Source organism: Haliotis cracherodii, unplaced genomic scaffold (assembly GCF_022045235.1).
Source record: "Haliotis cracherodii isolate W230 unplaced genomic scaffold, xgHalCrac1.p SCAF_14, whole genome shotgun sequence".
In the NCBI taxonomy this organism is placed as follows: domain Eukaryota; kingdom Metazoa; phylum Mollusca; class Gastropoda; order Lepetellida; family Haliotidae; genus Haliotis; species Haliotis cracherodii.
The window spans coordinates 38,917,183-39,198,522 of NW_027266269.1; the positions used below are offsets into that span (position 1 = coordinate 38,917,183).

Below are 281,340 nucleotides of genomic sequence, written 5' to 3' on the forward strand. Positions count from 1 at the left end.
CCACGATACGATATACGATAGACGTGGACCCATTTATCGATACGCCACGATACGGAACGCAAATCTCAAGTACAGCGTTTCCTCGCTATTGCGCCTTTCAATAAACCGCTAACTTAGTTATAGCGCGCGGTAACGCATGGCTCCCAAAATCGTAGTTACATTTTTAATAAGCTCAGATTTTACACTGACAGATGTTTTTTCCCATCTCAAAAAACATTATCAGCTGATCTCCGCAAGCACATAACACCGGAAATACCAGTCAGCAAATCCGAACTGAAGTACGCAATTCAATACCATTATTATACTATCTTATTATTAAAACGTGTTCATTGTATATAAGGACTTGTGTTCGTAATATGTTTTATTAATTTTATTCAAAATTTCATTTAATATTGTTTTCATTAAGTTAGGTGAAATCGTGTGTGAGGAAATACCAGCAACCACAGTCAGATTACCGGTTTTGATGCATTGAAACGAACTTCATTTGCTAGAGAATGGATACATATATTAAAAATGCTATACTTTGACTCCTTAAAATTCATACAATTTCTTCGACCATTGCATCAAAATTCTTTGATGTTGTATCACTGGTGAAGTACATTAATTATTTTCTGGTGTTTGAACTTTGAATTGTTTTGAAGGAAAGTTAGGGAAAGTTCCACTTTGAAGCTTAACAACTTCAGTAGTCTTGTTATTATAAAATAATTTTGACTGTTCCAAAATCATGAAAGGCTCACTCTTGACATGCTTTAAGTCTTCTTTTTTTATCATTGCGTATCGAGATACGTATCGTATCGTGACCAGAATATCGAGATGCGTATCGTATCGTGACCTTCCTGTATCGTTGCAGCCCTAGTATTAGGTAGTAACACTGCTAATGGAGATAACATGAAATGCTCATCTAAAGTTGGTTGGTTTGTTGTTTAACACCACACTCAGCAATATTCCAGCTATATGACGGCGGTCTGTAAATATCGAGTCTGGACCAGGAAATACAGTGATTAATATCATAGCATCCATGCAATTGAGATCAATGACATGCATCTGCGAGCCTGACCACCCGATCCCGTCAGTCGCCTGTTACAGCAAGCAGAGTCGGTGTTAACGGCAACCATGGGTTGCTTAAGACCTATTCTACCCCCTCATCTGAAGAGAGCACCGCATCCCAGTCAATGCAAAACAATAAGAGATGTATTTTCAACTTCCTGCCCACCTAATCCCCATTCAATTCTTTCCTGATAACACATTTGAAGTCACACAAACTGTCTGATTGCATACAAATTCAATTTTGTTCAGGGATTTATATCTGTGCAAAGCAGATAACATCAATTAATCTGAGACAAAACAATTCACATAAAATTTAATCCTCATTAAAATTATAATTCATTCTGATAAATTATTTCATTATCAGTCATATACATTTATCACAGTTTATGCAGGTAATAACCATTCAACCATACCATACAAACGGTGAATAATTTCTTAACTCTTCAAAAGAACAATGTACAATGTGCATGAATCTCATGCTTTTGAGATGTATATAACCTGAATATCTCAAACATATACCTGCCATATTAACACCCTTTCTTAAGTGAGAGCCTATTTGAATGTGGTTTCCACAAGGCCAACAGCAACAAGACGGGTAACAATAATGCATTGTTTGTTTGAGGCCTCACTCGGCAATATTTCTGCTGTACGATGGCACCCAGTAAAATTTTTACACTGGACCAGACAAACCAGTGATTGACAATACTATATGGCAATGTATTTTATTTGTAAAACAATGATTGTAACTGTATTACAATGTTTGTTGACATTCATTGTATTGTATTTGGAGAGTGATTAGTTGTCATGAATGAAGTACTGTTTAATGAAAGCAGTTTTGAGGAAGTTACTATGTTTAGATGCTAGTGTCATGACTAAACTTCCAGAATACCGTGGATTGAGATAGAGGGTAATAGAAACATGTGGAATATTCTATGTTGTGAGGCCACTGTGTGGAAATTTCCAGCAGCCAGTATGTAAGGGGACAAGGGCATGTCTCCTCACTCACACATTTCATTACATCAAGACCAGCTTTCTTGTGAAGATCACTCATCACCCCCGATTCCCTGCCCAGACTCATCTTGGAAGCTTGACCATGTCGCGGATGGGTGAATGTAGTATTATCACTGATTGTCAACACTGTATTTTTGTATATGATGCTGACCAATGTCATCATGTCTTATACTATCACTGAATATTGTACTACCACCCTATTGTGTACTGCCATTGTAAGTGTCGTGCAGTAATTTGTATCGATTTGTAAACCTAGTTAATTTTGTGATACATTTGTTGATTGTATAGCTCTTGTTGGTTATTTGTTGGTTCTTTTACGCACAGATATCTGGTTTAACATATTGTTTCAGTTTCTACACACTAGAATGTACTGAAAAAAATGCTGCAAGCCAAGTTTGGGCTAGTTTTCTGCAACACATTCCTATAATTAACAACCTGGATGAAATGGTGGTCGTATAGGAAAAATAACTGTTGGTGGTTCCTTAAATTAGAAATATTGTGGGACATTTTGGGAAAGTGATCTTGTCTGAGAATGTTACTTAAATTAAACACATCAATTCCCTTCTTCATAAATTTCATCTTCTAGAACATGTGGTCTTTGTCTGATTGAGAAGCATCTGTTTCTGGTTTGGACAAATACTTCCAAGCAGTATCAAGAACTGGACTCTAGTCACTACTGTGGGCAATGAGCAATGTCCCACGTTGTCAGGGCAAGATGGCACACAACCAACCAAGTCAACCAGTCCTCTGTGCCCATCCATCAAGTTGTTTCTCATAACAAGCACAGGTATCTAGGCACCTTTTCTGTTTGTTTGTTCGTTTGTTGTTTAAAGCTGCACGCAGCTATATTTCAGCTATATGACAGCAGGCTGTAAATAATCGAGTTCAGACCAGACAATCCAGTGATTGACATCATGATCATCGATCCATGCAATTGGAAGACATGAATCAACCAAGTAAGCAAGCCTGACCACCCGATCCAGTTAGTCGCCTTTTACGGCAAGAATAGGTTGCTGAAGACCTATACTACCCCTGGATCTTCACGGGTCAGCTCCTCTTCTAAAGTGGACTCCCAAGGGTGTTGGATTTCATTGCTATAACTTGTAATGTGTAGTTATTCTTTCAACCAGGAACCATATCCACACTCCTGCATTTCATATCCTCATGCTATCCTGTCTCCTTGAACACACATTTCTCTGTAGTCTGCTCAATAGGAAACACCCACAAAATGGCTGAACAGCTCAAGGGCAGATAACTTCATATCCTCCTGTTCTGACTCCACATTTCTCTGTAGTCTGTTCAACGGGGAACCTAGCACAAACAATATCTGAACAACTCAAGGGCAGATAACTCTTGAACGCTTGACTGTAAGCCCTCGGTCAGGAGGGTTTCCTGGCCACGAAGAAGACATTGTGATACTGATACTGCAACATGGACTTGGTGTTCTGTGTGTAGGTCGACTTCACATCAACCTCCTCTTTCTGCAAAGTAACATGCCAGCATTAGGTACAGGGACAAGGAGTTATCGTGTGTATGGTTTCAGTAAACCTCCCCAGCATTGTAGCTCTGGCTTTGTGCTCATTGGCTAATTAAAACCAATGGTTCCATTTTTGAGAAAATGCTAGGTGGCCCACGTCACGTCTATACTAAAACAGTTCCTCAAAAAGAGGGCTGTGGGGTAGTCTAGCGGTTAAAGCATTTGCTTATTATGCTGAAGCCCAGGGTTTGATTCCCATCATGGGTACAATGTGTGAAGCCCAATTCTGGTGTCCCCTGCCCTGTACCTCTGGCTTTTAACTCATTGGCTAATTCAACCAATGGTTCCATATGCTGAAAAGCTGAGTTCAAGATCAAAGGGTATAACTTATCAATGCTTCTGTATTTATTTGTACTTAAAACATTCCAGGGGAAGTAGTCCATCAGAGTTGATGCCACTTCAAGAATACAGTCCCGTGACAAAAGTATGATCTTTGTGAAGTTGTTATGCTAATGAACTGACAGTTTGAGGGTCATGTGACTCCTCTCTCGTCAAATGGAAAAGCTGTGTATGGAGAAAACTTCACGTAAAAGCATACATACATCAAAATGAGGAAAATAAAACATCTTTTAAATAAACCTTTTCAGTGACACCTTTGATAATAAAAAGTAGATTTAGCAAAATGTCTGAAACACAAAACAAACTTATGCAACTGTAAAACCAATGTTATTTTAAAAACTAAGGGGGCCCCGTGGTCCTTGACTTTATATCATCAGGTTCATGATTCGGACCCCAGGACTTCCACTGATACTCCACTATGTCCTACCTTTATAACAAAGCCTATCGTTGTAATGACATGCTTCAGCTCTTCGTAACTAAGGACCCCAGGACTTCCACTGACACTCCACTGTGTCCTACCTTTATAACAAAGCCTATATTTGTAATGACATGCTTCAGCTCTTCGTAAATAAGGACCCCAGGACTTTCTCTGACACTCCACTGTGTCCTACCTCTATAACAAAGCCTATCGTTGTAATGACATGCTTCAGCTCTTCGTAACTAAGGACACCAGGACTTCCACTGACACTCAACTATGTCCTACCTTTATAACAAAGCCTATCGTTGTAATGACATACTTCAGCTCTTCGTAACTAAGGACCCCAGGACTTCCACTGACACTCCACTGTGTCCTACCTTTATAACAAAGCCTATCGTTGTAATGACATGCTTCAGCTCTTCGTAACTAAGGACCCCAGGACTTTCTCTGACACTCCACTGTGTCCTACCTCTATAACAAAGCCTATCGTTGTAATGACATGCTTCAGCTCTTCGTAACTAAGGACACCAGGACTTCCACTGACACTCAACTGTGTCCTACCTCTATAACAAAGCCTATCGTTGTAATGACATGCTTCAGCTCTTCGTAACTAAGGACACCAGGACTTCCACTGACACTCAACTGTGTCCTACCTCTATAACAAAGCCTATCGTTGTAATGACATGCTTCAGCTCTTCGTAACTAAGGACCCCAGGACTTCCACTGCAATCCACTGTGTCCTACCTCTATAACAAAGCCTATCGTTGTAATGACATGCTTCAGCTCTTCATAACTGAGTTCTATGGAGCTCTCGTTGGCCAGGTCCGCATAGTGGTACAGCAGGGGACCTGGAACAGCAGCACATCACACAATGTATTACCTACTACGACAAACATATGACCACTAAGACACACATGCTTGTATAATAATCTCTGTCTATTACCTACGAGGGAAAACATATTGGTGGTAATCAAAATCATATGTGCCCTGGGGTCATATCACGTCACAAGACAACAGTGTATTGTTTCCATCATATAGACAGTATTGTTGATGTCATTCGAATCTTTTTGTTACATGAGGTTGGAACGACATCACACTGGAAAGGACGTCATAGCTGAAGATTGTTGATGTCAGTCTTTTTCTAAAAGGGGAGCTCAATAGCTTGGGAAATTCCGGAATTTAGACATTTGGGTCGTAACCATAGTTTGACATGAACATGAATATAACATCCTCAATGTCTTGCTACAGGTAGAGAAGCTCACCTTCATTCAATGATGTAACAAGCATGGGGTGAAAATGTACCAAGTTGCATATTTTGCACACACAAAATAATAGCCCAAAACTAAATACAATTGTTTTATTAGAAACTCTTTTTAAAGTCAAAATGAAATCAGATACACAGCTCATCATTGAGTTTCAATCCAATCTTGTTTGTCTCAAAGTTCAAAGTGAAGCAGAGCATCCCACATCCATGAGGGGATCAAACCAGTGCGCAGTGATGACTTAGCTTTACACCACCGCTAATTTGCATATCATGTGACCAGTCTTTTCTCTTGTTTTTAAACACACTTGCTATTCTGATATGAAAGCATACAGGCCCAATTGAAGCCTTTCAGTGTGGTTTGCGTATTGTTTTGCATATTTACCTGGACATACTACGACACCTGCAACAGTGAGGAGCATGGCAACGTCTCTCTACACATCAAAGTGACCATGGTGCCGTTGTACAAAGCACTAAGGTGATTTTAACTCCCATACCTTAACATAGACTTACAACAGTCAAAGCACTAAGGTGATCGTAACTCCCGTACCTTAACATAGACCTACGACAGTCATAGCACTAAGGTTATTTTAACTCCCATACCTTAACATAGACTTACGACAGTCATAGCACTCAGGTGATTTTAACTCCCATACCTTAACATAGACTTACAACAGTCGTAGCACTAAGGTGATCGTAACTCCCATTCCTTAACATAGACTTACAACAGTCGTAGTACTAAGGTGATCGTAACACCCGTACCTTAACATAGACTTACAACAGTCGTAGCACTAAGGTTATCGTAACTCCCATACCTTAACATAGACTTACAACAGTTGTAGCACTAAGGTGATCGTAACTCCCGTACCTTAACATAGACTTACGACAGTCGTAGCGCTAAGGTGATGGTAACTCCCATACCTTAACATAGACTTACGACAGTCATAGCACCAAGGTGATTATAGCTCCCATACCTTAACATAGACTTACGACAGTCGTAGCACCAAGGTGATCGTAACTCCCATACCTTAACATAGACTTACGACAGTCATAGCACTAAGATGATCGTAACTCCCATACCTCAACATAGACTTACGACAGTCGTAGCACTCAGGTGATCTTAACTCCCATACCTTCACATACACTTACGACAGTCGTAGCCCTCAGGTGATCGTAACTCCCGTACCTTAACATAGACCTACGACAGTCGTAGCACTAAGGTGATGAAAAATATGAAAAATATATGCAATGTGTTCAATCGTTACAACTCGCAGCCTCGACAGAGGTACTCTGTAATAGGCTGACTGCAAGGAACTCTGGGTAGGAGTGTGAACAAACCTAGGAATCAAGCAGGTCAGGCTCCATTCAACAAAGTTATAACTCGAGCATAACTCTAACAAAGGCTCACTACAATCGCAGTGCAAAGATCAGTTTTCAGGAATGGGGCTCTGGAAATAAGGGGACACAACTCTATTGACCTTACCCAGGTTAATCCAGCACCCGCCTGGTTTGATGATCTTGTACATGGTTTCTACGTAGGCGATGATGTTGTGCGCTGTGTCAATGAAGAATACAGTGGCCACACAGTCCCAGGAATCTGTGGAAATACACCTGGCTGGTGAGTTGACCTGCATAATCATCATCTGACAATGTTTGTTTTGTTTGTTGTTTAATGGGCACTCAGCAATATTCAGCAATATGACTACAGTCTGCAAATCCTCGGACAAGACAATCCAGTGATTGACATCATCAGCATCAAGTACTCATTTGGGATACAATGACATGCATCAACCAAGTCAGCGATCCTGACCACCTGATCCCGTTAGTCGCCTTTTAAAACAATCATAGCCGCCTTTTACAGCATGCATGGGTTGCTGAAGTCTATAGTCTGACCATCTCACCTGGCTCCGTGTACACCTCCAGGAAGTCCCCAGCGGCCATTGAGAAATTGACTGTGGGGGAAATGCTGGTGGTCTCAATGTCGGGGAATCTGATTGGTCGAGTCTGATCGGCCCTGCACGTGTGGTTGCTCCACTGATGCACCCAGGGATACATGGTGAACGAGTTCACGTGCTTACATCTGGAGAATAAAATACAAAATGATCATTTTACGTGCAGAAAATTAATTCAGTTTCTAAACAACCGTGTTTGCTGCCAGGTAATTGCTTTAACAAACAGCCATGATGCAGTATCCGGAAACAGTGACAAAAGACTCTCTGCATTTCAGGGCCATCTTCCCGAGGCATGAGAGTTAACTGACTTTAAGGTCCAGTTTCCACCCTTGCCAAACTAGACTGGAATTACTGGGCTCTATCGCAGCGCCAACAGTGAGCTATTACCAGTTATGTCCCTTCTAAACCTCTCCTATGGACCAATCAGATTCCACCTCTCGTATCACATGCGTTTGCTTCATACAAAATGGTGGCGGCGAGTCAGGACGATCTGATCGATAATCAAGATCCATATTGCGATAAAACGGGTCTTACATCGCTGAATGCATCAAATCATGTGAGCGACTTGATTAAAAACTTGAAAAGATTTGGAAAATATCTGCTGACAACGAGTTGGCGGTGCACATGCTTTACAAATCCTGCAATCAACAGAAATCTGCACGACAGTTTACGAACCCTATTTTGATTTCGGTGCGCGATTTTGATTGGACTATGAGTAGTCTCGTTAGGCAAAATGTAACTCCATAATACCAGCCTAGTTCGGCAAGGGTGGCACTGGACATTTATTGTCAGTTAACTCACTTGCCTCGAGAAAAAGATCAGGGCCAACTTAATATCAGTCTGCGACTTCAGCCACCAGTCCAAAGTCCATTTGAGTCAAGTAATATGCTGAGAGTCAGGTTTGGGCTGTACACTCAAACGATATTTGCTCAGCTATGTTGGATTATTTACAACATGATAAAGCTTGAATATTGATTGTCAGGAAATCTGGTTTGCCATTCTAACACAGTGCACCTCGTGGGTTTTGGTTGTTTGTTGCCACACTCAGCAATATTCCAGCTACATGATGGCAGTCTGTAAATAATCCAGTCTAGACCAGACAATCCAGTGATTGACATCAAGAGCATCGATCTATGCAATTGGGATACGTTGACATGCATCAACCAAGTCAGTGAGTCTGACCACCAAATTTCGTTAGTCGCCTCTTACAACAAGCATAGTCATCTTTTACAGCAAGCATGGGTTGCTGAAGACCTATTCTACCCTGTATCTTCACGGGTTAACCTTGCAGGATTTGTTTGTTTGTTTGTTTGTTGTTTAACGCCGCACTCAGTAATATTCCAGCTATATGACGGCGGTCTGTAAAATAATCGAGGCTGGACCAGACAATCCAGTGATTGACATCATGAGCATCGATCTATGCAATTGGGATACGTTGACATGCATCAACCAAGTCAGTGAGTCTGACCACCAAATTTCGTTAGTCGCCTCTTACAACAAGCATAGTCATCTTTTACAGCAAGCATGGGTTGCTGAAGACCTATTCTACCCTGTATCTTCACGGGTTAACCTTGCAGGATTTGTTTGTTTGTTATTTAACGCCGCACTCAGTAATATTCCAGCTATATGACGGCGGTCTGTAAAATAATCGAGGCTGGACCAGACAATCCAGTGATTGACATCATGACCATCGATCCACGCAATTGGGATCGATGACATGTATCAACCAAGTCAGCGAGCCTGACCACCCGATCCCGTTAGTCACCTTTTTCAACAAGCATAGTCACCTTTCATGGCAAGTATGGGTTGCTGAAGACCTTTTTTACCCGGGAATCTTCACGGGTCTAATGTGTAGAAAGTGAAACTGAATAGATAAACTGTATTCAGATGTATGCTTACCATAGATAGGTAAGGTGAAAGGAAATGGAATTTAATGTTGCGTTCAAGATCATTGCACTTATCAAGCAGTGTGTATGCGTAAGGGGTGGGGAGGCTGCTTGTTCTCCACTTAGACAAAGTATACTGACTCCGAGCAGACCAGTCCTTTTAGACCCATAATGACGGGTGCCAGGCAGGGTAACAACAAGTACCATCTTTAAACGTTTTTTGGTATTAAGTGGATCGGGATCAAACCCTTGACATTCCACAATCCACACCTCTGGATGGGACTTTCCTTGTCTGAATTGAAACTTGGTCAAATATTGACAGTATACTTCATGTGAGTGCTACAGCTGTGTGGGTCTTTAGTATTCACACAGACAAACTTTCTTGGATCCTATTGTAGTGCCAAATATTCACACAGGTCGCCTTATTTAGCATCAGGTAAATCCAGGGCCCACTTGCACAAAGCGACCACAGCGCTACCACTATCGTAGACTTTGTAAGAGCATGGGAGTTACGATTGTTGGGGCGGTCGGGTAGCCTAGCGGTTAAAGTTTTCGCTCGTCACGCCGAAGACCCAGGTTTGAATCCCGACATGGGTACAATAAGTGAATCCCATTTCTGTGCAAGTGATCTCTAGTCAACAACTGTGTTATTTTGCCTAACTTTCAGGGAAATGATAAATAAACAAGGCAAAACGCATGCATCAAAAGAGAGAAATAAAAAGGAACATACTTGTTAAGAACAAAGTTAGATGCGAATAACATGAAGAGGCTCCACTCGTTGCCTTGGCAACTGTAGCCGAGATTAGCAATCTCGAAGGCCAGGCGCCCCAGCCCTGCTCCAGGAACCAGGACGTACACAGACGAGGGGTCACTGCCAGACACATCAACAGTTACTGGTTAGTCACAAAACATCATCACCAACATCAACAACAAATGAAATCAAAAGGTATGACATGCTTTTAATATGTTGTGGAGTATTGAATATTTTGCAATTTTCAAAAATCTTGATATTTTTGGTGTCCATTGATACATGAATACCCACTCAGACATAACACTGACTCAGGGTCAACCAATCCTTGTTTTAGCCCTTAAATGACGAGCACTAGACACGGTAACAACAAGTACCATCTTTTAACATCTTGTGGTATGACCTTCCACAGACCTTCCCCTCTTCGGGCAAACCACCTATCCACTACACCGTGTTCAGCGATAGAGAGAACTAAGATCTGATTTTAATGAGATTGCTACAAACCAAGACATGCTGGAAAAATAATCATAAATTGTGTTGACTTCTAGCTTGAAAAACAACATCAGAGAGGAACTTGACACACAGCATAGTGTTCCCTCTACATTGTACTTGTGTGGGAAATTGAACCCAGACGAGCAAAACTTTAACCACTTGGCTACCCCACTGCCCCTGGGTTTGATGCTGACAAAACTTGAAACACAAAAAGGACAAAGCTTGAAACACAATCAGGACAAAACTTGAAACACAATCAGGACAAAGCTTGAAACACAATAAGGACAAAGTTTGATACACAATAAGGACAAAGTTTGATACACAATCAGGACAAAGTTTGATACACAATAAGGACAAAGTTTGATACACAATCAGGACAAAACTTGAAACACAATCAGGACAAAATTTGATACACAATAAGGACAAAGTTTGATACACAATCAGGACAAAACTTGAAACACAATCAGGACAAAACTTGAAACACAATCAGGACAAAGTTTGATACACAATAAGGACAAAGTTTGATACACAATCAGAACAAAACTTGAAACACAATCAGGACAAAATTTGATACACAATAAGGACAAAGTTTGATACACAATCAGGACAAAACTTGAAACACAATCAGGACAAAACTTGAAACACAATCAGGACAAAGTTTGATACACAATAAGGACAAAGTTTGATACACAATCAGAACAAAACTTGAAACACAATCAGGACAAACTTGAAACACAATCAGGACAAACTTGAAACACAATCAGGAAAAAACTTGAAACACAATCAGGACAAAACTTGAAACACAATCAGGACAAAACTTGAAACACAATCAGGACAAAGTTTGATACACAATAAGGACAAAGTTTGATACACAATCAGAACAAAACTTGAAACACAATCAGGACAAACGTGAAACACAATCAGGACAAACTTGAAACACAATCAGGAAAAAACTTGAAACACAATCAGGACAAAACTTGAAACACAATAAGGACAAAGTTTGAAACACAATAAGGACAAAACTTGAAACACAATCAGGACAAAACTTGAAACACAATCAGGACAAAGCTTGAAACACAATCAGGACAAAGCTTGAAACACAATCAGGACAAAGCTTGATACACAATCAGGACAAACTTGATACACAATCAGGACAAAGCTTGATACACAATAAGGACAAAGTTTGATACACAATAAGGACAAAACTTGAAACACAATCAGGACAAAGCTTGAAACACAATCAGGACAAACTTGAAACACAATCAGGACAAAGCTTGAAACACAATCAGGACAAACTTGATACACAATCAGGACAAAGCTTGATACACAATAAGGACAAAGTTTGATACACAATAAGGACAAAACTTGAAACACAATCAGGACAAAGCTTGAAACACAATCAGGACAAAGCTTGAAACACAATCAGGACAAACTTGAAACACAATCAGGACAAAACTTGAAACACAATCAGGACAAAACTTGAAACACAATCAGGACAAAACTTGAAACACAATCAGGACAAAACTTGAAACACAATCAGGACAAAGCTTGATACACAATCAGGACAAACTTGAAACACAATCAGGACAAAACTTGAAACACAATCAGGACAAAACTTGAAACACAATCAGGACAAAGCTTGATACACAATCAGGACAAACTTGAAACACAATCAGGACAAAACTTGAAACACAATCAGGACAAAACTTGAAACACAATCAGGACAAAGCTTGATACACAATCAGGACAAAGCTTGATACACAATCAGGACAAACTTGAAACACAATCAGGACAAAACTTGAAACACAATAAGGACAAAACTTGAAACACAATAAGGACAAAGCTTGAAACACAATCAGGACAAAGCTTGATACACAATCAGAACAAAACTTGAAACACAATCAGGACAAAGCTTGATACACAATCAGGACAAAGCTTGAAACACAATCAGGACAAACTTGAAACACAATCAGGACAAAGCTTGATACCCCATCAGGACAAACTTGAAACACAATCAGCAATCATAAGTTTCTGGCCTATCTAAGGGAAGCAACTCTGCACAGCCAATTCTGGGGTCTGAGACAACTGGGCTGACCAGGACGTACAGATGAAGAAATGGCTGTGTTGTGTTGTGTTGTGTTGTTTCTTGACGACGTCAACATACAATCAGCCGGGGTTATAACAAATTTGTGATGGTTGAAATTGATCATTCCGCATCTGATCCGCATAATTTAGATTGTGTTTGTTTGTTTCTTAATGCCACACTCAGAAATATTCCAGCTATATGAGAGCGGTCTGTAAATAATCCAGTCTGGACCAGCCAACAGGTGATTGATATCATGAGCATTGATCTACACAGTTGGGATGCAATGACATGCAATTGCTTTGTTCTCATAATGAAGTGTTAGTAGCGGCTAGAGACACTCAACAATGCATTAGAACAATTATTTAAAAGGTTAACCACTTTAGTTAGAACTTTTGCAGTTGTATTTTTAATTCTGATAAACTATCAAAGTGAGAGTGGTTGGGCAAATAATGTAAAATCCAGCTATTTTTATTTCTTTTTAGATTATGGCTTTCGGTTTTTGGTTGGTTGAATCCTTAAAACAACAAAATAAAAAAATAGTCATTTGAATCATAATAATTGTTGATTTTTACCACTCTGAAGCTGGGAATCTGTGAACTATTTCCTGCATGATCGGCCTGTAGCACGCGTCTCTCTCCGCCCTCCCGTCCTCACTCCAGTCCCGCACAAACTGCTTCAGCGTTGTTTTCACCTTGTCCATATCGAACGTTGTTGGCGGGATCTGCTTGATGTTGTCTCCCCCCTGATGGACAGATACATACGCTAACAGGGGGAGTGGCATAATGAAGTCATTATCTTTTACATTTATAATGTGCCAGTGTTGTGGCTGTTGATAAAGGAAGCAAACCCACACTACCTCTCCTTGCCTATAATACCTACTCATTTCACCAAAATGATACATCATTTATACAACAAGTGTACAAGAACTTTCACCTAGCCTAGCCACCTAGGGGTGCTTGTGCCCATGTACAAATTGTGGCTGTTTGATTTTCTCAAAGTAATTCTAAAAAAACAACATGTAAATTCAGCAAATGTTCTCAAAATAATTATGATAAATAATAAATTCATGATATCTCACAATAATCATTATAAATAAGTAATTTGTGAAATCTTCATAAATTAATAATCATGAAATGTTCTAACAATAATCATGATAAATAAATAATTCATGAAATTTTCGCATAATATTCATGATAAACAGGAAGTTAATAAACTGTTCTCACATTCTGTAAGCCGTGACTCTTGTTCTCAAACATGTGCTCTGTGTCCTGCAGGATGAGTTTGATGATTTCATAGTTGTGGTCAATGCTGGTCCGGATCATGTCCAGGTTGGCCCGGAAGTCAGGGATGAGGGCCTTGTGGTCATCGGACAGCTCCTTGTAGTACCGGTCAGCGCTCTCCACACGCATCAGGGAGTGGGACCTGAAATACACAGGCATACATACACTCATCCTCAACTCTGGTTTGCTAATAGCTTGCCTGGTAGTCTCTTGGGACTATAGATCAACAGCAATTCTACAGCAAAACACACAACTTTGATCGGTCTATCAAAGAGTTCCATCTTTTAGTTTCTTTGTTTGTTGTTTAACATCGCACTGAGCAGTATTCCAGCCGTATGACTGCGGTCTGTAAATAATCGAGTGTGGACCAGACAGTTCAATGATTGACATCATGAGCATAAATCCATGCAATTGGGATATAATGACATGCATCAACCAATCCTGTTAGTCTCCTCTTACAACAAGCACAGTATTACAAAAATTAAACCTGACTCAAATGCTTTGTTGAACAATGACCAAGACATGGCAAAGTCTTTATACATTTAAATTGAACTACTGACATATATGATAAAGTGTCCCATCCATTTCTTAGATCCTCAGTTGGATAAAGTACTGCACTTTACAGGGTGCAGTTTTTCGGACTTCAATTAGCACCATGCTGAGGATCGTACTAAGTGTTCGAAATAGACATCGGCCCTGTAGGCACAAGGCTGACAGATTTGTTCTCGGCCTGATAGTTTTAATTTCTGCAGGCCCTTACGTCCTGCAGTTTATTTAAGTAATCATTTAATATAATTCTACCATGAATTTGGAATTTACTCGATTCTGATTGGTCAATCAGAGGCTATTAAATCACAATAAACCCCCTCTGATTGAAACAGCTGGTTTGACGGCCGCATCACCGCGGAAGCTAAAATTGATAGAATAGTACTATTTTCAGTCATTGTCGGTAGGCACATTTAAATAATTATATCTACAATTACAGGTTACAAAATGCACAGATGCGGTTACTACAATATTCAAAGGATGTGTGGCAATACATTTCGTGCAGAAAAATACGACAGAAATCAACAAAGGGAATGTATTTACGTTTTGGAGACAACAGAGAGCTTGGAATTTTGGCGCTTTTCTATATACGACTGTGACGTCATATCTTTTGCGTCACAATGAGCGATGTGACGTCATAATGGTGACTTGCGATGTAGAGCGAAAGCCTTGCGAAGCTTGCTTTGCTTTCTTTAGGGATGCCCACCTCATGTTAGCTTACCAAGTTGCCGTGATTATATACTTTCAATGCCTGTCATATGTTCGAGCGAAGTATTACGGTGTAAACAAACTGCTTGAGTATACACAGCACCATATTTTGTTCGGTGATTCCGTAATTCAGATCGATAACCCACTCAAAACACTGAACTCAACCCATGCCGCTTCACTCAGTATATTTGCTAACACCAAAGAGTTCGCGTTTTATTTAGTCATGGTAGAATGGAGATAAACATACTGTGTTTTCAATGTAGAGCTAGGTTACCTGCAGATTTAACCGCGCTAAATTTAACATTTGAAACATCACGCTGCGCGTTCGGTTCCAAATTCAATTTAGCGGGGTTAAATCTACAGGTAACCTAGCTCTACATTGAAAACACAGTATGTTTATCTCCTAATTATTAATGTAATAAACATAACTTTCCTATTTATAAACAATAGGATTAGATCTTTCAAATGGTGTATGAAATGTTGTAGCAAAGATTTAGTACAAGCTGATAATTTCCTGATAAATGTATGCTTCATCAATCACCTAATAGTCTTTGGGAACTTGGTGTGATAGCAGTAAAAGCTTCTGGTTGACTGGTGGTGTTTTGTAATGTATATTGCAAGAGTATGCCTCTCTGCTTCAGCTAAAATGTTTGGGCCTACAGTTTTTCCACTGGGCCTTCAGTTTTTTTTAAAATCAATGACCCTTAAGGCTCTCAATTTACTGAATTTCAGACACTGTACCCATAGTGTACCCATACCCTAAATCTCATCTATCCCTTGGGATAATATAGGGGTGCTTTGATCAGTTATGGGCTAGACAGAGACAAGGATAGAGATAGGGGTACCAGGAGACAACTAGCATTATAGTGAGTAGGTTGGGTTTAACGCTGCTTTTAACAGTATTCCAGTTATATCACAGGGTGTCACCTTAATGTGGGAGGAAAGCCCGAAGTGATGCAGGTCTCAGATGTTTACCACTTCGGTGAAACCCACAAGCACGGGTATGGTGCTGACAAAGCTAGAAACATAATCGGGGCGAACCGGGATTCGAACCAACAATCATAGGTTTTTGGCGTGCACAAGGGACACAACTCTGCACAGCGAAACGCGGCGCCTCATACGACTGGGCCACCCGTTCCCTCCAATTAGCATTATAAGCTGCACCTGATAAACTGCAATCTAAATAGAGATTATTTAAATGAGCATGTGTGTCATACTGATTTGACGAAACGAGCATCAGAATTCTTGTATTTCCAGAGCGAGAACGAGGGAAATACATGCATTCTTACACAAGTTTTGTAAAATCAGTATCACACACATGCAGGTGTAATAGTTTCTCGTTACCCATTATGTCTTTATCCTTTTGATCCCTTTTAGAAAAAAAACACTGATCAAAACTGTTGTCCAAGAAAAACACAATATATAACATACATCATCAATCTTCAGCAATGATGTTGTTTCTAGTTAGACGTCATTCCCACCTTAGGTCACAATAAGATTCAAATGAATGCCATCCGGATGATGAAAAACAATACACTAGTGCACACGTATACGCTTTTTATGAACTTGGTTATTTCTAACCCTATTGGTTATAATTGCCAATATGTTTTGTGTAACCCTGCTAAAATCATAAAACACAAATGTGTATCAATAGGTAGTTCAAACTTTCTACCATTACATACACTGTATTAAGCCTAAGGTGCAATGGTGTGACTCTGATAACACTGAATTACAAAATAACCTAGGTAGGTAAGCCTTTTAAAAAAGATTTTACATGAGTACTCTTTGTCAGTACCATTAACATGATTAAATCAGACCTTTCTGTTGTATTAGAATTTGATGAAGTAACTTGAAACATTGAAACATGTCACAATTAATAGGAATTTGTTGTAATTTCTGTGTAAGAATTTACTAAGAAAACAGTCTTTTGAACAAGCTTATGTCTCAGCCAGACAGAGTGTAAAGTAAAGCGATGGTAATTCTTATCCCCCCTTTTTGTTCAAATATGGATATTGTTTTCATATATTGTGTAGTGACAAATGTAACGTTGAATTTTTATAACATCACAAAAATTAACAAGAACACGGTGAGGCTGGCACAAAAGGAGAGACATGCCTAGATATGTTTGGGAAAGGACGTTCCTTTTTGTCTTTTTGTTTTGTTTATTATGCAAGGCTCGTGTCGATCACTGTCGAGGAGTTATCCATTCAGAGTATGATATCCGCTCAGGTAATATTGGACGACAGTTTTCTCCGTCACTTAAAAAAAATTAATATAAGGTCTCAGTTCATCATCAGTGGAGTCCACTACACCACGCTTACAACCGTGTTCAACAACACACCACTGCATCGGATCATGTCCAAATGTAGCCATACAAATATTCGAGTGTTTGTTTGACTAGGCTGCAACGTCACCAGACTTTCTCTGTGAATATGGACCTCATCGAAAAAGCATTGTCCTTGTTTCTACCTGTAAAACCTGAAAGCGTTGACGATTCTGAGGAAATGTTCTGTCTCCAACTTATCATCGTCGTCTCCGTCTTCCATCGCTGCCATTTTGCAAATTGCGCCGTCTACATCCAAGGGAAGTAACCGCCTCTTCCAGACTAGGCAGACCACGACATATTATTCAAACTGTGATACGTTTGTTTGTTGTTTAACGCCGCGCTCAGCAATATCCCAGCTATATATGACGACGGCCTGTAAATAATCGAGACTGGATCATAAAATCCAGTGGTTGACATCATGAGCATCGATCTCCGTTACTGGGATACGATGACACGCATCAACCAAGTCACCAAGCCTGGCCATCCGATAGTATACCGATACCGTTAGTTTCCTCTCACTACAAGCATGGGTTGCAGCAGACCAATTCTAACCCGAATCTTCACGAGTCCTGATAAAGGTATACATTTTATTCAAACTGTTAATTATAGATCATATGTTCATTTGCAATGTTTATAGTCATAATGGAACTTGAACTACGTGGTTTGTTTGTTGTTTAACGTCGCACTCAGCAATATTCCGGCTATAGATCTATATAACGAGGGTCTGTAAATAACCGAGTCTGGACCAGACAATCCAGTGATTGACATCATGAGCATCGATCCACCCAATTGGGATCGATGACATGCGTCAACCAAGTCAGCGAGCCTTACCACCCGATCCCGTTAGTCACCTCTTACGACAAGCACAGTCACCTTTTACGGCAAGCATGGGTTGCTGAAGACCTATTCTATCCCGGACCTTCACGGGCCCTTCGGTACTATGCTGGCTGGCTGGCTGCCGACCGCATGGAATTCTGGGTAGGAGAGTGACGTCAGCCGAGCAAAACTCACTATTTACGTCTCCTGTACACACCTGACAGGGAAGACTTTGGTCTTGTGCTTATTGAAGCCATGTACATGAAGTGTCACATTTATATCTGGAGATAACCCAAAATCTTTACAAAAGTCGTTAGATGCCTTTGAGTGCCACTGCTCACAATGGAGAAGTATTAGTTAATCTATCAAATACTAAGTTATTTTTTTTGGCGGACTTCCAGCCAAAAATAGCCGATGGACTTTTTTACACAAGGTAAATAATCGAAATGGAAGATGTTTATGTTTATTTGTGTTTATACACTCTTAAAAACAACAACGCATAGGTGTTTTGCGAATTCCAATTAGATTTCTCTCCTAGCAATCGTCATAAGGGCAATTCTTTTGTTTGATTCCCGTTAATCATATCATGTTTGTTGTGCATTGCGCGCAAACCCATTTCAAAATGGTGTTTTTGTAAACGTTTATCAGCAAAAATGCAAAGGATGCACGGAAATTGCTTTCAGAAAAAGTTTTCAGCACATTGCACGTGCAAAGTGTTGGAAACAAGAGTAGAGACACTGACTTTAAAAGACCGTACAAAATTCATCAGTTCATTACGAATTTTCTAACGTGAACGGAGATAGAAAAATGCCAAGATTAACTGCAGCTGACCGAAATATCGCCATTGGACGTTTGGAAGCAGGGGAGTCCCAGTCTGCCGTTGCAAGACACTTCAACGTTCACCAAAGCACCATATCTCGACTATGGGATCGATATACCCGCACTAATTCGACTCAAGATCATCCCAGAAGTGGAAGACCAAGGGTGACCACCCCTGCTCAGGATCGGTACAGCCGGTTGCATCACCTTCGGCATTGATTTTCTACAGCAACGGACACTGCAGGACAAGTGCCTGGTATGCGAAGAACCATCAGAAATCGTCTGAGGGAAGTGGGAATTCGAGCGAGACGACCAAAAGTTGGACCTGTCTTGCGACGTCTTCACCGTCAACGACGTGTCCGGTGGTGCAACAGAGTACAGGCATGGGATCTCAGGAACTGGCGACGCGTTTGGTTCAGCGATGAGTCACGTTTTCTTCTTCAACGACGGGATGGAAGACAACGTGTATACCGACGTCGACATGAACGTTTTGCGCCGAACTGCGTTCGACAGGTGGACCGATTGGATGGAGGGAGTGTCATGGTGTGGGGAGCCATATCCTACACGGGTAGATCACAGTTAGTGGTTGTCCAGGGCAATCTTACAGCAAACCGATACATAGATCAAATTCTGCGTCCTCACCTCCTCCCAACCTTGGACCGCCAGAGGGAGCTGTTCCAACATGACAACGCTCGGCCCCTCACAGCACGTACAACAGTTAATTTCCTTGTTTATGAGAACATCAATGTCCTTCCAAGGCCGTCCAAATCGCCTGATCTAAACCCGATTGAACATTTGTGGGACGAACTTGTTCGACGCGTCCGTCAATGTCACCAGCGTCCCCACACACTGGAACAACTCGCCAACGCCTTACAGGAGGAATGGCGAAGAATTCCCAACGAAAACATCCGACGACGAGGAGGTGTCGAACAGTGACGGCTGCAAGAGGTGGTGTGACCAGGTACTGACCATGACGCCCCCTTGTGGCTACACATGTGCAATGACTGAACTGAATTAATGCTGACAATGACGACAATGCTTTTGTCGACCACTGTGTCTAATTTCATTTGATTGTGTTCGCCCATATTCTGTGTAGATACTTTTACATCCGCTTGATAAATATCCTTATTTTTTAACTATGCGATTCTTTTCTTAAAGACTGTGTTACAAAGGAACTGACGATTAACTCTAGCTATGAAAGAACTATTCACAATAGGAAAAAATGTTTTGTCTTCTTAAAAGAGACCCACTCAAAAGATATACCAAAGGTGTGAACCATTAAGGGTTTTGGTGTAATGGTACCGCCAAGACTGTTTGAGGACATGAAAACTTACTTGAAAAATTGCCATTATTTATTTTAAGAAAGTAACTGGTTTTGGGGACTCGACTCCAAATGTTCCAGTTTATGGAATACTGGGGAGAGGACCCATGCGAATCCAAATTTCAAAAAGAATAATAAGTTATTGGTATAACTATCAACTGAAAATGGATTATATGAAATACCTTGTACGATGTTGAAGTTTCTTAAACTTGATAATTGTATGAATAAAACAAAACGCCTTGTTTATCGAATGTAAAGAAAACTTTGGACCACTGTGGACTTAGTGGAGTATTCCGCAAATGTTAAAAAAATGCAGCTCGGTTCATTGATCAAGTCTTGAGACCACACGCCATACCTCATTTGGCACATCGCCGCAACCACGAGTTTCAGCATGATAACGGCCGTGCCCACACTGCGAGAGTAACAAGAGACTTCCTCCAGCCGAATGGCATCAGGATAATGAAGTTGCCTGCCCTCAGTCCCGATTTAAATCTCTCTCTCTCTCTCTCTCTCTCTCTCTCTCTCTCTCTCTCTCTCTCGTGCGCGCGCGCGCGCGCGTGTGTGTGTGTGTGTGTGTGTGTGTGTGTGAGTGAGAGAGAGACATATTTATTGTGCTTTATCAACCTTTCACACCATTGTAGGTAGTTAAAGGCACTACTAAAGCAATTAAATAAGAACAGAAAATATAGCACGTTTAAGAATTTTATTCTTATGGAAATCACGGTTCTCCCGAATGTGGACCCGGGTTGCAGATGCTGCATTCCCCACTCCTTGAGCAGACTGGTGCGCAGTATTTTTGTGTATGTCGTTTTTTGGCCCATGTTCTATGGAATAAACTTTGTCTTGTGATAGTTTCACTTGTGCATTCTAAAGATTCTCAATTCTCATTTGTCAGTTGAAGCAATATGACGTAAGAATTATTGTTTGACGATTGTTATTATTATAATCCATTGTTCTAACACGAAGTGATAAAATGACGTCATCTTATTATAATAGATTGAGGTGAGGTGAGGTGAAATGGGGTTTAACGTCACGTCCAAGATTATTGCACTTATATAGCGACGTGCATGCACGTGAAAGTGTGTGTGTGGCTGCTTGTACTAGTCCGGGCTGATGCCGATTTATAGTGCTAGCACACTGAGATACCATGCCGCAGTTTTAACATGAATACCCCACTCAGACACAGTACAGCACTTGTTTTAGCCCCTTAATGCCGAACGCCAGACAGGGTAACAACAAGTACCATCTTTTAACGTCTTTTGGTATGACGCGGCTGGGGATCGAACCTCGGACCTTCCGCTCTCCGGGCGGACGCTCTACCTTTAGACCATGGAGGCCGTCTATAATAGATTGACATAACAGTTTTTCTGCATGGTTCACATTTTCTTATTTTCTTCTTTAAAATCACACAGATCAGTATTATGACAGTGAGACTTCCCTTGTTTGATGGGTTGTCAAGCTGTACTGCACGAGTTGGGTGGTACCGTATTTCTTCTATTAGAAGTAGACGTTGGCCCTTTATTGGACACCGGGTGGATGATAATGCCCGTATCCTGCGTACGGTTTATATGACTGTAGAATTTTGAATTTGGTGAAGAGGTGAGATGCCACTGTACCAGCATTAAACAGAATAGACGCCCGGTCAACGGATTGCTCGAGATTGATATAAACTGTTCGGTGTCTAACAGAGGAAATACGGTCTGCTGCATTTCGTGTCATTGCAGCCATATTATGGTGGATGGAGCGTGTACCTTTGTCGTGAATGGAAACAAGGTGTGTTTGTGTGACAAGCCAGTACTTCATAATTAAACTCCACACTATGTTAACGCCCATGTTGATGAAGTTCTTCCGTGACGGATTTTACAACATTGTCTCTCACATTCACTGAACCATAATATTTTCACTTCCGTCCAGCCCTTTCTGTAATGCAAAACCTCTAAATGAGGTGAGGTTAAATGGGGTTTAACGTCGCGTCCAAGATGTTGCACTCACATAGCGACGTGCATGTACGTGTGTGTGTGTGTGTGTGTGTGTGTGTATTTTTTATAGTAAACGTCGGTACCTTAAAATAACTTCCAGACTATATATGTGTGGCAATATTCCAGCAATATCACGGCGGGAAACACATTGTTTACCCTTCCGCCCACCCCTTGCTGTGATGCTATAGCAAATGACGCAAGTCTTATCTCACTGGGGCTCCTTTTCAAATTAAATGGAGTTATTATTATATATTTTCAGGGCCTGAGCGTTGATCTACATGCACCCTTGTCCCATATGGTGTAAATTCTCGGTTTGCTGAATATATGCACATTATTTTTTGCTGTAAGGAAGGACGCTTCCAGTACCCGTCCTCTCCAAACCTGGGGGTGACCAGCAAACGCTTTAACTTCTTGGCTCACCCCTTGCTTGGAGTGTACATCCCTAGTTCAAATATTTACAGGAGACCCTCATATAGCTGGAGTATAACTTCTTTGAGAGGCATTTGGAAGTTGTAGTACGAAGTAAGGATAAGATATATGGATGAACAACTTTATTTTCAATTAGGATCGACGTTTCAATGTAGGTTCTTAACACCCTACTCAAGCAGGTGATGAACAGAGCATGGTTGACAAGAATACTAAACCGCAAAAGAAACGCCACCATGGAAAGATATATATGAGAAACCTTATTTGTCCAAACACTGTAAACATACTTTGAGACATATTAAAAAGATCATCTGGTTGAAACTTAAGTGTCAAATGTTCTTAAAGTGACACACAGCAATAGTCTCTGAGAAAATGGCATCACAAGTCAGTGTCTGTTGTGTCCGCCATGTGTTTTGATGACTGCCGTGCAACGTCGATACATGAAATGGATGAGGCGGTTGATGAAGGCCATAGGCACTTGAGCCCACACTCTGAGGAACACCTGACGCAGTTCAGCTGCAGTTGTCGTCCTTGGTCGGACGTCATTCAGCCGTCTTTTAATCTCGTCCCACAGGTGCTCAATGGAATTTAAATCGGGACTGAGCGCAGGCCACTGCATGGTTCTGATGCCATTCTGCTGGAGGAAGTCTCTTGTTGCTCTCGCAGTGTGGGCACGGGCGTTATCATGCTGAAACTCGTGGTTGCGGCGATGTGCCAAATGAGGTATGGCGTATGGTCTCAAGACTTGATGAACCGAGCTGCTGTGACACCATTGCCTCTCCCTGGACCGATGTTCTGGAAGACAACATGGCCGACCCTCTGTGCAAGACCAATTCCAACCAACACCATGATGCTCGGACCACCCCACGAGTCTCTCTCAACAACACAAGCATCCAAATAACGTTCCCCGCGGCGTCGCCAGACGCTCTCTCTCTGCCATCTGCTGTTGAGATACAGTAACGGCTCTCGTCTGAGAATAGGACTCTTCTCCACTGCTGGTGGCGCCAATGCTGGTGCTGTGTTGCCCACTGAAGACGGTCCCGGCGATGACGTGTCAGAATGGGTCCTCTGTGTTGCCTGTGACAGTGGAGGTGTCTGCTCCTCAATCGTCGACGCACGGTGTCCGCACTAATGTGCCGCTGGTGTGTTCCAATAGTCTGTCGAGCAGTTTCCGCAGCAGTAACAAAGCGATCTTGAAGATGCTGTCGCACAATCTGACGATCCTGACGTCGGGTGGTGAACCTTGGTCTTCCACTTCGTGGTCGGTCATCTGTAGTGTTGGTAGTCTGTTACCGTTGCTGGAGCCTGTATATGATCCTCACGTGGACTTGAAATGCACTGGCTACTTGCCGGGCGGTTTGTCCAGCTTGCAATCGTCCAAGGGCTTGGTGTCGCTGATTTCGTGTCAATCTTGGCATGTGGTAGCGATTCAATAACGAATGAATGTTATTGGATCTGTGTAGATTTTTATAGGGCAAGAAATGGGGGAACACATGTGCATTTCAATTTGCACAGAACTCATGTGCATCGGGTTACCATGGCCGTTGCCGTGATGCGTTTGGGCGATCGGTTTTATTGTCACCTGCTTTGTTTTTTATCATCAAATTTAATTTTTCCGACAAGGTAATATTAAATTTTAGAAACTTTGAAAAAAATTAGGCAGATATTTAAATGACAACTGTTCATGCAATGTTTCTTGGGGTGACGTTTCTTTTGTGGTACAGTATATATATACAGGATAGGAGTGAGTGAGTGAGTGAGTGAGTGAGTGAGTGAGTGAGTATGGTTTTACGCCCCATTTAGCAATATTCCATCAATATCACGGCAGGGGACACCAGAAATGGGCTTCACACATTGTACCCATGTCGGAATCGAACCCGGGTCTTCGGCGTGACAAGGGAACGCTTTAACCACTGGGCTACCCGACTGCCCCTACAGGATAGGAGGCAGTATTTATACTGTTGAGTAGATTTAAGTTGTAGTTACACTGGAGTTGAGAATCCTGTTATGTGCACAATAGGGTAAACATATTGACCGGTGAAGTCAGTAACATAAACAAAAGGGTGAAGCCAGTAATATAAACAAAAGTGTTATGACTGATTGGGGTCTTTAATGAGTTGATGGTACGCAGGGTTTATGCAATAGCCTTGGCCACGGTTGATTGATGGTTGGAGTCTTTTGATGTTGATGGCTTTTTGTAGTTTTCTGATGTTGAAGTCTTTGAGGTTGGTGGTGAGGGCCCACACGTAGCTGGAGCAAACCTTTCCCTGTCACTGTTTTCTTCCATGAGTATAAACTGGCTTCTACTATCCTGTATCTGTAACACATTGTTTGTTGTAAAACACTGCACTCAGCAATATTCCTGCTGTATGACGGTGGTCTGTAAATAATTGAGTCCAGACAATCCAGTGATATGTCATCATGAGCATCGATCAACGCAATTGGGATGCAATGACATGTATCAACCAAGTCACCTTCCCTATCTCAATAGCCACCTTTTAAGACAAGCATTGGTTGTTGGAGACCAATTCTAACCCAGAATCTTCATGCTTTCTGAACACACAGCTGGACAGACAACAAACAAGCACTGTGAATTCCATGTCTTTATTCCCATGCAGATTGGCAGCTGGTGTACAGTCAAAGCTGTAACAAGGAGTAAGTAGAAACAAGGGCAGGGCAAAGTGGGTGGGGTAAAAGAAGGCGGGGCAAGAGAGGGTGGGGCACGAATACACCCTACTTATCTCCCATCTTCACTGTACACATGGCCTCATATCTGAACAGATGAAACAGTTTGGCAAACAACCATCACTTTTGTGCTGACATTCACAGGAACATATCGCTTGAAAGGAACATGGAGGTTGTGATCAGAACACCAGTGACAACCATATAATGCCTGGCTTGTCCATGCATTTTCATCTTCCAGAGGCAAGGGAGTTAACTGATTTTAAAAGTCCAGTTTCCACTCCTGCCCAATTGGGCTGGAATTTCTGGGCTTGATTGTAGTGCCACCAGTGGCTATTATGAGCAATGTCCCAATTTTGACCAATCAGATGCCTCGGGAAGATGATGTGTTTTTGACTGGCCTTACAAACACTAAACTCTGCTGATGTCCTTGCCAAATACCAGCAGTTTGAGGAATTTGGAATTGTTCCACTAGACATTTAAAATCTGGCCGGTCTATCTGTGTGCTATTGACAGGCCTTACACAAACTGCAGCAATCTATATATAATTTAGATCATTATAAATGCCCCTAAAGTAATCTGCAGAAAACTTACCAGTAAAAAACAGACGGTGAGGACAAAAATGGTTTTCTTACAGAGGCATCAGTGAAATGAATTGGAGTTCAACACTGGATTGATGGCAATCCAAACTAATACCAATCTCATCAATATCAGATATCTTTTGTGCACTTTGGTGTAGAAGTAACAAACACAGAATCTGATTATAAAAAGATTGAACTTTTACAGTGGTTATCTTAATGTGTGATGAAAACATATTACTTCTTTTTAAAGTCAAATATTTTTCACATATTTGTTTGGTAATTGACCTCAAAGAAAATTCATTTTCCTCCTTCTCCATACAGTTCAAGATAACGTAATAATCATACCAAATAACGTGTTCAAGATTCCTCTTTGAGACCATGTGGTGAGGGGAAGGACATGGGCTATACAGGGCGGGGCAGAGACACATGGCACAACTTGAGGTACATGTTGACATACCTTGTGTCAGTTCTTACACACATACATCACAGCAAAGGCAGAGCACTCTTCAACATTAACACACTTCTACAGGAATGCTGACTAAGTGGATTGAGGATACTTGAAACATCAGACACAGGGAAAGTAATCATAACGTCTGCACAGTCCCAAGTTTCCAAAGTCCAAAATGAACCAAAACCGGCCATCACATTTCTAAACTGCTTAAGTCTGTAACGTAACTACACACCCAAACAATCCTGTAGATTTGAACTTGATGCTGGTCAAGTTAGAGTTGGACAACTTTCATAATTGAAAGTAAAAGCACCAAATAATGCCCTAAACAGCCAGTTTTGACTGAAAGATTACAAAGTACAATGTACAAACTTCACAACAGAACCTACAGTCAACCCTCTGTAGCATGCCTGCTAAACAGGTGTCGGAGAATCCTCTGCAGCATACCTACTAAACAGGTGTCTGAGATATCCTCTTCAGAATGTCTACTATACAGGTGTCGGAGATATCCTCTGCAGCATGCCTACTAAACAATTGTTGGAGATATCCTCTGCAGCATGCCTACTAAACAGGTGTCAGAGATATTCTCTGCAGCATGCCTACTAAACAATTGTCGGAGATATCCTCGCAGCATGCCTACTAAACAGGTATCGGAGATATCCTCTGCGGCATGCCTCCTAAAGAGGTGTCGGAGATATCCTTTGCAGCATGCCTACTTAACATGTATCGGAGATAACCTCTGCAGAGAAACAAGTCCCATAATGATACTCATGGCACCACTAGTCGGGTCTAATCCACATGATACAAACATAGCTCAAGTCTTATCTCATCATTCAAACCCAGTTATAACACTGCACAGAAAAGTCTTAGCATTAGTAAACTATTCAGAGTAATGCTAAAAGTTTTGTTTGAGAAATGATATTAAAACATTTCACTCAACTAAAAATGTGTAAGAACTGACACAACAAACATCTGTATTTTAACTGTTTCCAAGCAATTCTTACTATCCACTAATCTCGACCTCGTTTCACAAATGTTGGGATCTCCTCTCAGACTGTCTGAAGGCTCTTGTTATGAGTTATAAATAGTATTTCTATTTGCTGTTGTTTAGGAGTTACGACAGTCGTACCACTCATGCTGCAGTGTAGGAGTTACGACAGTCGTACCACACTATGCTGCAGTGTAGGAGTTACAACAGTTGTATCACTCCATGCTGTAGTATAAGAGTTAGGACAGTTGTACCACACTATGCTGCAGTGTAGGAGTTACGACAGTCGTACCACTCATGCTGCAGTGTAGGAGTTACGACAGTCGTACCACACTATGCTGCAGTGTAGGAGTTACGACAGTCGTACCACTCATGCTGCAGTGTAGGAGTTACGACAGTCGTACCACACTATGCTGCAGTGTAGGAGTTACAACAGTTGTATCACTCCATGCTGTAGTATAGGAGTTAGGACAGTTGTACCACACTATGCTGCAGTGTAGGAGTTATGACAGTCGTACCACTCATGCTGAAGTGTAGGAGTTACGACAGTTGTACCACACTATGCTGAAGTGTAGGAGATAGGACAGTCGTACCACACTATGCTGCAGTGTAGGAGTTACGACAGTCATACCACTCATGCTGCAGTGTAGGAGTTACGACAGTCGAACCACTCATGCTGAGCTGTAGGAGTTACGACAGTCATACTACACTATGCTGCAGTGAAGGAGTTACGACAGTCGTACCACTCATGCTGAAGTGTAGGAGTTACAACAGTCATACCAGACTATGCTGCAGTGTAGGAGTTACGACAGTTGTATCACTCCATGCTGTAGTATAGGAGTTAGGACAGTTGTACCACACTATGCTGCAGTGTAGGAGTTACGACAGTCGTACCACTCCATCCTGAAGTGTACGAGTTACGACAGTCATCCAACTCTATGTACGATAGTTGTACAACTAATGCTGTAGAGTAGGAGTTACGACAGTCATATTGCTATGTTGTAGCATGAGTTAGTTTGTGGAACTCAGCAAGGAGACATTTAAAATACAAGACACACACACACACACATATATATATACATATATATATATATGCTCAAACTTGATCTGAATATATGAAGACAGGGCTACTGCAAGGAATAGGTACAAGATAATAATATATAATAATTATATAATAAATATGTACATCTATCATATCTTCAGACACTGCGACACTTAGTAGTGACCCAATGGTCACTGGAGCAGGTTGTCTACTCTGTAGAACAATCATGGTAGAATACACACAGACAATATAAATAAGCCCAGCTTAATGACAATGATTGTATGAAATGATAATGTACAAAGGTGGGGATGTACGTCACACTAACACCTGATGCAAAAACAATCACAATAGTGTAGTGCTTGGTTGCTTCTAGAGGTTAGCTTTTGTGTTAACTCATCTGAGGTGTACTTTGTTCTTGTTAGAAAACTGTAAATAAACAAGTGCATAAAGCTGCTTTAACACATCAATGGTTGCACACAGTGTATACGAAAGTTACACAAGTGAAAAGACAAAAAACATATCATCGGAAGGGACAGTACTTAACATCTTGAAACATATTTAATATACATCACACCCTAAGATTCGCTCAATACGTGATGTGAGACAAAACCTTTCTGGTTCCGAGCACATCGTCAGTACTTCACAGTCTCATATACATCACGTAGGATTAAATAACTGAGTCTGGACCAGACAATCCAGTGACGGACAATGTTATGTAGCAGTAGGCCTGTATTATGAGGTCATTTCTGATGATTGCTGGGGGCAGCAAGATGAAGCTCTCATACAATCTTGAGCTTTAGAGTTTCAACCTCATTTATTGATTGTTCACTGACCTTGTGACCTTACTTATTTCACAATTTAGTTCTGTACGTACTGATTTCTGGGTTAACCTTTGAGTATCCATTTGGGAATCAACACATAGCATCATCATGAGAATCGATCAAGGCAATTGGGAAGTGATGATATTAAATCAAACAAGTCACAGAGCCGGGCCACCCGAACGCCTCTTTCGACAATAAGTTGCTGGGGATCTATTTTCTTACCAGTAATCACCACAGGACTCCATCACTGGGAACACAGTGTATACAATCTTGTGAAGTATTGACAAATGTCGATTCGATTCCAGTAGCCACTGATCATTGAAACTTAGCAACTGGAATCTGTTTCCGAGTAGTACTTCTAAGGTAGGGATTTACGGCCAGTTTTGTCCACCAGTCCAGACAAGGTTCATGGTCAATATATAACATCATAAAAGAAAAGAAAAGCATAAAAAAATACCTGATTAAATATCACTGTTCCAGAACGTTTGGCATGCGAGCTCATGTTTCAACTCTCCTGTAGGATATTTGACATAACTCTTATAACAGGAAATAGGTACAAGCATTCAGTTTTCTTTACTTTTAAAGCTACATATTATTTATTTTCAGGTTAAAAGGTGCCCAAAGTTGTTGAGTCCATTAGCCAGGAAATGGTTCTGAGCATACTTTTATTGTACATCCTATTCTTATCATATGCACTTTTTTAAGCTGACCTTACCAGACTAGCAAAAATTTACTAGACGCGGGCTTTGCACTATTGTCTAAAGTTGAAGATTGCCCAAGGTTAAATTCTCAATATAAAACTGATAATATAGATAAAGCCAAATGAAGTCCATTATGACATCATCCAAGAAATTTGAATGAAGGGAATTCACAATATAATTTGGAAATTGTTGTGAGTCTTAAAGGTAATGTTGAGTCCAAACCAAACTGACCATGATGTGTTTTGTGTGACTGCTACCTAAACTACACAAGCCCCATCAGCAGACAAACGATGAACCTTTCCCTTGACTGAGGTGAATCCTGCCATGCAGACAGCTGATGCCCAACACACACAGACACCCGTACACACCTCTCAGGATCATCCCATGGATAATCCTGCACTATGTCTATAGTCCATAACCAACAAATAGCATTTGTGGTGCTAGGATAACACCATAAGAATGAGTCCACTGGCCCAAAATTGTTTCATAGGTCATTAACAGAAGATTATAGGACATAGTTTGCTAATACATAACTTTTGCAATTTCCAATTAGCATTTGTTAGATCTTCTAACCACCGAACTTTGGCGATATGAATCATCTACAGTTTAATACGACCATGTGCTTCTGAACTCACTTATTCACTTTATCGCTTAGTTCCTATTACAAGTACAAGAACTTCCAATGATATGAGTTGAGTTGTCTCGATTGGACACTTAATACCAATAAAAAAGCTGTGTTCATTTTATGAGCTTCTCACAGGACCACACTTGACCAAGCCTTGAACAGTATTGCAGCTACATCACGGCCTGTCAGCTTAATGTGGGAGGTGCTGACAAACCTCAAAACATAAATCGGGGCGAACCAGGATTCGAACCTACGATCATAGGTTTCATGTCATAATGCTAACTGTTAAGAGCCCAAAGGACCGACACTGCAGATTTACATTGGGAACAGACCAACAATTAAATCCGCAGTTGGATTTTTCCGGGCTGTGGTGCATGTCACACCACTTCATTTTTTGTCCTTCCACATTTTCCATCAAGTTTTTTGGAGAAAAAAATGTCCTTCCTGATATGTCCTTTTAAACCCTGACCATGTATACACCTGTGTATGTTGGACACTTGGTCAGATTGTCTGACAATCTCTGTCGAATGAACTACGACTTGCATAGAGACAAGAATCTCGCGCCTCTCCACCTGCCCACCTTCTGGCTGGTATTTGCGAGACACTCAAACGATCAAACTAAAACCAAACTCAACACAATATTGTCAACAACAAAAAAATATACCTCCATTCACAAGCTCCACATAACTCAAAACGTAAGAAAGAATAAATATCCACTCAGCACTGAGGACGTCAGTAACAGGGTTAAAATGGGTAAACGTATCTGCAATAAGTCCTTCCAAAATGAATCTTTTGCACAATTCCATCACACATCAAATTTGGAGGACAAATTCTCTCTGTGACAAACATAGGTTCCTTAACAATCTGGCCACTAGGCAAATATATTATCAACAATTTTATCATCCTCCAAGAACAAATAAACAGCTATTTCCCGAAATGACACACAAGCCACGTAGTTACATGCAGTGAAAAAGGTGTTGCATTTTCGCAGCTGGTGTGAAAATCCTATTCTGTTGCTACTTGAAGAACATACAAGCTTCAAGGTCAACTTGTCTCTTGGACAAAAATCAAACAGTCATGATTAACTAAGGAACCATGATTGTGTTACAGTAGGCTGGTGCTGTTGAAGGTTTTGTCATTCTAGAGATATCTGATCCTTGGACCCTGCCTCAATGTCCACACGGCAGATAGGGCACTTCTTGTTGGTGGACAACCACTGGTCCACACACTCAATGTGGAATAGATGCATGCACGGCAGTCGTCTGCAACAAACAATGTGACACTCTCAATGTAGAATAGATGCATGCATGGCAGTCGTCTGCAACAATGTGACACGCTCAATGTAGAATAGATGCATGCACGGCAGTCATCTGCAATAAACAATGTGTCACGCTCAATGTAGAATAGATGCATGCATGGCAGTCGTCTGCAACAAACAATGTGACACTCTCAATGTAGAACAGATGCATGCACGGCTGTCGTCTGCAATAAACAATGTGTCACGCTCAATGTAGAATAGATGCATGCACGGCAGTCATCTGCAATAAACAATGTGTCACGCTCAATGTAGAATAGATGCATGCACGGCAGTCGTCTGCAACAAACAATGTGACACTCTCAATGTAGAATAGATGCATGCACGTCAGTCGTCTGCAACAAACAATGTGACACTCTCAATGTAGAATAGATGCATGCACGGCAGTCGTCTGCAATAAACAATGTGACACTCTCAATGTAGAATAGATGCATGCACGGCAGTCGTCTGCAATAAACAATGTGAAACTCTCAATGTAGAATAGATGCATGCACGGCAGTCGTCTGCAATAAACAATGTGACACTCTCAATGTAAAAATAGATGCATGCACGGCTGTCGTCTGCAATAAACAATGTGACACTCTCAATGTAGAATAGATGCATGCACGGCAGTCGTCTGCAATAAACAATGTGTCACGCTCAATGTAGAATAGATGCATGCACGGCAGTCGTCTGCAACAAACAATGTGACACTCTCAATGTAGAATAGATGCATACATGGCTGTCGTCTGCAACAATGTGACACGCTCAATGTAGAATAGATGCATGCACGGCAGTCGTCTGCAACAAACAATGTGACACTCTCAATGTAGAATAGATGCATGCACGGCAGTCGTCTGCAATAAACAATGTGACATGCTCAATGTAGAATAGACGCATGTACGGCAGTCGTCTGCAACAATGTGTCACGCTCAATGTAGAATAGATGCATGCACGGCAGTCGTCTGCAACAATGTGTCACGCTCAACGTAGAATAGATGCATGCACGGCAGTCGTCTGCAACAATGTGACACTCTCAATGTAGATTAGATGCATGCACGGCAGTTGTCTGCAACAATGTGACATGCTCAATGTAGAATAGATGCATGCACGGCAGTCGTCTGCAACAATGTGACATGCTCAATGTAGAATAGATGCATGCACGGCAGTCGTCTGCAACAATGTGACACTCTCAATGTAGAATAGATGCATGCACGGCAGTCGTCTGCAACAATGTGTCACGCTCAATGTAGAATAGATGCATGCACGGCAGTCGTCTGCAATAAACAATGTGACATGCTCAATGTAGAATAGATGCATGCACGGCAGTCGTCTGCAACAATGTGACATGCTCAATGTAGAATAGACGCATGTACGGCAGTCGTCTGCAACAATGTGTCACGCTCAATGTAGAATAGATGCATGCACGGCAGTCGTCTGCAATAAACAATGTGACATGCTCAATGTAGAATAGATGCATGCACGGCAGTCGTCTGCAACAATGTGACATGCTCAATGTAGAATAGATGCATGCACGGCAGTTGTCTGCAACAATGTGACACACACATTGTAGGATAGACCATGCATGCATGGCAGTCATCTGCAATAAACAATGTGACACTCTCAATGTAGAATAGATGCATGCACGGCAGTCGTCTGCAATAAACAATGTGACACTCTCAATGTAGAATAGATGCATAAACGGCAGTCGTCTGCAACAAACAATGTGACACGCTCAATGTAGAATAGATGCATGCATGGCAGTCGTCTGCAATAAACAATGTGACATGCTCAATGTAGAATAGATGCATGCACGGCAGTCGTCTGCAACAATGTGACACGCTCAATGTAGAATAGATGCATACATGGCAGTCGTCTGCAATAAACAATGTGACATGCTCAATGTAGAATAGATGCATTCACGGCAGTCATCTGCAATAAACAATGTGACATGCTCAATGTAGAATAGATGCATTCACGGCAGTCGTCGGCAACAATGTGACACTCTCAATGTAGAATAGATGCATACATGGCAGTCGTCTGCAATAAACAATGTGACACTCTCAATGTAGAATAGATGCATGCACGGCAGTCATCTGCAATAAACAATGTGACACTCTCAATGTAGAATAGATGCATACACGGCAGTCGTCTGCAATAAACAATGTGACACTCTCAATGTAGAATAGATGCATACATGGCAGTCGTCTGCAACAATGTGACATGCTCAATGTAGAATAGATGCATGCGCGGCAGTCATCTGCAATAAACAATGTGACACGCTCAATGTAGAATAGATGCATGCACGGCAGTCATCTGCAATAAACAATGTGACACTCTCAATGTAGAATAGATGCATGCACGGCAGTCGTCTGCAATAAACAATGTGACACTCTCAATGTAGAATAGATGCATACATGGCAGTGGTCTGCAACAATGTGACATGCTCAATGTAGAATAGATGCATGCACGGCAGTCATCTGCAATAAACAATGTGACACGCTCAATGTAGAATAGATGCATGCACGGCAGTCGTCTGCAACAAACAATGTGACACTCTCAATGTAGAATAGATGCATGCACGGCAGTCGTTTGCAACAATGTGACACGCCAACATAGAATAGATGCATGCACGGCAGTCGTCTGCGAACAATGTGTCACGCTCAGTGTAGAATATATGCATGCACGGCAGTCGTCTGCAATAAACAATGTGACACGCTCAATGTAGAATAGATGCATGCACGGCAGTCGTCTGCAACAATGTGACACGCTCAATGTAGAATAGATGCATGCACGGCAGTCGTCTGCAACAATGTGACACGCTCAATGTAGAATAAATGCATGCACGGCAGTCGTCTGCAATAAACAATGTGACATGCTCAATGTATGATAGATGCATGCACGGCAGTCGTCTGCAACAATGTGACACGCTCAATGTAGAATAGATGCATGCACGGCAGTCGTCTGCAACAATGTGACATGCTCAATGTAGAATAGATGCATGTACGGCAGTCGTCTGCAACAATATGACATGCTCAATGTAGAATAGATGCATGTACGGCAGTCGTCTGCAACAATGTGACACACACATTGTAGAATAGATGCATGCATGCAGTGTTCCTGCTGGCTTTTAAAACTGCCAGTCCTGTGTTCAAAGCAATGAGTGAGTGAGTGAGCATAGTTTTACGCCACTTTTAGCAATATTCCATCAATATCACGGCCGGGGACTTAAAGCAATGACGTCATCTATGAAGAAACATATTTAGATCAACACATCATTCACACAAAGTTCAGTACAAACATTCAGCATTGGGGTTTCTCATGATCAGTGGGCTCACCTGACATCTTCTCCTTCTTCGAACTCACACAAGCAGATGGTGCACTTCTCAGGGCCATCCTCGTCAGGGTTGTCGCTGTCACTGCATCGCTTCATCTGTAACAAACAATCAGTTTGTAAGGGTGTAACTCAATCTCGTTGTGAGGGAGTTTTGTTTGTCTGTCTGGCCACTGGGGACCTGTCTGTCTGTCCTGACAGGGACAAGGACACCATGGTGGTGTCTCTTATGACAAGCATGGGCCACTGGGGGCCTGTCTGTCTGTCCTGACAGGGACAAGGGCACCATGGTGCTGTCTCTCATGACAAGCATGGGCCACTGGGGACCTGTCTGTCTGTCCTGACAGGGACAAGGGCACCATGGTGCTGTCTCTCATGACAAGCATGGGCCACTGGGGACCTGTCTGTCTGTCCTGACAGGGACAAGGGCACCATGGTGCTGTCTCTCATGACAAGCATGGGCCACTGGGGACCTGTCTGTCTGTCCTGACAGGGACAAGGGCACCATGGTGCTGTCTCTCATGACAAGCATGGGCCACTGGGGACCTGTCTGTCTGTCCTGACAGCGACAAGGGCACCATGGTGCTGTCTCTCATGACAAGCATGGGCCACTGGGGACCTGTCTGTCTGTCCTGACAGGGATAAGGGCACCATGGTGCTGTCTCTCATGACAAGCATGGGCCACTGGGGACCTGTCTGTCTGTCCTGACAGGGACAAGGGAACCATGGTGCTGTCTCTCATGACAAGCATGGGCCACTGGGGACCTGTCTGTCTGTCCTGACAGGGACAAGGACACCATGGTGCTGTCTCTTATGACAAGCATGGGCCATTGGGGACCTTTCTGTCTGTCCTGACAGGGACAAGGACACCATGGTGCTGTCTCTCATGACAAGCATGGGACACTGGGGACCTGTCTGTCTGTCCTGACAGGGACAAAGGCACCATGGTACTGTCGCTCATGACAAGCATGGGCCACTGGGGACCTGTCTGTCTGTCCTGACAGGGACAAAGGCACCATGGTGCTGTCTCTCATGACAAGCATGGGACACTGGGGACCTGTCTGTCTGTCCTGACAGGGACAAAGGCACCATGGTACTGTCTCTCATGACAAGCATGGGCCACTGGGGACCTGTCTGTCTGTCCTGACAGGGACAAGGGCACCATGGTGCTGTCTCTCATGACAAGCATGGGCCACTGGGGACCTGTCTGTCTGTCCTGACAGGGACAAGGGCACCATGGTGCTGTCTCTCATGACAAGCATGGGCCACTGGGGACCTGTCTGTCTGTCCTGACAGGGACAAGGGCACCATGGTGCTGTCTCTCATGACAAGCATGGGCCACTGGGGACCTGTCTGTCTGTCCTGACAGGGACAAGGGAACCATGGTGCTGTCTCTCATGACAAGCATGGGCCACTGGGGACCTGTCTGTCTGTCCTGACAGGGACAAGGACACCATGGTGCTGTCTCTTATGACAAGCATGGGCCATTGGGGACCTTTCTGTCTGTCCTGACAGGGACAGGGGCACCATGGTGCTGTCTCTCATGACAAGCATGGGACACTGGGGACCTGTCTGTCTGTCCTGACAGGGACAAAGGCACCATGGTACTGTCGCTCATGACAAGCATGGGCCACTGGGGACCTGTCTGTCTGTCCTGACAGGGACAAGGGAACCATGGTGCTGTCTCTCATGACAAGCATGGGCCACTGGGGACCTGTCTGTCTGTCCTGACAGGGACAAGGGAACCATGGTGCTGTCTCTCATGACAAGCATGGGCCACTGGGGACCTGTCTGTCTGTCCTGACAGGGACAAGGGCACCATGGTGCTGTCTCTCATGACAAGCATGGGCCACTGGGGACCTGTCTGTCTGTCCTGACAGGGACAAGGGCACCATGGTGCTGTCTCTCATGACAAGCATGGGCCACTGGGGACCTGTCTGTCTGTCCTGACAGGGACAAGGGAACCATGGTGCTGTCTCTCATGACAAGCATGGGCCACTGGGGACCTGTCTGTCTGTCCTGACAGGGACAAGGGCACCATGGTGCTGTCTCTCATGACAAGCATGGGCCACTGGGGACCTGTCTGTCTGTCCTGACAGGGACAAGGGCACCATGGTGCTGTCTCTCATGACAAGCATGGGCCACTGGGGACCTGTCTGTCTGTCCTGACAGGGACAAGGGCACCATGATGTTGTCTCATGACAAACATGGGCCACTGGGGACCTGTCTGTCTGTCCTGACAGGGACAAGGGCACCATGGCGTTGTCTCTCATGACAAGCATGGGCCACTGGGGACCTGTCTGTCTGTCCTGACAGGGACAAGGACACCATGGTGCTGTCTCTCATGACAAGCATGGGCCACTGGGGACCTGTCTGTCTGTCCTGACAGGGACAAGGACACCATGGTACATGGAGATAGATGTCTATTTGAAACTGGAGGAAAGATGTTAACTACCCACCTTCCTGTATTTGTGCGGCAGCGTGTTTTGTTCAATGACTGCTGGTGACGCTCCACAATTAACATTTCCGCCACGCCCATCAAAGTTGAACTGAAAACAAACAAATCCTCTGTGAAATCACACATGCCAAATTCTCAACAAACAGCTAGCACAACAGTTTCACATTAACTAGGTAGATCTGATAACTGCTGATCACCCTCACCTCAACAATAGGTCCATGGTACACCATACCTCCGAGCCTCATTTGCATATTTCTTGGTAACCGTGGAAATGCAGGAAATGGGGGGAAAGGTGGCATTTCTGGCATAGGAGGCTGAAACAGAGCAAACAGATTCAAATACAAAGATTTGAGCCTTGAAATCACCAAGGGGGGATTACTCTGCCCTGATCAGGATTTCTAACACAGGGTTTTACGGAACACTGAAAAAAGTATTCATAATTGTAAATGTACCAAATTCTTGACAAAGAAATGTAGAGGTCCTGTAAATAAAATAATCATTAAATCTTTAGAGGATAAGGACCCTTGAATTGTTTTGTTATTGGTGGTCCCCTTGACTCAAGTTTTGTAGGTCAAGGTAAAAGCCTGCTCATAACTTTCATCAAAAACAATGTTACAACGAACACGAAATACTCATTATCCCACACAATATGACGTATGCGGTTCTGTGCAAGGTATTAGCCCTCCTGAAATGAGAACTGGCATTTTCAGTTAAAGTCAAAGTTGTTGCTATTGAAACTCGAAAAATAATTTTTTCAAAAATCCCAAACCATCAAAATCTCAGTTTACTACTAGATCTAACTATGTGCCAAGTTTGGTGAAGGAATATATGGTTTTCAAGGTCTGCTCTGGAAAAGAGCACTGCCACCATTTTCAGTCTAAGTCAAAGTTGTTACCATGGAAAACCTTAAAAAAGAAACTTCTAAAAAATCCCCTACTATCAAAAGGCACCAGTTCACCACTAGACCTACCTATGTGCCAAGTTTAGTTAAGATATCTCATGCTTTTTGAGTTCTGCTCCAGCATTAAAACGTGATGGGTGGACAGCACCCATTCCTATATCCCCCCTTCCGCTTCATGGCGGGGGATAAATACAGTTTTTGCCGCCAACTCACCATAAGAAATGAAGGTACCCTGATGGGCCAGCACGGGTTGTGGGCAGCCCCTCCTCGCGTTGTTGGGTTCAGGTGGTAGTGATGCAGATGGTGGTGCAGGTGTTGATGCTGGGGCGGCGTCGGGCCAGCTGCACCAGATGTGTGGCCACCACTGGGGACAAAAAACAGTGTCTGTGTCAGTGCTCGACAAAACAGTGTCTGTGTCAGTGCTCGACAAAACAGTGTCTGTATCAGTGCTCAACAAAACGGTGTCTGTGTCAGTGCTCGACAAAACAGTGTCTGTATCAGTGCTCGACAAAACAGTGTCTGTATCAGTGCTCGACAAAACAGTGTCTGTATCAGTGCTCAACAAAACGGTGTCTGTATCTGTGCTCGACAAAACAGTGTCTGTGTCAGTGCTCGACAAAACAGTGTCTGTGCTCGACAAAACAGTGTCTGTATCAGTGCTGGACAAAACAGTGTCTGTATCAGTGCTTGACAAAACAGTGTCTGTGTCAGTGCTCGACAAAACAGTGTCTGTGTCAATGCTTAACAAAACAGTGTCTGTGTCAGTGCTCGACAAAACAGTGTCTGTATCAGTGATCGACAAAACAGTGTCTGTATCAGTGCTCGACAAAACAGTGTCTGTGCTCCACAAAACAGTGTCTGTGTCAGTGCTCGACAAAACAGTGTCTGTATCAGTGCTTAACAAAACAGTGTCTGTATCAGTGCTCGACAAAACAGTGTCTGTGTCAGTGCTTAACAAAACAGTGTCTGTGTCAGTGCTCGACAAAACAGTGTCTGTATCAGTGCTCGACAAAACAGTGTCTGTGTCTGTGCCCCACAAAACAGTGTCTGTGCTCGACAAAATAGTGTCTGTATCAGTGCTCGACAAAACAGTGTCTGCATCAGTGCTCCACAAAACAGTGTCTATATCAGTGCTTAACAAAACAGTGTTTGTGTCAGTGCTCAACAAAACAGTGTCTGTATCGGTGCTCGACAAAACAGTGTCTGTATCAGTGCTCAACAAAACAGTGTCTGCATCAGTGCTCCACAAAACAGTGTCTGTATCAGTGCTTAACAAAACAGTGTTTGTGTCAGTGCTCAACAAAACAGTGTCTGTATCAGTGCTTAACAAAACAGTGTCTGTGTCAGTGCTCGACAAAACTGTCTGTGTCAGTGCTCGACAAAACAGTGTCTGTATCAGTGCTCAACAAAACGGTGTCTGTGTCAGTGCTCGACAAAACAGTGTCTGTATCAGTGCTCGACAAAACAGTGTCTGTATCAGTGCTCGACAAAACAGTGTCTGTATCAGTGCTCAACAAAACGGTGTCTGTATCTGTGCTCGACAAAACAGTGTCTGTGTCAGTGCTCGACAAAACAGTGTCTGTGCTCGACAAAACAGTGTCTGTATCAGTGCTGGACAAAACAGTGTCTGTATCAGTGCTTGACAAAACAGTGTCTGTGTCAGTGCTCGACAAAACAGTGTCTGTGTCAATGCTTAACAAAACAGTGTCTGTGTCAGTGCTCGACAAAACAGTGTCTGTATCAGTGATCGACAAAACAGTGTCTGTATCAGTGCTCGACAAAACAGTGTCTGTGCTCCACAAAACAGTGTCTGTGTCAGTGCTCGACAAAACAGTGTCTGTATCAGTGCTTAACAAAACAGTGTCTGTATCAGTGCTCGACAAAACAGTGTCTGTGTCAGTGCTTAACAAAACAGTGTCTGTGTCAGTGCTCGACAAAACAGTGTCTGTATCAGTGCTCGACAAAACAGTGTCTGTGTCTGTGCCCCACAAAACAGTGTCTGTGCTCGACAAAATAGTGTCTGTATCAGTGCTCGACAAAACAGTGTCTGCATCAGTGCTCCACAAAACAGTGTCTATATCAGTGCTTAACAAAACAGTGTTTGTGTCAGTGCTCAACAAAACAGTGTCTGTATCGGTGCTCGACAAAACAGTGTCTGTATCAGTGCTCAACAAAACAGTGTCTGCATCAGTGCTCCACAAAACAGTGTCTGTATCAGTGCTTAACAAAACAGTGTTTGTGTCAGTGCTCAACAAAACAGTGTCTGTATCAGTGCTTAACAAAACAGTGTCTGTGTCAGTGCTCGACAAAACTGTCTGTGTCAGTGCTCGACAAAACAGTGTCTGTGCTCGACAAAACAGTGTCTGTGCTCTACAAAACAGTGTCTGTGTCAGAGCTCAAAAGTCTTGAATGGCTAAGGCCACGCTTTACTTCATTTGTGGATCTGCCGCCTCTAAATTTTGCTGACATGTTGTTTTTTTAACTGATATTCTGAATTTGTCCTTTTTGTCAGATCCCGCTGATAAGATGATAGCATATTGCATCCACCATCTTATATACAGAAGGACCCTGTCATATTTTTTCAAACCAAATTACAAAGGTCAGTTTTCTAAGGACATGAGATTATCCGACTCCTTCTAAGACTCACCTTTGGTTTGTCTGTACCACTACTTCTGTGTGAGGGGGCACTGTGTTGACACTCATAGCACAAGAGTTCCTCGCCCCTGAAGGGTGCATCCCCATCCCCTCGGGCATTGGTTGATGAGGGGGTGGGGCAGGGTGCATGTGGTTGGGGTTGGGCATGTCCCTGTGGCTGTAGACTCCCATGCCAGGAGGGCCAGGTTCACAGGTGAGGTCAGGCACTTGGTGGTGGTGGAGCAGGCGTTGGTGAGGGTGGGGGTGGTGGTGGGGTGGGGGGTGAGGTGCAGCAGCGATTGGCATGGCTACGTTGTGAGGTTGCATTGCGAAGGCTGCTGGGTGGTAGTGGTGATGGTGTATATGGGCCCGGGGGGGTTGGGGGGTGGGGCGGTGGACATGGTTCACGTGGTTGCAGGAACCTGGAATCAAAAGCAACACATAAATATTTACATCCAATACTTGATCTAAGTTTTTATTAGGGAGCATCCTCTTGGTTTGTATGGGGTGGGTGGGAACTTGTTCTGAGAACAATCTATTGAGCACTATCAAACAATCTATTCACATTCACTATTTATTAAAAGATGATGTTTGGGTATTTTCCACAAAACAAACTATTCATATATTTCACCACCGCCAACAAAAATTCATTTGGGGCATATTTCTGAACAAACTATTCATTTATAAAATGTTTCCACCCACCCCAGAGAAATTAAATGGATGCTCCCTCAGGACTGCGCAATATAACCGGTCTGCTGGCATACTGCAATATGCAACTCAAACGGTACGTATTGCAATATTTTGTCTGTGTTCCAGTATATTGAGTACTAAAACCCACAACAAGTTTCGTTATCATTATTTGTATCATTTAACTAAAACTTTCATACAAATTCACTCACAAAAGATCTTTCCCTTCCATTGACAAAACGTCAGAAACGAGGAAGTGATTTTTCTCTCACGTTGCATTTCCCCTGTATTGATGACTACAAAATGGCAGTAACTGATCATGCTGAATATTTACTTAACTCTTCAGTGTGTAAAAAACAGGATCTGCATACATGGACAATTAGCGTAAGTCACTGTTTGACACTAAAGCTCCCAATATATAGAAATATGGACACCTGTATTGCAATATATTCCAATAAAACTGTTTTGCCAATACACAGCCTAGTTCTTGTCGATCATAATATCACACACAGTGTGAATAAATGTCATGAATATGTTTGCTTGTAAATCAAAGACAATGGAAGCATTGAATGACTATAACATCATGTATACACTGTCAATCCCACAGTAGCTTCCAACCTATCCCGTTCAGATCCATAATACTGAATTCTGATGAATTTCTCAACTTATTAGAAGTGAGTTAGTCAAGATTAACACTGCTTTGAACATTATTTCAGTTAATGTAGTGTCAGCTGGATGTGTGAGAGAGGTCTTGGACATATGCCACCTTGGTGAACATACTCATGACTTGCAAATCCACCAGGGGTGTGAGTGCATGTGTGTGTGTTCGTTCTTAACACTGCACTCAGCACTATTCCAGGTGTATGATGTCGGCCTGGAAATAGATGAGTCTTGACCAGACATTCCAGTAATTGATATTATGAGCAATACAAGGGGTAAGAGGACTGCAATTACGTCTCCCCTTACAACCAGCATAGGTAGCTAGGGACCAAGTCAGCCAGCCTGACCACCCAGGCAATTACGTCTCCTCTTACAACCAGCATAGGTAGCTAGGGACCAAGTCTACCCTGGTATCACCCAGGTATCACCCAGGTTCCCAATTTAGTTAGCTCTTATGACTAGCACTGGGGTGCTGGGGACACATTCCAAAACAGATTCCCATAAAGATTCATCCATGAAACCCCATTTTCAATAAGAGGCGGCACCTCATGTAGTTGTCTATTGGTCACAGAGTACTTCACATATGTGGATATCAATCTCAGTCTCAGAATTTCTGCCACATAATTTTTATACATTAAAAACACGGTGGAGGGGATTTGAACATAAATATCAAAACACACTTACACACTTCTCTCATACCGAATATTATCAGAATGCTTACAGCACAGAATATTTGTACTGTGAAACACTCACCAGTTTGCAATGTGAAACACTCACCAGTTTGCAATGTGAAACATTCACCAGTTTGCAATGTAAAACACTTACCAACACATGGTCCATGCAAGCCCCGGTGAGTTTGGTGCGGGGAATGGGTGTGGCCATGGTGGGTGTGGCTGTGGGGGGTCATAGCGTGGAGGCGGCAGTGACCACGTTCATGGTGATGCAGTCCACAGGATCCTCGCTCACTGCACTCTGGCATTGTCTGGTGCTGCAACATACACAAACAGTTAGATGTCGGGGGGCGTGCACACTCAAAGAGTGCACTATTATTACCCCGGTCAATGGATCAGTGTGCACTATTATTACCCCGGTCAATGGACCAGTGTGCACTTGATTTTCATTCTCAGCTAACTGATCATACAACCCAAGCTGCGCGTGGGACGCAAGAAGGATAATATCCTACCAGGAACCCATTCACTGCTGGTGGCATATTTCGAACAGCCACTTGCCCAAGACACCATACGGGTTACATGTGATTTGAAAGCCCTTATACAGCGGTAGAAACTAACGTTTTTGGTCCACTAGTCCTTATAATGAAAACATATAGCAAAACCCTTAAAAATGGCAAATATCTACTAGTCCTTATGATACCTTGACTACTGGGCAGTTTGGCAAGGACTACAGGACTAGTGCCAATTTCTAACCCTGTTATAACTCTGAGGTGTCAAACTGTAGAACAGGCGCACCTATCCAATTACTATCTGTGAATATTGATGCTTAACATGAGATGATTTGTGACTTGTGCCCTTTACACAGGACCACGTGTCACCAAATTAACAGAGGCCAAGGTGAGTGAGGGAGTGAGGCTAACGCCGCTTTCAACAGTATTCCAGTTGTTTGTTTGTTTCTTTGTTGTTTATCTCCGCACTCAGCAATATTCCAGCTATATGACCACGTTCTGTAAAGAATCAAGTCTAGACCAATCAATCCAGTGATTGATATCATGAGCACCGAAACATGCAATTGAGATACAATGCATTAACCAAGTCAACAAGCCTGACTACCTGATCCCGTTAGTCGCCTTGTACGACAAGCATAGTAGCCCTTTAGGGCAGCATGGGTTGCTGAAGACCTATTCTACCCCCGGTCTGTTATGGTTATGTAGAAAACAGGATACCTGACAAGAATCCCATGTTTGAAAATAAAACATGGCAAAACATGCAAAATTCTGAGCTTATTCTTTTGCACATGTACTCACCCCATTGCATGTGTAGGTGTGGTCCTGGCAGGGGGTGTGGTCATGGAGTCGGCATGTGTGTGCTGGCTGGGGGTGGTGGACATGCTGGGAATGGGCGGGTGGGGGGCGGGGGTGGAAATGGTGATGACTGCCGGCAGCAAACGATCTGGGAACTTGAGCGTGGGGAGACGGCTGGGTGACAGCAACACTTGGTGTCTGCTGAGTGGCCGTGGGAAGCGCCTGTGAGGATGTCCCAGGCTGACTAGATGTACTGGGTTCGGGCCCAGCCTGGGCAACCACCTTACACGACTGGGAAGCACTGGTCTCTGGAACACAACACAAAACATTACCATGGTTACTCACATCACACTACAACTGACCTGGTTCACATGATTGGATGGCACAGAATCAGCTCAAGAGTACAACAGAATACCTTAAACATAACTGTATGTTCTTGAGGACAGTGCACACATTTATCCCCAAAATACCGCTGTGTTGAGGTGGGTGCACATGCTAGCCCTGTCACTGAGTTTTGAGGTTGTCACCTGTTTGTTCACTTGAAGTGGTACAATGTCGATTTTGTGTTCAAGGTGATGCATCCTCCAGAGGGGGTGAGCTTTATGCTTGGGTGCCCACTATAGTCATGAAAATATGTACTCTTTTTTGTCCATGTGATCCTTGAACAATGATAATATGGAAAAAAAACTGTCACATTTCATCAAATTATTGAGCAGTTAACAATGCCACATGACTTCAGAATAACAACAGGATTGCTGACGTCGAGTGTGCATAAGCTCCTCTCAGTGATCTATCATCTTGACACACAAAGTCCAGTTATGTCGAGAGTTTTCAGTGTGTGTTTGTGAAACTAGCTTCCGCAGAGGGTTGGTTAGTTGGTTGTTAAACGCCGCACTCAGCAATATTCCAGCTATATGACGGCGGTCTGTAAATAATCGAGTCTGGACCACTGGGCAACCAGGCCTGTATTTATCATTATGCATTCCTGAAAAAGCCATCAGTATCCATGATTTTTTGTAAAAAAATTATTTGCTTGACAAAAATATGTTCTACCATCATCTGATTCTGTGAGATCAACAACAACTGTCGCTCTTCCTGACGACTCAAGCCTCTTCCTTGGTCTGAAAGTAAATCAGAACTTCATAAACACGAGATACACGAGATACAGTGCTCTTCCTGAAAATGACAAAGAGTGAGTGTGCAAAATTTGGTTGAGTACTAATTGGGTGGGTGGTTTGTTGATTGGAGTGAGTTGGGTTTAACGCCGCTTTTAACAGTATTCCAGTTATATCGCGGCGTGTCAGCTTAATGTGGGAGGAAAGCCCGAAGTGATGCAGGTCTCAGACATTTACTACTTCGGTGAAACCCACGAGCACGGGTATGGTGCTGACAAACCTAGAAACATAATCGGGGCGAACCAGGATCTGAACCCACAATCATACGTCAAGGGACGCAGCTGTGCACTGTGTTATTAACAATGGTAGACAGTGATCTTCAAAATTTGACATAAACATGATAAACAGTGAGCTTCATGTGCATGATATTGATAAACAATGGTAAACAGTGATGTTCATAAACATGATTAACATGACAAACAATGGTCAACAATGGTCAACAGTGAGCTTCATGTGCATGATATTGATAAACAATGGTAAACAATGATGTTCATAAACATAATTAACATGACAAACAATGGTCAACAATGGTCAACAATGGTAAACAATGGTCAACAATGATAAACAATGGTAAACAATGATAAACAATGGTAAACAATGGTCAACAATGATCCTTATAAACATGACACACAATAATAAACATGAAGAGGAACATGAACAACTTAACATGCTTAATCTATAAGTAATGAAAATAAGCATGAGAGAGAATCAAATTTGCATCATGTCCTATGTCAGAAATCAACGACTGTGGCCATTATCTGTATCGTTTGGCTAATTCCAGATTGCCGTATCTCACCGACTTTTGATGTGATCGTTTGGCCATTGTCTTCATATTTGCGTTGACCATCCAAAGGGAACTACCCCCTCAAAATAGTGTCATCCAACTAACGTTACCAAGCTGCGAGTGTACGTTCCAATATCCAGAAATAAACCACGACACTTTATCTTGAAGATATTTTATATGAGTGAATATTGAAGAAATCATTAACCATGTTAACTTCACTGAAGAACTTCGCGAGTAAGTAACTGCACGTCTCCAAGTGAGTCACACAGCTACGAGGGGTGTTCAATACGTTTTGCAACTTCAATATAAGACCAAGTGGCAAAATATCTTTTGCACTTTTATTTTTCAGCATTTTCAGTATAATCTCCATTCACCTCAATACACTTATTCCATTTGTCCTTCAAGCTTTTAATACCACTTTTATAGAAATCCTCTATCCACGCCTCTGTGTCAGCCTTTATGTCCTCGTCATCCTGGAAGCGCCTTCCACGTAGGACAGATTTCATTTGCCGGAACAGGAAATAGTCACTGGGGGCTAAGTCTGGGCTGTAGGGAGGGTGATTTAACTGTAAACGCTACGCTACTCATTCTAAAGAATGGTCTCAAAAATCTTTTTGATGGAAGGGATGTCTTCATGTCCATAAACACTGGCAGGGGCAAGTCCTTACCCATTTACTAATCTCGACGTTTGATTGGTCAGGAACATGTTAATGAAAATCAAGGGCTGAGATCGGAGAACCACAGGGATGGATCCAAGGGTAAGTGCAGATTTACCGAAATGTGAACCCTGGAAATTTTGAGGATCCTTCCACCCTGGGATCCCCACAGGTCCTGACTCAATGTGAAAATGAGGATAATCTGTGGAATTCTGGTACAAGAACTCCATTAAAGGGATAACAGATCCTGCAATCCCCTTAGGCCCTGTCTCAATATGAAAATGAGGATTATAGATCTGTGGAATTGTGTGGAATTAACTCCATTAAACAGATAATAGATCACGCAGTCTCCACAGACCCTAACTCAATGTGAAAACAAGAGTTTGCCACTAACGTGGCTATATCCCCCATCACTGTTGCAGAATTTATGACATAATTAAATCTAAACAAACCCTAGCCTTTTTTAACCGAGGAGGAACTTGTCATGGAAATTGTGAAAAAAAGAAGAGTTTGGAACCTAAGTCCATCTTGCTGCCATGGAAACGTCCAAAAATAAAAATTTCTAAAATTTCTAAATAGCAAAAGGCACCAGTTCAGCATGTACCTGACAGACCTGCAAAGTTTGATGAAAAAATATTGAACGAAACGTGACGGACGGACGGAGCCCGTTTCTATATCCCCCGCCGAACAAAGTTACCCTCAGGCCCTGTCTCAATGTGAAAATGAGGATAATAGATCTGTGGAATTGTGTGTAATTAACTCCATTAAACAGATAACAGATCATGCAGTCCCCACAGGCCCTGTATCAATGTGAAATGATGATGAACCCTTGGCTGCAAATAACACCGATAAACTGACAACAGATGAATGATTGATAGTATTGGTACCTTGGCTCTATCTTGACAACTTCCACATCACTGTCATCTGATCCGTCCGTCAGATGCACATCAGGAATAATCGGCGATGTCCTCTGCTGCCGATCACCATGATAACGACGAAATCCTGTGGGGTCAGGGTCAACGAAGAGTGCACTATTAGGAGCAGGTGTTTGTCCATACCCGACGGCCGTGGTCTCCCCCGATCTGTCTCCACCGGTGTGTCCAGCCATGTTCTCCTGGCAACCGCGCTTCAATGACACACACTTTCTCTTCCGCTGGTCCTGAGACAGACCATTACTGAGGTAGCTATGGCTCTCTCCAACAGATGCCATGTCGATGTTTTGGGTAATAACAGGCGAAGGTGACACACCCGACGTTGCCACACCGCCATCTTCTGACAGAGTCACATGGTCTCTCGTCTGATCCGACAGAGTTACTTTAGATATCCTGCACTCATCATTAGCTGGGAGAGACCTCTGGGCATTCTCTGAACAAGGCAAGGACACAATATCCACGTCCGAATCACCGTCACTGATACTGTCCACATCCGTCACATTGTGGCTTGCCGTGCTCTGCGTCATGGCTGACTCGGGCTGTCTCGAATCACATCCAATTCTTCTAGCAGCCCCGGAACTGTTTCTACACATATCACCTTTCTTGCCATTCTCCTTCTCCTTCATGCATCGAAGTACCTGGGGTCTTGGAAGATTAAACAAAGAGTAGGGATTTGTGGGCTCGAACATGTCACTGGAGGAGGATGGTTGAAAGACATCGTCTGACTCGGAATCGTCCATGGACTCACAGTTGAAGAGCACGTCCCTAATGATGGGATGATCCTGGCTGTTTTCTCCCATCATGCACGTCGGAGGAGGGGGATGCGAGCGGTGCTTGTGCTGTGGGTTCAACCATGACTCACGGTTGCCATGGTTTTCGTCATCCGAGGAGCAGATACCAAGACCTGGTTGTGAGTCTGGGTAGAAGACTTGTCCTTGGTGTGAGTCTTCAGTAAGATTAGACAAATGACCGAGATAGTTGCGGAAATTTTCACTGAGAGAGCCACTGTGTCCATCCCTTGGTTGACCAGAATTCCCAGCAGCACCTAGACAAGAAAAAGAAAAACTCTAAGTGACTTCAAATGCGTTTGTTTGTGGTCTTACTCAGCAATAGTCAAGCTACATGATTGTGGGTTTGATTCCCACTTCTCCCTGATTTTGTTTCGAGGTTTGTCAGAACCATACCTGTGCTCGTGGGTTTCACCAAAGTGGTAAACATTTGAGACCTTCATAATTTCGGGCTTTCTTCCCACATTAAGCTGACACGCCATGATATAACTGGAAAACTGTTTGAAGCAGCAGTAAAACCCCAAATCTCTCCCTCACACACTCACTCACTCACTCTAATTTAGACTTACTTCTGGTAGTAGGCCCAGATCGGACACCAGCGGCGGCGGCGGCGGTGTCAACAGATACAACATCGATGTCCTCCTCCGCAGAGTGCCACATGTCGTCCTCCCCACCCGTTAAACCTGAATAAATTGCAAGCAATTCCATGGCATTTGATTGGCTAACTAAGATTTCTTTTTTCATTTGTGTTCAGATAAACCAAATACAATTTTGCCACGCCTACCAGCAGGCTACAGCCACAGATGGTTTGTTGCTTTGTTTATTTGTTGTTTAATGCCAAACTCAGCAATATTCCAGCTTTATGACGGCAGTCTGTAGATAATCGAGTTTGGACCAGACAATCCAGCAGCTTTAGAAATTGGCACTAGTCCTGTAGTCCTTGCTAAACTGCACAATAGTTAAGGTATCATAAGGACTAGTAGAAATTTGCCATTTTTAAGGAGTTTGCTATATATGATCATTTTCAGGACTAGTGGGCTGAAACTGTTAAGTTTTTACCACTGTCAAGTGATTGACATCATGAGCATCGATCCACGCAGTTGGGAAAAGATGACATGCATCAACCAAGTCAGTGAGTCTGACCTTCCAGTCCCGTTAGTTGCATCTTACAGCAAGCATAGTTGCCTTTTATGGTCAGCATGGATTGCTGAAGTCTATTCTACCCCAGATCATCTTTGGTCAGACTAGCCACAGAAATATATATCCTCACAGCATCTTCATTAAGAAACACAGTGTTACGTCAGTGTTGGAAATTAAGCATGAAAGTCACGGAGCCACTGTCATAGCCTTCATGTTGAAAATTACAGATTTATGGCATCAGTGTATTCCAATACAATCGAAGGCAGCAAGGACCCTCCTTAACTTCATACATGGCCATGCAAAGGCCCAAACTACACATTCATTACTGTCATGAGTGAGTGCTTGTGTGGATGGGTGAGTGAGTGAGTGCTTGTGTGGATGGGTGAGTGAGTGAGTGCTTGTGTGAGTGCTTTGGTTGATGGGTGAGTGCTTGGATGGACGAGTGAGTGAGTGAGTGAGTGAGTGAGTAAGTGCTTGTGTGGATGGGTGAGTGAGTGAGTGCTTGTGTGAGTGCTTTGGTTGATGGGTGAGTGCTTGGGTGGACAAGTGAGTGAGTGAGTGAGTGAGTGCTTGTGTGGATGGGTGAATGAGTGAGTGCTTGTGTGAGTGAGTGCTTTGGTTGATGGGTGAGTGAGTCAGTGCTTGTGTGGATGAGTGAGTGAGTGAGTGAGTGAGTGCTTGTGTGGATGGGTGAGTGAGTGAGTGCTTGTGTGAGTGCTTTGGTTGATGGGTGAGTGCTTGGGTGGACGAGTGAGTGAGTGAGTGAGTGAGTGCTTGTGTGGATGGGTGAATGAGTGAGTGCTTGTGTGAGTGAGTGCTTTGGTTGATGGGTGAGTGAGTGCTTGTGTGGATGAGTGAGTGAGTGAGTGAGTGAGTGAATGAGTGAGTGAGTGAGTGCTTGTGTGGATGGGTGAATGAGTGAGTGCTTGTGTGAGTGAGTGCTTTGGTTGATGGGTGAGTGAGTCAGTGCTTGTGTGGATGAGTGAGTGAGTGAGTGAGTGAGTGAGTGAGTGAGTGAGTGAGTGAGTGCTTGTGTGGATGGGTGAGTGAGTGAGTGCTTGTGTGAGTGCTTTGGTTGATGGGTGAGTGCTTGGGTGGACAAGTGAGTGAGTGAGTGAGTGAGTGAGTGAGTGCTTGTGTGGATGGGTGAATGAGTGAGTGCTTGTGTGAGTGAGTCCTTTGGTTGATGGATGAGTGAGTCAGTGCTTGTGTGGATGAGTGAGTGAGTGAGTGAGTGAGTGAGTGCTTGTGTGGATGGGTGAGTGAGTGAGTGAGTGCTTTGGTTGATGGGTGAGTGAGTGCTTGTGTGGATGAGTGAGTGAGTGAGTGAGTGAGTGAGTGAGTGCTTGTGTGGATGGGTGAGTGAGTGAGTGCTTGTGTGAGTGCTTTGGTTGATGGGTGAGTGCTTGGGTGGACGAGTGAGTGAGTGAGTGAGTGAGTGAGTGAGCGCTTGTGTGGATGGGTGAATGAGTGAGTGCTTGTGTGAGTGAGTGCTTTGGTTGATGGGTGAGTGAGTGCTTGTGTGGATGAGTGAGTGAGTGAGTGAGTGAGTGAGTGAGTGAGTGAGTGCTTGTGTGGATGGGTGAGTGAGTGAGTGCTTGTGTGAGTGCTTTGGTTGATGGGTGAGTGCTTGGGTGGACGAGTGAGTGAGTGAGTGAGTGAGTGCTTGTGTGGATGGGTGAATGAGTGAGTGCTTGTGTGAGTGAGTGCTTTGGTTGATGGGTGAATGAGTGAGTACTTGTGTGGATGAGTGAGTGCTTGTGTGGATGAGTGAGTGAGTGCTTGTGTGGATGAGTGAGTGAGTGAGTGAGTGAGTGCTTGTGTGGATGAGTGAGTGAGTGAGTGAGTGAGTGAGTGAGTGAGTGAGTGAGTGCGTGCGTGCGTGCGTGCGTGCGTGAGTGAGTGAGTGAGTGAGTGAGTGAGTGAGTGAGTGAGTGAGTGAGTGAGCGAACTGACCCATTGTCCTTTCCACTATTGCTTCTGCTCTGGCATTCAGCTCAGCCACGAAGTTCTGGTTGACAGGAGTTGGTCCTGTGATGGCCGGTGGGGATACATGGGAGGGGCCAGCAGCTATACCCTCAGTAATGAGGGCACCCAGTGGCTTGTCTCTGCCATCAACGACGATCTCCTCATCACCTTCATCCGAATCCTGCAACACATACACAGTTTACACCATAAGTTTCCTGTCAAAGACATGTTTCTGTAAGTGATCAGAGCAACGTCTACACTTCTACATACATTAATTTCACAATACGGTACAGAGTATCAATATTCATTTGTACTCATGGTTTATATGCCAGATATATTTAACACCATTGTCCAAGAACAACATGTAACAGACTAATCACCCATTATCAGTGTATTGTAACAATCTTTGACATAATGATGCTGAATATTCCAGATCCATTCCATCCTGTTTGTTTTGTTTGTTGCTAAATGCCGGACTTGGCAACATACAAACAATATGATGGTGGTCTGTGAATAATTGAGACTGCACCAGACAATCCAGTGATGATATTATGAATGAGCAGGGTCCAAGCAGTCTGAGTATGAGATCTGCAATCAGCCAAGTCACCGAGCTTCACCACCTGATGAAGTGGTTGGCCGAGTCGACTATGAAGAACAAGTCTTGCCAGGAAGTCCCACGGGGCTGATTCCCCATGCAGGCCTCAAAGTTTAATTTTTTAAGTTGTAGACATATTAGTCTGTCAGCCTGGCACCCATATTTGACTAATCGGTACCATTCAAGGGGGCAAATTCTAACCTTGTTTTTTCAAACGGGATATATCCCTGCTTCATAAAAATGCATGATAGCAGTCTGTAACTGGTAGCTTTTTATACCTGTCACAATTTGCCCCCTGTTGGGTACCGAAATTTTGCCGGGCTGATAGACTTTATGGCTACAAGTACTTTTTTCCAGGTAGCAACTGGTAAAATCAACAAGAAAAGCCAAAATTTTAAGTAGCCAAAAACATTAAAATGATCTTTTAGCAAAAACTATTATAATATGTATACAAGTCATAGCACTAGGCTTGAAATTGTATATTTGTGGAAACTGTACTTCCGAAAACCCATAACACGGGAATAAATCTGTGTACACTCTTCAACCATTACGTTCAACACAGACGTAGGTGGACATTCGACTGAAGCACAAGCAACTTGTCAATGACTTACGATCTGGAAAGTAGTCCGTCATAATCTGAATATGGAGTAGCCAATCACTGGCCTGGAATTCAATCTCACACATGTTTGATACCAGTTATCTCAAATGGGTTTCTCACCCACAGGTGTGTAAGAATTTTTAATCTATCGATAAAAAAATTATAAATTGAAATGGAATATGTTTTTCAGACATTGTGAAATGTGATAGATTTAATAAATGCATGATGTGATAGGTATGTTCATAAACTTACATATACTATTTTGACTATATTAGTAAAATCTAAATATTTTTTACATTTGTATACTTATCCTGCATTACTCCTTAATGCATTCACTGCTTACTTACGACAACTAGAAGGACAGCGCTGCGAAGGTCCTGGGTGAAAAAATAAAGTTGTTGTTCTCAAGTCCCAATCAGTGGCCTTCCGTCGCTGTCCTGTGACCTTGATGACACCTAAGGTCATCTTCACATCACTGCCTGTCGCCCAAGCTCTTAGAAAAACATACTTTTGAGGTTTCTGAAGCCAAAGTGGGGAGGCAAGTCTAACGACGGGTGGGCCTTAAGCGTAGTAATGCAGGATAAGTATACAAATGTAAAAAATATTTAGATTTTACTAAATTTTTTACTTATCCTGCATTACTCCTTAATGCATCTGTATCGGACGGTTTGGAGGTGGGTAAACCTTCAGAATACAGAAACCTCAATAATTCACACCCTGCAATACGACACCAGTTCGTCGATAAACCGTGAAGCGGAAAAGTTCAGACAAAAACGCCATTACGGTAGGGTTGTTCAAAAATCAAAAAGATTGAACATAGGAATTAAAGAGAAATTCCCTATACACGCTTAGTAATAAAGAAAATAATAGCTATTCAGCTAATTCTTTACTTACTGCGTCATAGAGCCGTCGCTGACAAACAAGATTGTCTAATATTCTTCCACTGGTGGCGACTGAGTGACTGCACATGGAAGTTGACTGGCTCTGTATAGGGCGAATTCATTATTTGCGTCAGGGGTTGGCAATCTGCAGGATAACAACCAGAGGGCCAAACTTCGAACGTCTTCGACATCCTCGAGAGCCCCAACGCGAAGGTTATGACTAACGAAAATATGTGTCGAATCTCCAGAAATATCCTTCCGTGATTATTCCAAAACCACAATTGCCGTGTTGAGCCCTGGTAAGGCTGACACCTTGAGATCTTGAGGGTAATTCGCTCTCGGCGAGTTCCGTTTGATGATCTCGTAGGCCTGAAGGATTACTGCGCGTAACCATAGAGATATGGTGTTTGCGATTATGCGACTAACTTCTGTCGTGGATGAACCACGCCTAGTCTTGGATCGTCGAATGAAAACTCGAACTGCTCGCACCGAGCCAAGGAGAACTTCACCATGTACGATTCCCACAATAGTCGATATCAGTGGGATGGTGAAGGAACGGTCGGGTTGGCCTGGTAGTAGATTTTAGCAATAAAATCCCAGCATAACCCTAGATGTCCCGTTCCGTGCGTCCCATGCTCAAAACGGATCCGGGTTGAGTCGATCACATGTAGTTCGCCCACCCGTACCGCCATTGCTAATGCCAAGAGAAACCATTGTTTCCTTGGTGATGTCCAAGCTCCTCACAGCGATAGCCCGTTCGCGGAGCTCTCTATACTATACCGAGAGTGTAACGAAGGTGTCACGCGCTGGGAAGGAGCTTGAAAATGAGGATGCAATGAGGGGCTCGAAGGGGGCCCTCGCAAACCTCGAAGTACCACGTTCAAGTCCCAATCAGGTGGCTGGAACTTGGCCTTCTGATCCTCAAACCTGAATGAGCATAATATGGCCTGTAGTTCCGTGACCTTAATCACACTGTGATTTTCCGGAAACGGCCAACACTAAGATAATTGCAGCCAATTACGTAGTAATGGTGCTACCTTCCAAGTGTTTTTGGGTACGCAATGTAGGAGGTATTCCTCTAGGAATTGTGACGCAATCGTAGGGTCTTGATTCTTTTCTTCCCTGTAAAAAGTCTCAAGTGATCCCCACTTGTCATCGTCGTCTCTGGGAGAGTAACGATGAACTAAAGCTATAGCTTTCCTGCCCGTGTCGAAATAACCCTTCGCACTTAAACGCCGTTTAAAGACGAACCATGCGTGCAGACGTTGGGTGAGGCAATTTTCTGTTGAGGGTGGATGAGTAGGTTGGACCACTGTGAGAGGGGAAGTGAATCGTTTAAGATTTTTCCGAGCTTGACGAACTACCCTCTCGCCGGTTACCAGGGTGCGACCAAAGGAGAGATTGAGATACCTTGTCTCCTTGATCCCCTGTAGCACCTTGGGAAGTAAAAGTGGTGGCAGAAGAGTGTTAGTTCTTTGCCCTTCCCAAGTGATACTGAACTCGTCCACCGCCCAAGTCTGCGGATCCGGCAACGGGGAGATATACGTCATGAGTTGGTGGCCTAGGCAAGTAATAAACAAGTCAATGTTTGGTTGCCTGAATTCCTGAAGCAGTAACTGGAATGCTTCTGTGAGAAATTTCCACTCGGTGGGAGCCACCCTGTCTGGACGTGATAAAGTATCGGCCAGTATGTTTCTACATCCGGGGATGTGCTGAACTATGAACCTTAGTCACAGCCGATCCACTAGATGGAAGAAATCTGAATGTCCTTAGAAGTGGAGAGTGGGAGTGTGTTGTTCCTCGATTGCACAGGCACCACACCGCAGTGCTGTTGTCTGTGGATATAGCGAGTCGGGCTAACTGTAGTTGATTCTGCCAATGTGATATAGCCAGAATTAAAGCTTCCAACTCCAAGTTGTTTATGTGCCACTTCCATTGTGCGCCGGGCCATAGCCCTGAGCTTATCTGGTCTTGTAAGTGAAGACTCCACCCCTGAAAGGGGACGTCCACAAACAGGTGTGTATTCGGGAAAAACCCGAATAAACAGACTCCGCAGACATTCAGCGCCACAAATTGAGGCAAGGCTCTAGCTTAGTCGGTAGAGTGATGGCCTTGAGTGGATCCTGACTTCTGATGTAAGGGTTCAGGAAAAAATTTAATTGGTCGCAGTTGTAAGCGGCCCATGCTAGTTAACTCCTGTGCCGAGGTGATTAACCCTAGCAACACTTGCCACTGGCGAAGTGTGTGTGGTTGGTGTAGAGTAGATGACAAAAGAAGTAGAAACTTGTGCCATCTGTCCCTCGGTACAGATAGGATATCCTGGTCTGTCTTAAACAGGTCTCCTATGAACTGAAGTCAATAGGAAGGTGAATTCTCCCGACTTCGCCTCGTTGATTGTCTATCCCAGTTATTGACATGTGTTGATGATACAGTAGATCGCCCTCCATCTACAAGTGTTCGTCACGTGTAGATAGTTATTGGCTTCATTACTCCTGTAAATAGCCATAAGTGTCACTGACATGTCAAATGGGAAATACTACCATTGGTAGTGAACCCCAATGAACTGGACCTGAAAAGTCTACGGTTGGGATGGATAGTCGAGACTGATGAAGAATCAAACATTCGTTGAACACAGAGATTGTGGATCATTCTCATCTTGTCTGGGTCCTTCATGAGTACCAGGTACGTGTGAGGATAAAACCCCGGAGTAAAGATTGGGTTGTGAACCCTCTCTACAGCTCTTCTTACCAACAGTATGTCTATGTTGGATTTTCCCAATCAGACTGTGGTCAACGGTGGGGTTATCTCTACCCTTATACGGACACCATGATATAGTGCGATAAGTATGAAATCGTCCTTGAGACTTGTCTCTGCCACTCCCTTTCTCAGTAAGGGAATGCTGGTCTTCCCTGAGAAACGCGCGTCTAGGCTTATAATTCCCTGACTTGCCAGCCCGCTTGGACTTTCCAAGCTTTTTGGGAACTTGACGTGCGTGTCTGCGATCTGTTCGTTGAACAGGGGAGTAGATGATCAAGGTTGACGTAATAGACTGCCCTTGAAACCAGCATCTCAGTTGGAAACGCTATGTAACGGTAATCTCCGTCAGAACGGTCTCAGGATGAATTTTCCTGTGGTCAAACTGACGCTGTAGGAAAAACACCATAGTTTGGAAGTGATCTAATCAGATAGGGTTATCCTCTAATAGATTCTGGTCCACTGCAAACATTGACGATATTGGTCGCTTAAATCACGGAGCAAATGTGAGTTTTGGAGAAGTCTTCCTCCAATGACCTCGTGGTGTCCCTCTTATTTACCCTGTTATCAGGGGAAGGCGTTACTGACACGAGATGGTCTGCTTCCCAATCGAGTACATGTGCTAAGCTGATCATGTGCCGGTTACGTAACAGAGTACACTGTAAGCCTTGGGCTAACGTCATTGTAGAGACCTTGATTGGTACGCAGACGCTGCGCTCAGCGCAGGTCTGGAATGTTGGAACAGCGCTAAGCTGGTCGTGCGACGTTTGCGTAATAGGAGCGCTTTGGGTAGCAGTCAGACGCTGCGCTCGGCGCAGGTCTATGCTGGATATGTTGGAACAGCGCTAAGCTGATCGTGCGCCGCTTGCGTAATAGAAGCGCTTGGGTAGCAGTCAGACGCTGCGCTCGGCGCAGGTCTATGCTGGATATGTTGGAACAGCGCTAAGCTGATCGTGCGCCGCTTGCGTAATAGAAGTGCTTGGGTTGTAGTCAAGTGCTGCGCTCGGCGCAGATAAATCAGACACAAAGCTCAAAAGTATTGACTGGATCAAGGCTTGCGTCTAATCTACCCCCATCATAGCATCTCGATACGCTGGTGCTGGTGCTGTCGCCGACGTCACAGATTATCATACATGTATCTGGAAGTGTCCGGCGGCTGAAAAAATAGGAGCAGTTACGATACTCACAAAATCCTCCGGTATTGTTGATTTCGGTGGATGGTGTACTTCTGCAATCACAGGCGTCATAATACCTGCCGATAATAACGGTTGGGTGGTAATGACAGAACCATATGTCATTCGCTATTCTGCGATAGTGACATTCCTCTCGTCTCACGACGGAATAACTGCAAAATATGATTGTGAGTAATCTGCTTTTATATAGTAAACTCGTTGGATTAGAGATTTACACAAAAATTACATTTTGAATTTTGGCGAGCACATCTACGTGCATGCCTATGACCGTGGATAAAGAGCTTTGGGCGATTATTCTACGACAATATGTACACCACGCAAACATAAGTTACGCAATTAACCCATTGAAGAATGGTACTGAAAGAATGCCGTAAAATTGAACAGTAATCTATCGGCAAAAATACGAATTGCAAGGGTATACAATATTTTTATATACGCAATTCATTGTAAACCAAGGCTATTTACATTTAGAGATTGGAGAGCACATCCGCGCGCAAACCAACCAACGTGGATGATAATCTTTGTAAGGTTTTTTCCACGACAATTAGTACAATGCTCAAAGGTATGTTACGCAATTAAACCCTTGTTGATGAGACAATACTGGAAGAGTGCCGAAGAATTTGAACACTAATCTATCGGCAAATTTATGAGTTGCAAGGGTATACAATATTTTTGTATGCGCAACTCAATGTAAACCAAGGGTATTTATATTTTCATTTAGGGTTTGGAGAGCACATCTGCGCGCAAACCAAACAACGTGGATGATAATCTTTGTAAGATTTTCCCACGACAATTAGTACCACGCTCAATCATAAGTTACACAATTACGCCATTGTTGATGAGGCGGTACTGGAAGAATGCCATAGAATTGAACAATAATCTATCGGCAAAAACTACGAGTTGCAAGAGTATACAAAGTTCATATAGGCAACTCAATGTAAAACCAAAAATACCAACAAAAAACTATTTAATCGCATAAACATAGGTACGCAATAAAAGAATTGTTGATGAAGCGGGACTGGAAGAAAGCCGTAGATTTGTATATTAATCTATCGGCAACCATATTTTTAACGAGTTGAAAAAGTATACAATAATTTTAGTATATGCAACTCACTGTTACGCCAAAGCTAGTAGTATTTAAAAACATAAGAATATGTTATACATACGTAGCTGAGAATTGTAAACAATATGACTACCTTGGCAGGCAAACGATTGTAACACAATTCAAAATGGCGGCGAACAACAATATTTTGGCGGGAAAAAAGACAAGAGTCTTTTCACGCCTAATTAATTCACATAAAACTACACAACATGGTGAAAGTAATATGAAAAGAATACATCACCCATCGCAGATCAATTTTTAAGATTGTAGACAAACTGAAGGTCTAAAATTAATCCAAAAGGAGAGCTCCGCTTGGACACGTCCTAGCTGTGCTGCGACAAGCAGTGATGTGAAGATGACCTTAGGTGTCATCAAGGTCACAGGACAGCGACGGAAGGCCACTGATTGGGACTTGTGAACAACAACTTTATTTTTTCACCCAGGACCTTCGCAGCGCTGTCCTTCTAGTTGTTGTAAGTAAGCAGTGAATGCATTAAGGAGTAATGCAGGATAAGTAAAAAATTTAGAGTTTATGTAACTGAATCCCTTGTAATGCTGCATTGAGCTATGGGGAAGTTAATGAAACAGGCGATGAGTACGATAATTGCATTCCATTGCAACCGTGAAAACACTGGCGACCGAGAAAATGGCGTCACAAATGTCACTCAAATTATTTATGCTTGTGCCTACGTATGTGAAGCAATAGAATTTAGTCGCCACAAGATGTTTTTCAAGGTAGCCATTTGGCGACCTCAGAATTTTAGTCAATAGGCAAATTGAAACTTTGGTCGCACTGGCGACAGTTTTAGTCGCAACTTTGAGGCCTGCCATGTATTGAGTGAGTGAGTGAGTTGAAGTGAACACAACTTGAACAGTAATTCAGTCTATTTCATCAGTGACATCATCACATATGTCATCAGGGTCAAAGTGATAATACCACATGTGTCATCAGGGTCAAAGTGACATCACATGTGTCATCAGGGTCAAAGTGATAATACCACATGTGTCATCAGGGTCAAAGTGATAATACCACATCTGTCTTCAGGGTCAAAGTGATAATACCACATCTGTCATCAGGGTCAAAGTGATAATATCACGTGTCATCAGGGTCAAAGTGATAATATCACGTGTCATCAGGGTCAAAGTGATAATACCACATCTGTCATCAGGGTCAAAGTGATAATACCACATCTGTCATCAGGGTCAAAGTGATAAAACCACATCTGTCATCAAGGTCAAAGTGATAATATCACGTGTCATCAGGGTCAAAGTGATAATATCACATCTGTCATCAAGGTCAAAGTGATAATATCACGTGTGTCATCAGGGTCAAAGTGACAATATAACATGTGTCATCAGGGTCAAGGTGATAATACCACATCTGTCTTCAGGGTCAAAGTGATAATAACACATGTGTCATCAGGGTCAAAGTGATAATACCACATCTGTCATCAGGGTCAAAGTGATAATATCACATGTGTCATCCAGGTCAAAGTGATATTATCACATCTGTCATCAAGGTCAAAGTGATAATATCACATGTGTCATCAGGGTCAAAGTGATAATATCACGTGTCATCAGGGTCAAAGTGATAATACCACATCTGTCATCAGGGTCAAAGTGATAATATCACGTGTGTCATCAGGGTCAAAGTGATAAAACCACATCTGTCATCAAGGTCAAAGTGATAATATCACATGTCATCAGGGTCAAAGTGATAATATCACATCTGTCATCAAGGTCAAAGTGATAATATCACGTGTGTCATCAGGGTCAAAGTGACAATATAACATGTGTCATCAGGGTCAAAGTGATAATACCACATCTGTCTTCAGGGTCAAAGTGACAATAACACGTGTGTCATCAGGGTCAAAGTGACAATATAACATGTGTCATCAGGGTCAAAGTGATAATACCACATCTGTCTTCAGGGTCAAAGTGACATCACATCTGTCATCAGTGTCAAAGTGATAATACCACATCTGTCATCAGGGTCAAAGTGATAATATCACGTGTCATCAGGGTCAAAGTGATAATACCACATCTGTCATCAGGGTCAAAGTGATAATATAACATGTGTCATCAGGGTCGAAGTGATAATATCACATCTGTCATCAGGGTCAAGTGAAAATACCACATCTGTCAACAACAACACACATGTCCTCAGTATGTTGAGAAACTAATCATAACAAGGCTCCAAAGGAAACTGTGCACATGATAAAATCATATGCAGTTTCTTTTGATGCCTTGAACATTTCAATGGAGACAGAGCAATGTATAGCAAGTTTAAGGCCTTTCTTGTAACTCCATCAGATAGAACAAATTCCAAAATCAATATTGATGTCACATCAGCGACATCCAATGAATTCAGTGACAGGCTGTCTTTAGAGGTTTGGCCATGTCTCAAGAACCACATATTAATGTACCTCCTTAATTGCGACGGGCAGAGGGACTGGAGTCTGCCAGGCCATACCACTCGTCTCGCTGGCCCCGGGTCCGAGAGAGAGGAGACGGTCCTCCATCTCTTGCGTTGCAGGCTGCAGATGCTGAAACACACATTGCAATGAGTGAGTGAGTGAGTGAGTGAGTGAGTGAATGAGTGAATCAAAAGTTTAAAATTAAGGGGAGATGTGACTGCGGTCTTGAACTGGTCGGCAGATTGCACCAACTCACAGTTGTTTACAGCAACTTGGATCACATAACCCCTAATGATGCCTCAAACGAACCTCATTTGTCAGACTATGGATACATATATCATAATTGAAATGGCATACTTTAACACTTGTAATAAGCGGTACTTCTTATTGAATTATTCTATGTCAAAATATTTATTTCACGTTTGAAAAAGCAAGACCAACAGAAGGAATCATGTCGCAAACGCTGATTGGTTAATTTCAAACTGTATACACAAGAAAAGCAGCAAATAATGTAACAAGAAATAGAATATATTTTTCCTGGTACATGTATAGCATAGATTAATTTCTAATGATCGTTATGTACAACTTCTATTAGGTTATCATATTGCGTATGTTGTCACAGAATTATGGTAGAATGTATGTATAGCTGATTGTATTTTCTGGCCTATTTAACAGGACCATGACACACCATAACCTTAATCTCAGATAACTGTTGTAAGGAGTGAGAGAGTGAGTATGCTTTTACGCCACTTTTAGCAATATTCCATCAATATCACAGTGGGGGACTGCTGTCAGGAATTAGCATCATACATCTATCTTTGTGGAATGAATTATACGAGGAACATATGCTAATAAATGTACTATTTATAAATTTTTTGTGACTATAATAATTTACATGAGCGACAATGTCTTTCTGCATACAAATGACCTTTCTACCATGAATTTGGAAATTACTCTACTCCAATGATGCTTATTTGTCAATCAGAGGTTATCAAGTCACAATAAACCTTCTCTGACTGAAACAGCCAATTTGACTGCTGCATCAACGTGGAAGCTAATAAAGCATCTTTGTCTGTCCGTCATTGTCTGTAGGCATTTTAAATAATTATATCTACAATCAAAGGCTACAAAATGCGAAGTTGTGGTTACTGCTGTTGCGGCCATAAAATTTCAGAGTCCTGTGATGGGATTTGAACCACTGGCCACATGACCAAAGAGGTTAACCCCTTCAGCAAGCTGACATGGTAAGGATGTCATCTGTGGGATGACTCCACGCCCTGCTACATACTCCCTCATCAGCGGAAGGCACGTCCTGGGCCGCATAGTAGGGTACTGAGGCTCATTTTGCTCAAATTTAATATGAACGTGCTCAGCCCCACGTTTGGCACCAATGTACCGGCCATTAAATGTCTGAGTCACGTGATGGGATTCGAACCACGGACCTGATCAGAGGTCGGACGCCTTGTCCACATGACCAAAGAGGTTAACCCCGTCAGCAAGCTGGGTAAGGAAGTCATCTGCGGGATGACTCCACACCCTGCTGCACTACAATATTCCAAGGATGCGTGACAATACGTTTTTTGTCCAGAAAACACGATAGATATCTACAAAAAGAATGAATTTTGAGTTTTGGGGTCAACAGAAAGTTTGGAATTTGGCACTTTTCTATATAAGACGGTGACATAATATATTTGGCAACACAATGAGGGATGTGACGTGCGATGCAGAATGAAACCCTTGCAAAGCTTGCTTAATTTTCTTTCTGGTTCCCACCTCATGTTAGCTAATGAAGCTGCCATGCTTCAAGCTTTCAGTGCTTGTCATATGTTAGAGTGAAGTATTAAGGTGTAAACAAACTGTTTTAGCATATACAGCACCATATTTAGTTTAAAGGCTGTTGTTGGTGATTTTGTATTTCAGACTGACAACCTACTCAAAACACTCGACTTAACCCATGCTGTTTCAGTCAATATACTTGCTAACACCAAAGAGTTAGCGTTTTATTTAGTCATGGTAGAAGGGATATAAACATATTGTGTTATTGAATGAAACATTGAATACACAGTATGTTTATCTCCTAACTAAACCGATTTATGATCGTGCGGTGCCCCACTAGTACACAGATTATGAAATCACTTTAACATTGATGGGTTTAATTAATGATATTATGTGATGATAGATCAGCAAGAGCTTATACACACTTGACCACGCTGATGACCCCAGCATCCCTGTTGCAAAGCTCATGGGGCATTGTATTGTCTGTGTATCTTGCAACAAAATTTGACAAATAATGTCATAAGGTATTATGATGTGTTTGTAAACATCTGTTTCTTCAACAACCAATTGATACTTAAACTAGCTCAAAATCAATCACTGTCACATTTCTAAACAGTGTTTAAGCTGCAGCATAAGGTGACAGGTATAACAAACCTGGTCAATAAAAATATGAAATTTGATATAAAACATCACCAGACACAATGATTTACCATTAAAAATTATATTTCCTGCTCTCATAGACATTGCTTTATATGCAAAGACTAAAATTATCATGTGTATTGCCTCGTAAACTAAGTTGGAAACAGCTATCAGCTGTACATACGTGTTCTCCCAATCTACCGGAGATTCAGTTAAAAAGTACCCAGTGACACAACTTCATAGAATTTTGATGCGATGGTCGAAAGAAATTGTATCTGAAATTATTGTTTTATGAGGAATAATATATTTAAATATTGTTACTTTAATTGCAGCTTTATATTTTTAGAATTATAAGAACCATAAGCATTGCAGTTTGGTACAGATGATTGCTATTGCAGGATATTTTTACGCATGGAACAATTTGACCAGTCACCGTAGGGACTTCCCATGCTGCATGTATTTCGATTGCGAAAACATTATGTTGACATATAATAGTCTAAATGCCATAAATATGGTTTTTGACATGTCAAAGTATGGCATTTATAATATATGTATCCATTCTCTGGCAACTAAAGTTTGTTTTAAGGCGTAATCTGACCGTGGTTGCAGTAAAAATAACAGTTAGTTGTGCGATCTACTGATCACTTCACATACGATTTCGCCAAAATAAATGTAAACAATATTGAATGAAATTGGGGACTCGAGGCTTCTTGGCCGATGTACCGGCCTATGGTGTTGAAAGAGTTTAGATAACCGAATCCCTCGTAATACTGCATGGAGCTATGGGAATGTTAATGAAACAGATGATGAGTATGGTATATGCGTTCCATTGCAACTGTGAAAACACTATCAAGAAAATGGCGTCGCAAATGTCAATCAAATTATTTATGTTTGTGTCTGCGTATGTGAAGCAATGGAATTTAGTTGCCGCAACATATTTTTATTTTTGGCGACCTCTGAATTTTAGTCAGTAGACAAAATGAAATTTAGGTCGCATTGGCACCAGTTTTAGTTGCAACTTTGAGGCCTGTCTCGTGACTTTAGTCTACGGACACTTACACATGATCCCGATGCCATTTGGCACACTCCCCCGATTCCGTAATGTACAAGATACCGAGTGGTGAGAAATGAGCGGATATGGCGCGAACTGAAAACGGCTCCAGGCGTCAGATGTCGAACTCGTGGATACACATGAATGACATGGTATATAACAATTTGTCGGGTGATTTCTGTGACAGAAGAGTAGGGCAGGGAACACTGTAAGGATAATGTGGATAATAGTAAGGAACTGGGGAGGCATGAGCATGGCTAGTGATGACAAAAGGAGGAATTTGGCTTTTGAATCAGTACTGAATAGGCCTAAATGTAGCGGGTGAAAGTGGCTTGTGTAAATGTTCAAGGACAGTTTCCTGGAGCCAAAATATTTGACACTAAAACTTTTCATCCCTTTTTGCTCGACGTTTTCATGTGAAGAATATTAGGAGCTGCTATATAGAATCTATAACAACCACTAAATGGGTACCTAACCCTAATAATCGTAAACAGGTGATTGATTGTGAAAGGGATCCAAATCCAAGGGCTAAGGATAGAGTTCGGGTAATCTAATAGAATGTGTGTATCATCAGAAAGAAATGCGAACATTAGCAGATTAGTGACATGTAGTGTAACCACTAAGCTATAGTGAGTTTTTGTCATTAAACAATATATTACATGACTAACCATGGGTTCAGATAGTCCTGTGGGTACCCAGGTTCTCCACAGGATCCACCTGACCTGAGTGTCCCGAGTTACCCGTCCCAGCCCTACTGGGGACATATTCTACCTCAGGTCCACATGGGGGCATTGGGTTTGGACACAGAGCTGGACTGACTGCTTAATGGTTTTATGATATATCAGTGTGTCAGTGCGGCAACAGTGACTAGTACCAGCTGGTGAAGCCCCGGGTGGGATGGTGATCCTTCTTTTCACAGAGGATGTGTTCATGTGTGTGTGATAACAGAAGCACGTTTCCGTGTGAGTGCACCCAACTTTCAAACACTGCAGTCGCAATGTCATACTAGATGCATATTACAACCCAACTAGGATGCAATAGACGTCGTTGTTTACTACCGTATGAATTCTAAAAGTGGACTCAACAGTATTTGGGCCCAGTATTTTTGTGGATTTACGTCAACGTGATTTGGGTGGGTGCGCCGTATTCAATCTTGCCATTTTCTAACTGTGATCAATTCGCCTGATGCAGAAACAGTTTATTAGTGATCATAAACACAAACATTACCCGCGGATGAAACAAGTTACAATTAAAGACGGGTAAAAAGACTTACTTGGGACAAAATATTTTATGTTGTTTTCTTCTGTTCTTTCGATAAACTGACAGCCATCTTTGCAACGCATGGAATATTTCGAATGCTGTTCATTGGTCAATTTTCGATATCATTTTTACACGGCAAACTATTTTTGGCTCAATGGATAATCACTTGTGAATTATATTTGGGTATATTTGTTATGAATCAACTGTTACTAGTTATTTAAACAATAATTTCAGTTTAATAGCTCAAAACATTAGTCCCGCACTTTCAATCCAAATCTATATCATACACAACTTATTATAAGAAAAAATCATGAAACATCTCATTTAATCAGATTTTGTTTAATCTCAGTCATAACAATTATATAAATATTCAAATTTTGTAAATAATATTTTCAAATAATTTCAAATAAGTCTAAAGATATTTTTTTATTTATATTCTCACCTCACACGCGTATAAAGAAAGCAGCTTTATAGCTACTAGTATGTCCGCGTGTTGGGTACTGTTGTTGGCAAACATGTCGAGAACAGTGTTTGTAACAGTTGGAACAACAACCTTTCATGCACTCACAAAGACAACATCATCGAGGCGCCTTTGCAAGGTTGGTCAAATTACAAAACGAGGCCAAATAAGCTTTGTTCATGGGCAATGGCAATGAAAAGTTCCCTGATTAATTATGTTTGCAAATTCGTCTCCAAAATTTGGTTGCATTTCTGGACTTAATCTTTGGCAAGACTGCAGGATACCGGACTAGGACTGGGTCGTGTCCAAATTTATTATCTGGGTACCTAACCCCCCTATTACCCACCCTTCCCGCTGTAGGTCTCAATAGTTGGGTACAAAATGTCCGATTGGAAACTGCATAACCCGAGCTCCGACACGTTTAAAACGGTTTGATCATGCATATGCGGAAGTATGCTGTAGCTTATTCTTAACTCCAACAAGTAAAAGTCACAAACATTGTGTGCACAGTTACAAGGAAATCCGATCACTAGCGACTTGTTGTGTAAGCATGGGTTTTATTGTTTTTGTCATTAAACAACATATCATGTGACTAACCACAGGTCTGGGAAATCTTGTTGGAACCCGGTTCCAACTCAGAACGCACGCATATACCCACTACGAGTTACGCGTCCCAGCCCTCTACCGGTCAAAGCTAATACCTAATACCAATTTGAGGGTAATTCCATGGCAAGACTGCAATGTTTTTAACACAGCTATGTAGCGGCAGGCTGCAGTTTACTTGTCTGCCAGCTCACTCTCCGCTCAGTCACTGACCACTATTGTCAATGTTGTCTTCATGATCCTTTAGCCCTAGGCAGGGGTCGACACCAGTGGTCAAATCTAAGTACAGTCAAGTCTCGTTAATCCGACGTTGTTGGTTGCACATGATTGTGTGGGATTAACGAGTATGTCGGATTTACGAAATTAAGTGATTTGTGATCGAAAATCGGACGTCTTCACGATAGATAATAACCGTGTGTACCTTGTAATAAAATCATTAAAAACAGAATGTTTATATTGTTATGTTGTTTATTCATTCATTCAGATGGCAGATGACCAAGGAGTACGTCGACCACTGTGTCGGATTAACGAGACTGATTAATGAGGGATTTCGGTAATTCGTTGCAAATTAGGTGTGTCAGAGTCGGAGTGCGAATGTCGGATTAACGGGACTAAATAGCACTGAATCAATCTTTTCCCATCATTTGTGTCGGATAAAGCCGAGTGTCGGATTAACGAGACTTGACTGTAGTCTGCAGCTTATCTTGAACTAGTAGTTTATGTAAAACAACTAGATTTCAGGGGAAAACAACTTGTCTCCCTTGATTTTCACTACTCTCTGACTGACAAAGGAATGAACTTGTCTAAGGCTGCTTGGGTCATTTTTACTCTCCTTAGTGTTAACACAATTTTACAGGAACTCATCAGTGTTCTTACTGAAGAGTAGAACAATCTTCCTTGGCAACGTCCAGACACTTAGTGGGAGCACGAGACAGCGGTGCCAGGCTGTGATCGCATCACATGGTTCACATACATGCTACTGAGAGCTGTTTTATGGACAATGAGTTTGTTTTGTGATTTGTTTTACATTTTTTCGTTTTAGTTTTGGTCAGATACTGTCATTTTAACAGGTGATCTGTCTGATAAATGGTCACATGTTGTTTGTTGGCATTGTGTGGCACATGACAACGAAACGTTTGTTCACTGATCATGTCTTCATGCAATATTGTCCTGGCCTATTTCAACAAATGCATGCAATTTCACAAAGTGCTGATCCTAAGCAAACTCTGAGTAGTATATATGCCAAACTTTAATGTGACAGGCACTGAATATGTATACTTTAGCCAGCATGAAGTGAGCACGCCTTGTAATGTCATGAATAATGATTCCCGTCCACATAATACCAAAAGATGTACTTTTCCCCCCTTGTGCTTGGCATTACAGAGCTTCAGATGAGCAGCGTATTTGCGTGAATTACCCCCCCCAAAAAAAAAATGAACTTGTGTCCAGGAACAGAAAACTCCAATGTATAAAAATACCCATTGAAACTCTTTCAGCATGGGTTAAAAGGAGCTAATATCCGATACACAACTATGAGCTGATTTACTTTCCGAGTCAAGCCTATATATTTAGAACAGTAATATACATCTAACACATTATGTCATTTTTTTTAGATCTTAAAATGTTCACTAATTTGGAGAAAAACCCAATGGAGTGATGAAAAGATGTGTGAAAAAATATTGGTTATCCAATGAAAAATATAATAACCCAATTAAAATCGAAACCCTAGAGTAAAAACTCAATTGCTCAAAAAGTTATCTGGAGCTCTGCATTATTGTAAATATAACTGAAACACTGTTCAAAATGGCATAAAAAATTCACTCACTCACTCACTCACTCACTCTGATTTTCAGATATTCAAGACACTTGGTTACAACAAGCTGACATTGCAGACTGGAAGAATAGATTTTGATATCGAAGACAGCAAAGTAGATGATTTTACAGTGGAACATTTCGACTACAAAAACTCCATTGCTGAGGACATTCAAGGAGCTTCCCTTGTCATAAGTCATGCAGGTATGGATTATGATCCCCCCACCGGGATAGAAGGGGGATATAGGAATGGGTGCTATCCATCTGTACGTCCGTCTGTCCATCAGATGTTTTTCTGGAGACAAACTCAAGAACCATGAGATATACCATATTTTCTTGAGTATAGTGCACACACAAATATAATGTGCAGACCCCTCTAGCAGATTCAGTATTTTGGGGAAAAAAATATTTGAAAATATGCGCAGAAAAAAATTACACCGCAATGGACGGCTGATGACAATCTTGGTCAGTACAAAGTTGAAATTAGAGATAAAAAAATCCCCAGACATGTTGATTTACTGTTTGAATTGTATTTTTTGTTCTGCTAGGGATTGTTTTACATCCAGTGATTAAGATTACCTTGTGTATTTTTTCGTAAACTAAGCCAGAAACAGCAATCAGCTGTACACACATTTTCTTGGAATCTACTGGTGATTCGGTCAAGATACACCCAATGATATAACTTTACAGAATTTTAATGCATGGTATTAGCAAAAATTGTATCTGAAACTATTTTTTTTTATCAGGAATAATATATTCCAATATCTTCTTATTGTAGTTGCAGCTTTCACTAAATACATTTGAAATAATAATAACCCTAAGCGATACAGCTGATCGCTATTGCCGGTTATTATTTTTTACACGGAACCACCTTGACCAGTCACCGTCGAGGCTTCCGCGCACGTGATCGTGAGAACTACGTGTTGTCATAGAATCTTCAAACTATAACAAATATGACTTTCAACGAGTTAAAGTATGGCATTTATTATATATGTAGCCATTCTCTGTCAACTAAAGTTTATTTCAAGGCATCAGTAGCGGTAATCTGACCATGGTTGCTGTTAATAACAGTAAGTTGTGTGATTTTCCGATCGTTTCACACACGATTTCGCCGAAATTAATTAAAACAATATTTTAAGGAATTTTTAATAAAATTTATGAAATAATTTACAAACATATATCTAGATACACAAAGAACACTTTTTATAACCAGACAGTGTAATTACATGATTAATTTGAGTACTTCAGTATGGATTTGTTGACATGGTATTTCCGGTGTTACATGCTCACGGTAATGTCCTTCCGTTGAGGGGAAAAAACATCAAAACTCATTATTGCGTGTATAATGCACATCCCCTTCTACTAAGCTGTTTTTTTGGGGGGGAAAAAAGTGCACACTATACTAAAGAAAATATGGTATCTCAACCAAACTTGGCATAGCTGTAGTGGTAAACTGACAAAGGAACTTGGACAAGGTCCATGGTGAATTAATGTGAAAACACAATTTACAAGTGGCACCCAAACCAGCATACTTCATTGCAGTTTAGGGTAGTAACATGAAAAAGCCCTGAAACTTGATGATTTCTTTAACATGCAGAAAAAGACTCAACTCATTCTCACTGTCTTGGAGCTACACTGGACCTGTTGTTTACTGTCAGGCCAGTGCTGTAGCATTCCAGACTCCAGTCTACTACTCAGATCATCAGATGATCGGTGCTGTACTTCTCAGTACACCTCATGGTGACCCCTGCTCTCATTGACTCTAAGTAAGAACCCCCTTACTACCACAACTCATTACAAATACAGTTACGTATTCTGACATGAACTCCAGATGGCAAAACAACACCAGTAATAACTATTTTAGTGTTTGCAATTAAGCCATTTACAAAAAGGTTCAGTGGGCATAGTTGACAGGGGCTAATGCCTTCCACACAACCGGACATGTAATATTGGCTGGGGATACGAGTATGTAATGCTTGTTTTTATAGGAAGGGGTGGGTGCTGTTATGATGCGGTGCCGTTTTAGATCAAATAAACCTTTGCCCATTGGAAGTCTGTGGTTGCCATTTTATCAGTGAATGAAGCACTTTTCTTGTGTCCCCTGTCATGTCATTGCTGGAATATTACTAAAAGTGGCATAAAACCATACTTACTCACTTATATTTGTGGGGCAGGTGCGGGGAGTGTCCTGGACGTCCTGGGGGCAGGGAAGCCTCTGCTTGTGGTCATCAATGAGGAGTTGCAGGGAAACCACCAGATAGAGCTGGCACATCAGCTGGCCATGGACGGACACCTGTACTATTGCACCTGCGGGTGAGTTGTCTGTTCCGTTACACCTGCAGGTGAGTTGTCCGTTTTGTCACACCTGCAGGTGAGTTGTATGTTCCGTTACACCAGCAGGTGAGTTGTTTGTTGTTACAGCTGCAGGTGAATTGTCTGTTCAGTTGCACCTGCAGGTGGGTTGTCTGTTCTATTACACCTGCAGGTGAGTTGTCTGTTCCGTTACACCTGCAGGTGAGTTGTTTGTTGTTACACCTGCAGGTGAGTTGTTTGTTGTTACAGCTGCAGGTGAATTGTCTGTTCAGTTGCACCTGCAGGTGGGTTGTCTGTTCTATTACACCTGCAGGTGAGTTGTCTGTTCCGTTACACCTGCAGGTGAGTTGTCTGTTCCATTACACCTGCAGGTGAGTTGTTTGTTGTTACAGCTGCAGGTGAATTGTCTGTTCAGTTGCACCTGCAGGTGGGTTGTCTGTTCTATTACACCTGCAGGTGAGTTGTCTGTTCCGTTACACCTGCAGGTGAGTTGTTTGTTGTTACACCTGCAGGTGAGTTGTTTGTTGTTACACCTGCAGGTGAATTGTCTGTTCCGTCACACCTGCAGGTGAGTTGTCTGTTTCGTCACACCTTCAGGTGAGTTGTCTGTTTCGTCACACCTGCAGGTGAGTTGTCTGTTCTGTCACACCTGCAGGTGAATTGTCTGTTCCATTACACCTGCAGGTGAGTTGTCTGTTCCATTACACCTGCAGGTGAGTTGTTTGTTGTTACACCTGCAGGTGAATTGTCTGTTCAGTTGCACCTGCAGGTGGGTTGTCTGTTCCATTACACCTGCAGGTGAGTTGTCTGTTCCGTTACACCTGCAGGTGAGTTGTCTGTTCCGTTACACCTGCAGGTGAGTTGTCTGTTCCATTACACCTGCAGGTGAGTTGTCTGTTCCATTACACCTGCAGGTGAATTGTCTGTTCAGTTGCACCTGCAGGTGGGTTGTCTGTTCCATTACACCTGCAGGTGAGTTGTCTGTTCCGTTACACCTGCAGGTGAGTTGTCTGTTCCGTTACACCTGCGGGTGAGTTGTCTGTTCCGTTACACCTGCAGGTGAGTTGTCTGTTCCGTCACACCATATATGTACATTGACTGCAACAAACTTAATTCTTCCAAATGAATATTCGTTCCATTGCATCACCTATTTGAGATATAACATCATTCATTTCTTCATTCTCTTCCACTGCATCATCCATTTCCAATCTTGCATGATATCATCCATGTCATCAATGTCTGACTAATCCAACTCGTCACAGTTGAATAACGCAACTAAAATTGTTTGGCCAATGCTTCTGAGCAATACAGCAATCGAAGCCAGCTTAAAACTTGTTAGACCCGTAAAGATCCGGTGTAGAATAGGTCATCAGTAACCCATGCTTGCTGTAAAAGGTGATTATGCTTATCATAAGAGGTGACTAACGGGATCGGATGGTCAGGCTAGCTGACTTGGTTGATGCATGTCATCGATCCCAATTGCGTGGATTCATGCTCATGATATTAATCACTGAATTGTCTGGTCCAAACTCGTTTATTTACAGACCGCCGCCATATAGCTGGAACATTGCTGAGTGTGGTTAATCAACAAACCCACCAACCAATCAAACTTGTTAACCCACCAAAACTAGAGATTCGTCAAGGATCAGCTGGGTCTTTGATTCTACCGATGTGGGGTATCGAACCCGGGTCTTCGGTGTGACGAGCAAACACTTTAACCACTAGGCTACCCGACATAGACATACTGAGGGGCTACGTTAGCTAATCACACAGTGTCAATAAACTCATGTTTTTTTATATATTTTGTTCTGTATTTGCTGTACACAAGCAACTAAAATTATTTGAGTCATTAGGATTTAGGCTATAAAAAATAATAGTCTTGGTTGTCAGGGACCACCGGCATCATCATAAAGTCTGTCGCATGTTTCATTTATAAATCCATTTTCAAAATAATAAAATAATCCTAATACTTAAAAACAGTGCGATCCTGTACTGCACACAGTTACTTCCCTTTACATGCGCACTGCTGCATCTTGTGTTATGGTCCACGTGGCAATAGGAGTTTGTAGGCTTGTTTTGCTTCCCCAGGTTGATGGTACACAACTGGTTTTTTTGTAACATACTAGTTTCAACAAGCAAAGAAGGAAAACAATGCCCGCCTGCACTATATTTTCAAAAGTCATTGCCAGAGAACCAATTCTTTCATTTTGCTAAGCCTTATTGTGAGTATTTTATGTTATGTTTATAAAGAGTTCTGTATAACTTTAATTCTTTGCTTCAGCTCATTGTGTGAGAAACTACAATCCTGTGACTTCTCCAAGTTGAAACCACTCCCCCCTGGTAAACCTGAAAACTTTGCAACATTTCTGGATTCAGCTTTGGGATTTTCATGACAATAATTAAACTGTATTTATTTCATCCCTGGGTTGTTGTTTTTTCCTTGAAACAGCAGACAAGAGCTTACTTGATATCACCCGGGTAGTCCAAGCTATTGCTTGTTGTGAGAGGCTACTAAATGGTGAGGATTCGCGTTAGAATTGGTCCCCTGCTTCCTATGCGGGTCTTAAGAGGCGACTTCAGGGAGCAGAGACTTGCATGCACGCACGCATGCACGCACGCACGCACACACACACACACACCTCATATCTCATAATAGTTGTATCGTTTCGTTGAGAGGCACTAAATTTCATTTGACTGTCAGGTTTGGTGACTTGATTGATGGCAGGTCATTGTACCCCGCGTCATATGGCAGTACTCATTACATCACCCCTTGGTTTCCTTGTCAAGACATAATACTGGCGTGAAGATTCCGGGTTAGAATTGGTCTTCAGCAACCCATGCTTGTTGTAAGATGCGACTAACGGGATGGGGTGGTCAGACTTGCTGACTTGGTCGATGCATGTCATCGATCCCAATTGCATGGATCGATGCTCATGGTATTAATCACTGGATTGTCTGGTCCAGACTCGATTATTTACATTATTTATTTGATATCAAAAGACACTCGGTTGAGATTCTCTATCTACAAACTGAAAAAGTTGGAAGAATGTTGTTGGATGCTAACACCCTCATGTGTTTTGATATCAAATATATCAACACTCGATTAAAGTGGAAAAACTTGAGGCTGAGATTCTACATGTCCACTGCTTTGATTCTGTTTGGTGTTTAACGCCGCACTCAGCAAAATTCCAGCTACATGACGGTGATCCAGTGCTTTGAAACACATTTCCTTCTTTGGACAAGGCGTTTGATGTTTCCTCTGCTTTGACTCTTCAGATTCCGACCAAAATAAGCTGGGTCTGCATCAATGCGACGTAAATGTTCATGACAGATGCGATAAACGTGAAGTGTTCTGACCAGGAGCCTGAACCCCCAACGTGCTGAAACTCTTGTCATGCCCAGTTCATTTCTCACAATTCGTTTTTCACAATTCTCCCATGATAGATCACTACTGCATTGGCTGTGACTTGTGTTGAGGCTTTGATTGTCCACATCAATTGTATTTTTCAATATTTCCTTAGCGGTGGAAGTTGAAGGTCACCTTGATGTTGGATCATCTTTAAGGTCCTCTCTTCCCCTCTTGAAGTCCACAGCCTACCACTCAACAGTGGCAAAGAAAGGGCAAACAACCCCTAATTTGATTTGGATCATTAAACCAACAATTTAATTGAAATATTATTTATTTCAATACAGTACAACAATGGGCATATAAAGTGAACAATGTTAAAAGCTTTATTTTTGTAACAAAATATGATACACTTTATAATGATCACATGAACAACCTTTATAAGATGAGTATGAACTAATTGTATGTACTATAATATTGATGCAGACTGTCAAGATAAGTTTCGGTATACAGTATATCATCTTCCCGAGGCAAGTGAGTTAACTGACTATAAAAGTCCAGTTTCCACCCTTGCCGAACTAGGCTGGTATTATGGAGTTACATTTTGGCTGGACTAAGGAGTCTATGCATAGTCCAATCAAAATCGCGCACTGAAATCGAAATCCGGTTTGTAAAGTGTCATGCAGATTTCGGTCGACTGCAGGATTTGCAAAGCATGTTCACCGCTAACTCATTGTCAACAGATATTTTCTAAATCTTTTCATGCTTTTAATCAAGGTGCTCACGTGATTTGATGCACTTCGTGATGTAAGACTCGTTTTATCACAATATAGATCTTGATTATCGATCAGATCGTCTTGACTGGGCGCCACCGTTTTGTTTGAAGCAAATGCAAGTGATACGAGAGGTTTAATCTGATTGGTCAATTGGAGAGGCATAGAAAGGACATAACTCGTAATAGCCACTCGTGGCACTACGATCGAGCCCAGGAATTCCTGCCTAGTTCGGCAAGGGTGGAAACTGGACTTTTAAAGTCAGTTAACTCTCTTGCCTCGGAGAGATGACAGTATATAGGTAATATAGGCTCGCTAAATACAATGTTAATTCCTAATGCAGGATATTTACCATCCCCAAACACACAAGCGTGATAACCTCTTTATCATATAATGTCATTCTTTATTCTGTGCTTTGAAATCGTTTTCCCTCTCTCACAAACATTACCTCATAACTCACCCAATCAAACATTTGAATAATGTGGCATTGCATATGATATGTTTTATATCGGCAAAGTTTCCGATACTAAACTGCCGGGCGGAGGAAAGGATACACTCGGATATTGGATATAACCAAGAAATTACTAACGTTACTGAAACGACCCATGACGATCCGGGGTAGAAAAGGTCTTCAGCAACCCGTGCTTGCCGTAACAGGCGACTAACGGGATCGGGTGGTCAGGCTCGCTGACTTGGTTGATGCACGTCATCGATTCCAACTGCGTGGATCGATACTCATGATGTCAATCAGTGGATTGTCTGGTCCAGACTGGTCGAGTATTTGCAGACCGTAGTCGTATTGCAGAATATTACTGAGTGCACACTAAACAACAAACAAACAAAACAAACATTGTCAGATGATGATTATGCAGGTCCACTCACCAGCCAGGTGTATTTCCACAGATTGTTTGTTTATATTTTAGTCACCATCAAACATGGGTGTATAATTTCTTTGCCAGGCAGTTTAATTATACATTGACTGAAGATCAAGTTGTATTTTCGGAATGAATCTTGTAAAAATTATATCGTAGACAGGTTCTAATGTCATGTACGTGTCTCTTACATTTCTCAAAGTTACTTCCATCTCTTGGGCAAGTTATAAACAGACACCTAGGTCTTCTACATGAGTGACGACTGTGTCCAATTTGATTGCGTAGATGGTCTCAGGTTGAATGTGACGCCACAGTGTGTTAGCGTACATTAATACAGGTTGCCTGGGTCACACTGGTACAGCGATAACTGAAACAGCACACATTTATTTTAGGGAACTTCGGTTATGGCTCAGACAAACACCCGGAACACAAGCATCGTTTACTTTATATTCCCATATAAATTTGACAGTTATTAAATGATGTCACAACATGACATAGTCATTATGAAATACAGAAATTGAATGTTTCCAGCCCAAGTATGACTTTAGCAATGTGTTTACATTCTAATCCTATTCCAACACAACCTTTCAAACATTGCACACTGGACCAGGGCAAAGCAGTTCATAAAAATCAAATCCAATTAAAAAAATCGACATCTGAACATTGTCCTGGAATGTATGCCCAATAAGTATTCATTTCCAAATTGGGAAATACAGTTTTTCGTGTAGTGTCAAATAAAACGGCTTTATTATTGACCAATACGCCACACATGAAATACGTTATTTCCTTCATTGTTGCATAGAGAGGATATATTCCTAATATACCACACATGAAATATATACCTGATCAAGCTGCCCAATGAAGTTGTTGGTCGCATCGTTCTTGGAGTCTGTTCCGAATGTCACTCCACACTGCATAATGGTTGATTGTGGCGCTGAAATAACAAACTTTTCTTTATGTTTTATGTCATCTTTCTTTATTCCAGTCTTGCATCATAATTTTATCAGATAACTATGCCAGAGCTTTTGTCCGATGTTGGTGATGTTAAGATATAAGTACTATTGGCACAAGCTCTCAGTGACCCATGCTTGTGATCGGGTGGTCAGGCTCGCTGACTTGGTTGATGCATGTCATCACAGCCCAATAATGTAGATAGATGCTCACGCTGTCAATCACTGGATCGTCTGGCCCAGACTCGATTATTTACAGATCGACGTTATATAGATGTTATATTGCTGCGTGCGGCGAAAAACTGGATACAAACAAAACAAATCTCTCAATGATAATCGACTGAAGTCGACAATGTATGCCTCATTTGACACGTTTCCCCTATTGTCAGAAGTATGTCCAGTCTTTTCGTGCCACACACTGTTATCTCCCAGGGTACCGTCAGTCCTCACCCCTCGTGGATCACCACATTAAAGTATTTATACAACCCTACACGTCTATCCTTCCTCGCATATTTTCTCATACGATTGTAAGTCAAATCCTTTTCACGACAGGGGGGAACCCGTGAAGATCCGGGGTAGAATAGGTCTTCAGCCACCCATGCTTGCCGTAAAAGGCGACTATGCTTGTCGTAACTAACGGGATCGGGTGGTCAGGCTCGCTGACTTGGTTGATACATGTCATCGATACCAGTTGCGTGGATAGATGCTCATGATGTCAATCACTGGATTGTCTGGTCCAGACCGACGTTGTAGCTGGAATACTGCTGAGTGCGGCGTAAAACAACAAACAAACACGAGAGGTTGGTACGGGTGGTCCAATGGTCTCAGGCGCCGCAAATTGCTGTGCAGCGTTGCCTCCCTTGGGTACACCAGAAATCTAGGATTCGAAACCCACTTCCCCCTGATTATATTGCTGGGTTTGTCAGCACTATACCCGTGCTCTTGGGTTTCAATAAAGTGGTAAACGTCTGATCACTGCATCACTTCGGGCTCACTCCAACATTAAGCGGACACGCCGAGATATAATTTGAATGCTGTTAAAAACGGAGTTAATCCCAACTCATCCCCTCACTTTTCACGAGAACGTAATTCCAATCCCATTGTTCCTCCCACATTAAGCTGACACGCCGCGATATAACTGGAATACTGTTAAAAGCGGCGTTAAACCCAACTCACTGCCTCACTCACTCCAATCCCATTTATGTGATTAGCTATTGGCTACTTACCGTGAACCTTGGCAGCATACTTCAGCGTGTCGCTCTCCACTACAGCCAACATGTCATATCCCGCGTAAGATAACGTCACCGTCTTCCAATCGCCACGGGAGAAGCCCTACAGTAGAGAGTCAGTACTAGCATTCACCCTCATGAAACCATTTAGACATTTAAGTGGTCCAAAGCGAGGAAAACCAATTTGATTTACAACGCTACTTGGTCCCACGGACCAATCAGAATGCGAGTTACAAAACAGCGTCAATGTTCCGTTGACCATATTAACGATGACGATATCAATAACATGGCGGCCAGTCCCAATGATTACGACAGATTGTGAGAAATTCAACATTAAAAAAATGACTGACACGCAAAAGAAAGCCCTGAAAAATGCTTTTAATTGAAAGGATATGTTCTTGTCCATTATAACTGGCGGTGGCAAGTCCCCCCTTACCAATTCCAATTTTACTATCTCGACGTTTGATTGCTCGGTAAAGTGTTTGTTTGTTTGTTTCTTTCTTTCTTTGTTGTTTAGCGCCGCACTCAGCAATATTCCAGCCATATGACGGCGGTCTGTAAATAATCGAGTCTGGACCAGACAATCCAGTGACTGACACCATGTGTATCGATCTACGCAATTGGGATGCGATGACATGCATGAACCAAGTCAGCGAGCCTGACCACTCGAACCCGTTAGTCGCCTCTTACGACAATCACAGTCGCCTTTTACGGCAAGCATAGGTCGCTGAAGACCTTTTCTGCCCCGGATCTTGACGGGTCTAAAATGTGAATGAAAAACAAGGGCGTGGGAGTGGATCCTGGGGTCAGTGTAGGTTTACCGAAATGCGAGTCCTGGAGACATTGAGGGTGGATGAAACATTGAACATATATAGTTTTGAATGACCTACCGCCATGGACACCGGTAACGTGACTGCCCAGTTATACCAAGACGTCAGTTCAAAGGTCATGGTGTAACTGTCCACAGCAATGACCAGGCTGCTTCCATTCTTACAGTCACTTGTGCTGACCAGCACTCGACGTCCGAACACAGCGCCAGATTCACGATACCGGAAGCGGATGATCAAAGGGTCAGCGCTTGTTGCAGTTGGCATGGTGACCGTGGCTACAAGCCGACTGCTGCCGTTGAAGTTGGCGATTCCGTTGGAAACCTCGACATTAGAGAGTTCAAGCCATGATGCTAGGGCTGACGTTAAGCTACTTCCCGCGGTGAAGGTGACAGCGTTGGAGGCCGAACAGGCTGTCAGAAACAAATACGTTACCAGTGAACATAGTGAATACCTTGGTGATGGGGGTCATACAGACTGTCAGAAACAAAGACGTTTCTAGGGAACAGAGTGAATAGTGTGGCGACGGGGCCGTACAGACTGTCAGAAACGAAGACGTTACTAGTGACCACAGTGAATAGCTAGTGGATGGGGGCGTGTGATGCAAGAACAGCGACAAGGCGCCTTTAAGGATAATGAATGCAGCGCAGACTGGTGTCTCATTTCGAATCTCACCAATAAACAGGTGCATGCAATGTACACAGGCTATTACATCTAGCAAGGTAGCAAGAATACATATTTTAGTATTTCAATAGTTCCATATGTAGCATTACCAAATTAATACATGCATTTATAGGTAAATTATGTCCCTTTGGTCATTGTAATGTATTTTGTTGCCAACAACAGAACTGTTGATGATATCTTTACGATAGAAAGCTATGTTACATTGGTTGAGAGCACTGCAGCCACAGTTGGTGATGTCGAACTGAGTTCCGGCAGCACATGAGGTGGGTACCCAGCCGAGGATGCCGACAGACATGTTGTAAGTGGCTGGGTTGGCTCTCCAGTCGGGCCGCTTGTCGCAGAGATCTGAAACACAACAGCACAAATGACAACGCATGAACACTCATATAGACTGGAAAACAGATTAAAGGGTCGACGAAATTGGTCTGTCTCACCGTTCTCTCGCTCTCTCTCTACAGTCTGTCTCAAGTCTCTCGTTCTCACGCATTCTCTCTATCGGTCTGTCTCACCGTCTCTCGTTCTCACGCATTCTCTCTATCGGTCTGTCTCACTGTTCTCTCATTCTCTCGCTCTCTCTCTCTCTGTCTGTCTCACCATCTGTTCTCTCGCCTTCTCTCTATCGGTCTGTCTCACCATCTCTCATTATCTCCCTCTATCTATCGGTCTGTCTAACCATCTCTCGTTCTCTCGCTATCGGTCTGTCTCACCGTCTCTCATTCTCTCTCTATTGGTCTGTCTCACCATCTCTCATTCTCTCTCTATCGGTCTGTCTCACCATCTCTCGTTCTCTCTCTATTGGTCTGTCTCACCATCTCTCATTCTCTCGCTGTCTTTCTATCGGTCTGTCTCACCGTCTCTCGTTCTCTTGCTCTCTATCGGTCTGTCTCACCGTCTCTCATTCTCTCGCTCTCTATCGGTCTGTCTCACCGTCTCTCATTCTCTCGCTCTATCTCTCTATAGGTCTGCCTCACTGACACTCGTTCTCTCGCTCTCTCTCTACAGTCTGTCTCAAGTCTCTCGTTCTCACGCATTCTCTCTATCGGTCTGTCTCACCGTCTCTCGTTCTCACGCATTCTCTCTATCGGTCTGTCTCACTGTTCTCTCATTCTCTCGCTCTCTCTCTCTCTGTCTGTCTCACCATCTGTTCTCTCGCCTTCTCTCTATCGGTCTGTCTCACCATCTCTCATTATCTCCCTCTATCTATCGGTCTGTCTAACCATCTCTCGTTCTCTCGCTATCGGTTTGTCTCACCGTCTCTCATTCTCTCTCTATTGGTCTGTCTCACCATCTCTCATTCTCTCTCTATCGGTCTGTCTCACCATCTCTCGTTCTCTCTCTATTGGTCTGTCTCACCATCTCTCATTCTCTCGCTGTCTTTCTATCGGTCTGTCTCACCGTCTCTCGTTCTCTTGCTCTCTATCGGTCTGTCTCACCGTCTCTCGTTCTCTCGCTCTCTATCGGTCTGTCTCACCGTCTCTCATTCTCTCGCTCTATCTCTCTATAGGTCTGCCTCACTGACACTCGTTCTCTCGCTTTCTCTCTGTCGGTCTGTCTCACCGTCTCTCGCTTTCTCTGTCTGTCTCACCATCTCTCGCTCTCTCTCTATCAGTCTGTCTCACCGTTCTCTTGTTCTCTCAATCAGTCTGTGTCACCATCTCTCGTTCTCTCGCTTTCTCTCTATCGGTCTGTCTCACCGTCTCTCGTTCTCTCGCCTTCTCTCTATCGGTCTGTCCTGCAGTCTCATTCTCTCGCTCTCTCTATCTGTCTGTCTCACCGTCTCTCGCTCCCTCTCAATCGGTCTGTCTCACCGTCTCTCGTTCTCTCGCTCCTTCTCTATCGGTCTGTCTCACCATCTCTCACTCTCTCTATCGATCTGTCTCACCGTCTCTCGTTCTCTCGCTCCCTCTCTATCGGTCTGTCTCACTGTTTCTCGTTCTCTCGCTCCTTCTCTATCCGTCTGTCTCACCATCTCTCACTCTCTCTATCGATCAGTCTCACCGTCTCTCGTTCTCTCGCTCCATCTCTATCGGTCTGTCTCACTGTTTCTCGTTCTCTCTCTCTCTCTCTATCGTTCTGTCGCACCGTCTCTCGTTCTCTCGCTCCCTCTCTATCGGTCTGTCTCACCGTCTCTCGTTCTCTCGCTCCCTCTCTATCGGTCTGTCTCACCGTCTCTCGTTCTCTCGCTCCTTCTCTATCGGTCTGTCTCACCATCTCTCACGATCTGTCTCACCGTCTCTCGTTCTCTCGCTCCCTCTCTATCGGTCTGTCTCACTGTTTCTCGTTCTCTCGCTCTCTCTCTCTATCGGTCTGTCTCACCGTCTCCCGTTCTCTCACTCCCTCTCTATCGGTCTGTCTCACTGTTTCTCGTTCTCTCGCTCTCTCTCTCTATCGGTCTGTCTCACCGTCTCTCGTTCTCTCGCTCCTTCTCTATCGGTCTGTCTCACCATCTCTCACTCTCTATCGATCTGTCTCACCGTCTCTCGTTCTCTCGCTCCCTCTCTATCGGTCTGTCTCACTGTTTCTCGTTCTCTCGCTCTCTCTCTCTATCGGTCTGTCTCACCGTCTCCCGTTCTCTCACTCTCTCTCTATTGGTCTGTCTCACCGTCTCTCGTGCTCTCGCTCTCTTTTTCGGTCGGTCTCACTGTCTCTCGTTCTCTCGCTTTCTCTCCACCTGTCTCTCTCATACCGAACCACTGACATACGAGTGCAAACCTACTAACCCCTGTCTTCACATGCAGTGGGACACATATCCTGACAGAAGAGGTTACGCTTGCATCCCTCGAGATGCACATAGCTGTATCCCAAGCTGCAACACTTGGGCACTGCCACGAGGTTAGTGTCACACTCCCAGTATGCACGGCAGCTGCCCAGAAGGTTGAAGGTCGCAGTGTTGTTGTCCTTGCACTTGTCTGTGGAGAGAATGTGCTTGTGTTACAATACTGTGCTTAACATAGAAACATGTGGTGCTGTCGCCTTTGTCCTTGTTAAGGGGATCTTTCCAAACAGTCATAACAACGGGACGAGATTTAACTGATCAACGCACATAGTTACGCTCTGGATTGGCCCCGTAAAGATCCGGGTAAGAAAAGGCTTTCAGGAACCCATGCTTGCTGTAAAGGGCGACTATGCTTGTCGAAAGAGGCGACTAACAGGATCGGGTGGTCAGACTCGCTGACTTGGTTGATGCATGTCATCGTATCCCAATTGCGTTGATCGATGTTCATGATGTCAATGGCCGCCGTCATATAGCTGGAATATTGCTGCGTGCGGCTTTAAACAACAACCATACTTCTGAGTGACTTTCTTGTTATCTGTTAGTGTAACACTAAGGGAGCATCCTTGTACGGTGGTGCGGGGGATTTATATGAAAAAAGAAATTGCCAAGCTGTATCCAACAAACTATATATTTTCTGAGCACCATCAAACAACATATTCATTTGCACTATTAAAACAATAAGCATTTGTTTCACCATTGCCAACAAAGTAATCATTTTGTGCGTATTTCCGAACAAACTACTCACTAGAAAACTCTTCCAACCACCTTATAGAAATCAATGGATACTTCCTGACACTTTTAGGTTGTTTGAACGTCCTGAGAGAAGTGAGAACATATGCCTTTCTTTCTATGCTTGAGACTCTGTCCCAGGGAAGTCTCAACGTGGTACTGGACTGTATGCTTTCAACTGACCTGCTTTAAGATTTGAGAATACGCTTGCTTACCGTGTGGACACACAACCCTCCAGGAATCGTCACATTGGAATGTGACTTGGTTCCAGAATTTACCAAACGGACATCTCCTGTACATAGCAACAACGTTGCCATTGGGGTTGTTGTAGCACTGGATGTACTTGTCGCAGTCAGTAGGGTGGTAGCGGTAGCCAATGCCGTCTCGATACGTCATTGACGTACACAGACCTGTTGAAGAGACAATAAGTCCTAACATACATGTGTGCAATGAAAGATACTTATCCACTTATCAAGTGCGTCTTAATATACATGCATGCAATGATAGATACTTATCCACTTATCAAGTGCGTCTTAACATACATGCATGCAATACTAGACTCTTATCCACTTATCAAATGCGTCTTAACATACATGCATGCAATGATAATTACTTATCCACTTATCAAATGCGTCTTTACATACATGCATGCATAATAGATTGATGGAGCACAGTCTCCTATAACAGTGGAAGTCCATACCCCCACATTCTGGGAAACTGCAAGGTGTTGATATTGTCTGCAAGACATCCCCGAAACAGCCGTTGCCTCCGTTACTTGGAGGGGGGTTTGTACACGACCTCGACCTCCTCCTGACCACACTCGGCCCCTGTCCGCACGTGACGCTACACGGAGGTCCTGTCCACTGCGTCCATTGCGTGAAACTGCCATTTACTGGAACTGAACATGTGTAAGATGATTACGAGACATCCTTGCTTAATGTAAACTATCTTCACTGAAAAAGCAGTTTGAAGGCTATAGAAAGAGACAAAACATCAAAAAACGATGTCCATAAGGTTAAATTTGTTGGGTTTTATTGTTGTTTAACGCTGCACTCAGCATTATCCCAGCTATATGACGGCGGTTGGTCTGTAAATAATCGAATCTGGACCAGACAATCCAGTGAGTGATATCATGAGCATCGATCTACACGATTTTTGGATACGATGACATGCATTAACCAAGTCAAGCGAGTCTGACCACCCGATCCCGATAGTCCGCTTACGACCACCATAGTCGCCACCTATGACAAGCATGGGTTGCTGAAGACCTATTCTAACCCGGATTTTCACGGGAACATAAGTTTCAGTAATAGTATTGGCATTAGGTCGTCGAAAGAATATCACATATCCTTTCTTAATGTAGAAACTTGGAATGTTTAAAGGCTTCTCAATGTCACGGGCCTTCGGTAGATAGTTATAAAATACCCTTCCGGAATACAGATTGTGATCTAAGAAAGCTACAAGCTATTAATATAGAAATTCGCTCTCGTGTACTGCCAGTTTTATTTTAAATCGAGTCCGATACCAGAACTATACACGGGGTTTCATAGAATTGGTATTACACGAGAGCGAGTTTAGTTCTGTATTTATTACTTGCCGTTTATAATGTCGTGTGTAATTGAGGCAGACATCTACGCGATGGAAAACATAACCTAAGTTTAACAGATTAATACTTTAAACACGTTGAACACCCATGAATTTGATATCATACAGCCGCCCACCTTTAGCATTTAGGGGTCCGTTCCACAAAACTAAAGTAGCGATAAGGTTATCATATCTCCAACACATCCTGTGACGTAATATGTGAAATTGTGTTGCAAGATACACCAGCGATAGAATGCCTGTGACGTCATCCTAGCAGTAGGGATGCTGGGGGTCATCGAGTTTGCATAAGCTCCTCTCGAGGATCTTTCATCCTCTACGCACATGTCATTGAATAAGCCCAGTGATGTTGAGAGTTTTCAATATTTGTTAGTGACACTAGACCCAGCGGTACATAAACACGCACCTTGGTATTAAACACTAATGTAATAACAGCTTGATGTTATTAAACAGTGGTATCTTCAACGCGCGAGTAATAAACATAAATGATATATACCCTTCCGTGTAATCTAGCACAATCACAAATTTGAACATTAAATGAACATGAAACGTTCAATAGGTCATCAATGCTGAAACTGGAGAACGTTCTTACAAAATAATGATGAATAATGACAGAAGGTTGCTTGTTGTTCCTAGAAACTGAGCATATACAAGAGGTTGTCCGTACCGAGACAAGGGACGTTATCACATGTCTTCTTCACTACCCCCAGCAGAGCTCCAGTACAGTTCAGACCGCCATTGCTGGGAGGTGGGTTTGTGCAGCTCCTGGTTCGAGTCCGAATCACACACGCGCTGCTGCAAGGGGGGTTGGTCCACTCGGTCCAGAGGGTCAGGCCACCATCCACTGGGGACAAAGATAAATAACATGCTCACATTATCCTGTCTTGCTTGAAACATCTCGCTATGGTGGTATATTAAAGAAAGTTATATCCATATATTGTGTCTACTTGGGTCTTGCTTGAGAAGGGTATAAAGGTCTATCTGAAACATTGCTTTGATAGCATATTAAAGAAGTTGTTATGCATAAATTGTCTACTTTGTCACCCGCCAACTTCTATGTAATGCCTATCAAACATTTGAACTCCACACTGTCACAGTCGGTGTTACAGATTATGAACCGTATGTTGCTGATTTTGGCACACCAGCATCAATCTACGCACTTGGGGTCAACCAAATCAGCGACCCGGGCCACCCATCCCAAAAGTCACCTCTTACAACAAGCATGGGTTGATGAAGACCAATTCTAACCCGGATCTTCACGGTGGCTCATGCTTATAGTATGTTCTGTCAAATGCCATGAAACACTATGAGTGAGAGAATATGGTTTTACGCAGCTTTTAGCAATATTCCAGTAATATCACGGAGGAGGACCCAAAAAATGGGATTCACACATTCTACCCATGTCTTCAGCGTGACGAGCGAACGCTTTAACCACAAGACTGCCCGACCTCCCCCGAAGCACTATGAAGCATCTGAAGCAAATGTGTTACATAATATGACGCAATAACTCAACAAATACACACCTGGACAAGCACTGAAGACACACTGGGTACTCGATGTTTCAAGCGTGTTACCGAAGCATTGTTGTCCGCCGTTACTGGGAGCAGGGTTGGTGCAGCTTCTGGTTCGTGACCTGACACGGCTGTTGGTGGAGCCACAGGTGATGCCACAGGAAGGTGTAGTCCATTGAGTCCATTCGGTATAAGTGCCATTCACTGGATATATAATTATTTTGGTTTGTAAGTAATAAATATGGAGAAATTAAATATTTCAATTTACAAATACAGCAAACTACGGTTATAACGAACTCAAAGGGACCACTAATTTTAGTTTGTCATAACCGTAGTTCGTTATAAGCATATATACAGCATATATACAACCAATGACCGGGACTAAAAATAAGTTTGTGATATCCGTTAGTTCGTTAGAAGCATGTTCGTAATAAACGTAGTTTAGTGTATATATATTAAAAGCTTCTTTTCAAATGTTTGCTAAATATTGTTTTACACCGCAGTAGCAGTTTCATATTTACAACTATTCATATTGAAAACTATTTTTCATAGCTTCATGCAAATAATCGTGTCTGGATCAAAGAAACCAGTGGTTGATACAATGAGCAATCTCACACAGCGTAACATTGCGATGACAATGTACCAAGACACTGACCATCTGATTTATTAAGAGGGTATTCCATCAAGCACAGGTTTCTCAGGACCAATTCAATACTTGGCTCCCCACGGGACAAGGTGTGGAAGACGCTACTTACCAACACAAGCGGGGAAGGAACAGGTTTGCTGTGTTATATCCAGAAATGGACCGGTGCAGCCTTGTCCACCATTGCTGGGAGGAGGGTTGGTGCAGCTCCTGGTCCGTGTTCGTGTCAAGTCAGTTCTTGTTCCACAACTGATGCCGCAAGGTGGATTGGTCCACTGTGTCCAGAGCGTGGGGCCACCGTTCACTAGACAATGACAAACATACTGCTTGCTTAGAAACGTTCAGAGTATAATTGTGGGTCAGACCACAGTCCACTAGACAATGACAAACATGCTGCTTGCTTAGAAACGTTCAGAGTATAATTGTGGGTCAGGCCACCGTCCACAAGACAATGACAAACATACTGCTTGCTTAGAAACGTTCTGAGTATAATTGTGGGTCAGGCCACCGTCCACTAGACAATGACAAACCTGCAGCTTGCTTAGAAACGTTCAGAGTATAATTGTTCTTAAATCTTCCACACATTCCAATAATATCACACCTGAGGTGAAGATGACACAAATTTATTAATTTAAAGTATTAAGTATGACACAGATGCCTCTGGCAGAAGCTGAAGATGTATGGTGCCACGAAACGCGTAAAGCATCCTGTGTGCTTTCAAAAATAACAAAGACATCCTCAAGATACTGTAGCGAATACAAAACGTCAGCGTCAGAGAAATACCACGCTCGTCAGAGAAATACCACGCTCGATTATCCGCCGATACTGATTTCATTGGAATTAAAAGGTTACATACCGATGCACATTACATGTGAACGGATCACTGAAAATAAGTGATGACACCAGCCGCTCCCGAAATTGGTAATCGTGTCCCGAACTACTGCTTGTGCCCATCACTGACGCCACTTGCATAAAAAAGTTTGCTTTTGTTGTCGTACGCCACATGGGAATGAGGCACTTTTTATTCCCCTTTAAGTAAACAACAAGTCAAAAATATCACGTCGGACATTTTAATTAGACTAAAGACAGAAACACAAACCTTCCTTGCCACACTAACCAAATCCCCCAAAATGAAATATTTCTTTATATTCAACGAAAGTGAATAATTGACTACTTTCTGTTATAAATTGGATAATGGAAGTTCATTCTAATATTAGCAAAAGCAATCTCCTGACTGGAGCTCTGAGGACGTCTTCGTCACACAACGAATAAATGTCAACTAAAAATGTTACTCCGTTCAACGTAGTGGTCTGCTACATCAGCATGACAAAAAAAAGAACATGCGCAACGGGTGTGTTTGGGCGAGCACTTCCATATTAATCGAGTGTATTTGGATGAGCTATACCAACCCAACCAAGAACAACTGTTTTCTTCTGTTATACCCCCTCCTTGACAGATTCCTGGCAACACAATACAAACAATATCAACACAATACTAACACTTCTAGCTTTTGCAATGAATTAAAATATAACTGTACCATACTTACAAAATTACTGAAATTATTACAATCCATTACTCCTTGAATATCCATGAATGCTCACATCTCATTTTACAATGTCACAGTTCAAGAGTCATAGATCACAACACATTTCAGTTTCACGATGTCAATGTTCACGACATCAGTTTCACGATGTCACTGTTCACGACGTCAGTTCACAAAGTCACATTATCCGAAGTCACAATCCCGGATCACAGTTCACCACTCCGGCGGACAAATCTTGTTTGCTGCTCTAGTAATCACCAATTGTCTGATCCGTACATCCACCACACGCACATGTCTATCTCTTCCTGGGTATGTCTCGACAATTCTACCAAGTGGCCACTGTCCCCCTGGAGGGTCAGGAGATATCACTAGCACAACATCATTGATACACAGATCTCTGCTTGGAGTTCGCCATTTCCGTCTTGGGTTCAGACCTGGGAGCCATTCCTTCATCCAACCCTTCCAAAAGTGCCTCATCAGTTCCTGAATATGTCTCCAGCGCTTCCTTGGGTGATAATCTGGTGTGTCTATGGATTCCGGAGTCAGAGGAATTGCATCTTGGGATGAGTTGACTGATATGTCAGAAGGTGCGAGATGATCATCGTTTCAGCTCCGGTGAATGCTGTTTCCAGTTCCTCATCTGTGACGTCACCATTCCCCAGGATAGCGAAGATAGCATGCTTAGCCTATTTCATCATCGTCTCGAATACCCCTCCAAAATGCGGCGTGTATGGAGGGTTGAAGTGCCATTTCACTCCTCGATTGGCCATGGAACGTCGAACAGCATCTTGATCCAGCATGTGAAGAAGTTCCTTGAGTTCTTTGATGGGACCAACAAAGTTTGTTCCATTGTCAGATATGACATCTTGTGGTAGACCTCTTCGATTTACCATTCGGTAAAACGCATTTAAGAATGCGCGGGTGTCCAAGCCGTATGCCATCTCTATGTGAACAGCTCTTGTAGTCAAACAGGTGAATAGACACAAATAACGTTTCTGACGTGATTTTCCTCTGCCTTGGACTGTTATGAAAGGTCCAGCACAGTCAACAGCAGCCTGCCTGAATGCAGGGAAGGATGTTCAAAGTCTCATTTTTGGTAACAGAGCCATCATTGGACAGGCAGGTTTTGATTTGTCCCTATGACGCCAAGCACATTCTCTCTCCCATTCACGTATTGCTTCTCGTGCTGAGATAATCCAGTATTAAGATGACACTGCAGCCAATGTTTGGTTTGTGCCCAGAACATGTTTACCATCTTTCGGGATACTGTTTTATGATGAGCTTCTACGAGGCAGAATTATGGGAAATCGCACTCCAAGTGGCAAACATTCAGCATCACCTAAGCGTCCACTCAATCTCATGACCCCATTTTCATCTATTTGTGGCTGAAGTGTAAGGAGTTTGGAACTGGAAGCCAACATCTTACCTGACAACAAAGTTGCATATTCAATTGAAAATGCCTGTGCATCGGCAATGATTCTGTCATTTTGTAATCATCTGACGTGGAACAGTTATGCAAGAATCTGAAAATCCAAGCATTCACACGTGTCAATTTTCTCCAGCTGGAGAATCTGGAAGGGTCAAGTCTCCATGTCTCAAGGTCAGGTTTCTGTATTGAAACTAGAGCAACCTGCTTATTGCTCGTACTTCTTTCATCATCATTGATCATGTCAAGTGAAAATGCTTTATCAGATGGCCATTCAGTTTCATCTCTGAGCAAAAACGTAGGACCAGACCACCATAACTCATTGTGTATGAGTTGTGAAACAAACAGACCTCTTGTCAAGTAATCTGCAGGATTTTCTTCAGATGGTATGTGGCGCCATTGGGATGGATTTGTAGTGCTGTGTATTTCTCCAACAAACGGTTTGAAAGTACGACTATTGTTTCTTATCCAACACAAGACATTCCTACTATCTGACCAGAAGGTAACTGTTTCAATCTCAATCTGAAGGACTTTGAGAGACAAATCTGTCTGAGTCCAAGTACAGCTGATATCAGTTCAAGGCGTGGTATGCTACAGTCTTTCGACGGAGCTACATGACTCTTTGCAGCAACTATCCTGCTTGACTTCTTTCCGTCCATGTAAGTATAGACGGCGTAAACAACGGTGCCACATGCATCCTGTTATGCATCAACAAAGGTATGAATCGAGACTGAACAAACATCAGCATCAAGGCGCAAACATCTGTGTATCTGAACACCTTGTACTTCTTTCCATTGTACCAATCATTTTTCTATTTTCTGTTGCAGGTTCTGAGGCAGTTCATCATCCCAATCGTGTCCTGTTAACCACATTTCTTGTAACAGAATCTTTGCAGTGATTATAAATGGTCCTATGAATCCAAGGGGATCAAATATTCTTGCAATTTGCCTGAGAAAACCTCTTTTAGTGGTTTCTTCATCAGGAAACGTACCAACTTTGCATGCGAACATATCTTTTTCAGTAACGCACATTAACCCAAGTGCTTTCGCTGATGGTAAATGGCCTTAACAAAGATCAATTTCAGAGGCTCTATCTTCTTCAGGAATGTTTTAAGGACATTCAGGGAATTGGACAACCATTTCCGAGCATGCATTGAAGCACTGGACCATAACTGAGTTAATTGGTTGTACAGTTCTATACCTTCATCCTCATTCTCTACCGAGTCCATACTGTCATCCATGTATGTGGCATTTATGACAGTTTCTGCAGCCATAGGCAGATCTACAAGATGTGCCTTAGCAGGTTCCTGGGTAACATACTGAGCCAAGAAAGGGGAAGAGGTGTTCCCGAATACAAGACGAGTGAACCGGTATACCTCAGGAGGCATATCTGTATTCATGGATCTCCAGAAAAATCTGTGTTAAGGTCTATCTCCCGGTGATATTTTGATCTGCAAGAACATCTCTGCTATATCACAAATGAGAGCTACTGGTTTTCTCCTGAACCATATCAGCCGACAAAGAGCTCACTATGAAGCTTCGGACCTGGACTGATTACATCATTCAATGATGTGTCCTGATACTTTGCCGAAGCATCAAAAACAATACGGACCTTCGTTGTGGTCTTCTCTGGCTGCAATATCAGGAAATGGGGAAGATAGCACACATCTTCCCTCGATTCCTCATGATCTACTTTTAGGATATAACCTTTTTCAACATACTGCAAGATGATATTGTCATAGGCTAGTGCCGTGTCCTGGTCTTTGGATAACCTCTTTTCAGTGCTAAGCAGCCTACGAAATGCCATGGCATAGTCATTTGGAAATGATGGAACGTTCTTCCAAGGAATACCAATCTGGTATAGGCCATTCATCAGGCCAAATGTCTTTCTGAATGCATGGCTCACTTCCCGCAGCCTGTTGTTCAGGTCTATACAATCTATTGCGTCTCCTACTTGACACGGAACTCCCATCTGACCTATTATCTAAGTGACATTGTGCCTGTTGAACTACAGCATTAGTTTCATCCTCAACATGACTAATCTCTCGTTCAGTTTTAGTGACATTTTCACCTTGCTGACTCTTTGCAAAAGCCAGAGTGAGTTGTGTCATAACATTTTAATTAGACTTAAGACAGAAACACAAACCTTCCACACTGACCAAATCCCCCCAAAATGAAATGTTTCTATATATTCAACGAAAGTGAATAATTGACCACTTTCTGTTATAAAGTGGATAATGGAAGTTCAATCTAATATTAGCAAAAGCAATCTCCTGACTGGAGCTCTGAGGACGAACGAATAAATGTCAACTAAAAAATGTTACTCCGTTCAACGTAGTGGTCTGCTACATCAGCATGACACGCACAAGATTTACAAAAAAAAGAACATCCGCAATGGGTGTGTTTGGGCGAACACTTCCATATTAATCGAGTGTATTTGGATGAGCTATACCAACGCAACCAAGAACAATTGTTTCCTTCTGTTCACCACACGTCAGTCCACCTGCCACTTAATGACCGCATATAAACCAAAAGGTGGGCTAGTGCATTTTTAGAGTTCTTTCTAGAGACCAGGGCTCCATTCCACAAAGCGAGCTAAGACGATTGTCATTCGCATCCTTTTACATAGACTTACGACAGTCGTAGCGCAATACGGCCTGGGATCGAACCCCGGACCTTCCGCTCTCGGGGCAGGCGCTCTACCCTAGACCACGGAGGAGGATGTCTTAGACTGTTTCACAGAAACGCTCACCTGGACAAGAATTAAAGATGCATGGCTGAGCCGATGTTTGTACTCTGTCTCCAGAACATAACTGACCGCCATTACTGGGAACAGGGTTTGTGCAGCTTCTGGACCTGGATCTGACAAGGCTGTTAGCGGAACCACAGGTGATGGTACAAGTAGGATTGGTCCATTGCGTCCACTGGGTTAACCCTCCATTTACCGTAGCTGTAAACATTGGAATATCATTTTAATTGTTATTGAAAAGTATGATAATTAAATAATGCTTTGATTTTTTAACTGGGCATTGGATTAATTATCAGTTGCATCGTCCACAGTACAGACCAGTGGTGTAGTGGCTAATGCATGAGCTTGTCATTCTCTGGTTATGGTTCGGTTCCCATTTGTATGAAGCTCTTTTCTGGTGTTGCTGGGCACATTGCTGGAATATCTCGTAACGTAAAACACGTTCATTCACCTGCAGCTTGCTTGGATTTTGTTAGTGCCAGTTTTTTTGTGAAGCATTTATTTTAATATAATGAATGTCTTACCAACGCAGGGAGAGAGGACACAGTTCTTTGCTATCACCTCCACTAAAGTGCCAGAACAGTCTTGTCCTCCGCCGCTTGGGACCGGGCGCGTGCAGGTCCTGAATCTTGAACGTGAAACGTCTCCCGTCCCGCATGTGACGCCGCAAGGTGGATCGGTCCATTGAGACCAGGTTGTTAAGCCACCGTTTATGACAACTGTTGCAAAAAGGAAAATAATAAGATTTGTCTCATTTTTAGTTGTGACGTACTTTCGACAAAGGCGAAAGAACAATGAAATTAAGATCATAATGTATTTGAAAATAAGCCAAAGTTCATATTTTATTCCACTTTTTCTCAATAAAAACTGATTGATTTGTATTTAGTGATATAAAATATGTGACTATTTATTCTCGTATTTCGCTCGTGATTCTGAATATATATCTAGTGTGTTTTTAATTCATCTTTATGAAGCCCCCTTTGTGGTGTGGAGGTATGGCGCCATAGAAGAATCCTGACTTGTATTGATTAAGACGTAATGCTTACAATGCTCTTGATATCTTGCATTCAATGGTAATAAATTAATTGATGTTATTTCATTTTAACTACACACACTTTATATACACACGTGTGAAAGAATAATTACATGACAGACACATGGCACCATTCACACTTTTTCAAACACTTTGTTGTTTAAAACCTTTTTTACAGCATATAACTTAACAACTATTATACTGTAGTTTTGAACTACTCTCAATGTGATGATTGCCATCTGAAATATTGTCTGAACGTTGTCCAATGCTATGGAGGTAAAGGGTGCCTCCTTTCAGATTTCACCAGTTCTAAATCTGTTCGTATTTTTGACTGATAGAAAAGGATAACGTTTTCGAAATGTTCGCGTTAAATGGTGGTGTGTAACTTGTTAGGATTTACCCCGGTTTGAGAACGAAAGTGAGATTGCCATTTTTAAACTGTGACGAGCAGATGTAGTTATGTGTAAACATTCATTTGAATGTTCAAATTACTATCACCAAGAACTATGGTACACTATTTCCAAATAAACACATTGCTATTAGTAGTAACACAATTATCGAAACTTTCTCTAATATTTTTCTGAGTTCGAATCCAGATTCTCTCCGATTGATTCTAAATTAGTCAGTACCATACCCGTGCGCATGGGTTTTACCAAATAGGTCTTCAGCAACCCCTGCTTGTTGTGAAAGGCGACTATGCTTGTCGTGAAAGGCGACTATGCTTGTCGTAAGAGGCGAGTAACGGGTGGTTAGGCTCGCTGACTTTGTTGGTGCATGTCATCGTATCCCAATTGTGCGAATCGATGCTCATGATGTCAATCACTGGATTATCTGGTCCAGACTCGATTATTTTTCAGACTGCCGTCATATAGCTGGAATATTGCTGAGTGCGGCGTTAAACAACAAACACACAAAACACAAACTGTACACAGTTGATGTAGCGCGGTTGGTTATGGTTGTGTAAGTAGTGTAGTACTGATCTATCTTTAACTGTCTGAAAACATATATTAATAATTCTAAAACACATTAATCACAGTAGGAAACATAAGGGTATATATTTGTTTATCGAAGATATAACACAACACGCATAAGACAACAGCTCTATAAAACCACTAAAACTCATGTCTGAAGTATTTGTTGTACATGGCGCACACCATCAGCAATCCCTGACAATCACTCACTTGCGCAGGTACTGACGACACGCGACTTCAACAACGTCTCAACGACATCTGGCATACCATAGTGACACACATTCACGCCCATTAAAATGCTTACCTTGGCAGGGGGCGAAGACACAAGATTGAGACGACGTTTCAGTTGTATTTCCAAAGCACTGTTGTCCGCCATTACTGGCAACGGGGTTTCTGCAGCTTCTTGTTCGCTGCCTGACAAGGCTGTTGGTGGAGCCACAGGTGATTCCGCAGGACGGGCTGGTCCATTGGGTCCACTGAGTAAAACTTCCATTAACTGGAAATGTAAACAAAGTACTACAGAACATGGAGCAGAGTGTAAATGAGTAATTCTTTACCATCCTTCATTTCCCACCAGAGTTGCAGGAGGATTGAGAGATTTGAATTATTTCACTGCATGACATACCTCCTGGACAAGAGTTTAAATCATCCCTAACCCTAACCCTACCCTACCCTACCCTACCCTAACGCTAACCCTAACCCTAACCCTAATGACATGAGTATTTGGATGACCTACCGCCACATGGTTCGAACACACAGGTCATAGGCAACACCTCAACCGATGAGCCAACGCAGCTTTGTCCGCCATTGCTGGGTGCAGGGCTGGTGCAGGTTCTTGTTCGAGTTCGGATCACACTTGATGTTGTTCCACAACTGATGCCACAGGTTGCATTTGTCCACTCAGTCCAAAGTGTGAATCCTCCATTGACTACAAAGCACAAAATATCAGATTCAGATTGATTTTTCAATTGAAATGAGTTAGCTGTGATAATGTCTCCTGTCCTGTACTATTCCACTTTTGATCGTCATATTCTTATCGTCCAATGATACAGAAAACCGATTCTCATAATATGTCAAGTGTGCCGCCTGCGAGATAGAGTTCATCAGAAGCAGTCGGAAAAGACTGAACGTCAAGTGTGTCTTTAAATAGAATGACATATCAGATTGTTCCTATCAAAAGTGGAGTGGTATATTTTCTTGGTTGCTGATTGGTCTTGATGCTACTGGATTGATTTGAAAATAGAAGTGTTGCAGCAAATACCGCAAATAAATATTTGTGTAAATTTGATGATTGGACCTCCTGAAGAAAAATGTATTGTGGGTTAGAAAACACACACACACACACACACACACACACGAACGAGAGAAATGCCACTTTGGATGATTTTTAATGAATACGTTTACGTAAATACCGAGACATGGTGAAAGGCTGCAAGGTCGTGCCAATGTTTGTATCCTGTCTCCAACACAAGCGGTTCCTCCGTTACTGGGTGGAGGGTTTGAGCACGCCCTGGTCCTCATCCTCACAACGCTGGATCCAGTTCCACACGTGATGCTGCACGACGGATTGGTCCATTGTGTCCACTGGGTAAAGCCGCCATTAACTACAACTGAGAATGGTTTAAAGGGTGTTGCTATTAATCATCTCAGTGTTAACAAAGTCGTCACATTAAGAGAGTGGTGTGTTGTCTACTTCAAGTCGTGATTCGAATTGGAAATAAGACATAGTGTTTGAAAACAGAGCAACCATTAACGTCTATGTGGAAATATACTGACATACAATAAAAACAGAGCAACCATTAACGTCTATGTGGAAACATACTGACACACAATGAAAACAGAGCAACCATTAACGTCTATGTAGAAATATACTGACACACAATGAAAACGCATCATCTTGTTTCCAACCATCGCACATGATGCGTATTGTGCTGAAATCAATATCGAAACTCAACGAATGAGATTCGAAACCGAACGGTGACATTTTTGTGTTTGGCTACCACATGTCTAAATACACAGAATATCTTAAGTTGATTTCTGTTGCCATTTTGTTGCGTTTTTTAAGTGTTTCATATTATGATTATAACATAACTGTAAGACAATGCAGTGGGCTGAAGAGGGTTAAAGTCGTCTTTCACGAAATCAAAACTATATCATAATAAAATACAGAGGGGTAGTAAAATCGAAATTAATGTTTCCAATATTTGCACATGTGCATTTCAGCAATTGTCGACTCTGGCGCGGTTGGACCCAAGGACATAATTTAACATTTCTTTATTGTTTAAAATGTTAGGCTATGACATCATCCATTGTTCTCCACGTTGTAGATTACGTCACTTAAACAATAGGTTTAAAGTGTCTGTTCGTCACGAATGAAAGCTGTTCGTCCCACGCCAAGGGCAGATGATGCGGAAAATAATGTTGCTCGCAGAATAATCGCCAATTCTAAATGCTGCAGTTCATTAATATAGAGACATTATTCCATGTCAATAGTTGCATACTTTAATAAGACTTACCAAAACAAGGTGCGAAAACACAGTTTCTCTGCAAAAACTCCACAAAAGGACCAGTGCATGTTTGTCCACCATTGCTGGCAGGAGGGTTGGTGCAGCTTCTGGTGCGTGTACGTATGACGTCATTTCTTCTTCCACAAGTGATCCCACAAATTGGTTCCGTCCATTGGGTCCAGGCTGTGAGACCGCCGTTCACTAAAATAGTATAGTATGTTTGTTCAGAAAGTAAGTGTCTTAATAGGCAAACTTATCTAATTGGATTACAGAAGTTCCATGTCTCCCCACACGTTTTGTAAAAACAAACCTACACACAATGTTGCTAAATACTTCTGAGTTCAGAAAGAGTCTTCTTTATGCAAACGATCATGCATTCGAATCCAAGATATTTCTGGATTGTCAGCACCATAGTGGTAAACGTCTAAAACATGGGCATTGACCATAAGAAAGAGAATTTTTGGATGTCAACGTCTTTATTATGAGGAACACAACGTTTTGGAGTATATGCTTACTCCTTCATCAGGTGAATGAATGTTATGACGCAGAGCGCATATATATGTACACGTAAGAACAACAAAAGTAATAAGATACAAAAGGTGGAAACTTAACAAGGGAAGCCAACAGTTAGCTGGCGCTGATAGGTGATAAGCAATACAGAGTGAAAGCCAACACTTTACAATAGTTAGCGCTGATAGTTATGGACAGCTGGAAGCCAGGACTAAATTATCACTGATTGGTAATTGACAATGGACAATTGGCACACGGGAGGTCGGGGGTAATTAGCACTGATAAGTAAAAGAATAGAAATAGCAATGGGCCAATGGAAGCCAGCTAGATAATAGGCACCGACAAAGATCAATGCAGTAATCCCAAGCACTAGGCAGATAGGTTCCCTGGTCACGCCTCGTAACTATGTTTTGACAAAGACGTAAGACAGAAGCAGCGGGCACCTGCATCAGTTCAGGCTTTCCCCCGACATGAAGCTGACACGATGTGGTGTAACTGAACTACTGTCACCCTTCCGACCAACTTATAACTGGTGACCTTGTAAAATGCATTACGATTCCACGACCCTCAGTTTTAACACAATCAGATTATTTGGTGCTGATTCTCTGTTGAAATGTTGTTACCAATCATTTAACAATCTATTTATCAAACACCTACCTGTGCAGGCATTGAAGACACATTGTTTAAGCACTGTTTGGACTGTGTCGTTAAAGCACTGCTGCCCACCGAACCTTGGAGTGGGGTTGGTGCAGCTTCTGCTCCGTAACCTGTACACGCTGAACGTGGAGCCGCATGTGATACCACAGGGTGGGTTAGTCCATTGATTCCACTGGGTTAGTCCTCCGTTAATTGGAGCTGAATCGATGAGGAAAGAAATTATGCAACAATAGAAATGGTTGTGGCATACAATATTTGTATCTCAAAGGCGACTGACGGGATCGGGTGGTCAGTCTCGCTGACTTGATTGAAGCATGTCATCGATCGCAATTGCGTGGATTGATGCTCATGATACCAATCACTGGATAGCCTGGCCAAGATTCGATTATTTACAGACTGCCGTCACATACCTGGAATATTACTGAGTGTGGCGTAAAACAAAAAACAAAACAAAAAAAGCAAACAATTTTTAAGACAATTCTTAAATATCACTTGGGATCTACTTACTATCACAAGCAGGGAACACACAGCTTTTCGGTACTGTCTCAACTAAAGTTCCTGTGCAAGCTTGTCCTCCATTGCTGGGCGGGGGGTTGGTGCAGCTCCTGGATCGTGTAAGTGCCACATCAGTTCTCGTTCCACAAGTGATGCCACAAGAAGCATTCGTCCACACACTCCAACCCGTTAGGCCACCATTTACTAAAAGACACGCATATGACAAGTTCCAAGTAGTTTTAGCTCTAATACATACACAACAAACATGATTGAAACTAATACATGTTCTTTTAATGCAACATATATGAATACATATGTCAAAGCGGGAAAAATTAGCATTTCTGATTAAATGCAATGTTTTAATACTTACTTGACGCTAAACAGTGCTTTAGCTTCCCTACCTTAGACACACAGACAGTAATGGAACGAAGAGACAGTTTAAACAGACTACAATCCGTGCCTTGGCATCCACCAGTTATTCCCCTTGGCCCCTAATCCTCATATTCTTCACTGGATGACATCAGACGTATAGTACACAGTGGCGCCAACGGTAAGGCGGAGGAGGAGGACGGAGTCCGGGTGGGCCTATAGGTGTAGCGTCAGGTGAGTATAAAACCATTGCATTGCGGGCGTTGGTCAGCTGCTGGGCCAGGACAAGTGGACCAAAGATATGTGTACCCGCGACGTCCTCCACGGATAATGGCTGGCGAAGATAGTAGTAGATAACCAGAAGCACCCCTCCATGAGGGATCAAACGGAGACGTTAGCATGGAGGGCCAGCGAAGAAGACAGGGAATGGATCTCACGTGGATTGGAGGCTGTAGGTGGTGGTAAGTCAGCACGACGATAAACCCTTAGGATAGCAGAACGAAGCCAGAGGGAGACTGTATTCCGAGAGATCTCTGCAGAGCTATGGCTGGAAAGAGGGATGAACAGTCGCTGGCGCTTCTTGCGATGTTGCTGAGACACCTGAAGATAACGCTGGAGGGCCCGACTTCTTTTTTCTCGGCAGTGGGCGAGCTACAGGTCATCATCAGGGCCAACGATCTCCAAAAGAGACGGGATGTGAAATTGCCGATCGTGTTGGCCGGGCAGTTGGTTTTTGGCGATAAAGTCCCAACAAAGGCCAAGGTGAACCAAACTGTGAGGACGCTGGTCGAATCGGACACGGGTCACATCCAGGGCATGAAGTTGCTAACCCTGGCAGCTGTTGCAAGGGCCAGGAGAAAGCAAGTCTTCAAGGTGAGATCTTCAAACGAGACAGACACAAGTGGCTCATACGGAGCCTGGCGTAAACCCTGCAGAACAACATCGAGATCACAAGCTGGAGGGCGGAACTTCTTAGTCTGGTCCTCCAGTCGAAAACCTCGGATCATGGCAGAAAGAGCCAGGACCGATGATAGCTTGAAACCTATAGCGATCTTGAGGAGAGAAATGAGCGCAGCAGGATAGGTCGCAATCTTGGAACCAGCTAAGTGACGGGATTGGCGAAGGAAAACAAAAAAATCAGCCACTTGGCTAATGGTGGCCTCCACTGGAATTAAAAGCCTGGACAAGCAGAAGGCTTGGAACAACCGCCACTTGTCATCATATAGGGATCGAGTAGAGGGACAATGAGCTCTGGAAACAGCTGTCGCAGCAAGAGCTGAAAGCCTTTGAAGGATCTTGGGAAACTAAATCTGGGATGGCCAATAATGTGCAACCAAAAGCAGATCCAGAGGACAGGTCCGGGTAGCCTTCCGAATGACCTGGGGGAGAAGAACTGGGTGGAAAAGCGTACACACTACTTCCAAAGCAGCTGGGTCCGGAACCGGAGACACGTACACCGGCAATGGAATGTGATGGGCTCGTATCAGAAGAAGAAGACTGTCGGACAGATGAAACAGGCGAAAGGCCACTTCCAGGAGAGAAGCAGATCGAGTCAATCCTTGCTTGTTGATGTAATACTCTGTTGTGGAGTTGTCCGAGGCGACCATGAGATAACTGTTGCGGAGGATCTGACGCCAATGACGAACGTTCCGCAGGAGTCCAAAGACCGGAGGCCGTTTCCAGGAGAAGGTGGGCGCCCCATTCTTGGAAAGACGCGTCCACGAAGAGATGGTGAGTGGCCTCAAAACTTGTCATAGAGGAACCACTCAAGACGTTTGATGGGACTAGCCATCACTCCAGGAATGTACGCAATTCTCTTGGCAGAGGAAGATGGGGACCGACAGGTCTGAGCGCAAAAATGTCAGGAGAAACCTTGAAGGGGACGCAGTTGAAAACGACCTCTGGACGTTAGATCCTGAGCTGAGGTCAACAGCCGGAGAAGACTCTGCCACTGGCAGAGATCGAGAGGTTGAGAGAGGGCTCTCCTGAACCCGGATTGTATCTCTGCTAACCGATCCGGAGGAACTTGTATCAAGGATAGGTCTGTCAGAAAGAGACCGCCTATGAAGGTGAGATGGCGAGAAGGAGTCAGATCCGATTTCTCCCTGTTGATGATCCAACCCAACTGATGGAGGAGTTGAAGGGTGAAATCCTGCTGAAGAATCAAGGTTTGATGGACGCCATGACCAAGGATGCAGTCGTCAAGGTAGGCCCCGAACCGAATCCCCCTGCGGTAAAGAAAGGCCACGATGGGATGGGTTATACGTGTGAATAACCACGGGGCCGTGGAAATGCCAAATGCGAAAGTGCTGGCCCTGGAAGATGAAGCGGAGGAAATGACGATGTGTTGCCTGAATGGGAACGTGCAGGTAGGCAACCTGGAGATCCTGACTGATGAGGTAGTCCATCGGTTGAAGGATGTGGCACAGAGAACGGATGGAGATCATCTGGAAATGTGGCGAAGGCGCGACATAATGGAGGTTGAATAGCGCCAGAGTGTTGATCATTCGAAGGTGGGATGAACCCTTCTTTGGCACCAGGAAGATTGGAGAATAAAATCCTCTAGTGATTGAATCTGTGTCCAGGTGTTCTTGGCGATCAGGAGATTGATATTGGCCTGAAGATCCGGCACATCGTGAGGCCAATATGGAGGTTACAAGGGAGTAGTAGTCAGAGAAGTAACAGCTCGGAGCTGCAGGCGGTAACCGTGACGGAGGATCTGGGTAACAAACGGATCCTTGAGCAGCTGCCAATTCCTCCAGTAGGTCTGAAGTCTCCGTCCTACTGCAGACGGATGAACAGGGACAACTGGCAGAAGGAGATGCCAGTTGTCGAACGCCCGAAGAAAGTCACTTCCGTCGCCGATCACAGCCGGAAAAGCGTCCACGGCGAGGAGGCTTGGAGGACCAACCTTTGCTGGGGGACTGGCGTTTGGCCTGAAAAGAAGCGGATTTCCTCTTCAAACTGGTCCTCTTCCCGACATAAGATTTCCTCTGCTGAGAAAATTGGGAAGAAATGAGACGGTCCATGTTGTTAAGGAGTCGGAACTGTTGCTGATGAGCATCCCAACTCTGGGCCTCTTTAGCCACAGACGGGATCTGGCCCTTGGAGAGCGTCGACCCAGACCAGGGTTGGCGCATCAGTTGCATCTTGAATGACGGGCCCCAGGGGGACTGCTTGAGTAGAGACGAACGTCTAGCTATGCTGAGAGAACCAAGACAGAACTGAATGTAAGTCGACATGTGTACCAGTTGGTTCTGTTGCCAATCCAGGACCAAGAGGAGCAGGTCATTGGCCTCTGAGGGATACTTGTCCAAACAGTCCTGGATGGCCGAGTTGGCAGAAGCAACCGCCGACAGTGGGTAAAGAGTGTGATGTACTGGGCCGGGAGGATCCTACAAGCAACCATACGGCCTCATCAACAGGAGGACAAATGTTGGCGAAGTCCATGGAGTGGAAAGGATACTGGTTTTTCCGGAATCTGGGCACTTGGATGGATGGCCTGACCAGTAGAGTCGTAAAGGCTGTGTCTAAGGACCTGGCCACATCAGCCACCAACTGATCCCGTGGAAGGAGGAAGTTATATAATGGGGGCCCCGGACGATGGACGGCGAGACAAGAAGACAGGCGAAAGCTGGCGACGCGGAGAACGATGGCGACGCGGCGAACGATGGCGACGGCCTGGCGATATCTGGCAATCCAGCGAACGCTGATGACGTCCGGGCGATAGCTTGCGACGGTCTGGTGATAACTGGCAACACGCGAGCGCTGGCAACAGCCTGACAATATCTGGCGTTACACGTAAATGCTGACGAAGGTTTGGCGATTGCTGACGAACCAGGGAGCGCTGGTGATGGTCTGGCGACAGCTGGCGATGATCTAGCAAGCTCTGGCGACAGCTGGCAACGATTCAGCGAAAGCTGGTGACTTGGCGATTGCTGGTGATGGCCAGACGATAGCTGACGACAATTTGATGAAACGAGGCGATGGTCTGACGCCGGGTGGTGATGAGCCGGTGATGCCTGAAGACGATCGAGGGACAACTGGTGACACTGTCCCGGCGATAGTGTCGATGGCAATTGATCTTAGAGGATTCAGTAGTGGAGTTGTCAGGAGTATGAGATCAGCGACATAGACCAGAAGCATGCCAGGATGAAGTATCGTACGAATCGCGGGAACGACGATCTGGCGACGGGTGGGAACTGGCTAGATCTGAGCTGACGGGAGGCAAAAGCAGGTCGGCTAGACGGTGTTGAAGTAGTTGTTCCCAAAATGCACGAATCGCTGTAGGATTCATAAAATCAAGCGGCGCAGAAGGGGAGGAGCATCTGAAGGACCAGTCGTTGTCATAGTCGGATCCGAAGTCGGAGGGGACGGATTCGACGGAGGAGTGGTTGGTGAAGTATCAGGCATCTTCCTCTGAACAGGAAGTTGTTTCTGGCGACGAAGAAGAGCTTTTCTGTAACAATTAAAGTTTGTAATTGACAAGAGCGCACGAACAGAGCAGTGATGATCAAACAAGCACGCAGACTTGCAGTAGGGGCAAAGCTGATCAGGGTCTTTCCCTGCCTTTTACATAAAGCACAACGCATAGAATACATTCTGCAAAAAATGTAAACAGCGCATAAGTGAAACTAGCAGAAGCACATATGCAGCAAAACACATTATTGGATAGTATGGGAACCAAGCGCTCAAACACACAAGTTTACCACGTGTGAGGCTCGCTTGGAGCAATTCTAAAACATAATACTCCTAAATAATAGGAATTATGTCACTAGAAAGTCATAAATCACAGAATAAATGAGAATTCAACAATAGTTTACAAAAACTATAGCAAAAAGGTATATTAATGCGCTACCTCGCAAACACGAGACGCAGTAAAACCAAGGCGCGAAACACGCAGTTATGCAGTCGAGAGAAAAATTCGAATTACAAGCTGTAAACCGCAAACGAGCGGATATAAGGTAAGTAGAACTCTTGTTCCGTACACGTCTGTACACATCGGACAGACAGAGAAGAATATGAGGCATAGGGGCCAAGGGGGATAACTGGTGGATGCCGAGGCACGGGCTGTAGTCTGTTTAAACTGTCTCTTTGTTCCATTATTGTCTGTTTGTATAAGGTAGGGAAGCTAAAGCACTGTTTAGCGTCAGGTAAGGTAAAACATACTTCTTTTGAAGAATTATGAATATGAATTATTATGAACTGTGAACTGTTATAATAAACTATCATAAACTACCGGTCAAATGAAAGTACACACGCATGTTTGATAGACAAACAGGAACTAATGGATATTCGATGTTGATGTATTTGATAGGGGTATCATAGTTGTGTTTTGACCTTATATTTGCAGTGTTTTCAGGCTAGTAACGTTTTGATTTTTTGGGTCAAATCCAATTTCCCAGTGAATACTTTTTTTTGACCATCAGTTTATGTTTTACAGAGAAGTTCAATAAAACTTCATTACCAGGACAGGGGGTGAAAACACAGCTCTTCTGCAAACTCTCCACCATTAATCCAGTGCATGCCATCCCTCCGTTGCGGGGGGCTGGGTTGGTACAGCTCCTGGTACGTGTTCGTACCACGTTGGATCTCGTTCCACAAGTGATGCCACAAGAAGCATTCGTCCACTGAGACCATAATGTCAGGCCACCGTTCACTAGCAAGATAGTTTACCATGTCTCATCATTTGAATGCAGAAAATCTTTCAATCGCTCCAAACGTTATTGCATACACATAGTAGATACAAGCATGTTTTTATATCATAGAAAAAAGTGTTATCTGTTTTTTTTAGACAATACCCATCTCTTCAAGTTAGCAAGGGCTCAATATGCCTTAAATACAGCCTGAAATATCGTTGCAAGTGTACAGAAACATGTCAAAACACACCTGGGCAAGGATTAAAGACACATGGCTCTGACACAGTTTCAAGTGCTCCTCCAATGCATTGCTGTCCACCAAACCTAGGAAGAGGGTTGGTGCAGCTTCTGGTTCGTGACCTGACAAGGCTGTTGGTGGAGCCACAGGTGATGCCACAGGAAGGGGTGGTCCATTGAGTCCACTCGGTGAATCCTCCATTTATGCTTTGCCCACCTACAAAACAATATCATGTTGCAACAGTAGCTCGATAGCTTACACCCTGAAGTACCGGTGATTGAAGAAATTCTTTTTGTTTAAGACTGAATATATATTCAAGACAAACAGTTGTTTTTCCTGACAGGCGCTGAATAGTTTGAGAACACCAAACACATGTTTCATAAAAGCCAGCATGTTGCGCATGTGATATTTTGTTGTTGTCGTAAAATCCCATTATGTTCCAGCATTTTCGGGAGCAGATTATTTAAAAGTGTTTTTACACTTACTATTACAAGCTGGGAAAACACAAATTTTTGGCCCAGTTTCAACCAAGTTTCCAGTACAGCCTTGTCCTCCATTGCTGGGCGGGGGGTTGTCGCAGCTCCTGGTGCGGCTACGTACAACATCTGTTCTGTTTCCACAAGTGATGCCACAAGAAGCATTCGTCCACTGAGACCATAATGTCAGGCCACCGTTCACTAGCAAGATAGTTTACCATGTCTCATCATTTGAAGACAGAAAATCTTTTAATCGCTCCAAACGTTATTGCATACACATAGTAGATACACGCATGTTTTTATATCATAGAAATAAGTGTTATCTGTTTTTTTAAGACAATACCCATCTTTTCAAGTTAGCAAGGGATTAATATGTCTTACATACAACTTAGATATGGCTTAGCAATTACACGTCTATTTTTCCCCTAAAAAATGATATATAACAAGAGCCTGAAATATCGTTGCAAGTGTACAGAAACATGTCAAAACACACCTGGGCAAGGATTAAAGACACATGGCTGTGCCACAGTTTCAAGTGTTCCTCCAATGCATTGCTGTCCACCAAACCTAGGAAGAGGGTTGGTGCAGCTTCTGGTTCGTGACCTGACAAGGCTGTTGGTGGAGCCACAGGTGATGCCACAGGAAGGGGTGGTCCATTGAGTCCACTCGGTGAATCCTCCATTTATCGGAACTGAAAATCATTCATATTATAAATTGCCCACCTTCAAATCAATATCATGTTGCAACAGTAGCTCGATAGCTTACACCCTGAAGTGCCGGTGATTGAAGAAATTCTTTTTGTTTAAGACTGAATATATATTTAAGACAAACAGTTGTTTTCCTGATAGGCGCTGAATAGTTTGTGAACACCCAACAAATATGTTTCACAAAAGCCAGCCTGTTGCGCATGTGATATTTTGTTGTTGTCGTAAAATCCCATTATGTTCCAGCATTTTCGGGAGCAGATTATTTAAAAGTGTTTCTACACTTACTATCACAAGCTGGGAAAACACAGCTTATTGGCACATTCTCTATCAACGCTCCAGTACAGCCTTGTCCTCCATTGCTGGGCAGGGGATTGGTGCAGCTCCTGGTGCGGCTACGTACAACATCAGTTCTCGTTCCACAAGTGATGCCACAAGTAGCATTCGTCCACTGAGTCCATAGTGTGAGACCACCGTTCACTGTTAATCAAACGTAAGAGGTGTGGGTTTAATACAAGCTGCTTTTAGCAATATTCCAGCTATTTCCCGATGGGGGTAGGGGGCACCAGAAATGGGGCCTCACACATTGCACCAAGGTAAGACGTCCATGTACTGAAAGACATGCGTATGATTGTGTAATTAGAAATAGAGTCGTCTACACTACGTATTCGACAAGAATACACTGTGTACACTGTGGGACAACAGAAAATGTTCACTTGAAAATTGCATTTGACAGTCGCCTTATCAAATACCCTTATCAAATACATGGCCGTCGAATTCATTTCAAGCCAGGATCCAACATGGGTTTACAATTCCTTTGCTCTTCAGTCTATATGTAATATCCACATACTCTGACCACTGAGACCTGTTTATATATACAATGGACATTAATGTAAATATTTGGAATACAACGGAATGCATTGAAACAACTTGTATCGCTGCAACACTATTCCATTTAACGATTTGGATAAATGGAAGGTTTACCGGGACAAGGTGTGAAGGAACAGTTTTGAGGTAGCACGTCAACGATAGGTCCACTGCAGGGCAAGCCGCCATTGCTGGGAGCGGGGTTGGAGCAGCTTCTGGTCCGTGTACGTGCTAGATCGGTTCTGATTCCACACGTGATGCCACAAAGTGGATTGGTCCACTGGGTCCATTGTGTAAGGCTACCGTTCACTGGTATGATGAAAACATAATCTTTAAGTACACTATTAATATCATTGAAGTTGATTGACACTGTTGTTCTCTGCCAAAAGCAACATTCTTTCATCGTTGTTATGTAATTGCGGATCGTTTTAGACGTTTCGAAATACACAGACATGTTTTAACAATTTTAACCACCTTTTTTATCCTTTTGTTCTGTAGAAATTTTTAAAAAAATCAAAATGATACACAACCACCTTCATTGTAAATATACAAAAGAGACACGCACCTGGGCAGGGATTAAAAACACACTGTTTAAGGGTAGTCTGGACTCTTTCCCCAAAGCATTGCTGTCCACCAAACCTAGGAACAGGGTTTGTGCAGCTTCTGCTTCGTGACCTGACAAAGCTGTTGGTGGAGCCACAGGAGATACCACAGGAAGGGGTGGTCCATTGGGTCCACTGGGTTAATCCTCCATTTATCGGAGCTGAAAATGATTCATATTATGACTGACATGCTTTAAATGCGTGAGTGGTTTATGTTTTACAATCTTTTTTAAACTGTATACGAGTACTATAACTGTTTTAAAATTAACGTGGGAGGAAAGAATGGGATGATGCAAGGCTAAGCTGTTCACCTCTTTATTGAAGAGAGATAAGGTGCTGACATTTTATGATGCCAACCCACCATCACAGGATAATGACGTCCCTAACGGACTAAGCCTTGTGAAACAAGACATGCTTCTGTGGTTTGTTGGTTGTTTTACGCCATATTCAGCAATATTCCAGCTATATGACAACGGTCTGTAAATAATCGAGTCTGGACCAGATAGTCCCGTGATTGACATCATGAACACCGATCAACGTAATTGGGATCGATTACATGCATCAACCAAGTGAGCGAGTCTGACCACCCGATCCTGTTAGTCGCCTTTTACGACAAGCATAGTCGCCTTTTAAGGCAAGCTTGGGTTGCTGAAGACCTATTCTACCCCTGGGCCCGGGATCATGAAAGTGGTCTTAGCTCAAATTTTGCTAAGCACGAATTTTGTCTTAAGTTTTTAAGATTTTGCTTAGCTAAGATTCGGCCTAAGACTGGATCTTGAAACGGTCTCAGCAAAATCTTAGCTAAGTCTAAGTCTAAGACCGTCGTCATAGGGACACGCTCACGTAATATCGCACTACGATAATCATTGGATGCCGAGGTTATTTTTCTGACACACATTTTCCTAAGATCGGAAAAGAGAAGGTTGTGCGAGAATTGCGCTCACTCGGCACTGGATCTACCTCTGGCTATAAAATTAGGCAGTGATGTAGAATATTAAATTTACTATCTGATGGTGTAAATTTAACTGTAAATATTAAACCGGTTTGAAAAAAAGACGCTTCTAAGTTTTGTCCGAGAATTTATTCTGCGTCGAAAAACAGGAAATTTCTCTGCTTTTAGCGTACACCAATAAACGTACTGTGCGGCAAAAAAAATTATTTAGCAGCTTTACCGAAACTGTGAGCGAACAAAATACTGCCTCATATTTGAACGACATAAATATATATCAAATAGAGTTATATGAGTATGTATAACGACATAAATTCAATACAAAAAATAGCCTGCCGTAAATGACGAAAACTGATTTACCGCTATGACGTCAAAAGGCGACAGAGAGGTTACACGCGTTCAAAGGAAAGGGGGCATAACTCCGCCATGCTTAGCACTAGTTTATTGTAACTAGGGTCACTTGGTGAGAATTAGCTGTGGGTAAGGACAGTGTATTTTCGTGGTGTTTTGTTCACGAGGAACCAAAATATTCCAACACAAATATTGATATTGAAACTGTATACGTTTAGGCATAAAAAACCCATCAGAAATTATGAAATTATACTTCATAAAAAATGAGTGATAGCGAAATGGATGGCCCTATGTAAACCATAAATTAGTCCTTAAATTCCAACATTCTCCTGATTGTGCAAGTGTAATTTGATTAAAGTTGCACCTATCTAAATGGATCACTAGCAGTATCATCAAATGTAATTAATTACTAAGAAAATGACTCAATTCTATTTGACGTCATGGCTGCTTGTTTGTCTTTGATAACGTCGGAGAAAGACGACACTGGTATTTTGATTGATATATATCTCCCCTAATTTTCGTTCATGATATGGAAAAAGTCCATGTGTTTAAAACGGAATTTGACGCCTTTTCGACTCAACATAAAAAGACTGCGTTTACCATGTAAATAATGTCTTGAATAGATAAACAATTCGATAATGTACAGTGTATCTTTATTGGACAAGACATGCACCTGTTTGGCATCAATTTTACGTAATCATGCAAGTACTCAAAAAATTATTTCGAACCAAACAAAATTATTATTCAATACTGTACATGTATTTGTTCATTATTATGTATTAATATTTCTCATCAGCTTGTCTCAAAATTATACCATAAAAGATGCGAAAAAGCTCTCTTGGTATAGAATTAACAGGATAATCGTATAAGGATAATCGTCCACCTACGGGGTACATGGCACGGGTTATATTTTAAAACTTTTTACAATTCTTGTAGAAATATAGTAAACAGTTTCATATCTTGTGGTCAAAATATTTGATAAAGGATGAACCTATTGATTATATAATGCAAAACTAGAGAAATAATTCTTAAGTCGTTTGCGACTAACGCGCACCTGGCGAATCGTTAGATATCACTGTTCTGTATATCAAACGGCATAAAAAAAATTTCAAGACAAGGACAATTCTTCTAGAAATTTGTGCATATATTTTAACGAAAAATAATATCAATTTTCTTTAAGTTATATCTTCAGTTTAGTTATACAGCTATTCGTGGACACTGTTTATATGAACTTATAATATTGACTATTACACTCCCTATAAATACATACATGTTGCAGTTGCATTTACATTTCATCTAGTATCACTTGTCCAAAATAAAGAAATATCGTATACGACACTATAAACTTATCAATTTCATGTGTAAACATTGTTCAAACAAACAGGATATTATTAAAGCTTCATACATGTTGTGGCCTTTATCTACTTATGATATCATATTGAACATTGATTAATATCCAAAGTGAAATTAAATGTGTGAAAAAATGTACACAAGACATGCACGATCTACATCATAATTGAAACTGTAAATAGCCTGCTAGGACACAATGATCGTGTGTACTTTCATTCAAGGACCTTCACCTCAAAGAAATTACCTAATATGTACAACATATGTTGACGTATGACATCACTACCGGTGACCGACTTTTACAAAATGGCGTGTTCACTGTCAACAGTACGCGGGATTTTACAAGGGGACTTTCGTTGATTCAGGGATCGTATATACATAAAAGTGACTTGTAAGTAATCAGACCCATTCTTACAATCTGTGTACTGTTATTTGTTGTTTTATTTTTCATTGAAACCAACGGAAATTCCGATAAATACTGATAAATACCGTTGTCTTTATGCGTGATTTTGCGTCAGTCATGGCGTCACACTGGACAAGTTCTGTTGAAAATATCAAATCATTGCAATGTATATATTCCCTAATTCTCCCTACGATTCTTTCCCGTGTTTATTCTGAAAATGCTGAGCCAATGTACTCAACGAAAAGACGAATGGCTTTGTTTACATTTCCAACAAGTGCACTTTTTTCAGCGTTCGTTTTCACGACTCATTTATTTTGCTTCATTACATCTAGACAATTTGTATTGGTGACAAAGACCATTTGGCATTTGATTCTAAAATGTATGAGGAATTCAAGGATGTAGGTATCGCAGCTGATTTTGAAATATACGTGATGGTATTTGCGTCTCATTACCGGTGTACGTATAACGTGATTTTGTAAACACTATCCAATATGGCTGACACAAAGCGACTGAGCAACTGAAGGTGAAAAGCCCAAATAGCAAAAAACTGAAGGAATATCAAAACTTGAATAATAGGTGGGAGACTGTGGGAACGCTGAGTGGGGTAGAATCTATGCCAGTTCATCACCGGTTATACCAACGATAAAAAAAATGGTAGGACGACGAAATCTATATCTCTCAAAGAGCTCTTCGTCGTTGTACAGATCAAGATGGTTGAATCGGTCTCGAAATGTCCGATGATTTGCTATTTTGTCCTTTTTAGCCCCTAGGCAACGCATGAGGCGAACAACCCCCGCCATCTTTCTTGCTACAAATTTTGTCTTAAGTCTACTCAGGGGCAGTCTTAGGATTTAAGATCAAATTTTGTCTTAGACTTAAGATATTCTCAGTGATTGAGCTTCGTGATCCCCAATTTAAGACAAAATTTGGTCTTAAGTCTAAAACTTAAGAGTTAAGACAAAATATGATCTTAAGTTAGTTTCATGATCCCGGGCCCAGATCTTCAAGGATCTTTCACTTAAGTAATCTCATCACTTTTGTTGTATTTACATCTACATATATGCTCTCCGCATCCTGGCACGCATTCATTCACCTGATGAAGGAGTAAGCATAAAATCCGAAACGTTGTGTTCCTGATAATATAGAAGTTGACATCCATACATTCTCATGATTACATATTATATCACAGGAGTGTGTCAAGGAAAGACAACTCCAGTCTGTCTAGATGAGTGAGTGAGTGATTTCGATCCCACAATCATAGGTTTCTGGCGTGCCCAAGGGACGCACGTCTGCCACCCGTGCCCCCCTGTCTATATGACATAAGCGAAAAGTTCAGTACTTTGCAATAAGACTTTCTCCCTTTGTGAACAGTGATGTAAAGGCTGTTCCAATTCTACTTGTTTAACAAGGGTATTTAAGAGCCTTGCCACATGTCACTAACGGCCAACTCCCTTCACAGGCAGGGAAGACTATCTTCATTGTAACAGGTGCGTGTGCAACGACTGGTCAAGCAACCCAGGCTCCAACTTATTTCATTTTTATCAACCGTAATCGTACTAGTGATTCAACCTATATTATATATAAGGGCCCTCTTACTATCACAGGCAGGGAAAACACAGCTTATTGGCACATTCTCTATCAACGTTCCACTACAGACTTGTCCTCCATTTCTGGGCGGGGGGTTGGTGCAGCTCCTGGTGCGGCTACGTACAATGTCAATTCTGGTTCCACAAGTGATGCCACAAGAAGCATCCGTCCACTGAGTCCATAGTGTGAGGCCACCGTCCACTGTTAATCAAAGGTAAAATTTGACTTTAGCAATATTCCAGCTATTTCCTGGTTGGCGACATTAGCAATATGCCTCTCACATTGCACCTAGGTGAGACGACCATTATGCGTATGATTGTGTTGTAACAAATGGAGTTTTCTAACTATGTATACGACAAGAGGAAGTCCATATGTGAGGCCTGCGTTCACTGTTAATCAAATGGTAAATTTAAATCATGGTTTTAAGGGAAATGAATTTCGCAAAAGTCAACGTGGATGGGAAAACCTTTACTACATTTAAACAGCATATGTATAATGTACCGTTTTTATATACATGGTTATACGACCTAAAGGGCAAGTTCACACGGAAATGAACCATTTTTTCTTGTACTTTTTCCACATTAAAAGTGTTAACATAGAAGTGTCATAGACAAAAATATAAAAACATCATATTTAATTAACATATTTTTTGCACTAAAACGATTCATATTTTTCACATTTACCAAGTGTTCTATTTCCATAACAAAAACACCATGGCTTATGCCCCTTGCAATATGACGTCATTGGTGCCAATTGATAAACATTATGACGTCATCATGCTTTGTTAGAGCCGCTTCACGTGGTGTAGGTACAGTTTTGTGATTCTAGCATCTCAGATGCCAGCCAGAATTGTGTTATGCTGAGACACCACTGCGCCGGAGTGTGTCGTAGACCATGTTGTTTTACCGCAAACTGGTCCTTGATATCTTTTGCGTTGAGAATAGACAGGGACCCAGTTGAATTGGCACCAATTACGTCATAATCTAAGGGGGATAACTCAGGCCTATTTCGCTCGTAAAACGAAGGCCTCATAACGGCATATCACTTTCACACTATTGTGAGCTTCCTACTTTCACTGTGAAAAAAATGAGTGTATATTTTCAAACACAGATACTAACTAATTCTAAAATTGCGTTTTGTTTAGAAAAAGAAAGAAAGTGATTTTTGCGTGTACACTTCCCCTTTAATCATCTTGTATAAATACTTTGTTTTTGGGCACAAAAATAGGCATACTATTAACCACGTTTGTCTAATACTCTCAGAAGCGTAAGTGCATCGGCTTATTTATCCAACTAAGTATTTGCGAGCAAACATATTTTGTAAACAGTAAAAAAAGCATTACCTGGACATGGAGAGAACGAACATTGTGTCGTTTGTGAATCCAGTACAGAACCGTTGCACGACTGTCCTCCATTGCTTGGGGCGGGGTTGGTGCAGCTCCTCGTTCTTGTACGTGTGACATCAGTACGTGATCCGCACGTGATGCCGCACGGTGGGTTGGTCCACTGAGTCCACAGTGTGAAGCCACCGTTCACTAGAAAGTACATGCAGAAGCTATTTACTACAAAGTTAGTTGTCATTTTCGCTGCCATACGTGTACATACTACTCAAAAGAAGTTCAGGAACACCCGATACTCTCATAGTTAATCTGTCATGCCAATATAGTGATATGAAAGAATACGGTGGTCCTTAAATTTGTTTTCGTTGTAGATCTGTTATGAAAACTCACTAATCCAGAGAAGTCATCCAATTTAACGATTTTAAAAGAAAATATATAAATGCACATATCGTTGGTCCAAACAAACTTCATGCGGAATGTGTGATTAAGGAAATGATGACATTATCCAAATACATCACTGTTCACTGTCATAATGTGTGAACTGTTACTGGACAGTGGACTGCATGATATGTGAGTGAGTGAGTGAGGAAGTGAGTTGGAGTTTAACGCCGGTTTGAACAGTATTCCAGTAATGGCACGGCGTGTCAGCTTAATGATGTTTCCGGCGTGTACAAGGGACGCAACTATGCGTTAGGCGACTGGTCCACCCGCGCGCAGCCCCAGCCTCCAAATAGGGAGCCGATGTGTCAGCTGATACCAGGCAGCTTGTTTTATTGTGAACCTCCAAATGTTGTTGAGAGCTCTACATCATCACGCAGTCTTTTTATCTTTCTCACGTATATTTTATTGCTATGACATGGGTATGATGATATGATGTTATGATATGAAGGGTCGGACGTTGTACAACTGACTGGATACACTGACTAAAAATATAAGCATATGGACTTTGCCTAACATTAAGCATTGAACTGGTATGTGCATTTTAAGTAGCTATATCCGCCCAATATCCTGTCACTCCCAGCCCCGACACCATACCCACACCCTATTCCACACACATGCACGAGCGCAGAAACGCACCATCACCCGCGCACGCACGCACTCACACGCATACCCACACCACACCCATGCACGCACGCACAACAACACCCACACCCACGCACGCACACACTCCACTCAAGTTCCCCATCCACCAAATGTCCTCTACAAACTAACGGAATTCAGATATATGTGACAATTACCCTTTTAACTGCTCCCTCATGACGGACAAATGACAACACACACTTCTGCGCATGTTCATGACCTCACATTATTGCACCAGTATAGAACGTAAACCTATTGTACTCCCACACACTCTAAGCAGTACTCCGACAGACTCTTGTAACTATCAATGCACACGAGATACCAATGAGCGGTGCCAGCACATGATGCTACATCATAAGAAGCACTTACCCGGACATGCACTCAACACGCACGACTTCAGGATCGTTTCAACTGTATTTCCAAAGCATTGTTGTCCACCGTTACTAGGAGCAGGGTTGGTGCAGCTTCTCGTTCGTGACCTGACAAGGCTGTCGATGGAGCCACAGGTGATGCCACACGCAGGATTCGTCCAATTAGTCCATTGAGTCAAACCACCATTGACTGTAAACATAGTGAGTGTGTAAGTTGTCTATTACTTTGCTACTCTCCACAGGTCTGTATGACAAGAGGGTTCACTTCAACTGTCAAATAGTCAACTTTCCCATTTTTTGTCACTCTGAATCTTTTGCATAGTTATGAATACGAAACACACGAGTCAGTTTCACTGGTCTCCAGACAAAACATATTCAACACGTTAGACGACTGGACCCACCGTGCCCCCTTTTGTGAAGTATTAACCCAAATATAAGATGGTGAAAAGTACATCTTACAAAGAGTCCAATCCACACACTGTCGACAGTGGTTCAATTATCTTTGAAACGTTGAACGTACCAACACAAGGGGAGAAAGCACATGGTTTTTGTGCAGTCTCAACAAAAGGCCCATTACAGGCAAGTCCACCATTGCTCGGGGCCGGGTTGCTGCAGCTTCTACTTCTTGTGCGCAGGACATCGGTTCTTGTTCCACAAATGATGCCACAAGGAGGCTCGGTCCACAGGGTCCATTGTGTGAGGCCACCATTCACTGCGCAATGAGAGAATATGTATTAATCTATTGACTAAACATTCCAGGTTTGTAGTGGACGTCCTAGCTACCATTAAAATTAAACTATGTCTGTATTCTATAGTTACAACAAATTATGTAAGCTGTATTTCTCTCAGTGTACTTCTGAGGGAAGACGTCTATGACGTCATGCACAGAGAGATAGTACACCCACAATCGAACGAGTGTATTGGACTAGAGACACAAGTAAACACATGAAACAACAATCACCAGCACACACCATGCTATTTAAACCTCTCACCTGGACAGGGACTAAAGACACAAGTCTGAATCAACGTCTCAACTCGATCTCCAGTGCAGGATTGGCCTCCGTTACTGGCTACAGGATTTGTGCAGCTTCTGTCCCGTGACCTAACAACACTGTTAGTGGAACCACAGCTGATGCCACAGGTAGGGTTAGTCCATTGACTCCACTGGGTGAATCCTCCATTGACTGGAAATGATTGTTGTGATTTAAAAATATACTACTCAAAATTTGATAAGGATCACTAGGTGATATGTGTGTAAGTTACCACAAACATAACAAAAGACATGACTCTGACTCAGAAACGTGTTTAATCATGTTATGAATGAAAATTCATGAACGGCATGAACTTGTATCAATATGGAATGTTTGAAATCTGCAAACACCAAAAGGCATTTCATGAAAAATGTTAACAGCAAACAAGAGAAAGAATAACACAGTTATGAGGGATAGTCCATCATTACACTTAGTCGATGAAGTGTCAATATCGAGTATGACCTCCCCTTGCATCAATGACGGCCTGACAACGTCGAGATATGCTGTCAATAAGCACCCGGATGTTCCCAATGGGAAGGTTGTTCCACTCTTCCACGAGGGCATGTCCGAGCTCTGCCAAAGTCGTGGGTTGTGCTCTACGGCGTGAAAGGGCAACCTGCAGCATGTTCCAGACATGCTCAATCGGGTTCAAGTCCGGCGAGCGCGCTGGCCAATCTATGCGGACAATTGTCTCAACCACCAGCGTAGGGTCTGACGTACACATCGAGGATCTCATCCCGGTACCTCACCCCCGTCATTGTTCCTCTCTCCAGGACATGAAGATCTGTACTTCCATCTCTGTTGATTCCACCCCAGACCATGATGGAACCACTACCATAACGGTCATGTTCACTGATGTTGGCATCATGGAAACGTTCACGTTGTCGTCGCCACACCCGCTGCCTCCTGTCTGTAAAGTCCAAACAATACCTGGACTCATCGGTGAACAGAACTGGAACCCAATCGTTCCGTGTCCAAGTGACATGATCTTCAGCCCATTCCAATCGCTCCCGCCGGTGTCGAACAGTCAGGGGGATTCGGACACATGCCCTTCTCGAGTAGAGACCTGCATTGTGAAGACGATTCCGTATCGTCTGAGTGGACACATTCACCCCCGAGGCGTTCAGGAGGTCGTTACGTAGGCTGGTTGCTGTCCAGAAGGGATGACGTCGTGCCTGAAGAGCCACAAAATGATCTTGGCGTTGGGTTGTCGACCTCTGACGACCACCCCCATGTCGGTGTGCTGCTGTACCAAACTTTTGCAGTCGGGACCAGGCCCTGCTTACAACGCTCTGGCTGACGTTTAGTGCACTGGCAACGTCACGTTGTGAATAGCCAGCATCAAGCATTCCAATACATCTGCCCAGTTGTTCTGTCGTCAGGCGACGCCTTACACGTTGAGGGGGCATTGCGTAGATAAACGTAGTGTAAACACTCAATTGAGTTTACAGTTTCAGAATGAATCAGACACCGTTGCCTGATTGGAAATCGTGCAATGGTAGCACAAGCATGAACTGTGATGTGAAACGCATTTCCCATGGCATGAAATGCACGTGCATGTGTGTTGGAGACGTTTTTGATTTCACTTGAACACAATATTGCCAGTTATGCAGTTATTTTGTTTTTTTATTCAGAAAAATATCTACGATCCTTATCAAATTTTGAGTAGTATATATTGTCCATATATATATTGTCTAAATCCACACCTTAAGTCACACCCAAAGCTCCAATATAGTTAAGTACCATCACATTTTGTGTTGCATTAGTAGGTCGAGATGTTCTATATATACTCTGCCACAAATATCATTTTAATGTTCACAGTCATATTCATGATTAAATGCTGTAATTGATGTGACAAGGATACATTCAGACATCAAATGTTCTTTTCAAATGTTGTACAAATATATTGCCGACGTAAATAAGACGTTTCACTAGAACTTTACAAAGAGAAAACGAATTGTTATAATGAATTTACAATAATGGAAGTTTGCATTAAAAAAATCCAATTCCTGTTGGGTGCATGCATCTTTCACACAATTATAATTAAACTTGCATTATTTCAATAATAAGATTTGTGTGAGAATCTTCTCCAGTAACAAAAGAAAACAGCGAGAATACATGATCCTTTGGACCTTACCGGCACAGGGTGAGAATGAACATGTCTGGGCTAAAACCTCAACGAAAGGACCAGTGCAGAATTGTCCTCCGTTAGCTGGAGCAGGGTTGGTGCAGGTCCTGTCCCTTGTTCTGCTGACAGAGGCTCCCACCCCACACGTGATGCCACACCCGGGATTGGTCCACGTGGTCCACTGGGTCAGTCCACCATTCACTGGGGCTAACATCAAAGAGACATGACGATTCAAATGAATTCTATTTTTCATTAAGATACAGCTGTTATCTGCTATCTGGAGATTATCTGTTACGAATTGACAGTTTACTTACCTATCTTCAAATTCTCAGCTCATGAATTAAATGTAAGAACATGCATTACGAATGTACTGGCTATAACTATAAAATCGCACAAAATACACGTAGACTACGAATATACGGGTTAGGTCAAATTAAGCTTGGATATCGAAGCACATAGTTTCATGTATAACGAATGTGCTGCTTGAATGTTCCGTGCTGCATATTTGTGCTGTATTTGATTTCAGACTGTATCTGTTTACGCAATATTTGTTACTTTTCTGCGGTATTCTAAGTCAGATAGTACACGTATCATACATTCAATATCTAGCTTATCATAGTGTCACACATTAACGCCCAAATAGATGTTTACCTCGGCAGGCACTAAAGACACAAGGCTGAGACAACGTTTCAATTGTATTTCCAATGCATTGTTGTCCACCATTACTGGCTACGGGATTGGTGCAGCTTCTAGTTCGTGACCTGACAAGGCTGTTGGTGGAGCCACAGGTGATGCCACAGGAAGGGGTGGTCCATTGAGCCCATTGGGTGAATGCTCCGTTGACAGCGACTGGGAAAATTTCGTATTTTATATTGATTCCATTCAGCAGAACTAGCATTTACTGAAACTGTTGGACAACAGCCATGTCTCTACCACAGCAGTAAGATGTAAACAGTGTTTGGAGATAAGTGGTCTTAAAGTATAAATGAAATTTCATCTCAAACTGAACATAATTGTCAGATTATTTTCACAAATATATGATATATGTATGCAACATAAAATAACGAACAATACCCTTTATGTTGTGATTGGTCATTTAATGTTATAACAGGCATAATCTTGTGAGGTATCTTATTACATCACTTACCAACACAAGGAGTGAAATCACAGCTTTTTGGTAAAATATCTATGATAGGACCGGAACAGGGTGTCCCTCCATTGCTGGGGGCAGGGTTGGTGCAGCTTCTGGTTCGTGTGCGTATTTCAGTCCTTCTTCCACAGGTGATGCCGCACGGTGGGTTGGTCCACTGTGTCCACAGTGTGAAGCCGCCGTTCACTAGGAAGTACATGCAGAAGCTATTTACTACAAAGTTGGATTACCTTTTCGTTGTAATACATGTACATATTACTCATACACCCGATACTTTCATATGACTATAGTTAATCTGCCATGCCACTACAATAATATGAAAGAATCGGGTTGTCCTTAACTTTGTTTTCATTGTAGATCTCCAATAATCAAGATGGTACATTTTACAATTTGTGAGTGAGTATGGTTTTATGCCGCTTTTAGCAATATTCCAGCAATATCACGGCGGCGGACACCAGAAATGGGCTTCACACATTGTACCCATGTCAGGGATGGAATCCGAGTCTTCAGCGTGACGAGCGAACGCTCTTATCACTAGGCTACTCGACCACCCCAACTTTTCAAGGGAAATCATCTGATCTAACGATTTTCAAGAAAATAAGTAAATGCAAATATCGTTGGTCGAAACAGACGTCATGCGGAATTTGTGATTGATGATGAAATGATGATATTGGCCAAATCTATCACTGCGCTACCGTGCAACTGTAAATGATGCAACAAAGACAAAAACCTTTCCATAATCATAAGAGTCATTAGAGTCCATTGTCTGACTCCCTACAGCCTAAGGATGTGATGAAAGTGATGATACAAGATGTTCGAGGGAGGATGCACCCCATCCACGCCCCCTCACCTATGACAAGCATGTCTACTGAAATTAACTTGATTAATCTTACATTAGAAACTATGAATGAATAACGGGATACATTAGGAGGAGACCCAGCATCACCATTCACGAACTAACCAAAGCGCCAATCTTCAGCACACATGTCGTAAGAAGCTACTAACGGGATGTCATCGTATCTCAATTGATTACATCGATGCTCATAATGCCAATCGCTGGATTGTTTGGACCAGACCCGATTATTTACAGACCGCCGTCATGGTCGATTGCTGAGTGCAGTGTTAAACACAAACAAACAAACCTTGTGGAAAATCATTTAAAGAAGTTCTGTTTCTTTCTTTTTCAGTGAATATAATATACATTAAGTAAGGATGTTTCGTAATCTTTTACGTTAAACACAAACAGACAAACGGAAAAACAAACAAACAAACAAACAAACAAACAAACCAACCAATGCAAGCAGCAAAGTCACAGTTTCTCGGTTCGACCCCAACTAAAAGACCAGCGCAGCCTTGTCCACCATTGCTGGGAGGAGGGTTGGTGCAGCTCCTGGTCCGTGTTCGTGTCAAGTCAGTTCTTGTTCCACAACTGATGCCGCAAGGTGGATTAGTCCACTGTGTCCAGAACGTCAGGCCACCGTCAACTAGACAATGACAAACATGTTGCTTGCTTACAATGGTTCTGTGTATAACTTTGGGTCAGGCCACTGTCCAGCAGACAATGACAAACATGCTGCTTGCTTAGAAACGTTCTGTGTATAATTGTGGGTCAGGCCACCGTCCACTAGACAATGACAAACATGCTGCTTGCTTAGAAACGTTCTGTGTATAATTGTGGGTCAGGCCACCGTCCACTAGACAATGACAAACATGTTGCTTGCTTAGAAACGTTCTGTGTATAATTGTGGGTCAGGCCACCATCCACTAGACAATGACAAACATGTTGCTTGCTTAGAAACGTTCTGTGTATAATTGTGGGTCAGGCCACCATCCACTATGCAAATAAGAAAAATGTTAATTATTATTTAAATCATGTGGATTACAGTACATTATCTGTTCCCCACTACCTGCTGACCAGCATCATGTTGCAGTGACATTGTCAAATTAGGATTATAATCCGAGATAGGAAACTTATAGGTCCATCTGTGTAGTGAGTGAGTGAGTATGGTTTTACGCCGCTTTTAGCAATATTCCAGCAATATCACGGCGGGGGACACCAGAAATGGGCTCCAGACATTGTACCCACGTCGGGAATCGAACCCGGGTCTTTGGCGTGACGAGCTAACGCTTTAACCACTAGGCTACCCGACGGCCCCCCATCTGTGTAATATGTATGCTTTGGTGTATGCTCTGCCGAATCTGTAAGTATATCGTAATGATTTAATATATGCTATGCTCCTTATGTATAAAAGTAAAAGCAATTCGAGAGTACAGTCCAATATACTTAAATCGAATACAACACACAACACTGAATACGTTCCCCAACATGTTTCATTGTTATCAGTGAGTGAGTGAGTTGGGTTTAACATCCAGCGTGCAATTGATAGAAATAATGTTTTTCCACTATTTTCTGTAACAAGAAGTGTCAAGTGGTTTGTACCTAAGAAATACACAAACTCACCCGGGCACGCTGGGAAGACACACGTCTTGACAAATGTTTCAACACTATCCCCGGAGCACTGCAGGCCGCCATTAGTGGGGATGGGGTCGGTGCAGCTTCTTGTCCTTGACCTAAACACACTGCTGGAGGAGCCACAGGTGATGCCACAGGAAGGGTTAGTCCACTGCGTCCACTGAGTGAATCCTCCATTGACAGGGACTGGAAATATATTTATTGACGTATGAAAGGGCTTTGTTATTGCATGGACGATTAAGATAAAGAAAGCTACATCCAAATATAGCACTCAATAGAGGTTAAGGAACACCCGATATTTCATATGACTATACTTAATGTTTCATGGCCATAGTCATATGAACATATCTGTGTTCTTGAACTTTTGAATACAGTAAACTACGGTTATAACAAACATGCTCATAACAAACTAACGGATATATCGAACTTATTTTTTTGTCCCGACTATTTGCTGTAGTTATGCTGTATATATGCTTATAACGAACTACAGTTATAACGTACTAAAACTAGTAGTCCCAAAAAGTTCCCCCCGCAGTAAACTGATAAGTCCTGATATAACAAAATACTGTTCAGATGGACGGAACACACAGCAAACGCACTACTACAGCGGCATTTAGTCCAACACTCTCGCTCAACGTACCGACACACGAAGCTTTAACTTCAACGAAGGGTTCGGTGCAGTTCAGTCCGCCATTACGGGGGGCAGGGTTGGTGCAGCTTCTGGTTCTGGTTCTAACCACATCGTTCTTAGCTCCACAGGTCAAGTTACAAGGTGGTCCACTCCACTGGGACCATGGCGTCAAACCACCATTCACTGTCGACAATATACACAAATATCAACTCACCTTAACTGTCGACATTGCACACAAATATCAAGCCGACGCCCACTGTCGACAGTATACACAATTACTAAGATCTCGTTTATGTATTTTATATGCCAATTCGTGTGAGAGCAAAATACACAAGCATTGACATAGACACTACAAACACATATCCGATACCTATTTAAATGATACTATTTATTTATGTAGTATATAATTTAGTACCAAATTGTATAGAATCGAATAAAACTAAATACTGATTGGCAAGTTCAAATGTCTCGGTCACTTGGTTGATTATGTGTCATAAACACCAGATGGCTTTGGGTGTGGTTCATGGTATCGATCACTGGTTTATCGACTCAACTTTTCACAGACCTGTCATACAGCAGGAATATTGCTGCAGCGTATTAGTTAGGCTATAAACAATAATCAAACAAAGAAAAACTGTGTAAGCAGCCAGTGCATAACGGTGCATCGTACCAACACATGCGGGGAAGAAACAGGTTTTCTGCAAAATCTCCACCAAAGACCCCGTGCAGTCACGTCCTCCATTGCTGGGGAGTGGATTGGAACAGCTCCTGGTACGTGTCCGCATGACATCTGATCGTTGTCCACACGTGATGCCACATGATGGATCGGTCCACTGAGTCCAAGCTGTTAGTCCACCATTCACTGATGAAAGACCACATTTACATCATGAAACCAGCAAACTGATTAACTTTATTGTTGAAGAAACACACATGTCCTGCAATTTATGTTCAGGATGTAAACGAGACAAGTAGATTTTCCACATATAAAAGATACATTCCATAGTGTTTAGTTCCCTTCACATTCTACATCAACAACAGGAGCGGTGGGATAATGTAGTTCTTAACGCTCGACTCGCCACAGGAGAGGTGGAAATCCTTGTAAGGCGGAGCTCACCACAGGAGAGGTGGGATAACTTGGTAAGGCGAGGCACGCCAAAGGAGAGGTGGGAAAAACTTGTAAGGCGGGGCTCGCCACAGGGGAGGTGGGAAAACCTTGTTAGGCGAGGCTAGCCACAGGGGAGGTGGGATAACCTGGTAAGGCGAGACTCACCACAGGAGAGATGGTATAACCTAGTAAGGCGAGACTCACCACAGGAGAGGTGGGATAACCTTGTTAAGTGAGGCTTGCCACTTGAGAGATGGGGTAACATGGTAAAGCGAGACTCACCACAAGAGAGGTGGGATAATCTAGTAAGGCGGGGAATAAGTAATGTAACACTCATTGATAGGAAACCATTGATTAAGATAACTTTGGAAAATGAATGACGCCAATGAGATAAAAATAAATACATACTCAAGAAAATGTGAGTTGACGAAAATAATAATATTTGATTAATGAAAGGATAAAGAGAAGAGAATGAAATAATATCGACCTTGACCCTAACAGGTTACACTAAAACACTCACCTCGACAAGCAGGGAAGCTACACGTCTTGACAGACGTCTGCACTACATCCCCAAAACATGGCAGTCCGCCATTACTGGGAACAGGGTTTGTGCAGCTTCTGGTTCGTGACCTGATGACACCGTCGGTGGAGCCACAGGTGATGCCACAGGAAGGGTCAGTCCATTCAGACCACAGGGAAAGCCCGCCGTTTACAGGTCCTGTAATGCGTTTTGAAGAACTGTAAACCATGTCAGGTATTTGTATACCATGTCAGGTCTTTGTATACCATGTCAGGTCTTTGTATACCATGTCAGGTCTTTGTATACCATGTCAGGTCTTTGTATACCATGTCAGGTCTTTGTATACCATGTCACTAAATCAGTAGATATTAATCACGGTCTTTATTGCAACATATCGATGTTTGTGTTAACACTTCAACAGATACTACCGTCATTGTACAAAACATCACCACGAGTCTTGGTAACCATTGTACAAACAAGCTTAAAGGGGAACTAGGTTAGCATGCTTAAATGGGGACTAGGTACGTTGGTAAACACCTTATAAACATTCTTACAGGGGAACTTGGCACTTTATTACCCATATTATTGACATGCTTAAATGGGATTTTGGTACTTTCGTAGCCATGTTGTAAAGACGATGAAAGGGGAACCAGTTTAACATGCTTAAAGGGGGACCTGAGCAATTTGGCAGCCCAACAAGATTCATATCGTTGTAAAACCACACTTTGTTAGTCTGCTAACGGACTTTATATTATTTGTGCAATTAAAGATTACCTTAATTACACAAATACAATGGCCAAGTTTCACACCAATTACAACGTCTCCCCTAGTCTCCACTAGTCTCGCCCTTGACTCCCCCGGTCTCCCCTATTCTCCACTGGACTCCCCTAGTCTCCCCTGGACGCCCCTAGCCTCCCATAGTCTCCCCTAGTCTCACCCTTGACTCCCCTGGTCTCCCATGGTATCCCCTGTTCACCCCTTGACTCCCCTGGCCTCCCCTGGCCTCCCCCTTCACTCCCATGGTCTCCCTCTGGAATCCCCTAGTCTCCCCTGCCTCCCCTTGACTCCCCCTGGAATCCCCTACTCTTCCCTGACTCCCCTGGTCTCCACTAGTCTTCCATGGTCTCCCCTGGTCTCCACTAGTCTCCCCTGGCCTCCCCTAGTCTCCCCCTTGACTCCCATGGTCTCCCTCTGGAATCCCCTAGTCTCCCCCTTGACTCCCATGGTCTCCCCCTGGAATCCCCTAGTCTCCCCCTTGACTCCCATGGTCTCCCCTGGAATCCCCTACTCTTCCCAGACTCCCCTGGTCTCCCCTAGTCTTCCCTGGTCTCCCCTAGTCTCCCCTGGTCTCCCCTGGTCTCCCCTAGTCTTCCCTGGTCTCCCCTAGTCTCCGCTGGTCTCCCCTAGTCTTCCCTGACTCCCCTGGTCTCCCCTACTCTCCCCTAGTCTCCACTACTCTTCCCTGACTCCCCTGGTCTTCCCTGGCCTCCCCTACACTTCCCTGACCTCCCCTAGTCTTCTCTGACTCCCCTGGTCTCCCCTAGTCTTCCCTGACTCCCCTGGAATCCCCTAGTCTCCCCTGGCCTCCCCTACTCTTCCCTGACTCCCCTGGTCTTCCCTGACTCCCCTGGAATCCCCTAGTCTCCCCTGGTCTCCCCTAGTCTTCCCTGACCCCCCTGGTCTCCCCTAGTCTTCCCTGACTCCCCTAGTCTCCCCTGGCCTCCCCTAGTCTCCCCCTTGACTCCCTCTGGAATCCCCTAGTCTCCCCTTGACTCCCATGGTCTCCCTCTGGAATCCCCTAGTCTCCCCTGGTCTCCTCTAGTCTCCCCTGGACTCCCCTAGTCTCCCCTGGCCTCCCCTGGTCTCTCTGGTCGTACCTACCCACGCAAGCAGACATAACTTCCACAAACGACCCAGTACAGTTGAGTCCTTCATTGCTGGGAGGTGGGTTGGAGCAGCTTCTTGTTCGCGTCCGCATCACATCCGTTCTTGTTTCGCAAGCAACGCCACAAGGTAGACCAGTCCAGTCGGTCCACTGCGAGAATCCACCATTGACTATAGGACGTTTGAAAAATATGCATACTGCTATATAAAATGCCAAAGAAAAATCAGTGTCGAGTAACTGCCGAGACAGACCCCACTGGGCGTAAAATGATTGTTTGTTTGTTTGTTTGTTTGTTGTTTAACGTCGCACTCAGCAATATTACAGCTATATGACGGCGGTCTGTAAATAATCGAGTCTGGATCACACAATCCAGAGATTGACATCATGAGCATCGATCCATGCAATTGGGATCGATGACATGCATCAACCAAGTCAGCGAGCCTGATCACCCGATCCCGTTAGTCGCCTTTTACGACAAGCATGGTCACCTTTTACGGCAAGCTTGGGTTGCTGAAGACCTATTCTATCCCGGAATCTTCACGGGTCGAGTCTGAGATAGGGTGGCCTGTAGTGTGACAGTGCCCCCAGTATTGATTGTCTGGGGGGTTAGTCCACTCACAACACTTACGGCTCCTTAAAAATAATGGAATAATGATATAAACAATTAAATACTTCATCTTGAAAACGTAGCAATAAAGGTTTACCATTATATAGCTATCTAAAAACTGGCTGTAATAATATAACATAAAATACCTAATTTTACAAAATATGGCAATAAGGATACCAACATTGAATGCCTTTTGTTGCGTAAATGGCAATAATGATATAAACATTGAATACCTTATCTTGAAAATATAGCATTATTGATATAAACATTGAATATGTTATCTTGAAAATATGGCAATATTGATATAAACATTGAATATCTTATCTTGAATATATGGCAATATTGATATTAACATTGAATATCATACCTTGAAAATGTGGCAATATTGATGTAATCATTGAATATCTTATCTTACAATCGTGGCAATATTGATATAAACATTGAATACCTTATCTTGAAAATATGGCAATATTGATATAAACATTGAAGATCTTATCTTGAAGATATGGCAACAGTGATAGAAACATTGAATATCTTATCTTACAAATATGGCAGTAGTGACATACACATTGAATACCTAATGTTGAAAATATGACTTAAATGATATAATCATTGCATACCTTATCTTGAAATTATGGCAATAGTGACATAAACATTGTATACCTTATCTTCAATAGCTTATCTTACAAATATGGCAACATTGTGTTTTCGTTGTTGTAACGTTGTGGTAACGTTGGTGACGTTACGTCCACATAACGTTATTCTGTGTTGTCACAACGTCATGGCCTAACGTTGTGTTACGCCATATTCACGTCGACACAACGTTGTGATGACGTTGTATTTTACGTTGTATTTTTACGTTGAGGGAACGTTGTATTTGACGTTGTGGTAATGTTGTATTTTACGTTTTGGCAATGTTATAATAATGCGTCCCTTCAACATTATTCTGTGTACTACCACGGACGCTGTCACAACGACGTGAAATAACTGTGTTTCAAGGATGAAATTCGTTGTGACCATTCCCCACTAAAATATTGTAAAAACGACCCAAAAAACATCTTCCGGAAATGTTTTAGAATATGCTTTAGTCACGTGAATGTGTATGATTCGAGATATCTTTTGCCAATATTTTAAATCCAGGGCGTCGAATAGCCCAGTTAACAGTTAGATCGTGTTTTGCTGACAATGTTCAAAATGTAAAATCTCAGCTGTTAACTAGATACATATGACTATAACAAAGTCAGGCACCATTACCCTTTAGGCAAGTACTGCAGGAAACAAAATAAGAATGACAGACATTATAAGGGGTTGACCATATAATATTTTCTGGGGAGGGTCGGGTCCTGGAATTTTATCGACAAAATATAATGTCACCGAAAATTCTTGACAAAAATATTTACGGTTCAGACTGGTGAAAAAAATGCCTGCCACAAAAATGGACATAGATCTAGTTGCAAGTTGCTTATCTTCAGGTTCATAGAATTAAATAAAATCCTATATCTGCTTTTATTTGCTGTGACCGAAAACATATGTAATCTCCATAGAAAAGTTCCAGGTCCCCACCTCCTTGAATATTAAATGGTCGGTCTCTAATCAAGTCCATATAGTATACTTCAACTTTCAGTCATGGGACGTCACCATTCAACAAAGAACTCCAAGACACATTTGTGTTCACCTTTTAATATTTTTAGATAACTGAAAATTTATACACTTTTGGGTAATTATTGAATGCCAGAATCGCCCATCTTTGTTGTTCACTTCCAGTTCCCTGAAATACAAACAGCTTAATAAATCTCGAGCAGGTATTTGAAACATACTATATGACGAGAAACATTCATTTGGAGATAAGGCTTTATCAATATTCAAACAATAATGTATAATGCAAGTGTCTGATAGACAATGGAATGTAACTGTAAACAATTGTACTTACGTTAACATAATTCACAGCCCAGGGTTTATTTGGTGTGTTCCTCAATGATTCAACATTCTTGATTTTATCTCCTGGAATGGTCGTGTAACATTTTCCCCCTTGCTGCAACGAAAACATAAAAAAAAGTCAAAACTAGAACTATATTCAATAAGCATAGACTTAGATCTATAGTCTATCCAAAAAGATAACATACATTGTATAATTACCTAGAAAAAACCCTGTAAATCTAAAGGCTACAGATATAAGTAACAAAATTATGAGTGCCATCATAAAAAAAACCCATCACCTTATGTAATTTGGTTTCCATAAACACCGGTCTGACAAATCGGTCAGGAAAACCAGTGATTGTTATAGTGAGCCACGTCTCACAACCTCTGTCAGAGTGCAATGACACACAATCATGTTAGTACAGACATGGTTTGTTGGGGACCTTTTCTAAACCGGAATCCAAACGGGAACAGATATATTAGACAGGCATTGTAGCTAATTACGACTCACATCTTCATCGCGGTACGATTTTGTAGCGACTACTAGCACTTACTCGTTCCGTTTTCGATCACCATTGTATTCTCTCTCATTGTCAAAAAGTTTCAGAGAACCAAGTATCATATGAAATTTATTTGTTACTACGTTAATTATCACAATACAGTTCAAGATCGTTAAATGAAATTCTGTAGTATGGTAGCCTACGTGGCAACATATGGAGATCGAAAACCGAACGAATATGGTTGCTATCAATTCCATTGTATTTTTCATTGGTGCACATTGGCTACACCTATCTCACCTTAATAATCAACAAACGATGACCAACTCACTGACAATATATGGTGATATTCAACTTTCGACCATCGACCAGCTTATCACCAGCGAGGACAATACCACAAACACCCCGTTATAGCGCGCGACGAGAGGCTCGTTTTACTTTTGCTCGTTTTCATGAGGAAGTCGGACATAGATCTAGTTATCGGAAAATGATGAATTGGTTCTTTTTTGGAAATATTAGAAATACACATGATAAGCGCCTTGCTACAATAAAACTTTATAGACAACACCAACAATCAGATGACCCACATTTAGGCTACTTCAGTCAGTGCTAATTAGGCCTTTTCGGAAACAACAAGAAAATACAATTTTTCATAACATCATTGAGCGCTTTAGACTAGGGCTATAACTAGCAGCCTACAGAGAGTCGATCTGAAAATACTTCCATTGTTTTGATTCCCTCTCTTCGCAGTATAGGAGAAATCTACTCAACCTTTCCCATGGCCTGAATGAGCCACATTGTTTCACAAGAATCAAAGTCAGAAGATTAGTACGTGTAAACTTTAAATAGTAATGATTTCACAAAAAAACAAGGAAGAAATGGCGATAACTGTCAGTGGTCAGTAGGCGATGCATAAGTTTGGCCTATTTACAGACCTATACTCTTACGATCGAAACCCGAACATAATATGACGGCCACAAAACGCCGCCAGACTGAATTCTGGTCAAACATATGCTGCTTGCGCTTGTAATTTACCCTTGGTATCCATAAAATACTAATATGGAAAAAAGTCTTGGGCCTCCTTCACCTCTACATACATCATATTCTGTGTATCAAATATTAATATCAGCACTGACGCTCAGTGAAAGTGACCGGCAAACTGCATTCTGAACCCCGACACTTCTGAATAATACGATACATTTAAATCATTTGACTATCTGCATGTACATAAACATATCAACAAGCGGAGACAGCTTTTGAAAAATAACTTACCTCATCCGAATTCACAGATCATCTCTCCAATCCCAGTTGCTGCACAATCACTTGGTTGTAATATGTCCAGACTGAGCTTGAACTAAGATGGCTGGTGACAACAAATCTTCCGCGACAATGTGACGTCATTCTTACGTCACTTCACGAGGCAACAGGCTAAACTTTTCAGCAGTCGCTCTCACGCCGCAAAAAATGCGCGCCAATTGTTTTTTACTGTAATATTGCTTGTGACAACATTTAGTAGACAGACAACTTCGTTAATAGATATATATGTTTAAAAAAAATAAAACTAAGAGATGGTAGATCTACAAATGGTTTCCTAAACATCATTTACAAAAAGTGTTGTAATGTTCAAAGCACAACGTTATCACAACGTTAACCCTCTGGATGCCGAGATTTTTTTCTGACGCACATTTTCCTAAGATCGGAAAAGTGAAGGTTGTGCGAGAGTTGCGCTCACGCGGCAGTGGATCTATCTCTGGCTATAAAATAACGCACAGGTGGAGAATATTAAATTTCCTTTTTGATGGTTTGAATTAAACTGCAAATATTAAACCGGTTTTATAAAAAGACACTTCTAAATGTTGTCCGAGAATATATTCTGTGTTGAAAAACAGTAAATTTCTCCGCTTTTTATCGTACATCGGTAAAAGTACTGTGCGACCTTCTTTTTTATTCAGAAACTGTGAGCGAACAAAATACTGCCTAATATCTAAAAGACATAACTACATATCAAATGCGTATGTATAATGCGAGTTGTATGCGTATGTATAACGATATACATTCAATGCCAAAAATAACATGACGTTAATGACGAAAACTGAATTTTCTCTATGACGTCAAAAGGCGACAGAGAGTTTACACACGTACAACGAAAAGGGGGCATAACTCCTATGCATAGCACTAGTTTATTGTAACTCAGGTAAATTGGTGAGAATTAGCTGTGGTTTAGGACAACATATTTTCGTGGTGTATTGTTCACGAGGAACCGAACAATTCCAACACAAATAACGATATTAAAACTGTATACGTTTAGTTTTTTTTAAAAATCCCATAAGAAATGATGAAATCGTACTTCATAGAAAAGAGGTAATAGAGAAATGGATGGCCCTAAACCTAGGACTAAACCTATAACTTAGTCCTGAGATTCCAACATTATCCTGATTGTGTAAGTGTAATTTGACTTATGCTGCACCATTATTTATGGAGCACTAGCCTTATCATCAAATGTAATGAAATATCCAAAAATAACACCATTCCTTTTGACGCCATGGCTGGTTTTATGTCTTTGATAACGTCGGAGAAGGACGACACTGGTATTTTGATTAATATATATCTCCCCTAATTTTCATTCATGGTATAGAAAATCTCGATTAATACAACGGAATTTGACGCTTTTTCGACACAACATAAAATGACTGCTTTCATCAAGTAAATCGTATGAGGTTGAACCAACGGAGTACCCGGCATGGGTTTTGTTTTTATACTTTTTACAATTACTGGGCCCACTTGCACAAAGCGATCTTAGCGCTACAATTATTGTAAATCCTTAAGATCGCGATCTTAGGCTTTGGCTACAATCGTCATCCACTTGCACAAAGCGGTTGTAGGCTAAGATCATTTTAAGCTTCAATCGAAACTTACAATTGGCCCGGACCAATCTTAAGTAGCTAAGATCGCTGTAGTCCCTGACAAAATGGCGTGCAAGACAGGCGTTGTAGAACCGCCGAGCTCCCCCTGTGTCGCTTATTTTGTCTTTAGTTTATCATTAAATTAATCTACAAGTGAAAAATAGTTGAAGTGCAAAATCATACGTTTAAACCTTAAATCGAGTGGGACGGGCACGACCGGTTGTAATATCTAAATTTATAAGAAACAAATACAAATATTCATCAAACAAGCAAATACAAATGAGACATTTGAAATTTGGGTAACATATCCCATAAAAGTAAAATTCACACTTTTTAAGAAATATAATTAATAGCCAGTGAATATATATTAAACAACTGCTTTCTTGAATCATTATTCTTATTTCCTGTCCATGCATTCTTGAAATCTCCCGTCTTACTGTGTTTTGAAAAAGTAGGCATAACATCCCTTGTTATAGCGCTGAAACTAAAACATGAAGGATATACATATATTTACGATTTTACGAAAAACTCCTCCAAATAGATTACGATCATACATTTACCTGTTATGTTATTAGGACATATTATTATTTTCTATTTTTATTTTCATAATAAGTATGTCACTAAATCTAAAGCCAAATCTACTAATGTATTTATTTGTATTTGAATGTATTTATTCGTATTTCAATACTTTCCAGAAAACAATTCCTAAATCACGACAGTATTATAGCCGAAAAAAATATATGCCATCATTCTAGAAATAGTTTCCTTCAAATAATTGGGACCTTTCAGCTGTGCAAGGTGCGATGGAGGGAGGTTCGTGTTATATGTTGTAACCGGTTCCACACGTTGTATGCGAAGCAAGATTTGCGAGTTTGCAAACAACCGTAGACAGTCGAGTTTTAAGATATTTGTACCTCCACCATTGAAGATTTTAATCTTAGTTAAGATTGCGAACTTAAATCCAAGCCGTCTTACAATCGCGTTAAGATCGGTTTGTGCGAGTGGAATATGACAATTGTATGGTAATTGCAAAGTTGATAGTAGGCGCCTAAGATCAATTGTAACTAAGATTGTTCTGTGCAAGTGGGCCCTGGAGTTTAATATCATGTGATCACAAGACTGAACAAAGAATGAACCCAGTGATTATATAATGCAAAACGAGAGCAATAATTTGTAAATTGTTTGTGACTAAAGCGCACCTGGATTCGTTAGATATCACTATTCTGTGTATCAAACGACATAAAAAACAATTCCAAAACCAAGAATTTTCTTTCAGAAAAATATGTTCTATTTTGTTGAAGTAATATATTCAGTTTTAATTATAAAATAAAATGAAACGGTTATTCATGGACATTGGTTATATGAACTTATAATATTGACTATTACACATCCCAAGAAATACGTACATGCTGCAGTTACATTTACACTTCATCTCGTAACACTTGTCCAAAGGAAAGAAATATCGTATTCGACACTCTAAACCTATCAATTGTTATGTAAACAATGTTCAAACAAACAGGAGATTATCATAGGTTCGTTATTACATGTTGTCGCCTATATTTACGTATGATATCATTTTGAACATTGACAAATATCCAAAGTGGAATTAATTGTGTGAAGAAAATGTATAAAAGATATGTAAAATCTACATCATAACTGAAACTGTAAACATCATGGTACAATGATCGTGTTCAAGGACCTTCACCTCAAAGAAATTACCAAATATGTACAACAATGTTGACATATGACACAACTACAGGTGACCGACTTTTACAAAATGGCGTGTTCACTGTCAACAGTACGCGGGATTTTACGAGGGGACTTTCGTTGATTCAGGGATCGTATATACATAAATGTGACATGTAAGTAATCAGAAACATTCTGACAATCCATGTACTGTTATTTGTTGTTATAATTTTCATTGGAACCAACGGAAATAGTCCGAAATTCCGATAAATACCGTTGTCGTTGTGCGTGATTTAGCGTCAGTCATGGCGTCACACAGGACGGTAACTTTGACAATTTCTGTTGAAAATATCAAATCATTGCAATGTATCTATTTTAAATTCCCTAATTCTTCCTACAGTTCTCTTCCCATGCATATTCTGAAAATGTTGAGCCAATATCTTGAACGAATAGACCATTGGATAGCTCAAAATAGGAGAAAATGCTACACTGTGTAAAATCTGTATTTTGCTTTGCTTACATTTCAAACAAGTGCAGTTTTTCGACCACCGCGTTCATTTTCACACCTAACTTATTTTGCTTGATTTCATCTAGCCACTTTGTATTGGTGACAAAGACCATTTGTCATTTGATTCTAAAATGTATGAGAAATTCAAGGATTTATGTATCGCAGCTAAGTTTGAAATATGTGTGATGTAACCGCAATCTCATTAAAATCAGATCTTAGTTCTCGCTATCGCTAAACAAAGATCTGAGGACATCCCATTACGGGTCACGTCAGACCGACCTTGCACGAACTTTGACCGACCAATGGAATGACCAATCAGAAGGCAGCTCTCTCGTGCTTTACGGCACAAATTTCAAATTGGCGACTACGCTTCAAAACATATTTTGACAAATTACAAATTTGAAACCTGAACAAAAAAACATTCTGGAATGGCTAATCGACGGTCTAGATTGTATGGATTCAGTCGTTAAAGCCGTAACTATCGTTCGGAATACCCCATGCTAAAGTTTTGGAGATTGCATGATTAGAAATCACATTCCGACTGTCTCTTTCATAATCTGGTAAGCGACGCACTGATTGGTCGGATGAAAGGTCGTTCTGACGTGACCCTTATTGGGATGTCCTCAGATCTTTGTTTAGCGGTAGCGAGAACTAAGGTCTGATTTTAATGAGATTGCCGATCTACGTGAAACATGATTTTGTAAACACTATCCAATATGGCGGAAAGTTCACCTTGGCGTTCGTGACTGCGTATTTTCCAAAACATTCGAAACGATTCTAGGGTTATCGGAGACATTTTGGAATGATCATTGGTGATTTGATAAAAGACAGATAACCGTGATCACTGATATGCTATTTTTGAAATGCATTTCTCCGAGTAAATATCCGATATTTAGATTTCAAAACATGCTGTAAATAACGCCGTGAGTAGTGATTTAGTAAAGTGTTAAATATGGCGACATTTACGATGTACCTAATTTTCAGAGGTCATTTTGAGCACTTTTGCTTGGCCTAAAATGCCAGTGGATAATATCACAGAACAGAGCATGTCCCACCTTATTCAAAATTGTGAAGTATATTTGTGTGGATGATGTATTTTGAACTTTATTCGAAGTGAAAATGAGGGTTGTAGAGGAGGGACATATATGTCCCTGTGGCATCCAGGCGGTTAATTTGCAACGTTGTTGTTACGTTGTGGAATAACGTTACAATGTAACGTAATACTAACGTTGTCATAGAGATACGCAATTACGTTCTGGTATTAAGAGATGAAAATTCAAATGCCGAATATACAGAAAGGTAATGCATTACTGCCTTGGTATTCTGACAAATTCATGTTGATTTTGATAAAGCAGTTCTATTCCTTTATGAGTATCGAGAAGCAAACTCTATAACGTTTCACCGACGTTTGAGAAACGTATTAACAAAACGTTGTGTGATGTCCGATGCACAACGTTTTCACAACGTGAATGTGCAACGTTGTTATAACGTTGCACGTTGACGTTATAATAACGTTGTGACAACGTTATATCACGATATTACCACAACGTTTGACAACGTCGTGTGTCAGCTAGCATGAAAAATACTCTGCGACAGGAACAGTTGATATTGGCAAAGGAACATTGCAGTTTAAATAAATAACAAATAACTGTTTCTGGTATAAATGATTCGTGTAATATCGTGGCCACGCTTTGTCTTCATATACCCACCTATTGGAACATTAACTGTGAGAAGCGGGCTTGTGGATAGTCCATTAACTCTGTATTCATACATGGCCCCATCCGAAGTCTGGACATTTGATATGCTCAGAATCTGAGATTGCCCATTCACAAACGTCTGTATGCGAACGTTGGTCGTCAATACCGCCCCGTTCTTATACCACTGTCCTGTTTGGATGTTACTCTGAAATAGGGTGGCCTGTATGATGACAGTACTCCCAGTATTGACTGTCTGGGGGGTTAGTCCCCTTACTTTGTTAAATGAATATATGCTATTCTCCTTCATGTTCACCTACCTTGTTGGTGAGACAAGTCAATGTGACACGCCAGTATACACAGACAGAACAAAAGGACACGTCCGATCATTCCTGGTTCTTAGCTGAGAACCTGCAACATACAAATATAACTCTGGGTCAGTTTGCCGCTTCGAAAGTGTCCGGACGTTGTACCACGAGGGGATTTAAACCCAGACTTCAGCCTGATGGAACGACGAGTGACACTTTAACTACCACTGGGCTACCCTACAACAACAGCAACATAATACTGCCACAAAAAAGTGGACATATTTTCAAAGAAAGTATTACAGCTCAGTGTAAACAGAGCGGAACCTGTGCTAGTAGTCAGTGAAACGTCAGTAAAATCAACACACATTACATTGCTGGTGATATGTGCAACTGCTGCTATTTTTTTGGAACAATGATTTTATTGTTAGACGTGGCGTTTTGCAGGTCACAACGGCTTACAATTTATTACAGATGGAAAAATGTCAAGTCACAGAGACATTTGCGACATTAATCTGTATGTGGGCAGTTGGTTGGGAGAATTGGTATTTCAGGATTCTGTGGTACATCTGTGTAGGGTTACTTCCCTTTGCCGTGTCAGGGTCTGCTGAACACTGGTTCGAATTTTTCGTTTCGCCTTGATCATGATCAACACCACACTCATGATCGTGGATTTCATCACAACTGAGATCCTCGGTGACCTGCTGCAGTGACGCTACTGAAACAGCGGCACCCGGGACATACAGTGATGTGTATTGGTGTTATTTTCGTTGGCTTGTTTGTTGTTTGTTGTTTAACACCGCACTCAGTAACGAGAGGCGGCGGTTAAGATTCTGATGGAAAGTGTGATTGTATGTACGTTATCACGAACTATTGCTGAAAGTTGAAATATTGCTGAAAGTTGAAATATTGCTAAAGGCTGAAATATTGCTGAAGGCTGAGATATTGCTAGATCTAAAATATTGCTGAAGGCTGAAGTATTGCTAAAGGCTGAAGTATTGCTGAAGGCTGAAATATTGCTGAAGGCTGAAGTATTGTTTAAGGCTGAAGTATTGCTAAAGGCTGAAGTATTGCTGAAGACTGAAATATTGCTAAATCTGAAATATTGCTGAAGGCTAAATATTGCTGAAGGCTGCGTTAACAATACCTACTGACGCAAAATGATTAATAGAGGAACTAGAAACCAGAATTTTATGTTGGATGTATATTCGACGACGCTGCCCAAGGCGACATCTGACCTCACGCTCTGAGGACGCTATGTTGTAAAGAAAAGCCATTGTGCGTTAAGACAGGAAGACCTAAAGTCTTCCACGTGACCTAACTTCTTCCACGTGACCTAACAATGTCACAGTGGAATATTCCGGTGTAACTACACTGACATCAATAGTTTCTAAAGTCTACTAACTTAGTTAGTGAATTTCACTGTGCACTCAGACACTTACATGTTAGTAGACTTTACTAATCAGTTAGTATTTGTGATACCACGCGGCGTATCGTCACTAGCTTGGTTTGTTTGTTGTTTAACGCCGCACTCAGCAATATTCCAGCTATATGACGGCCGTCTGTAAATAATCGAGTCTGGACCAGACAATCCAGTGACTGACATCATGGGCATCAATCCACGCAATTGGGATACGATGACATGCATCAACCAAGTAAGCAAGCATGACCACCCGATCCCGTCAGTCGCCTCTTACAAGCATAGTCGCCTTTTATGGCAAGCATGGGTTGCTGGAGAGCTATTCTATCCCAGATCGTGAAAATTCCAAAGATTTGTTTTTATAATTCTCATATTCCCTGACGCCTTCTGCACATTCAGGGTCGTACCATGGAAGGACCAGAGCGAAGACTGCACACCAAAAACATCACCCCACTCCACCATGTCGCTTATGATACCGTGTTTTTGCCAAAGCTGGGCATCCACTGACAGAGCGTTGGACAGTCCCATTAATATCATTTCATAATCTACATTTAATTTCGATGCATTTTGAAGCAAAATCCCACATTGACGATTTCGAGTGGGAAGTGACTGGTCCTGTAGGAAATAGAAGATGTACGTTACAAGACTAGACTTACCTTCATGAAAGCGAAAGAGGGGCGAACGGAGTTGTGGAGGGACTAGCTTGAACCACACCCCTTCCTGTTCTGGTTCAACGCCAGACTGGGCTCCAAACTCCACGTTCTCCAAGTATTCAACCCTCGATGAATGGGATGACCCAAGGGGCGGAATGCGTGTATCCCATTCCCACAGTTCAACATAGGTCAGTGCATCTATTCATTCACTTACATGTACGTTCACTAAGATCCCCCAAGTCTGTGTATCTATTGTATGTTCAGCAAGTCTTTAGGTAGGCTCCACGCTGAAGTTGCTTTGAAAGGATTCTGTTGGTGTTTGACTGAGAAGGTGCAATGTGTTTTGCCAACTTGTGACGTATCGCTTTAGGTGTCCTGCAGGCTTCTCGCTCCAGAGTATGCAGGGTAGGTCTTCTTTCGCTCCAGTGATCACCCCCTCCTTCTCATGTTACCCAATGTTCCCGGGAGTGGGCGGCCAAACCCACTCATCTAATCTATGCCATGTGGGCTGGATCCTGGTTAATGCGATGTCATCGGATATATGTCAACTTCGAACTTTTATCTCGATATCTCAGCTGCACCGATAGAATGGACAAGTTTATTGTAGCATTTTGTCGGTCACTTCTTTCGAACTTTGGATAACTTTTAGGAAGTCGACAGAACACTTCAAAGTACTGTAGTACCAGTTGCGCACTCCGGTTGTTTCGAACTGTGGATAACTCGACAGTATGCTAAACAGTACTATAGCATCATTTCCGCACTCCGGTTGTTTTGAACTGTAGATACCTCGACAGTATGCTTAACAGTACTATATCATCAGTTCCGCACTCCGGTTGTTTCGAACTGTAGATATCTCGACAGTATGCTTGTCACTCTGCAAACACAAAAACGTCGTGTTTTCCCGTATATGGTCATTGGACGGAAAAACAACGTTATTTGGACTTTTTCAAACCATCATTTTTCCGTCCAAATAACGTTCTTGTTTGACATTGTCAATCTCATTAATGCATTCATGCGCGGCATTCTCTACCTCAAGAAGATCATGTAGTTAACATGCTTATCCAACTCCAACTACCATCCCGCTCAAGATGAATGTTTTATGTAATATCAAATTTACATTTACACACACACGCTCGCACACGCACACACAAGCAAACGCACAAGCGCACGCACACACGCACGCACACGCACACGCACACACACACACACACGCACACGCACACGCACACACACACGCACACACACACTTTGAGGCACCGTATCGCAAGCACACAAAGTCAGCGATCTAACCCAGCCACCGAACAAAAAATAAAGTCCAACAACTGTTAGTCCAGATCACGTACTTTGTGTACCCCTCTGACAAGTGAAAAATGACATGACTTGATCTCCTCAAAGGCACGAGCTTCAGACCACATTCCTGGAGTCTTCTGAAAACAATCTCTAGACGTTGAACATGTTCCTCATAAGTCTTGGAAAAGATTATAAGGTCATCGAGGTAGATGAGGCAGATCTTCAAATGGAGCCCCGCATGAGGACCATAGTCGCCATGTAAGGAACGACATAGATCGCCAGCAACATCCACTTTTGATGATTTCTTTGAAGTGACCTTTGTGTGACTTTGGACACTGTCACGTGACATTTGTGTGTTTATTGTGACTTTTCCAGCATTGGGTATTGCTACTTCAGCTTGGACATTGAATTCAATTCATGGACATTCTGAACATGTGAATCCCCATGATGTATCAATTCATCGTAAAAATGTTATATCCTTTGCTAGCTAGCATTGAACTTTAAATTTATTTTGTACCTGGCGCCAGTTCAATTAAGTTCTGTAAACTGTGACTTTGTTTACGTCACATATTTCGTATTTTGTTCATGTACTAAGTTTGTATTACAGTAGACTTCTTTGTCAGCTACTTCTCATTATCCTTTTGGTACCAACATTGTCTACATAGCTACAGGTCCTTTTGTGATGTCCTGTGTTTAGTTTAGTTTAGTTCTGTTTGGTATTGTTAAGGTTAGCTTAGCTTAGTATATTTTTATTTTAGTTAGTTTACTTATATAACGGTACTCAGGGTGTATGTGTGTATGAAAATGGCCTGATTTCATTTCCACTTTCTCTCCTTGTTTAATAAAAAAGGTTAGCAAATACAAACTCATTGTATAAATAAAATGTAAGCTAAACATGTCTTAATTTACTGACTGTATGACGACAGACTTTTGCACTTTCTTTGAACATTTCACCTTTTGTTACTAACATCCCCTTCCCCTCCCTCTGTGTTGTCTGTAGATACTAGATAGATAAATACATGACAAATCCATTGGCGGAATAAACGTCTCTCACCCATAGCGTGTGTTTGCCTATCACTCATTCACTGCCCTGCTACAAATATTATTCAGTTTTATTTCAACAAAAACGGGGAAAAAATCGGATCCTACTTATTTTGTGGACACCATAACAATATATCAAACTAACAGATCGTTTGAGCTGGCATGAATATAAAAAATAATTAGCAAGTCGATAGTCATAATTCCCTCTGTTGGTCCCACGTGAAATGTTCTTCATGAATACTGTAAATCATGAAATTAACGCAATAAAAAGTCAGCAAATTAATGCGATTATAGAACCCTGGCCATGACATTTATAAGAGTAGCCTTGCAAAAATCACTGAAGACTCACAATTCAATAATGTAGTATTGGCTGATAGACCTTCGACCGAATAATATCATTTGCTAACTTCAAATGTTCATCTAATTTCCATTTATGTACGTTACATAGTTAATATGTTCATGGGCTTCTTCACTGAATGTATAGTGTGGAGGACTACTTCACTTGAGGATAAGTAACATAAATAATGATGATATTATTATGATATTATTGTCATTATTATTCCTTCAGATTATTAAAAAAAAGTTATGTTTTCATATTAAACATAGAGAAAGAGGTGTGGAGATTGTGGAGATTATTTTTTAGCATCGGAATTGTTAATAAAAATCTTAAATGTAGTATGTTTTGTTTGTTCGTTGTTTAATGCAGCACTCAGCAACTTAAGGATATTGCAACATACATACATTGAGGTTCAGTTGTATTTTTAAATTTGTATTATTTTGCAAATGTTACAGACACCTGATAAGTGATATAATAATGTATAGTCGCTATTCTTAAAAGTAAGAATATGTTAGATTTATCAACTAGAAATATTGCACACTAAAAGGATCATCATATTACATGACACTATTCTACGTCGAAGTCAACGATATTTGTGTATGCCATTGCTACATGATTGGTTATGACACGGATACGTCATGATAAAGCAATGAGAAATTGTTGACGTTTGATTATACAAGATAGCTACGCAATAAATCGCAAAGAACAAAGAAGGAAGCGATATTTATTTCACGATAAAACATTGTTCTATCATGACGTCATTTATGGAGATTCGAACATGTACTCGCAACTTGAGGACGCCGCAAATTTGACGTTATTTGTGAGCGGCAAGTGTCTAGTGAGATGTAACTGGGGAAGGTAGATAAACCTAGTGCCCGAACAATCACATCTGAAAGTGAGAGCGATATGACAATCGGTATTGGGAGAAAAGGTACAGATAATCGACGAGAAAATTGTGAGAAAATGCGGGTGAGACCAAATTCAAACCCTCCAGTTCATAAAAGGAATTTCTCTGGCATGGCCCCGGTCGGATTCCATTCAAGGAGTCATCATTATTTAAGTACGGGTAAATATTTTAATGCGTGTACTTTTAACATATCTCATATAGAAATAAACGAGTCGTGGTCGTTGTTTATCGTACAATAAACAACCACAAACACATGCAAAGGCAAGCCAATTGATCGACCAAAAAGGCAGAGAATTGCATCAGATATTATTTTGGTCGCGCACCAAACCTATACCTATATCTACGATATACATGCTGCTCTTACTTAAAACAACTATTGGGTTAACAAGATACTTATATTAAAGTGCCATGCTTTCCTGATGTGCTATCATTCTAATTTGAAATAGTGATATAAATAGTTAACACTCATCTTTCAATATTTTTCAAGGTTGGGTTAATCACAAACATATTTGAATATATACAACAGCTATACTTACTTATCTTTATACTTAAAGGCATCAGGTTTGTCTGCCACATTTGGACCCCGAAACAAATATGTCCAATACAGCCCAATATTTGGCAAAATGAAGAAAGTCTCTTGGCTCCTTTTTATTATATCTATTACTATTGTTTAACAACTGTTTTTTTTCTCTGTAAAATACACTACTGCCGAGAAGTTCATTCCCCTAACACGCGTTAAATACACGTGTACCAAGCATGTGACACGGGTGCTCAACGGGTTGCACACACATGTGCCATGCATGTAACACGGTCGAGTTTCAGTTGAATTTGACAAATATATCAAATGAATAGTGAGGAAAAACAAAACAGTGAGATGTGAATCTTGAGTTAATGAGGAGCCATTGACCTGTGTTCACCAGACCATAAACACAAGGTCGACCCGTCTTAATTAGTGTTCGGTTGCTGGACTTTTATGGCATGAACCATTCCACTAGGGTCCAGTCTAGCCATTGTGGCTAGCCGAGAGTAGAACAGTACTGAATTTAGATGAGAGTTTATTGCTAGGATAACCCCCGAGTTGACACGGTTGTCGCGGGTTGGTAAATGATCACCATTAATAAAGTGATTGTTTGTGGATTGCGGATATATTCGTTTTGAATGGGGCACTAATCTAAAGCAATTCCCCGGAGCTGGTTGTTGCCTTTGTTATTGTTTTCCCCCGTGAGTACCCGGATGATATAGCAGAAATCTAGACTAGTTCGCGACTTGTGCTACGCAATTCGGAAGCGCCTTTGTCACTTTTATTGATAGTATAAGGGCGTATGGTTACATTGATCAACAAAATGAAATACATTTTTGGAAATAATAAGGACATGTAGGTATCTCTGTGGGTTATATATATTCACTTATTATATTCAGTTATTTCATAAATTGACTGAAAAATATGTCAATCTGTATTGTTATGATAACGTTTTTGGTTTTGGTTTGTTCTTTTACGCCGCACTCAGCAATATTCCAGCTATATGACGGCGGTCTGTAAATAATCGAGTCTGGACCAGACAATCCAGTGATTGACAGCATGAACGTCTATCCACGCAATTGGGATCGATGACATGTATCAACCAAGTCAGCGAGTTATGATAACGAATTCCAAACATATTTTCATGTTTCAAGAGACTGAAAATGTTAGGATTAAAAGTACATTTCTATATTGTTTGGCTTCTTATCCTAGCATAATTAATCTATTGTGGTGCTCTAAAGCCCTGTTGGCCGTCTAAATCATTTAAATAAATGGACAGCATTTTCAGTCAAAATGAATGAAATATTTAGACATTTTTCTAAATTGCCTGACAGAATCACATTTTACAAATTGGCTGTAATATATGCACGCTTACAGAGGAAAAGACTTGTGAAAACAACGTGAATAGCGCATCGAAGAACTTCCCAACCAAGACGTAGAGGAACAAGAATGAATCTGTTCAATGCCACAGCAAATGAAGGAAAACAAAATGCAAAAATCATAATAACAACCAACCAAATTTATATGTATAATTTTGGGCAGCTTTCTTGTTCGAGGAATGTATCCCTGAATATCAACATAAAGGATAAACAACTGATCACTCAGTTTTTTTCAGGTGTTTCATATCGGTTTCAAGTCTCAAAGGTCAGTTGAAAAAGCCCGCGTGACAACTATTTTCATAATGTCCACGGTTCTTAAAACAATCCATTAGATAGATAGTTAGATTAAAATGAGCAATCAATCAACGTATTACCGGTTAACCCTTTGAACAATGTATGTTGTTTTTACATCGGCACTTCACGCCATGATATGAGTGTATTCCCTTTGCTTTTAGTAAACTTAGACATGTAAACACTTACTTTTGACATATCCACTGTGCATTATAACACAACATTGAGTGAAATCCGGAAGTGGCTGATTGCCGTCATCAGCATCACATAAAGAAACAAAAAAATTATTGAGTACATCAACCTTTTCGACATCGATAAATGTTGTGGATTTAATAAGGTCGGTACACAGATGGGGGATACATACATGCTGGTGAATTAGCATTTTTGATGATGAATCTCAATAATTTCCAGTAGTTGGTACTGTTTAAATTAAGATGTGTTTCCAACAAGCCGTTAATGTTGCTATAGTATTTTTCTTTGGCCATCTTTTTCATATTATTAAATTTGTTTCTTTGCTTTTTGTAATTGACAAGATCGCTTAATTTACCAGTTCGTAATGCCTTTTTTCGGTAGTGGTCTCTGGAGCGACGCTCCCTTCTGAGGTCATTATCGAACCAAGTGCAGTTTCTATCAAGAACAGTCCAGTATGCGGTAGGGGTGTTGGGTGCGCGATAGGTGACACAAAGCAGAAAACTGTGCTGTGGTGAATAAACTTGAAACCACATAGATTCAGAATTAATTACTTCCAAGTCTGTTCTATGCTTGACACTAAGTGAATTAGAAAAATATACAATTATACCACCTCCGAAACAATCCCTGTCCCTCCTGTGGGGTTCATGGAAGAGATCAAGGAGCAGGTCGGCTGACTGAATGTTGGCGTCCAGGTGAGATTTAGTGAAGCATCATCGTAGATTTTAGTCAATTTATGCCGGATACTTCTGATATTCAAGTGGAATATGCGTATATCATTGGTTGTGTTATATTCTTTTGGGCCGGGGTTTGGATGAATATCACCGGCAATGAACAACAGAAGGAAAGAGATTAATTTCATGTTTACGCACAGGCCATACGTCATTATAAGACAAAAGTGCAGTATGTACATCGTGAAATGCATTTTGAAATGGATATATACTTCATTGGTAAAAGCGTGACGCCTGAGGTAATGTACATTTATAATAAAATAATCCAAACGTCGCCCTGCACGTCATGGTGTCAATCATTGCCTAATTTGGAGAGAATAATGAACCAGGTGAGGGCGACGATGAACGTGTTCTCAAAGTGTTTGATAATTGGTTTGGTGAATATGACTAATCGAATGTTAAGCACGCTGTAGAGGCATGATGAATATATAAGTTCTTCTTGATTGTGTAGTACAAAATGTTCAAAAGTGTTGAAGTCTGTTTGTGGACAAAGGACAAACACATGAAGTATGTACAAGTAACATAGAAAAAAACCAGGAAAAAGCTGGGTCTTGTTCAAAATTAAGAGGCAATATGATACAAAAGCGTACAGTTTGAAACATAATGAAGGCGACAAGTGGGGTGTGTTGCCACAAATTGATTTTGTTGGCTTGGGTGGGACTGTACAAGTACAGCACTAGCTGTGACCAAGATGCATCTAATTAATGACATCTTAATGTGTATAGTAGGAAGAAGTAGGTAGCTCTGAAAGATATATTTGTCACTTTCAGAATATAGATGACATTGGCATGATACCTAAACAGGTACAGGTTAAGAGGTCACAACTCATTTATGAGTTTATCAAATCATCAATGTCTGCAAGACAATTGATCCAAAAACGCTTTCCGCCTTGTTTGCATGCAGATATCCTACCATCGAAGGTCCATTAAGAGTACATTGAGCTGGCTTCCTTGAGTTCTAGGAGCCTTTTAATTAATGAATGGCGATGTTTGGTCAGGTCTTCGGTGATGAAGATTTTGTCAGGGTTAGACCTAATTTTGCGTTTTGACATGTACACATCATTTTTCGTGTTGTTGGATACAAATTTGACAAGTACTTGGGCTCTGCCGTTGATTACCCTCACAAAAATGTTCCACATTATAACATAGTTATAACATGAACTATATTCAATGAGCATGATATTGTTAATCCAAAGATGAAATATGTTATGTATTTTAATCCTGGAAACCCATTTGTCCAGAATCGCTCCATGCTGTGGCCAGTTTCGGTCAAAACTAATTTCAAAATTCATCTGTGCTGATTTCATAGGGACCATCAGCGGTCCACACTTAGGAAGAAAAAATGAATAAATAATGTTTCGAAATTTGAACTTTGTCGCCCATGCGCCTGCCCATACACACACAAGCTGATATGGGCTATGAATACCAAAGTGCTGCTTGCAAACGTCCTTGTGAATGTTTAGAAGGACTTCATTGATGAAATGAATTTAATTACGAGTTTTCGGTTGTCGTATGATCACATTCTCTTCTTTAGTCCCGTCACATCAATCTTTAACTCTTCTGCGTGTGGGTGACAGGTGCAGTTGGTAAGACATAAAACATGTTTTGTACAGTATTCAAATATCAAGAGGTGTGCAAGTCCATGCGCAGCTACACGTATTTTCATGGCTGTTTACACCAGGGCGTTTATGCATTGTGAACTTCAGTTCAATGTCCCATTAAATAATGAGACTTTTACTAACACTACATTGCAACGACGGATCATGTTTGAAAAGAACTTGTTATCAAACAAACCGTCACATTAACATAACGAGGCCGTGAGAAACACTTGGTTGTATTGGCATACTTAAGCCCAACAGTGTCCCTCTTTATTTCTTCACAATATGATATGCCACAGGTTGACCCATGGAATACGTTATAAATACATATTACGCTCTGCCTTCAACACGGGTAAAAGTCAATGTTGTGAATTTGATGATTGTACAAGTACATAAGGGAATATAATTTCCGCATATGCACACTGAAGTTTTCACTTCGAGCATTGCGTATTGTGCTGGTTGGTGTCTGGTGCAGTTGTTAGGCTTTCAGGAATGTTATTGTCCAACCCCTCAGCCACCCAGGCTTCCACAAAAATGGAAATCCGTCAACTGGTAGTGTAGGGGCGCGTTGTAAGCCACGAATCGCTTAGAGAAAGCAAATTAATCGCTGCAACAGTTCGAAGCGCATGCGCATTCTTCCAAAATAGCGGCGCAACTACCGCTTGGTTTCCTTGACGTCGAAGAACACAATAAAAGAGGCTCGATGACGAGCTGATGAAATTTAGACTACTTTGAAGTTGTGGAGCAGACTGAGGATGATGGGGCGTTAGCTACCTTTGCTCATTTCCTCGTTGATCCAGTCAAGAATTTCTTGTTCAGCTGTCAAAGTCAGCCGCCATTTGGGTTTGAGAACGAAGCGACCTCAGCCAGCGATTGTTAGCGCACTGTTATAAGGCGAATCTCTTGCAAGCCATTCGCGCTTTGCAGAGCACCCCGAGATCACGTACTTTGTGTACCCCTCTGACAATTGTAAATTGGCACGGCTCCCATGGCCGAAAGCTATGAATACACAATGCCATTTAGAAAGTGGTCAAATGTAACAAATGTTATATTTACACAATGCCATTTAGATACTGCTTAGATAAGCGGATACTGCTTTTGAAAATGAACTTACCTCCTCAGAAATCAGAGTTCGACGATCCAGCGCTTGCTGCACAATGTCACTTGGATGTAGAGTAAACTTGAACTGGTGATGGCGGGTACAAAATGGACGTAATAGTGTGATGTCATTCCAACGTCATTTCACGAGATAACAAGGCATTTTGTCACAACATTTTAAAATTGTTTTCGAAACGTTTGTGTGATATCAGTTTTTACAAATGTTTTAAGAACATGTCAAAATCATTTATTTTTGTGATACATTTTTAAAAACGTTTTAATACATTTTAGGAACTAGTCATGAAATATAATTAAATATGAAAGAATGCGTCTTTGACCATAGATCAATATTTGTTCTCTTCCCAACAGTCTCTCTCACGCCCCCGCAACATATGCGCGACTGAATGTAATTGCCTGTGACAGAATCGGTGATCAGCATCAAACATCATGTGAAGTTTTGTCTTACTCATATCTGCTATATTTTCTTTAGACATTTAGAAGGGGCACGGGTGGCCCAGTCGTCTAAGGCGCCGCAATTCGCGGTGCAGAGTTGCGTCCCTTGGGCATGCCAGAAACCTATGATTGTGGGTTCGAATCCCGGTTCGCCCACATTATGTTTCTAGGTTTTTCAGCACCATACCCGTGCTCGTGGTAAACGTCTGAGACCTGCATCACTTCGGGCTTTCCTCCCACATTAAGCTGACACGCCGTGATATAACTGGAATACTGTTAAAAGCGGCGTTAATCTCAACTCACTCACATTAAACATTTAGCCTACAGATTAAACTGTAACTTTTGAACAATTTGAATAATTATTAAACATTTACACCTTATTCGGATGATTTTACATATGCGTACACAATGTATTTAAAAAATGATGATAACGTTTCATGAAATATTTTCTGGCAAAACATTTCTGCAATGTGTTGAACACATTGTAATAACATGTTATGAAATAGTTTCGCCTATGATATAGCATGATGCTCTTGAATAACATTTTGAAAACATTACAATAACATTTTTAATAGATGTAAAATATGTCTTAAACGTTAATCAAATGTTTTGACGAAAACGTTTTTGAAAAACTACAATGAAACCTTTTTAATTATTTTTGGTGTCAGCTGGGAGTGTTAAAAAATGCGTAAAACAAACATTGCCTCCAGGTTTTTTTACACTGTCTATACAGACCGTGGCCCAGTCTCTTGTCACGCTCAGTTGTGTTAGCGTGCAAATCGAGTCACGGCAGCTAGTGACCTCTAGCAGCCAGTGTCAGACAGCCGAGAAGAAGCCAGAGATTGGTGCCCCACATGGTGTCATTCCTGGTGATTGCCAATATAACGATTTTCGTTAGCCAAACTTATGCTTTAGATAGTACAATTATGATAAAGCAGTCACCACCACTCATGTCTTATTATTTCACGAAGGAATATGTCCCATTTCCCCACACTCCACTTTCTGGTTTGTATTTTGTAAAAAATTAATAAGGGAAAGTTTTGTGTGGGAGTCTACCACTTATCACTAATTATAACATGATATTGGAAATGAACAGCCATGTTGTCTGACCTTTGATAGGATTTGAGGTCTTCACAGACAGACAGACAGACAGACAGACAGACAATAGTTTATTAACGTCTCACTCCGGTACATACATAAAACAGCCTTGTACAACTTGACATAGATAGAATGTACAGAACAATTCAATAAAATTATGAGAGACAAATTATCATTAAATGTATACATAAATAATATAATGATGATATAGTAGAACGTTATCCATATAAAGATGCTTTCTACGATTAAGAACTGTTAACTGGTCACTGCAAGTGCCTGAATTATTTAAATTTCAGTGGACTGAGTTTATTCACATGTTAGCTTTCACAGGTTGTGATGGATACTTGTAAAATCCTCAGTTGAGTTTACTCACAAACAGCTGTGAGCGTGTTTGGCATGACTTCTGTTCTTGTATAAATTTAGTAACTTCTGAAAGCGGCGTAAAACTATACTCACTCACATAAACTGTTAATCCTCTGCTGTGTGCCGGCAAAGTGGGGATAAACCTCTTTGTCAAAGACGATCAAACTTAGAATCCTTGTTTATCTGTGACATCTTCCAACTGGTGTCATTTTAGTAAACTTGACAAGTGATGATGGATTTTAACATTCATATTATTATAGTTTTATTAAATTGTAAACAAAGCTTAATTAAAGTTGTGCTGCACTCTCGCGAAAAGTATATTTTCTGTGAGTAAGTTTACATGTCACGTCTTACCACTATTTTTTCAGTTATATTAAGACGAAATAGTTGCTAGCTTTTGGGACTACATGTAATATAGCTGCTTTTACATTTCTGATACAGGTGCATGACTGCCTCTGTAGTTCATGATCAATTAGATTTTGTATTGTGTAAACAAATCAGTCAAGTTTGTAACAATAGATGAATAAGTTGATAAATTTGGACCGCAGTTACCAATTAACAACTTAAGAGACAGAGAAGTGATATATAACCAAAGTGATGGGACGCCCTGTTGAGACATGGCCATTTAGGACGTTGGGAGAAATAGCAGTAACTAACTTGAACATTTCCCAGTAATACTATAAAGTTAACCCTCTTCAGGACCTGTATACTGCCGTCAGTACATAGAGAGTTGACATTCTTCAGGACAAGTATACTGCCGTCAGTACATAGAGTTAACATTCTTCGGGACCAGTATACCGTCGTCAGCACATAAAGAGTTAACCCCCTTCAGGACAAGTATACTGCCGTCAGTACATAGAGAGTTAACCCTTCTCAGAACCTATATAGTGCCGTTAGCACATAGAGAGTTAACATTCTTCAAGACCAGTATACTGCCGTCAGCACATAGAGAGTTAACATTCTTCAGGACAAGTATACTGCCGTTAGCACATAGAGAGTTAACATTCATCAGGACCAGTATATTGCCGTCAGCACATAGAGAGTTAACACTCTTCAGGACTAGTATACTGCCGTCAGTACATAGAGAATTAACCCTCTTCAGGACAAGTATACTGCTGTCAGCAAATAGAGAGTTAACACTCTTCAGGACTAGTATACTGCCGTCAGTACATAGAGAATTAACCCTCTTCAGGACAAGTATACTGCTGTCAGCAAATAGAGAGATAACTTTCTTCAGGACCAGTATACTGCCATCGGCACATAGAGAGTTAACCTTCTTCAGGACCAGTATACTGCCATCGGCACATACAGAGTGAACATTCTTCAGGACCTGTATACTGCCATCGGCAGATAGAGAGTTAACCCTCTTCAGGACCTGTATAGTGCCGTTAGCACATAGAGAGTTAACATTCTTCAAGACTAGTATACTGCCGTTAGCACATAGAAAGTTAACATTCATCAGGACCAGTATATTGCCGTCAGCACATAGAGAGTTAACAGTCTTCAGGACCAGTATACTGCCATCGGCACATACAGAGTGAACATTCTTCAGGACCTGTATACTGCCATCGGCGGATAGAGAGTTAACCCTCTTCAGGACCTGTATAGTGCCGTTAGCACATAGAGAGTTAACATTCTTCAAGACTAGTATACTGCCGTTAGCACATAGAAAGTTAACATTCATCAGGACCAGTATATTGCCGTCAGCACATAGAGAGTTAACAGTCTTCAGGACCAGTATACTGCCATCGGCACATAGAGAGTTAACCCTCTTCAGGACTAGTATACTGCCGTCAGCACATAGAGAGTTAACCCTCTTCAGGACTAGTATACTGCCGTCAGCACACAGAGAGTTAACCTTCTACAGGACCAGTATACTGCCGTCAGTACATAGAGAGTTAACCCTCTACAGGACCAGTATACTGCCGTCAGCACATAGAGGGTTAACCCTCTACAGGACGATAATACTGCCGTCAGCACATAGAGAGTTAACCCTCTTCAGGACTAGTAGCTTCTCCCAGTTAAAGATTAATCACTGAGGTCATGTTGACTTGTTCACAACAAAGGAATCTCAAACGTGGTCGCTGTGGATCTTAAGTATGTGTCTCGTGAAGCTTGAACGACCTTGAGAGATACATGTATATGTTGTTCATGTTATCGCTGGGTGATTATGAGACTGTATTCTGTAATACAGTCTCCCTTGAACGGGTTTCATTGTAGCACGTGAATATAGGGTCATACTTGACGTGCAAGAGACGGCCTGTTTCAAATATATTATCTCCTTTACATTCAAATCTGCACTCCAAAATCAGCACATGAAGCTATCATCATAGATCTCACGATAGAAAAGTTGTCAATCGATATAGCAATCCTCATAACCATCGAGTCGATTGCCGAAAATGTATTTTCCATCCGAGAATGTGTTAAAAAATACATGTGAAGAACAAATAATTGAATATGAGATCTAATGGAGGAAGGATAATTAATAAGGTGTCTGTTAGCATTTCGACAACACAGGGGAATCTACTTTTAGTTCATACTTCAGTTGGAAGTTTTTTCCCCTCTACATATATACCAACGCGCGTTGAGCATTTTCCGATAAATGTTTGGGAAGAAATGCCATTCATTCATTCATTCATTCATTCATTCATTCATCCATTCATTCATTCATTCATTCATTCATTCATTCATTTATCCATTCATTCATTCATTCAGGCACAATGACTTATTGAGGACATCTGACAAATGACACTTCCCAGGATTTCAGGAAAATGCATGGTCTTGCTGGGCGTTTCTTAGGACAGCGCATGCTTACTCTTTTCGCGAACACCTGGTGTCATCACTGATTTTCAGTGATACACGCATATACCAATATTTCGCATTTTACGTCCAATGGAATCTTTTTTCGGAACTCCACAATATGGTCAGGCAGCATATTTTGGTGCATTCCTAGAGAAATGGTTTACAAAGTTAGGGAGGGGGTAAAATGTGTGTGGTTGTTTTCAACATCTTTGAGAAGGTTACAGTTGCGGGTATTAGTAACTATGTATTTATGGCAAGCAGATATTAGATGTAAATGTAGAACATGTTTTAAGAACATAAACGGCTGAGTCGCTAATATAAGCTGACACGCTGTATACAACAAATACTAACAAAGTAATATACTCTTCATAAAAAGAAACGCAACACGGGTATGTTTTGCCATAAAAGCAACATTAGCGGACCAAGATGTGCGGAATGAAGAGATCTAATAGGTTCAGTGACAAATTTCCCGGATCACAACAAGGACATGCAAACCATTAGTCGGTTAACACGTACACGAGTCCGGAAACACGTACAAAAGGGCCATGGGGCTGAACGTACTGCACGTGCAGCAGCACTATGAACGGTATTAAAGTGTAGGGTCGGCCTGGCATCTGCGTCAATCGAACAGTGACAGTTCAACAATATGCCAAGATTAACAGAAGTGCAAAGAAACAACGACATAGGCCGCTTGAAGGCAGGGGAATCCCTATCAACTGTAGCCAGGTTTTTCAATGTAGTGCCCAGCACCATCACAAGGCTATGGGATCGGTTTCACCAGTATGGGTCGACACGTGACTTGCCAAGGTCGGGACGACCAAGAATAACCAAGACCCCGCCCATGGTCGCTACATATGACTGCGCCACTTACGTGAAAGGACGACCACAGCCACCTCCATATGCGCAGAATCTCCGACCAGACTACGAAACCCTTTAAGATCAGCAGGTCTACGAGCAAGACGTCCTGTTTGACGCGTCATATTGAGTCGACAACACCGTCAAAAACGACTGCATTGGTGTCGTCAACACAGGGTATGGCCTCAGCTGCGATGGAGAGCTGTCAGGTTCAGTGACGAATCAAGATTTCTCCTCCATCGAGGGATGGAAGTGCACGAGTCTACAGACGTCGGGGAGAATGTTACGCCGGAAACTGGGAACAGGAAGTGGATAGGTTTGGTGGGTGTAGCTTTATGATGTGGGCGGCTATCTCTCACCATGGCAGGACAGGTTTGGTCCATATCCAGGGCAATCTTACGGCTCAAGGATACAACAACGAAATTCTTCTACCACACATCCTCCAAATTGCAGCCAACGGGAACAGTGTATTCCAGCAGGACAACGCTCGACCGCACACAGCACGCATCACAAGAGCCTATCTACCAGCACAACATTGATGTTCTCCCATGGCCCTCCAGATCCCCGGATTTGAACCCGATAGAGTACCAGTGGGGTCAATTGGACAGACGGCTCCGCCGACGTCAACAACAACCCAAGACGTTGCAACAGTTGGCTTTTGCGATGAAGGCCGAATGGGCTACCATTCCCCATGATGTGATTCGCCTATTCGTCTCTTCCATGGGCAGTAGATGGATTCCAACGGGGAACATACGCTTTATTGATGGTAGCTGACCTTCACCTTGGACGTTTCCGATGTACCGATAACTGAGATGACTACAATCACAAACTGTTCCCTGCACAACATTTTGGCTAAATACCTTGTACGTTCCACGTATAAATGTATTTTCCTACCTCACACAAATCTGGCTTTGCGTTTCGTTTTTGTAAGAGTATATAAGCTGACATGTTGAACACACCAAATACTGATACGTTACTATAAGCTCACAGGCAGCATACGACACCCACTGGCGCGTTAATATAAGCTAGCACGCAGTAAATAACGATCAAAGACACGTCATTATAAACTGACACTCCATGCATACCAAATCTGCGTTTACCCCAAATAAATCACGCAGTCACGTGTGAAACTTCCTTGTCATGTTGATAGAGTAAACTGAGACCTGGAAAGAATACAATCGGTGGTTTTTTCTCCATTTCTTCTGTAACATGGATTCTCGACGAATGGGTTGTACTCACCTGTGATCGACTGTATTCATTCTCAAGGAATTTTCTACTGGCAACTTGAACGCCTTCCTGTTGCTCGTATTCCCGAGGAATGTCTTTGCTGATAAAGTTTCATTCACTTGCCTCAGATGTGCACTGACCTGAACTATCTCCCCATTTAAACTACAGCCCTCCTTTAATTCAATAAAAACATCTCACAGATAACCTAGTCATAAATTAATGTGCATGTCGTGTCTCTTCCTGATAGTGGTTGTCCGTCCCTTTCCATCATGAAGTTTTATTTTCATTTGTACAGCGAGACGCACAGTCAATCACTGTACTTTCATTCGGATTTGGGGACCTACCCTCCCCAACCCACCCGTACGTCGCACCTACGTGCCTGTGTTAGACGCCATTCGATCACGACAATTTGATGCACACTTCCATAAGAAGACAAACGGCAAGGCAAAATTATACGTCCATTACACTGACCAACGCATTATTCATTTAATGCGATATTATTTCTGTTGGAAACGTTAGATGCTAACATGTCGTGGAGTACACTGATGACAATCTTCGAGAGGTGATTGCAGTTCGTTGTTAAGCTCCGCAGTCCATATCCAAGCTGTATCAAGGTAGCCTTTATATAATGGTATTCTCTGATGGTATTTGTGTTGGGACTCAAGCCCGGCTTATCAGCTTGACGAGCCATAACTTTATACATGAGACTACCCCACCACCATAATTAGAAACAGATAAACAGATAGATCAAGAAATGTGTTATTTCTAAACATTTGAATATGACAGGTTTGCATGCATGAACGAGTTCTACATGGTTTGTGTGTGGGGTGTTTATCGCTTCACTCAGCAATATTCCAGCAATGTGACAGTGGGGTACAATGTGAGAAGCACTTTGCTGGTGACCACGCCCTGGACTTTGCCACACTCACTCCCCAGCTGCTTGAGGCGATGTCTAACAAAAAAAGCCGTTGGAGCTAGAAATACAACAGATGAACTTTTTTATATATTTATTGTTGCCCCATAACAGACATGATCATGGAAATCAGTTTGAAACAGTTAAAGTGAGCAGAATGTGTGTAGGTCGAGTCACATCATTGGAATCCGATGTTTCTTCTTCTTGAGATATAGATGGCCGCCCCAGTCCCCAATACGCCCCCAACAATCACCATGGCGACACTCACGCCCACCACGACACCTGGAAGGAATAGGTACATGAGGTATAAAAGTCACAAGGTGCAGACTGTAATAAGTCAGTTTATCCCACCTTAATTAAAAAGGAGTATGTTATTATTTCTTCAACAGAATCAGTAAACGCACTATCGTGATTTTCTGGTTCCTCGATCACATGATTGTCTGGATTGTTTACAGACCATCGTCACTTTGCAGAAGTAATGCTATGCAGCGATAGACAGCTTATACTTATACGCAAATTGTGTGACTGGCGGGTTTTACAGCTAAGGCAGGACACGCTAACCTTTTCGCGAACACCTGGTGTCATCACTGATTTTTAGTGATCCAATAATATAATTATCACAGCTATTTGTCCTTTTACACCAAATGGAGATTGTTTCGGCGGATAATCGAGAACATAGGTTCTCTTGCATTGTCGTTTCAGAAAACCTCCAGTGCCTTCATCCTTTTTTTCTCCAATCGGGTTAAATCTCACGAACAGGGATGCTATGATATACCCATGATTGTTATTATATAATTTCCATTGATATTGTAACATGTGAATGTATCATGCTAGACATTTAGTTTACATTTAAAGACAATGTAATGACATGTGGAATGGTGCAAACCGAAAAGTGAAATGTTTTCTTTATATTTCCGCGAGTCGGAGTTGCAACTTCCGTATTTGTATCCGAAAGAGTGTATCACAAGTCTTCAGAGACGCTGATAAATCTCAATGTTTTTCAGAACGCCTGTTACAACATGTACACCAGCAACAGATATTTTACGCCCGTTTCCTAATGTTCATGACAAGTGTGTTTAAAGCATATAATGTTGATTAATTTTGTTTCTTTTTTTTTGCGGTTTATAAGTTAGATAAAACATTTACCCTCGCCCCTGACGCCCCTCGATTTTATCCCTTGGATTCAGGTTTTAAATCTCATAAAACCCAATGACGTGTTTTATCATATACGTCAAATATCTAAACGTTATTGATTAATCGTGTGTACAACTGGAAAACTCCAAAGGTCTTCTTCGTGCTTCTACATCGACAAAACACACCCCACTGCCATGGCAACATTTTTTGCCGATCTTTGTAATATCTGCAGTTCAAGCTTCTTACAGCCAAACCGGCATCAGAGATATCAGGTTATACCTTGATGTACCTGTCGACTTGAGTGAGTTAGTGTGGTTTTACGCCGCCTTTAGCAATATTCCAGCAATATCACAGGGCGGGGGACACCAGAAATGGGCTTCACACATTGTACCCATGCCGGGAATCGTACCCGGGTCTTCGGCGTGACAAGCGAAAGGTTTAACCACTTGGCTACCAGACCGCCCCGCGTGACGTCTCGAGCCCACCTGGCAATATGGCAACACACACGCTTTGTATCTCTATCTCCGTTTGTGGTCAAATTCTGATAGGATAACATGATAAACATGGCGGAACGATAACTTCGTTGTTGGCTTATCCCTCGGAATACGGTTTAATATACCCTCTGTTCATGGCCATGTGATCAGCATGCACACTTGTACTGTGAATGACACGCTCGTCTCTGATTGGTTATTAAATGGCCAATTTCTTTCCCGTGTACCCTGCGGACAGGCCAGACACAAATTTAATACATCCCGCTGAGAATGCGGAACTTCTTACAAATGTGAATGCAATGATTTATATTATCTCGAAACTGAACACCTATCAAATGCAGTTTTACAATCGTCACCACTCGCCCCTTTCCGTCACCTGCAAGAAGACTCGTCCCCGTATCGATGCATATGTGCGAAAATACGACAAACCATTCAGAATGTGCGTATGACTTCAAGCACTTCCGTCAAAGAATCCCTCAGGAATATTGTTTCATTTTACATGTCTTGAATCTAAAATATAACCTAGATACAGTTAGATGGTTTCAATCATACTGTATAAATAGTATCCTGATTTATTTTAAATAATATTCTAGAATATGACATTAGGGGAAATATACGTGAATCATTACGCAACGAGGTGACAATTCTTTTAACTATTCCCGTTTGCACCGTTCGCAAAAATGGCCACGAGAGGGCCGCGAGTCGCTATTGGGCTTGTCCCAAAATATCACGAGTTGATCATGAATGGCAGTTTTAAAGCAAACTTAACCGATCACTTCTGAGCGTAATGCCAGGGCGATAACTCTGGATGTGTTTAAGTGGTCTGTCTTATGGGATATTGGCCCAAGTCAACACATGCGTTCTTTCACCTGTTAAGACTCACATTAAGATTCGCAGGAGCAAACAATATGAAGAGGTCACCCTCAGGCAGTTTGGTTTTGGGCATTATCGACGTAATGCGTGCAATGTCGACGTAATATGTACAAAGTCGACGTACTGCGTGCAATGTCGACGTACTGCGTGCAATGTCGACGTAATGCGTAAAAAGTCGACGTAATGCGTGCAATGCGACGTAATGCGTACAATTTCGATGTAATGCGTGCAATGTCGATCTTATACATGCAATGTCGACGTAATGTGTCGACGTAATTCGTACAATGTCGACGTCAGAGTAATGCGTGCAGTGTCGACGTAATGCGCGCAAGGCAATTATTGATAAAGATGTTTATCTATAAACTGTTCAAATTGCAAAGTAAACATTCACGACATAGTTTTATGGTCCTTTCGGAATGTCCAACCAACATAAACTACACCCGATGACATCACTGATTTTTGCTGATCTTGCATGTAATAATTTTGTCTATCTTTGAATGGATTCTGTTTGGATGGATAATCGAGACTGGTTATTCTCTGATGCTGACATGTTACATTTAGAGAAATGCAGTTTTCAGATTTCATTAAACATTCCCATTTTGACGAATCGGGGCAATGTTGTCACTAAATACAAGGTTATATAGCTGAGCCGATTTCTATACCTTCTAACAGTGAATGACTATGGTTTTACGCCGCTTTTAGCAATATTCAAGCAATATCACGGCCGGGGACACCAGAAATGGGCTTCAAACATTGTACCCATGTATGAAATCGAACCCGGATCTTCGGCGTAACGAGCGAACGCTTTAACTACTAGGCTACCCCACCGTCCGTAACCGGATGTCGTTTTCATTTAGTTGCAAGTGATTGGTATTCATTGTACATGGGCTTGCGCAGTGGTACATTACACCATTACACTATGTGCACCCGTCGGCTGATGTTACCACTAAGCTAGACACAGTCGACATCATAAAATCCCATTATCTTATATCCAGTGTTAGTATGAGGGTGGTGGGGTTTTGGTTGGTTGGGAGGGGGTGGGGGTGGCTGGGGAGTAGCCAAATGGTCACACAGAAAGCCCAGGTTCGAGCGGCGTAAAACCGCTCACTCACTCGATAGATCAATGTATTCATAGGCAAGTTGTTGTGTGAAAAGGCCTGGAAATTTTGAAGCATCTAATAGCATTAGATACCTAATTTACATATTGTTTTGTCCAATAATAATCAAGCATTCGTCAGTGTCATGGAAGAGTTTACTGATATTTCCCAGTGTAGTTTGTTATTAACCGACGCTTAAAAAATGTGAGTCTCAGTTATGGATTTGGCATACGCACGGATACTGTGTCTGTACAGCTGGGTATAAACACAAGCTTCAATCAGTCGACTCCTTACCTGTTTTGTATCCTGCATGGCCGTATCCACACAGAATATTTGCCAACGAAGAACCATATAGACCTGGTGTTGTTATATGGAGTTTTGCTGTTGTTGGTGAGATACCATGGCCGTCGGAGCTCTTCCAAATGTGGGGCACGGGGACGGTAGAAGCTTTAGTTGTCGACGCCACCGTCGTCTTCCGAAAAGGTTTTGTTTGTGGGACTCCAGTTGTCACAATTTTCGTGGGTTTTGATGTTGTCAGTGATGTTGCTTATGTTGATGATGTTGCTGTTGATGTTGTTGCTGATGTTGCTGTTAATGCTGTTGCTGATTTTATAATCGTGTAATGTCCCGGAATGACGTAGATAGAGCTGCCTACGAAAGGGAAACATACATTTGAAATTTGTAAAATCAATTTCTATGAATGTTCACTTCAATATTGAGGTTTCGTATGTTTGTTTGTTGTTTAATGCTGTACTCTGCAAAATTCCAGCTTTATGACAGCGGACTGTTAATAATCGAGCCTGGACCAGACAATCCAATGATTGATATCATGAGCATACATCTAAGCAATTGGGATACGATGGCATGCATCAACAAAGTCAGCGAAATAGGCCATCCGATCCCGTTAGTCACCTCTTAGGACATGCATTGGTTACAGAAGACCAAAATCTAACCCTAATCTTATTAGTATTAGTAATTGAGTAAGTATAGTTGAATGGTGATTTAAGCAATGCTCCAGCAATATCACGGCTGGGAGATACCAAAGTGGGCTACACACATTACAAGAGCGTGGGGAATCGAGCACATGCTACTGGCATGACTTACACTGTTTTAATCACTAGGCTACCCAATATACCCATAAGGTGTTATTATATGATAATACTAACCTCTACTTTGTCGTGAGTGAGTATTTGGGGTTTAACGTCGTTTTTAACATTAATTAAGTTGTATCATATCATTTTTGCTTTCGGCAGAAAAGACCAAAGGGACGTTTCTAGTGTGTGAGTGAGTTGGGTTTAACGCCGTTTTTTAGAGTATTCAAGTTGTGGGAGGAAATCCTGAAGTAATGCAGCCTCAGACGTTTACCACTTTGGTGAAACGGAGAAACTTAATCGGGTCGAACCGTGATTCGAATCGACAAGCAAAGGTTTCCGACGTGCCCAAGGGACGCAACTCTGCGCAAGGAACTGAGTCGCTGTTGACGATCCGGCCACCTTTCCCGATATTGTTATGTACCATTGTGAACACCTTCGTAATATACAAAGGACGAGGAACCGTTATGCATTATGTTATAATGTTGCGACAATAATGATAGAGTATTGCGCCGTTGTTCTCGCAGCTGCTTCTTGTTATCCTCTATCTGTCTTAGAGCACAACCACATACTCGAGTTACAAGAACAGCATTTCAGTATAGGTAGTAAACAGCTCGCGACAACGTCTCTATTCATTTCCACTCACGGTCCACGAACCCACAGACTAGGCAGGCGTCTGTGCAATTCTTGAGCAGCATTGATATGTAAGGCTGGTGAACATTTGGGCTTCAACGTTAAGTCTTTCTATGCGATGTAACGTATTACCCACGGTGGACCAATATAAATGCTGCGAGAGATAATAATAAGATACAATTAATTGATATTGACAATAGAAAAATAACTCCCATTATTATACCTAATGGGTATTACAGGTTATGCTCAGTCAATGATGAAATTTTTAAGCCTTTGGGACATCAGTCTCACATAAAATGAGTCGAATGGGATGCTAATTTTTAACGCTGGAGAAAAGTACGTAAGACATTTCCTAAACATATCAGCTACACTTGGATTTTTTAGCGAAGTAAAAGGAATGATAGTAATACAATCCAACACAACAGTGTATGGAATTAAATTGCCCAATTTAGTTCCCTATAAAGAGTTGTGCATTCATCTTGAACAGATCAGTACAACGGATAATATTCAACTCGAAAGTCCTTCAATTCTGCTAAGAGCTATTCCAGTCAAAGAAGAAAAATACAATTGCATTAGAACGAAATCTTTCTCATCATTACAATATAAAAAAATAACATGGGGTATTATTTCAGATCTCAAAATTTCTGTATTAGATGTAAAACATCAACCTGCACATATAGGATACTTGAGTGTAACACTCCATATTATAAATAATGGTTGATTCATCGGGCTTTGGAACGCATAACTTTAGACAATGTAATACAATTGCACTTTCCGATCTTGAAGACACAGAAGGATTCGGTAAACCTGGTACCCATGGCAAGTTATGCGCTTTACACTTACAAGATAATGTATACAAGCGGAAAAAAGTTACATTCACAGGTAATCTAGGTGATGTGGACGTTAGTAGACTCAATAAAAACACTTCGTACAATCTTACTCGCAATGATGATAATAAATGGACTATGGTCGAAGCAAAAATCGAGTGGCTACTGAATATCGTCATTACCCCACCATATGTGATGTTGGGTAAGGGACATCAATTAACTAAGATAATATATAGTGGCATCGTACTCGGGGCTTATATCCCCTCAAAACGAAAAAGTGTTTGTCGCTCCCCTGCCAGAAAACCCAGATCATATGTTATTGAGTCGTCCGGCAGTAAAAAATGTTAGTTTAAATTAAGTTACTGAATTCAATGATATTAAAGATAACTTGAATGCTATACCTGATCTTTCTACAATTATTATTGAAGTCTTGTTTGGAGATGCACTGGAAGATGCTTTCGAAATATAACCAGGTCTATCAATTAAATGGCTTAAGAAACACGAGCGTCAACGTTGCAGTATTATTTATATGGGAGTATCACCCGTTGCAACCCTTGAAGGGGTCCAAATTAATAAAAGTGATAGCATTTCTCTTACTAAGATATTTATGCCGTATAATATACATTTAATAAGGTTGATGTATACTCTCAAAACATTGAAGCAAGACCAATTAAAGACTATTATACGATATAATAATATACATTATGGGTTTATATCAGGTGCTCGATGAAGCATCTGAAAAGATGGATACTGTTGATGGATTTCGATTACACCAAATAAGCGACATAAAACATCAAATAGAGACAGAGAGGGAGTTGAGACTTGGATTGTATAAAAGGTATCGCAGAGCTGTGAATGTTCTCGACGGAGTTGACACTGCGCTTGTAACAGCTGGCACGGGACTCAGTGTAGCCGGTGTTGGTTTATTATCAGCTATAATCGCCACACCTATCGTACTTGGCATGGAAGTAGCCGCCGGAGTCTCAGGACTGGCCGGAATAGCGATAAAATTTATTTCTCGTAAGTTGCAATAGAAAGCATTAAAACATGATAATATTTGGATACTCGCCGAAGCAAAGTTGAACAGCATTGAGGATCATATTTCAACAGCACTGGCTGATTGTAATATATCTGAGGAGGAGTTTCGTTTAGTGCTGTCAGAACTCACCAAAGACAACGTAATGAAGCAGGAGATTCGATCCAATTCTCATAAGACCAGTGGTATTAGCGAAGACGAGAAAAAAAGTTAATAGAACAGGGGAGACAACAAGCACGTCAATTATTCCGCGCCAAAACCAAAGAACTGGTTGGAGATTAAAAATAGATTGCTTCCTATCGTAGGATCACATTTAGACGAATGCTTACATAAGTATATAATAATGGAGAATTACAAGCCAATCAAATGGCGAGAATTACCACAGGGTATATATTATATCAGTGATGTCAAACCAAACAAATACGGTCATCAATTTTTTCTTTCCAATTTCGAAAAAAGAGTATATAGTCTGGTCTCCTAGTAGAATGAACAAAGAACTTAGTAAAAATGTTGAATATAATTTTGTTCAAAATAATGGTATGCGTATGAGTAAAAATAATAAAGAATATTTTCATTATACGAGGAAAACGCAAACTGCCAGTCAAATGAATTTTGAAACATTTCACACTATACCATAACATTTTGTGGACATCACACGAGAAACACTTACCTGTAGGTGAATATCATAAATGCAGAGAGGTGAGACAATGAGAAACACTTACCTGCAGGTGAATGTCATTAATGCGGAGAGGTGAGACAATGAGAAACACTCTTACCTGAAGTTGAATGTTATTAATGCGGAGAGGTGAGACAATGAGAAACACTTACCTGTAGGTGAATGTCATTAATGCGGAGAGGAGAGACAATGAGAAACACTTACCTGTAGGTGAATATCATTGATGCGGAGAGGTGAGACAAGGTGTGACTAAGGAACTTGGCTGGCCGCAAGGAACTCTGGGTAGGAGGGTGATCAGCTTCTTAAGACCAAGGCATAGTTAGTTTAGACTTTGATAAACACTAGCGTCTAATCTAATCAAGCTGGCAATTGGTATTTTGTAACTCATCCTTATGCCCGCATTTTTCTACGACAACGGATATCCCGAATAACCCAGAATAGGAAATAGGATAAATCTCAGTCATTTCTTGTAATTCTTAAATAAGTCTTATTTGATTCCAAAACATTCGTACAGTTCGCAAAGTTCGTCAAATCAGCGAGAATATTTTGTTTGTCAATAACTTTCATGGAAGGGTCCCCAAATTGAAATTTCATGGCTGTATCGTAATCCATTCGTAATTAATTCTTATGTTCCATAACAGCTTTGCAATCGATTCTTTTGCAGTCTTGGCTATACTTAGCGATTCGTGGCTCCCCAAATTTCTTGTTCTCAACCCGAAAAGATCCCAAAACAGCCACGAATGTCCAGAGTCAACTGCGAATCATGTGAGAATTAAGAAAGAACAACATTCGGCATATTCGTAACTTACTCATAGATGTATTCTTACAATTCGTTCATGATCCGTACATAAATCTTGTAATTCGTACATGTTTCTTAACCGATTCCTGGCCTTCTTCATATTTTTCAAACCGATTAGACACAAAAGTTTGCATTATTGCCCGAATCATCACAAAATTTGAAAGTTTCCGATTCCGGGTGATTCGGGATATTCATGATCGTAGTGAAAGGGGGCATTAAGAAAAACACAAAAGCTTTCTCTACAATATGTCCGTGTATGGAGCTCTATTGTTTTGGCTTGAGAAACTGAATTGGGCTTTTGAGGTCATGCTCAGAAATTGTTTCTTGCATCACTTAAAAACACAAAACCGTCGACATACTGTCCCTTTTTCTACCAAAGCTTACTTACGCCACGATTCCATGAAATTCTCGCATAGTTCACTGTTATTATAGCTATCGCGACCAGTGAAGATCAAGGTACGGAGTATACCTTCAGAAGACTAACTGGATCTAGTGGTCAGTCTTGCTGACTTGGTTGATGCATGTCATTGTATCCCAATAGCATAGATCGATGCTCATGATGTCGGTCACTGGATTGTCTTGTCCAGACTTTCATTATTTTCAGATCTCCTTCATATAGCTGGAATATTGCTGAGTGCGGCATTAATCAACAAAGAAACAAACATAGCTATCGCATCAACATTCTTTCAGCCGACTGAAAATCTAACTGTGCAACTTTCAACAATTTCATCTGTTTTCACCCTCATTTTCCCCAATAAAACTCAAAATTATCTAAAAATGTCAATAAGAACTGACATGACAGTTTTTTAATTCTTTCGTCGATTGAAACAGCGAGTTGCAATAATTAAACTGTATTTATTTCATCCCTGGGTTGTTGGTTTTTCCTTGACACATCAGACGAGAGCTTACTTGACATTACCTGGGTAGTCCAAGCCATTGCTTGTTGTGAGAGGCTACTAAATGGTGAGGATTCGCGTTAGAATTGGTCCCCTGCTTCCTATGCGGGTCTTAAGAGGCGACTTCAGGGATCAGAGACTTGGCATGTCATCATACCCCAACTGTGAGGATCGTCATTCACAATAGCAATCACAGGATTGTCTGGTTGAATTTTTTGGCTGCCATCATATATCTGTCATATTGATGAGTGAAGAGTTAAACAACACAAGCACGCATGCATGTATGCAATCAAGCATGTGTGCACGCAAACACACACACGCACACACGCACACATACACACACACACACACACACACACACACACCTCATACCTCATAATAGTTGTATTGTTTCGTTGAGAGGCACTAAATTGCATGGGACTGTCAGGTTTGGTGACTTGATTGATAGCGGGTCATTGTACCCAGCGTCATATGGCAGTTCTCATTACATCAACCCTTGGTTTCCTTGTCAAGACTTAATACTGGCGTGAAGATTCCGGGTTAGAATTGGTCTGCAGCAACCCATGCTTGTCGTAAGAGGCGACTAACGGGATCTGGTGGTCAGACTCACTGACTTGGTTGATGCATATCATCGATCCCAATTGCATGGATCGATGCTCATGGTATTAATCACTGGATTGTCTGGACCAGACTCGATTATTTACAGACCGCCGTCATATAGTTGGAATGGTTCCGAGGGCGGCTTTAAACAACAAACAATCAAGCAGACTTTGGAGATCTTTGATGTTTTATCATCCAAAACTGGCTCCCACTGGCTTTCCACTTTTATCAACTCGTCAAAACTCAAAAGCACTCGGTTGAGATATTCTATCTACAAACTGAAAAAGTTTGAAGAATGATGTTGGATGTTTTTCACTTTTATCAACGAGTGTTGATATATTTGATATCAAAAGACATAAGTCTGAGATTCTATATTTCCTATACTTTGAATTTGTTTGTTGTTTAACGCCGCACTCAGCAATATTCCAGCTACATGACGGCGATCCAGTGCTTTGAAACAAATTTCCTTCTTTGGACGAGGCGTTTGATGTTTCCTCTGCTTTGACTCTTCAGATTCCGACCAAATTATGCTGGATCTGCATCAATACGACGTAAATGCTCATGACAGATACGATAAACGTGAAGTGTTCTGACCAGGAGCCCGAACTCCTAACGTGCTGAAACTTTTGTCATGCCCAGTTCATTTCCCAGAATGATCTCAATTCTCCCATGAGAGATCACTACTCCATTGGCATCAATTGTCTTTTTCAATATTTCCTTAGCGGTGGAAGTTGAGTGTCACCTTGATTTTGGATCATCTTTAAAGACCTCTCTTCCCCTCTTGAAGTCCACGGCCTACCTCACAACAGTGGCAAAGAAAGGACAATCAACCCCTAAAGCTGACATGTCCTCATGGCTGGCTGTTCCCGTTTGCTTGTTCCATTGGAAATATATCATTCACAACAGCACGGTCGCAAATTTTTATTTTTTTTTATCATCAGAGAATAGTTTGCAGAAACAGAAATATGCTGCCTGGTTGTGTATTTGGTTCAAATGCAGCCTGTAAGCATTGAAGGTATTGTACTTAATACATACGAACGTAATTGGGTTCAGAGTTTTTCAGCCACCCTCGTACCATGACATTTTGAAAGCTTGATGTAGACCTGGCATGGTGCAACAACGTTTGAGCAAGATCAACATGAGGCTACCGTCGCATACACACCAGCAGGCCAGGATCTATCACCAATGACTATGATATGAATAATTAAACCAACAATTTAATGGAAATTACGAAAATATTATTTATTTGAATACAGTTCAACAACAATTGGCATGTACAGTGAACAGTGTTAAAAGCTTTATTTTTGTAACAAAATATGATACACTTTACAACGACCACATTAACAACCTTTATAAGATGAGTACGAACTAATTGTATGTACTATAATATTGCGCAGACTGTCAAGATAAGTTTCGGTATACAGTATATAGGTAATATAGGCTCGCTAAATACAATGTTAATTCCTAATGCAGGATATTTACTCTCCCCAAACACACAAGCGTGATAACCTCTTTATCATATAATGTCATTCTTTAATTCTGTGCTTGGAAATCGCTTTCCCTCTCACAAACATTACCTAATAACTCAACCAATCGAACATTGGAGCAATGTGGCGTTGCATATGATTCATTTTATATCAGCAAAGTTTCCGATACTAAACTGCCGGGCGGAGGAAAGGATACACTCGGATATTGGACATAACCAAGAAATTAATACCGTTACTGAAACGACCTGTGACGATCGGGGTAGAAAATGTCTTCAGCAACCCGTGCTTGCCGTAACAGGCGATTATGCTTGTCGTAAGAGGCGACTAACGGGATCGGGTGGTCAGGCTCGCTGACTTGGTTGATGCATGTCATCGATCGCAATTGCGTGGATCGATGCTCATGATGTCAATCACTGGATTGTCTGATCCAGACTTCGAGTATTTGCAGACCGTAGTCACATTGCTGAATATTGCTGAGTGCACACTAAACAACAAACAAACAAAACAAACATTGTCAGATGATGATTATGCAGGTCCACTCACCAGCCAGGAGTATTTCCACAGATTTTTTTTTTTTTTTTAGTGACCATCAAACATGGGTGTATAATTTCTTGGCCGGGCAGTTTAATTATACATTGACAGAAGATCAAGTTGTATTTTCGGAATGAATCTTGTCAAAATTATATCGTAGACAGGTTCTAATGTCATGTACGTGTCTCTTTCATTTCTCTGATTTACTTCCATCTCTTTGGCAAGTCATAAGTGAGTGAGTGAGTTAGGTTTAACGCCGCTTTTAAAATTAGGGCAAGTTATAAACAGACACAGAGGTCTTCTATATGAGTGAAGGGTGTGTCCGATTTGATTGCGTATTTGGTCTCAGGTTGAATGTGACGTCACAGTCTGTTGATTGTCGTGTGTTTCCCCCACCGTAGCGTCCATTAATACAGGTTGCCTGGGTCACACTGGTACAGCGATAACTGAAACAGCACACATTTATTTTAGGGAACTTCGGTTATGGCTCAGACGTACACCCGGAACACAAGCATCGTTTACTTTATATTCCCATGTTAACATATATAAATTAGACAGTTATTAAATCGAGAGAAATAGCTTATGTTCACAATATGGCATAGTCATTATGAAATACAGAAATTGAATGTTTCCAGCACCAGTTTGACTTTACCAATGTGTTTACATTCTAATCTTTTTTCCAACTAAAACACAACCTTTCACACAGTGCACACAAGGCCAGGGCAACACAGTTCATAACAATCAAATCCAATTAAAAAAAATCGACATCTGAACATTGTCCTGGAATGTATGCCCAATAAGTGTAAATTTCCAAATTGGGAAATACAGTTTTTCGTGTAGTGTCAAATAGAAAGGCTATCTTATTGACCAATACGCCACACATGAAATACATTATTTCCTTCATTGTTGCATAGAGAGGATATATTCCTGATATACCACACATGAAATATATACCTGATCAAGCTGCCCAATGAAGTTGTTGGTAGCATCGTTCTTGGAGTCTGTTCCGAATGTCACTCCACACTGCATAATGGTTGACTGTGGCGCTGAAATAACAATCTTTTCTTTATGCTTATGTCATTTTTCTTTATTCCAGTGTTGCATCATAATTTAATGAGATAACAATGCGAGAGCTTTTAACCGATGTTGTTGATGTTAAGATATAAGTACACTATTGGCATAAGCTCTCGGTGACCCCTTGAAAATTCGGCTTAGAACTGATCTTCAGCAACCCATGCTTGTCGTAAGAGGCGACTAACGTGATCGGGTGGGCAGGCTCGCAGACTTGGTTGATGCATGTCATCATAGCCCAATAATGTAGATAGGTGCTCATGGTGTCAATCACTGGATTGTCTGGTCCAGACTCAATTATTAACAGATCGACGTGCGGCGTAAAACAGGAAACAAACAAAACAAATCTCTCAATGATAATCGACTGAAGTCAACAATATATGCCTCATTTGACACGTTTCCTCTATTGTCAGAATTATGTCCAGTCTTTTTGTGCGACACTGTTATCTCCCAGGAGACAGCCAGTCCACCTCACCCCTCGTGGATCACCACATTAAAGCATTTATACAACCCTACACGTCTATCCTTCCTCGCATATTTTTTCATACGATTGTAAGTCAAACCCTTTTCACGAGAGGGGGAAGCCGTGAAGATCCGGGGTAGAATAGGTCTTCAGCCACCCATGCTTGCCGTAAAAGTCGACTATGCTTGTCGTAACTAACGGGATCGGGTGGTCAGGCTCGCTGACTTGGTTGATGCTTGTCATCGATCCCAATTTCGTGCTCCAAACATGTGAATCACTGGATTGTCTGGTCCAGACCGACGTTATAGCTGGAATATTGCTGAGTGCGGCGTAAAACAACAAGAGGTTGGTACGGGTGGTCCAATGGTCTCAGGCGCCGCAAATCGCTGTGCAGCGTTGCCTCCCTTGGGCACACCAGAAATCCAGGATTCGAAATCCAATTCCCCCTGATTATATTTTTGGGTTTGTCAGCACAATACTCGTGCTCTTGGGTTTCACCAAAGTGCTAAACGTCTGAGACCGCATCACTTCAGGCTCACTCCAACATTAAGCGGACACGCCAAGATAATTTGAATGCTGTTAAAAACAGCGTTAATCCTAACTCACTCACTCATTTTTCAGGAGAACGTAATTTCAATCCCATTGTTCCTCCTACATTAAGCTTACAAAGCAGCGTTAACTCACTCACTCACTCACTCCAATCCCGTTGATGTGATTAGCTACTGGCTACTCACCGTGAACCTTGGCAGCATACTTCAGCGTGGCACTCTCCACTACAGCCAACATGTCATAGCCCGCGTACGAAAATGTCACCGTCTTCCAGTCGTCACGGGAGAAGCCCTACAGTAGAGAGTCAGTATCATAGAAAAGCAGAAATGGTCGAAAACCCGGACATTTTACGGAACAACCAAATTTTATGTTTTTCTGTTCCTTAAGGTATAGTTATGGTACACACAAAACCCAGACAAATTCAGACTAGCATTCACCCTCATGGAACATTTAAGAGTGTCTTAGACGTGTAAGTGGTCCAAAGCGAGGAAAATCAATTTGATTTACAACGCTACTCGGTCCAACGGACCAATAAGAATGCGAGTTACAAACCAGCGTCAATGTTCCGTTGACGATATCAATAACATGGCGGCCAGTCCCATTGATTACGACAGACTGTGAGATATTCAACATTGAAAAACTGACTGACACGCAACAGAAAGCCATGAAAAATGCTTTTAAGTGAAAGGATATGTTATTGTCCATTATAACTGACGGTGGCAAGTCCTCCCTTACCAATTCCAATTTTACTCATCTCGACGTTTGATTGCTCGGTTAAATGTTAGTGTTAGTTTGTTTGTTTGTTTGTTTAACGCCGCTCTCAGCAATATTACAGCTATATGACGGCGGTCTGTAGTCGAGTCTGGACTAGACAATCCAGTGATTGACGTCATTATCATCGTTTTGCGCAATTGGGATACGATGACATGCTTGAACCAAGTCAGCGAGTCTGACCGCCCGAACCCGTTAGACGCCTTTTACGGCAAGCATGGGTCACTGAAGACCTCTTCTACCCCGGGTCTTCACGGGTCTAAAATGTGAATGAGAAACAAGGGCGTTGGAGTGGATCCTGGGGTCAGTGTAGGTTCACCGAAATGCGAGTCCTGGAGACATTGAGGGTGGATGAAACATTGAACATTTATAGTTTTGAATGACCTACCGCCATGGACACAGGTAACGTGACTGCCCAGTTATACCAAGACGTCAGTTCAAAGGTCATGGTGTAACTGTCCACTGCAATGACCAGGCTGCTGCCATTCTTACAGTCACTTGTGCTGACCAGCACTCGACGTCCGAACACAGCGCCAGATTCACGATACCGGAAGCGGATGATCAAAGGGTTAGCGGTTGACGCAGTTGGCATGGTGACTGTGGCTACAAGCCGACTGCTGCCGTTGAAATTGGCGATTCCGTTGGAAACCTCGACATTAGAGAGTTCAAGCCATGATGCTAGTGCTGACGTTAAGCTACTTCCCGCGGTGAAGGTGACAGCGTTGGAGGCCGAACAGACTGTCAGAAACAAAGACGTTACTAGCGAACACAGTGAATAGCTAGTGGATCGGGGCGTGTGATGCAAGAACAGCGACAGGGCGCCTTTAAGGATAATGAATGCAGCACAGACTGGTGTCGCACTTCGAATCTCACCAATAAACAGGTGCTTGCAATCTGCACAGGCTATTACATCTAGCAAGGTAGCAAGAACACATATATTTTAGTATTTGAATAGTTCCAAATGTAGCATGACCAAATACATGCATATATAGGTCAATTATGTCCCTTTGGTCATTGTAACGTATTTTGTTGCCAACAATAGAACTGTTGATGGTATTAATAACGATAGAAAGCTATGTTACATTGATTGAGAGCACTGCAGCCACAGTTGGTGATGTCGAACTGAGTTCCGGCAGCACATGAGGTGGGTACCCAGCCGAGAATGCCGACAGACATGTTGTAAGTGGCTGGGTTGGCGCTCCAGTCGGGCCGCTTGTCGCAGAGATCTGAAACACAACAGCACAAATGACAACGCATGAACACTCATCAAATAGACTGGAAAACAGATAACAGGGTCGCCGAAATTTATGCGAACTGTTGCATCGTGTTGTTAAGTATGGTTTGTCTGTCTGTTTGTCTCCAACTCGTTCTTTCGCCTTCTCTCTATCGGTCTGTTTACCGTCTCTCGTTCTCTCGCCTTCTCTCTATCAGTCTGTCTCACTGTCTCTTGTTCTCTCTCTCTCTCTCGGCCTGTCTCACCGTCTCTTGTTCTCTCTCTCTCGGTCTGTCTCACTGTCTCTTGTTCTCTCTCTCTCTCTCGGCCTGTCTCACCGTCTCTTGTTCTCTCTCTCTCTCTCGGCCTGTCTCACCGTCTCTTGTTCTCTCTCTCTCTATCGGTCTGTCTCACCGTCTATCGTTCTCTCGCCTTCTCTCCGTTGGTCTGTATCACCGTTTTCTCGATCTCTTGCTCTCTCTCTATCGGTCTGTCTCACCGTCTATCGTTCTCTCGCTCACTCTCATACCTAACCACTGACATACGAGTTCAAACCTACTAACCTCTGTCTTCACATGCAGTGGGACACAGATCCCGACAGAAGAGGTTAGGCTTGCATCCCTCGCGATGCAAATAGCTGTATCCCACGCCGCAACACTTGGGCACTGCCACGAAGTTAGTGTCACACTCCCAGTATGCACGGCAGCTGCCCAGAAGGTTGAAGGTCGCAGTGCTGTTGTCCTTGCACTTGTCTGTGGAGAGAATGTGCTTGTGGTACAATACTGTGATTAACATAGAAACATGTGGTGCTGTCGCCCTTGTCCTTGTTAAGGCGATCTATCCAAACAGTCAAAACAATGGGACGAGATTTAACTGATCAACGCACGCTCTGGATTGGTCCCGGAAAGATCCGGAGAAGAATAGGTTTTCAGGAACCCATGTTTGCTGTAAAGGGCGACTATGCTTGTCGTAAGAGGCGACTAACAGGATCGGGTGGTCGCTGACTTGGTTGATGCATGTCATCGTATCCCAGTTGCGTATATCGATGTTCATTACAACAGTCATTTGATTGTCTGGTCCAGACCCGATTATTAACAGACCGCCGTCATATAGCTGGAATATTGCAGAGTGCGGCTTTAAACAACAAATTTCTGAGTGACTTTCTTGTTATCTGTTAGTGTAACACTAAGGGAGCATCCTTGTATGGCGGTGTGGGGGATTTATTTGAAAAAGAAAATTGCCGAGCTGTATCTAACAAACTATATATTTTCTGAGCACATTCAAACAACCTGTTCATTTGCACTATTAACACAATAAGCATTTGTTTCACCATTGCCAACAAAGTAATCATTTTGGGCGTATTTCCGAACAAACTATTCACTAGAAAACTCTTTCAACCACCCCATGGAAATGAATGGATGCTTCCTGACACTTTTAGGTTGCTTGAACGTCCTGAGAGAAGTGAGAACTGTTATTTTAAACATATGCCTTTCTTTCTATGCTTGAGACTCTGTCCCAGGGAAGTCTCACCGTGGTACTGGACTGTATGCTTTCAACTGATCAGCTTTAAGATTTGAGAATACGCTTGCTTACCGTGTGGACACACAACCCTCCAGGAATCGTCACATTGGAATGTGACTTGGTTCCAGAATTTACCAAACGGACATCTCCTGTACATAGCAACAACGTTGCCATTGGGGTTGTTGTAGCACTGGATGTACTTGTCGCAGTCAGTAGGGTGATAGCGGTAGCCAATGCCGTCTCGATACGTTACTGACGTACACAGCCCTGTTGAAGAGCCAATAAGTTCTATCATACATGCATGCAAAAAAATATAACTATCCAATTATCAAATTCGTCTTAACATACATGCTTGCAATGATAGATACCTATCCACTTATCAAATGCGTCTTAACATACATGCATGCACTAATAGATACTAATCCACTTATGAAATGCGTCTTTACATACATGCATGCAATAATAGATAATAGATAGATGGAGCACAGTCTCCTAAAACAGTGGAAGTCCATACCTCCACATTCTGGGAAGCTGCAAGGTGTTGATATTGTCTGCAAGACATCCCCGAAACAGCCGTTGCCCCCGTTACTTGGAGGGGGGTTTGTACACGACCGTGACCTCCTCCTGACCACGCTCGGCCCGGCTCCGCACGTGACGCTACACGGAGGTCCTGTCCACTCCGTCCATTGCGTGAAACTGCCATTTACTGGAACTGAACATGTGTAAGATGATTACGACGCATCCTTGCTTAATGTATACTCTCTTCACCGAAAAAGCAGGTTGAAGGCTCTAGGAAGAGACAAAACATTCAAAAACGATTTTTCATAAGGTTAAATTTGTTGGGTTTTATTTATTTTTAACGCTGCACTCAGCATTATCCCAGCTATATGACGGCGGTTGGTCTGAAAATAATCGAATCGGGACCAGACAATCCAGTGAGTGATATCACGAGCATCGGTCAACGCGAGTTTTGGATACGATGACATGCATTAACCAAGTCAGCGAGTCTGACCACCCGATCCCGATAGCCATCTTACGACAAGCATAGTCGCCACTCACGACAAGCATGGGTTGCTGAAGACCTATTCTAACACCTACCAGACATAAAGCCTTTTGGGTCGTCGCTAATTAATATATGGAGCACAGATTTAATTCTTTTGGAGATAGCAAGAGAAGCTATTTTGTAAAAAACTGAAAAAAGTGAGATAGATCTCCAGTTTTTCAAAAACATATTTGGTTTGTTACCTTTTGGAATGCAAGTAATAAGTCCCCTTTTTAGAGTTAAGGACAATTCGCCTTTATCATATGATTGATTTATAGATCGGATTAAAAAATTGTTGATATCTGACCAAATCTTTGAAAGAAATTCAGCAGTAAAACCATCGGAACCGGGGCTTTTATCATTTTTTCAAACACTTCAGTAGTTCTTCATATTCAAGTTTGCCTTCTAGTGATGATGATGAGGTTTTATCCAGCCTAGGCACTTTACAATCCTTCAATAAATGTTCAAGATCAACATTACTAACATCATTTTTCGTATGATAGTTTGAAATAGAATTTTCTAATTTCTTCTTGAATTTCCTGCTGATTTGTAAAAACATCTCCATACTCGTTTTGCAGACAAGAGAAAGATTTATTTAGGACATTTCTAGACTCTAACAATAAGAAATATTTGGTTGGTTTTTCCCCCTTTTCAACTGCGTTTACTTTTGCCCTTATCATAAGCCCTTGCGTTTTGATCTTATTAATATATTCTAATTTTTCATTTATTGTATCAATTTCCTTTAGTATCTCAGATTTGGCTTCAATGTCGTTAGTCGCATCCATGTCCTCGGTTAACTGATTAATCTTAGATATGAGTATATTCGACACAAGAAAGTAATCAAGTCTAGCTTGCTTCAATTGAGATGGTTGGCGCCAGGTGTATCTTTTTCATTCGGGTATCTCTCTCGCCAAGGGTCAACTAGGTCCATTTCATCTTTTAATTTCATTATTCTATCTCTCGCCTTTGGATTATTATTGTGTTTATAATTGAAGGTGTCAAAGTAATAATTTTAAACTACATTCCAATCCCCACATATAATTATATGATCGCTATTTAGTGATTTTATCGCTGTTTCAAGATCGTTGTAAAAGGTAGGGTCGTCAACATTCGGACCATACAGGTTGATGATAGCTAATGGTGCTCAAATATTTGTTAGTGACACTAGGCCCAGCGGTACATAAGCACGCACCTTGGTATTAAACACTAATGTAATAACAGCTTGGTCTTATTAAACACTGGTATCCTCAAAGGGGCGAGTTATAAACCTAAATGATATATACCCTTCCGTGTAATCTAACACAAACACAAATTTGAACATTAAATGAACATGAAACGTTCAATAGGTCATCAATGCTGGAACTAGAGAACTTTCTTACAAGATAATGATATAATCCTAATAATGCAGAAGGTTGCACGTTGTTCCTAGAGTCTGAACATATACAAGAGGTTGTCCGTACCGAGACAAGGGACGTTATCACATGTCTTCTTCACTACCCCCAGCAGAGCTCCAGTACAGTTCAGACCGCCATTGCTGGGAGGTGGGTTGGTGCAGCTCCTGGTTCGAGTCCGAATCACACACGCGCTGCTGCAAGGGGGGTTGGTCCACTCGGTCCAGAGGGTCAGGCCACCATCCACTTGGAACAAAGATAAATAACATGCTCACATTATCCTGTCTTGCTTGAAACATCTCGCTAAGGTGGTATATTAAAGAAAGTTATATCCATATATTGTGTCTACTTGGGTCTTGCTTGAGAAGGGTATACAGGTCTATCCGAAACATCTCGCTATGATAGTATATTAAAGAAGTTGTTATCCATAAATTGTCTACTTTGTCACCCGCCAACTTCTAAGTAATGCCTATCAAACAATTGAAATCCACACTGTCACAGTCGGTGTTACAGATTATGAACCATATGTTGCTGATTTTGGCACACCAGCATCAATCTACGCACTTGGGATCAACAAAGTCAGCGACCCGGGCCACCCATCCCAAAAGTCACCTCTTACAACAAGCATGGGTTGATGAAGACCAATTCTAACCCGGATCTTCACGGTGGCTCATGTGTATGGTACGTTCTGTCAAATGCCATGAAACACTATGAGTGAGTGAGTATGGTGTTACGCAGCTTTTAGCAATATTCCAGTAATATCACGGCGGAGGACCCCAAAAATGGGATTCACACATTCCACTCACAGCAAAAAAAGTGTAGGTTTCCGTCTTCCGGAAACCTTCCGGAAACCTTCCGGATACCTTCCCATTTTGGATCCGGCCCGGATACCTTCCGGAAACCTTCCGGAAACCTTCCAAAAAAAATGTCAAAATTTGGGGGGTGCATTTTGTTCACTTAAGTGTGAAACACATAAAAAAATTAACTTGAAAATACCAAGCAATTTGAAGGTTGTTGAAGGCATCTGGAAGGTTTCCGGAAGGTTTCCGGAAGGTATCCGGAAGGTATCCGGATGCAAATTTTCTTCATGACTTGCTTCTGGTAAATAATGTTAGCCTGTGCATTACAGGTACCTGTTGTAATATTCTGTGTTATTTTAATGGTAAATATCCTCCTAAAACATTTTTGGAGAAGAAAATTGTTCAATTTCATATTTTGTCCTTTTCGGATGTTAATGGTATTTAATGAACAAACATCAGTTCTTGTATAATGATATCCTTAAATTTCATGTCCAGACTTCCAGTTTGTACTGAGAAAAAGAAAAAGTCATTGACAATGTGCTCACTTGGGCCTTTGGTCCTAGTGAGATGATAATAAGACTATTTGTAACGGTACATGTACTTGTTATATCCAAAATACTAACTTCATTGACATTTGCCTCACCCTAGTTTTATGGTACTACAGTAAGCTCTTCCTCAGTTACTGTGAATTATTTTATTAAAAGGGATTGACAGTTAATTTGACACTGGAGTTGTAACCACTGCACATATATGTGTATTCAAATAATATAACAACGATGTGCTTAATACTTCACAAATATCTCCAGAAATAGGCATTTTAGTTATAATTGCAGAAATACTTTATGAATGACCCCTTCACTGTTTCCTTGATCTTACACTTCAACCCCTCATGAGTTATCACTTCTGAGTGTGAATTTGACCTTCAATATCAGTGATAAATATTTCAAAAACATTTCAAAGAGCTATCCAGCACATAAACCAAATATGCAGTCCTTTGGTAGAATTCAACATATCATTGACCAAAATATGGAAGTAATGTAACCAGTATATGTATAAGAGTTACTAAGACTTCTGTAGAAAAGGCAATTTAAGGGAAAATGTAGTATATATAGATCACACACGACCTTTTTCCAACTTCGACCCCTGCCCAAAGGAAGAGTTAGACCACAAACAAACTTTTTGTCTGGTTGTGACTTTAACCTTTGACATAACAGATCAATGTGTCATCAGACATTTTCAGAGCAAAGGAAACATGTGTTATTTATCTTGAGATGCCCAAGCAATGCATGGTTTCATAAGATAAGTGTGGCTATTAAACTGAGGCCAAATCATGAAACATCCCCATTTACACAGCTGGCAAATGAAACATAAGCAACAATCAAATTATCAATTTCTTTTATTCATATGCCTATAGTATATCGCACATTGAACAGTGTTCACATGATGGTTCCTGATGCAGTATGCAATTTCATCCTATTCTTCAATACTCATAACAGAGTGTGATAACTGTTCGCTTGACAGTACCTACGGATTATGTTCACCAGTTCAGATGACTTACTTTCCCTCAATCCTCCTTTTCTTTCTATATTGCCATGGATGAACAGGAACCAGGATGAGGGGATACCAGTTAGACTCTATCTCTGCTGCATTGTGTTAGTAGAATTGTGAACTTTCCATTTGGTGTTTGGGTCCACATTTAAAGACAATAAGTCCCATTTATCATTCCTTTCAAGTGTTTACAAGAATTTCCTGAATGTCCTGGAAGAATTCCACTCCAGCTTGGCATTGGTTGGTCTTCTCACATTAGCCAGACCAGCCTTTGTGTGTCCCAGTACCATTTGGCATACTATTTCTCGGTCGGCCTCCATTGAAATAACAGGACCCTCATCGTCGCTGTCTGCAAATCACCTCTGATATCTGAAGGGGTGCAGCCTCTGTTTATCCAGGGATCTCAAGCAGGACTTCAGTTTCTGCAGCATTATGTAAAAAGATTTTAGCAATCAAAAAGAATTGTTGCCACATGTACTTACAGATAGAAGGCAGCAAAATCACTTAAGTTGTCATATGTGAGTCTATATGCTAAACATTTAAGATAATCACATCTCAAATCTCAACCAGACAAACCAGTGACTAATGTTATGAACTCGGTGCAGACAAACTGATGATAACTATTATGGACAATATCCCACATCACTGTGGTATGATTACATGTGATCAATGAGCCTACTCAATCACAACCTTATCTATTAATTAGGCTTGGAATGCTGGGAATCTTTTTAAGAGATGTCATTTAGTGATTGTTTCAACTCATCTACATGGAAAAATATATATTCACAATCCTTGTCACATAGCCAAACTATTGCTGGATGCAGTGTTAAATAAATGATTTGGCTTTAACACTGCTTTGAACAGTATTCCAGATATATCACCGCATGTTAGTTTGATGTGGGAAGAAAGTCCTAAGTGATGCAGGTCTTTGATGAATCCCACGAGTATGTGTATAATGCTGACAAACCTAGCAACATAATCGGGGAGAACCAGGATTTGAACCCATGACTATAGGTTTCTGCTAAGCCCAAGAGATGCAACTCTGCACAGAAAATTGTAGTGCCTTAGATAATAGGACATCCGTGCCTACAGCGATAAGGAACAAACTGAAGACATATTTGCAAAATAACCAAATGAACCAAACAGAATAATTTCAAAATATTTACCACTCACTGTTGCTCTTCTATGGTCTTTCTTTGCATTGATGCTGCACGGATGACTGTCTCTTTTATTCATCCGGACATTCTACAAACATAAGTAGCATTCACATCACAGAAATGTCCAAACTGTACATGTTGTACATTTGATTCAAATGAAAAGACCCCGGTTGTGATTCCGACTTAGAACTACCCTAATCATAATAATTCATGTCAAACATTCAGAGATGACATTTATCCCCATATTTAACAAATGTTAAAACAATATTTTGACAACAAAGTCAGGGTCATTCAACACATACATTACATAGGAAATAACTTGTTCGACAGTGCAGAGAGATCCTCACCATGTTGAATATCATTCCATGAATTATTGCCACATTTTCTTGAAATGCAGATTAATGCAATGCAGTATTTACTTTTATTTCTAGGCTATTTGTTTGGCTTTTCCATGGCACTGTTTTGACAGAGATCTAACCTTGATATGACACTTTGTTCAGAAATGATATAAATAAGAGAATACTTTATTATTCCCGAGAAAATTTGGGTTACATTGTAAAAGCACAGAGAAACAAGTATAGGATTCATGATTTAAGTTAAATACACTCGACCCGTGAAGATTCCGGGGTAGACTAGGTCTTCAGCAACCCATGCTTGCCGTAAAAGGCCATTGTGCTTGTCGTAAAAGGTGACTAACGGGATCGGGTGGTCAGACTCTGACTTGGTTGATGCATGTCATTGATCTAAATTCCGTGGCTCGATGCTCATGATATGAATCACTGGGTTGTCTGGTCCAGACTCGATTATTTACAGACCGCCATCATACAGCTGAGTGCGGCGTTAAACAACAAACCAACCTAAATACACTCATACATACACACACAAACACAACATCCAAACACCAGGGTTAGAAATTGGCACTAGTCATTTTGACATTTTAAAGGTTTTGCTATATGCTATCATTTTAGGACTAGTGGACTGAAAGTGTTAGTTTCTACCGCTGCAAACACTAATCAACTAATGAATTGAGTGGTCAGACTAGGTTGTCATCATACTCTGAGGGCATGGATCTTTGCTGAAAATAACAATCACTAGATTGCCTGGTCCATGTTCAATTATTTACAGGCTGTCATCACAGAGCTGGACTATTGTGAGTGTGATGTTTCACATTACATTGAAATATACCATGATGAATACATGTAGTTTGTATTTATCACAAACAAAAATACTCACTCAATACTTGGTATCCTCCCTGAGGATGTCTGTGAACCTCCCCACAAACCCTGAACATGCTGAAACAGAAAACAACTAACTTGTCTTTATCCTTTCAATGTTTCAGTGTGAATTTGTTAAAGATTGATAATCTGTCATTATTCATTGTAATCCATATCTCACTTTCAGGTGGTTCAGGTGGCAACACATGATTGGAATTGAATGCCACGTTTTGTTTGACATGCACTTTGCCAGATTTATACCCTTGGTAACTAACCCTCATCATCAAATCCCAGCGTTATGTTGAGAATAAGGACACGACCCTTAAAAGTCCTGCAACTGTAGCTCTTATGCAAGCCCAAATAGAAATACCATGTCACAACAAACACTTGATCATAATAATAACAAACGGTTTCCGAAAACAACAAAACTAAAAGGCCCTTGACGTTTACAGTAGTAACATGGAGATCAGGAAAATATCTAAATCAATCCATTCCATAAGATCTCTGTATAGAAATCATGGAACATTATGTCTCGAAGCCCTGCTACATACCTGGCATCTGCAAGCTGCTCTTCCTTCCTTCGGCTGTCAATCGAGTTTTCGAAATACTTGACGTCCTCGTTGTGGATGGCTCAGGTGGATTTCGACCGGGATTTCCGAGTTACGGGTGATTGAGAACAATGTATCCATACACGAGGTAAGCATATCGCAATCAAGCATCACGGTGTACATCGAGTACACGAGGTTTGAGTGTTTGTTTACAATTGTGTTCCAAAATGGCGCCCTCGGCCATACAGGGAATTATGGGTAGACTTGCTTGTCCCGGAATAACACGAGTTGGTCACGAATGACGAGCGGTCATTTCTGCAGCAGTTACGGAAAGAGACGAGGTTGGCCGATTACAGTTCATACAGGCCATATTGGGAGCCGCGGGGATTTCGACAGTGTGTATTAGGAAGTATACCTATGTGGTGTATGGAATATGCGTTTGCCTACCATGCCAGGCAGTGTGACAAGGGATATCCCAGCGGATGTAATATTCCTACAGCAGAAATGTTTCACAACCTCGATTGCAGGGAGCTGAAGATGTGACATATTCAGACAGAGACCATAATACATAGACTGTTATATGGTCTCTGATTCAGGTAAGGAATATGTTAATCATATTGATCACGTATTAAAGTTAATTATCTTCTGTAAGCCACTTATTCTGTGTTATATATGTTAGTAAATGTGTGATTTAATTTTTGTAGGATAAGCAATCTACCTAATTTATGTTAATCCTTGCTAATGTATATGATGTAGAAATATGTTTGCTTACTTGTATTCCTTTATCTAGATACTCTATAGTGACTCATTTTTTAGTTCATACCGTACCGACTAAACTTACTTTTGCAGGTGTGAATAATCAAGAACAAATTAAATGACAGGAGTTTTGCAACAGTGAACATAGTGAAGTGGAAGATAAGACATTTGAAAGGTATGGATATTTTCAGTTGTTGAAGAATACCGTGATAACAACTTTATCATGTTGGGAATTTTGGCGGTGGGGTAGCATAGTGGTTGAAGTGCTGAAGACCAAGGTTCGATTCTTGTCATGGGTACAATGTGTGAAGTCTATGTCAGGTGTCCCTTGCTGTGGTATTGCTAAAAACAGCGTAAAACCATACCCACTCATTTGGGGATTCCGGGTTGGAATTGGTCCCCATCAACCTATGCTAGTTGTAAGAGAGGGTAAAACTATAAAGGGAAATAGTACCTCGCCTACTATTGCCTGGTGAAAACAGCACCTTGTTATTTTTTTTTACCTTGGGTCTGAATATGCCCGAATACATGAAATTAAACTTGCATGGTCACTTGTAAACACAAATAACTGAGAAATTTTCAAAAAGGTTTACATTAAAAACTAGCATCTACTTGCCGACTCTGATTTGGAGATGCAACTAAACTTATTGTGAAAATATAATATGCTTTGATTTCTTTGAAGTAAAATAAATGCAATTAAACTTGCAAACACAAATAATTGTTAAATGTTAGTCACCTAAAAATAGTTTACATTAGAAATTAGCCTCTGCTCAAATTTACTCATGATTCTGATTGGGAGGTGCAACTAAACTTATCATTGAAAGATCACATGCTTTGAAGTTTTAAGTAGCTTTACTCAGATTAGCTCAATGTCAAGCTGAACCTGAGTCTGGCGAAAATGTCAAGAAACTGGACAGCAGGTATACTATATATGTCATATTTATTTTAGTAAGTAGGAAATAAATAGTAATTTTATAGAAATTTCATTTATATATATTTCGGCCAGGAATCAACATGTCTCTCCAGATAACAGACAACAATTAGTAGCCCTTTTTGCCAAATCAAGGTGCTGTTTTCGTTGGAGAAATCAGTGACATTTTGCTGAGGTGCCGTTTTAGCCTCACCCATAAGAGATAACCTAATAGATCAGGCTCAGTGACCTGGTTCATGGCATCTGACAGTGACCATCTAACAGTGTGGATTGATGTTCACAATATCAATCACTGGATTGTCTAGAATTTTGGGCCTACCTTTAGAATACAGTACCTTTTCAAACAGGTCACAGTACCCTGTGATGTAATTCGTAGTATTCTGTTGCCTGACACCCTGGCAAAACAATGCCTTGTGATGTCAGGGGTCATTGGATGTGCATATATATGCTCTTTTCAGTGGTCTATCGTCTTCACACGCTATGTTGTTGCATGAGTTTAAATTATTTGTTTACTAAATATTGTTTTAAACATTTATATGTGAACTGGATGGGTAAACAAGCAAAAACTTATTTGAATACCGCTCCAGAATTAGAATACAATATGATATGACAAAAGTACAGTCAAGGAATACAATTATATACATGTTCTAATTATAGAAACTACGTTGTCGGCGCTGTCAGGTCGCATTTTTAGTAGTAATAGTGTACTGCAATATACGGCAAGGAATAGTATTATAAATTTAAGATGCTATGTACAATCACAAAACCTATTGGATAGCTGAATGTAGTCTTCTACTGATTTAAGAATTTCTAAGTTTATTTTTGACGTCCTTTCAGGATTACCTAATAGAATTGAATTTAGATCATATCCCTTAACATAATAGTACATATTCTGTCTTAAATCATTGTAATTTGGACATATGAAAAAGAAGTGAAGTGCATCTTCAGTGTGATGGCCACAGCTACATGCAGGATTATCTTATAAATATTGCCTGCGGATGCACATTTTATAACAAGTGCTTGTTTATTTTCTATATACTTTTATTTCATTTTTTTACTTATTACAGTGGTTAAAATGATTATAAATATAAATTGAAACTAATAATGTGCAATAAGCGGGTTATAGCTGAAACGACACCTTAGCAAAACAGCACTGACTGGCGAAATACTCGCCGAAAGCGAAAACGGCGATTATTACTTGACGAAAATGACACCTTATTTTTTTTTTTACCTTGGTAAAATAAATGAATTTAAACTAGGAATGATAACTTGCAAAGACCAATAATTGTGAAATGTTAAAACAGGTTTACAATAGAAATTAGCCTCTACTCCAACTTATCCGATACCCGACTCAATTTATTGTGATAACATGCTTTGAAGTAAAATATATGGAATTAAACACACATCGTCTCATACAAACACAAATGCATGTAGTTGTTAAACGTTGAAACAAGTTTACCTTCGAAATTATTCCCCTACTCCAATTTACTCACCCACTGTTGTGAATGTATTTTTCACTGTAAAGTTTAAAGTACTCAATGTCAAGCTGAAACTGTATTTAAGAATCCTAACATGGTGCAATTTTTCACAATGTCCTTTCGATGTGTCATTTGAACATGTTGAAAGGTTTTACAAGGGATATTTGTAACCCAATACTTTCCGTAACGGGCGACAATGCTCGTCTAAAGAGTTGACTAACGCCATCAGGTTGCGATCAGGCTCGGTGACTTGGTTGATGCATGTCATTGATCCCAATTGTGTGGGTCGATGCTCATGATGTCAATCACTGGACTGTCTGGTCCAGACTTGATTATTTACATATAGCCGGAATATTGCTTGAGTGCGGCATAAAACAACAAACCAAATCATAAGTGTGGGATGAATGATTTGAAATTAGCAAGTTTAATGTGACCTTCAATCACTACAACCTGATCTGAGTCTTGAAAAGATATGACTTTGATTCAGTGAAAATTTGCATCATGATAGTTTCAACTGTAGATACAGTTAATCTGTTTGTTGTACAGTTTCTGTATATCAATATATATGTTGTTCAAATAAGCTTTGCCTCTTCACCAACCCTATTCCTCTTTTGGAATAAATAGTGTCTAATAATTCAAACACCATCACCATCATCCTAGTGAACACAACAAAGAAATGCACATCAAAAACGTCATTATTATTATTTCTGATCTCTGATAAATTAGAAAAAAACTGTTATCCAGCAAGATACATTTCCTTGGTCCCAAGAAGCATGGTACATAGTAAACTGACTCGATAAGTTGAATAACATTTGTAAAGGCACAACTGACTAAGCCGTCACTACTCAATTAAGTAATTAACAGACAATTGCAAGTACTAATACCCACCCGACACTAATTGCCCTGTTAATCCCTAGTCCACAATGATTTGACATTGAGTTCATTTTGCTAATTAGCTGTTTTTAGAGCAGCAAGGTAATAAACATCAAAGGTGGGGCAGGCTTTGATCATGTGTTCTGTAGAAGAGATGATGTCACTTGTTTTATGTTTATTTAGGATTAGCTACATCCCTTGATGCTACCAAGGCAGCCCTTGAGATTATCAGACAGTTTGGCTAGACACAAACTGATGTCTCCCTTGTAGCACACTATGTGTCAGACACAGACTTTGACCACTCTGTGCAGATGCATATCAATGCATAAAGAACATTGGGTAGATGATTCAACAATGCCACACAAGTCAAAGTTGGGTTTCACTGTATTTAGAAACAGACGATGGATCCAAAACTTTATAACAGTAATTATGATTAATTCAAACTTTGCCAGGCCAATATTTTGGAAGATTTGCATGTTATAGTTAATCTTTATTTAGTTAATTTTCAAAAAAGATAGGATGAATGATAAAATATGATAATGAGTCATGAATATTTGAATTCAGATCAGAACAAACAGGGAGGGTCACCCTAAAATGTGAGAGTCTCTAGGGGAGACTTTTGACAAAATGGACAATAAAATATAAAGTGCTTTGCATTTTCTTTCAGGGAGGGTTGTGTCAAAAATGAATGAGAACATACCGGTAATACATGACCGGCCCCTTTAATGTAATATACATAGTTTTTAGTTGATGGTTCAGGTTGTACTTTTCAGTTGAATTTCTTATCACTGTCTATGATGGACTACCAATTAACGGTAGATATTTAATATCCATAATAACTTAGATAAATGCTTCTACAGTCTCATCCTAATTTGTCAAAATTTGAATTTCAATATAGCTTCCATTAATGAATTAATGAATTTGGTGAGAATATCTATTGTCTGAATTCCTAATATACTTTCTTTTGTATTTGGTGTGCAAGGGTAGCCTAGTGGGTGAAACAGTCTCTGAAACCCGGGTTCAATTCACCACATGGGTACAATGTGTGAAGCCCATAGCTGGAATATTGCTAACAAGCTGCATGAAACTATACCAACTCACTCGCTCATTATGTTGTATTTTGAGATCACTTACATGACATGTGTTTTGATAATTAGGAATAGTTGCATTTATGTATTTATGTATAAGAACCTATGTAACTTAGTTTTTCATAGTCTTGTTTACCCTTCCTTACATTTTGATGTAATGCAAACACTCAACCAAAATTCAGGTGAACCTTGTGGTATTGTTTTAGAAGACCGGATACATTTTTGTATTTTCTGAACACTTTACTGTTTGCAATGGCTTATTTACATGTTCAAAGATTGGTTAAATATCAGTTGCAAGATAAATTGTCAATACCTCACTGTTTGAGAAAACAACTTTAAACATTTGTAAATATGTGTGTGTTTCATAACTTTTGACTAACAAGTTTCTAAAGATGTTATGAAATGTTTCAGGTACCTGGATTTCACAATCTCACACCAGCTACATTTAAGAAGATCTTGCTCACACAATTCAGACAAGGGACTCGCCGGAAGATGAACAGTACTCCTGATAACAACCAACAGATTCACCTCAGAAAGTGATGATTCTGAATGAATAATGCCACATCAGTGTGACTGTAGGTGGTTTTATTATGACACTAATGAAGTCTGAATGAATTTATGCCAAAGCACTGTGACTATGTCCAGGTTGTGTACACCGATGCTGACCATACAAATCTGAATGACTTTTGTGGTTTACTGCAGAAACATAATTGACTTTAGATATTTTTCTTCAATAAAATTCTTCTGAGATTTGACTAATTTGTTTATTTAGAAAATGGCATTGAAGCGTCTGTTCTGTAAGGCCTTGCAAACACCACTGGTTACTTTATGCTAGTTCCTCTTCTTGCTTGATCAACTTTCAATTTGTGATATGTACCTATGAAATGCCATATAATCAATAAATAATATTTTTTTCCAAAAACATGATTTGTTTTGCTTCATTAGCATAAAGATATATAATACTGATCAGCCATAACATAGGTGCTGAACAAATATGAAATGTACTAATGCCCTGAATGTTTTCCTACTATAAATACTTAACAAAAGTTGTAGTTCCACCTTAGTAGACAAATGACATTGATATTTTTTCTGTACTTTATTTAGGTGTTTTCTATGGATGCCATTAGTCTTATGCACCAATTTGGGACAATTGTATTCTGTTTTATATTCCCATGAAACTACACTGTCCCGATATAACAAGTACTGATACCGTTCCAAACTAATCTGTTAATCTCACCAGGGCCAAATGCCAAAGCACATAGCCAATGACTTTCCATTTTTTTGTGAGTGAGAATGCTGTTTTGCCACTTTTAGCAATATTGCAACAATATCATGGTGGCGGACACCAGCAAAAAGCTTCACACATTGGACCCATGTCGCAAAACAACTTGTGAACAATGCATGCCCACATATCTCAGTTTGAGGAGGATATTTACCATTAAAATAACACAGAATATTACAACAGGTACCTGTAACTTTTTCTTTTTCTCAGTACAAACTGGAAGTCTGGACATGAAATTTAAGGATATCATTATACAAGAACTGATGTTTGTTCATTAAATACCATTAACATCCGAAAAGGACAAAATATGAAATTGAACAATTTTCTTCTCCAAAAATGTTTTAGGAGGATATTTACCATTAAAATAACACAGAATATTACAACAGGTACCTGTAATGCACAGGCTAACATTATTTACCAGAAGCAAGTCATGAAGAAAATTTGCATCCGGATACCTTCCGGATACCTTCCGGAAACCTTCCGGAAACCTTCCAGATGCCTTCAACAACCTTCAAATTGCTTGGTATTTTCAAGTTAATTTTTTTATGTGTTTCACACTTAAGTGAACAAAATGCACCCCCCAAATTTTGACATTTTTTTTGGAAGGTTTCCGGAAGGTTTCCGGAAGGTATCCGGGCCGGATCCAAAATGGGAAGGTATCCGGAAGGTTTCCGGAAGGTTTCCGGAAGACGGAAACCTACACTTTTTTTGCTGTGACTTATGTCGGGAATCGAACCCGGGTCTTCGGCGTGACGAGCGAGCGCTTTAACCACAAGGCTACCCGACCTCCCCCGAAGCACTTTGAAGCATCTGAAGCAAATGTGTTACATAATATGACGCAATACCTCAACAAATACACACCTGGACAAGCACTGAAGACACACTGGGTACTCGATGTTTCAAGCGTGTTACCGAAGCATTGTTGTCCGCCGTTACTGGGAGCAGGGTTGGTGCAGCTTCTGGTTCGTGACCTGACAAGGCTGTTGGTGGAGCCACAGGTGATGCCACAGGAAGGTGCAGTCCATTGAGTCCATTCAGTATAAGCGCCATTCACTGGATATATAATTATTTTGGTTGGTAAGTAATAAATATGGAGAAATTGAATGTTTCAATTTACAAATGCAGTAATCTACGGTTATAACGAACTCAAAGGGGCCACTAATTTTAGGTTGTTATAAGCTTATATACAGCATATATACAGCAAATGACCGGGACTAAAAATAAGTTCGTTATATCCGTTAGTTCGTTATAAGCACGTTCGTTATAAACGTAGTTTGTTGTATTTATATACAAAGTTACTTTTCCAATGTTTCCTAAATATTGTTTTACACCGCAGTAGCAGTTTCATATTTACAACTATTTATATTAAAAGCTACTTTTGAAATGTTTGCTATATATTGTTTTACACCGCAGTAGCAGTAGCTTCACAGAAAATAATCGTGTCTGGGTCAAACAAACCAGTGGTTTATATATTGTGCAATGTCAAACAGTGTAACATTGCGATGGCAATCAACCAAGACACTGACCACCTGATTCATTTAGGGGGTATTCCAACAAGCACAGGTTTCTCAGGACCAATTCAATACTTGGCTCCCCACGGGACAAGGTGTGGAAGACGCTACTTACCAACACAAGCGGGGAAGGAACAGGTTTGCTGTGTTACATCCAGGAACGGACCAGTGCAGCCTTGTCCTCCATTGCTGGGAGGAGGGTTGGTGCAGCTCCTGGTCCGTGTTCGTGTCAAGTCAGTTCTTGTTCCACAACTGATGCCGCAAGGTGGATTAGTCCACTGTGTCCAGAACGTCAGGCCACCGTCAACTAGACATGACAAACATGTTGCTTGCTTAGAGTCACTCTGTGTATAATTGGGGGTCAGGCCACTGTCCACTCCACTAGACAATGACAAACATACTGCTTAATTAGAAACGTTCTGTGTATAATTGTAGGCCAGACCACCGTCAACTAGACAATGACAAACATACTGTTTGCTTAGAAACGTTCTGAATATAGTTGTGGGTCAGGCCACCGTCCTCTAGACAATGACAAACATACTGTTTGCTTAAAAACGTTCTGAGTATAATTGTGGGTCAGGCCACCATCCACTAGACAATGACAAACATAATGCTTGCTTAGAAACATTCTGTGTATATTTGTGGGTCAGGCCACTGTCCACTAGACAATGCCAAACATGCTGCTTGCTTAGAAACGCTCTGTGTATAATTGTAGGCCAGGCCACCATCCACTAGACAATGACAAACATACTGCTTTCTTAGAAACGTTCTGTGCATAAACGTGGGCCAGGCCACCGTCCACTAGAAAATGACAAACATAATGCTTGCTCAGAAACGTTCTGAATATAATTGTGGGTCAGGCCACCGCCCACTAAACGATGACAAACATACTGCTTGCTTAGAAACGTTCTGTGTATACTTGTGGGTCAGGCCACCGTCCACTAGACAATGAGGTGAAATGGGGTTTAACGTCGCGTCCATGATTATTGCACATATAGCGGCGTGCATGCACGTGTGTGTGTGGCTGCTTGGACTAGTCCGAACTGATGCCGATTTATGGTTCTAACCCACTGAGATACCATGCCGCAGTTTAACATGAATACCCCACTGAGACACATTATACTGACTCCGAGCCGACCAGTCCTTGTTTTAGCCCCTTAATGCAGAACGCCAGGCAGGGTAACAACAAGTTCCATCTTTCAGAGTCTTTTAGTATGACGCAGGCGGCGTTCGAACCCAGGACCTTCAGCTCTACAACTGGACCACGGAGGCTGATGTTGCAAGAGACCATTTCACAAAAAAAGCTCACCTGGACAAGAATTAAAAATGCATGGTCGAGCCGATGTTTGTACTCTGTCTCCAGAACATGACTGACCGCCATTACTGGGAACAGGGTTTGTGCAGCTTCTGGACCTGGATCTGACAAGGCTGTTAGCAGAACCACAGGTGATGGTACAAGTAGGATTGGTCCATTGCGTCCACTGGGTAAGTCCTCCATTTACCGGAACTGTAAACATAGGAATATAATTTAAATTGGTATTGAAAAGTATAAGAATTAAAAAATGCTTTGATTTGTTAAGTATTGTACCCTTTACCCTACATCTATAACTGAGCATTGGATTAATGATCAGTTGGATCGTCCACAACACAGACCGGTGGTGTAGTGGCTAATGCATGAGCTTGTCATTCTCTGGTTCTGGTTCGGTTCCCATTTGGGTGAAGCCCTATTGCTGGTGTTGCTGGGCACATTGCTGGAATATCTCTAAAAACGTAAAACACATTCCTTCACCCGTAGGATTTTATTCGTGCCAATGTTTGTTTTCTTTTTGTGAAGCATTTATTTCAATATAATGAATGTCTTACCAACGCAGGGAGAGAGGACACAGTTCTTTGCTATCACCTCCACCAATGCGCCAGAACAGTCTTGTCCTCCACCGCTGGGGACCGGGCTAGTACAGGACCTGAATCTTGAACGTGAAACGTCTCCCGTCCCGCATGTGATGCCGCAAGGTGGATCGGTCCATTGAGACCAGAATGTTAAGCCACCGTTTATGACAACTATTGCAAAAAATGAAAATAATAAGATTTGCCTCATTTTTACCTACTTTAACGTACTTTTGACGTAGGAGAGAAAAATATGAAATTAAGATCATAACGTATTTGAAAATATGCCAAAGTTCATATTTTATTCCACCTGTTCTCAATAAAAACTAATTGATTTGTATTTAGTGATATAAAATATGTGACTATTTATTCTCGTATTTCTCTCGTGATTCTGAATATATATCTAGTGTGTTTTGAATTCATCTTTATGGAGCCCGCTTCGTGGTGTGGAGGTATGGCGCAATATAAAACGCCTTATTAGTACAGTAAACTACGGTTATAACCAACTCAAAGGGACTCCTAATTTAGGTTCGTTATGACCGTAGTTCGTTATAAGCATATATACAGCATATATACAACGAATGGCAAATAAGTTCTTTATATCGGTCAGTTCGCTATAAGCGTGTTCGTTATAACCGTAGTTTACTGTATTGATAAGACGTAATGCTTACAATGCTCTTTTTTACTACACACACTTTACACACGTGGCATAATTACATAACACCTGGCACCATTGATTCTTTTTCGAAAAAACATTGTTGTTTAAAACCTGTTTTCTAGCATATAACTTAACAACTACAGTAAACTACGGTTATAACGAACTCAAAGGGACTACTATTTTCAGTTCGTTATAATCGTAGTTCGTTATAAGCAAATATACAGCATAACTACAGCAAATAGTCGGGACTAAAAAGTAAGTTCGTTATATCCGTCAGTTCGTTATAAGCGTGTTCGTTATAACCGTAGTTTACTGTATTATTCTGTAGTTTTGAACTACTCTCAATGTGATGATTACCATCTGAAATATTGTCTGAACGTCGTCCAATGCTATGGAGGTAAAGGGTGTCTCGCTGTCAGATTTCACCAGTTCTTAAACCTGTTCGTAATTTTGACTGATAGAAAAGGATAACGTTTTCGAAATGTTCGCGGTAAATGGTGGTGTAACTTTTAGGATTTACCCCCGTTTGAGAACGAAAGTGAGATTGCCATTTTAAACTGTGATGAGCAGATGTAGTTATGTGTAAACATTCATTTGAATGTTCAAATTACTATCACCAAGAACTATGGTACACTATTTCCATATAAATACATTGCTATTTCTTTGTTAGTAGTAACACAACTGTCGAAACTTTCTCTAATATTTTTCAGAGTTCGAAACCAGATTCTCCCCGATTGTTTCAAGATTAGTCAGTACCATACCCGTGCGCATGGGTTTCATCAAATAGGTCTTCAGCAACCCATGCTTGTCGTAAAAGGCGACTATGCTTATCGTAAGAGGCGACTAACGGGATCGGGTGGTCAGGCTCGCTGAATTGGTTGATGAATGCCATCGTATCCCAAATGCGTGGATCGATGCTCAAGTTGTCAATCAATGCATTGTCTTGTCCAGATTCGATTATTTTTTCAGACTGACGTCATATAGCTGGAGTATTGCTGAGTACGGCGTTAAGCAACAAACAAACAAAACACAAACTGCACCCAGCTGGTGGGTTATGGTTGTTTAGTTTGTCATGCTAAAACAGCGGAAGTTAAATTTGTGTCACACCGCATCTAAGAGTAGATGAAGAGTAGTATTGGAGTTGTTCTATCTTTAACTTATCTGAAAATATATATTAATATTTTAAAACACATGAATTTTTGTATCTTTTTGTTGAATTAATCACAGTAGGAAATATAAGGGCATAGATGTGTTTATCGAAGATATAACACAACACGCAGCTCAATAAAACTCATGTCTAAAGTATTTGTTGTACATGGCGCACACCACCAGCAATCTCTGACAATCACTCACTTGCGCAGGTACTGACGACACACGACTTCAACGTCTCAACGACATCTGGCATACCATAGTGACACACATTCACGCCCATTCAAATGCTTACCTTGGCAGGGGGCGAAGACACAAGATTGAGACAACGTTTCAATTGTATTTCCAAAGCACTGTTGTCCGCCATTACTGGCAACGGGATTTCTGCAGCTCCTTGTTCGCTGCCTGACAAGGTTGTTGGTGGAGCCACAGGTGATGCCGCACGACGGGCTGGTCCATTGGGTCCACTGAGTAAAATCTCCATTAACTGGAAATGGAAACAAAGTACTACAGACCAAGGAGCAGAGTGTAAATAAGGATGCTTTACCATCCTTTATTTCACACCAGAGTTGCAGAAGAATTGAGAGAGTTGAATTATTTCACTGCATGACATACCTCCTGGACAAGAGCTTAAGTCACCCCTAACTCTAACCCTACCCTAACCCTAACCCTAACGCTAACCCTTATGACATAAGTGTGAGTATGACGTACCGCCACAAGGTTCGAACACACAGGTCTTAGGCAACACTTCAACCGATGGGCCAAGGCAGTTTTGTCCACCATTGCTGGGTGCAGGGTTTGTGCAGGTTCTTGTCCGAGTTCGGATCACACTGGATGCTGTCCCACAATTGATGCCACAGGGTGGATTGGTCCACTCAGTCCAAAGTGTGAATCCTCCATTGACTACAAGGCACAAAATATTAGATTCAAATAGATTTTTCAATTGAAATGAGTTAGCTGCGATAATATCTCCTGTCCTGGATTGAAACTGTACTATTCCACTTTTGATCGTTATGTTCTTATCGTTCAATGATACAGAAAACCGATTCTCATAACATGTCAAGTGTGCCGCCTGCGAGATAGAGCTAATCTGAAGCGGTCGTAAAAGACTGAACGTCAAGTGTGTATTTAAATGGAAATAATGACATATCTGATTGTCCCTATCAAAAGTTGAGTGGCATATTTTCAAGGCTGATGATTGATCTATATTTGACTAGATTGTTTTGTTTGTGTAGCAGCAAATACAGCAAATAAATATTTTTGTAGATGTGATGATTGGACCTGAAGAAAATGTAGTGTGGGTTCGAAAAAAGTGTTATTTCAAGTCTTGAGTCTTGAGCAACAATATCTGTTAAAAGTAACAAAACCTACCTCCCCAACCCCCCTACACCTACCCCCCTAAACACACACACACACACACACACACACACACACACACACACACACACAAAAACACACACCCGAGAAATGCCACTTTCGATGATTTTTAATGAATACGTTTACGTAAATACCGAGACATGGTGAAAGGCTGCAAGGTCGTGCCAATGTTTGTATCCTGTCTCCAACACAAGAGGTTCCTCCGTTACTGGGTGGAGGGTTTGAGCACACCCTGGTCCTCATCCTCACAACGCTTGATCCAGTTCCACACGTGATGCCGCACGACGGATTGGTCCATTGTGTCCACTGGGTAAACCCGCCATTAACTACAACTGAGAGTGGTGTAAAGAGGGATTCTATTAATCATCTCAGTGTATACAAAGCCTTCACATTAAGAGAGTGGTGTGTTGTCTATTTCAAGTTGTGATTCGATGTGGAAATAAGGCATCGCGTTTGAAAACAGCAACCATTAACGTCTATGTGGAAATATACTGACACACAATGAAAACGCATCATCGTGTTTTCAACTATCGCACATGATGCGTATTGTGCTGAAGTCAATATCGAAACTCATCGAATGACATTCGAACCCGAACGGCGACATTTTTGTGTTTGGCTACCACATGTCTAAATACACAGAATATCATAAGTTGATTTCTATTGCCATTTTGTTGCATTTTTTAAGTGCTTCATATTAAGATAATAACATAACTGTAAGACGATGCAGTGGGCTGAAGAGGATTCAAGTCGTCTTTCACGAAATCAAAACTATATGATAATATAATACAGAAGGGTAGTAAAATCGACATTTATGTTTCCAATATTTGCACATGCATTTCAGCAATTGTCGACTCTGGCGCGGTTGGACCCAAGGACATAATTTAACATTTCTTTATTGTTTAAAATATAAGGCTATGACATCATCCATTGTTCTCCACGTCATAGATTACGTCACTTAAACAATAGGTTTAAAGTGTCTGTTCGTCACGAATGAAAGCTGCTCGTCCCACGCCAAGGGCAGATGATGCGGAAAACAATGTTGCTCGCAGAATAATCGCCAATTCTAAATGCTGCAGTTCATTAATATAGAGACGTTATTCCATGTCAATAGTTGCATACTTTAATAAGACTTACCAAGACAAGGTGCGAAAACACAGTTTCTCTGCAAAAACTCCACAAAGGGACCAGTGCATGTTTGTCCACCATTGCTGGCAGGAGGGTTGGTGCAGCTTCTGGTGCGTGTACGTATGACGTCATTTCTTGTTCCACAAGTGATCCCACAAATTGGTTCCGTCCATTGGGTCCAGGCTGTTAGACCGCCGTTCACTAAAATAGGATAGTATGTTTGTTCAGAAAGTATGTGTCTTAATAGGCAAACTTATCTAATTGGATTACAGAAGTTCCATGTCTCCCCTTCACGTTTTGTAAACACAAACCTACACACAATGTTGCTAAATACTTCTGAGTTCAGAAAGAGTCTTCGTTATGTAAACGATCATGGGTTCGAATCCAAGATGTTTCTGAATTGTCAGCACCATAGTGGTAAAGGTCTAAAACATGGACGCCGTTCCACAAGGCGACCTCAATGCTTAGACGATCGTAACCATAAGGAAGAGAATTTATGGATGTCAACGTCTTTATTATGAGGAACACAACGTTTTGGAGTATATGCTTACTCCTTCATCAGGTGAATGAATGCTTACTTACTTACTTACTTATATTGGAGATTTCACGTGCGCTTTCCGACTGCAGCGTATTTCGCACACGGGCCCGGCCAAGCCATTTAATGTGTTTCCGAAAAAGGGGAAAAAGTTGTTTGGCAATCCAGTAGGGGTGTTTTATTGGTTGCTTATATAGAATTTTAGAAATTTTGAGATTTGGAAAAAATGCCAAGAGGGTTTGGAGGGCGAACTAAGGGACCTGAGTATGGAAGTTTGATTATGTGGGTTGGTTTTTGTAGTTTATTGGGGTTTTAAATGCGATTTATTAGTCTTGTTTTGATTAAGTATACGCCTAAGGCTTTGAATTTTTCTATTTTATTTTGTGGGTTTAGGATTGCTTCTAGAGTAAGAGCCTTATTTAAATTTAGGGTGGTTTGTAGTGTAGTTCGGTGTGTTAGGTAGTGGGTGCAGTGTATGAGTGCGTGTTCTGGGGTTTCTTGTTGTTTGAATGAATGCTATGACGCAGAGCGCATATATATGTACACGTAAGGACAACAAAAGTAATAAAATACAAAAGGTGGAAACTTAACAAGGGAAGCCAACAGTTACCTGGCGCTGATAGGTGATAAGCAATACAGAGTGAAAGCCAACACTTTACAATAGTTAGCGCTGATAGTTATGGACAGCCGGAAGCCAGGACTTAATTATCACTGATTGGTAATTGACAATGGACAATGGGCACACGGGAGGCCGGGGTTAATAAGCATTGATAGGTAAAAGAATAGAAATAGCAATGGGCCAATGGAAGCAAGTTAGGTAATAGGCACCGACAAAGATTAATGCAGTAAGTTCCAAGCACTAGCCAGATAGGTTCCCTGGTCACGCCTCGTAACTATGTTTTGACAAAGACGTAAGACAGAAGCAGCGGGCACCTGCATCAGTTCAGGCTTTCCCCCGACATGAAGCTGACACGATGTGGTGTAACTGAACTACTGTCACCCTTCCGACCAAAGGTGTATGCGACCCATAAAACTACACGTCTAACCTGTGACAGTAAGTCTGTGTCACTTATAAGTCTAAACTTATAACTGGTGACCTTGTAAAATGCATTACGGTTCCACGACACTCAGTTTTATCACAATCAGATGGTGCTCATACTCTGTTGAAATGTTGTTACCAATCATTTAACAATCTATTTATCAAACACCTACCCGTGCAGGCATTGAAGACACATTGTTTAGGCACTGTTTGGACTGTGTCGCCAAAGCACTGCTGCCCACCGAACCTTGGAATGGGGTTGGTGCAGCTTCTGGTCCGTGCTCTGAAGACGCTGAATGTGGAGCCGCAGGTGATGCCACAGGATGGGTTAGTCCATTGATTCCACTGGGTTAGTCCTCCATTAATTGGAGCTGAATCGAAAGAGATGAGGAAATAAATGAAACAACAATAGAAACGTTGTCAATGGTTGTGGCATACAATATCTGACATATCCATATCTATATCCAACTCCATATCCGCATCTCAAAGGAAGAACAAGATCCGATTTTTTCATGTGACTAGAGTTAATCTGTCATGGACAATCGGTTGAACCTTTTTGGGTTTATCTTTAAATCTTTAACCTCTTTTGAGTAGTAAACATCACACACACACGCACACACACACAGAGATACGCACAGACACACACACACACAAACACACAGACACACTTAGACACAGCTTGCACACTGACTTATACCTCCATAAACGCTAACAATATTATACCCGTGACGATCCGGGGTAGAATAGGTCTTCCAAGGCGACCATGCTTGTCGTTAGAGGCGACTAACGGGATCGGGTGGTCAGGCTCTCTGACTTGGGTGATGCATGTCATCGATCGCATGTGTGGATCGATGCTCATAATATTAATCACTGGATTGTCTGGTCTAGACTTGATTATTTACAGACCGCCGTCATATAGCAGGAATATTGCTGAGTGCGGCGTAAAACCAAAAACCAAACCAAAAAGCAAACAATATCGACGACAATTCTTAAATATCACTTGGCATCTACTTACTATCACAAGCAGGGAACACACAGCTTTTCGGTACTGTCTCAACTAAAGTTCCTGTGCAATCTTGTCCTCCATTGCTGGGCGGGGGATTGGTGCAGCTCCTGGATCGTGTAAGTGCCACATCAGTTCTCGTTCCACAAGTGATGCCACAAGAAGCATCCGTCCACACACTCCAACCCGTTAGGCCACCATTTACTAAAAGACACACGTATAACAAGTTCCGAGTAGATTAAAATCTAACACATATACAACAAACAGGATTGAAACCAATACATGCTCTTTTAATGCGACATATATGAATGCATATCCTAAAGCGAATCAAATACTTCTTTTGAAGGATTATGAATTTGAATTATTATGAAATGTGATCTGTTATCCTAAACTATCATAAACTGCTGGTCAAATAAAATTACGCAAGGATGTATGATAGACAAACAGGAACTAACGGTTATTCGATGTTGATATATTTGATATGGGTATCAGAGTTGTGTTTTGACCTTATATTTGCAGTGTTTTCAGGCGAGTAACGTTTTGAGTTTTTTGGTTAAATCCAATTTCCCAGTGAATACTTCTTTTTGACTGTCAGTGTATGTTTTACAGAGAAGTTTAATAAAACTTCATTACCAGGACAGGGGGCGAAAGCACAGCTCTTCTGCAAACTCTCCACCATTAATCCAGTGCATGCTATCCCTCCGTTGCTGGGGGCTGGGTTGGTACAGCTCCTGGTACGTGTTCGTACCACGTTGGATCTCGTTCCACAAGTGATTCCACACTCTGGATTCGTCCACTGAGACCACAATGTCAGGCCACCGTTCACTAGCAAAATAATTTACCATTTCTCATCATCTGAATGCAGAAAATCTTTTCATCACTCCAAACGTTATTGCATATGCATACTAGATACGCGCATATCATTGAAAAAAGTGTTATCTGTATTTTTAAGACAATACCCATCTTTTCAAGATAGTGTAGCAGGGCGTGGAGTCATCCCACACATAACACCCTCACCTTGTCAGCTTGCTGAAGGGGTTAACCCATTTGGTCATATGGACAAGGCGTCCGGCTTCGGATCAGAAGGTCCGTGGTTCGAATCGGATCAGAATTTTTATGGCCGCTACAATAGCAAGGGCCAAAAATGCCTTACATACAACTTAGATATGGCTTAGTAGTCAGACTTCTATTTTAATAATAAATAACGAGAGCCTAAAGTATTGCTGCACACCTGGGCAAGGATTAAAGACACATGACTGTGCCGTCGTTTCAAGTGTTCCTCCAATGCATTGCTGTCCGCCAAACCTTGGAACAGGGTTGGTGCAGCTTCTGGTTCGTGACCTGACAATGCTGTTGGTGGAGCCACAGGTGATGCCACAGGAAGGGGTGTTCCATTGGGTCCACTGGGTGAATCCTCCATTTATTGGAGCTGAAAATCATTCATATTCCGACTGACATGTTGTATACACATGAGTAACTTGTGTTTTAGTACTCTTTGATCAGTATTTGAGCTTAACGAGTACTCCATTTATCTGAGAAAGACAGGATCCATATTTTAACAAAACATATCCGATGAAACCACACGCCAAAGTGATAAATCATAAAATCATATATTCCATTGGTTGAAGGACTACTTCATGTGTATTCTTTCTTTTCATGCATGTCATCGTATCCCAATTGTGTGCGGCGTAAATCAACACACCAAACCAAAAAGCAAACAATATTGAAGACAATTTTTAATTATCACCCTCATTTTGCTGGAATATTGCTAAGTGTAGGGTTAAACAACAAAACAAACCAAAATTACATGTTTGTGTTATCAGCGTTGCAACAGGGTCCTGAATTACTGGTGAAACTTTGCAACGCAGGCTTGAACTTTTTACATATTCATAATCATACTAGTGATAAATCATAAAATCATATATTCCATTGGTTGAAGGACTACTTCATGTGTATTCTTTCTTTTCATGCATGTCATCGTATCCCAATTGTGTGCGGCGTAAATCAACACACCAAACCAAAAAGCAAACAATATTGAAGACAATTTTTAATTATCACCCTCATCTTGCTGGAATATTGCTAAGTGTAGGGTTAAACAACAAAACAAACCAAAATTACATGTTTGTGTTATCAGCGTTGCAACAGGGTCCTGAATTACTGGTGAAACTTTGCAACGCAGGCTTGAACTTATTACATATTCATAATCATACTAGAGATTTATTTAATATAATAAATGATGTACTTACTATCACAGGCAGGGAAAACACAGCTTATTGGCACATTCTCTATCAACGTTCCACTACAGACTTGTCCTCCATTACTGGGCGGAGGGTTGGTGCAGCTCCTGGTGCGGGTACGTACAACATCAGTTCTGGTTCCACAAGTGATGCCACAAGAAGCATCCGTCCACTGAGTCCATAGTGTGAGGCCACCGTTCACTGTTAATCAGACGTAAGAAGTGTGGGTATAATACACACTGCTTTTAGGAATATTCCAGCTATTTCCCGGTGGCGGCCACCAGCAATAGGCCTCACACATTGCACCTAGGTGAGACCACCATTTACTGAAAGACATATGTATGATTGTGCAGTTACAAATAGAGTCGTCTATACTACATATACGACAAGAAAAGATCGTACACAACAGAAAATGTACACTTGAAAATTGCATTTGACCCAAAAATTATAAAAATTGGCTGAAACAGTCGCCGAAACACAGCAAATATAAAATTAAAAAAAACCCAACAATGGTACCCTTATCAAATACATGGTCGTCGAATTCATTTTAAGCCAGCAGCCAACATGGGTGAACACTTCTTTTGCCTTAAATCTATATGTCATATCCGCTTACTGCCACGGAGCCACTGGGAGCAGTGTAAATGGACATCAACGTAAACATTTGGAATACAGCAGAACGCATCAAAACAATGTGTATCGCTACAACACTATTCTCTTTAACGATTTGGATAAATGGAAGGTTTACCGGGACAAGGCGTGAAGGAACAGGTTTGAGGTAACACGTCAACGAGAGGTCCACTGCAGGGCAAGCCGCCATTGCTGGGGGCGGGGTTGGAGCAGCTCCTGGTGCGGGTACGTGAAATATCGGTTCTGATTCCACACGTGATGACACAAGGTGGATTGGTCCATTGAGTCCATTGTGTAAGGCCACCGTTCACTGGTATGATGAAAACATAATCTTTAAATACACTATTAATAACATCATTGAAGTTGATTGACACTGTCGTTCACTGCTGAAAGCAACATTCTTGCATCATTGTTATGTAATTGCGAATCGTTTTAAACGTTTCGAAATATACAGATATGTTTTTTTACAATTTTAACCACCTTTTTTATTCTTTTTGTTCTGTAGAAATTTAAAAAAAATCAAAATGATACACAATCACCTTCATTGTAAATATACAAAAGAGACACGCACCTGGGCAGGGATTAAAGACACACGGTTGGAGAATAGTCTGGAGTCTATCCCCAAAGCATTGCTGTCCACCAAACCTAGGAACAGGGTTTGTGCAGCTTCTGCTCCGTGACCTGACACGGCTGTTGGTTGAGCCACAGGTGATACCACAGGAAGGGGTGGTCCATTGGGTCCACTGGGTGAATCCTCCAATTATCGGAGCTGAAAATGATTCATATTATGACTGACATGCTTCAAATGAGTGAGTGGCTTATGTTTTACAATCTTTTTTTTAACAGTAGGTGAGTACTATCACTGTTTTAGATTAACATGGGAGGAAAGAATGGGGTGATGCAAGGCTAAGCTGTTCCTCTCTTTATTGAAGAGAGATAAGGTGCCGACAATTTATGATGCCAACCCACGATCACAGGATAATTACGTCCCTCATGGACTATGCCTTGCGAAACAGGACATGCTACTGTGAGCTGAGGGTTGAAGTATGTTGGCAGTAAAGATTTTGCCTGGGCCAGAAATTGATGTCATCATAAATTATATATGTGGTATGCTACGAAGGTTTCACAATAACCATGTGTTTGGTTAAACGACATGACACTGAAACAAACTGTAACATTACACAAGGCATGGACACAAACCTATTTAGCTTTTGGAGTGAGTGAGTGAGTATGGTGTTACGCCACTTTGAGCAATATTTCAGCAATATCACGGCGGGGGACACCAGAAATGGGCTTCAAACATTGTACCCATGTCAGGAAATCGAACCCTGGTCTTCGGCGTGACGAGCCAACGCTTTAACCACTAGGCTACCCGACTGCCGCGAATCTTTGGACGCATTTAGAAGTGATACACATAGAAAGAATTTATGGATGTCAACTTCTTTATTGTGGGGTGCAGAGAGTACATATCTGCAGACGTAAAAACAGCAATAGTGTTGAAATTACAAAGATGGAAGCTTGACAAGGAAAACCAAGAGTTCATGCATGCTGACTGGTGATAAGCAGGCAATTTGATGGATTATCAAATGAGTGAGTGAGTAAGTATGGTTTCATGCCGCTTTTTAGCAATATTCCAGCAATATAATGGCGTGGGACACCAGAAATGGGCTTCACACATTACACCCATATCGGGAATCAAACCTGTGTCTTCGGGGTTACAAGCGAATGCCCTTGTCCCTTGTCAAGTTTCCACTTATGGTGGTTGTTTTGCTTGTTTCTTTAAGCCATACTCAACAATATCCCAGCTATATCTGTAAATAATCTTGTGTGGACCAGACAATCCAGTGATTGACATCATGAACGTCGCACGCAATTGGGATCGATGACATGCATCAACCAAGTCAGCGAGCCTGACCACCCGATCCCGTTTGTCGCCTTTTATGACAAGCGTAGTCGCCTTTTAAGGCGAGCATTGGTTCTTGAAGACCTATTCTACCCCAGATCTTCAAGGGTCTTCAACTTATGTAATCTCATCACTTTTATTGTATTTACATCTACATATATGCTCTCCGCATCCTGGCACGCATCCATTCACCTGATGAAGGAGTAAGCATCAACTCTGAAACGTTGTATTCCTGATAATATAGAAGTTGACTTCCATACATTCTCATGATTACATATTATATGACAGGAGTGTGTCAAGGAAAGACAACACCAGTCTGTCTAGATGAGTGAGTGAGTGAATTCGATCCCACAAGGATCCCGGCAGGTTTCTGACATGCCCAAGGGACGCAACTCTGCACAGCGAATCGCGGCGCCTTAGACGACTTGGCCACCTGTGCCGACCCTGTCTAGATGAAAAGCTCAGTACTTAACAAGGATTTCTCCCTTTGTGAACAGTGATGTAAAGGCTGTCCCAATTCCACTTGTTTAACAAGGGTATTTAAGAGCCTTACCACATGTTACTAACGGCCAACCTCCCTTCACAGGCAGGGAAGGCTATCTTCATTGTAACAGGTGCGTGTGCAACGACTGGTCAAGCAACCCAGGCTCCAACTTATTTAATTTTCATCAACCGTAATCGTACTAGTGATTCAACCTATATTATATATAAGGGCCCTCTTACTATCACAGGCAGGGAAAACACAGCTTATTGGCACATTCTCTATCAACGTTCCACTACAGACTTGTCCTCCATTACTGGGCGGGGGGTTAGTGCAGCTCCTGGTGCGGGTACGTACAACATCAGTTCTGGTTCCACAAGTGATGCCACAAGAAGCATCCGTCCACTGAGTCCATAGTGTGAGGCCACCGTTCACTGTTAATCAGACGTAAGAAGTGTGGGTTTAATACACGCTGCTTTTAGCAATATTCCAGCTATTTCCCGGTGGCGGCCACCAGCAATAGGCCTCACACATTGCACCTAGGTGAGACCACCATCTACTGAAAGACATATGTATGATTGTGCAGTTACAAATAGAGTCGTCTATACTACATATACGACAAGAAAAGATCGTACACTGTGGAACAACAGAAAATGTACACTTGAAAATTGCATTTGACCCAAAAATTATAAAAATTGGCTGAAACAGTCGCCGAAACACAGCAAATATAAAATTAAAAAAAACCCCACAACAATGGTACCCTTATCAAATACATGGCCGTCGAATTCATTTTAAGCCAGCAGCCAACATGGGTGAACACTTCTTTTGCCTTAAATCTATATGTCATATCCGCTTACTGCCACGGAGCCACTGGGAGTAGTGTAAATGGACATCAACGTAAATATTTGGAATACAGCAGAACGCATCGAAACAATGTGTATCGCTACAACACTATTCTCTTTAACGATTTGGATAAATGGAAGGTTTACCGGGACAAGGCGTGAAGGAACAGGTTTGAGGTAACACGTCAACGAGAGGTCCACTGCAGGGCAAGCCGCCATTGCTGGGGGCGGGGTTGGAGCAGCTCCTGGTGCGGGTACGTGAAATATCGGTTCTGATTCCACACGTGATGACACAAGGTGGATTGGTCCATTGAGTCCATTGTGTAAGGCCACCGTTCACTGGTATGATGAAAACATAATCTTTAAATACACTATTAATAACATCATTGAAGTTGATTGACACTGTCGTTCACTGCTGAAAGCAACATTCTTACATCATTGTTATGTAATTGCGAATCGTTTTAGACTTTTCGAAATATACAGATATGTTTTTTTACAATTTTAACCACCTTTTTTATTCTTTTTGTTCTGTAGAAATTTAAAAAAAATCAAAATGATACACAATCACCTTCCTTGTAAATATACAAAAGAGACACGCACCTGGGCAGGGATTAAAGACACACGGTTGGAGATTAGTCTGGAATGTATCCCCAAAGCATTGCTGTCCACCAAACCTAGGAACAGGGTTTGTGCAGCTTCTGCTCCGTGACCTGACAAGGCTGTTGGTGGAGCCACAGGTGATGCCACAGAAAGGGGTGGTCCATTGGGTCCACTGGGTGAATCCACCAATTATAGGAGCTGAAAATGATTCATATTATGACTGACATGCTTTAAATGAGTGAGTGGTTTATGTTTTACAATCTTTTTTTAACAGTAGATGAGTACTATAACTGTTTTAGATTAACGTGGGAGGAAAGAATGGGGTGATGCAAGGCTAAGCTGTTCCTCTCTTTATTGAAGAGAGATAAGGTGCCGACAATTTATGATGCCAACCCACCATCACAAGATAATGACGTCCCTAACGGACTATGCCTTGCGAAACAGGACATGCTACTGTGAGTTGAGGGTGGAAGTATGTTGGCAGTAAAGATTTTGCCTGGGCAAGAAATTGATGTCATCATAAATTATATATGTCGTATGCTACGAAGGTTTCACAATAACCATGCGTTTGGTTAAACAACATGACACTGAAACAAACTGTAACATTACACAAGGCATAAACACAAACCTATTTAGCTTTTGGAGTAAGTGAGTGAGTGAGTGAGTGAGTGAGTATGGTGTTACGCCACTTTGAGCAATATTTCAGCAATATCACGGCGGGGGACACCAGAAATGGGCTTCAAACATTGTACCCATGTCAGGAAATCGAACCCTGGTCTTCGGCGTGACGAGCCAACGCTTTAACCACTAGGCTACCCGACCGCCCCTAATCTTTGGACGCATTTAGAAGTGATACACATAGAAAGAATTTATGGATGTCAACTTCTTTATTGTGTGGTGCAGAGAGCACATATCTGCAGACGTAAAAACAGCAATAGTGGAGAAATTACAAAGGTGGAAGCTTGACAAGGAAAACCAAGAGTTGATTCGTGCTGACTGATGATAAGCAGGCAAGGATTGTCAAATGAGTGACTGAGTATGGTTTTATGCCGCTTTTAGCAATATTCCAGCAATATCACGGCTCGGGACACCAGAAATGGGCTTCACACATTGTACCCATTTTGGGAATCGATCCTGTTTCTTCGGCGTGACGAGCGAACGCTTTAACCACTAGGCTACCTGACCACCACGATTATCAAATGAAGCGCCCTCACTAATCATCAATCAGCGCCAATCAATTGTTGGTCAAGTTTCCACTTACGTTGGTTGTTTTGGTTTGCTTGTTTGTTTAACGCTATACTCAACAATGGTCCAGCTATATGACGGCGGTGTGTAAATAATCGTGTCTGGACCAGACAATCCAGTGATTGACATCATGAACGTGGATCCACGCAATTGGGATCGATGACATGCATCAACCAAGTCAGCGAGCCTGACCACCCGATCCCATTAGTCGCCTTTTATGACAAGCATAGACGCCTTTTAAGGAGAGCATGGGTTGTTGAAGACTATTCTACCCCGAATCTTCACGGGTCTTCCACTTATGTAATCTCATCACTTTTTTTGCATTTACATCGACATATATGCTCTCCGCATTCTGGCACGCATTCATTCACCTGATGAAGGAGCAAGCATAAACTCCGAAACGTTGTGTTCCTGATAATATAGAAGTTGACATCCATAAATTCTCTTGATTAAATATTATATGACAGGAGTGTGTCAAGGAAAGACAACTCCAGTCTGTCTAGATGAGTGAGTGAGTGAATTCGATCACACAATCATAGGTTTCTGGCGTGTCCAAGGCCACCTGTGCCACCACCTGTGCCACCCCCTGTTTAGATGAAAAGCTCAGTACTTAATAAGGGTTTCTCCCTTTGTGAACAGTGATGTAAAGACTATTCCAATTCCATTTGTATAACAAGGGTATTTAAGAGCATTGCCACATGTCACTAACGGCCAACCTCCCTTCACAGGCAGGGAAGACTATCTTCATTGTAACAGGTGCGTGTGCAACGACTGGTCAAGCAACCCAGGCTCCAACTTATTTCATTTTCATCAACCGTAATTGTACTAGTGATTCAATCTATATTATATATAAGGGACCTCTTACTATCACAGGCAGGAAAAACACAGCTTATTGGCACATTCTCTATCAACGTTCCAGTACAGCCTTGTCCTCCATTGCTGGACGGGGGGTTGGTGCAGCTCCTGGTGCGGCTACGTACAACATCAGTTCTGGTTCCACAAGTGATGCCACAAGAAGCATCCGTCCACTGAGTCCATAGTGTGAGGCCACCGTTCACTGTTAATCAAACGTAATAGGCTTGGGTTTAATACACGCTGCTTTTAGCAATATTCCAGCTTTTTCCCGGTGGAGGGCACCAGAAATAGGCCTCACAGATTGCACCTAGGTGAGACGACCATTTACTGAAAGACATGCGTATGATTGTGTGGTAACAAATTGAGTCTTCTACACTTTGTATACGACAGGAGGAAGTCCATGTGTGAGGCCACCGTTCACTGTTAATCAAATGGTAAAATTGCATCATGTTTTTAAGGGAAATGAATTTCGCAAACGTCAACGGGGATGGGAAAAAATCTTTACTACATGTAAACTGCATATGTATAATGTACCATTTTTATATACATGGTTATAGTATCTGAATCATCTTGTGTAAATACTTTGTCTTTGGTGTACGAAAGTAGGATTACTATTAACCACGCTTGTCTAATACTCTCAGAAGCGGAAGTGCATCGGCTTATTTATCCGACTAAGTATTTGCGAGCAAACATGTTTTGTAAACAGTAAAAAAAGCATTACCTGGACATGGAGAGAACGAACATTGTGTCGTTTGTGAATCCAGTATAGAAGCGGTGCACGACTGTCCTCCATTGCTTGGGGCGGGGTTGGTGCAGCTCCTCGTTCTTGTACGTGTGACATCAGTACGTGATCCGCACGTGATGCCGCACGGTGGATTGGTCCACTGAGTCCACAGTGTGAAGCCACCGTTCACTAGGAAGTACATGCAGAAGCAATTTACTAAAAGTTAGTTCACATTTTCGCTGCTATACGTGTACATACTACTTAAAAGACGTTAAGGAACACCCGATACTCTCATATGACTATAGTTAATGTGTCATGCCTCTACAGTAATATGAAAGAATCGGGTTGTCCTAAACTTCTTTTGCGTTGTAGATCTGTTATGAAAACTCAATAATCCAGATGCTCTTATCACTAGGCTACTCAACCGCCCAATCTTTCCACCCCAGCTGCCCAGCCACCAAATGTCCTCAACAAACTAACGGAATTCAGACATATGTGACAATTACCTTTTTAACTGCTCTCTCAGGATGAACAAATGACAACCCATACTTCTTCGCATGTACATGATCTCACATCATTGCACCAGTATTGTACTCCCACACACTATAAGCATTACTCCGAGTCTTGTAACTAGCAATGCACACGAGATACTAGTGAGCGGTGCTGGCACATGATTCCATATCATAAGAAGCACTTACCCGGACATGCACTCAACACGCACGACTTCAGGATCGTTTCAACTGTATTTCCAAAGCATTGTTGTCCGCCGTTACTGGGAGCAGGGTTGGTGCAGCTTCTGGTTCGTGACCTGACAAGGCTGTTGGTGGAGCCACAGGTGATGCCACAGGCAGGATTCGTCCATTGAGTCCACTGAGTCAAACCACCATTAACTGTAAACATTGTGAGTGTGTAAGTTGTCTATTACTTTGCTACTCGACACAGGTCTGTATGACAAGAGGGATGTATGACAAGAGGGATCACTTCAAACTTTCCCTTTTTTGTCACTCTGAATCTTTTGCATAGATCTAACATATGAGTCAGTTTCACTGGTCTCTAGACAAGATCGTTACGACACATTAGATGACTGGACCCATCGTGCCCCCTGTTGTGAAGATGGTGAAAAGTACATCTTACAAAGAGTCCAGTCCACACACTGTCGCCAGTAGTTCAATAATCTTTGAAACGTTGAACGTACCAACACAAGGGGAGAAAGCACATGCTTTCTGTGCAGTCTCCACAAAAGCCCCATTACAGGCAAGTCCACCATTGCTCGGGGCAGGGTTGCTGCAGCTTCTACTTCTTGTGCGCAGGACATCGGTTCTTGTTCCACAATTGATGCCACAAGGAGGCTCGGTCCACAGGGTCCATTGTGTGAGGCCACCGTTCACTGGCGCAATGAAAGAATATGTATTAATCTATTGACTAAACATTCCAGGTTTGTAGTGGACGTCCTAGCTACCATTAGAATTAAAATATGTCTGTATTCTATAGTTACAATAAATTATGTAAGCTGTATTTCTCTCAGTGTACTTCTCAGGGAAGACGTCAGTGACGTCATGCAGAGAGAGACATAGTACAGCCACAATCGAACGAGGGACTAGAGACACAAGTAAACACAGGAAACAATAATCACTAACAAACACCGTGCTATTTAAACAACCTCTCACCTGGACAGGGACTAAAGACACAAGTCTGAATCAACGTCTGAACTCGATCTCCAGTGCAGGATTGGCCTCCGTTACTGGCTACAGGATTTGTGCAGCTTCTGAACCGTGACCTAACAACACTGTTAGTGGAACCACAGCTGATGCCACAGGTAGGGTTAGTCCATTGACTCCACTGGGTGAATCCTCCATTGACTGGAAATGATTGTTGTGATTTTAGAAATATATTGTCCATATATATATATTGTCTAAATCCACACCTTAAGTCACACTTAAAGCTCCAATATAGTTATGTATTATCACATTTTGTGTTGCATTAGTAAGTCGAGATGTTCTATATATAATCTGCCACAAATATAATTTTGATGGACACAGTCATATTCATGATTAAATGCTATAATTGATTTGACAAGGATACATTCAGACATCAAATGTTCTTTTCAAATGTTGCACAAAACATTCAATTCCTGTCGGGTGCATGCATCTTTCTCACAATAAAACTTGCAATATTTCAAGTTATAAGATTTGTGTGAGAATCTTCTCCAGTAACAACAGAAGAATTCGAGAATACATCATCCTTTGGATCTTACCGGCACAGGGTGAGAATGAACATGTCTGGGCTAAAACCTGAACGAAAGGACCAGTGCAGACTTGTCCTCCGTTAGCTGGAGCAGGGTTGGTGCAGGTCCTGACCCTTGTTCTGCTGACAGAGGCTCCCACCCCACACGTGATGCCACACCCGGGATTGGTCCACGTGGTCCACTGGGTCAGTCCACCATTCACTGGGGCTAATATCAAAGAGACATGACGATTAAACTGAATTCTATTTTTCTTTAAGACACCGCTGTTATCTGTTATCTTGAGATTATCTGTTACGAATTGACAGTTTACTGACCTATCTTCAAATACTCAGCTCATGAACATGCATTACGAATGTACCGGCTATAACTATAATGCACGTAGAGTACGAATATACGGGTTAGTTTAAATTAAGCTCGGATATCGAAGCATGAAGTTTCATGTATTAAGAATGTGCTGCTTGAACGTTCCGTGCTGCATATTTGTGCTGTATTTGATTTCTGACTGTACCTGATTACGCAATATTTGTTACTTTTCTCCGGTATTCTAAGTCAGATAGTGCACTCATTAGTGGACATACTTACAAATCCAATTTGCTGGCTCGTACAGTATTTATAACGAATGTACAGTTACTTGTGTGTTATCCTTGACTCAAGGTTTTGCAATAGTATGTCATTAGATCCATATCCCTAGTTGTTTACGTATCATACATTCAATATCTAGCTTATCATAGTGTCACACATTAACGCCCAAATAGATGTTTACCTTGGCAGGCACTAAAGACACAAGGCTGAGACAACGTTTCAATAGTATTTCCAAAGCATTGTTGTCCACCATTACTGGCAAAGGGGTTGGTGCAGCTTCTAGTTCGTGACCTGACAAGGCTGTTGGTGGAGCCACAGGTGATGCCACAGGAAGGGGTGGTCCATTGGGTCCATTGGGTGAATCCTCCGTTGACAGCGACTAGAAATATTTCGTATTTCTATATTGATTCCATTCGGTAGAACTAGCATTTACTGAAACTGTTGGACAGCAGTCATGTCTCTACCATAGCCATAAAATATACACACTGTTCGAAGATATGTGATCTTAAAAGTGTAAATTGATTTACATGTCAAACGGAACATTGCATCGTTGTCAATACGAACAATACCCTTTATGTTGTGATTAGTCATTTAATGTTATAACACAGTTTGGCATATTCTTGTGAGATATCTTCTTACATCACTTACCAACACAAGGAGTGAAATCACAGCTTTTTGGTAAAATATCTATGATAGGACCGGTACAGGGTGTCCCTCCATTGCTCGGGGCAGGGTTGGTGCAGCTTCTGGTTCGTGTGCGTATTTCAGTACTTCTTCCACAGGTGATGCCGCACGGTGGGTTGGTCCACTGTGTCCACAGTGTGAAGCCGCCGTTCACTAGGAAGTACATGCAGAAGCTATCTACTACAACGTTGGATTACCTTTTCGTTGTAATACGTGTACATACAACTCAAAAGAAGTTAAGGAACACCCGATATTTTCATATGACTATAGTAAATCTGCCATGCCACTACAGTAATATGAAAGAATCGGATTGTCCTTAACTTTGTTTTCGTTGTAGATCTCAAATAATCCAGATGGTACATTTTACAGTGAGTGAGTGAGTATGGATTTGTGCTGCTTTTAGCAATTTTTCAGCAATATCACGGCGGGGGACACACATTGTACCCATGTCGGGAATCGAACCCGAGTCTTCGGCGTGACGAGCGAACGCTCTTATCACCAGGATACTCATCCGCCCCACCTTTTCAAGAGAAATCATCCGATTTAACGATTTTACAGAAAACATGTAAATGCAAATATCGTTGGTCCCAACAGACTTCATGCGGAATTTGTGATTAATGATGAAATGATGATTCCCGTGCAACTGTAAATGATGCAACAAAGACAAAAAACTTTGCATAATGATAAGAGTCATTGGAGTCCATTGTCCGACTCCCTACAGCCTAAGGATGTGATGGAAGTGATGATACAAGATGTCCGAGGGAGGATGCACGTATCCCCCTCCCCCATCCACGCCCCCTCACCTATGACAACCATGTCTACTGAAATTAATTTGAAAATTCTTACATAAGAAACTATGAATGATTAACGAGATACATGAGGAGGAGACCCATCGTATCTCAGTTGATTACATCGATGCTCATAATGCCAATCCCTGGATAGTTTGGACCAGACCCGATTATTTACAGACCGCCGTCATGCTCGATTGCTGAGTGCAGCGTTAAACACAAAAAAACAAAGCTTATGGAAAATCGTTTTAAGAAGTTCTGTCTCTTTCTATAACCGACAACTGGCTTTTTCAAAGAATATGATATACATCAAGCAAGGATGTTTCGTAATCTTTTACGTTAAACACAAACAGACAAACGGAAAAACAAACGGACAAACAAACAAACCAACCAATGCAAGCAGCAAAGTCACAGTTTCTCGGTTCGACCTCAACTAAAAGATCAGTGCAGCCTTGTCCACCATTGCTGGGAGGAGGGTTGGTGCAGCTCCTGGTCCGTGTTCGTGTCAAGTCAGTTCTTGTTCCACAACTGATGCCGCAAGGTGGATTGGTCCACTGTGTCCAGAGCGTCAGGCCACCGTCCACTAGACATGACAAACATGCTGCGTGCTTAGAAACGTTCTGAGAATAATTGTACCTAAACACAATTCCAAGAGCGTCAGGCCCCCGTCCACTAGACAACTGACAATGACTAAAAAAACCCAGCTTGCTTAGAAACGTTCTGTGTATAATTGTGCCTAAACACATTCCAAGAGCGTCAGGCCCCCGTCCACTAGACAATGACAAACATACAGCTTGCTTAGAAACGTTCTGTGTATAGTTGTGGTTCAGGCCACCATCCACTATGCAAATAAGAAAAATGTTAATTATTATTTAAATCATGTGGATTACAGTACATTATCTCTTCCCCACTACCTGCTGACCAGCATCATGTCGCAGTGACATTGTCAAATTAGGATTATAATCCGAGATATGAAACTTATAGGTCCTTCTGTGTATTATGTGTGCTATGGTGTATGCTCTGCCGAATCTGTAAGTATATCGTAATGATTTAATGTATGCTATGCTCCTTATGTATAAAAGTAAAAGCAATTCGGGAGTACAGTCCAATATACTAAAATCAAATACAACACACAACACTGAATACGTTCTCAAACATGTTTCGTTCTTATCAGTGAGTGAGTGAGTTGGGTTTAATGCCGCTTTTAAAAGTATTCCAGTAATATCGCGGCGTGTCAGTTAATGTGGGAGGAAAGCCGAAAGTGATGTAGGTCTCAGACCTTTATAGTTTCCGTGAAACCCACGAGCACGGGTATGGTGCTGACAAACCGAGAAATATAATTGAACCGGGATTCGAACCCACCCTTAATCGTATCACCAGACTGGGGTACCGTGAGTATGATTTACATCAAGGCAGATGAATTAAAACAAAAAACAAATAACAAGTTTGCTTTCGTCAAAGAGTCTTATTGTATAAACGTGCTTGCTTTCAAGTGTACATAGAGGTTATCACGCGAGTGTATTTGGGGATTGTAAATATCCTGTAAATAAACATTTATTTAGCTTACTTACTTACTTTGGAGATTTAACGTGCGCTTTCCGACTGATGCATATTTCGCACACGGATTTAGCGAGCCTTGGTGAGCTAAATACATAGTGGTTATTCCTAATGCAGGATATTTACGATCCCCAAACACACAAGCGTGATAACCACTTTATCATATAATGTCATTCTTTTATTCTGTGCTTTAAAAAGCGCTTTCCCTCTCTCACAAACATTACCGAAACATTGCGAGTTTTCCTGGAATGCGCACATTGATATTTATTACGTCACAGGGTAAGTAATGTGTCAGTCGGACAGTGACAGTAGCAAATATACTTCCAATTGCAATCTGTTTCTTATACAGTGGCGAAGCAACATATATGCAAAACAACAATTGTTTGTAATTGCCCTTCGCGGCAATCCATCGGTCTGTCCGCTAGAGTAACTGCCCTTTGTCAAAGGGAAGCTACTCTAACCCTAGTCTATGAAACGTCACGGCCACGGTCAGACGTTGTAGTCAGATGTACACACAGCAAGAAAACGAAACAAGGTAAAAATTCAAACATATTTCGGCCAAATCCAACTATTTTAATTTGTGGAGAAGGTTTCAAGCCGCAGAGGTCTACGAGCACAGATATGGCTACTGATCCCGCTTGGCTAGGCCTTGTGCCCTCGCAAAATTGTTTTGAAATTTATATCTCCAAAGTTGCCAAAACTTAAAAACATCCTTAGTTCCGTCACAGTTAGACCCTACTTGACCTTTGATATTTGCATCACTATCCGCATATGACCCCAACGGATATCGTTTTTATCCGTGGGCTTTATCCTGTCGAGAAACCTACCCATTATATGATAAAGTCCAATATGTTCACAATTAAGAACAAAACACAACGCTGCACACTTTATCCGGGGACAGGGACACCGAGTTTGATTGCCACGAAGGCCGAGAAATACATGTAAACATGTTTCAATTCAGATGAACGCAAACAAATCTTAAATGATAAACATGGCTGTCGTCATACAATCTTCAGTAAAATGGTAGAAGTATTTTATTTATCTGGTAAGAAGGGGCATTTGGTGTCTTGGTCTTTTGTGCCACTTTTCGGCCACTGCTTCCAGGTATATTGTCACGACATCCAGGTGCCACCTGATAGAAATAATGTTTTTCCACTATTTTCTGTAACAAGAAGTGTCAAGTGGTTTGTCCCTAAGAAATACACAAACTCACGAACTCACCCGGGCACGCTGGGAAGATACATGTCTTGACCAGTGTTTCAACACTATCCCCAGAGCACTGCAGGCCGCCATTAGTGGGGATGGGGTTGGTGCAGCTTCTTGTCCTTGACCTCAACACACTGCTAGTGGAGCCACAGGTGATGCCACAGGAAGGGTAAGTCCACTGCGTCCACTGAGTGAATCCTCCATTGACAGGGACTGGAAATATATTTATTGACGTATGAAAGGGCTTTGTTATTGCATGGACGATTACGATAAAGAAAGCTTCATCCAAATATAGTACTCAAAAGAGGTTAAAAAAGACCCGATATTTCAGATGATTATACAGTGTTTCATGGCCATGGTCATATGAAAACATCAGTGTTCTTGAACTTTTGAATAGTATATTTTGTATATACCTGTTCATGGCATTATCAAAACATCAGGTTTTCTTGAACTTTTGAACAGTATATTTTGTATATAATTGTTCATGGCCATAATCATATGAAAACATCTGTGTTCTTGAACTTTAATTGAATAATATATTTTGTATATTTTGTCCATGGCCATAGACATATGAAAACATCAGGTTTTCGCGAACTTTTGAATAGTATATTTTGTATATAACTGTTCATGGCTATAGACATATGAAAACATCAGTGTTCTTGAACTTTGGAATAGTATATTTTGTATACACTTATTCATGGCCATAGTCATATGAAAACATCAGGTTTTCTTGAACTTCATTTGAATTTGGTTTGTGTGTTCCAACACAACGCCGAGTCTCCACAAGATCAGCACAACAATGGTGAAATCGAAATCGTTGTGGTTTGTCAGCACCAGAACCAGCTCTCAAGATTACAGAATCAGTTGAACATACGACACATGGAGAAAGTGTAAGACAGAGCATTAATATCAGCAAAAAATCTCAACACTACCATACCATACTCCTGGCAGGAAGACCGTTCAACCTTCTGGTTCGCAAATGTCGTACAAGACCACGTTGTTTATACATTACAAGAATCACCTTCTGTCAGCACTAAGAGGGCACGGGTGGCCCAGTCGTCTAAAACGCTGCCATTCGCTGTGCAGAGTTGCGTCCCTTGGGCACACCAGAAACATATGATTGTGGGTTCGAATCCGCGCTCGCCCCGATTATGTTTCTAGGTTTGTCAGCACCACACCCGTGCTCGTGGGTTTCAACGAAGTTGTAAACCTCTGAGACCTGCATCACTTCGGGCTTTCCTCCCATATTAAGCTAACACGCCGCGATATAACTGGAATATTGTTAAAAGCAGCATTAAACCCAACTCACACACTCACTATATTGACGCCTTTGACGTGTGTCCAATGAGTTCCTCCCGCAGTAAACTGATAAGTCCTGATATAACAAACTACTGTTCAGATGGACGTAACACACAGCAAACGCACTACTACAGCGGCATTTAGTCCAACACTCTCGCTCAACTTACCGACACACGAAGCTTTAACTTCAACGAAGGGTCCGGTGCAGTTCAGTCCGCCATTACTGGGGGCAGGGTTGGTGCAGCTTCTGGTTCTGGTTCTAACCACATCGTTCTTGGCTCCACAGGTCGAGTCACAAGGTGGTCCACTCCACTGGGTCCATGGCGTCAAACCACCATTCACTGTCGACAACATACACAAATATCAACTCATCATTAACTGTCGACATTGCACGCAAATATCAAGTCACCGCCCACTGTCGACAGTATACACAATTACTAAGATCTCGTGTATGTATTTCATATGCAAATTCGTGTGAGAGCAAAACACAGGAACTTTGACATAGACACAACAAACACATATCCGATACCTATTTAAATGATACTCTATTTAATTATGTAGTATATAATTTAGTACCAAATTATATAGAAACGAATAAAACTAAATACTGATTGGCAAGTTCAAATGTCTCGGTCACTTGCTTGACGGCTTTGGGCGTGGTTCATGGTATCGATCACTGGTTTGTCGACTCGACTTTTCACAGACCTCAGTCATACAGCAGGAGTATTGCTGCGACGTATTAGTTAGGCTATAAACAATAAACAAACAAAGAAAAAACTGTGTAAGCAGCCAGTGTATAACGGTGCATCGTACCAACACATGCGGGGAAGAAACAGGTTTTCTGCAAAATCTCCACCAAAGACCCCGTGCAGTCACGTCCTCCATTGCTGGGGAGTGGGTTAGAACAGCTCCTGGTGCGTGTCCGCATGACATCTGATCGTTGTCCACACGTGATGCCACATGGTGGATCGGTCCACTGAGTCCAAGCTGTTAGTTCACCATTCACTGACGAAAAGACCACATTTACATCATGAAACCAGCAAACTGATTAACTTTATTGTTGAAGAAACACATATATCCTGCAATTTATGTTCAGGATGTAAACGAGACAAGTTAATTTTCCACATATAAAAGATTCATTCCATGGTGTTTAGTTCAACTCACATTCTACATCAACAACAGGAGAGGTGGGATAATCTAGTCCTTAACGTTCGGCTCGCCACAGGAGAGGTGGGATAATGTAGTAAGGCGAGGCTCGCCACAGGAGAGGTGGGGTAATCTAGTAAGGCGAGGCTCACCACAGGAGATGTCGGGTAATCTAGTAAGGCGAGGCTCACCACAGGAGATGTCGGGTAATCTAGTAAGGCGAGGCTCACCACAGGAGAGGTGGGGTAATCTAGTAAGGCGAGGCCTACCACTGGAGAGGTGGGATAATGTAGTAAGGCGAGGCTTGCCACAGGAGAGGTGGTATACTCTTTTAGGACGAGGCTCGCCTCGGGAGAGGTGGGGTAGTCTAGTAAGACGAGGCTCGCCACAGGAGAGGTGGGGTAATCTAGTAAGGCGAGGCCTACCACTGGAGAGGTGGGGTAATCTTGGAAGGCGAGGCTCGCACAGGAGAGGTGGGATAATCTAGTAAGGCGAGGCTCGCCACTGGAAAGGTGGGATAATCTAGTAAGGCGAAGCTCACCACAGGGGAGGTGGGGTAATCTTGTAAGGCGAAGCTCACCACAGGGGAGGTGGGGTAATCTTGTAAGGCGAGGCTCGCCACTGGAAAGGTGGGATAATCTAGTAAGGCGAGGCTCACCACAGGAGAGGTGGGGTAATCTAGTAAGGCGAGGCTCGCCACAGGAGAGGTGGGGTAATCTTGTAAGGCGAGGCTCGCCACAGGAGAGGTGGGGTAATCTAGTAAGGCGAGGCTCGCCACTGGAAAGGTGGGATAATCTAGTAAGGCGAGGCTCACCACAGGAGAGGTGGGATAATCTAGTAAGGCGAGGCTCGCCACAGGAGAGGTGGGGTAATCTAGTAAGGCGAGGCTCACCACAGGAGAGGTGGGGTAATCTTGTAAGGCGAAGCTCACCACAGGGGAGGTGGGGTAATCTTGTAAGGCGAGGCTCGCCACAGGAGAGGTGGGGTAATCTTGTAAGGCGAGGCTCACCACTGGAAAGGTGGGATAATCTAGTAAGTCGAAGCTCACCACAGGGGAGGTAGGATAACCTTGTAAGGCGGGGCTCAGCACAGGAGAGGTGGAATAACCTTGTAAGGCGATGCTCGCCACAGGAGAGGTGGGGTAACATGATAAGGCCAGGCTCGCCACAGGAGAGGTGGCATAGCCTTGTAAGGCGAGGCTCGCCACAGAAGATTTGGGATAACCTTGTAAGGCGAGACTCACTACTGGAGAGGTGGGGTAATCTTGTAAGGCGAAGCTCACCACAGGGGAGGTGGGGTAATCTTGTAAGGCGAGGCTCGCCACAGGAGAGGTGGGGTAATCTAGTAAGGCGAGGCTCGCCACAGGAGAGGTGGGGTAATCTAGTAAGGCGAGGCTCGCCACTGGAGAGGTGGGGTAATCTTGTAAGGCGAGGCTCGCCACTGGAAAGGTGGGATAATGTTGTAAGGCGAGGCTCGCCACAGGAGAGGTGGGGTAATCTTGTAAGGCGAGGCTCACCACTGGAAAGGTGGGATAATCTAGTAAGTCGAAGCTCACCACAGGGGAGGTAGGATAACCTTGTAAGGCGGGGCTCAGCACAGGAGAGGTGGAATAACCTTGTAAGGCGATGCTCGCCACAGGAGAGGTGGGGTAACATGATAAGGCCAGGCTCGCCACAGGAGAGGTGGCATAGCCTTGTAAGGCGAGGCTCGCCACAGAAGATTTGGGATAACCTTGTAAGGCGAGACTCACTACTGGAGAGGTGGAATAACCATGTAAGGCGAGGCTAACCACAGGAGAGGTGGGATAACCTAGTAAGGCGAGGCTCACCACAGGAGATGTGGGATAATCTGGTAAGGCGAGGTTAATCACAGGAGAGGTGGGGTAATCTTCTATGGCGAGGCATAAGTAATGCAATACTTTTTGATAGGAAACCATTTATTAAGATAACTTTGGAAAATGAATGACGCCAGTGAGATAAAAATAAACACATACTCAAGACAATATGAGTTGACGAAAATAATGATATTTGATTAATGAAAGGATAAAGAGATGAGAATGAAATAATATCGACCTTGACCCTAACAGGTTACACTAAAACACTCACCTTGACAAGCAGGGAAGCTACACGTCTTGACAGACGTCTGCACTACATCCCCAAAACATGGCAGTCCGCCATTACTGGGAGCGGGGTTTGTGCAGCTTCTGGTTCGTGACCTGATGACACCGTCGGTGGAGCCACAGGTGATGCCACAGGAAGGGTCAGTCCATTCAGACCACAGGGAAAGCCCGCCGTTTACAGGTCCTGTAATGCGTTTTGAAGAACTGTATACCAAGTCAGGTCTTTGTATACCATGTCAGGTCTTTGTGTACCATGTCAGGTCTTTGTGTACCATGTCAGGTCTTTGTATACCATGTCAGGTCTGTGTATACCATGTCAGGTCGTTGTGTACCATGTCAGGTCTTTGTATACCATGTCAGGTCTTTGTGTACCATGTCAGGTCTTTGTATACCATGTCAGGTCTGTGTATACCATGTCAGGTCTGTGTATACCATGTCAGGTCTTTGTGTACCATGTCAGGTCTTTGTATACCATGTCAGGTCTTTGTGTACCATGTCAGGTCTTTGTATACCATGTCAGGTCTTTGTATACCATGTCAGGTCTTAGTATGCCATGTCAGGTCTTTGTGTACCATGTCAGGTCTTTGTATACCATGTCAGGTCTGTGTGTACCATGTCAGGTCTTTGTGTACCATGTCAGGTCTTTGTGTACCATGTCAGGTCTTTGTATACCATGTCAGGTCTTTGTGTACCATGTCAGGTCTTTGTATACCATGTCAGGTCTTTGTATACCATGTCAGGTCTTTGTATACCATGTCAGGTCTTTGTGTACCATGTCAGGTCTTTGTATACCAAGTCAGGTCGTTGTGTACCATGTCAGGTCTTGGTATACAATGTCACTAAATCAGTGGTTATTAATCATCTTTACTACAGCACATCGGTGTTTGTGTTAACACTTCAACAGATACTACCATCATTTTACAACACATTATAACGAGTCTTGGTAACCATTGTACAAACAAGCTTAAAGGGGGACTAGGTAACTTCATGACAATGATTTAACAAGCTTAAAGGGGGAGTAGGAACAAAAGCCATGATGTAAACATGCTTAAAGGGGAACTAGGTGAGTATGCTTAAAGGGGCACTACGCTAGCATGTTTAAAGGTGGACTAGGTACGTTAGTAAACATCTTATAAACATTCTTACAGGGGAACATGGCACCTTATTACCCATGTTATTGACATGCTAAAGGGGGATTTCGTAGCCATGGTACCTTCGTAGCCATGTTATAATGACATTGAAAGGGGGACCAGATTAACATGCTTAAAGGGGGAATTGAGCAATTTGGCAGTTCTAGCAAGATTCATATCGTCGTAAAACCACACTTTGTTAGTCTGCTAACGGACTTTATATTATTTGAGCAATTATCGATTCCCTTAATTACACAAATACCATGACCAGTTTCACACCAATTACAACGTCTCCCCTAGTCTCCCCTGGTCTCCCCCTTGACTCCCCCGGTCTCCCCTATTCTCCACTGGACTCCCCTAGTCTCCCCTGGACGCCCCTAGTCTCCCATAGTCTCCCCTGGCCACCCTTTGACTCCCCTAGTCTCACCCTTGACTCCCCTGGTCTCCCATGGTATCCCCTGTTCACCCCTTGACTCCCCTGGTCAACCCTGGTCTCCCCTAGTCGCCCCTTGACTCCCCTAGTCTCCCATGGTCAGCCCTGGACTCCCCTTGTCAACCCTGGTCTCCCCTAGTCTCCCCTGGACTCCCTGGTCTCTACTAGTCTCCCCTGGTCACCCCTGGTCTCCCCTTGCCTCCCCTGGTCACCCCTGGACTCCCCTTGACTCCCCTGGTCTCCCCTTGACTCCCCTAATCTTCCCTTGACTCCCCTGGACTCCCCTTGACTCCCCTGGACTCCCCTAGCCGCCTCTAGTCTCCCCTGGTCTCCCCTAGTTTCCCCTTGACTCCCCCTTGACTCCCTGTGACTCCCCTGGACTCCCCTAGTCTTCCCTTGACTCCCCTGGACTCCCCTGGACTCCCCTAGCCGCCTCTAGTCTCCCCTGGACTCCCCTAGTCTCCCCTGGTCTCCCCTAGTCTCCCCTGGTCTCCCCTTGACTCCCTTAGTCTCTCCGTTGACTCCCCTAGTCTCCCCTTGACTCCCCCTGGTCTCCCCTAGTCTCTCCTTGACTCCCCCTGGTCTCCCCTAGTCTCCCCTTGACTCCCCAAGTCTCCCCTGGACTCCCCTAGTCTCCCCTGGTCTCCCCTAGTCCCCCCTGGTCTCCCCTAGTTCCCCCTGGTCTCCCCTAGTCTCCCCTGGTCTCACCTAGTCTCCCCTGGTCTCCCCTAGTCTCCCCTGGTCTCCCCTAGTCTCCCCTGGTCTCCCCTAGTTCCCCCTGGTCTCCCCTAGTCTCCCCTTGACTCCCTTAGTCTCCCCTGGTCTCCCCTAGTCTCCCCTGGTCTCCCCTAGTCTGCCCTTGACTCCCCTAGTCTCCCCTGGTCTCCCCTAGTCTCCCCTGGTCTCCCCTAGTTCCCCCTGGTCTCCCCTAGTCTCCCCTGGTCTCCCCTTGACTCCCCTAGTCTCCCCTGGTCTCCCTTAGTCTCCCCTGGTTTCCTCTAGTCTCCCCTGGTCTCCCCTAGTCTCCCCTGGTCTCCCCTAGTTCCCCCTAGTCTCCCCTAGTCTCCCCTGGTCTCCCCTAGTCTCCCCTGGTCTCCCCTAGTCTCCCCTGGTCTCCCCTAGTCTCCCCTTGACTCCCCTAGTCTCCCCTTGACTCCCCTTGTCTCCCCTAGTCTCTCCTGATCTCCCCTAGTCTCCCCTGGACTCCCCTGGTCTCCATTAGTCTCCACTAGTCTCCCCTGGTCTCCCCCCTTGACTCCCCCGGTCCCCCCTAGTCTCCCCTGATCTCCCCTAGTCTCCCCTGGACTCCCCTACTCTCCCCTGGACTCCCCTGGTCTCCATTAGTCTCCATTAGTCTCCCCTAGTCTCCCCTGGACTCCCCTAAACTCCCCGAGTCTCCCCTGGACTCCCCTGGTCTCCCCTAGTCTCCCCTAGTCTCCCCTGGACTCCCTGGTCTCTACTAGTCTCCCCTGGTCACCCCTGGTCTCCCCTTGCCTCCCCTGGTCACCCTGGACTCCCCTTGACTCCCCTGGTCTCTCCTTGACTCCCCTAATCTTCCCTTGACTCCCCCTTGACTCCCTGTGACTCCCCTGGTCTCCTTTCGTCTCCCCTGCACTCACCTGGAATCCCCTGGTCTCCCCTGGTCTCCCCTGATCTCCGTTAGTCTCCCCTGGACTCCCCTAGTCTCCCCTGGACTCCCCTGGTCTCCCCTAGTCTCACCTAGTCTCCCCTGGACTCCCCGAGTCTCCCCTGGTCTCCCCCTTGACTCCCCTAGTCTCCCATTGCCTCCCCTGGTCACCCCTGGGCTCCCCTTGACTCCCATGGTCTCCCCTTGACTCCCCTAGTCTTCCCTTGACTCCCCTGGTCTCCCCTAGTCTCTCCTGGACTCCCCCTTGACTCCCTGTGACTCCCCTGTTCTTCCTTCGTCTCCCCTGGACTCCCCTAGTCTCCCCTGGTCTCCCCTTGACTCCCATTAGTCTCACCTAGTCTCCCCTGGACTCCCCGAGTCTCCCCTGGTCTCCCCCTTGACTCCCCTAGTCTCCCCCTTGACTCCCCTAGTCTCCACTTGACTGCCATGGTCTCCCCCTGGACGCCCCTAGTCTCCCCTGGTCTCCCCTAGTCTCACCTGGTCTCCCCTAGTCTCACCCAGTCTCCCCTCGTCTCCCCTGGTCTTCGCTGGTCTTCCCTTGACTCCCTTAGTCTCCCCCTTGACTCCCCTGGACTCCCCTAGTCTCCCCCTTGACTCCCCTGGACTCCCCTGGTCTTCCCTGGTCTTCCCTTGACTCCATTAGTCTCCCTTTGACTCCCATGGTTTCCCCCTGGTCTCCCCTAGTCTCCCCCTTGACTCCCCTGGTCTCCCCTCGTCTCCCCTGGTCTTCGCTGGTCTTCCCTTGACTCCCTTAGTCTCCCCCTTGACTCCCCTGGACTCCCCGAGTCCCCCCTTGTCTCCCCTAGTCTCCCCTGGTCTCCCCTGGTCACCCCTGGACTCCCCTAGTCTCCCCTGGACTCCCCTGGAATCCCCTAGTCTCCACCTTGACTGCCATGGTTTCCCCCTGGTCTCCCCTAGTCCCCCCTAGTCTCCCCTAGTCCCCCCTGAATCCCCTAGTCCCCCCTAGTCTCCCCTAATCTCCCCTGGAATCCCCTAGTCTCCCCTGGAATCCCCTAGTTCCCCCTGGAATCCCCTAGTCCTCCCTAGTCCCCCCTGGAATCCCCTAGTCTCCCCTGGAATCCCCTAGTCCCCCCTGGAATCCCCTAGCCCCCCCCTTGTCTCCCCTGGACTCCCCTGGAATCCCCTAGTCCCCCCTGGTCTCCCTTAGTCTCCCCTGGACTCCCCTGGTCTTCCCTGGCCTCCCCTGGTCTCCCTGGTTGTACCTACCCACGCAAGCAGACAGAACGTCCACAAACGACCCAGTACAGTTGAGTCCTCCATTGCTGGGAGGTGGGTTGGAGCAGCTTCTTGTTCGCGTCCGTATCACATCCGTTCTTGTTTCGCAAGCAACGCCACAAGGTAGACCAGTCCAGTCGGTCCACTGCGAGAATCCACCATTGACAATAGGACCTTTGAAAAATATGTATACTGTTATATAAAGTGCCAAAGAACAATTAGTGTCGAGTACCTGTCGAGACAGATCCCGCGTCTACTGAGCGTAAAATGGTTGTTTGTGTGTTTGTTGTTTAACGTCGCACTCAGCAATATTCCGGCTATATGACGGCGGTCTGTAAATAATTGAGTCTGGTCCAGACAATCCAGTGATTGACATCATGATCACCCAATCCCGTTAGTTGCCTCTTAAGAAAGCAAAGTCGCATATTAGGGCAAGCATGGGTTGCTGAAGACCTATTCTACCCCTGATCTCCATGGGTCCCACTTTGCGTAAAAGATGAAATAGTTCACTATGTACTTCAGTGTGAAAGAGTTTTCTGAAATTAAGAAAAGTGATCATTTCATTGCAGTGAACATAACACTTGACATTTCACTGTTATAAACGTAACACTTAATAATATTTCACTGCAGTGAACATAACACGTTAACGGAACTATTGTCATCCAAAAGTTACCTCCCCGCAAATTGCCTCCCTTTATCGTAAGTGTCATTGGATTATACAAGTTGGATTAATCAAGTACTAAACTAATACTTTAAATGACGTCAGCTCTCCTAGATTTCAGACACGAATGCAAGTAAAATCGCACACAAACGTACGCGTAAACAAACACAAAATCGTACGTAAACAGGCATGCACAAACGCACACACAAACGCATTCAGGCACAAATGCACGCTCAACAGACGCAAACACACACGCCCAAACGCACTCATATACGCACAAACAAGCGCACGTACAAATGCAAATACACAAATGCAGCCATAAACGCACGCCAAAACGCTCAAACAAATGTACGCACACAAACGCAGGTACAAAAGCAGGCATGGTGAAACCTTAAAGAAATGGATGTACAAACTTACACAAACAAATATGCATGCACGCACAAACCCAAACTTAAACGCACGTACCATCAAAAGTACGCACGCATGCACGACGTATAAAAACGCACACACAAATGCTCACACAAAATTACGCACGCACAGACGCACGCAAATGTACGTTCAGAGAGTACACACACAAAAGCACCCATAAATGCTCGATTAAACGTATGCAAACAAAATGCACTCATGCACAAATGCCCTCACGCACACACGCGAAGAAACGCGCACAGAAACGCACGTACAATCGTACGTACGCACAAACCACACAAATATACGTGCAACATACGCAAACAAAAACGCATGCACTCTAAAACGCACATACGCACGCACGCACGCATACACAAACACAAGCAAAATTGCTCACAGAAACCCAGGTACAAACGCACGTATGAACGAAAAACACAAAAGGAATTTGAAGACATCTACCCAAAACAAAGTATAACATAATGTGAAAACCTTGAATCCAAAATGGATTCCAAATCACGCGAGCAAAGGTCAAAACCAAAGAACATTTAAATGTTAAAGCACCTAAAGAATTGGAGAAATGAAAGTTTTAAAGTTATCGGGCCAGCGGTTTTGGATCAATAGAGCAAAATCCTCTCTAAAAAGTTATCTGATTTTGAATTATCTACCCTTGGTCATTGAACCTACGCCCTTTGGCTTTTTGTGGTATCTAAAACTCAACTGTCTACATGTTTATACAGATTTTGAACAGAATCGAGCCAGTACATCGGCGGAATAATAAAAATTACAAACAGAATAAAATAGATATGAAATCGGATGATTACAAAAAAAGTTTCAAGCCTCTCAGCTTAAAACCCTAATGACAATAAACAGAAAGTTTACAATATATACGCCTTTCGGTTTGGAGCTCTACAAATAAATAGAGCGAAACAATAGGGCTATACACATTTCTTCTTGGATCAATAAATATAGTCACTGGTGATGTTTTTTTTTAAGTCAATACCTTAATTTTTGGTATAAATGAGTCGTGTAGCACCGTGGCAACGCTTTGTCTTGATATACCCACCTATTGGAACATTAACTGTGAGAAGTGCGCTTGTGGATAGTCCATTAACTCTGTATTCATACGTGGCCCCATCCGAAGTCTGGACATTTGATATATTCAGAATCTGAGATTGCCCATTCACTGAAGTCTGTATGCGAGAGTTGGTCGTCAATACCGCCCCGTTCTTATACCACTGTCCTGTTTGGATGTTACTCTGAGATAGGGTGGCCTGTAGGATGACAGTACTCCCAGTATTGACTGTCTGGGCAGTTGGTCCACTTACAATACTTACGGCGCCTTAAAATAATGGAAAAAATGACATAAACAATTAAATACATTGTCTAAAAAATATGACAATACCGACATAAACAACAAATACCTTATTTTACAAATATGGCAATAATGAAATAAACATTGAATACCTTTTTTTCAAAATATGGCAATAATGATATAATCATTGAATACCTTATCTTGAAAATATAGCAATAGTGACATAAACAATGAATACCTAGTGTTGAAAATATGACAATAATGATATAATCATTGAATACCTTATCTTGAAAATATGGCAATATTCTTTTTAAAATCGAAAACCTCATTTTACAAATATAGAAACATTGATATAAACATTGAATTCCTTATCTTGAAATTATGGCAATAATGATATACACATTGAATACCTTCACTTAAGAATATGACAATAATGACATGAACATTGAATACCTTCACTTAAGAATATGGCAATAATGATATAAACATTGAATTCCTTATTTTGAAATTATGGCAATAATTTTATATTCTATACATCCAACACCTTATCTTACAAATATGGCAATATTGATATAGACATTGAATTCCTTATCTTGAAATTATGGCAATAGTGATATAAACATTGAATACCTTATCTTACAAATATGGCAATATCGTTATGAACATTGAATATCTTATCTTGAAAATATGGCAATAGTGATACACACATTGAATACCTCCTCTTGAAATGCTGGCAATAATGATATAAACATTCAATATCTTATCTTATAAATATGGCAATATTGTTATAAACATTGAATATCTTATCTTGCAAATATGGCAATAATGATATAAACATTGGATACCTTGTCTTGAAAATATGGCAATAAATACCTTATTTGTTCGTATAAATGAGTCGTGTAACACCGTGGCAACGCTTTGTTTTCATTTACCCACCTATTGGAACATTAACTGTGAGAAGTGCGCTTGTGGATAGTCCATTAACTCTGTATTCATACGTGGCCCCATCCGAAGTCTGGACATTTGATATACTCAGAATCTGAAATTGCCCATTCACTGAAGTCTGTATGCGAGCGTTCGTCGTCAATACCGCCCCGTTCTTATACCACTGTCCTGTTTGGATGTTACTCTGAGATAGGGTGGCCTGTAGGGTGACAGTACTCCCAGTATTGACTGTCTGGGCAGTTGGTCCACTTACAATACTTACGGCGCCTTGAAAATAATGGAAAAAAATGACATAAACAATTAAATACATTGTCTAAATAATATGACAATACTGACATAAACAACAAATACCTTATTTTACAAATATGGCAATAATGAAATAAACATTGAATACCTTTTTTTCAAAATATGGCAATAATGATATAATCATTGAATACCTTATGGTACAAATACGGCAATAGTGACATAAACAATGAATACCTTATCTTGATAATATAGCAATAGTGACATAAACAATGAATACCTAGTGTTGAAAATATGACAATAATGATATAATCATTGAATACCTTATCTTGAAAATATGGCAATAATTATCTAAACATCGAAAACCTCATTTTACAAATATAGCAACATTGATATAAACATTGAATTCCTTATCTTGAAATTATGGTAATAATGATATGAACATTGAATACCTTCACTTAAGGATATGGCAATAATGATATGAACATTGAATTCCTTATTTTGAAATTATGGCAATAATTTTATATTCTATACATCCAACACCTTATCTTACAAATATGGCAATATTGATATAGACATTGAATTCCTTATCTTGAAATTATGGCAATAGTGATATAAACATTGAATACCTTATCTTACAAATATGGCAATATCGTTATGAACATTGAATATCTTATCTTGAAAATATGGCAATAGTGATACACACATTGAATACCTCCTCTTGAAATGCTGGCAATAATGATATAAACATTCAATATCTTATCTTATAAATATGGCAATATCGTTATAAACATTGAATACCTTATCTTGCAAATATGGCAATAATGATATAAACATTGAATACCTTGTCTTGAAAATAAGGCAATAAATACCTTATTTGTTCGTATAAATGAGTCGTGTAACACCGTGGCAACGCTTTGTTTTCATTTACCCACCTATTGGAACATTAACTGTGAGAAGTGCGCTTGTGGATAGTCCATTAACTCTGTATTCATACGTGGCCCCATCCGAAGTCTGGACATTTGATATACTCAGAATCTGAAATTGCCCATTCACTGACGTCTGTATGCGAGAGTTGGTCGTCAATACCGCCCCGTTCTTATACCACTGTCCTGTTTGGATGTTACTCTGAGATAGGGTGGCCTGTAGGATGACAGTACTCCCAGTATTGACTGTCTGGGCAGTTGGTCCACTTACAATACTTACGGCGCCTTAAAATAATGGAAAAAATGACATAAACAATTAAATACATTGTCTAAAAAATATGACAATACCGACATAAACAACAAATACCTTATTTTACAAATATGGCAATAATGAAATAAACATTGAATACCTTTTTTTCAAAATATGGCAATAATGATATAATCATTGAATACCTTATGGTACAAATACGGCAATAGTGACATAAACAATGAATACCTTATCTTGATAATATAGCAATAGTGACATAAACAATGAATACCTAGTGTTGAAAATATGACAATAATGATATAATCATTGAATACCTTATCTTGAAAATATGGCAATAATTATCTAAACATCGAAAACCTCATTTTACAAATATAGCAACATTGATATAAACATTGAATTCCTTATCTTGAAATTATGGCAATAATGATATGAACATTGAATACCTTCACTTAAGGATATGGCAATAATGATATGAACATTGAATTCCTTATTTTGAAATTATGGCAATAATTTTATATTCTATACATCCAACACCTTATCTTACAAATATGGCAATATTGATATAGACATTGAATTCCTTATCTTGAAATTATGGCAATAGTGATATAAACATTGAATACCTTATCTTACAAATATGGCAATATCGTTATGAACATTGAATATCTTATCTTGAAAATATGGCAATAGTGATACACACATTGAATACCTCCTCTTGAAATGCTGGCAATAATGATATAAACATTCAATATCTTATCTTATAAATATGGCAATATCGTTATAAACATTGAATACCTTATCTTGCAAATATGGCAATAATGATATAAACATTGAATACCTTGTCTTGAAAATAAGGCAATAAATACCTTATTTGTTCGTATAAATGAGTCGTGTAACACCGTGGCAACGCTTTGTTTTCATTTACCCACCTATTGGAACATTAACTGTGAGAAGTGCGCTTGTGGATAGTCCATTAACTCTGTATTCATACGTGGCCCCATCCGAAGTCTGGACATTTGATATACTCAGAATCTGAAATTGCCCATTCACTGACGTCTGTATGCGAGAGTTGGTCGTCAATACCGCCCCGTTCTTATACCACTGTCCTGTTTGGATGTTACTCTGAGATAGGGTGGCCTGTAGGATGACAGTACTCCCAGTATTGACTGTCTGGGCAGTTGGTCCACTTACAATACTTACGGCGCCTTAAAATAATGGAAAAAATGACATAAACAATTAAATACATTGTCTAAAAAATATGACAATACCGACATAAACAACAAATACCTTATTTTACAAATATGGCAATAATGAAATAAACATTGAATACCTTTTTTTCAAAATATGGCAATAATGATATAATCATTGAATACCTTATGGTACAAATACGGCAATAGTGACATAAACAATGAATACCTTATCTTGATAATATAGCAATAGTGACATAAACAATGAATACCTAGTGTTGAAAATATGACAATAATGATATAATCATTGAATACCTTATCTTGAAAATATGGCAATAATTATTTAAACATCGAAAACCTCATTTTACAAATATAGCAACATTGATATAAACATTGAATTCCTTATCTTGAAATTATGGCAATAATGATATGAACATTGAATACCTTCACTTAAGGATATGGCAATAATGATATGAACATTGAATTCCTTATTTTGAAATTATGGCAATAATTTTATATTCTATACATCCAACACCTTATCTTACAAATATGGCAATATTGATATAGACATTGAATTCCTTATCTTGAAATTATGGCAATAGTGATATAAACATTGAATACCTTATCTTACAAATATGGCAATATCGTTATGAACATTGAATATCTTATCTTGAAAATATGGCAATAGTGATACACACATTGAATACCTCCTCTTGAAATGCTGGCAATAATGATATAAACATTCAATATCTTATCTTATAAATATGGCAATATCGTTATAAACATTGAATACCTTATCTTGCAAATATGGCAATAATGATATAAACATTGAATACCTTGTCTTGAAAATATGGCAATAAATACCTTATTTGTTCGTATAAATGAGTCGTGTAACACCGTGGCAACGCTTTGTTTTCATTTACCCACCTGTTGGAACATTAACTGTGAGAAGTGCGCTTGTGGATAGTCCATTAACTCTGTATTCATACGTGGCCCCATCCGAAGTCTGGACATTTGATATACTCAGAATCTGAGATTGCCCATTCACTGACGTCTGTATGCGAGAGTTGGTCGTCAATACCGCCCCGTTCTTATACCACTGTCCTGTTTGGATGTTACTCTGAGATAGGGTGGCCTGTAGGATGACAGTACTCCCAGTATTGACTGTCTGGGCAGTTGGTCCACTTACAATACTTACGGCGCCTTAAAATAATGGAAAAAATGACATAAACAATGAAATACATTGTCTAAAAAATATGACAATACCGACATAAACAACAAATACCTTATTTTACAAATATGGCAATAATGAAATAAACATTAAATACCTTTTTTTCAAAATATGGCAATAATGATATAATCATTGAATACCTTCTCTTGAAAATGTGGCAATAATTATGTAAACATAAAAAACAATAATAGACAATTGATATGAAAATGATGAAAACAAACAGTAAAACCTTTCAGTATTTTTTAAAACAGTTTATGGATATGTTACAGAAATGTTAACATACTAAAACGTATTTTCTTATTATTTAATATTTATCTTATTATTCCTATTTTTCTCAAATTTATTATTTTATTTATGTTTATACATTTATTTTCAGTCATCCTTTCTTATACTGAAAACAATCTCAAGTATCAAAGGCATTTGTGATTTTAATAACATTAGCTCCCTCTGAAGCTGTGAGATGATCCCACCTTTGTGTCTTTTAATATTACAATATCAACAGGAGTCGATCAAAGTTGGAAACTCCAAGGCTTAAAGAGTATTGGTATATTTGTTACCAAATGACACAAAGGTGAGATTTTCTCTATCTTTCAAAATCGTTCTTCCAACCTTTTCATTTTGTAAACAGTAATAAGCAATGTTTAAAAAATAAATAAATTCAGGACTCGTGAAAATTCCGGGCTGGAATAGGTCTTCAGCAGCCCATGCATGCCGAAAGAGGCAATTAAAGGGATCGGTTGGTCAAGCTCGCTGACTAGGTTGGTGTATGTTGTATCCCAAGTGCGTAGATCGATGCTCATCGGTGTCAGAAACTCGAGGGGCGGTCGGGAAGCCTAGTGGTTAAAGCGTTCGCTCGTCACGCCAAAGACCCGGGTTCGATTCCCGACATGGGTACAATGTGTGAAGCCCATTTCTGGTGTCCCCTGCCGTGATATTGCTGGTATATTGCTAAAAGCGGCGTAAAACCATACTCACTCACTCACTCAGAAACTCGATTGTCTGATCCAGAATCGATTATTTACAGACCGCCGTCATACAACTGGAATATTGCTGGGTGCGGCGTTAAACAAAGAAACAAAGAAACAAAGAAACAGTGTATTGAGTCCAGAAGATACAGCTAACCACTTTTAATGGCAGAGGGATGAGTGTTGTAAGGAGTTATCACCCCATGTGATAAGTCCAGTGGAAGCTATTTTGGTATGATAAACTAAAATGATATACTTGAAGAAAAAAAATAAATACTGATGTACCTTGTAAAACAGTAAGCTGAGCTGATGACGCTTCTCCATTTATCCTGAAGGTGATAGTTCCTGCATCTGAGAGGGCGGTGTTTGTGATGAAAAGCTGTCGAAATATACCAGTGGTCAGGATGTTATACTTTCCAGGTTGATGGACAATCGGGACACCATTTCTGGACCAATTACCCTGTCCAGTGATGGAGCCGAGAACAGCGGCCTGGAAGTAGGTGGTGCTACCTACAGCCGCAGTTGCGTTCTGGAGTTCCAGGAGAAACACTGGCCACAACAGAAACATAGGAAAGTTAGAGTTATAATATGAGTTAGCGGGTAAATGCCTAAGACCTGCATGATATCGGACTTTTCTCCCACATAATAGGTGTGTGTGTGTGTGTGTGTGTGTGTGTGTGTGTGTGTGTGTTTGTGAGTGAGAGAGAGAGAGAGACTGTGTGTGTGTGAGACTGTGTGTGTGTGAGTGAGAGAGAGAAAGAGAGAGAGAGACAAAAAAGAAAAGAGAGAGAGGGAAAGAGAGGGAGAGAGAGAGAGAGAGAGAGAGAGAGAGAGAGAGAGAGAGAGAGAGTATTACATTGTTTCTGTTTCAGTTTCAGTAGAAGTTCATTGTATTTGGATAATTATTAGCTGTCAGAAATGTAGTACTCTTTAATGTGATGAGAAAGTTATTATATTTAGATGCTCGAATTATCTGCAAACTTCCGGAATAGCATGGATGGATGTTTAGCGTGATATAAACGTGGAATATGCTAAGATGTTCTCGTGACACTGGACTAGTCAAGCACTGTGTGGAAAGTGCTGGAAGCTGCTCAGGCTATATAAGTGGATCGGACGCGTCCCTTTCTCAGCTCACCTTTCATCTGACATTATATCAAGACCAGCTTTCGTGTGAAAGTATCACCCGGATTCCCGGTCAAGGCCTATCTGGAAGCTTTACCACTGTCGCTGCTCGGTAAATAAATTACAATCACTGACTTTTGCTTTCACCACTGTTATTGTATTTGATAATGACCACTGCTATCATATTATTTATTGCCATTGAATATTGTTCTACCACTATTCTGTGCAGCGATTGTTGTGCAGTAATATGTAATGATTTGTAAACCTAGTTCACCTTATAATACAATAGCTCGCTCGTCACGCCGAAGACCCGGGTTCGCTTCCCGACATGGGTACAATGTGTGAAGCCAATTTCTGGTGTCCCTCGCCGTGATATTGCTGGAATATTGCTAAAAGCGGCGTAAAACCATAATCACTCACTGACTATAATACAATAGTTATTTGTTGATTGTATACCATTTGATGGTTGGTTGTTGGTTTCACACTAATTTGGGAATCGACACGTGACAGAAATTGATTTGCAATGCTGGGGGAGCGTAGAATAGACAGCCATACGTAGTGTGTATTATATTTATTTTCATACATATATTTATATGAGCCATAATGATATAGATAGAGTGAAGTAGAGAGGGAGTTGAGAGAGATCTTTTGAATTTATGCCATCCATCTATGTATGTTTTATATTGCTCGCCCAAAATGTCGCAGTTTAGTATGGATACTCAACTCAGATACCGTACACTGGCTTCGAGGTGACCTGTCCTATCCCCGTAATGCCGAGTGTCAGGCAGGGTAACAATAGGTACCATCTTTTAACACAGTTTGGTATGACGCAGCCGGGATCGAACCACCAACCTTCCGCTCTACGGGCAGACGCTCTGTCCACAAGACCAAGGAGTCTTGATATTAAGACACGCCTGTATTTAGTCGTTCATACAAATGACAGCGAATCTTACTTTGCTAGATGAATATACGCTATTCTCCTTCATGTTGACCGCCTCCGTGGTCTAGAGGGGAGAGCGTCCGCCCAGAGAGCGGAAGGTCCGGGGTTCGATCCCCGACCGCGTCATACCAAAAGACGTTTAAAGATGGTACTTGTTGTTACCCTGTCTGGCGCTCGGCATTAAGGGGCTAAAACAAGGACTGGTCGGCTCGGAGTCAGTATACTGTGTTTGAGTGGGGTATTCATGTTAAACTGCGGCATGGTATCTCAGTGAGCTAGCACTATAAATCGGCATCAGTCCGGACTAGTACAAGCAGCCACACAAACACACACACGTACATGCACGTCGCTATATCAGTGCAATAATCTTGGACGCGACGTTAAACCCCATTTCACCTCACCTCACCTTCATGTTCACCTACCTTGTTGGTGAGACAGGTCAATGTGACACGCCAGTATACACAGACAGAACAAAAGGACACGTCCGATCATTCTTGGTTCTTAGCTGAGAACCTGCAACATACAAATATAACTCTGGGTCAGTTTGCCGCTTCGAAAGTGTCCGTACGTTGTACCACGAAGGGATTTAAACCCAGACTTCAGACTGATGGAATGACGAGTAACACTTTAACTACCACTGGGCTACCCTACAACAACAGCAACATAATAGAGAGAGAACACGAACACTATCACCGTTCGAGTGGAGACGTTGAATGTGACAAAACCGCTAGAATAAATCTCAAGCGACATAGGCACTCTGCAGGTCTCACGGTAACATGTCACACACCGCCAGTGCGTTGGAGGCCGGTAAGCTGGCAGAGTCCTACCCCTCGGAGTCAAGGGCACCTGATACCAGTGAGAGCACAGAAAACAAACAATCCCTGTTACTTCTACACAGACCTGAAGGGGGTGGAGAGGACACGGGGAACAGGTTGTCCTGTCGTCAATTCCAAGAAATATGTGACCCTGGTTTTGTCAGACCATGCCCGTGCAGGGCGTCACTAAACTTGTATACATCTCAGATATAAATTGTCAATGCTAGCCTAGATGTTCTGCATGAACAGATTCCACTTATCGTTAAGGGCAAATAGCTGTGAAAATTATATGAATTGACCACTGAAAATCAGTAATGACACCTTGTTTGCAAAAAGGGTAAATATGTCCTGACGTACCGGTAGCACCCGCCATTCAAACAATTTGCATAAGAAGTAGGTGTTCATTGCCTGACAAGCATCACTTCGGGCTTTCCCACCACATGAAGCTGACTCGCCGTGACTTCACTGGAATGACGTTCAAAGCGGCGTTAACCATTCACGGTGGAAATACATGAAGCGCGGCCGATTCCTTCGGCGAGCTTGCTACAGCAGAGCAGGTCATGGATCGGTTGATTCTCTACTCATTGTCGGAGTGACTGTTGTCGTATTCATATTTCTCATTTTGCATTTGAATAACACTCAAAACCCTTTCTGTTTCTATTTGTATATTTTGTGTTCCGTTTGGCTAAAGATGAGGCCCATATCCCAGCAGCATCACTATTTGACGGAGTACCATCACTATTTGATAGACTATCACGACTATTTGTTAGAGTGTCACCACTATTTGATAGAGTATCTGTAATTCTGTAATGTCGCTCTGACACCCAGAACATTTTTTCATATCGCTCCGACATCCCGAAAATGCTGTCATGCCGCTCTGACACTCATAAGTCAACATGCAATGTATCTGGTATCTGAGTCGGCCACAGCAGAGCAAGGAGAACGAGAGAGTAGGCCCGGACGGAGCAAGGAGAACGAGAGAGTAGGCCCGGACGGAGCAAGGAGAACGAGAGAGTAGGCCCGGACGGAGCAAGGAGAACGAGAGAGTAGGCCTGGACGGAGCAAGGAGAACGAGAGAGTAGGCCTGGACGGAGCAAGGAGAACGAGAGAGTAGGCCTGGACGGAGCAAGGAGAACGAGAGAGTAGGCCCGGACCGAGCAAGGAGAACGAGAGAGTAGGCCCGGACGGAGCAAGGAGAACGAGAGAGTAGGCCCGGACCGAGCAAGGAGAACGAGAGAGTAGGCCTGGACGGAGCAAGGAGAACGAGAGAGTAGGCCCGGACCGAGCAAGGAGAACGAGAGAGTAGGCCCGGACGGAGCAAGGAGAACGAGAGAGTAGGCCTGGACGGAGCAAGGAGAACGAGAGAGTAGGCCCGGACGGAGCAAGGAGAACGAGAGAGTAGGCCTGGACGGAGCAAGGAGAACGAGAGAGTAGGCCCGGACGGAGCAAGGAGAACGAGAGAGTAGGCCTGGACCGAGCAAGGAGAACGAGAGAGTAGGCCTGGACGGAGCAAGGAGAACGAGAGAGTAGGCCCGGACCGAGCAAGGAGAACGAGAGAGTAGGCCCGGACGGAGCAAGGAGAACGAGAGAGTAGGCCCCGACGGAGCAAGGAGAACGAGAGAGTAGGCCCGGACGGAGCAAGGAGAACGAGAGAGTAGGCCTGGACGGAGCAAGGAGAACGAGAGAGTAGGCCCGGACCGAGCAAGGAGAACGAGAGAGTAGGCCCCGACGGAGCAAGGAGAACGAGAGAGTAGGCCCGGACCGAGCAAGGAGAACGAGAGAGTAGGCCTGGACGGAGCAAGGAGAACGAGAGAGTAGGCCTGGACGGAGCAAGGAGAACGAGAGAGTAGGCCCGGACGGAGCAAGGAGAACGAGAGAGTAGGCCTGGACGGAGCAAGGAGAACGAGAGAGTAGGCCCGGACGGAGCAAGGAGAACGAGAGAGTAGGCCTGGACGGAGCAAGGAGAACGAGAGAGTAGGCCCGGACGGAGCAAGGAGAACGAGAGAGTAGGCCACCGGACAGGTCCGGGGTGATGGTGCGTGTCACTCCACGCCGGGCGTTGTGTGTTTACCCTTAATAATCGTTCCATGGGCTCATTCAGTGGCTATTTGAGGTTTATTGTTGATAGCTACACAAGCACTGACACAGTAAACGGAATTTAACCAGGTATGTCATGGGACATACTGAACTATTGATCGTTGTGGACAAAACCAGAAGTACAAGACATTCTTTTCTAGTTTTGTAAACGAGAGAAGCAAATATTTCTTTGCAATACGATTAAGTGTTGTGACCTCAGTGAGGTGTGTGCGGCGTTGTTGTCGACACAGGGCTACTGTAAACACTGTTCGGACATAATTGAATCTCTTCGGTGCAAACATACAGTAAAGACATGATGTACTTGGTCCCTTTTGACGTTTGGTGTAAATTCAGGTCTGACTTACTCGCCCAGTCGTCTAAGGTGCAGCGATTCGCTGTGCAGAGTTGCGTCCCAAGGGCACGACACAAACCTATGATTGTGGGTTCGAATCCCGGTTCGCCCCGATTATGGTTCTAGGTTTGTCAGCACCATACCCTTGCTCGTGGGTTTCACTGAAGTGGTAAACGTCTTAGACCTGCATCACTTCGGGCTTTCCTCCCACATTAAGCTGAAACGCCGTAATCTAACTGGAATAATGTTAAAAGCGGTGTTAAACCCAACTCACTCACTCACTCATCGATAGGGGGACGAGTCGTCTTGCAGGTAACGGTAAGGGGCGAGAGTCGACGAAAGAAATCTGCACTGATATATATGCACTGATATATATGCACTGATATATATGCACGGATATATATGCACGGATATATATGCACTGATATACCTGCTTGGGAACTGACATACAACTTCTGTGATAAATATTTAAGAAGTGATACGCATAAGGAAGAATGGATTTCAATTCTATATTACACAGGATTATATGCTTAATCCTGCATCAGATGAATGAATGCCATGAGTCAGAGAGCATATATATGTACATGTAAGGACAACAAGAGTAATAAGATAACAAAGGGCAGAAACTAACAAGGGAAGCCAACAGATAATTAGTGCTGACAGGCGATTAGATTTTGGTGTGTTTGTGTGTTGGGGGGTGGGGGGTGGAGAGTTAGTTAAATAATTTCTCTACACGTCATAGAGGAAAATCAGTTTTCGGCATTTACGGCAGACTATTGTTTTGCATTGAATTTTTGTCGTTATACATACACATATAAATCCATTTGATATATATTTTTGTCTTTCAGATATTGGGCAGTATTTTGCTCGCTCACAGTTTCCGCAAAGCGGCTAAATAAAATAATCGTCGCACAGTACTTATATCGGTAACGATAAAAAGCGGATAAAATTCTTGTTCTTCAACACGGAATAATTTCTCGGACAACACTTTGCAGTATCTTTTTTATGAAACCGGTTTACAATTTGCTGTTAAATATACACCACAACATAGGAAATTTAATATTCTACATCTCTGCGTTATTTTATAGCCGGAGGTAGATCCAGTGCCGCGTTAGTGCAATTCTCGCACAACCTTCACTTTTCATATCTTAGGAAAATTTGCGTCAGAAATAAACCCCGGGCGGGAATGAGAATCTAACACTTATACTGGTATGGACAACAGTCGCCATGTTCATATGTAGTCCTATACTTAAATATTACTAACCTGTGGTCCCCAACGATCTATCTGGGTGGTAGGAGGCGACTTCATATCTCGGTAGTCAGGGTCGGTGACTTGGTTGATAGTACCCGGGTAGTGTGGATCGTTGCTAATAATAACAGTCACTGTATTGTCTGCTACAGACTCGAATATTTACAGGTCGAAGTCATCAGATTGGAGTTGTGTTAGATAATGAGTAAAAATAAACGAGACAGAACAAACACTAATTATAACGTCGTCCTAGTGATGAGATCGAAACCTCGTCATCATCAGTGAGCTGAAATGGGGTTTAACGTCGCGTTCAAGATTATTGTACTGATAAAGCGACGTACATGCACGTGTGTGTGTGTCATTATGCGAATGTGTGATTGTAAAGCTGTGTGTGTGTGTGTGTGTGTGTGTGCGCGCGCGCGTGTGTGTGTTGGTGTGTGTGGCTGCGTGTATTACGCCGGACTAATGCTTGTTTAATACCGCTAGCCCACTGCAATACCGTCCCGTAGCTCAACATCGACAAGCCAACCAGTTCGAGCGCCAGGCAGAGTAACAACAAGTACCTGATCCATCTTATAACGTCTTTTAGAATGAAGCGGCCGGGGATCGAACCAAAGGCCTTCCGCTCACCCAGCGTGTGTGTAAGTATGTGTGGCTGCTTGTATTACGTCGGACTAATGCTTGTCTAATACCGCTAGCCCACTGCCATACCGTCCCGTAGTTTAACATCGACAAGCCAACCAGTTCGAGCGCCAGGCAGAGTAACAACAAGTACCTGGTCCAACGTCTTTTGGAATGAAGCGGCCGGGGATCGAACCACAGACTTTCCACTCACGAAGCAAACAGTTTGCCTTATAACGGGACATCATGAGGTGATGCTTGAGACAAATGCCACATCATCAACCTTAATCTTAGCTGAGACGCCTCGTACGAACTGGAGTAGAACGCATTGTCAGACTCTCAAGGGCATGTCTCACTTCCCACGCGGATGACTTGAATAACTCGTCATTCGTTCTTCGGGCTGTTCCGGTTCACAGCCTCAGTCCATATCATCAGTTGGAACGACACCCTCGGCTTAGGTTGGGGTATGTCGGAGCAGTCACCCAACCTACCCGATCCTTATAACCACCTCGTTCGACAATTTTGGTTGCTGGGGACCTAGTTCTATTTTAACCCGGAAACACCGCTGAGTTCGGAGATGGTTGAACTCACACACGCTGAGGCAGCAGCATGCGAGTGTATTTTTGTTAAGCTTCTTTACTACAGTGAGTGAGTGAGTGAGTGAGTGAGTGAGTGAGTGAGTGAGTGAGTGAGTGAGTGAGTGAGTGAGTGAGTGAGTGAGTGAGTGAGTGAGTGAGTGAGTGAGTGAGTGAGTGAGTGCGTGCGTGCGTGCGTGCGTGCGTGCGTGCGTGCGTGCGTGTGTATGGTTTTAAGCCACTTTTAGCAATGTTCAGCAATATCACGGCGGGAGACACCAGAAATGGGCTTCACACATTCTAAAAACGCCGGTTTAAAAGACGGTTCAAGATTATTGTTCTCGCATGTAATGGTTATAGGTATTCGTTGTCGAGGGAGTTGTCATGAGAGACTTGGTGTAATTTAATGTGGTATTGTCAAGGCTGTCACGCAAAAGTAGTTAAACACATTACAATGCAGATCCATTAAACTGGTTTCACTGTTGGTTTGTGCTGGCAAGCTGAGCGCTTTTATCTTTTATCTTTGGCCGAGTGAGCAGAGAGATATCTTGGGTAAAAGTACGCGAAAACATGTGAAACTGGAAATACAGTAAACTACGGTTATAACGAACACGCTTATAACGAACTGATGGATATAACGAACTAACTTTTTAGTCCCGACTATTTGCTGTAGCTATGCTGTATATATGCTTATAACGAATTACGGTTATAACGAACTAAAATTTGTAGTCCCTTCGAGTTCGTTATAACCGTAGTGTACTGTATGTGTTTTACGAGGGTCTGTGAACAACGAGTCTTCTCCAGATGACCTAGTGGTTGACAACATGAGCATTGGTTCATGAAAAATATTTTAATTTTGTTTGTTTGTTAAAATTGCTAACATACCAGTTATCAGCTATATTAAATAAAGCGACAAAACCCTTTCCATATCCAATATTAATATGTGCATAAAGCAGAGTCGATTGTGCTATTCCGACTATATCATGAGCATGTGTTTATGAATCAGTATCAAATAGTAATGATACCAGGTGTTCGCGAAAAGGCGAGCGTATCCTGCCGTAGGGACCCGTCACAAACACATGCAAAGGCAAGTCAATTGTTCACCTGAACAAAAACCCACGGGAAGAAATGGTAGGGAAAATAGGGAGTTGCATCGGACATCATTTTTGTCACTGATGCAGAAATGCTATAATATGATGCTTATGTGCACCATGGGGGAAATATATCATGACAGTACAAGTGGCGCGGTAATTGAAGACACGTGGTAACATTAATATCCGGATGGAACAAAGGCCGATAATCCAGACTGGCAGATACCTGCGAGGAAACACCATAAAAACACGTACGGCGATTCAGACGACCTTGTCACGTGTTTTAATCAACACAGGGCTTTCCCAATCACAAATTTATCTTATAAAACTAAGACATATTGTAGAATATTAATGACCCCAAAGCCCTCGACTGCCTCCGTGGCGTGAGTGGAACCAAACAGAACAGGTACATCCTCGTCAACTCTGGATGAGCATGTCAAATCTTTCAACTAATCGTAAAAACGCCTTTACTTTACCTTGTTAAACGTACACATTCATTTACCACTGATGTTTCTTGTAGCGACAAATAGAACAATAACAAGCTGCTCTTCGTGACAAGGTGCGGTGGGGTAGTCTAATGGTTAAAGCGTTCGCTCGTCACGCCAAAGACCCGGGTTCCATTCTCCACATGGGTGCAATGTGTGAAGCCCATTTCTGGTGTCCCCCGCTTGACATTGTTGAAATAATGCTGAAAGCGGCGTAAAACCATATTCACTCACTCACTCACTCACTCACTCACTCACTCCATGGATCGGCAACAGTTGGGCCCAGTCTCTTCAGGACCACATTCACAACGCACCTATGTTTGATATTCTCACACATACGCCAATTGTAATACAAGATTTATGAATCATAATCAGTAGCATGGACTATTTGGAGAGCAAAGGGTGGATATATTTATGAGAGTGTCCTACCCAAACCTTTCTAGCAAACAAGCACTACTATAACCTATAGTAATGAAAAATGTACTGTCGGGCAGAACATGAATACACTCAAGAGATAAATTGTATGGCTGTCTCTATCAACTGTCTCTTATGTGTAGCACTTCTTAATCCCATTGCAAGACTTGGTGAATACAGTGAATACACCCAGTCATGCCTAGAGCAGAGACCGATAACGTTATACATACATGGCCATTGAAGGAACATTGCTACCCTGCCGTTTACAAAGATCCAGGAATGATAGAACAATTATATGTCCTATCGATGAGGTCCATTTGAGATTCTTGGTACATGTAAATCTACTTGGTGTCAATCATATCCTCTCTTACCAAGGAGCTTGGTATTCTGATTATTATTTTGTTTGATTGTTTGACCAACATGAATAGAAAGATGTTTAAGTTTGAGGGTAGGCCAAATGAATCCCTTGTACAGTAAACTACGGTTATAACGAACTCAAAGGGACCACCCATTTTAGTTCGTAATAAGCGTAGTTCGTTATAAGCATACATACATCATATATGCAACACAAGGCCGGGGCTAACAAGTAAGTTCGTTATATCGGTCAGTTCGTTATAAGCGCGTTCGTTATAACCGTAGTTTACTGTATGAGATTTTAAACATTAACGCGAGCATGAATGTAACACGACAAATGCGAGTATGTCTGTATGGGCGGTCAGGAACAGAAATGTGTCCTCGAACATATCGTTATATTACACACAAATGTTAGTCATGTGATGGGTGTATATTTTCCACAGTGAGTGAGTGAGTGCTGGAACACCAGACAGCTTTACACATTGTAGGGAATAGAACACGGAACTTCGACGTGACGAGCGAACGCTTGAATCACTAGGCTACCCCACCGTATGATCTGATCTCATCCATTATGAAATGTAGAGTGAATATGGGATTGGCGTTTCAAATCTTAAAGGACGAATGTGAAGTTAAACTTCCACACAGAATATAATGCAAACTGTAAAGAAGGGATGTTAAGGGGATGACACTCGCAGTATTTTAATTTGGAGACGCATTAATTTCATGGCTTAATGAAACTATAAAGGCAACAACTGAAGAGTGGTGATGACACATTTAATTGATATTCAGCCATCTGAGGGGTGGGGTGGGGGGGGGGGGGGGGGGGGCAGCCTTAGAGAATGAGTGAGTTTTTATATTAATGATGTTTACTAAGTCACATCAGGTAGTGATACACCAACAATAGGCTTAATACAATTTGGCTGGGGTTTTGAACGCATCCTTAAGCCTGACGATCCAGTGCTTTTACCACAGGCTATCACACCGTCCTAGGGATTTACAAATATGAAGACGAAATGAAGTGACCGAGTTTACGAGATCCACATCGAATGCCGTAATGTCCGCTGTTAAACCAAGTCGCCGACACTGGCGTAGATCAAACACAATTTCCCGAGATGTTCTACACCTGGTTATAAAGAAGAGATAAAACACTAACTACAACGACTCCATCATATTTCCATGTACACGGTTACAGGCCACTTGCCCTGTTGTCACGTCTGTCACTCGATGCCTGAACATTTTTATGTCCAGAGCGTGTCCGGACACAATGAAGACTGGGGTTTGTTCAGCACCCCGCCGAGCTGGTTAATCCCGTGCTTACTTGCTGGAGCTTGCTTGCTGAAATCTCCCCCGTCTTTATCATGTCAGTTACACACAGAATCATTAAGACTGTGGCTGCAATGATGGGTGGATGTATGGGTGGATGGATGGGTGGATGTATGGGTGGATGGATGGGTGGATGTATGAGTGGATGGATGTATGGGTGGATGGGTGTATGGGTGTATGTGTGGGTGTATGGGTGTATGCATAGGTGTATGTATGGGTGGATGTATGGGTGGATGGGTGTATGGACGGATGTATGGCTGGATGGGCGGATTTATGGGTGTATGGGTGTATGTATGGATGTATGGGTGTATGTATGGGTGTATGTATGGGTGTATGTATGGGTGTATGTATGGGTGTATTGGTGTATGGGTGTATGTATGGGTGTATGGGTGTATTGGTGTATGGGTGTATGGGTGTATGGGTGTATGTATGGGTGTATGTATGGGTGTATGTATGGGTGTATGTATGGGTGTATGTATGGGTGTATGGGTGTATTGGTGTATGGGTGTATGGGTGTATGGGTGTATGGGTGTATGTATGGGTGTATGTATGGGTGTATGGGTGTATGGGTGTATGTATGGGTGTATGGGTGTATGTATGGGTGTATGGGTGTATGGGTGTATGGGTGTATGGGTGTATGTATGGGTGTATGGGTGTATGTATGGGTGTATGTATGGGTGTATGGGTGTATGTATGGGTGTATGTATGGGTGTATGGGTGTATGTATGGGTGTATGTATGGGTGTATGGGTGTATTGGTGTATGGGTGTATGGGTGTATGGGTGTATGGGTGTATGTATGGGTGTATGGGTGTATGTATGGGTGTATGGGTGTATGGGTGTATGTATGGGTGTATGGGTGTATGTATGGGTGTATGGGTGTATGGGTGTATGTATGGGTGTATGGGTGTATGGGTGTATGTATGGGTGTATGGGTGTATGTATGGGTGTATGGGTGTATGTATTGGTGTATGGGTGTATGGGTGGATGGGTAGATGGGTTGTATGGGTGTGTGTATGGGTGTATGGGTGTATGGGTGTATTGGTGTATGAGTGTATCGGTGTATGGGTGTATGCATGGGTGTATGGGTGGATGAGTGTATGGACGGACGGGTGTTTGGATGGATGGATGTATGGGTGGATGGACGGATGGGTGTGTGGGAGGATGTATGGGTGGATGGCTTCATTGGTGGATGGACGGATGGGCTGCGGATGGGTGATGGTTGGGTGATACAGGACGCTTGGATGCATGCATATGTGTCTGCATGTATGAACCTCTCTATAGTATGTAGGTGAGTAATCATTTTAACATTCCACCATTTATAACTCTTCGATAGCTACGTATCTCACAGGTCATTACTTCGCAGTCGGCTCTTCATAAACATGATCATACCTTGACTAACACCTGATTAAGTCTGTTGTTACCCTGTCTGGCGCTCGGCATTAAGGGGCTCAAACAAGGACTGGTCGGCTCGGAGTCAGTATCCTGTCAGAGTGGGGTATTCATGTTAAACTGCGGCATGGTAGCTCAGTGGGCTAGCACTATAAATCGGCATGTCAGTCAACAGATTGGTAGGTACCAAACCTAAGGCACCGAGGACAATGGGGAGTCGGACAACTTGGTACTTGGGATGCAAGCGCGACGTTTCGAAAGCGAGGTCCGCATATTTGTCATGTGTTTCCTGAATCTTGTTAATCACATAACTGTCAAGAGGGACAGAAAATTCAATGATATAAATTGTTTCTTTGGATTCATAAAAAAGGACAAGATTAGGTTTGTTGGCATGGATGTGCCTGTTCCAAAGATTCTTTTATCATTCTCATATTCCCTGACGCCATTCAGGGTCGTACCATGGATGGACCAAAGTGTTGGACAGTCCCATTAAATTCAGTGTATAATCTACATTTAATTTCGATGTATTTTGATGCAAAATCCCACATTGACGATTTCGAGTGGGAAGTGACTGGTCCTGTAGGAAATAGAAGATGTACGTTACAAGACTAGACTTACCTTCATGAAAGCGAAAGATGAGCGAACGGAGTTGTGTAGTGACTAGCTTGAACCACACCCCTACCTGTTCTGGTTCAACGCCAGATTAGGTTCCCAGCTCCACGTTCTCCAAGTATTCAACCCTCGATGAATGGGATGACACAATGGACGGAATGCGGGTATCTCATTCCCAGGGAGGGATAATATAGTAAATATTCCCCACAGTTCAATATAGGTCAGTGCATCTATTCATTCACTTACATGTACGTTCACTAAGATCCCCTATGTGTGTGTGTATCTATTGTATGTTCAGCAAGTCTTTGAGGTAGGCTCCACGCTGAAGTTGCTTTGAAAGGATTCTGTTGGTGTTTGACTGAGAAGGTGCAATGTGTTTTGCCGACTTGTGACGTATCGCTTTAGGTGCCCTGCAGGCTTCTCGCTCCAGAGTATGCAGGGTAGGTCTTCTTTCGCTCCAGTGATCACCCCCTCCTTCTCATGTTACCCAATGTTCCCGGGCGTGGGCAGCCAAACCCACTCATCTAATCTATGCCATGTGGGCTGGATCCTGGTTAACGCGATGTCATCGGATATATCGACTTCGATCGCCTTATCTCGATATCTCAGCTACACCGATAGAATGGACAAGTTTATTGTAGCATTTTGTCAGTCACTTCTTTCGAACTTTGGATAACTTGACAGAAATCTTAAATGTGGCTCCGCTTATTTGAACTTTTAGGAAGTCGACAGAACACTTCAAAGTACTATAGTATAAATTCCGCACTCGAGGTGGCTCGAACTATAGCATCAGTTCCGCACTCCGGTTGTTTCGAACTGTAGATAACTCGACAAAACACTTCAAAGTACTAAATAGTATCAGTTCCGCACTCCGGTTGTTTCGAACTGTAGATACCTCGACAGTATGTTTAACAGTACTATATCATCAGTTCCGCACTCCGGTTGTTTCGAACTGTAGATAACTCGACAGTATGTTTAACAGTGCTATAGCATCAGTTCCGCACTCCGGTTATTTTGAACTGTAGATACCTCGACAGTATGTTTAACAGTACTATATCATCAGTTCCGCACTCCGGTTGTTTCGAACTGTAGATAACTCGACAGTATGTTTAACAGTACTATGGCATCAGTTCTGCACTCCAGTTGTTTCGAACTGTAGATAACTCGACAGTATTTTTAACAGTGCTATAGCATCAGTTCCGCACTCCGGTTGTTTCGAACTGTAGATAACTCGACAATATGCTTAACGGTACTATAGTATCAGTTTACTTTTGAAAATCGAGCTAAGAATGAGTCAACCTGTTTAACGAGGATATGACTGCAAAGAATGAATTTTTTTTAACCCGGGCAACTACAAATTCGAAATCTTTAAGTTTATGAGTTTATTTATGGCTGACAACCTTAAAAATTTGCTCGCTAAAATTCACAGGGATAAGATCAGTTTTAAAATGGGATCGGATTTCCCTGATGTGCCTGCTATGCATCGCTATATATTACTGATGAACGCATGGATAAGTTGTTTGACGCCGCACTCAGCAAGGTTACAGCTCTATGACCGAGACTGGACCAGAAAATCCAGTGATTGATATTCCATGAATGTCTTCTCTCATCGATCAAGTCACCGACCGTCACCTTCCTATCAATGTGCCGCCTACTGGTACATGCGTAGGTGGCCGGGCACCTCTTTCAACACATTTCCCACTATGTATTCCTCAATAAGGACTACTCGATGAATATTGTGTACAGACCGACTGAAATACTTCCGATGCACTAGTGTTTACCCTTATAAGTGACATACGAACCGCGATGAGAGTGGGAATCAGAAACACACGTTTATAAATCCAGCTACGCACCTTTACATTCAGCAGGGGCGCGATGCCGCTATTCAACTCTGTCAACTTTGGAAAGCTTGTATCGCGGAGAATACAACAGTTGGCCCTGCACAAGATCTGGCCAGTGAGTACAAAGATGGACGTAGGCATGTGTGAGTGAGTGAGTGAGTTGGGTTTAACGCCGCTTTTAACAGTATTCCAGTTATATCGCGGCGTGTCAGCTTAATGTGGGAGGAAAGCCCGAAGTGATGCAGGTCTAAGACGTTTACCACTTCGGTGAAACCCACGAGCACGGTGCTGACAAACCTAGAAACATAATCGGGGCGAACCGGGATTCGAACCCATATTCATAGGTTTCTGGCGTGCCCAAGGGACGCAACTCTGCACAGCGACTAGCGGCGCCTCAGACGACTGGGCCACCCGTGCCCCCGTACATGTGTAAAGACAAGGGACACTTCATTGTAATGGACCATACGGCTACATGTGCAGATTGTTGGATGGAGTCGAGAAACTAGATATCGAGGCACTTGCTGTGTTTTTTTGTTTGTTTGTATATCGACTCACTCACAGCATTTCTTCTGTATGACAACGGTCTATAAATAAACGAGTCTGGACCAGACAATCAAGTGATTGGTACAGCGAACATCGATCCACGTCGTCGTCGTTGGAGCCGGAGTAGCCAAGTTTCTATATCCCATGTTCCGTTTATACAATAGTTAACGTGACGCATTATGAACAGGTTCCACCGAAGTATCCTAAGCAAGTTAGCTGCGGCACATTACCCTTACAAGTTGAAATTGGTAGATTTGCTAAACCTATCACGCCTTTACAGGATAGAATTTGTAAAGTATGTAATAATATAGCTGTAGAAGATAAGATACATTTTCTCATTAACTGTCCATTTTATTCTGACTTAAGATACGATTTATGGTCGAGAATTATAAAGTCTGATCCTATATTTATTTCATTCTCTCCTGTGGACCAGACAGTGTTCTTAATGAATTGTAACACGTATATAAAACCTCTTGCCGCACTTATTTAAAAAAATATTTGCACGTAGGCAACATGTCATTACTTAAAATTGTAATCCTTTTTTATTGGGTTTCGCAATCCTGTAAGTTATAATTCTATTATATAAATAATGTTTTTCATTGTGTCTCATTGGCTTTTTATGGCCTGATGATGTATGTATTTTATGCCAATTTTTTTAAGTCTAATGTGCACACATACAACATGTGACACATAAATAAAATATTTGCTTTTATCTTCTTCTTCGTATGTCTTAACCCCACGTGACTGTGTCTGTCTGGTGTCTGTCTGGTGTCTGTCTGTTACGGCCCGCGCATTCCCACATACAATTACACAGACTCTTAGTAATACAAATATACTGAGCAATAGTGTTACAAAAGCAAAAACACTTGATGTGCCCACATGATACCCTGTGCTGTTACAGCGTAACAGTTTCCCGCAATGTATGCTCCCTGGCTGTTGGAACTCTCCTGTGCACGAGTCAAAGTTGTCGTTGCGTAAAGGTAGCCGAGACAAACCACGCCGTTTGCTCTCGCAATTAGGAAAATTAGGTTTTGACCACTTGTGACACACCACAGTGTGAGTATTGGCAGTATATTTATGATAGTATGGTTAAGATTGTTTGTGTACAGTTTAATTGGGCTGTCATAGGATGATATGTCGGGAATTCGCTTTGACAAGCCTTGTAATGTGACTAAGTTTTCGCGCGTTTTTTGAATATGCTGACGCATTCAATTTATGTGTTTGAGTTACCCTTATAATTTATTGTCGCATAAGGTTATATGTAAATGGATATTTCTTACGTTGTTTAGGTGTGTCTTTAAAGTCTGTTTTAGCGCATTGTGGACTAAAAGTTGTTATTTTTGTTGAATAGCAAATTACCGTAAAGATTTTAAAATGTGGACACCTTTTGTTAAACACATGATATTATATGCTAGCGACCAGGTTAAGTAATCATTTGTGTTTGTATTTCTTACAGCCTTTTACCCTTTATGAGAACCTTCATATACAGAATAAACACCTTCAAATCTGATGACACTTGTACCATCATTTCTTGAATGGAAGAGGTTCGGGGTTATCTGACTTGTAGCTCGCAAGGGTGATGCAAGTACATACCCATCTCAGCGATTGTATTGCCTTCCAATCTGCGGTGTCCCCTGTCGCCCACAGTCAACCAGCGAGGGGATGTTCTGGCCTCTTTCATTGCCACGAACGTCTAGGTCATTAAACGTGACCACATGGGTAGGCATCTTCTGTTGTTGCACTTCAGTGTCTGCGTCGCTGTGATGAATTAGTATGTCGAGTTGAGTATAACGTTGAACATAACACTGTATGTCATAATTGAGCTTGCCTCCATATACTCGGTGCATAATCAAAGCGCCAACATATATTATTACCCTTTTTAACGGATCAGTGTTCACTTGATATTCATTTTCAGCTCCCTGGGGAGTATACAACCCAAGCTGCCTTCTCAGGCGCTAGGATGTTAATAGTCACATCACTTTCTACCGGGTACCCATTTCACTGCTGGATGAACAGAGTCGTATCTCGAACAAAGTCCCTCGCCTACACCACATGATTCAGTGTAGTGGTCAGAATCGAAGCCAAGGATCGCTACTTACGATGTTTATTCCTAATACAGGATATTCATCATCCCCAAACACACTCGCGTGATAACCTTTCTATATAATTCAGTCCAAGGTGACGGAAGACACCGAATAGTATGGTAATAGTTCCTTTGTGGATTTGTCTTGCGGTGTGAGGTTTGGCTGGTCCCTAACAGTAGTAGTTCATTCTTACTTTCACATTAGTGATAACCCGAGATGCTCCTCATCCCGGACACTGGTGATACAGCCACGGCAGATGGACAGTGATGAAATACTCACCATGATACATTCGTCATGAATCGGATATTTGGGAATTAGGGGGTATAGTTGAGTCATTTAAAACCTCCATAAAAATATCAAACACACTTCGCATTTTAACCAGAGTGATAGAGTTCAAAATGTATTACAAGACTGCTACACGCCAGTCTTACAGACCCTGATACAAATAGATCAAATACAGCCCATGCAAGTCTATAATGTTTGGCAAGTCTAGATTACTGCAGTATCTGAAAATGAAGAGAGCCCTTAGGCTCCCTTTTATTATATTTTTGTTAAGATAATTGAACAACTGTTTTCGTCATTACGGTATGTTTATTTCAGAGACTAGATGTTAGTCTAGACTGTTACGTACACTTGCAAAATGTGCGCTGAAGGCGAACGGCAGTGAAAACTAACTATATTCCAAGCGAGCGGCACAAGAAACTAACTGTACACGCCAGTATATACGACGAGACAAACCTTATTCAAACCCGCTCGACTTGTCTCACCAACAAGGTAGGTGAACATGAAGGAGAATAGCATATATTGATCTAACAAAGTAAGGGAACAGATTCTTTGTATGAACAACAAAATACTGACGTGTCTTGGTCCGTGGTCCAGTGGATAGAGCTTCTGCCTGGAGAGTGGAAGCTCGGTTGTTCGATCCCGGCCACGTCATACCAAAAGACGTTAAAATATGGTACTTGTTGTTTCCCTGTCTGGCGCCGGGCATTAACGGGATAAAACAAGGACTGGTCGGCTCGGAGTCAGTCTACTGTGTCCGGGTGGGGTATCCATAACATAAGACATATTTTGCATGAGATATTTCAATGAAAGGTTACACTGACACTGGGTTGACACCAAAATGATCCGCCGGTGAATGATGACGAATTCGTCATAAAAAAGCTGAATATGTCATACACACTTCAGCCAATAGTAGCGTTATATTTTCTTACTCCCATCAACTGACGCATCCTTTTTTTTACAGAAATCAGTTTAACAATTGTACTTTCAGTGAAGAGTTTCGACACGACCGTCTCTATACCCAAACCTTTCGATACAGCCCGTTTAATAAATGTCACAGCTACACAAACGGTACACATAAAGGTCCACACTCCGTCGCAGTGGTGACTCAGCATAACACCACTGCCACAGGTTAATTTGCATATCACGTGACCGGACTTTTCTCTTGTTTGTAAACAAACGCGCTTTTTCAATATTTTATGGAGTCTATGGAAAGAAGATATTTGTATTAGAGTGTCTTAGTCTTGAACCATATACTTTGTGAACACCACACACCTCTCTTTACAAATCCTACATTATGTGAACACCACACACTTCTGTATCCATACCCTGCACTATCCGAACACTACACACTCCTCTATTCAAATCCTACACTATGTGGACAAACACAATTCTATATCCAAATCCTATATCACGTGAAGACCACGTGAAGACCACGTGAACACCAAGCACCACTCAATGCAGAGCTGTAAACCTTCACTCAACCATCACACATCCGTATGGCAACCAACACCAACAGGTGTGACATAAAGTATTATTACGCAAACCCTTTCATCTCTGTCAGTTACAAAACACCTAGTCACAACCCTCTCCCAGGCAGTCATGACTTACCGGTTCTGCAAGTTAAAATTATCTAGTCTCATTAGTATCATGCATGAGAGAGTTACCCCATCTCACATTACATTAACACAACATCTACAACCCATGATGATGACTCTGCTTCAAAACCTCTACCACAAGTAAACGTATACACTTGAAAGTTGGATTTGATCAACAAATAACAAACGTTATCAAAATGACACTAGGCTGAAAACTGGCGCCGAACGTGATGTCCACAACACAACTATGATACCCGTATCAAATACTTCACCATCGAATAACAATTGTTTCACTTTTAGCCACCATCAAAACATTAGACGAAGATATTTACATTCTTTTGTTCGGCGGTTTACACACCACATGAGACATGAAGATCCGGGGTAGAATAGGTTTTCAGCAACCCATGCTTGCCGTAAAAGGCGACTATGCTTGTCGTAAGAGGCGACTAACAGGATCGGGTGGTCAGACTCGCTGACTTGGTTGATGCATGTAATCGGTTCCATCTGCGTTGATCGATGCTCATGATTTCGATCATTGGATTGTCTCGTCCAGACTCGATTATTTACAGACCCCCGTCATATAGCGGCGTTTAACAACAAACAAACAAACATACCACATGTATCTATAGATTGGATGATCACATTACCTCTATTGATTTTTACTTGAAAGTACATTCATTGAGCAAAAAAAAAGTAAATTAGTTGAATTTCCAGAAATAATTTATGATTTGTAAATTTTCAAAAGAAATGTTCTCGCCAAATGCTTGCAAATCCATCCCGAGGATATTTTTAGTTTGGTTTAACGCCGCTTTTAACAATATTCCAGTTATATCACTGCGTGTCAGCTTAATGAGGGAGGAAAGCCGGAAGTGATGCAGGTCTCAGACGTTTACCACTTCGGTGAAACCCACGAGCACGGGCGGCGATCATAACTGGGTGGTCAGCGATCGCAACTCAACGTGCGGCGATCACAACTAGGTGGTCAGCGATCACAAATGGGTGGTCAGCGACCACAACTGGGTGGTCAGCGATCACAACTCAACGTACGGCGATCACAACTAGGTGGTCAGCGATCGCAACTCAACGTGCAGCGATCACAACTGGGTGGTCAGCGATCACAACTCAACGGGCGGCGATCACAACTGGGTGGTCAGCGATCACAACTCAACGTACGGCGATCACAACTAGGTGGTCATCGATCACAACTATGTGGTCAGCGATCACAACTGGGTGGTCAGCGATCACAACTCAACGGGCGGCGATCACAACTGGGTGGTCAGCGATCACAACTCAACGTACGGCGATCACAACTAGGTGGTCATCGATCACAACTATGTGGTCAGCGATCACAACTGGGTGGTCAGCGACCACAACTCAACGTACGGCGATCACAACTGGGTGGACAGCGATCACAACTCATCGTGCGGCGATCACAACTGGGTGGTCAGCGATCACAACTTAACGTGCAGCGATCACAACTGGGTGGTCAGCGATCACAACTAGGTGGTCAGCGACTACAACTCAACGTACGGCGATCACAACTAGGTGGTCATCGATCACAACTATGTGGTCAGCGATCACAACTGGGTGGTCAGCGACCACAACTCAACGTACGGCGATCACAACTGGGTGGACAGCGATCACAACTCACCGTGCGGCGATCACAACTGGGTGGTCAGCGATCACAACTTAACGTGCGGCGATCACAACTGGGCGGTCAGCGATCACAACTGGGTGGTCAGCGACTACAACTCAACGTACGGCGATCACAACTAGGTGGTCATCGATCACAACTATGTGGTCAGCGATCACAACTGGGTGGTCAGCGACCACAACTCAACGTACGGCGATCACAACTGGGTGGACAGCGATCACAACACAACGTGCGGCGATCATAACTGGGTGATCAGCAATCACAACTCAACGTACGGCGAAAACAGTTCACGATGAAAAGGTAATAATTATATTTGTATCGTATCCATGGAAACATCCCCTTAGTAAGCTCAGTTCTTTATATGAACCTCAACTACATAATGAATGGGGGCGGCTTGTGCAACGATCCACGGTGCGACAGGTTCTCTAGTTACAGGATATACAAAACAGTCATGTCTCATGCCTCAGAAAGGCAACCGGGATCACATGGAAAGATGATATCAAAGTTACACACGCCATGCGGAGTTACCCGTGACTGTGCACATTACACATCATATAACGTGTTTAAAGTAGAAGACCTGACACGCGCCCATGGCGATATTTGCTAATATATTTGCTGGTGGACAATCCCAATGAGCACCCCTTCCGATTCATCAATGTACACAAGACTTTTTGACTCGTGTATAATAACGCACTCGTGTGTTATATGCAGCCTTAATTGTGGACAATTCAGTTCTGGAAAATATATCTGTCGTGTATGATACGTACATACTTTTCTTTTGTATCACGTCAGGCTGTCAGCATAAACTACATGTACGAAATTTACAATTTTTCAACTCTGCTTTTGTTCTCACCAAAATTATATTCTATATAAGAGCCTACTATTTCCAATTTTTTAGAGAGCCCTGGACGCTTAATACGTCGAATACGGTAACCTGATAGTGCGTACACGGCTACAGAGAATAGCGCTCCCAGAAGATGGTCATTTTAGATACTTAGATATGAGGAGTTGGTGAGGTGAAATGGTGTTAGACGGAGCGTTCAAGATTGTACTTGGTTGTGTGTGTGTGTCTGTCTGGGTGTCTGCTTGTGCTAGTCGAGAATAATGCCGGTTTATGGTGCTAGCCCATTGAGATACCATGTCGTAGTTTAACATGAACACCCCAATCAAAAATAGTATGCTAACGCTAACCAGTCCTTGTTTTAGCCCATTTTATGCCTAGCGCCAGGGAAGGTAACATTAGTAAGCACATTTGAGCCAACCATCACCCTACTGACGAAGGGGCGAGGTAGGATATCCATTATGTTGGCCCGCTGGATTGTAAAATGTTCAAATTTGCTGAAGACATCGAAATTTACAGGTCTGAAATTTATCAGGAGTTGGGTTAGCCTAGTAGTTAAAAGGTTATCTCGTCAAGTCGAAGACCCAGGTTCGATTCCCCATGGGTATATTGTGTGAAGCCCATTTCTGGTGTCCCCCCCCCCCCCCCCCCCCCGCCCCTCAGTAATGTTTCTGGAATATTGCTAAGAGCGACGTAAAACCTTACTCACTCACTTGTAGGTTTGGGCCTCAAATTATCAAATATAAGGATGGCTGAAAGAAGAAGTTAGATCTCGCGAACTCCAATTGAAAATTTAACTGTTATCCCAAACATCATGGTAGAGCAACGACTAACTCATTTTCAAATATATCAAATACAAGAAAAGTTCTTTCCCGGAATCTCAAAAAACAGACCTTTAACATATTTAAGCCTAAGCCATGCATCTCGTTGTTGGAAGTCTTAAACACGCAGTTGTTGAAAAGAACAAAGGTTACTACTCATTCATTGGACACTTATCTTTTATAATGATTTGTTAAGGCTCTCGTCATTCCTTATTTGCATATTCCAGGGCCCCCAAATGCTCCTTATTCTGTCGTATACTTTACTTGATCGATCATTACATTTTCAAAATGGGAAACAAATGCAACAACTCCACAACTAACTACAAGACGTCAACGCCTGAGAATAACGGTCTCCAGAGTTACAGATAAGCTGCGTATTTGCGTGAAATATTCAAAACCCAATTACTTTCAATTACCTTGCGCACAGAAACGCATGCATTAAATGGAAAACGTAATTGTTTGAAAACAGCACGCGTAAATACAAAAAAATAATTTTTCAGCATGCGTCCAACAGAGCTTATTTCCGAAACACAGTTACGAGCTTTACTTTCCGAGTCAAGCCTATAGATTTACAACAGTTATTTACATCTAAAACATTATTTTATTAATTTTTTTTAAATCTCAAAATGCTTACTCATTTTGGGAAAAACCCAATAGAGTGATTAATAGATGAGTGAAAATATATTAGTTACCCAATGAAAAATGTAATGTGAGGTCCGAAAATGAGATATTGATATTCTATAATTATTATCCAAGGTTTTAAGATTCAAAATACAGTCAGATTTTAAAAGCTTATATGAAGTATATTTCGAGTTATTTTCTACCTCGTTTCTCCATACTTGTAGATATTAATTTTGTAATCATGTTGAGAGTCATCATTTGGCGAGAAGGTAGTAAAACCATTTTGGGATTGTCATATATTACTGAAACGCAGATTGTTCACCTTGTGTTTTACAAAGTTGATCCATTCATGTTTGTAATGTTCAGCTTAATAATCTGATAATAACATTTTATACACAATATACGCCAGTCAATTAGCCAAATAGCGCCAAGTATATGTTGTAACGTCAATAAATATAGGCAATGAACCCGATACTCCATATAACATTTTTCGGAGGTGTACTTTTTAAACACAAGTGATCACGTTTATTTATGCGGGTGTTTGATGACTGCAACGTTCGTGGCAATGAAAGAGGCCGGAACGCCCCCTCACGTATTGACTGTAGGCGACGGAGGACAGCTAAGATTGGAAGGAAAACAATCCCTGAGACGATTAGCATGAAGGCACATGGGGTGTTTCTTTTTTTGCAACAACATTGCTCAATTTATTTGTCAGAGTCAAGCAGCGTTTGTTGCCGATTGTGCCCTTGTTGAGTATCGGTGAATGTGACGACCGTAACAGACAAACAGACAAACGGACAGTGAGTGAGTGATTTGTGCTTAAGGCCGCATCAGCAATCTTGCAGCTATTCCCGGCGAATCAGACGGACAGACAGACACAGTCACGTGGGGTTAAGGCATATGTTAAGTGTTGTATGAACGGATCATGGGATGTAGAAACTTGGCTAATCCGACTCTGACGTCGACGTGGATTAATGTTAGCTGTACCAGTCACTGGATTGTCTGGTCCAGACTCCAATATTTACAGACGGCTGTCATACAGAAGAAATGCTGTGAGTGAGTCGTTAAACAAACAAATAAAAAAACAAACTAACAAACAAACACACCAAGTGACTCGATATCTAGTTTCTCGACTCCATCGAACAATCTGCATATGTAGATGTATTGTCCATTACCATGAAGGGTCCCTTCACTATACACATGTACGCCCACGTCCATTACTGAACTCTTGTGCAAGGGCAAATGTTAATATCCGCGATTCAAGCTTCTCATAGTTTCAACACAATTGAATAGCAACTATACGACTGCTGCATTCTCCGTAACTAATGAAAGTTATAAGACTGCCCGTATACAACCATGCTTTCTCTTCAATGTCGACAAGACCGCCTCCGTGGTCTAGTGGTATAGCGTCCGCCCGGAGAGCGGAAGGTCTTTGGTTCGATCCCCGGCCGCGTCATACCAAAATACGTATAAAGAGGGTACTTGGTTTTACCCTGCTGGCGCTCGGCATAGAGGGGCTAAAACAAGGACTGGTCGGCTCGTAGTCAGTATACTGTGTCTGAGTGGGTATTCATGTTAAACTGCGGCATGGTATCTCAGTGAGCTATCACTCTTAATCGGTATCAGTCCGGACTAGTACAAGCAGCCACAAACACACGTGCATGCACGTCGCTATATAAGTGTGAAAATCCAGGGTAGAATAGGTCTTCAGCAACCCATGCTTGCCATAAAAGGCGACTGTGCTTGTCGTAAGAGGCGACTAACGGGTTCGGGTGGTCAGCCTCGCTGACTTGGTTGATGCATGACATCGATCCCAATTGCGTGGATCGATGCTCAGGATGTCAATCACTGGTCTCATCATCAGCTCCGGGTCCTTACCAGCCCAGACAGCGTATAAGACTTCTCCCAGGAAGCACTCGTGAAGATTCCGCGGTAGAATAGGTCTTCAGCAACCCATACTTGCCGTAAAAGGCGACTATGCTCGTCGTAAAAGGCGACTAACGAGATCGGGTGGTCAGGCTGACTTGGTTGATGCATGTCATCGATCCCAATTGTGTGGATTGATGCAGACAGCTGATGATATTAATCACTGGAGTTTCTGGTCCAGACTCGATTATTTACAGACCGCCGTCATATGGCTGTACTATTGCTGAGTGCGGCTTACAACCACAAACAAACCAACCATTTATTTGTATGATGATCCTCTTGTGAAGCATGACGCATGATGAAAACAAGGCATTCCACAGTTTTCCTAAAAGAGCCAAGGATGCGGGACACCATCTCAATGCCAATGTTGATTTTGTTGCTCTCAGCTTGGATGCAGTCGGCTGGCCTGAAAATTGAAACAGAAAGCTTTCTGTTTGCTGCTCAGGACCAGTCACTTCCCACTCGAAACCGTCAATGTGTGATTTTGCATCAAAATGATAATATGAAATGTAGATTATGTTATGATTTTAAGAGAATGTTCAGCACGATGTCAATGGATGCCAAGCTTGGCACACACAAAGTATCTGAAGCGACGTGATGGGGTGGCTGGATCCTGATATTACCGTTTTCGCCATGCTTGTGGTTTTGACACAGAGGTCCATCCATGGTCCGACCCAGAACATGTAGAGGGCGTCATGGAAAATAATAAATACAATATCCTTTAGAATTGGCCCGTGTACAACCTCAGACCTGTCAAGGCCAACAAACCTGATCTTGTCTTTTTTGATAAATATAATGAAATCACTTATATGATTGACTTTTCTGTCCCTTTTGACACTAATGTGATTGACAAGATTCAGGATAAACATGGCAAATATGCGGACCTCTCTTTCGAAATGTCACGCTTGCATCCCAAGTACCAAGTTGTCCGACTCCCTATGTTCTCGGGGCCTTAGGTTTGGTACCTCCCAATCTGTTGACTGACATTGGGAGAGTACCCGGGTTTGCTGCCAGGAATACAACCCTTCTGACAATCTGGGTAATGCAGAAGGCTGCAGTGTTGGGGAATCTTCACGCTATCATAAATGGTCTGAGTGGGTTCAAGTAGGCAGCGCTTCCTGGGTTTTGTTTGTTTGTTTGTTGTTTAACGCCGCACTGAGCAATATTCCAGCTATATGACGGCGGTCTGTAAATAATCGAGTCTGGACCAGACAGTCCAGTGACTGACATCCTGAGCATTAATCCACACAATTGGGATCGATGACATGCATCAACCAAGTCAGCGAGCCTGACCACCCGATCTCCTTAGTCGCCTTTTACGACGAGCATAGTCGCCTTTTACGGCAAGTATGGGTTGCTGAAGACCTATTCTACCGCGGAATCTTCACGGGTGCTTCCTGGGAGAATTCTTACACGCTGTCTGGGCTGGTAAGGACCCTGAGCTGATGATGAGTCTAACCAACCTGACAGTGCCATTGTTTTATTTAAATCTGTACATAATAGTAGAAGTAATAATAGTAGTAGTAATAATAGTAGACGCAGTAGTAGTACTATCAGCAGTAGTAGTAGGTGTTGTAGTGGTGGTAGTAGTAGTTGGTGGTTCTAGTGGTGTTGACCACACCAAAGCCATTGCATCAGGTTCGCGTGATGTCCATCGCCGTTAGAGTTATGTTCTGAAGCGAAAACAGAATAGGGGTGTGATATTTCACCTGTCTGTGACTACCGCCAGACAACTGACAACTGACAACGTTACTATCCAGAAGTAACGGGAGAAGACGGGAAATAGCGATTTGCTCTGTGACATAATCTAATCCTCTATATTAGATTCCTCCGAGCGAATCTACACCAACCTTTCCGAGACTTAGGACAAAGTGCCCTCCATCGATGTCCCCGTACAGTAGGCCGAAGGATGCATCCACAGACATGTGCGGCATAGTCCTTGACAAGAAGGGAGAGGCGTGCTGGTACATATACGACCATCTGGCGTTAATGGAAGACTTTGTGGTTATTATCTAAACATAAAGAACAATTCCATTGGCGGCCCAAGCAATTTCTTTGGCATTTATGTTTCCATAAATAGAAGCAAAATATTAGGCCACGCCCACTAAAAACCTGCTATACCCTGATTGGTCGGGGCGTGCGTTCCATTATTAGACGGATGTCGTACTTTTGTCTACAATTGTTTTGTATGTTAATCCCAATATTATTTAACAATATCTTGTCCAGGTACCAAAGTTCGATGCGCAGATTGCGTCCCCTAGCTAGGGTTAGTAATTCCCCTCGATTATAAAACGTGGGGTGGTCGTCTCTATACATGCGCTCGTTGTTTTAACAAACGTTTTAATCAACGTTTACAAAGTGAACCACTTTGGGCTTTCGTCCTATCTTCTAAATTGGTGTTCAGATTTAAAGATTACCTGAAACTGGGTTACGACGATTGATGAAAATCGTGGACGTATTCCCCTTTGGAGAATACATTGCTATAGGCCTGAGCGTGGGATGGCAGTTTGGCTGAAGTGGAACTGCACATCAAATATGGCTATTTTGTACGCCTAAACAATCATCTTTTCACTTTGCTGATTTTAAGGGGTTTTTTTCATTCTGATTTGTTTAAGAAGTGGGTAAACCACTCCGCGCGTCACCACGTACCTGAATGTTAGTGATCTGCATAGGGGAGATGTTGCCATGTCGGTAGACCGTCCTCGCAAAGGCCTGTTTAAACCCATTAGGATCCGCCATCACTGCAGCGGCATGGTCGACTTGAGACACAAAGACCAGTATACTCAGGAGAAGATATAACGGAACAGGAACGGGATATGTGAGTGAGTGAGTGAGTGAGTGAGTGAGTGAACGAGTGAACCAGCGAGTGAGTGAGTGAGTGAGTGGGTGATGTCCGGAAATGAATCACCGTATTGAAGCAACGCTTGCATCAACAACTGCGCTATCTCACCGCCCCGCTGTATTGAACACGTTAGTAAATCATTAGAGTGTGTCCAACTGTTTCATTCTCTTAGTAAGTGAGTTTTTAGTTTGAGAACATTAAAATGTATAAACTATAATTTAAGAACGGCTTATAGAATCAACGTAGCTATCCAAGTAAAGTCACCAGACTAGCAACCATGGGGACCTCTGTCACCTGCACAGTCCCCGGCAGTACTTTCCCCTTTAGTCAATGGCGATAGTTTGCAAGCTAGGCCGAAAATGTAACATGATAAACATACAACGTTTAAACATCTTGCATGGAGACAAATACGTTGAACGATGAAGAACTTACATACCCTCTCAGTGGCATACTTATTCTACGTTACTTCATGTCGGGAATGTCGGGAATAGAACCCGGGTCTTCGGCGTGACAAGCGAACACTGTGACCATGTAGTTACTCAACACCTCCCATCCCCCCCCCCCCCCCCCCCCCCCCAGGTATGGTTAGAACTCCCTACCTGGGAAGTAGATTACAAAGTCATGTCTCTGCGACGGTACAAAACATGCACTCAAGTCTGTCTTCCATATATCGTGCCAGCCTTGACTGTAGTCGTAGTAATTGTAGATTGTTTTGTTTCGAGTCTGAAATGAAAGCGAACATTTTGGAGTGAAGATCTCCGATGTCGAGATAAGTGGATGTGTTCTGAGGCAGATCTACAAACACCAAACATCAAACAATAGCCAGTAAATATTACAATTATCGTATTTCCCGTATTTGACCCTCAGGTATCCATCAAATTCGCGCAAGCCGTTGATTAATTGTTTGTTGTTTAACAAACACTGAGCACTATTAACCAATAGATTCGTTTGGGCCAGATTCATTATTACCTCGAGTGTCGTCACCTCCTTTCTAACTGGGAAACCGGAAATGGAATTGAAACCTGCGTTCTCTTCCCATCCACGCTGCAAACACAAATATATGAAAATTAGAAAAGTGCAACATTCTAACATTAGTCAAGCGATAAACGGCCTCATTTACTTGTCGGTTACCGTGGACGTGTATTCAGTCGTGATCAACTACGTTCCAGTTCAGATCAGTTCGGACAAAAAGAATATTATTCGCCTTGAGAAACTAAAACCACATGTATCCATTGTGAGACCACTACTGCTTATTAAACTGTAAAAACCAAATTGCAGATTGTAACGTCGTTGAACGAAAGATCAAAGAGTTTACTCATCGCTCACACTTTAAATAACACATTAACCATAAGTTAAAGACTTACGATATTATCATGCGATGATCGAGAGTACCCTTCATCAATAATATGTAAATTTGATATTAATTACATGTAATATCTATTACAGAATGTTGAAATTACGTGCCCTATCTTGTGATGGTATATTCAATTCTACGAAGAGACTTAGGCGTTAGGTCAAATTAGTTATCCGTTATGTTGTACATTTACAGCAAGTTGCATGACAATTGAACATTATATACCCGGGCAATATTATTTAGGCAAACGAATCACAGCGCCCTTGTCGTTGCTTCTTGTTGGTAGACAGGACTTTGGTGGCTTCCCACATGATGTTAACTGTCGACAAAGAAAACCACAAGAAGCCCTTGACATCAGGAGACACCAGCCAGCCATGAACAGTGACCGGGGAACCTTTCTGCCTATTGCTTAATCAGCTAATCCTTCTACAGGTGCTACACATCCACCTGGCTTCCATTGCCCATTGCCCTTTCGACTCTTCCGTCCATTCTATTACCTATCTATGATAACTTACGTTCTATCAGCGCTAATTACTGTTAAATGTTGGCCTCTATTGTCTCTTGCTAGTCACCTATCAGCGCCAATCATCTGTTGTTGGCTTCCCTTGTTAGTTATCTCTCACGCCCCCCCCCCCCCAAAAAAAAAAAAAAAACAACAACAAAAAAACCAAAAAAAACAACAACCCTCAACCACCCTCAACAACCCTGCTTGTCGTACAGTGTAAGAGGCGACTGACCAGATCGGGGGCACGTGGTCAGGTTCGCTGATTTGTTTGATACATGTCATCGTATCCTAATTGCGTAGATCGATGCTCATGATGTCAATCACTGGATTGTCTAAGATACGATGACATGCATCAACCAAGTCAGTGAGCGGCCAAAACTTTCATGTCCTCTGAGAAACTTTGATGAGTGTACACAGCCACACTTTGACCAAGAAAACTTGGACAACGTTTAACAATTTGGTTTGGGAGTTCCGGGAAAGCAAAAAAGTAGATCCTTTGTCACGGGTAACGTTTTGTTTGTTTGTTTGTTTGTTTGTTATTTAAAGCCGCACTCAGCAATATTCCAGCTATATGGCGGCGGTCTGTAAATAATCGAGTCTGGACCAGACAATCCAGTTATTGACATCATGAGCATCGATCCACGAAATATTGGGATACGATGACATGTATCAATCAAGTCGAATGTTCAGTTCTTTACGTATACGTACATCCCGCATGTGACTCAATGAACCTGTCAAATGACTCTGACAAAGCGCTAGAGACTAGAGTCCGTCTTACCGCAGCCATGTATAGTTCTGTGATAGAGTGAGGTTTAACATCATTAGGCAGCAAGGCTTTGAACACGTCGCATCTGATACCACGTGACATCCTCTGAAGGAGAAGACACGTGGCAAATCAAGACAGGTGCATGTCACGTAGTCAACATTACGTTTCTTCGAGAAATTGTGAATTGGTTTATTGCTTGCCCCTGTTCTGAGCTTCATTTCAAGTATGAATTTTGTTACATATATTCTTTAATAAGATAACGTTATTTCTGGGTCAATCCAGGTGTAACGACTCGTGGTATAATATTTCAATTATTTCACGGCGTGTCAGCCATTCTTGGTGAAGCCACAGTCACGGGTATCGTGCTGACGAACATAGAAGCATATCAACGACGAATGTTTCACCAATGTTCGCCCGACACGCAGAAGGCCCGGGCTCGATTCACCCTAAGCGTAAAATCTGTGAAGCCCATTTCCGCCGTGATATTGCTTGAATATTGCTAAATGCGGCCTATCACCATACTCATTAACTCTGAATGAGGGGCGGTCGGGTAGTCTAGTGGTTAAAGTGTTCGGTCGTGTCCGGGTTCGATTCCTGACATGGGTACAATTTGTGGAGCCCATTTCCGGTGTCCCCAGCCGTGATATTGCTAGAATATTGCTAAAAGCGGTGTAGAATCGAACTCACTCACTCACTCTGATTGACAGGTTTTTTGGGAGAGGGGATATGGTGACGCACCTGCCCCACATAAGTGAAGGCATCTTGTAGGTACAGGTCTGATTCTGGCTGATCATAAATACCATTGTACTCGTTGGTGACCTGTGTTACCGCACAGTTTCCAAGCTCCGTGTCGACGGTGTACGTCCATGCTGTCACAGATAGAAAAGGCAATGCCTGTCAAGTGGGCTCGTCACAATGTATTTATTGGATATGTCCCCATTCTTTAAAGAAAATGAATGTTAAATTCTAGTTATCATTTCAACCTAACTTTTCCCAACATTTATACACAAATACACCGAATTTGTTGAAATCTTAGGTACATTATGCGTAGGGATAAATTTATTCCTAAGCCGTGTGAACAAATCAAAAAGACCTTTAACTTCTTTTAGGAAGATTCATTCGCGGAAAATAAGTTTTTTTGGAAATATTCGATAAAAAAATAATTGAACGATGTGTTGTCGCAAGTTTAAACTGTTACAATTACAACACGACTGATTCATTCAGTGGTATTTGATAGTATCTATGGTATCATTCAACAACTAGGATTCGAACTCATCCGAGGTCGTCAAGCGGGCGGACAGATTACACCAGTCCATTTTATTTGGCGTCGCTGTCACTTTGAACGAAATCCGGCGTCTTTTGAATTGAATCGTACTTGGGGAATAACAGGATATACTTTGATCATTTCGGTGCTATTAAGCTTAGTTCAGACGCAACTACAAAAAAGCTAACTGAGGCATCGTGACTATCTGGACATGTGAGGGCCCTGTACCACGTGGGACTTTGCCCAACAGATCAAGCTTGCACTGTGTTCAGTGTGATGGGTGAAATGTTTCCTAGAATTATTATTTCAACAGTCCGAAGGATAATTATTTTTTCATGTTTTTTTACGAATTATCTGGGACTTCATTTTGTGGGACAAAATCTCAGACCCCCTCCAGAATATGAAATGGTCGGCCCCAAGCTGTTTTCTGTGTGAGTTAGATGACCTTTTGTGTGACGGTCGAGTGATATCAACCAACCGAAGAGGAGTCGAACACGAAGAGGTGAGGTGAGGTGAAATGGGGTTTAACGTCGCGTGCAAGATTATTGCACTTATATAGTCCGGACTGATGCCGATTTATATTGCTAGCTCACTGAGATACCATGCCGCAGTTTAACATGAATACCCACTCAGACACAGTATACTGACTCCGAGCCGACCAGTCCTTGTTTGAGCCCCTTAATGCCGAGCGCCAGGCAGGGTACGAACACGAAGAAGGTTTCGATGTTTTAGTGTACCTGACATTTTTCAGTATAAATATTCTGATGCTAAGATTGCGCTTAGATGTTGATGCAGTGCGCCACTATTTCTCTTGTATCTCCCGTGTGTTGTTATAAATACACTGGACCTATCGTTCCCATACAATCACTGTATAACGAGTATGACTGTACCCTGTACCGTCACGATCACATCCTATGTTAGACAGGAGTGAGTGAGTGGGTTTTACGCCGCTTTTAGTAATATTACCTCAGTCACGACAAGGGACACCAGACATGGATCACATTGTACCTATGTGGAGACTCGTACCAGATCTTCGACGTGACAAGCTAACGCTTTTACCAACAGGCTATCCCATTAAAAGTGAATCTGTCCCTTTTTCCCACCTGAATTCAAAACAATTGTTAAAATATCCAAATACAATTTTTTCTCGTCCCTTGTATGCACTTAATGCATAAACAAACGTATCCACCGATGTTTGATGGTGGCTTATAATGACACAAACTATTTGCTGTGCAGAGTTGCATCACGACGCGCCGTGATATAACAAGAATATTGTTAAAAGCGTTCTTAAACCCAACTCACTCACTCGCTCACTCCAAAGAAGAGAACATAAAATGCTGCATATCAACATTACATCGAACAGCTAAATTAAACCAGTCGTCAATAAGGCTACTCTATCTGACTTGGGAAACCTTGGATGTTTGTGCAGAAAACACGTTTAACAGTTTCCAACGTATCATATCCTTTAAGTTATAGTTTGCCCTAAACAGTGCCTCGAGGTAGATCACATGGAAAGATAACCCTCTCTATTATCGTGAAACAAGGCTCAAATCCTAAAGGTGAAACCAGTGTCATGGTTGATGTTAATAAGGCTTTTGAGAACTTCAATCGGTTTCGAAATCTGACATCTAATTGCCTCAATAAACCAAGCCTTCATTATAAACCACGCCTTCATTACTAGATTGGGAGGTCAAAGTTCGCTCATGGCTCATCTCACGCGAATTGTCAGATCTTTACCCAGAGAACAATCTTTTCTAAACTGATGTTTTTGAGGTTGTACACAGCGTCCCTCCATCACGTAGCGTCACTCACTATATTTGTTTGCTGTCTATATAAATACCTGTATTAAAGTCGCGGATATATATCAGCTGGTTGTATGGGTGTTGGGACGGGTGTGTGACGTCAGGCGTGTAGTCGACCCTCATTAGATGCAGGTCATCGTCGTAGGAGAACTGAAACACCACGAGTGAGTGAGTGAGTGAGTGAGTGGGTGGGTGGGTGGGTGAGTGAGTGAGTGAGTGAGTGAGTGAGTGAGTGAGTGGGTAAGGGAGTGAGTGAGTGAGTGACAGAGTGAGTGAGTGAGTGAGTGAGTGAATGGGCGGGTGTGTGGGTGGGTGAGGTATTACTAAAGATTGCGATATCACGTTAGGTGGCTATATTATTACGTAAACATAAAGACAACGTCAAATATTATGCATGTGATATGACAATGTGAAAAAAAACCAAGACAATATTATAAATGTGAATGTTAAAACTGTACAGCTTAAAAGTCTTCATATCAACATGTTCTGAAAAGTGTAAAATGTTCCATAGAGAAGAATGTCATCTTATCGCACACTCATCTCTGTCATAATCAATGCAGAAGTAGGGATGATGGATCTGATAATAAGGTCATTAAACGAAAGTTACCCTCAACCATCATCGAAGCACATACTGACAACTTGGTAGAAGGCATGCACAAATTCCCCTACTATAGTATATACCTCAAACACAAAATGTAGGCATACAAAAAATATTTATTATGACTTATAAGATTCCTTTAACAGGTTAAATGGGTATCAAGTTGAATTTTCTGGCATTTTGAAGAAGAATTCATTAATTTCTAAAAGTTCAACTTGTTGCCATGGAAAAATATTTTTTTTGATAAATTTCTAAAATTTCTAAATAGCAAAAGGCACCAGTTCAGCATGTACCTGACAGACCTGCAAAGTTTCATGAAAAAATATTGAACGGTTTCTGAGTTATGCTCCGGAAACGAACCCTACCCTCACAGAACCTAAGTCCATCTTGTTGCCATGGAAACGTAAACAAATAAAAAATTCTAAAATCCCTAAATAGCAAAAGGCACCAGTTAAGTATGTACCTGACAGACCTGCAAAGTTTCATGAGAAAATATTGAATGGTTTCTGAGTTATGCTCCGGAAACGAAACGTGAGTGACGGACGGACGGACGGAGCCTGTTTCTATATCCCCCGCCAACTTCGCTTAAATGCACATATACAAATATCGGATTTGTATGGCAAATCCTTCCACAAGTAATATTCTGGTTATGATTTCATAGACTGTCTCAATTACTCTTTACCAGATGAAGACACCAGGAACTTACCCGCCTCCAGTGCACGGCTTGGCGAGAAGGCAGGACTACTTCACTCGCCACTGAGAATGAACTTGGAACCGTAGGGAGGTTGCGTGTCGTAGCTCTGTCGTAACAATAGGTGCCTGAGGGCGTCTGAAGCCATCAATGGGATTATTGTCAGGGCTTCAGCAGGTCACATGAAGTGTGGGGAAACAGTACATATGGTAGAGATGTAACATAAAGTCCTCTTGAAGAAGCTGCCATTTTGTCGCACATATTACATCGCATATAAATATCAAATGGTCGATCCGTTACAGATGAACAGATTCGTTATTCCTCTTATAACCAGACCTTCAGAAATCGTATAGGAAGGAGACAGAATGCACCACACGATGCCTCATAGTTGCATCACAACATCGAGAATTTACACTATGACAGAAATACATATGTGTATCTCTTCAGGTGCAGTTATGAATTATGTTAGCTTGTCTGCGTGTTGTGCAACGCGTCAGCCAGTAACATTTCAGTATATCACGGCGGTCTCGGGTCTCACCTCTGGACCAAAAAAGGTGGCTGATATCATGAACCAATTACCATCGGTCGTAGTGCGGTGGCACAAAACCAAGTCACCGACTCTAAATCTCTCTTTCGACATTCAAAGCAGATTCGACATTCCAAGTGATTTGAGTGCTCATGGATTGGTTATAAAACCCCTTATTTTCAGAGTACCTTAGGGAGTGCAGAGTTGCGTCCCTCAAGCGATCAAGGATCAGTTGATCGTGAAATCGTTTTCCAGGTCTCTTCGACTTGCGTCAGTTTAATCCCAGACCAGGCTGACACGCCGTGATGTTAATCATGCAATATTGATCTAAGCGACGTTTAATCCAACTTACTAAAATTCGGGTTAGAATCGGTCTTCAGAACTGATGCTAGTCGTAAGAGGCGACTGACGGGTTCTGGTGGTCAGACTCGCTGATTTGTTGATGCATATCATCGTATCCCAGTTGCTCTTAATGTCAATGACAGGATTGTCTGGCCCAGACTCAACTATCTACTGATCGGCGTTAAAAATCACACAAACAGAAATGATGACTACATGATCATACAGTGCACTACCGCCTCTCCGTCACCTGGAGCTCACCGTGAACACATCGACAGGGACGGTGGTTTGGAAGTCGGAAAAGATGAACTCCCTATTGATGCGAGATGTGTAAGTGGAGTTGACATGAACGGCGCCCTTTACACTGGCCTTGACGGGCACGACGACGTTGTCTGCGGATATCCAGCCAGAGGAGGCACCTGTGTGAGGCAGCACATTCATTGGGTGAGTGAATGTTTGTTTGTTTCTTGTTAACAAACGACTAACGTTGAGGCGACTAACGAGATAGGGTGGTCAGGCTTGCTGACTTGGTTGATGCATGTCATGGTATCCCAATTGCGTGGATCGATGTTCATGTTATCAATCACTGGATTGTTGGGACATGACTCGATTGTTACAGACCGCTGTCATATAGCTGGAATATTGCTGAGTGCGGCGTTAAACCAACCAACCAACCAACCAACCAACCAACAAACAAACATGTCAAACACGTACTACTTTGTCGCAACTGACACAATTCGCTGACTTAACCACAAGCAGACATGGTAACTTACTGAACTGCCACACAATCAGCAGTGTAGTGTCTGTGTCGGACTTGTAGGAACAGGATTTCCACGAATCTACTGTTATCCCGTCTTGGCTTACAATCTGCCCGAGCGGCACTTCCGGTACACCATCACCAAATCGCAGAGCCCGACTGGCGGAAAATATATGCTCTGTGCCATTGGCGTACTTTGTCATCCCAAATATGCTCTTGTCAGTGCTCTTAGCCAGGTCGTTGACGTGACAGCGTGGTGAGGAGTCTGAAGAGAACATTTAGTGCAAAACAGGGAAAAAGCACTGTAAGGGGCGGACCATATGAAAATCCAAAATGGAGGGATTGGCTGGGGTTTGTGTTAAGTCAACTATTGGAAGGCATGATGCCTCAATTGTTCACTCACAGATAATCTGTGGATCTCTCCCAAAATATTCCACTTAAGAACGTACAGAAGTGAAACAGATGCTAGTAATCAGCCCCAAACACTTTATATCCCCCCAAAACACTTTATATCCCCCCCCCCCCCCCCCCCCGCCCCCCGACCCGCCCTCTCCCACGTTTCATAGTTACTGGGTAGTCGGTCCCGGCACACATTGTCATCATGGCCTTTTTAACGTCTGAAGTTTCAGTCATCTGGTAATGATTCCTAGAGTAACTTTCCACAGATGCTAGCTGATATGGGAAATTCCATCCGTAGGTCCTACTGATTTGTGGATTTAATTTTATTGTTTCCACGCCGCCTGACGTCATATCAATATATCAATGCCCTCAGATGATAATGCCATTCCTGATGCTGAACACGAGAATGACTGATACCTCCCTTTCGCTCACAAGACGCCGAGCTATGCATGTTATTACAGTACAGGTAAAATGGGGTTTGACGTCGCGTTCAAGATTATTGCACTTATATGCCGACTTGCATTTGCATGAATGCACGTGTGTGTGTCTGGGTTTTACGTGTGTGCGTGTGTACGTGTGTATATGTCGCTGCTAGTACTAGTTCGGACAAATGACGATTTTATTCTGCTAGCTCTCTGAGTTACCCTGGGTCAATATTCCATTTAGAGACAGCATACTGACTCCCCCCACCCCCCACCCCCCAACCCAATGCCAAACGCCAGGCATTGCACAGTCGTAAGTCATGACTTAATTCCGCTCTTCTTACAGCATTCGAGCTAAACATTATAGAGCATTACAGATTTCAAATCCTTGACATGTCTTTTCAAACTATATTGAAAACTATGTTTAGAACTATATTAGACACAGACCTTCCCCGCAGTCCTGCAGGACGATCAACTCATTGGTGTCATACAGGAAGATCAGCTTGGTCTGTACGCCCTCCACCCACTGTATGACGGCGCCCCGGTTGCCAACATCGTCGTAGTACTCCTGCATGTCCATGCTGTAGTTGCTGTCCAGGAAGTTGGCCTCGATTCTTACACTCCATTGGCGAGGCAGGTCCGGCTTCTTGGGCCCTTGACATACAAGTTACATGATGGTAGGAGTGTGTACATCATGGAAGAATACCCACATCTACATGGTTCGTAGAAACACTTAAGGAATGCCAAAACGTATCCGCCTGGTATAAATAGCGGAAGAACGCCTACCATACTCGATTTGTAGAAATAGTGGAGGGACATGAAAACCTACCACGGTCAAAGAAATACTTGAAGAACGCAGACACTGCTCCATTTGTAGAAATAGCACGGAAACTCCCAAACCTACCAGGGTCGTTGAAACAGTGGAGGAATATACATTCTACTCGGTTCGTCAAAATAGCACGGGAACTCCCACACACACACCGTTCGTAAAACTATTGGCGGAACGGCCACCATACTCGTTTTGTAGAAATAGCAGAGTATCGGCTAAACCTACCGTGTTCGTATAAATAGTGTAGATACGCCCCAACCAACCATGTTCGTATAAATAGCGTAGGAACGCCCCAACGTACCATGTTCGTATAAATAGTGTAGTGACGCCCCAACGTACCATGTTCGTATAAAAAGTGTAGAAACGCCCCAACCAACCATGTTTGTATTAGTAGTGTAGGAACGCCCCAACCAACCATGTTTGTATTAGTAGTGTAGGAACGCCCCAAAGTATCATGTTCGTATAAATAGTGGAGGGACGCCCCAACCTACCATGTTCGTATAAGAAGTGTAGAAACGCCCCAACCTACCATGTTTGTATTAGTAGTGTAGGAACGCCCCAACCAACCATGTTCGTATAAATAGTGTAGGGACGCCCCAAAGTATCATGTTCGTATAAATAGTGTAGGGACGCCCCAACCTACCATGTTCGTATAAATAGTGTAGGAACGCCCCAGCCTACCATGTTCGTATAAATAGTGTAGAAACGCCCCAACCAACCATGTTCGTATAAATAGTGTAGGAACGCCCCAACGTACCATGTTCGTATAAATAGTGTAGATACGCCCCAACTCACCATGTTCGTATAAATAGTGTAGATACGCCCCAATGTACCATGTTCGTATAAATAGTGTAGATACGCCCCAATGTACCATGTTCGTATAAATAGTATAGGAACGCCCCAACGTACCATGTTCGTATAAATAGTGTAGATACGCCCCAAACAACCATGTTCGTATAAGTAGTGTAGGAACGCCCCAAAGTATCATGTGTCTATAAATAGTGTAGAGACGCCCCAACGTATCGTGTGCGTATAAATAGTGACGATACGCCCCAACCTACCATGTTCGTATAAATAGTGTAGGAACGCCCCAAAGTATCATATTCGTATAAATACTGTAGAAACGACCCAACCTACCATGTTCGTATAAATAGTGTAGGAACGCCCCAACGTACCATGTTCGTATAAATAGTGTAGATACGCCCCAACCAACCATGTTTGTATAAATAGTATAGGAACGCCCCAAAGTATTATGTTCGTATAAAAAGTGTAGGAACGCCCCAACGTACCATGTTCGTACAAATAGTGTAGATACGCCCTAACCTACCATGTTCATGGAAATAATGGAGGAAAGCTCACCCTACTCACTTCATAGAAATATGCAATTAATTAGTCACGTGTGTCATGTTAACACCAGTTCCTTAGGTTTCAATCACCCACTTCAAAAGAAAACATGAGTTAATGGGTTGGTTGTGTCTGAAGACGCACAAGTCTAAATATGGCCTTCCACTGCATGAGAAAATAATTCACTGTAAACAGTAATAGCAATCACAGATGGCTTCCGGAAAGGATACATATGCCCAACATGTCTTTGTGTTTGGCTTATGGGCAATTTAAAAGCCAGGGACAGGGTAAATGAGATGCTGTCAAGGTACAACTACCACCAGTCAGTCTATTTAGAAAACCAACAACTTGGAGAGTGCTAAACCAACTACCATCAACTCGTTCAGTTTTTGTTTTGTCAAATATCTCAGAATCAATTCCTCACACAAAAGTTATACATTGCAACAATTCTAAAATAGCCAAAAAATGCTCCAGGCTGAATAACACTCAATCTTTCACTCGTAGCTGTCGCACCAAATGACATCAAGAGTAAAGTACAAGAAAGTATATTGAGTGTTACCCTCATTGAAGTATACTGACGGAGACTCCACTCCACTCCTTACCGAGTCGTGTTCCAGCCTGTTTTATGAAGTCAGTAATTTTGCAAACACTGTCATCCGGTCCAAAATTTGCAGCGGCGACCGTGGCATACAGAAAAATACAGACAGCTTGCAGCACCATCATGCGCTCCTGAAACATGGAGGGATATTTATGTACAGAAACACAGGCCAGCCTGTGTGTCTGCATTGCCGACTGTCTGATGGGTTGCTTAAGACCCGGATCTTCACGGACAAGGATGAGTTGCCGAAGACCGATTCTAAGCCGGATCTTCCCGGAGAACGATACAAATGTGATAGGCGTGGGTTAGTTAAGTGGGCTTTGACTTTGCTTTCATTGAGCCATTCATAGCTGTTCCTACTTGCGTGGATCCAAGTGTGGTTGTGTTTGTAAATAGGTTAAAAAAACTATCAATGCTGTGATTTATTAGCTTATGAATACAGTATCATCGCTATAACATTGGATTCGTACCCAGCACCCGCGGATCCTGACATCCCGCGTGACGGAGGCAATCTTTGTAATCTACCTGTCATCCGTGTATTCTACCAACACGTCAATCTGGCTGAAGGGTTGTCGCCTGAACTTGCAGGCTTCAGGTCATTCTCAAGCATCAGTTATATTTATCTTAAAATAAGGGAACTGTTTGGTAGCCTAGTTGCCACTTTGTGATATATCTTAGAATCTCACCATGACCAAAGGTATGGAGGCCCAGAGGGACCAAATGTCCATGAGCACATAGTGGAGTTATGGCTTTCATTTGTATTCTCACAACAAATTGGAAAACTGAGCATAAAACTTAAGTTTATTATTCATAACGGTACTGATATTTGTGATGAATAGCTGAACGTGAAGAGAACGTCTTTTGAAAATGAAGTGTGTTTTTAATCTATGGTATGATGACGGCCAAAATGCAGGAAATATGTTGTGTGTCTTGTAAATAACGTCATTAGACAGCTGTAGCAACATTCTGTGTCGTGTTAGTTCCACAGTGCATCAATTTATGTGGTCAAAGGGAAATAATCAATAATATGATTTTGTTATAAAAATCGACATATTAATTCCTTGTATGTTGTCACTCACCTTTCGGCTGTATATCACAGTGATAAAGGACTCCTCGCTAATCCGAATAGTTCCTAGTGTAGCCGATGAAGTAACAATGATTTTACTATGATTAACGAATCAACGTAATATACTTCAATGTAAGTGGCGTGCCTATAGTTGAACGTCCGGAATGTGGGGTTTCCGCTGTAACGAGGTCCTAACTACTCAGCCTTCAGAAGGAAATGAGACGTTTATATGTAGACTATAGCTGAAGTATATTCCCCGTCACCCCGTACAAGAAGTACACTTGGTGGACTGATAACACCACTTGACCGTTGACATGTCTGTGTAGTGTTATCACAGATAACAACAATAGGCGCCCGGGTTTAGAGACAAGCGACATGTGTGGTCATTTAACACTGCTTGTGAGAATACATTAACATAGCTTCTTAATACAATAGAAATCATGTGTGTGTCCAATGTCGCTAATCATATATGAATACATTAGATGTCATTCCGAAGCTTTTGACTGGCTCACAAAACAATGGTTTTGCGTTTTTCTCAAAACCGAAAAGAATGTTGGGCACGGTCGCTACGGACTATTGTTTTCTGATTAGCTGATACGTATCTCCAGTGAACACAATCTCATAATCGCTAATTCTACAGAAAATGGCAAAATGACTAAATCGTGTTATTCCCTTGTATATTTAGAAAAACAGTTTTTAAATCTGTGTTTCAACACTATCAATAGGATGTATTAAATCATATCACCACATTTTCCCTCTTGATTCTGTTTCTCAATTTGGATGTTGTTAGTTCAAAGTTTGTTTTGACATTAGTTATTGAGTCCATAATCAAGTTCTATGCCAGCAAACATTAAATAACCAGATTCCATCTTACAGCAATACCAATGCAAAGATTACTTACTAATTAAGATTTATGATAATGACGTTTGATGGGGAGTTCTGTCATTCAATATGTTTATAAATTTGTCTCCTGCATTCTGTGCTGATGAGTATTATTATAAACGTTAATTAACGTAGGTTTCAATAATTATGCCCAAACAAATGAAAGTTATAACGAAAGCGTGTGTCACTTTTGCCACTTTTAGTAGAATCACCCAATCTTGTTCTTGCTGTAGAGAGGCCCATGAAGGTCCTGGGTAGAATTGGTCTTCAGAAACCAGAGCTTGCTGCTAAAGGCGACCATGCTTGCCGTTATAGGCGACTAACGGGATCGGGTGGTCAGGCGCTCGGGCTCAACGGCCCCTGAAGATCCGGGGTAGAATAATTCTTCAGCAACCCATGCTTGCCGTAAAAAGATGCCGAAGACTATGATCGTCGTAAGAGGCGACTAACGGGATCGGGTGGTCAGGCTCGCTGACTTGGTGGATGCAAGTCATCGTATCCCAATTGCGTGGATCGATGTTCATGATATCAAGCACTGGATTGTCTGGTCCAGACTCGAATATTTACAGATTGCCGTCATATAGCTGGAATGCGGCGTAAAACAACAACCAACCAACCATCTCGCTGTAGAGGGGTTCTTGTGAGTGTACCCGGGGCATACCTGCGACATAACAACGTCAACTTTCTGCAGACCTGCCCTGTGAGTGACAAATTCGGATACCTCTGACACTATATCACAATTAGTCAAAACATGTAACTTAAGAAAAGTCACTAGTCGCATAAGACCCTGAGGTGAGAAATTACATATTTAAGTTGTCTACACGATCATTAGTTCATTAGCAGGATTAGTTAAATCTATAGAAAATAAAATCGTTTTGTATCTTAGTAGATGAATTATTTTAACCCATTAACTTCAAACGTTTTTATTTATTTGATCTTAATTATACAAAGAATTAAGTCTATTAGGACCGGTCCATTCAACAGTTAAATGTCAAATGTTTGGACACGCCATCTCTTCTCCATTGTCTAACAACTGGGATATCTGACAAATGTGGTATGACCACACAAATGCGTGTGCAGTGCCTCAAATATCATATGCATATATCACACGTAGTCCGAGGATATTTCGCTAAGCAAACAATTCTTTGCGTTTAAGTTCCATAGCCAGGCCTAGTGGGCTAACATTCCCCAAGGTGTGACAGTGCCGCTGTTCTTCCCTGGACACAAGGTGTATTGAGTTGACCCTTGACCCAGGTCAGGATGGACACGTGTCCACTCTAGTTCTGGTAGCAGTATGTGATCACGTGTTCAGATATGCAGTAAACATAATTATGTTACTCCCCACACAATGAAACCAAGAAAATAGGTTGGGGTAAAGTTTTAATTGCAACTGGAATCCATAATCGCTGACGTCTGAACACCGACTGCAGATTTCCTGTCATCGCAACTCCAGATCGGTGGGTACTTGTAACTCAGGGCTGGATAGTTGGTTCTTGATCTACTATACCACAGCTTTCCTTCATGGCATCTCAGCGTCGTGTGCAACTCCCTGTACTGGATCAAACAATATATCTGGACATGGATAAGACATGAACACACAATGCCATTTAGAAAGAGGTCAAATGTAACAAATGTTTTTTGGGGGATAACACTTTCTTATTAAAGTACAGATTCTCGTACCTTTTGGGGTTGGGCACAGCACACAAAGTCAGGCTTCTACAAAATGAAAGTCCGACAACTGGTAGTCTAGATCACGTACTTTGTGTACCCCTCTGACAAGTGTAAATTGGCGCGGCTCCCATGGCCGAAATTTATGGCTGGGTGGATTAGATCAGGTACTTTGTGTACCCCTCTGAGCGTGGCGCGGCTCCCATGGCCGAAAGCTATGGCTGAGCGGGTTAGATCACTGACTTTATGCACAGACATTTGTTTTGTAGGATGAGGGAAACCTTAACCCAAAAATCTGTTTACCCAAAAAATGATAATTACAAACAAATGAAGACCGTGGAATGTATATATTTTCTGAAGGATGACATAAAATTTATTACGTAACTAGTTTCGTTATCTACATCCAATTGTTTGTCTGACCGCCTCCGTGGCCATGTGGAATAGTAAGTCTGCCCGGAGAGCGGACGGTAGGTGGTTCTAACCCTGGCCGTGTCATACCAAAAGAGGATGAGAGACGGTATTTGTTGTTACCCTGCCTCTTGCTCGACAGTTAAGGGATAAAACAAAACGGTCGGCTCGAAGTCTGTGTCTGAGTGGGGCATCCATGTTAAACTGGTATCTCAGTGGGTAGCCCCATTTCCCCTCTCACCACTATACCTACATTAACGCCACTCTCAGCAATATTCCAGCTATATGACGGCGGTCTGAAAATAATCGAGTCTGAACCAGACAATCCAGTTGTTGACATCATGAGCATCGATGTACCCAATTTGGAAACGGTGACATGCGTCAACTCGAGACTGATCACCCGATCCTGTTAGTCGCCTCTTACGACAAGCATGGGCTGCAGAAGACCTACACGTATTCTAACCCGGGTAAGTAACCGACCACAGAATATCCATTGAGCTTGGAGGAAGCGGTGTGTATTAAGAAGTTACTTCGTGCACTAAAGACAATACGACACGTTTGCCCCTGTCCACAAACTAAAGCAGTCTCAGCATTAAGCTTAAAGACTGTTGACCGTTTATTCAGTGTGGGTCAAAAGCTAAATTTACATCATACAATTGACAACGAGATGGAAGAGCACACACGCTGGAACTGACTCAAACATGTATATTTTAAGAACTTCATGTAAATATGTATTAAAAAGCAATTCCCGAGGAAGAGGTCAAGGTATGGGGCTGGGTGGGGTATGGGTTAGGTGTGTCCACGTCACCGTGTGTTATAACACAACTACAATACATCTTACTTGGCACACACTGGTATCCCTTGGTCTTGGTGTGGATGATCCTCTTGCACTCTGAACAGCATGTGACGCCATGGGGATTTGAGCTGTTGTACTCCTGGTAACACAAACCAAAACTCTGTGTATTGAACTGTTTTGTGGGATACTGATTCGGTTTGTCGGCGCTTTTAGCAATGTTTCAGCAATAGCACGGCGGGGGACACCAGAAATGGGTTTCAAACAGCGACCCATGTGGGGAATCGAACTCGGGTCTCGGCGTGACGAACGAACGCTTTAACCACTAGGCTACCCCGCTGTCCCGGCCTTTTTCTAACGAAACGATATACAAACATTAAACATTGTAAAGAATATTAACATTGATTCGTGATCTGGTTGAGTACGGCGTTAAACAACAAACAAACATACTATAATTCACCACCTATTGGGGGCGGTCGGGTAGCCAGGTGGTTAAAGCGTTCGCTCGTCACGCCGAAGACCCGGGTTCGATTCCCGACATGTGTACAATGTGTGAAGCCCATTTCTGGTGTTCCCCCGCCGTGATATTGCTGTAATATTGCTAAAAGCGGCGTAAAACCATACTCACTCATTCACTCACTCACCACCGATTGGGTAACAATTTAGTTAGCAAATGATCTGTTACCTCACCTGTGACTCTGAAATGTTGGCTTGACAGGTAACATCGTACGCGGAAAAATAGAAGAAGGGACACGTGACAATGTCAGCACACAACAGGTCACACATCTTGAAGCCATACGGTTGCGCGTGGTACGTAAACGACGACAACGACATTGTCAGCGTGAAGGTCCAAACACATACACACATCCACAGGCAGAGCGGAGACATCATGTTTCAACACACTCCAGTTTTTGAATCAATAGTTTCTAGGATGTCATGCTGATACAGTTGCAGTGTACTGGGTGACTGACATATCAGGGAATTTGCCCTTTTCATCTCGGAATGTTATGAACTGTGTTTGATACTGCCACCACCGTATTGAAGTCTCATATTACTATACCCTTAAGGAGGAGCTGAGCGCCTGTCTGGTCTCCAGGGACTCGTTGCTGGAGCGTCTTCACGTCGACTGCATACCAAAATAGGTAAATGGCACTTGTTGTTACCCTGTTTGACCATCGGTATTACGGGTATAAAACAAGGACTGGTCGGCTCAGAGTTATGTAATGTGCCTGAATAGGATATCCCCGTTATTCACGTCGCTATATACGTATTATCTTTTTGAAGGCGACGTTAAACCTGTTTTCAAGTCTATCACTGTAGAAAATTACAGCCAACATCATTGCGTTGCCACCACCGATCCCCATGAGCACCTATATATGGATATTCATGTTAAACTGTGGCATGTTCTTTTGTACACTCGCAACGTTCATCTTAGTCCAACGCAACAGAGACTATCCTCCCATAATACTTTGCAATGAAAAGTCTGAAAAGCGAATTACTCATTGTAATATTTATCAACGAATAATAAACATTTAACTGTATTCTCAGCTCCCTGGGAAGTGTAAAACCAGGCTGTCAATGTTAGCTTTCATATTCCTATACATATTATCACCTCCTCCAGATGGGATCGCTGCATCAATCGACACATGTTAGTAATATCTCCTGGACGTTGAAAATCAATGTACGATTAGAAAATCAAAATAAAAAAAACCCAACTGATTTCATATAATTGGAAAAATATGTTTTTTAAAGAGTGACACTTCTTTTTCTTCAACTTGCAGCTGTCAAGAATATAGTTTGTGCTTCCTGTATTTATTTCCGAAACAATACAATTCTTGAACTGACAACGACTACGCATGTTCTCTCTCTCTCTCTCTCTCTCTCTCTCTCACACACACACACACACACACACACATACACACACACACATTGGAGACATACCTAATTACTAATTAAATAAAAATGTACGTGACATTTTATTGCTGAAGAATATACCAACGTGATACCTGAGAACATATCACAAAAGATGTAGACAAAATACCACGGGTCATTTCAACTGAGAGTCTTGCAAATAATGCATAGTTCAGATGTTTTAGCATGTGGGTTTCGCTTTCAAAAAATTCATTTGACGAACAGAAGACTTCTATAACGAATGCGGTCTCAGTATGAGATTTTAACAATCTAAATGTTGTTTGTCTGTTAAGTCTTTTATGTACGAGCTATCGAAAACTGAGACCCTTGTAACGGAGGCGGCTTCATTATTACCGGAGCGGCTGGGTAGCCTAGTGGTTGAAGCGTTCGCTCGTTGGCGCTGAAGACCCGGGTTCGATTCCCGACAGATTCTTTCACTCATCTTTATTACCGAGCATGTCAAACGAGAGAATCCTGGAAGAGTTACCATGGCGGTTAGTTTGAAAGCAACCCTCTTTGTGAACATTCTAAAGTTTTGTTAATGCCCTATCTCTTTGTACTTATCAGAGATATAAACATTTAATTGTTAACATTGTTGACGCTTCCACCAGCATTTATTATTGGGTGGGAGGGGCGGTGGGCTAGCCTAGTGGTTAATGCGTTCGCTCGTCACGCCAAGGGCCGGGGTTGGATTCCCATGGGTACAACGTGTGAAGCCCATTTCCACATACTAATTTGTGTGTGATTACCAATACAATATTCTTTTTAAAAACATAGCAAGGCTAACACTACAAAACCTTTCACGACTTGTTTTTTTCAAATAAACAAAATAAAAATGAATAGCAAAATAAATTAAACATACACAAGAAGCAAATGTTGTTTTTTTCCAGTCGGGGCAAGATATGTGATTATAATTTGTTGAATATATGTAAGTGCGGAATGAAAAACCACCAAGGCGTAATTAAAGTTTGACAGTCATCACATATTTGCATGGTCGGTTGGTCACAGACTCGTCTGGCCTGTCGCCCTGATACCCGTGTGTATCACTATGGAAACCTAGGAGGGACATTGCCGCGCTTTGGTTACTTTGATCACATTTTGCTTGTTTTTGTAAGGGCGACAATGCGACAACGCGACAATGTCTCTTCTAGGATTCCATAAGCTACTACAACCAACACTTAACACGACATAGAGATAACACACACATACGTGTTCACATAAAGGGAACACGTGAAGATCCGGGGTAGAATAGGTCGTCAGCAACCCATGCTTGTGACTCGTGAAGATCCGGGGTAGAATAGGTCTTCAGCAACCCATGCTTGTGACTCGTGAAGATCCGGGGTAGAATAGGTCTTCAGCAACCCATGCTTGCCGGAAAAAGTGACTATACTCGTAAGAGGCGACTAACGGGATCGGGTGGTCAGGCTCGCTGACTTGGTTGATACATGTTATCGATCCCAATTGCGTGGATCGATGCTCATGATATTAATCACTGGATTGTCTGGTCTAGACGCGATTATTTACAGACTGATATTTGAAAATGACGAGAGCTGACATCAGTCCTCTGAAGCTCGGTGGGCGTGTCAGACTTTACAATTAAGTAATATAATCAGGGCAATGATCAACGTGACGAGTGAGTGAGTGAGTGACCACTCTGTTGAGACCTACAAGCACGGGCACGATGCTTACAATCCTAGAAACATTATCGAGGCGAACCGGTATTTCAACCTACAACTATAGGTTGTCTGGCACGCCCAATGTACTGAACTCGGCACCTTAGACGACTGCGATTTCTTAGAGGCGGTCCTCGAGCAAAGAAATAAGCTGTATGTAGACGATTTCTAATCATCTGACCCGTGACTCGTACCCCAGTACTTAGCCTTATGAAGATTTGCACTAGTTTTATTCGCTGTGAGCTCGGTTTCGGATCAAACAATCCTGTACCCTTGTCGTTGACCTGAGACCCCCGAACAGGGTCGATCATCAA

The 281,340-nt window shown here is 42.0% G+C and overlaps 8 protein-coding genes and 2 long non-coding RNA genes across 11 annotated transcripts; 3 read left to right on the plus strand and 7 right to left on the minus strand.

Moving 5' to 3' along the window:
• Positions 1-1,232: 1,232 nt before the first annotated feature.
• On the minus strand, positions 1,233-17,866 carry LOC139460826 (carnosine N-methyltransferase-like). 2 transcript variants are annotated; one of them, XM_071242299.1, is made up of 8 exons: positions 17,781-17,866; positions 14,001-14,199; positions 13,350-13,519; positions 10,182-10,322; positions 7,515-7,693; positions 7,097-7,210; positions 5,097-5,200; positions 1,233-3,539 (listed from the first exon to the last, which is right to left on the minus strand). In XM_071242299.1, exons 1-8 carry the CDS (start codon positions 17,864-17,866, stop codon positions 3,438-3,440), a joined length of 1,095 nt encoding a protein of 364 aa, XP_071098400.1. In that variant the 3' UTR covers positions 1,233-3,437. The 2 variants fall into 2 exon arrangements, with proteins under 2 accessions (XP_071098400.1, XP_071098401.1); XM_071242300.1 differs by lacking the exon at positions 5,097-5,200 and having other exon boundaries at positions 17,781-17,861.
• Positions 17,867-28,258: 10,392 nt separating this feature from the next.
• On the minus strand, positions 28,259-66,615 carry LOC139461236 (E3 ubiquitin-protein ligase arkadia-like). The gene is made up of 14 exons (XM_071242875.1): positions 66,552-66,615; positions 61,822-61,941; positions 52,261-52,453; positions 49,734-49,847; positions 48,332-49,421; positions 45,883-45,950; positions 44,833-45,137; positions 43,680-43,842; positions 41,521-41,929; positions 39,087-39,237; positions 38,176-38,286; positions 37,974-38,063; positions 35,519-35,613; positions 28,259-32,148 (listed from the first exon to the last, which is right to left on the minus strand). Exons 2-14 carry the CDS (start codon positions 61,915-61,917, stop codon positions 32,022-32,024), a joined length of 3,012 nt encoding a protein of 1,003 aa, XP_071098976.1. The 5' UTR covers positions 61,918-61,941; positions 66,552-66,615; the 3' UTR covers positions 28,259-32,021.
• Positions 66,616-67,036: 421 nt separating this feature from the next.
• Positions 67,037-74,119, plus strand: LOC139460827 (UDP-N-acetylglucosamine transferase subunit ALG13-like). The gene is made up of 4 exons (XM_071242301.1): positions 67,037-67,137; positions 69,455-69,617; positions 71,588-71,726; positions 74,008-74,119. Exons 1-4 carry the CDS (start codon positions 67,054-67,056, stop codon positions 74,117-74,119), a joined length of 498 nt encoding a protein of 165 aa, XP_071098402.1. The 5' UTR covers positions 67,037-67,053.
• Positions 74,120-75,468: 1,349 nt separating this feature from the next.
• LOC139461237 (SCO-spondin-like) lies at positions 75,469-139,070 on the minus strand. Its single transcript, XM_071242876.1, has 42 exons — positions 138,997-139,070; positions 136,936-137,026; positions 126,800-126,973; positions 124,919-125,116; positions 123,964-124,155; positions 123,303-123,476; positions 122,651-122,848; positions 121,482-121,673; positions 120,187-120,375; positions 119,691-119,888; positions 119,049-119,246; positions 116,873-117,064; positions 116,401-116,592; positions 115,879-116,070; positions 114,433-114,624; positions 113,100-113,291; positions 108,417-108,614; positions 107,969-108,160; positions 107,273-107,464; positions 106,774-106,971; positions 106,290-106,481; positions 105,817-106,020; positions 105,395-105,586; positions 99,571-99,762; positions 99,064-99,261; positions 97,906-98,097; positions 96,802-96,999; positions 96,126-96,317; positions 95,694-95,885; positions 93,910-94,104; positions 93,389-93,586; positions 87,781-87,972; positions 87,038-87,229; positions 86,182-86,358; positions 84,613-84,810; positions 84,128-84,322; positions 83,128-83,316; positions 80,609-80,752; positions 79,787-80,136; positions 78,894-78,999; positions 77,560-77,651; positions 75,469-77,084 (listed from the first exon to the last, which is right to left on the minus strand). Exons 2-42 carry the CDS (start codon positions 137,003-137,005, stop codon positions 77,046-77,048), a joined length of 7,542 nt encoding a protein of 2,513 aa, XP_071098977.1. The 5' UTR covers positions 137,006-137,026; positions 138,997-139,070; the 3' UTR covers positions 75,469-77,045.
• Positions 139,071-167,512: 28,442 nt separating this feature from the next.
• Positions 167,513-245,442, minus strand: LOC139461238 (SCO-spondin-like). Its single transcript, XM_071242877.1, has 46 exons — positions 245,385-245,442; positions 234,444-234,534; positions 232,245-232,508; positions 230,691-230,966; positions 229,506-229,781; positions 228,321-228,596; positions 227,134-227,409; positions 225,949-226,224; positions 223,811-223,993; positions 219,359-219,556; positions 216,921-217,112; positions 216,275-216,448; positions 214,824-215,021; positions 212,437-212,628; positions 211,222-211,410; positions 210,755-210,952; positions 210,001-210,198; positions 209,414-209,605; positions 208,942-209,133; positions 208,445-208,636; positions 207,744-207,935; positions 203,723-203,914; positions 201,668-201,865; positions 201,215-201,406; positions 200,479-200,670; positions 199,464-199,661; positions 198,866-199,057; positions 198,245-198,436; positions 197,403-197,600; positions 195,665-195,856; positions 194,665-194,862; positions 193,865-194,056; positions 193,449-193,640; positions 191,326-191,520; positions 190,772-190,969; positions 189,578-189,769; positions 188,813-189,004; positions 176,346-176,522; positions 174,358-174,555; positions 173,916-174,110; positions 172,886-173,074; positions 172,192-172,335; positions 171,498-171,847; positions 170,524-170,629; positions 169,210-169,301; positions 167,513-168,701 (listed from the first exon to the last, which is right to left on the minus strand). The coding sequence occupies exons 2-46, from the start codon at positions 234,511-234,513 to the stop codon at positions 168,663-168,665; spliced, it is 8,799 nt and encodes a 2,932-aa protein (XP_071098978.1). The 5' UTR covers positions 234,514-234,534; positions 245,385-245,442; the 3' UTR covers positions 167,513-168,662.
• LOC139461241 (uncharacterized) lies at positions 179,798-181,804 on the minus strand. Its single transcript, XR_011652881.1, has 3 exons — positions 181,547-181,804; positions 181,015-181,073; positions 179,798-179,869 (listed from the first exon to the last, which is right to left on the minus strand). It is a non-coding gene; the product is annotated as an uncharacterized lncRNA (long non-coding RNA).
• LOC139461240 (uncharacterized) lies at positions 181,684-187,538 on the plus strand. The gene is made up of 3 exons (XR_011652880.1): positions 181,684-182,139; positions 182,393-182,474; positions 187,081-187,538. It is a non-coding gene; the product is annotated as an uncharacterized lncRNA (long non-coding RNA).
• LOC139461277 (ribosome-binding protein 1-like) lies at positions 221,071-222,908 on the minus strand. Its single transcript, XM_071242909.1, has 3 exons — positions 222,655-222,908; positions 221,852-221,931; positions 221,071-221,360 (listed from the first exon to the last, which is right to left on the minus strand). The coding sequence occupies exons 1-3, from the start codon at positions 222,906-222,908 to the stop codon at positions 221,071-221,073; spliced, it is 624 nt and encodes a 207-aa protein (XP_071099010.1).
• A 7,279-nt stretch (positions 245,443-252,721) lies between the features above and the next one.
• Positions 252,722-253,624, plus strand: LOC139460439 (coiled-coil domain-containing protein 88B-like). Its single transcript, XM_071241928.1, has one exon. It carries the CDS (start codon positions 252,722-252,724, stop codon positions 253,622-253,624), a length of 903 nt encoding a protein of 300 aa, XP_071098029.1.
• Positions 253,625-259,067: 5,443 nt separating this feature from the next.
• On the minus strand, positions 259,068-272,750 carry LOC139460829 (uncharacterized). Its single transcript, XM_071242302.1, has 13 exons — positions 272,630-272,750; positions 270,302-270,508; positions 269,050-269,298; positions 268,538-268,695; positions 267,427-267,549; positions 266,161-266,272; positions 263,795-263,925; positions 263,069-263,161; positions 261,401-261,475; positions 261,031-261,154; positions 260,239-260,348; positions 259,440-259,601; positions 259,068-259,262 (listed from the first exon to the last, which is right to left on the minus strand). The coding sequence occupies exons 1-13, from the start codon at positions 272,748-272,750 to the stop codon at positions 259,224-259,226; spliced, it is 1,704 nt and encodes a 567-aa protein (XP_071098403.1). The 3' UTR covers positions 259,068-259,223.
• Positions 272,751-281,340: the final 8,590 nt, after the last annotated feature.

Excerpts from the sequence above, each read along its gene's own strand:
- LOC139461238 (XM_071242877.1), bottom strand. The coding sequence starts at position 234,513 with ATGATCGGACGTGTCCTTTTGTTCTGTCTGTGTATACTGGCGTGTCAC. Across the intron at positions 228,597-229,505 it reads CACAGTTAATGTTCCAATAG|GCGCCGTAAGTATTGTAAGT; the intron begins GTGGGTAAATGA and ends CATTATTTTAAG. Across the intron at positions 200,671-201,214 it reads TTCCTTCACGCCTTGTCCCG|TGAACGGTGGCCTCACACTA; the intron begins GTAAACCTTCCA and ends TCTGATTAACAG.
- LOC139461237 (XM_071242876.1), bottom strand. The coding sequence starts at position 137,005 with ATGATCGGACGTGTCCTTTTGTTCTGTCTGTGTATACTGGCGTGTCAC. Across the intron at positions 114,625-115,878 it reads CGTGTTGAGTGCATGTCCGG|TGAACGGTGGCTTCACACTG; the intron begins GTAAGTGCTTCT and ends TGTACTTTCTAG. Across the intron at positions 93,587-93,909 it reads TGTCCTCTCTCCCTGCGTTG|CTACGGTAAATGGAGGGTTA; the intron begins GTAAGACATTCA and ends CAATGTTTACAG.
- LOC139460829 (XM_071242302.1), bottom strand. The coding sequence starts at position 272,750 with ATGATGGTGCTGCAAGCTGTCTGTATTTTTCTGTATGCCACGGTCGCC. Across the intron at positions 269,299-270,301 it reads CCTGCAGGACTGCGGGGAAG|ACTCCTCACCACGCTGTCAC; the intron begins GTCTGTGTCTAA and ends TGTTCTCTTCAG. Across the intron at positions 266,273-267,426 it reads AAGCCGTGCACTGGAGGCGG|TTCTCCTACGACGATGACCT; the intron begins GTAAGTTCCTGG and ends GTGGTGTTTCAG.
- LOC139461277 (XM_071242909.1), bottom strand. The coding sequence starts at position 222,908 with ATGGGAGTCAAGGGGAGACCAGGGGAGACTAGGGGAGTCCAGGGGAGA. Across the intron at positions 221,932-222,654 it reads GGGAGTCCAGGGGAGACTAG|GAAACCAGGGGAGACTAAGG; the intron begins GTGAGACTAGGG and ends GGGAGACTAGAG. Across the intron at positions 221,361-221,851 it reads GAGACTAGGGGAGACCAGGG|GGGAGTCCAGGGGAGTCCAG; the intron begins GGAACTAGGGGA and ends AGAGGCGGCTAG.
- LOC139460827 (XM_071242301.1), top strand. The coding sequence starts at position 67,054 with ATGTCGAGAACAGTGTTTGTAACAGTTGGAACAACAACCTTTCATGCA. Across the intron at positions 67,138-69,454 it reads CATCGAGGCGCCTTTGCAAG|ATATTCAAGACACTTGGTTA; the intron begins GTTGGTCAAATT and ends TCTGATTTTCAG. Across the intron at positions 69,618-71,587 it reads CCTTGTCATAAGTCATGCAG|GTGCGGGGAGTGTCCTGGAC; the intron begins GTATGGATTATG and ends TTTGTGGGGCAG.
- LOC139461236 (XM_071242875.1), bottom strand. The coding sequence starts at position 61,917 with ATGGAGGACCGTCTCCTCTCTCTCGGACCCGGGGCCAGCGAGACGAGT. Across the intron at positions 45,138-45,882 it reads TCTCACAGAATCAGATGATG|AGACCAGTGCTTCCCAGTCG; the intron begins GTAGAACATATT and ends GTTGTGTTCCAG. Across the intron at positions 32,149-35,518 it reads GAAGAAGGAGAAGATGTCAG|ACGACTGCCGTGCATGCATC; the intron begins GTGAGCCCACTG and ends TGTTTGTTGCAG.
- LOC139460439 (XM_071241928.1), top strand. The coding sequence starts at position 252,722 with ATGGGTGGTCAGCGACCACAACTGGGTGGTCAGCGATCACAACTCAAC.
- LOC139460826 (XM_071242299.1), bottom strand. The coding sequence starts at position 17,866 with ATGGCAGCGATGGAAGACGGAGACGACGATGATAAGTTGGAGACAGAA. Across the intron at positions 7,211-7,514 it reads GGAGGTGTACACGGAGCCAG|ATTCCTGGGACTGTGTGGCC; the intron begins GTGAGATGGTCA and ends GTATTTCCACAG. Across the intron at positions 5,201-7,096 it reads CGGGTGCTGGATTAACCTGG|GTCCCCTGCTGTACCACTAT; the intron begins GTAAGGTCAATA and ends CTGCTGTTCCAG.